This window comes from Malaya genurostris, chromosome 2, assembly GCF_030247185.1.
Source record: "Malaya genurostris strain Urasoe2022 chromosome 2, Malgen_1.1, whole genome shotgun sequence".
Taxonomy (NCBI): Eukaryota; Metazoa; Arthropoda; class Insecta; order Diptera; family Culicidae; genus Malaya; species Malaya genurostris.
The window spans coordinates 272,542,117-272,830,474 of NC_080571.1; the positions used below are offsets into that span (position 1 = coordinate 272,542,117).

At 37.1% G+C, this 288,358-nt stretch overlaps 18 protein-coding genes and 1 pseudogene across 37 annotated transcripts in view; 8 read left to right on the top strand and 11 right to left on the bottom strand.

Moving 5' to 3' along the window:
• Positions 1-5,167, bottom strand: part of LOC131430057 (ring canal kelch homolog) — a 6,150-nt gene extending 983 nt beyond the window's left edge. The window contains exons 1-5 of one of the 2 annotated variants that reach the window (XM_058594682.1): positions 4,712-5,167; positions 4,325-4,477; positions 3,848-4,249; positions 3,656-3,752; positions 1-3,466 (exon numbers count right to left, since the gene is read on the bottom strand). The exon at positions 1-3,466 is cut by the window's left edge and continues 983 nt beyond it. In XM_058594682.1, the coding sequence (XP_058450665.1) occupies positions 23-3,466; positions 3,656-3,752; positions 3,848-4,249; positions 4,325-4,477; positions 4,712-4,827 (4,212 nt within the window). In that variant the 5' untranslated portion in view covers positions 4,828-5,167 and the 3' untranslated portion in view covers positions 1-22. The remainder of the gene's footprint in view (positions 3,467-3,655; positions 3,753-3,847; positions 4,250-4,324; positions 4,478-4,711) is intronic. The other variant, XM_058594683.1, reaches the window with a different exon arrangement.
• Positions 5,168-14,195: 9,028 nt separating this feature from the next.
• On the top strand, positions 14,196-15,614 carry LOC131429224 (uncharacterized; annotated as a pseudogene).
• A 6,066-nt stretch (positions 15,615-21,680) lies between these two features.
• Positions 21,681-25,476, top strand: LOC131430058 (cytochrome b5-like). The gene is made up of 2 exons (XM_058594685.1): positions 21,681-22,067; positions 25,032-25,476. The coding sequence occupies exons 1-2, from the start codon at positions 21,798-21,800 to the stop codon at positions 25,215-25,217; spliced, it is 456 nt and encodes a 151-aa protein (XP_058450668.1). The 5' UTR covers positions 21,681-21,797; the 3' UTR covers positions 25,218-25,476.
• Positions 25,477-31,173: 5,697 nt separating this feature from the next.
• Positions 31,174-37,249, top strand: LOC131429225 (uncharacterized). The gene is made up of 2 exons (XM_058593274.1): positions 31,174-31,713; positions 31,777-37,249. Exon 2 carries the CDS (start codon positions 31,871-31,873, stop codon positions 37,247-37,249), a length of 5,379 nt encoding a protein of 1,792 aa, XP_058449257.1. The 5' UTR covers positions 31,174-31,713; positions 31,777-31,870.
• Positions 37,250-39,956: 2,707 nt separating this feature from the next.
• LOC131430059 (thioester-containing protein 1 allele S3-like) lies at positions 39,957-80,725 on the bottom strand. 11 transcript variants are annotated; one of them, XM_058594686.1, is made up of 14 exons: positions 80,525-80,725; positions 80,361-80,456; positions 72,846-73,032; positions 72,417-72,776; positions 71,628-72,355; positions 71,310-71,571; positions 71,000-71,251; positions 70,822-70,864; positions 43,210-43,462; positions 42,366-42,673; positions 41,997-42,296; positions 40,632-41,941; positions 40,415-40,568; positions 39,957-40,356 (listed from the first exon to the last, which is right to left on the bottom strand). In XM_058594686.1, exons 2-14 carry the CDS (start codon positions 80,444-80,446, stop codon positions 40,127-40,129), a joined length of 4,473 nt encoding a protein of 1,490 aa, XP_058450669.1. In that variant the 5' UTR covers positions 80,447-80,456; positions 80,525-80,725; the 3' UTR covers positions 39,957-40,126. The 11 variants fall into 11 exon arrangements, with proteins under 11 accessions (XP_058450669.1, XP_058450679.1, XP_058450674.1 ...); XM_058594696.1 differs by lacking the exon at positions 43,210-43,462 and adding an exon at positions 47,186-47,312 and having other exon boundaries at positions 80,361-80,725; XM_058594691.1 differs by lacking the exon at positions 43,210-43,462 and adding an exon at positions 48,587-48,767 and having other exon boundaries at positions 80,361-80,725.
• Positions 80,726-88,805: 8,080 nt separating this feature from the next.
• Positions 88,806-90,349, bottom strand: LOC131426973 (zinc carboxypeptidase-like). The gene is made up of 4 exons (XM_058589809.1): positions 90,127-90,349; positions 89,456-90,062; positions 89,107-89,397; positions 88,806-89,049 (listed from the first exon to the last, which is right to left on the bottom strand). The coding sequence occupies exons 1-4, from the start codon at positions 90,280-90,282 to the stop codon at positions 88,850-88,852; spliced, it is 1,254 nt and encodes a 417-aa protein (XP_058445792.1). The 5' UTR covers positions 90,283-90,349; the 3' UTR covers positions 88,806-88,849.
• Positions 90,350-95,384: 5,035 nt separating this feature from the next.
• Positions 95,385-102,709, bottom strand: LOC131430063 (zinc carboxypeptidase-like). Of its 4 annotated transcripts, XM_058594704.1 has the most exons (6): positions 102,450-102,671; positions 102,256-102,392; positions 101,731-102,200; positions 101,376-101,666; positions 101,058-101,305; positions 99,907-100,021 (listed from the first exon to the last, which is right to left on the bottom strand). In XM_058594704.1, the coding sequence occupies exons 1-5, from the start codon at positions 102,597-102,599 to the stop codon at positions 101,088-101,090; spliced, it is 1,266 nt and encodes a 421-aa protein (XP_058450687.1). In that variant the 5' UTR covers positions 102,600-102,671; the 3' UTR covers positions 99,907-100,021; positions 101,058-101,087. The 4 variants fall into 4 exon arrangements, with proteins under 4 accessions (XP_058450685.1, XP_058450684.1, XP_058450687.1 ...); XM_058594702.1 differs by lacking the exons at positions 99,907-100,021; positions 101,058-101,305; positions 101,376-101,666; positions 101,731-102,200; positions 102,256-102,392 and adding exons at positions 95,385-96,012; positions 96,075-96,365; positions 96,431-96,900; positions 96,957-97,093 and having other exon boundaries at positions 102,450-102,709; XM_058594701.1 differs by lacking the exons at positions 99,907-100,021; positions 101,058-101,305; positions 101,376-101,666; ... (1 more) ...; positions 102,256-102,392; positions 102,450-102,671 and adding exons at positions 95,385-96,012; positions 96,075-96,365; positions 96,431-96,900; positions 96,957-97,093; positions 97,148-97,483.
• Positions 102,710-104,469: 1,760 nt separating this feature from the next.
• On the top strand, positions 104,470-116,250 carry LOC131429226 (uncharacterized). The gene is made up of 11 exons (XM_058593275.1): positions 104,470-104,641; positions 104,701-104,837; positions 104,903-105,284; positions 105,343-105,430; positions 105,486-105,776; positions 105,835-106,027; positions 114,467-114,772; positions 114,830-115,211; positions 115,280-115,367; positions 115,424-115,714; positions 115,774-116,250. The coding sequence occupies exons 1-11, from the start codon at positions 104,474-104,476 to the stop codon at positions 115,965-115,967; spliced, it is 2,520 nt and encodes an 839-aa protein (XP_058449258.1). The 5' UTR covers positions 104,470-104,473; the 3' UTR covers positions 115,968-116,250.
• LOC131430062 (myosin-VIIa-like) lies at positions 116,026-154,597 on the bottom strand. Its single transcript, XM_058594700.1, has 13 exons — positions 154,326-154,597; positions 140,311-140,448; positions 140,101-140,223; positions 139,422-140,024; positions 138,833-139,345; positions 138,247-138,762; positions 137,310-138,185; positions 129,286-129,483; positions 127,405-129,192; positions 127,230-127,345; positions 127,014-127,176; positions 116,277-117,374; positions 116,026-116,214 (listed from the first exon to the last, which is right to left on the bottom strand). Exons 1-13 carry the CDS (start codon positions 154,344-154,346, stop codon positions 116,026-116,028), a joined length of 6,342 nt encoding a protein of 2,113 aa, XP_058450683.1. The 5' UTR covers positions 154,347-154,597.
• Positions 154,598-163,439: 8,842 nt separating this feature from the next.
• Positions 163,440-164,861, bottom strand: LOC131430065 (mannose-P-dolichol utilization defect 1 protein homolog). The gene is made up of 2 exons (XM_058594706.1): positions 164,537-164,861; positions 163,440-164,478 (listed from the first exon to the last, which is right to left on the bottom strand). The coding sequence occupies exons 1-2, from the start codon at positions 164,622-164,624 to the stop codon at positions 163,802-163,804; spliced, it is 765 nt and encodes a 254-aa protein (XP_058450689.1). The 5' UTR covers positions 164,625-164,861; the 3' UTR covers positions 163,440-163,801.
• A 123-nt stretch (positions 164,862-164,984) lies between these two features.
• LOC131430064 (inosine triphosphate pyrophosphatase) lies at positions 164,985-165,890 on the bottom strand. The gene is made up of 2 exons (XM_058594705.1): positions 165,433-165,890; positions 164,985-165,363 (listed from the first exon to the last, which is right to left on the bottom strand). Exons 1-2 carry the CDS (start codon positions 165,884-165,886, stop codon positions 165,035-165,037), a joined length of 783 nt encoding a protein of 260 aa, XP_058450688.1. The 5' UTR covers positions 165,887-165,890; the 3' UTR covers positions 164,985-165,034.
• A 4,404-nt stretch (positions 165,891-170,294) lies between these two features.
• Positions 170,295-171,623, top strand: LOC131430066 (large ribosomal subunit protein bL28m). Its single transcript, XM_058594708.1, has 3 exons — positions 170,295-170,450; positions 170,593-170,734; positions 170,794-171,623. The coding sequence occupies exons 1-3, from the start codon at positions 170,430-170,432 to the stop codon at positions 171,474-171,476; spliced, it is 846 nt and encodes a 281-aa protein (XP_058450691.1). The 5' UTR covers positions 170,295-170,429; the 3' UTR covers positions 171,477-171,623.
• Positions 171,624-173,044: 1,421 nt separating this feature from the next.
• Positions 173,045-178,328, bottom strand: LOC131430068 (TBC1 domain family member 19). Of its 4 annotated transcripts, none has more exons than XM_058594712.1 (8): positions 177,864-178,328; positions 177,647-177,744; positions 177,331-177,582; positions 174,665-175,086; positions 174,301-174,592; positions 174,107-174,244; positions 173,710-174,044; positions 173,045-173,647 (listed from the first exon to the last, which is right to left on the bottom strand). In XM_058594712.1, exons 1-8 carry the CDS (start codon positions 177,877-177,879, stop codon positions 173,392-173,394), a joined length of 1,809 nt encoding a protein of 602 aa, XP_058450695.1. In that variant the 5' UTR covers positions 177,880-178,328; the 3' UTR covers positions 173,045-173,391. The 4 variants fall into 4 exon arrangements, with proteins under 4 accessions (XP_058450695.1, XP_058450696.1, XP_058450693.1 ...); XM_058594713.1 differs by having other exon boundaries at positions 174,340-174,592; positions 177,864-178,325; XM_058594710.1 differs by having other exon boundaries at positions 174,301-175,086.
• Positions 178,329-185,677: 7,349 nt separating this feature from the next.
• LOC131430069 (bridge-like lipid transfer protein family member 3B) lies at positions 185,678-218,926 on the bottom strand. The gene is made up of 16 exons (XM_058594714.1): positions 218,598-218,926; positions 204,413-204,614; positions 197,532-198,406; positions 197,354-197,473; positions 197,055-197,293; positions 196,920-196,940; positions 194,496-194,588; positions 193,288-194,435; positions 193,055-193,214; positions 192,830-192,959; positions 192,244-192,768; positions 192,073-192,187; positions 190,902-190,922; positions 186,681-186,823; positions 186,189-186,608; positions 185,678-186,118 (listed from the first exon to the last, which is right to left on the bottom strand). Exons 1-16 carry the CDS (start codon positions 218,639-218,641, stop codon positions 185,944-185,946), a joined length of 4,431 nt encoding a protein of 1,476 aa, XP_058450697.1. The 5' UTR covers positions 218,642-218,926; the 3' UTR covers positions 185,678-185,943.
• LOC131430070 (sodium channel protein Nach) lies at positions 194,623-196,961 on the top strand. Its single transcript, XM_058594715.1, has 4 exons — positions 194,623-195,617; positions 195,887-195,974; positions 196,059-196,344; positions 196,409-196,961. Exons 1-4 carry the CDS (start codon positions 194,983-194,985, stop codon positions 196,852-196,854), a joined length of 1,455 nt encoding a protein of 484 aa, XP_058450698.1. The 5' UTR covers positions 194,623-194,982; the 3' UTR covers positions 196,855-196,961.
• Positions 218,927-221,803: 2,877 nt separating the features above from the next.
• LOC131430072 (ribonuclease 3) lies at positions 221,804-235,456 on the top strand. Its single transcript, XM_058594716.1, has 4 exons — positions 221,804-222,628; positions 222,689-223,269; positions 223,337-224,613; positions 233,709-235,456. Exons 1-4 carry the CDS (start codon positions 222,017-222,019, stop codon positions 235,340-235,342), a joined length of 4,104 nt encoding a protein of 1,367 aa, XP_058450699.1. The 5' UTR covers positions 221,804-222,016; the 3' UTR covers positions 235,343-235,456.
• Positions 235,421-236,784, bottom strand: LOC131430074 (ribonuclease H1). 2 transcript variants are annotated; one of them, XM_058594721.1, is made up of 4 exons: positions 236,553-236,784; positions 236,309-236,492; positions 235,932-236,245; positions 235,421-235,873 (listed from the first exon to the last, which is right to left on the bottom strand). In XM_058594721.1, the coding sequence occupies exons 1-4, from the start codon at positions 236,639-236,641 to the stop codon at positions 235,501-235,503; spliced, it is 960 nt and encodes a 319-aa protein (XP_058450704.1). In that variant the 5' UTR covers positions 236,642-236,784; the 3' UTR covers positions 235,421-235,500. The 2 variants fall into 2 exon arrangements, with proteins under 2 accessions (XP_058450704.1, XP_058450702.1); XM_058594719.1 differs by having other exon boundaries at positions 236,303-236,492; positions 236,553-236,782.
• A 15,811-nt stretch (positions 236,785-252,595) lies between these two features.
• On the top strand, positions 252,596-255,166 carry LOC131430073 (protein maelstrom homolog). 2 transcript variants are annotated; one of them, XM_058594718.1, is made up of 3 exons: positions 252,596-253,298; positions 253,389-253,762; positions 253,813-255,166. In XM_058594718.1, the coding sequence occupies exons 2-3, from the start codon at positions 253,400-253,402 to the stop codon at positions 255,028-255,030; spliced, it is 1,581 nt and encodes a 526-aa protein (XP_058450701.1). In that variant the 5' UTR covers positions 252,596-253,298; positions 253,389-253,399; the 3' UTR covers positions 255,031-255,166. The 2 variants fall into 2 exon arrangements, with proteins under 2 accessions (XP_058450701.1, XP_058450700.1); XM_058594717.1 differs by having other exon boundaries at positions 252,596-253,239.
• Positions 255,167-257,164: 1,998 nt separating this feature from the next.
• Positions 257,165-276,281, bottom strand: LOC131430075 (uncharacterized). The gene is made up of 4 exons (XM_058594722.1): positions 275,740-276,281; positions 263,523-264,032; positions 262,792-263,461; positions 257,165-262,627 (listed from the first exon to the last, which is right to left on the bottom strand). Exons 2-4 carry the CDS (start codon positions 263,664-263,666, stop codon positions 262,377-262,379), a joined length of 1,065 nt encoding a protein of 354 aa, XP_058450705.1. The 5' UTR covers positions 263,667-264,032; positions 275,740-276,281; the 3' UTR covers positions 257,165-262,376.
• Positions 276,282-288,358: the final 12,077 nt, after the last annotated feature.

Below are 288,358 nucleotides of genomic sequence, written 5' to 3' on the forward strand. Positions count from 1 at the left end.
CCTCTGAAAAAAAGCACGAGATTTAGATAGTTTCGACGTTCTCCTCATTGTCATTGTCGTCATCCGTGATGGATGAATCGGCCGCATTTTCTTCATAGTTAAACGATTCAGAAGTTTCCGTAGAAGAAGCGACCTCTCGGTCCTTCGTGGTATCTTTGCTGGTTCCGGAATCAATGGCGGCTTTCGCACCATGACTACCATCATTGCAATCTTTAGGTACACCGCTAACACAGGTGGATACGGAGTCCATTATGAAGTTATCGGAATCGGATGAACTCGAACATGGAGTTTCTTCTTTCCCGGCTACAGCCGGCGATTCTGCAGCTATCTTGATCTTTGGTGGAGAGCCAGATGTGGAAGGAGTAACCAAATCATTAACCACGATTACCGGAGTTGTGCCGCCGTTGGTGGACGGTAAATCTTTGGAAGGCTCCCGACTTGGAACCAAGCAATTGAAATCAGTAGTACGGAAAGTTCCATCGGTTATACGGCGAACTTCTCTCGGTCTTGGACTGACAGTCTCATTTTGTCCAGCAACCAAAGCCGGCCGAAAGCTGTTATCTTCGAAATTAAAAGCCCAATTTCGGAATGGGTCATTGGAGCTCGCACGCTCCTCGCGTCTTACTCCTGCTGCCGGTCCCGCCGGGCTGTCCGATCTTGTTCGATTCACATGGCTTAAAGCCGCGCGGGCAGCAGCGTAATCCAGACGACCGGACGGAGAGTCTACGGGAACATTCTCATACTCGTGCTCACGCAGACGCGAAAGCTGAGGGGTATTCCGTAGAACTCGTGGGTAACTTCCGTTCATCGTGGGATATTCTCTAGCAGGCGGAATGTAATCTCCGTACTCGTGGGTACGCATTTCTGCTTGCCCATCCAATCTCATGAGTTCCTGGTGGTTTGTAGTGCTACCGCAACCGTCGCAATTTCGGGAAAACATGAAATTGAAATCAATGAACTTATAGTCCGGAGGAGTCTGTCCGACCCACAGTGGCAGCCACTTGTTCACCAGTAGCCATTGAAGAGATGGTTTGGATACACGACCATTCTGTGGATCAGTTTCGCTTTGTTCGCCCGTCTCTTTCTTAGATTTAATTTTAATTTTTGGTATTGTTCCTGTCACTTTTGCTGCCGCCGATGAAGTACCGTTCGAAACTTGCAGTGGTAATCCACTGGTCCCAGCTTCGCCGTTCACAGTGGAATTAGAAGTATTTGACTGAGCTACAGGGCCATTCTTGCTAACATTATTCATCGACTGAGAATTTTCCCCACCTAAACAACTGAAAAAACTCTTCACGTTGACCGACGATGAATCCTTGCAAACATTCGGTTGATTATTCAACGAAGGATTCATTCTTATGTTTCCCAAAGGATTCAAGTGACTGTGACCCAGAACAGCATAGTTTCCTCCTAAACTGTAGTGATCGATATTTCCACACGATGAACTCAGATGACGTTCGATACGACCTACTCCATGGCCTATGACATCTAACCTTCCAAAGATTCCCCGATTGGCAGATCCTGCTCCGTTCGTTGTGCCAAAAGTTCCCGTGTTCTGATAAGCAGGTTCTTCTCGGACACGTTCGTACACGTTATCATACTTGGTGAAATTATTTTGGTATCGATAGTATTGGTAAGACTCGGTATCATCGAAACTTCTCTGTCGCGGGGTTCGTATGGCGTTCGGAGGAGGGCATCGAGGGCGATTTAAATCCAAATGTAAATTTTGATAGCGTGGGACAGTTCCCATAGGCTGTTGGCTTTGGTAATAGTTGCTCCGGGGACATCCACGCGGGACATCGTACCCGGCAGTTCGATCGTACAACTCATTGCGATAGGCCAATGGGTGGTACTGTTGCTGCATTTGTAGCATACTGGATGGTGGGGGAGGTGGACATACACCAGCAGCACCCAGAGGCTGCATGTTATTTCGTTGTCCCAGAAGAATCGGAGCCGCCGAAGGCCCCGGTTGAACTGGTTGGGGTTGTTGATTCAAAAAGACACCGTGGGATGGCGGTGGAATGATTCCAGGATTATTTTGAGCAACAGCAGGGGCGACCGCAGCCACACCAGCATTCGCGGCAGCAGCGTATTGTTCAATTGACTCGTAAATATTTTCGTAGTGTACGTTATTATTATTGTTGTTGTTGTTGTTATTATTATTGTTATTGTTTGCGACCTGATTATAACCTACAGCACCAGATTCCGAGTTCAGCCCTTCAGCTTGACTGTTTTCATCATCGTTGTTTTGATTATTCGCTGCATTACCATTGTTCGAACAATTCGCATACCTAGAGCTGCTTGCTGCCATGGCGGCGGTAGCGCCCTGCTGTTCGCTTCACATAGGCTTATCTATCATTGCTACACCGGCATAACTGCGGCCGATGCTCATCGATGACGACAGCACTCTCCAGGTGTTTGTTTCGGGTGTATAAACCTCCACGGAAGCTAAGTTCGAACTGCCGTCATCACCACCCACCACAAACAACATGCCCTTATGGGCAACTACCCCGGCATTTCGTCGACAGAAAGCCATATCGGCCACTTTGTGCCAGGTATTAGTATCTGCGTTATAGGCTTCTACCGACTTCCGTACCAGTGGCCCATCGTGACCACCAACAGCGTACAAAATATTGTCCAATACACCCACTCCTGCTCCGCTTCGACGATCAGACATCTCGGCAATTTGAGTCCATGTATCCAGAGTAGGATTATAACGTTCAACCGAAGCCAAACACTGCCGTGAAGCTCCATCATAACCACCAACGGCATACAGCAACCCATAAACAACTCCAACTCCAACTGAGCTGCGTCTGGTCGACATCGATGCTATCAAACGCCACTCCTGCGTTCTCGGGTCGAACATTTCGGCAGAACTTAATCCAGACGATCCATCGAACCCTCCAACAGCGAAAATGCAATTGTTCAAAACTGCTACTCCTAATGTGGATCGTCTGGCTTCCATACTGTTACAGGTACTCCACTGGTCTTGGCCTGGATCATAAACGTCAACCGTACGAACTCTCAGGGACCCATTGAAGCCTCCTATGGCGTACACTTTGTCCCCGAGGACAGCCAGTCCGGCTCGGCATCTTCTAGTGGGCATTTCGGCTACTTGATACCAACGTTCCTCTCGCAGATCGTAACATTCAACCGAACGGATTGCTTTCGGTGCTTGTCCACCAATGACCAGTAGAACCTTTGGCAGTCCTACTGGTTGCCGGGGAACGGTTCTAGGTGTTTTAAATGATGTTTTCTGTTCACCCTTCAACAAATGGTACTTGAGTGCTTCGATTATGAAGTCTTTGCACTGAATATCACCCTTCAGTAAGTGTTCTTTTTCCACTCGCTGGACCAGATATTCCTGGGAAAGTAACGGTAACCGTACGTGCTCCATCAGATCCGCCAGACACGATTGACGACTGGCGATGTCATACTGAATCCAGGTTATTACACATTCGTAAACCTGCAAATTAAGAAAAAAAATGTTGCAAAATAGTGAACATAGCGAGCGCGTGGAACAAGAACTAGATTTCCCTTATTTACGAGACTTCAAAATTATTTGACAATGTAAAATTATTTAATAAAATCCTTTCTATATCTGACAATCAAACGAATTTTGCCCTCGCTTTAGTCCATGCACAAAATTACATACCTTCTCCTCGGACGGAACCGACAGACGATCGCTTTTAATCAAATTAGCTACTTGCTCGCTCGTGAGATTCAGAAATTCCTCAAACTGAACAACTTCCCTGCAAATGAAAAAAAAAAACAAATACACGCACACACCGAAATTAACAGCGATAAACTACACTTCGTTCGGGTCAGCAACGGTATTGTTACTCACGAAAAGTGTTGTTCGATGTATGTCTCAGCGTAGTTGAGCAAATCAATGCAGCCATGTATATCGGCAAAGTCTCTTATGCCTAAGCAATTGCTAGGATCAAGCTGGGTTTGTAAATAATCACAGCAAGCATCACGTACGTCGGTCAACTGCAGCAAATTGGCTGCCGTCAGCAGAACCTGAACGTTATCTTCGGTAACTTCCACCACAGATGTGTAAACATATTCAATCAGCAGTTGCAGCGCACGGTGATCAACACCCTGCAGCGTGATTCGGTCCTGGCGGCTTTCTTCGAAACCAGTAAACATGGCGTAAAAATACGGGCTGCACGAGGCTAACACCATTTTATGCGCTGGAATCTCGATGCCATCTGCAACCAGTATCACATCACAAAGTAGATTTTGCCTGTGAATGGGTGAAAGGTAAACGTACAATTAACACGAACCCATTCCTCGTTGGTGTTACAAAAATCATACTTACTCTCGCATATTATTCATGGCATCAAACGATCTTTGAGTGTGTACATTGTTACGATAAGCTCCAGTTGCTTTGTCTTTTCCATTCGATCTCGGTAGCTGCTTCTGGGAACTTTCGTCCAGAGAATTTTGACTGGCATATCGAACTAAGATACAGCTGAAACAAAATTGTGTCAACTGAATTCACACGAGTACAATTTAAATTTTAATTTATGTTGAGCAATTCACCATCGACCCCTGCTAATCTAATTTTTTTAAGTGATACGAAAACGAAAACGAAAACATAAACAAACCCACAACCGTACCACCACTGAAGCACGAATGTAAACATCACTAGTGAGATGAACAAAATCGATAAGATCACTGCGACGAAAATGCTACTTCTACTCACCTTCCCCTTTCCATTGTGCCTTCAGCAGCTGAATTCTGGCTGCTTCCAGTGTTACTGTTGTGACTATTGCTTAGATTGCTCATGGCGCTTAATGTGTACTGGATGAAAGATAGCATACACCACTAAACCCCGACTCGTAGTAACCGTTCGGCCAAACCTAATACAAAACAGATTCCGTCTGTAACTAGTGAGTTGGCGCTCTGCCCCCTCTGCTATGGCTCGCTTACTGTCTGCTAATGGCGATCAGCCCAGCTGAAGTGAAAAACGGTCCTAACTCAATTATCAATACCACTGTACAGCAAACACTAAATGTAGCCAAACACTCGCACTTTTATCTAGCACCTTCGATAGTTTTCATTCCCGAAAACATCCATTTTAATGAAAAATTTCTACTTTTTCACACAGCAAGCAAACCAGCAGCCATAGCAAATACGTGAGAGGAAAAACAAACCGTTTCATTCCGTAGCAAAGATGCCAGGTAAAAATTTCTGTCTGTAAATCCGAAAAATATTCTTCAGCCAGCAAGTATGTCTTGCTGTTTCTCTATGAAGTATGATACGCAAAACGGATTCGGCGAGCAAAAAAAAACAAGGACGCGGGAATTTCAAAAGTCTGTAAATTTTGCCCAAAGTCTGCAAAACTCTCGATTCTCAAAAGTCTGCACAACAAAAAAAGTCTGCAGCACTATGTACGAAATCTGAAAATTTACAGACAAATCTGCAGATCTGGCTTCTCTGTTCAGTAGACAAGCTATAGCAGTGAAGTGAGATGATGAGAAAGTGGCTCACTCACGGAATCGGTTTCAATTTTTCGATGGATTTTTCAAATGGACGTAATAGCTAGTGACGGTTTCTCTTTGTTTACTTGCTGATTCGATTATTGCGGAAGATTTTCGTCAATTTCCCAGTATTGAGATTGACCGGAAGTCAAATTATTCAGGTATCGTTTTATACAAAGAAGTCAGCGGTAATCGTTGAAAAGGCTTCGAAAATAACAAAAGGAATGGTACTTAAAATATGCGGATTGTGGGACATTATTTTCATTACAATATTGTTATATAGGGCTATTGTGCCAATAGTCATCTCAAAGAAGTCAGCGGTAATCGTTGAAAAGACTTCGAAATTAACATAAGGTATTGTAATTAAAATAGGCGGATTGTGGAACATTATTTTCATTAAAATGCTCACTCTTCACTCTTTACAGGATTGAATCAGTGCCATCAAAGAGAGACTAATATCATCGCAACAACAAACACCCGGCATGGTTCATTTAACATAGAATAGACACCAGTGCGAGAGCGAATTTTTTTCGATGACATTTCTGAGAATCAAAAGCGACCCTTACACGTGACAATATTATTGTCAATACAAGGAGTATTGACAATACTATTGATCGTGTAGGAGAAACTTCATCGGATTGACGAAAATATTGTCAAAAAATCAAAACTGCTCATCAATCCTACAATACTTTCTCTCCAGAGAGGAAACAATTAAATATGTACAATGACCTTTTCTCTCAATGTTATAATATTCAGTTGCAATAACTAAAGCTCCAAACGCTTAATTTTTTCGAAAAAAGCGGACTCAAGTTACCAAGACATTTGGATTGACGGTATTGACAATTCGTTGGATTGACAATAATATTGTCACGTGTAAGGGCCGCTAAAGGTTAGCACGCTGCTGTGGGGATCTTCTCTGAAGCAACAAACGGTCGCTTATTCTCGTTTCGCGATCCGATTCTGTATGGGCAGTGGATAATTGCGATAGAATCATTTTACTATTGCCGCTCATTCTAACTATGTGCATATAACCTTTGTATAAGTTGTGTCTATGAAAATATCTGTGAATGCTCCACACAAGGGTTTTGAAATATTGCAACCTAGTATGAGAATCATCAATTCGAATCATCGATTCGATTTTCTGCGATAATTGGTAACTTGCGATCCTCTCTTGGGAAATTCCACACAGCAACGATCATTATCAGACTGTATTTTTTTCAAGGGCCGTAAAATACTCAGAGTATAAAGCGGAGCGAAGAAATGTAGAAAAATTCTCTCGCGGTTCATGCATTGAATGACTCGAGTTCTTATAGCATCTTCTACCGGATTGAAAATGTTGTATACAATATAGAGAGCAAATATAGCAGCTCCTGTAAAATTTTCGGCAATCACCAACACTGGTGCCAATAGTCATCTCATTAGTGACGTCGAAATGTCATTTTGCCGATTACTCGACTATCAATCAACAAATTGGATTTTTTTTGTTTCAATTATAGAGGCTTTAACATTAATGTCATTCGCCTCTTCGGGCCAGAAAAACTTTCTGACCCTATGTGCGGGGTTGGGAATCGAACCCAGGCGGGGGGCGTGAAAGGCATCGACTTACCCATCACGCTATACCCGTCCCCAAATTGGAATTAAATCGGATACAATATTTCTAAATCTTCGGCTCTAAAAAGCAATACCATATTAAAAAAATAGATCAAAAATTATTCAATACTGCTGTTTTAGCGACGCGAAAACTCGTTTCGAATGCTGCTATTTTCATCTAATTTTTAAGGTCAATCTATCACAAATATCACTCTAACTAATGGTTTTCGTATACGAGATGGCTACTGGAGCCGTTGTCGGTAAATTCATGCGTTTTTCCTGATAACGGCTGATATATCATCTGTCAACATTTGTTTTGAAGAAGGATTCCGGATAACTCGGAGCTCACTGAGAGACAGTCATAACACTAACCGAAGAAAAATGTTTTCATTTTCGTCTTGTGTTGTAATTAATATTCGAATGGTCATCGTTTGTAAGAGACTCCTCTTCAAAGTTACAAAGTAAACAGATGGCACTTTAACCGTTAACAGAGAAAAAACTACAAGGATCAGCCCCATGGGGTTGTTCGAGCCATTGATGTGGAACAAGGCAACCAAAGTTTCTAATGATCTACAATTAAACAGTTCAATCAATCGTCACACTTTTGAATTAGCAATTGCACGAGAGTCTGCTTAGATTCATCTTGATTAGGAACCAACACCGAACATTGTTTGTTTTATAACCGACGAAAAACAACCAATATCCCAAATGTATGCAATTATATCTTTGTACATACCTGCGATATGATTTTTATATTAAAGATTCTCTTCGCCAAGCTTGCGTTCAAGTTTTGTATGCAAGAAATTATTTTTATAGCGTTAAGTTTCTCTACCGTTCTGCGATTTCGGTTGAAGCGATAAACTTTTTCTCATTATCAATCGAGTTCATCTTATATAAATTAGAAATTAATCTTGAGCACTCAAAATTTACCCTGGGGTAGAAGTCAATTTCTCAGGCGAAACGACGTTACATGGAGTTTCCTCCGAGCTTGCATGACACAAGATCAGAGCATACCAATTAAAGCTTCAAATCGTTTTATGGCACTTTTTGTCTTGCTATCTAGCTACAACCTACCTCTAGCATGCTACGCGTAGGACTGAAACGTTAGCTATAATTTTGATTCTATTCATAACATCGCGTGCTTCCAACAGCTTCGCTTTTGCATCGATTGACCAATCAGAGTGATGCTTTCCCTTTGTTATACCGTCGTCTATGACAGGGAAATCCGATATGCCGGAGATTTGAAGCAGACAAAATAGGACACTGCTCGCTATTAATCAAAATTTAAATCATTTATAATTGAAAATACGTGGCTTGATACATTCAAATCGAATCGTAGAAATATTTCCAAACAAATAATGGAATAATATTAATAATGGATAGAAAATATACTGAGCTGTGAATGTTTAAAATCTGACTACATTTCTACGTGTATTTTCCTTGAATTTCTAATTTGCACCCCTATATAGAAATTAAAGATCCACATCAAAAATACTTTTCAAATGGCCGTAAAAGTTTTCTTACTTAGCAGCTATACTCCTGAGGTGTCTTTTGTTCCTCACCTAGATCGTTTCCGATCCAAGTCGTACTTACCACTTAATTGGTTTCTTATTGGTCAGAGAGTCACGCATTCAGCGTTGACGGCATACAGGACGAAACACTCGTTCAGTTTTTTAAAACGGAGTGTTGGGATGTTTTTTCATATAAAAAGAAATTGGGTTGGTATTCTACCCAAAGTAGAAGTATTCCACTGGTATGTAGTGTTAATTCAAACAAATAGGTACTTAGTAACTTCCAAAATTCTTCTCTAATACTAGTCCAGCCTCCAGCTCCAGCTTCTCACTTTGAAAATGACTCAACAATGGACCTCCGTCTGCGGAGTTCGTTAAACGAAAAGAGGGCCTCCCGTTGAACGATTTATTGGACATTCTTCGAACCAACGGTCCATATTGAACCAGCGATCGCAAAAGAGTTGGTTGGATTCTTCAATAAATTTCGCCGCCAACCGATTGGTTCGAAAATGTGTCGAGATTGAGTCACATTGAGTGAGAAAAAGCAAATTGAATTGTCGGTACGCTTTCTTCTTCTCAGATCTTGCACGTTTCCGTGTTTCTTTTGATTTAGATACGAAATGAAAGTTTAGTTACTTCAAACTATCTAAAAGCTTAAAAACCCGGGTGACATTATGCAACTAAGTCGAATCGACTTTTTCGTGCAAACGCTTGTACAAAAAACCGATCTATTTGAGTTTAATAATAAAACACTAGTTCTTCCTTAAATTCCAATTCCATTCCTCTAGCTGGAGTGTAATAAAATGTTATAAGTCGCCTGACGGGAATGAACATTCAATTACTTTCATGATGTCACTGTCAATCGGGTTGATATAAGGTTTAAATAGGGTAACGGCTCCAGTACTCATCTCATATACGAAAACAATTAGTTAGAAATGAATTGAAGATGAAAATAGATGCATTCGCTTCGAGTTTTCGCGTCACTAAATCAGCTTTGTTTAACAATTTTGTTCTTGTTATTATTTTTTGTTTGCTTGGAAAGGTTACAATGACCATACATCCATCAATTTCGCTTATAGTCGTGGACTATACTATTTTTGACTACCGCTACGTTAAGCGCTCCAAAAATTTTCGAACTATTTTTTCTGCGGTACTGTTTCTTAGAGCCAAAGCAAAAATATTGTATCCGATTTTATCACAATTCGTTGATTGTAATTCGAGTAATCGGCAAAAAAGTTTTGCGCTTCTACTAATGAGATGACTATTTGTTCAATAGCCTTATATACAGTCGAGTAAGAATTTATTACTCAATCCACCAGGGGGTTTTTGTACTGGATCTTTTGAAGGCATCTGCGTCCGGCAATCGATATGGAAACGTATACAAGTTTAACAGAAAATACAGGAAATAAAATTCCAGTTGTTCGAATGATATGATCTAGAAAAGAAGGTTAAAACTGTATACCATAGTTTTTATAGCTTTGTCATCCGGTTCTATAACTTAAAAATTTTATAACAAAATATTCGTCTTTTGGAATCAAAAATACTATAGCGATATTTTGCCCTCAGTCTGTCATATATATACGGCATATCATCGGCAAATCAACACCAAATAGAAAATCTAAACAAAGATAGTGATATGCCTTGTCCAATCAAAGATCGTGTGAGATTTGAACCTGATGCAATTTTTGTAGAGATGACAAACAACTGATAGTATTTGAAAGTGCCTGCTAAGTTTGTAATTTAATGATGCTAATGTAGCAGTAAAAACGGAATAACGGAATACTCCACTAGTACAGAGCTACACAAAATTTCTCATTGACATATGAACAACTAAAATGTTTATGCGTCCTAATTCAATTCCGTCCAATTCCTTTTAGTCTCATTTGCAGAATTCAAACCTATATATGTTTTATAGTGCAATATTTCATTAAACGTATTTCCCTTGAAAGAATTTCATTTAGCATTTCATTGATCCAGAGTCAACTTGGAAAGTGCTTTAACTGATTTCACTTCTTAGGAAATTCGTATTAAATTTAGAAAATCTGAATCAAACTGTATTCTCTATGCGTATGTAAAAATCTGTATATTACAGATAAATCTGTATAAATGGCATCTCTGCCCAGAACCGTCCCAGCGTTTTGACTATCATGGCAGCCATGGGCACCAGACGGCTGCTAGGATCGATTCAATGACGGCTTTCAAAGTCTAATATATACTATACTGACACGCCAGCAGCTGGCAATGTTTACATTATTACTGACAAATTATTGCTGGTAAAATTTGTAAAAATTATAAACAACAATGAAATATATCCTTTCAGTACTTAAATCATAATTCTCATTCTTTTATATCGATTCCCTTTACGCGAACGACTGCTTTTAACATAGAAAAAACATAAAATACGTACGAAAAGTACAATATTTTCATTTCGTCGCCATCTTGAATTTCTTCACCAGCATCGCTTGCCAGCATAAAATTCACAACGATAAAAAATTTGCATGCTGGCCGTCAAACCGCCATTTTGTATTTCAATTTTTAAAACTGATCACTTTTTTAAACTTAAATATACATATTAAAAAGTGCTTTATACAAAATTCGGATTACTCCATTTTTTGATCCCAAATAATTCCCCAAAAAAGTCTTCTTTTTTCTACAGTGGTGTAATTCCTTAAGAGTATAACTATTTTTGTTTTTCGATCCGAAATATATTTCCCGAGTATAAACAATAATATCAGCGAAAAAAAAGAATAACAAATATTTTCACATGCGGTTCTGGTCACTTTGGCTGCCAGCAGTACGATAAACGGATAGCAGTCATGTCTCTCTAAGAACCGTTGAGGCTGATGGCTAAGATTAGTTTCACAATTGTTTTTTCACAAAATTTCGCCAATAATTGAGCTGTGATTACAAACATTATGCGTAGTACATTTTAATTGTAACTCCGCAAATGTTCAAACTTAAGAGGCAAATGACCGCGAGGATTTATCATTTTCTCCAATAAAAATATTGTTGTTTGTCTACAGTCAAACCAACAACTATGCGTCATGATACCGATTTTAATACGCCACGATCTGCCAAGTAATCTTCTAACAAATTGCTATCAGTTGTTTTGCAAACAAGAACTAAACAAATTCAGTTAGCCTATATATAGTCCAAAACTTCAATAGATTGCCAATCTCGAGAAAATCTAATATTTCATTAAAACAATGTTCTACTGCTGGTGAAATCACAATCACGACGAAAATAACATTAGAAAATATGTATTCGAAATATTTATTCAGTGTTTTCGTTCGCCCTGTGATGTAGGCACTGAAGCACTCTCAGTCAAATTGTCCGGAATTCATTTCCGAATCATATGCAACAATCGATTCCGACACACAATCGGCTGCTACTATGACCTCAGATTATTTTGGTAGTAAATTAGCAAAAGAAATTTTGGTGTTCATTTATGCTGACACTGGTCGGGTTGAGTCCGATAAGAAATAACAATTTTGCCTAGTCATAGAAGTTGAAGTTGCCGCAGTTACTTTTCGCAATATAAGAAGCTATCATGAACCTGCTTCATTGCTTAATTTGATTTTTTACACACAGAAACAAAATTGTGAAAATAAATAAATGTTGGATGATTACAACAAATTTCTTGTTGAATCTAGGGGCAACAAAATTCGGATTTGATACAACCATCAAGCTTTAATTTAAAACAATCATTTGAACAACCATTATTTGGTTTGAAATCTTTTTCTTGTTCTTTCAATCGAGATTTTTCTGCGTGTAGTTAAAAAAAGTCATGCATTTCACGTGTCGGTTGAGTACACTTATATTTGAATATTATACGATTGTGATGGGCTTTGAATGGTGTTTATTTTCGAAAATTTCACCACCCATCATTTCTAACTGCGATAGACACTCAACTTAGCAATTGAAAGATAATGACTATCATTGAGAAAGTTCTAAAGGAAGTGTTCTTTTGATCCCATTGAAATAATTCTTTTAGGCAACGCTAAATATAGTCTCGACTGCAAACTTTTGCCCTCAATTATGCTTTGTGATTCATAAGAGACAAATATTTACTAAACAATCTGCAAAGTATGAAGTGAAGTTAGTTAGTGAAAAGCAATGTGCATCAAATTTGCATTCAAAATATAATGAAGCAAATCTTGCACACTTAGAAAATTTCGCAGAATTCGGTAATTTTTTACCGAATTTTCAACAGCTGAACGTTCGGTAATCAGTTCGGTAATTGAATTGATTACCGATCGTTCGGTAATTGAATTGATTACCGATCGTTCGGTAATTGCTGAACTGTCAAACAACTACCGTAAACTGTAAACCAAATGGATCTAACTGATTGTTCGGTAATTTTTTGTTTTTTTTTATTTTCCTTAGGTTAAAATTCTTTTATTTTCGGATTTTAGAAAACTACACATATTCACAAAAACGAATGAAGAAAATTCCAACCTGCTATGGTTTTATTCCACGAAAAAAGGGCCAAATGTTCTGGCTGACCGGAATTGTGAGCACCTTCCAAAACACTGCACAATCCGTCGAGTCCACCAGAAATTACCCTTGAACGATTTGTGTAGGCAGCAAGTGGATAAGTGATACAAAATTATTTTTTGCCTATAAGGAAACAAAAAGTTTTTAGTGGTTCTAATGTTTTAAAAACTTTAGGACCTGTACTTCAACCCATTTGATAAACTCTACAAGATTTTGATTTGATTAATAAAAAGACACTTACTGAAAATTTGATCAACAGTTTTACAGGTAGTTTTCACGATAATCAGTATTTACAGAAGTTCGGTTATTGGAAGATTATTTTACCATACGGACGGTATGGGTTTTACCGTACTCGGCGACTATTCAGATTTACCGTATGAATTGTATATCTATTTACAGAACTCTGTAAAGAAAACTGATCGTCCGGTAAAAATTTGCATATTTTTTGTAAAATGACGTTCATATACCGAAATATCGGTAATTTCTATAGATTACCGAAAGTTTTCGTCAAAAAAATTACCGAACAACGGAATTGAATCTTAGTGTGTACGATAAAGAAATTAAGACTTTTTTCGATTTATAATGCTCAATTGTTTGTTTACCATATTTAGAGCGCTATGATTTCCCATCGTATGCCCGAAATGTTGGCTACGATAGCACTTGCTAAGACGCTCTTTATTCTTGCCGCCGGCCTGAATGAAGCTATCATCATAATTTTGCATTTTTCAACAAATGCAGGCGTTCGAAGAACGATAAATTCGAAACTTCAATTATTGTTTGATGTTTAAGGAAGAAAGTTCATATTATTGCTCTTTTTTCTAATGAAAACATTCAAGAGAACAACTTGATTGTCAAACGAAATCATTTCGTTCATATGTGAAATTTTAGGCGATATGCACATCATCAAGGTATATCAAGTGATATCAGTGCTAATGCGAACTAGAGACCCTGTTATAATCAGAGACGCGCGAAGAGAAAATCCGTCAAACTGGAGCCCCGGCCAATGCTCGATCTTTTTGTTATTTGCTTTGGTACATTCATCATTGTATCTTAACTGAGTGTAGAAGCAAAGAAAGTAGCATTTAAGTGAATATAATTTATTTTATATATGTGCATTGATAATAGGTTTACTCATGAAAACATCAAACGTCGATGGAAATACGTAGAAAATAACATGAAAATGCTGGAATAAAAGTAATTGGTCACGCATCTGATGGTGATCCACGTCTTCTGCGTGCAATGAAGGAAAAGACAAGTCTTCCTCATCCGGATTCAAGTAAATTGTATGGAAGGTATTTCATAGCAAACATGAACGATAGCGTGGTTTGCATTCAAGATACAGTCCATTTAGTTAACAAACTTCGCCACTCACTAGTCAATCCAAAAAAACAAATGCTTCTAGGTAAAAATATTTTATTTATTGACTTGCGGTTCTAATTCCAAATCACATTTCCTAATTTTTCAGGAACTTATGCCGTATCTTCAAATACAATAAGGAAAATGATAGAGCAAGGTGACAAGGAGATACATAAAATGAACCCATCTGACTTGAATCCAGCAGATAAAATGGAATTTGACCCAACTTTAAAAATGATGTCTCCAAACTTAATTGAACATCTTCTTGAAGTAGTCCCTGAGAGCATGGGTACAGTTGAGTATTTGAAGATAATGCGAGTGATATATATTTCTTTTTCTGAAGAAGAACTGTCACCAAATGAGCAAATATGCACGATATGATATGATCACTATTCTTGAAAATATGATTTATGAAATAGTTTCAAATCACAGGACAGCGTTTTTTTTTCTTCGTGCTTGGCGGTGGCAATGTTTGGATGCATCTAATAGCATTAAACAATGCATAACTTCCAATGTATACTGGTGTTTAGAATTGAACGCCCATGGACTTGTTCATTTCTTGATAAATTGTCGTAAAAATAATGCTCACGAACAATTCATTGTACAAAATTTGTCCAGTCAACCATGTGAGGCTTTATTTCGCGAGCTTCGTTCAATGACCACTATGAACCATACTGCCTTAAACTTTACAACGAAGGATGTAAAACAACGAATGCAGCGTGTGCAAATGAAGTTACTGATAGCGAATCGAAGGAAAAATGCATTAGTTTTCCAAGCATAAAAAAGCAAGTCTCTAGAGCTATGGCATCTACTTCATAGGACCTTCCAGATGATGACCAGATAAAAGAAGCAATCAGCAAAGCAGAGCAAATAGCGATCGAACTTCTCATTTCCGTAGGGTTCGACCTGGTAAAAATTAACTTTACGAACAGTATCATATTACGAGAATCTAATCCTTTGACTAAAACCGAGTGTGTTAGTTTGAATGATATTCGCGAAAAGTGTTCAGAAAGTAGTATATCTACGATTTCGATGAAAAACAGTATTTCATATGACTTATTTGCAGTTGCATATTCTGATCGAAGCGAACATCCTGAATTCAATAAAAGTCATGGTGTTGTTGAATGCTCAAGAAATGTATTCGGCGACACTGGAGAAGAAATCGTTCTGAACACTTGCCAAACAACTAGTAAAAAGAATATTTTCAGAATAAGAAAAGTTACTGGGGGTAATTTCCATATAAAAAAATCTAAAATGCTTTGGACGTTGACATCTGGGCGATTGAAAAGGCTTAACGATAGACTGAAACGTTTTCAAAGCATTGTTAAAGCACCAAAAACATGTTCAAATATTTCGCGATTGTAATGTATTTTTTTTTTTAATTTGACCATAGACTTAGAGACGTATAATACAGGGTCCGGCACTCGAAGTGTAACCAATTAAAAAGGCCATAAATTCAGTTTGGAAAATTACTTTTACTTAATTCAAAGTACAAAATGTGTAAAAATAATACAAAATTCAGAATCAATTCACTTTTGCTCGATATGACCACCTTTTGCCTTGACTGGATGACTTGAGAGAGCGAAGGAGTTGCTTCGTTTGGCCGAATGTGACTTGCAGGTATTTAGGCCCACTCGCGGACAATAGCTTTTTTCAGCGCCTCGAGACTGGTATATCTTTTAGTTTGGACTTTGCTCTCCAAAATGGCCCAAAGAGAATAATCCATTGGATTCGCATCTGGTGAATTCGAGAGCCATTGTGTGGACGTGATGAAGTTCGGAACGTTGTTTTTCAGCCATTCTTGGTTCACTCGAGCTTTGTGAGACGGTGCCGAGTCCTGCTGAAACGTCCATGGTCTGCCACCGAGATGTTTGTCTGCCCACGGCTTCAAAGCAACCTCCAGAATACTTTCCCGATAATATGTCGCATTTACCTTGACGCCAGGCTCGATGAAAACGATTGGAGAGCGCCCATCTGCGGTTACAGCGGCCCAAACCATTATCTGTTGCGGGTGCTGCCTCCTGGTGGCCAATCGATGACTCAAATTCTCGTATGAACGGTCGGTCAAGTAAACCCTATCGTTTTGAGAGTTTACGAATTGCTCAATTGGAAAAATTTTCTCGTCAGAAAATACAATGTTCGGAAATTGACCGCTTTCGGCCAAACGAAGCAACTGCTTCGCTCTCTCAAGTCATCAAGTCAAGGCAAAAGGTGGTCATATCGAGCAAAAGTGAATTGATTCTGAATTTTGTATTATTTTTACACATTTTGTATATTGAATTAAGTAAAAGTAATTTTCCAAACTGAATTTATGGCCTTTTTAATTGGTTACACTTCGAGTGCCGGACCCTGTATTTAAAAAACAACTACGAAATATTATTTTCAATTGATTGCAATGAAATCAACTTATTAAAACTTCCATGCAGTATTCGCGTCTTTTATCTAAGGCAATTATTTTGTTTTTAAAAATTTTTTCACTAAACTTGAATAAAAGAATATAAACAGTTCAAAACTTCTCGAATTCGTTTTTTTTATTGTGTCAGTTTGACACAGGTATGTTGAATCACTGTGATCCAGACTAACTGAATCGATCGGCGGCGGCGGGCTTCCGCAGGTGCTTTACTTGCTCGATGGTGATTTTGAAAGATGCATGCTGAATCCGAAACGATTTTAAGCCAGGTTCATTGAAATCGGAATTAAGTTTATATCAGTCTTGTAGTCTACATGATAACCCGGAGCTGAGAAAAATCATATCAAGTTTCTCAAGAACGCATTCATGGTTTGAGCCAAGAACGAGAGGCAGCATCTTATGATATTCCAATTATTGTAATCAAACTTCTGTTTCAATATCTTGACATAAACTAGCTGTGTCAAAACAGTGTTTCCAATTTTTTCGTTTTTAATAGAGGCGAAGAGTGTGGCACACTTAGGCTCACAGTATAACACGTATTTTTTTAGAGGCACAACATTGTTTGTGTTGAGCGACTCTCCCCTTGGAATTTACACATGAACCACATGTTGAAATAGATTGGTATATGTTTATATGAAAAAAAGGACATCAAATTGAAAGTTTACTTCACATGAGTCTGCCGTCTGTACTTTTATGTATGTAACGTTTATTGTATGTAACATTTATTGTATAAAAATATGCATGCCGAATGCATTACGTTGGACTAAGCGTGTATTAAACTCGGAATAAACTGCAAAAATAAAAAGAAAACGGTTTAAAGAGTATACGAAAGATCTACACAACTAGGTTAACGTAGCAATCAGTGTTCTGTCCATGTCGTATAATACAATAACTAAAGTACGAGCACAGTGCATTGATACTACCTTAATGACCTCATACCAAAAACAAATGCGGTTGCTCTAAAGTCTGATTCACACCTAATTCGTAAACGACGCGTTAGACAACGAAATATTACTTTGGTATTCAATACAGATGACTGTTCGAAAATGTTTTCTACAATATTGATGCGGTTCTGTTTTCATCGGTACAGTATGACACCGACGTAAACGACGAGCGTACAATTGGATTAGCTAATTATTACATTACTAAGTATCTAGTCTGTTCTCGATTGGTGAACCATACTACTGTAACAGTATTGCAAACCACGAGTTCAGCGTGTTCCTTTTGTGGTTGCTTCGCGCCCTTAAAAGCCTGTCTCGTCTCGGTAGGTGAATGAGAACGACGGCAGGAAACTCGATCCCCGTTGCTGACAGTCCTGTAGAAGGCATCAACTTGTCGTAATGAAACCGACCAATCCAAAGAATATAAAAATAATAACTGCTACTCATCACTCAACTACCCAGACGTTTTATGAAGTCACTAAGCCGGAGTTGGTAACTTTACTAGCATTAAATTATTAAATTGTACAATCGCAATACTTGTTAGCACAAATCGTATAATTCTATAAATCTTACTATACTGGAGATATGGAATCAAAATTGAAATGAAATAATATGTCTTACATCTCATAATCTACAATTGAATTCTAAAAAATATTCCAGGAGTGAACTACTAATTCCTTAAAACTGAACTGTACATTCATTAGGTTTGCTGAACTTATTAGCAGTTAACTAAATGTCATCTAAACTTTACAAGATTTTGACGAATGGCAGAACGCGTACCTTCTATTGTAGAGCTTCGAGTTTATTTGTAACAATAAGTTCAGTTCAGTTTCAGTTCAATAACTTGTTTTTTTTTCATTAACGAATGCAAATTGTTTACCAAAATACATATTTTATTGTTGACTTTTAACCAATAGAATAAACAATAAGTGAAACTCGATTCAGGAAATACTTCCGAAACCGAAAACTGATTATAATGCAATTGGGCTCATTCAACCATAAACTATCAAGTGTACAACTTTGCTTCCGCCGTTTTTTTCCAAAGTTAACAGCTTCATTGCGAAAAAGTGCTTACAGATGTATTATTCAAAGTATTGTCCGTCGCTAGCGACAACTTTCTACCATCTTTCCGGCAATTTTCGGATCACGGCTCGAAAAAAGGACAGTAATCATTTGACGCTATCCATGAAGCAATCCATTTTTCCAACTCTTCGAAGGATTGAGAATGTTGATCTGCCAGGCCGTGTGCCATCGAACGGAATAGGTGGATGTCAGAAGGGGCGACATCTGGGGAATACGGCGTGTGGAGCAAGACTTCCCATTTCAGCTTTTCCAGATACTTTCTGACCACTTTTGCGACGTGAGGCCGAGCATTGTCGTGTTGAAGGATGACTTTGTCATATCGCTCTTGATATTGTGGCCGCTTTTCTTCTAGCGCGCGACTAAGGCGCATCAGTTACGTTCGGTAGCGATCCCCTGTGATGGTTTCACCCGGTTTTAAAAGCTCGTAGTAAATCACACCGAACTGATCCCACCAAAATACAAATCAATACCTTAGCGCCGTGAATATTCGGTGTAAAAACCCCTTACGATTTTGTCTTTGAAGCAGTTGCTCACATACAAATAGACGGCGCTCAATGTCCCTCGGTTTCAACTCGTACGGCACCCAGTTTCCTTCTTTCTGAATCATACCCAGGGCCTTGAGACGTTTTTAAATGGCTTGCTGACTCACTCACTCTTCATCAAGCAATGCTTCTAGTTACTCATCTCTGAAGGTTTTTTCTCTTCCACCACCATGTTTGTCTTCGACATCGAAATCGCCATTTCTAAAACGTTGAAACCACTCCCGACACGTTCTTTTACTCAGAGCAGCATCGCCGAAAGTTTCTGAGAGCATTCGATGCGCTTCAGCTGCATTTTTTTCGAATTGTAACAGAAAAGTAAAACTTCCCGCAAATGGCGAGAATTGGGCACATAAACAGACATTTTCGAGCGTGAATAATACGAAAACAAGAACAACTGTCACTGAAATGGCGATGACAATTCGTTGAGCACTGTACACATTCACTTTAAAGGCATTATCATCTATGTATTTTGAACCTATCGGAAAACGGCGGAAGCAAAGTTGTACACCTGATAACATGACCTACAAATTGGAACAGTTTTGAACCCAACTTTTTTTAAGAAGATTTTTTAAGATTTTCTTTGACGATCTGGAATTTTAGAAATTCATCAGCTTGTAATTTTAGAACTGGAAGTCGGACTTGTATAAAATTGAGCAATTTTTTATGGGACTTTCAGTCCTTTCATTTGAATCGTGAGTTTATGAATGTCTTATAAAAAAATATATTAGCTTATTTAGAAAATGAGCCACTCACCACATGGTTATTTGAACAAAAATGTTTTTAAAATCGACATTTTATACTAAGCATGAAGCCAGAGTGGGCGCGACACGCGACACAAAGCGATGCGAACATTAAAGGATCTTAATTTCGTTCATTTGTTTTGAGCAAAAAAAATAGCATGTATTGCAGAGTAAACACGAGGCGTTGCGTACTGACAAGCGATTGTCGATGCGACAAATAACGAAGCAGTACGTGCTCAGTTTTTCATGCGACTAAATTATTTTTTGCCATGGCGGTAGAAGATAATTTGGATGATATCGAAGCTCCAATCGGAGCTGTTTTTCAACGAAATGGGATCAACAATTTCGCAACTATAACTATAAAGACTATACATGTTTTTATAAATTTTTTGGATGAAAATGCTAAGAACAAATGGAAACATCTATGTGATACTTTTGGTCGGGAGCTACGAGAACTACTAAAATTTAGATCCATGGATATTTTTCACTCAAACAGAATACCGTATACAAAACCCGTGTTCAAAAACTATATGCCTACTTGTTGTTCTAGTCCGGGAAGGTGCATAATTATGGATCAAGTAAAATACTTAAGGGTCGATTTCAGGCTGCTTCCAGGACCAAAATTTTACAATGCAAAGCCTCGAAAAGGTGTTTCTTCTAGATTTCAATTTGTTTTCGCGATCTGACCAGAAATTTGCAGTTGCAGTCAGAGGATATAGATTTTGACACGGTAGTTGAAATAAAAAAATGGTAGAATGGAATTTCCAAAACAGTACGCGAGACCGTTGTGCGATACCTGATCGGTCAAAGTTGGGAAAGGTTTGAGAGTTCCTTTGAAGTCACGATTTGTAATTTGATTTATTTTCATTTTTTAATATAATGAATTGTGTGTAGTTAAGTGAAAACCGTTCTCCAATCATCTAATTCAAATCCTGAATATATAGCCAAATGATTTTCAGTTTCCAATTCACATCAATCAAACCCCTTCCGTTCCATTTCTTGAACTGTATCACAAAGTTCAATTTTCCTTACCACAACCTCCTAAAACAACGCTCGTGTTTCTGGTGGAAAACATACAAGTATCTTCGATTTGTTTTCTCTATAACTAGATTATTGCCTACCCCTTCTTTCGATAATCCATTCAGGAATGAAAATCAATCATAGTTTTTCAAGCACCTATAAAAAGGATAAGAATGATAAAACTCCGACCAATACCGACTAATCTTATTCTTCCGTGAAGATTCTTCTTTCATAGTTTGTGTAGAGAACAGTAGAGAGGAAGCAATTGTCTGCCAGACAGTGGTAATACGATACTCATTAAATTAACAGATAGTTTTCTTCGCCTCATAACTGTAAACTGCTTCATCGCCGCACCTCGTTCATCATCCTGTGAAAAGGGAGGAAGCGGTGTAAAAGTAAAGCCTGAATTCGCTTCACCGGCTACCCCAAATACTTACAAACCTCACAGTCAAATCCGTATCAAATAACAAAAAATGTGTTTATAAAACACCTCGAAGCCCCAGCGAAACCTATCAGTGGTGTGTTGACTTCGGAAGTAGAAACGTGTTCGCGAGACGCCCTGGCGTTCTGTGCTGTCGAATTATAGAAACAGGAAAAAATAAATACTTTGCAACAACAATGTCCTCAGTGGACGCTCAAGCCCCCGTCGGGAACGAGGTGGATGAAGTAACAATTGTCTCGGCAGTCAACGACCAGCGAAGCGCAAATTTTCTGCAACTGGCGATGACGGCACTCAGACTGACCCCCAGCAGTGATCGAAATAGTGGAGCAGCTCTACGCTTCAGAAAACAAATTACGCTCGACGAGGTGTCCTATCACGACACCCCTAATGACTGCTGGATTGTGCTGTTCGATCGTGTCTACGATATTACCAGTTTTCTACAACTGGTGAGTGTGAATGTCTGATGGATTCTAGTGATAGTGAACGAACTTGCGGCGGAAATGAGCGGATGTGGTGTGTTATGAACTTATTTGGATTGAAAGATTAGTTAGTGTTCTAGCGTTTCCGGTTTTATTTGTTTCTGGTTTATTTCTAAGACTAACAAACATAATTCCTGATTTAAGGCTTCAATCAGCGTAAATGTGGTTTCTGGAGTGATTTAATAACTACCCAAATAACCAAGAAGTCTAATGAGTGTTTTATAGGAGCATATAAAGCAGATATAGGACAATATTATCTTATATCTGCCCTAAAAATATACGGGTTTTGGTAGATACTTGGGTAACACGAGTATGCATGTTTAGAACGACTCACTCGCTCATCCACGTGCACTCTATTTTCGACCTAAGTCCTTTGGTCGCATGCGAAGTGAGCACGAGAAGCTGTGACGATTTGGACGCTATCAATAGCTTACGAGAAGATGGAAACGCTAAATAAAAGTAAATCGAAGGGAACATATCAGAGTAAGCGTTGAGTCGAACCGAGCAGCAGAGATGTCTAGTGAAAATTTCAAATATTTTTACATAGGATTGAAAAAGTCTGTGAACTCGGAAAAAAATCTGCGGACTTCAAGTTCCTAATTGAGAAAGATGCACGGAATTGGTTTTCGAGCAAAACAAAACCACACCGATTTTGAAAGTCTATTAATTTTGACGAAGAATGTGGTACGAAGTTTGTGCATCTAAAACTGAATCACTCCTGAACATTTCTAGTTCCATATTCCATAGAGGTTCCCGATTATTTAGAGGCTAATGCATTATCCTACATGAAAAAATCTGTTTTTATCTCTGTTCACCTATTTTACGAAATTCATGTAATGAAATAGTGTGAAGTGAGATTGTGCGAAATTAATGAGTTTTAGGAAAGATTGGGAAGGAATGTGCGGGATTAGATGAGATTAGATAAGATCATTGGAATGAAAAGGATTTAGAATCCAGTATTTAAAACGATTTACTTCTTTGTTTCAGTTGAAATCTACGTTCTACGTTCTACATAGGGTTATTATACCAAGTGTGATCTCATTAATAGAAACGTTATGTAATTTTTTGGATTACTCGACTCTCAATTCACGAATTGCGATAAAATCGAATACAATGTCTTCGTTTCAGCTCTAAGAAGCAATATCGCAGAAAAAATACTTATAAAATTCTACGCGAAACTTGAAGCGAAGACTCCCATTGTCATCTTACCTCAAGGTCACCTCTTACCTTATATACTCAATATAAGGAAACTACTGGAACTGAGATGAAAGGGGTATCGTTACCCTATTTAGGTGAAAAAAAAGTTCAGTGCTGATGCCTAATACCTGAATCTTCAATTTGATTTAGATTTTCGGTTATGATTTGACTTGCAATAATAGAACTTTTCGCAAGTCACTTCTACAAAACCCTTGAGGAGAACCTTAACCAAATTTACTAGAATGTCAAATTCGACATAGCAGACACCTACGAGATATATCTTACCGCTGTTTAGATTTTTCTTTGTATTTTTGTGAAACGCTTTTATAAAATTGTTATTTGAGTTCTAACAAAAAAGTGAGAGGTTTTCAAGATTGTCATGAACAAGCAAAACTTTTAAGTAAACAATGGAAGAAAATAATTTATAATTTATTTGTGACAAGATTTCCAAAATATCTGCATTACGCTAGTCCTGGTCTATATATATATATATATATATATATATATATATATATATATATATATATATATATATATATATATATATATATATATATATATATATATATATATATATATATATATATATATATATATATATATATATATATATATATATATATATATATATATATATATATATATATACATATATATATATATATATATATATATATATATATATATATATATATATATATATATATATATATATATATATATATATATATATATCAACCCTTTTTGATAACTGTCAGTCGAATTTAACAAATATTCAACAGCTGTTTTGCTGAAACGAAAAAAAAAACTGCCTGAATCTGACAATCATATTACTATGCAATTAATGCGATTTTATTTGTTACCGCAGAATGATAATGGCTTGTAAGGTTCGCTGAATCTTGAAATTCGATGTACACCCAAAACTATGACAAACTAACAAACTTCTTTATGTTGAATTTCTAAAAAAAAAAGTTCAATCCCTTTTCTGTGGCAACCAAGAATGGCAATTGGAGTTTCAAATATTTTTTCAAAAAGTTTAACATGTCTGCACATTAGAGATGATAGTGGTGAAATATTCGGAATCAACAAAGTATTCGCACCATTAGTCTTTGGCTTTGAGCCGTAAATTATTTCAAATGAATCGACACCAACCAGAAAAAAAACATTTTTGGATACCTTTGAATCCCCCCTAATTCCAATTTGCAAATCATGTATTTATGCTATAGATTTGGAACAATTCCGTTTTGAGTGTATTGATGATAAGACGAATGCTATTGTATAAAAACATTCACAACCATGCTGGCGATAAAACGTTTTAGTGTGCAATACCCTCCATGAAGATCTATGATTCATTTAGGAAAATTTTTGGTCAAACTATGTTAAACGCAGTTTTTAGCAATGTAATTAGACTTAGCCCGCAGAGAAAGCTGATGATTATTCTAAAATTCACATTTCACAGATAACCTATCATCTGCCGCCTTTAAATCATTACTCAACGTTTACCCACACATTTCAACACCAATCGTGAGATGGCAGTCTTTGCTAAAAATATAGCAACATTGTTGCTATTCATAGATTCGTGTACACTGATAATGCAACTCCAAAACCGGCAAGGCTTATCTGCGCCCATGGCGAGAAATTTTAAAAATTAGTTGTTGCCTGGGAATAGAAGAAACATCCAGAACGTTTACATTTTCAAGTCATTTGAAAGCTTTTCTACTGCTTTTATTTCAGCACCCCGGAGGTCACGACGTACTTCTGGAACATGCGGGTCGGGATGCAACAATCGCTTTCAATGGCAGTGGACATTCGAAAGCTGCTTTTGCTTCGCTGAAAATGTACGAGATAGGAGAGCTTCCGCTCGAAGAATGCATCTATAGGTGCCCCGGGAAACTGAACGCCACTCACCTTCCCGATTGAAGACTGACGATTGTTCGCTGCATTCGATGGAACTAATTTTGTTTTTAAACTCGCTGAAACTTGAGAAGCAATTAATTAACCATAGACTAAGTCTACATTGGTAACAAAGCTTTAACATTGGTCAATGTGTCGTATTTCAGGGATGTAGGCTACTATTGTACGACAGTATTGGCATCTTAGCAAGTTGCATTCTTGGTGTTGCAATCTTTACTTTACCTAATGATTAAGTTTAATTTATAGAATTTTTTTTTCTTTCAAATCTTCGGAATCAAATTTTGAATTAAGTGATGACATCCCTCAAGCATCCTCATTTAAATTAGTCAATTGATTGTGTGAATTATTCCAGTTTTTACTTTTTCGATACTAGAATTGTAGTGATGAAATGTTTCCAGTGCACTTAAACTTCTGCTGAATATTATTGAAAAAATTGCCTCTGGATCGGTGCGAACGGTGCACAAAACACTCTGCTGAGAAGAGCAAGTTGAATAATGCGGGATTTTCAGTTGCGCTATTATCACATAGGTGTCCACATTTTCATCTTCAGTTCGACTGTCTCTAGTTGATAACAGTTCCTCTAGTCCGAATTGCAACCCATTGAGTAGAACCGCTGGCTCCATTATTATCATTATCAATCATTATTATATTATTATTGTTATTATTATTATTATTATTTTTTTTGTTTCGATTATAGAGGTTTTAACCTTAAGGTCATTCGCCTCTTCGGGCCAGAAAAACTTTCTGACCCTATGTGCGGGGTTGGGAATCGAACCCAGGTGAACTGCGTGAAAGGCATCGACTACCCATTACGCTACACCCATCCCCTAAATTATTTCTATTATTATTATTTTTATTATTATTATTATTATTATTATTATTATTATTATTATTATTATTATTATTATTATTATTATTATTATTATTATTATTATTATTATTATTATTATTATTATTATTATTATTATTATTATTGTTACCATTTATTTAGCTCATACACAATTAGGTATTAGGTCGCTGACCGAAGGATGCCGCTGGTTCTTCTAAAGGTCTATCCACACTAGACCGACCCGAATACGACTTTTTTCTGCTTCTGATGTGGCACACAGCAATGCGCATGTGCAGCTCACCCATAGCTGAAGCTAAAAAATACTCGGTGTCGGTTCAGTCTAGTGCGGATAGACTTTAACGCATAAGAAAATATGATTGACCTTGGGTTTTTTATACTCGTCCAGTTTAACGGCAGAACTGATATGTATCTGATTCAGTGTTGGAAAAAAATCGAAATCTCAAAAATCGTGACAAAAATTTTTCAGAAGTGAATTTCAGACAAAAAACGTGATTAATCCACCTGGCAGTGAGATGATACCTTTTTTTTATCAATCCGCATGTGTTTTTTGCATGGATATTCTTAGGTGTTTTAGTTCTCATGACATTATTTTAATTATCGTCGTTTTAAACGGCAAATTGAGATTTTAATCACTCAGTGTCCGAGACATACTTACAATGCTGCGCTCCTGTTACTTCTATAAATCAAATTCATACCACAGTCTGTTTTATAAGAGCGTGGTCACTGTTGTGAGAAAATTAAAATACTCAACATAAAAATGTTTTTGAATATTGTTTTATTAGATCAAAAACTTGCATGCAATAGCAAGTCCAATCCCCTTCAGCGTTAATAATGGCTTGACTCCTTCGAGGCATACTTTGAGCGAGATTTTGCTTGTATTTTTCTGAAAACGACCTCCAAATTTGTGAATTCGGCGAACAAGCTGTTTCAAATTGTGTGATCGGTTTCCCCAAGCTTCAACTTCATTTGAGCCCAAACGTTCTTAATTGAATTTGAATCGGATCGATCCAAGGTCACACCATTTTGCTCCTTTGCCCATTCAAGACGTGTTTTCACTCAACATCGGTTATTGCAAAGAATTTCGAAATTTGAAATTATTCGCGATCAAATGTCTGCGAACAGTTCCGTACGATATATTTAAACCTTTTTTGGTCAATTTTGAAGCACCTTCGCGTAAAGTTAATGTTGGATTTTTCAAAAACAGATCACAAATCACTTTTTCGTCTTTTTCCGACAATACAGCGACAGAGTTGCGATTTGGAAAGACGTCGACATTTTTTCGAACTTCGAGGTTGAAAGTTTTATGGCTACTTGTTACTTGAATGAAAATCTCGGAATTGATTTTTTCAGTCACTGAGTTTATTTTAGAATATCACATGAACTGATTTTTTCACGATCAACTTTACCTGATCATGATTTTCCAACACTTGTCTGATTACATTAAAACTGCCGTTTAAGTGCAAAAAATTACATTAACTTGATTCCATTTTGCATTTACCAGTCTACGTGCAGTGTAATTTAAGTGTGTAGATAGAATGCTGCTTCAAAGACGCTACCTTTTGGCAACTAGCTGCAATAATATCAATAATGACCCAGCTAAAGAAAGGGAAAAGAAAATTATTTCAATTTGGCGATTGCTGTTCCAATCCAATTCAAGCTTGAAAAATGATCTCTAATTGATCGTGAAGCTTTTCAGTTTACCCCATGCAAATGTTTTTTGAATTTTTAGAAAGGATTGGGGTCCCGAGGAGATTGGTAGTACTTATTATCTTTCTCCATATAGAACCAGACCAGATGCCGTGTGTAATCCAACGGGAAAAAAATTTTTAGCAAGCTCCCAAATTGCCTAAAATATCCACGTTCTTGCTTTTAAAAAGCTACACGTAGATCTTTTGAGAACATCAAATAGCAAAACAAAAACTGCGTGAACTTTCTCGCTGCTCAAGAAAACACGTGGTAACTTTTAACAGCTGGAGGTACACAACCAGTTCTGGGTGAGCTTTCTCGCTGCTTGAGAGTACGTGGAACTTTTAGTAACTTTAAAGTTGCGACGCGCGACTATTGAATAAAACCAATTTAATGTTTTCTAGAGTAAATTTCCTAATATGACGACCAGAATGTTCACGAACATCGGTGTCTGTACGACCAAGTTTAAATTCAGCAAACTTAAAACAAATTGTTTTTTTTTTTATTGAGCAGAGCGGATAACACTTTTGAAGCTGGTGATTTTGAATAATATTTTTTTCAGTATTTTTTTTTCAATACATTACTTTGAAAATGACAGAGTTAGCTTCACTTAAAGGGCTGTCACTTTTTCTGACTATTCGAAATCTTATGAAATTTCATACATAGTGTTTTGAAAATTGGTTCTTCATAAACGTCATATGAACGCACGACTTAACACATGGATCAATAAGTCCCGAGACTAACAATGGAAACAACATTTTTTTTGCAATTTTTTTTTTATTCATCAACATAATCACCTTTTAGGGTGATACAATGGTTCCAACGTTTTCCAATTTTTCAATACCATGTTTATAAAAAAATTTATCTTTCGCTTCAAAATAAGCCTCAGTTTCAGCGATGACCTCCTCATTTGAGCCAAATCTTTTTCCCTGAAGCATTTTTTTAAGATCAGCAAAGAGCCAGTAGTCACTGGGGGCTAAATCTGGCGAGTATGGAGAGTGGGGAAGCAGATCAAAGCCCAATTCGTTCAATTTCGCCATTGTTTTCATCGACTTGTGGCAGGGTGCATTTTGTTCCATCGAAAGCAATCGCGGCTCTCACTTGGAAAAAACCTTTTTCATGCTCAATTTTTCATAAAGGATAGTAAATACACTTCCATATGATATCTGTGTCATCTCAGCAATCTCACGGAGCTTCACTTTACGATCTTTCACTATAATTTTTGTCACTTCACTCACATTTTCCGGTGTACCGGCTTCCACAGGTCTACCCGAGCATTCCGCGTCATTTGTGTCGGTACGACCACGTTTAAACTCGGCGAACCACCGACAAATCGTAGCTTTTAATGGACAAGAGTCCGGATAACATTTTTCAATCCATTGTTTCGCTTGCATGGTGTTTTTACCCATTAAAACAATGTTTTATCAAAACACGAAACTCGGTTTTTTCCATTTTTTAAACAAACTACAAAACGACTTTTTCTCCAACCTCGATAGCTCAGCTGTTTCTGGTCGGATCGACTTAAAATTTTGACCCGTTTCAAGCAAAGGTTAGTACTCTAGAAAGACGTGGTTACTGGTTTACTACGAGCGCCATCTCTGCTTTAGTCTCGGGACTTATTGATCCATGTGTTATTGAGTGAAGTGCTGTCTATTTAAATCTAGTTATTCAGAAAAGTTTTATTTTTTAGTTATTTTCTTCTTCCTTGTAAATTCTTGTGTTTCAAGATGAAAAATTGACAATAAGAATGACTTCTTCGATATTCTGATTATATTTGAAAATTTGAAAAGTTTGGGAAATTTCCTATTCGTGACGCGATAGCACTCAAAATTTTCCTTTTCGTCTACATTTCGAAAAGTTTAGAAAATTTTCTTTTATATTATATATATATATATATATATATATATATATATATATATATATATATATATATATATATATATATATATATATATATATATATATATATATATATAATACTTTTAATTTAATTTTCTTTTCTTTTCAGGGAACGCTTTCGGACGTCCAAAGGAAAACTCAACCGCACTCTACGAATATCCAGAAAGAAGTATATTCTTTTTCACTTGCTTCACATTACTCTCTAGTTTCAGCGATTGGCAGAACTGTCGATCGTTTAACATATCGACCATGTATAATTATTGTATTGGTGTGTACATATCAGTTCTTCCCTTTTTAGAAGTTATATTACTAATCTATATATACATATTTACATTTTAATTCATTTTATCGTTACTTCGAAAGATATTTTAATTCTAATATTTTTCTTTTCAGATTGGACTGTTATATCCTGAATTCAAATTATTATTCAATTATTAAATAATTGTGTTAAATTCAATTTTTTTTTAATATAATCAGTTGTATGAATAAACTGGATCATCTTTCTTTTTCCGAGGACGTTTCGAACGTCTAAGACAGCCTCCCGGCAAGTTCGCCGTTGAAGCCTTCCTTTTTCTTCCGACCTTTGCCGGATTTTGCTCTGGGAATCCCTTGAGCAACTCCTCCTCCGAGCCGCTTCCAGCTCCCACCAAAACTTCTTGTTCCTCCAAAACATCCTCTTGTATGTCTCGCGCGTCTGGTGCCAACATTACATTTGGCCTTATTTCCCAAAATTGATTAGTGTTGCGCCGGATTTGATCCCTGTGCGCCATTATTAACGCGTTTCCATACTGGATCAAAATCACTGTCCCGGCCTTTGCCAGCTGATAATAAATCCCAGAAATTACGCTGTTTTATACCAACCGAACTTTTCCAGTTGTAGCTTCCAAATTGGATCAATTCCTCTGGCCCTCAAACCAGATTATCACTTCCGCAATCCTCAGTGCCAATGCTTTGAATTTCTGTAGCCTCGAAGCTTCAAGGTGAAACACAAAAATTGCAATGGCTGTCCCAGCAAAACCGTCCTCGTGGCTGAATTTGCCCCTTAGCGCTCCGTATTTTTAATTACCTTGATGCTGCCGACAGAAGTTAATTTCTTCTGTGCCGATTCCGAAAAGTCGAAGGTTACTGGAATTACCTTTTTCAGCGGTTGAAACAACGGTATTATCTCCTCCTGATGCAACCTCGTTGAATATGAAGATGGCTGCCTAACCCGTACAAGGACGCCGATCGCATGTACTCCGTAACTTTGCAGGAAACTCCTCTTTTCCACCACTTTTTCCGCTCATAAAAAAACTTATTCACATCAAACGAGCGTTAAATTATTTCACCTCGTCGCCACTTATATATATATATATATATATATATATATATATATATATATATATATATATATATATATATATATATATATATATATATATATATATATATATATATATATATATAATACTTTGAATTTAATTTTCTTTTCTTTTCAGGAAACGCTTTCGGACGTCCAAAGGAAAACTCCACCGCACTCTACGAATATCCAGAAAGAAGTATATTCTTTTTCATTTGCTTTACATTATTCTCTAGTTTCAGCGATTGGCAGAACTGTCGATCGTTTAACATATCGACCATGTATAATTATTGTATTGGTGTGTACATATCATTTTCCTTTTAGTCTATATTCAATAAGTGTCAACAACAAGTTGAGCGCACCTTGATAGCGATAGCACCGTGAAGAGAATGACAGTTTGATAAAATAGATTAAGAAGGAATAAAACAAAATGGTTTGAGAGTTAGGCAAACGCGCGTGAACTGAACGCCGCTTAGTTAATAAATACTTATTTACGTAATTACAGTTACATTCTGTTCCAAAAAGTTACTTTGATTGAACTTGAACTATAAGTAATAGTGTTTGTCACTGAATTGAATTAATATTTATCGCTTAACCTAACTTATTCTAGGATTGTACTGTTCGATAAATATCTACAGTTCTCTAAATCCATCTAACGTAACGAATCATTGAAGCAGCAGTAGATCCATGAGCTACATCTGAACTAAAACAGTAGCAATTTACTAAACGTGAGTTTTGTATGGAATAACAGCTAAATGAACTAATGTGAACTTATATTAAATTTACTACAGAGATTTAAAATCTTCCCTGTGGAAATAAAGGGACTATTACAAATCCGGAAAGGCTTCTTAATTGTCAGAGAAACAACATCTTTTAAATCTGTTTATGGCCATGTCTGAGGCTGCTGCTGCTGCCAACCTTGCCTATGGTAAAAACAATGCCGGTGCGGTTGACACTACTACTGGTGCTATTGTTAATTCCGAGAATCAAAACGTTACTGGTCACAGCTGTCGAACGTGTAAGCAAGCTGATAATAGCAGGATGGTGCAATGTGACGATTGTGATGGCTGGCACCATTTCACTTGTGTTGGTGTTTCTGACGAAGTGGAATATAACGATTGGTATTGCAACAAATGCGCATCCGTTAGACTACTGAAGGAAAAACAGAAGTACACTGGCACTAAATCGAAGAAATTCAGTGCCAAACCCGCGGAGGAAGAAGACAAGAAGAAGGTTATACCTAGGAAACTTAAAGAAAAGCCTAAGAAGCAGATTGAAAACGTTCAAACACGAAATGTCCAAGTTTCAGTATCGATGCCAGATGGAAGACTGAGTAAAGCCAGTTCTGTAAAATCAACAGCGTCTAGAAAATCCACAAAGGCCGTGTTAGAACTAAAACTTCGAAAACTCCAAGCCGAGCAAACGCTTCTGGATGAAAGGCGAAAATTGTTGGACAAACAGTATAGTGTCATGAAGGAACTGTCAGAGTTACAAATTGAGCAAGAAGATGAAAATAATGATGTTTACCATAACTCCAAAGTAAACGATTGGTTGAGTGAAAATCCTACACAGCAAGTTTCCGTGCATACCGATTCGGAAGAAAGCGGTGATAGTTTCTTGGAAGAAGACAGTGATAGAAATTCAGAAACATTCGAAAATAGCACAGATGATGCTGGATCCGATGAAGCTTCCGTCTCAAAACGAAGTTTCAAGCCAGAATTTCTTTCGACACCGAAAAAAGGGAAGTCCCGACACAAGAGTAATAAGCATTTTACAGTTACAGGCAGCAACCAGATTTCCTGTCGTCTGACTCGTAACCAACTAGCCGCTCGCCAGGTTATCTCTAAAGAGCTTCCGATTTTCGCTGGAAACCCAGAAGAATGGCCAATGTTTTTCTCTACATTTGAGAGTACAACGGAAATGTGTGGCTTCCGAAATGAAGAAAACATGATACGCCTGAGAAATTGCTTAAAAGGTAATGCACTCACAGCCGTAAGAAGTTTTCTTCTTCATCCTTCAACAGTCCACAGAGCGATCGAAGCACTCAAACTTCGATTCGGTCAGCCACACACCATCATAAACTGTTTAAAGGAAAAAATCCTGTGTATGGCGCCCTTGAAATCAGATTCGATGGATAAATTAATAGATTTCGCGTTAGCTGTACAAAATTTGTATACCACTATTGAAGCATGCGGGCGTAAGGAATATAACTGTGACGTTTCATTATTGCATGAACTCGTGAAAAAACTCCCCCCGTCTCTTAGATTGGACTGGGCCAGGCAGACTAGATCACTTCGTAAAGTTAATTTGGCCAAATTCGCTCATTGGATTTATGACCTAGCCGAAGATGCTAGTCTCATTATCGAACCACAAGCATTATATGATAAACAAACACCGCGAGGAAGGGCCGCGTTGAATATGCACGCGGAAATGACATCAACAGAAGATGAATTATCGAACCATGAGCCATCAGCCGGGAAACATAATTTCAACGCTTGTATCGTATGTAAAGGAAACTGCAAGTCTCTAGAAAGCTGTAAAGGATTCGTTGCCTTACCTTATGACGCAAAATGGGCCGTTGTTCGGGAAAATAGGCTGTGCCGAAGGTGTTTACTACCTCATAAGGGTAATTGCGATTCTAAACCATGCGGCAGGGAGGGTTGTGTTTATAAACACAATTCACTGCTTCACAAAGTCTTAAATGGAGGAACCGCAAATGTTTATCCATCAGCAAATTCTCCATCATGTAATACACACAGAATCTCTGACAGCTCAACTCTTTTTCGTTACGTACCAGTTGTCTTATATGGTAAAAATAAAAATATCAAATGTTATGCGTTTTTAGATGACGGTTCTGAGCTTACACTCATAGACCAAGACATAGCAAATGAAATTGGTCTCGATGGAATTCGTCGTCCGCTTTGTTTGAAGTGGACCGGCGGCACCGAAAGATATGAAGCTAATTCTTGTAGTGTAAATCTTCAAATATCGGGTCAGAATGGGAGACGGTTTAATCTTGACGATGTACGCACTGTCCATGAGCTCCAGCTGCCACAGCAGTCATTGGATGTAGATCAACTACAAGTTAAGTATCCATATCTTCGAGGAATACCAATAGAATCGTACACAAATGTTCGTCCAAAGATTCTAATTGGGGTGAAACATGCTAGCGTGTCACTCGTGCGTAAGAGTCGAGAAGGAACTGCAACACAACCGATTGCTATTAAAACAAATATTGGTTGGATTGTTTATGGAGGCTCCCCCACACACACGTCGTTCAACATGGTGCACTATACTAATCATGTATGTGTATGCGATCATGAGTACGACGATAATTTAAACCAGACAGTCAAAGATTTTCTGTTTATAGACAATCTTGGAATTACGAATTCTGTAAATGATATTAGATCTAAAGATGATGAGCGGGCTCTTTCTCTTCTTCAAACACTTACGCAGTTTAATGGAGAACGATTTGAAACTGCCTTATTGTTTCGCGAAGGAAATATACGACTGCCAGATAGCAAACCAATGGCACTTCAACGGTTAGGGAATCTCGAAAAACGGATGAGCAGAGATCGAGAATTGGGAAAGACATTGAACGATAAGATTGCCGATTATCTCGCAAAGGGTTACATTCGTAAATTGACAGCTGCTGAAATTGAACAGAAGTTCGAACGCATCTGGTACCTCCCAGTATTTCCTGTCATGAATCCCAATAAACCAGGAAAAGTAAGGATTGTTTGGGATGCTGCTGCGTCTACTAGAGGTGTTTCATTGAACTCAGTACTTGTTCCCGGTCCCGATCAATTAGTCTCGCTTGCCTCTATTCTTTATAAGTTTCGAGAACGCAGATATGCCGTATGCGGTGATATTCGTGAGATGTTTCACCAAATACGTATTCGTTCAGTGGATCAACAGTGTCAAAGATTTCTTTGGAGAACAGACGAGAACGAACGGGAGCCAAGTGTATTCGTCATGCAAGTAATGACCTTTGGCGCGTGTTGTTCGCCTAGCACTGCTCATTTCATTAAAAACCTTAATGCCAATCGTTTTGTTCACGAATACCCAGCAGCTGTCGATGCAATCGTTAACAATACTTACGTAGACGATATGTTGTGCAGTGTCGACACAGAACAGGATGCGATCATGTTAGCAAAGGACGTTTCATACGTTTATGATCAAGGTGGTTTCGAAATTAGAAATTGGATATCTAACTCTGAACACGTATTGTCTGTTCTCAACAACAAACAGACCGCAGAAAAAAGCATGGATCTTATCTCAAAACTGGCTATAGAAAAGGTCCTTGGGATGTGGTGGTGCACAGCATCGGACTGTTTTACATTTAAAATAAATTGGTCACGGTTTGATAGAAAATTAATGAACGGATGTAGACACCCTACAAAACGCGAGGTATTACGAGTATTGATGACTATCTACGATCCTCTCGGACTCATCTCTCACTATTTGATGGTACTAAAGGTGCTATTGCAGGAAATTTGGCGTTCGGGTGTGGAATGGGATGAAGCAATTACGGCATCATGCTTCACTAAATGGCAAATGTGGTTGAAGCTTCTGCCACAAGTCGAGTGCTTGAAAATTCCGAGATGTTACAAATCGCAGTGGGCTGATGAATCATCGGAGATGCAGTTGCATACTTTCGTCGATGCGAGTGAAAAGGGTATGGCAGCCGTAGTTTATCTTCGTTTCGATTCTAATGGAAGTATAGAATGTAGATTGGTGGGAGCAAAAACACGAGTAGCACCTATTAAGTATCTAACAATCCCAAGACTCGAACTTCAATCTGCAGTTATTGGTGCAAGACTAGCAGATGCAATCGTCCGTAGTCTGACTATCAAACCCTCACGTTGTGTATTCTGGTCTGATTCGCGGAATGTCCTTTCCTGGCTGAGATCTGATCATCGCAAATACAGTCAGTACGTGGCAGCACGAGTTAGCGAAATTTTGGATCTAACGGAGGTGAAAGATTGGCGATGGGTTGCCTCGAAATGTAATGTTGCCGATGAAGGAACCAAATGGGAACGCCTACCGGATTTGAGAAACAACAGCCGATGGAATAGGGCTCCAGAGTATATTCATTTGCCTGAAATGAATTGGCCAACGATGCCTTTCGAATCTGCTACAAATGAAGAACTTCGGGTCCCTGTTAACGTTCATGTTGAAGGATATACACCGTTGATTCTTGCAAACGACTATTCGAATTGGAAACGTTTGATTCGGGTTACAGCATATATATTTCGGTTTACAAATAATATTAGATGCGAGCAGTCAACGCGACAACTTGGAAATCTTTCGGGTATTGAAATGCAACGAGCCGAAGAATACCACTTCCGTCAGGCACAGCACGATACATACTCTAGGGAGATTTCTCTTATCAAAGGTCAACGAAATATGCCAGTTTCTGCAAAGAATATTCCAAAAAAAAGTTCACTCTACAAACTCAACGCATTTATAGATAAGAATGGACTTATAAGAATGAAAGGCAGAGCAACTGGTTGTCAGTACTTAAGCTGGGAAAATTTAAATCCAATAATACTACCGTGGACGCATCCGGTCACTCGACTGCTTGTTACGGATTTTCACGTAAAGTATCATCACCAAAATCACGAAACTGTGGTGAATGAAGTAAAGCAACTTTATTGCATTACTAGAGTAAGAAAATTGTATCGTAGCATTCGATCGAACTGTCCACAGTGCAAGCTACGTGACACCGTTCCTCGCCCCCCAGCAATGGCAGATCTTCCACCGTGTAGGCTCGCCGCATATACTAGACCGTTTACACACACCGGGGTAGATTATTTTGGTCCAATGGAGGTGTGCGTGGGTCGCAGAGTCGAAAAGCGTTGGGGTGTTCTTCTAACGTGCCTTACAATCAGAGCGGTACATTTAGAGGTTGTTAGTTCTCTCAATACAAGTTCATGTATAATGGCACTGAGAAATTTTGTCGCTCGACGGAGAACGCCAACAAATTTTTATAGCGATCGAGGAACAAATTTTATCGGAGCAGATCGTGAACTTAAAGAAGCATTGTGTGTCGTGAATCAAATGAGCTTAGCAGAAGAGTTTGTATCTTCACATACAAATTGGCACTTCAATCCGCCGGCGGCTCCCCATATGGGGGGGAGTTGGGAGCGTTTAATCCAATCTGTGAAACGTAATCTTTCATCTCTCAAAATATCTCGTCGACCAACAGATGAAGAGCTTCGAAATGCGCTGATAGAAATCGAAGGCACGCTCGTCCATTAACGTATGTACCAGTAGAAAATGAGTCAGCCCCAGCACTTACACCAAATCATTTTCTGCTTGGATCTTCCGACGGATCGAAACCACTGACGTTACTGAACGATAGCTCGATTGCTCTTCGTAGAGGTTGGAAGATTTCACAGGTAATAGCCAATCAGTTTTGGAAACGTTGGCTTCGTGACTATCTACCAGAAATCACAAGACGCTCGAAATGGTTTGAAAAGGTTAAACCGATTGAAGTTGGTGACATTGTTCTGATCGTGGATCCGGATCAACCGCGGAATTGTTGGCCAAAAGGTAGAGTCATAGAAACTGTGAATAAAGACGGGCAAGTGCGTAAAGCAACGGTACAAACTGCACGAGGCGTATACGAGAGACCAGCCGTTAAACTTGCGGTGCTGGACTTAAGGCGCGTTGAAGAGTAAGCTTGACCGATAGGATGTGCACAGCATACTCGGGGGGGGGGGGAGTGTCAACAACAAGTTGAGCGCACCTTGATAGCGATAGCACCGTGAAGAGAATGACAGTTTGATAAAATAGATTAAGAAGGAATAAAACAAAATGGTTTGAGAGTTAGGCAAACGCGCGTGAACTGAACGCCGCTTAGTTAATAAATACTTATTTACGTAATTACAGTTACATTCTGTTCCAAAAAGTTACTTTGATTGAACTTGAACTATAAGTAATAGTGTTTGTCACTGAATTGAATTAATATTTATCGCTTAACCTAACTTATTCTAGGATTGTACTGTTCGATAAATATCTACAGTTCTCTAAATCCATCTAACGTAACGAATCATTGAAGCAGCAGTAGATCCATGAGCTACATCTGAACTAAAACAGTAGCAATTTACTAAACGTGAGTTTTGTATGGAATAACAGCTAAATGAACTAATGTGAACTTATATTAAATTTACTACAGAGATTTAAAATCTTCCCTGTGGAAATAAAGGGACTATTACAAATCCGAAAAGGCTTCTTAATTGTCAGAGAAACAACAATAAGTGTGAAACCATTTTCCACAAAAATCAACACTTTCCGGGACATCAATATCAGATATAGTTGAATCATTTATTCGAGAAACCTATGAATTTTATGCTGCTACCGAGCAAATGTAAAAACAATCCTGACGATTCTCCTTTCCGCATTTGATAGTTTTTCTTTTTTCCATGAATGACAAAAATAACATAAGTATTCAAGGGTTGTAGCTTCATGACAGCGCAAACCGTTTATCAAAATATAACCAGAATGAGTAGGGCAGAGTGTTCGGTTACCGGCACCCTTTTCTTTTAAGCTTATAACTCCTGACTAAGGGCACCTTATGCGGACCTATATACATCAATGGAAAGCTAAAATCACTAGCTAACAACTGAATAAGAAACTAAGTTGATTCAATCTATTGAAAAAACTTTATTATCAACGTAGTGAAGTGATAAATTTTGGCCATTTCAAAAAAGGTGTTCGGTTACCGGCACCCCAAGAAATTTGGCTAAAACTAGAAAAATATAAGTAAAAACTGCCATTATTCAAAGAAAAAACGGAATTTATTCTTTTCGGAGGCGTTTTGGACAAAAGTCTTCATTGTCTGATGCTGATTCGCCTTGGCTCTCTTGGTCAATCATTTGGATGGTGGCGCCTTTAGGCCGATCTTTCACCGACTTCGCGGGATTGAACACGTTGCTGCAGTCAAATTTATTGGTTTCTTATCCACTAAGCAACGTTTAATGGCATGATTAAGTGCATTAAAATTCATTTTCCGTGACTTGAACGATTTGTTTGAAGTCGCCATGACTAACAGAAGCAGAGAACCAACGTTTTTACTTATATGACGGATGTATTGAAACCTTCAAGTTGTCCACATGTTGCATATCACCCGAGAAGCCAGGTAATACGATAATTTTAACTAGCAAAAACGAAAAGATCGCGCCAATTTTCATAAGTCTGTGATTTCTGACGAATGACTGCAAACAATCGAAGTTTCAAAAGTCCGTAAAAAGTCTTTAGACGAAATAAAGTTTACATGTTAACTAAGAAATTTGATAATTCATAGACAAATTTGCAGATTTGGCGTCTCTGCATATCACTGACAATTTTTCGCGATTTGTCGAAAAAAATGAGGTACCGGTAACCGAACACCTTGGGGTGCCGGTAACCGAAATCGGTAGACATTTTAAAAATGACGAAAAAAAACTTTGGTTGCGAACATTTTGATAGCATCCGGTATTAAATCACGAAATGGATCGATTTCACCTCATAAATATTAAACCCACTCACCTTTTCGATTGAGGCTTTTCAATTTATTTACTACTAAAAAAAGTCATAAAAAACTTTTGGGTTCATTCTCACGCAATTGAAATTTGTTTTAAGCACAGCAAAAAGTACAAGCGCCTTTTGGTTTGGTATTCGGCACAAAAAGAACGTGCTGCTATTACGCACACATGACATTTGTCGGAATGACGCTATCTACTTTCTTTCAAAAGTTACGGTGGGGTGCCAGCGACCGAACATCTTCCCCTACAATATTTCCGAAACCAGAATGGTACTCATGGTAATTCCGACTTGTTTAAGAATGTTGCCTTGCGTGAAATAATGGTCATTTGATGGTTTTCTCTGGAGCTTGGAATTATAAGAAATAATTCAAAAAGCTTGTACATAGTTCTAGACATAATCAGGGCTTCTCTGAAGAATAATTAGACTTTAGAGCCAACACTTTCACTTTATCCACATTATCTTTTATTTCAAAGATTCAATCTTCTGGTAAAATAATCCACATAAAGACCAAATCGCAATAGTTTTCCAATCGTCAAACATCTCAATTCATACTTGTTTAAAACTATTGCAAATCACTCTTTCGTTCTTATTAGCACTCCTTTTTTTCGCTCAAGCCGATTTGAATAGCTTTAATAAAATTGAAGTCGCGATAAATAAAACAACAGACAGCGATCCAGAATTAGTTGCACTGCTCTTCGGTTGAACTCCAACGCTACTCTCGTCCTTGGGTGAACGCTGCTTTTGAGATTTTATCGTACAAGACTGACCGCAGTCTTCGTTTTCGCAGATATCGCATAATGTAGACTTTGGACCGTCGTAGAACTGGCGAGCAATGCGAGCTGTTAAAAAATAAATAAATTAAACAAATAATAGAAGTAAAATCATATCACATCTTACAGTTGTCATAATAATCATAGATCACCACAGGGGCCGGCTTTTGCTTAGCGACTTTATGAGTACGGAAAGCGGAGATTGTTGGACAAAGTTCCTTACGATCCAAACTGTCAAAGTATAACACCACGACAGTATCGCCATCCTTCAGTTCGACTTTCTGTAACGGAAAAAAACAATTTTATAGAGGCAATTAAACAGTAAAGAGAGAGTAAATTCATACTTTGATATAATCCATGTTCTCCAGCGATGGCAGCGTGTCGGAATCAGCAGTGAAACCACTGGGGAACCCAACTTCCATAACAGCCATGTTGGAGCTGTTTTGGCCAGTTGCTGGAACAAAGCTGGTGCATACTGACAGGTGCAAATAATCTTGATTGGAGTTCTTATTAACTTGGGGGTCTAGAACGAACCGCGGCCATTCCCCGGTCACATTCATGTTGTACTTATACGACAATGAAACAACGGCGAACCCGCGTCCGGTCGCTTTAATGTCAATTTTTCTAGCATTGGACGGTAATTCGAATTTTTGAAGAATCATCTTGTTATCCGAGTTCACTGTCATCTCGCGCTGCTGATTGTCATTGTAACTAGCTACAATTTTCACGTCGTTGTTTTTAGAGGAAATTTTTGCAGCCAGTTTAGCAAGTGCTTGCAAACCAACAACAGTATCCTGAGTCGATTGGAAGCCACCTTTGTCGTTACGTTGTGCAATCAACCATTTCATTATTGGCAGTGCGTCGGTATCGAGACCAGCCTCCAAGAATGCCAACATGCCATAAGCAGACATTTCCACGTTGACTGAATTTGGTTTACTGTGCCAAGGGCTCTTATTTTCGCTTTCGGGAATTGGTTTGTGCCACCACTTCGTATCCCCATCCACTGTGGCCTTGGCATCCAACTGAGCTAAGGTATAATCCTTGGAGCTATGATCAGCTAGTCGTAGTGCGTACGCTGCAATGGCCAGCGAGTAGTTATCGTCTAAGCCGTCGACGTTTCGAGCAATATAGTCAAGCGCTTTGCCGATAACATTCTTATACTTTGGAACCAAGTTTCTATTTTCCAAAAATGCTATCAACGTGTACGCCGTTAGTGCGATTCCCTGACCGGAACCTCCCTGCATATCAGTGTGAGAAACTTTACCCACCTCTGGGAAGCTTCCGTTCGCGGCTTGTTGATCACTTAACCACTCTAGGGAACGATCAATGACCTGCTCATCAACATCAATGTGAGCGGATGCTTGCTTGAATGAGCGTGCCACAAACGCAGTCAGCCACGTGCTTCCGCTTTTATCGCTGTTTCCGAATGCACTGAACGAACCGTCATCGTGTTTGTATGTTAGTTCCCGCTGGTAACCAGCTTCCATGAATTTTTTCGCCTTTTCATCAATCTTCGAAGTCAATTGATCGGTGTTTTTCAAATAGTCCAACACTACGATGTTTGGAACGAAGTTCAACATATTCTGTTCGCCACAGCCGTAAGGCATTCGGATAAGAGAATCAAGATTTTGGATTGTGGACCCCAACACGTCACCTGAAATGGTAATACTCATCAATACGCTATACATAGCGCATTCGTACAAACATACCAATTACGGAGACCTCAATTCTAGTCGAGTCCGGAACCGCATTCTTTGGTACCTCAACACTGAAGTTGCTCATTGCTTCTGGTGTTGCCCGGAGATCTACAAAAGCTGCTTTGTTAACGTACTGAGGAAGCCCTTCCGGTTCCACTAATAGTTGCCTTTCGACGCCATCCCCAGCCAATTTGGAGGTCGCCGTCACTTTGATCGTAATGTGACCTAGCTTCGTTGGTTTAACCATAAAAGAAACCGATTTACCGGTGTTCGCCGGTATCTCAACGTTCTTTTTGCGGAATAATTCCAATTCTGGAGTGAGAAGAACAAACAAAAGAATTTGTGATCTTGTGGAAATAACTTGTCAACTGTTATACTCACTTGGACTCTCATGAATCTCGTTCTCAACATCAGCAAACTCAAACTCCTGCTCGATATTATGAAAGGTCACCTCTGCTTTTTGATCCGAGTCCATGTAATTGAAGATCACAATCGGTATGGCAACGATCTCACCCCGTTTCACCGAGTAGGGTAAGTTTGTGGATACGAAAAATGGCAGAAAAACGTTCAACTTTCTTGGTGTTTGGGTTATTCCAAGACCGTAAACTGGATTCACCGAGAAACCAGTGATGATCCAGGATGTTATTGTATCGGGAACCTTTTTCGAAATTGTTTTGTCACCGGTGAAGCTACAACGACGAATGCCAAAAAAAACAAGATTAATGTTTTGCTAATCTTCTTAAATGTTTACACGAAAACAAATTAATGACATGCATTCGAGTTAGTATGTTACGCAAATGGTTTTAATAGATCCCAGTACAAAACACTTGAATAATGTTAGTAAAAAGACAAATAGTTCACTCAAAAAAGCAAGAGTGTCAGTTTCACCAACCACCAAGGATGCAAAATGTTCAGAGAAAAAACAAAAACAATATCACTTCAGTCGACGTCCTTCACTAGTTCTGGCGAATCTTGCCATTAGTAACCATCAGCCAGCAATTAAAAAACAGCGTATTTTAAGCAGCTGAACAGTTCATTCCATTTTCTTGCAAGACTTTTAGAAGGGGTCCGAACCGTTAAAACCCCCTCAAGGAATTTGATTATGTGCGCATTATTAGCAGCAGCAGCAACAGCAGCAAGTGTGTATTGGTTTTAGGTCATTGGTTACGAATGGATTAACACTTCGATTAGACATCTCTCATCCCAGCGGAACGCTTGTATTTACCCAGAGTACGCGCTGTCAAACAACCATGTGTCGGCGATTTCGTGCGACAGGAAAATTCGCGGAATATCTCGGTGGGGCTTTGGAATGCGGCTGAAGGCGTACGGTCCGGCCAACGGGGGCCGGGTGTTTGTCTTGAACTCGTGCACCGGAAGCGCCCGAGGCTGCTTCTCGATCACCGTGTACAGCGGAGTACCGTCCGGAGCTCGGTGCACTTTGTAGGTGATCGGAGACAGCCGGGAGGAAGTATCGTTCGCTAGAAGTAGTGACCAGATTGAATTTGAATTATAATTGCTGTTTACTTCCGTTGAATGATCGACGCTGTGTGGAACCTTCATTGCGTCAACTTGGAAACTTGGATTCGTTCACAACTGCTACTAGCCAACAGTGCCAACAACTTACATAGAACAAATTATTGATAGTCTCTAATAGATATAAACCAACAGCAACGTCAACGTTAAGTGTTATTTGTAAACAGTAAGTATATTGCGAATTAAAAATAGTTCAGTGCTATAAACGACGATTCAGATGTACTAACATAAAATTTTAACGACATGTACTAACGGTTGACGTAAATAACAGAATTGTTCGAGCAGACAATAATCTAATTTCGAAGGGGGAAATTATGACTACAGAATAAAGCTCTGTAGCGGAGTGGAGAATCAAGCCGAATACGTAATACAAAAAAATCACAATTTAATGAAAAAAAAAAGTTTTTTGGGCAATGAGAAAATATCTGCTAATGTTTGGCATTATTTGAGCAAAATCATTTGCAGTCGGTTTTTATACATTTTAACAATTAGAAACAACAGTAAAACTACCCAGGTAATCATTGTCATTGACAGTGGAACAGCCTATAATGCGTACCGAAAATTCGTTTACCTCTAAATCAGCAATCGAAAAGCTTAGCTGTTTTAATTCGATATATTTTGTCAAAGTCAACCTTGAAGTAGTCTTAAGAGCGACCAAAATACAGATTTACTGTCGCGTAATGTGGTGTTATTCCGTGCCTCTTGAATACCGACGTAGTATACTCAAGAAATTAGCAGTCGCATTCACTCATGGATTCGACTTGCGCTTAATCATCGAGTGTTGAGCTCCGAGTTTTTTTTTGTTTCATATAACCTTTTTTTTCATTTTGTGGTCAACCCCGAGTTTTTTTTTTTTCATACAACAGATAAATAATCGTTATATACAATTTCTGAATATTCAAATGAATGCAATGATGAAACCCCGGAGAAACATTGAAGATCACATTCGCAAGCATTGACAAGCCAAATCAATCAGTAATACAGTGTAGCTTTCATGAATAACATAAAGTTTTGGTTTTAACTTGGCATAATATGGCTGTCGATAAATCCAAATGAACGACGAGTCTGGCTAAAAGTGTTATCTTATGTACACAGATAATTTGTGACTTTACATCTTTTTTCATGCACACATTTGGAGCAGATAATTGAACATAAAGTTACTTTACGATTCTGTACGTTTCAATAAAATTTAATCGCAACACTTAGCGTTAATTGATTCAATGCAATCCAATTTAGTTTTGCATCGATGATGATATTCAACCAAACTTTCTATTCAACCCATTTCTATTCCATGTTAATATTGATTTACATGTCGTGTAAATTCCTTTGTTTCTTTTTTGTGTATAGTCAAAAGATTGTATTCCTTCTCCACTTCCACGATTCACAACGAACTCTCCAATCGACCTTACACGAAATTTTTTTATTGACCGTCTTTATTAATGAAAGTTTGAACCCTGTAATTTCGGAACTGCAAGTCCGATCGAAAAGAGAAATTGTATAATTCCTTTGAATCTAAACGTGTAACAATCGATTGAGCATTCAATGCAATGTCGAAATGAGTTAGAGTCTTTTAACGATTATTTTTGGTACTTCCAGAACCGGTATTCAGTGACGACTCAAAACGGTTCGTATGGTGATGAATTATTACACAGAAAAAAATTATAAAATTTACAGGTGACGTAAATCCACATATGACACTATTCATAAGAGCGTAATCCGTAAAACGACTGAATTTTACAAGAATGATATAAATATACGTCTAACAAGCCCCGCTTTTCAAGCAAACGTGTAAATTTACATGTTTTAGCACTTAAAAAAATGTCAGAATGCATTAAATATAAGTTAGATTTACTGTAAAATTGAGTCATTTTTGACGCTCATGTATGTATGTATTTTTTCTAGGTGTGTATAAATAAATTTGAATAGTTTTGAGCCCAATTTCTTGGGTATCTTCTATGACGGTTTGAATTTTAAAAACCCATTATCCTACAATTCTATAATCGGAAGTCGTAATCGGATAAAATTCACCAATTTTACAAGTCTTTTAATTTGAATTCTTGTTCATGAAATTCTCTCTTCAGGAAAACGATTAAGCTCCTCTATTCCCGATACCGAAGTCAGTTAAATTCACCTAAGAGTTTGTAAACCATTGCATTTGAATCGAAATTTATGAAAATCAGTGTAGCCATCTTTGAGAAATTGTATTGCGTTCCAAATTAAATTTTTGAGTTACTTTCAGGATCGGAAACAGAATACCGTTAAAACTGAAATATGTTTATTTGGTCATCGACCATCAAAATCTGCAAACTCGATATACTCGATTAATTGTGAATGGTATCTCCTGAACCGGAAGTGGAATCTGATTAAAAATTAAGAAGCTTTAAAAGATTTTAAGACCTTTCATTTGAAAATTAGATGGATAAAATCGGTTCAGCCATCCACGTAAATAATGAGTATCAATATTTTAATTTCGTATCACATATCATTTAGTAGTTTCTTTTCATATGAATCTAATTTTGTAGATGGGACATTCATTTGAAGAAGTTTGATGGTGAAATTCAATAGCAGGTTATAGGACTAAGAGCGTCTTTCATTTTAATCTAAGTTTGTGAAAATTAGTTCAGGCAACTTCGAGAAAAGTGACTTCATGCACACATGCACACACACGCCTACAAACTGACATTTGGTTATTTTGAAAAACTGATGTCGATGGTATATGACGATCGATTCGAAAGTTGATTTGCTCAGTTATTGCATAACTTTTATATATAAGAAGGCAAAAGGTTTGATCTCACTGCACAGAACATCATGAAAAACGATGCTGTATACAGTCTTTTAAGTATTCTACACAGTTTTTCAAGTGCGTATTAAAAATCGTGTTTCACTTTACTTCCAAACATCGCTTTATCATGAGCGCTCAAATTTCCTTTTATTGGGATGGAGAGGAAAAGTCACTTTAAGCACACATTTTGGGGTTTCCGATAAACAATGCTTCATATCTCGATGCCAATCCATTTTTAAGAGTTCATGTGTTCGCCGTATTTTCTTGTAATAATATGTTCTACAACTTCTCCGAAGAAATGAGTTATCTATCCGACAATGTAGGCAATTTATAACTTTAAATTCACTTCTAGGTGAGTTAAGGATAACTTTAATTATATCAAGGGAAGGCGACGATTCCAATCGAAAAATGTTCTGAAGGCATACCCAGATAAAGAAAAATAAATTTCAAAAGTTTATTATTACTTTCAAAATATCAAAAGGATCGCAGGAAATACACAAAAACTCGAATGTACAAATTCTTACCCATACAGTTATACGATAATCTAAACATGCGAGGTTATTCAGAACATAAAAAGTGTTCGTAATCAACTACGATGCTAATCGATAGACTTATGCAAACTAGAATAGTGAAGAAGTGATCCAGACAGACATTTTGGATACCTCTTACTGGACCTAACGCCTACCACTACTATATCAGTTGATCTTGAAATATACTTAAGCGTTTCTAGTTTGTATTAATTTTATCAAGTCAAGAACTTTTTTGTGAAAAGATAAAGATATGTACATAAACAGAAAAAACCTTCACCGTTTCAGTTTCTAACATGGACAGAACAACATCCGGCATAGCCAATCAACGTGGGAATGCTATAATTGAAGGTACGAACCCGTCATCCCGTACATCATCCCAGATCCAGCTCTCAGGGAAATCTTTACGAACTTTAACGTTAGCACCATCACTGCTGCCTAGACCAGACGCTCCGAATGACGCGGCGAACTCTGGAATCGGCATTTCTAATGCATTGAACAAGCGAAATAAGAAGGATTAGATCCTGCTACATCGTGGCAATGTGTTCATGGCAATTTTAATACATATATAAAATCGGTAACTGCTCCACCAAATTACCGATCTGAACTTGATGTGAAATATGATGCTGTCATAATAAGAAACGATTTCCATTGTGAAATCCGAGTTTCGTGATACAATCAACACATTATTATCACTTTGACGTAGTTAAAAAAAATAGGTGTAAATAGTTTATTTTGGTTTGGAACGCTTTGAACAAACTTTCCCAAAAGATAGACCTAGACAGAATTCGATTATTATAGATCCCACAATGGGAACACGTTTCAATAGTGAACTAACTGACCCAGGCCTGTGCGCAGGAATCATCCATGGGGGGGGGGGGGGTTCAAGGGGAGAAGGGGTGTCCAAAAGGCGAAAAGGCGCCTCATCCACTATATTGACAATGTAAAACGAATTCTGACAGGCTCGTGCGCAGGAATCATTAAAGCGGAGGAGGGGGGGAGTTCAAATTATGTCAGTTTATAAATTGATAAAAAATATGAATTGTCAAGTTATTTGCACTTTAATATAATAAGAACTCCATTGTTCATGAAACTTAATTTAAAAAAAAAAACTTCATGGGGGGGTTAAAACCCCCAAAACCACCCCCTGGGCACGGACCTGATCTGACCCACCAGTTTGTCCGAACGAACGCCAAATCCACGAACAATTTTCTCACAGCTATCGAGGCACGTTTGGTCTCTGCTCTCATCACGGAGTTTAGTCTTACCTGAATAACATCTCTGTCTAGCTCTTCCCCAAAAGTAAGATCCATTTCCCAGAAGTAAGTAAATATAAGTGCTTTGTTGGCGGAATTCTTATAAGATTTTGAATGGACTAAAAAGTTAACTAATAATAATAAAAAAAGAAGAACGCAAAATGGAAGAGCTCGCTTTCTCATACTATTTCAGCGTTCATAATATGTTAGCGATTTGTACTTGTATGATCTTGTTGCAAAGAGGCACAAGTTTTTGGATTTGAGCAAATTCGCATAACGGCTCTGCCAAGGTGATCTTTGTTTTGTTTATACGTTTGCCGCAGAAGAAATTATATTCTATCTTAGATGTCCTACTCCCTATTACCAAACTACAACTGGTGCAATTCAAGACAATCATTTGAACAAATATAGTGTTACATGCAGAAATTTCAAGAAGTTTCCAAACGATTCTGAAAAGAAGCTTAAAATTGTGCATATAACCAACTAAGAAAATTAATAACGAACCCATCATTGAAACCATCCCAAAGCCACGATTCAGGAAATGATGATCGAATTGTGATCATGGATGATGATGATGATGACCCACTGTCGTCTTGAACTTGACCCGGACCGTCCACGGTATCAACACTCAATGACACAGGTTTCGAAAGAATATGCAATTTTTTCTTTAGAACTATTGAAGGGCCTATAATGCACAAAAAATGTACAAATTTACAACGCGCTAACAAATCATCATAGCGGTGCTAAGTGGCTCTAGCACCGCTATGACTACACAACAAAAATCTATTAAATTCATTGAATTTTACAAGAATAATTTAAATTTGTTTGAAAACATACTTCGCCTTTTAGGCAGGCGTGTAGGTAAACTTACATTTTGGAGCACTTACCAATATCTAAGAAAGCAATTTAATGTGTTAGATCAACTGTAAAAATAAGTCATTTTTAATGTTCAAATATGTCCGTCTCAGAAGACGTAAATTTACACAATTTTTTCTAGGTAATATAATTAACTTCACAGTTAATTTAACTGAAGTTTACATCAATACAGACGCAAAATTTATATTTACATGTTAGTAGATGTAATATTGTGTCATCACCGAACTTGAATTTACGTCAAGCGTAAATTTCATTTTTTCTAAGAATGTACGACTTCAAATAGGGCTTTTGTATACCAATAGTCATCTCATTAGTAGAGTCGCCATATTATTTTGCCGATTACTAGACTTTCAATCAACGAATTGTGATAAAATCAGATACAATATCTTTGCTTCAGCTCTAAGAAGCAATACTGCAGAGAAAATAGATCAAAACTTATTCAACAGTGCTGTTATAGCGACGCGAAAATTCGAAACGAATGGACCTATTTTCATGTTATCCTGAAAGACAATCTATCGAACAGAGGCAGAAGATCTCACCCTAGCTAATGGTGTTCGTATAGGGGATGACTACTAGAGCTGAGATGACTACTGGAGCCGGTACCCTAGGAGGAAGTTGTACTATTTTTGTTTTTCGATACCATAATTATGTTTTATATGATCAGAAACAGAGTATAATATTTCGTTAGTTATAAGTAGTAGAAAATGTCTCTGACGATCAACATCAACAATTCAAAATGATTGCAAATTAAACGACTGACATGCCGCTACTTACTTTGGAAACCCCGTTCAATTATTATTCAGTGCAAAACCGAATAAAAAGTATAAGCGCAATGCCGATTTAAGATTTTTCAGCGCAAATGTGGTGCATACAAGAAATGGAATAGGAAAAAAGGTCGGGTACATATACTTCTTTTTTTTAAATCGGGTACGGCTTATGTTGAGGAAATAAAACATTTAATGTTTAGTTTAGTTTCTAATGCACTAATAAATTCAAGCTCGAGTTATATTCGATTTTGCATTTAAGAGATTCCTAAACGTGTGTTTTTCCAAAGTCAGGTAACATCCGAATTTGGAATTCATTCGTACAATTCGTACTATAAATTTAACTCAGAGTCATATTAGAAATCACTCAGATTTATTCCCAGTATTAGTCCAAAGTTGGAAGCAGTGTACGAGCAAAATAACGTACTGTTAATATTAGAGTCCAGATGCAGGTTGTCACTGTAATTTCATATCAAGATTAATTTTTACTGCTGATATTTTTTTTAGCTTTTCACCAGTAGGCAGGCTGATAAAACGAAAATTGCGAGAAACTTTCTTAGAAACCCCGAACAACAGTGGCGTAATGGGGAAAATTTCCACACGGGGCAAAAATTTATTTACCGCCCCCCCACTTTGGTTTAGTGTGCATAAAAAATTCAAGTTTCCGTAAGTTCATCTCTGGAAGGATCCTTTTAGTGAGCAAAAAAGGTCCCTTGGATTGATTTGCCGTCCTCCCAAAAAAAAAACCTCCTAGATACGCCACTGCCAATCAACATATCACATCTGAACTATTTCACTTTTTGATACTTGTTAGGAAACTTTGATATTTTCACTACTAACGAGACCAGACTTTCAGCAGCACTTGTTACGAAAGCAGTTTTTTGTTATAAATTTGTTCCTGTTGACCGGGACGGGAATACACATCCGTCTCCAATCCGGGGAAGTCATCCTACCTATTGAAATACTCTGCATGTAATAAAATCACAACTCAGAGAATAACCCTACTTTAAATGTTTACTGTTTTGGTTTCACAACCGATATTTGTTGACATGTTTGATACCGTTTCATGTATAGAAAAACAATTTTCATTTTCTCAACCACATAATCACCCTAAAAAGCTCTCGTAGGGTAGATTTTTACCCCAGCGCTACTTCAAACCTTCGTTATTGAGTTACGGTTTACTATAACCGTAAACAACCTTCACGATAATTCAATCTGATGTTTAGTCTTACGTTTACACTGGTGCATTGTTTTTATTTCATTTAACCGGCTGAGCTATGACCGTTTGAAGTTGGCCCAAAGTACAAATGTACCCCACAAGAGCGTTTACGTTAATGTTTTGTTGGAAGTAAAAAATACGGAAATTTGATTATAAATTTTTGTGTGAGCAGAATATCCAAATATATTTTGCGAGAAAAATTTAAAAGATGTAAACTACAATATTGTTAAACATAAGCAATGTTTATCTCTTATGTAGAAGAAGTAATTTAATGAAAACTATAGGCACATACGAGTGCAGCGATGTTGGTATTTTTCGTTTCGCGGATAAAAGAGGTTATTTGAAAACCCTTCTTTCTATCGGAAGTACTTCACTTCGGAAGTACTCACAAATACAACAAAATAAACACACTTTTTAGAAGGTTTGAAAATATTTGAAAAGCAAAGCCTTCCTATTACGTTCCTCTTGTGGAATTTTACCTTCTGCTTCAATTGACTTCGCAGTCGTTTTTTAATATACAGAACCACTGCATCGCTAGTGCTACGATTCTACTGACACTAAGAATCCTTCCAGGGACCAGCACCATATACATTGAACCGACAACCCGGGCAAGATATTTATCGTTTAACAAAGCCATTTACGTATAGAAAAAGTCAAGAGAGCTCACTAGGGTTAACAATAACATAACCCGTTATTTCAATGTAACAGGATAGTAATTTTTTTTTTATTTACATTACGTACTACAATAACAAATATTGAGTTTTACGGTCATACAGTAAATTGAAGTACAATTTTCAGTTAAAAAATAACCAAAATAGAGAGAATTGTTATGTTTATTGTTTGTAGATAATAGCATGGAATATATAAGGAGTGTATCGAAAGGTAGTTAGAAACATTGATTATTGAATAAAAAGCAAAAAAAAACATATTTTGACATCAGTTTTTATGCATTTCACTGATTATATGAAGATAATCCTAGTTTCTGTGAAACGCTCGCACTTTGGATTTGACATTCTTCATTAAATTCTGCACAGTTACTTTTGTGACTTTCCTGGTGGCAGCTGTCCAGTTTTTTTTAATCCTGCATGTTTTTGCATGGCGCTGTAGAACGGAGCTGAAGATAAATCCGGCCAGAAGAGAGGAGAAGCCTTATGCTTTCTGTACAGTGGCAGCATTCTCTTCTTCAAACATTCTTCCTCGTACATCTTGGCGTTAATTGTGCCCTTCGTAAAGAAAATCGACGACCGCAAACCACAAGTACAAATTGCTTGCCAGACCAACACCTTCTGCCCAAACTTTTCCATCGCCACCGTGGTGTCAGTGTCGTCTAGGTCCTGGTACACCGATTTCGTATAATATTGCGGTCCGGGCAGCGCTCGAAAGTCTTCTTTGGCGTAGGTTTCGTCGTCGATCAAGATGCATCCGTCTTTATTCTGTAGAATCCAGTTATACAGTTTTCGCGCTCTTGTTTTGGCCTGAACTTGCTGTACCAGGGACTTTTTCGGTACCTTCTGTTTCTTGTACGTTTTCAGGGAGTTCCGAACTTTGATCCGTTGAATCATCCCGATGTTGGTGTTGAACTGCTTGGCCAAATCCCGCGTCGACGCCGATGGGTTTTTCCTGATGTACTCAACCACTTTTAAGTCCCGGCCGGGCTGGCTGGGACCCGTTTTCCTACCGGATCGGGGAAAATCCTTCATGTAAAGGGTCTTACCGAACTTCTCGATAATACCTATTTTTGACACTGGTGTGGTGCTCTTTCACCCGTTTTGCAATTTCGTTGTACGTGACACCACTTTCTGAGCATCAAGTGAGCAGAATTTTCTTCCGCGTTTTCGGATCAATTCGACTCATCATTGAAACGATAAACCGTACCGAAAACAATCGATTGCGCAGCTGTTATTGACATGTAAACAAACATGTCACCGAAAAAAACACGCTGCAAAAAATTAAGCCATTTCAGAGCAATAACTGATTGAATGTTGCTAGCTACTTATCGATACACTCCTTAGTAGAATTCAATTTGAGATAAGAGATACTTTGAATCCCATTTGAAAACGAACTAGCGACGTTCAACGCCCTGAGCTTATCTATTAACGTAAACTAACTCTTAATTTACAACATTTTTAAATGGAAAGCATTTTTCAACAATAAATACTTTTGTATTCATATTTCCTATTTAAAAACAAATATGTGCCTTTGGCACAAACCAACAAAACCCATAAATGTTTACTGCTTTGTTGCTTTTTGGTGTTACGAGTAGAAAAAACTGTCACTTCTGCTTTTCTGTGGCGTTCATTAAAATTAGTGCCAAGCATTGAAATAGATAGTTGAAGTCTGTGATCCAAATCCACTGATGCCGTGAGCGATGTAGAATTTTCGTGCATTTTTTATGTCAACATTACCACCTTCATTTGAAGTACACTAACCTAGCATTCGAAAACCAAATCCAAGATTCAGGAAAATCTTTCCGCACGTCCACCGGTTTTTGTGTAGCAACCGATTCCGATGAGTATTCGACCTGATCGAACGATGAATCTTCGGTTACTCTAAAACCAATGGCAGACTCAAGTTCGGCAAGAATTGGTGCTATAAAAAGGATATGAAAATTTTGTGTGAGGAATGCGATGTCATGAGTTCAATTAGAACCAAAATTGATATTGACGATTGTCAGAAATGAGTAAGAAATTTAATCTACTTATTATCAATATCCAACGAGAATCAGATTGTAGTTGAATGAAATACCGCAAATGTTGTTTTGTAAATAAGAATTCCTTAAAATCCGGGTTCGAACCTGCAGCACACTTCAACTGTTCTGCCATTCAACTAACTTTTATTGTGGAACCTTCATGTTCATTCATTTCTGTTTATTATTTCGTCGCTGAGAATTTAAATAAACTTAATATAAGTGATTCAAGTAGGTTTATTTTCGAATCGACATGGCATAGCTGTTCATAAATAAAGCGCAGTTGCTCAAACTTTGAGCAACACTGAACCATCACGTAGTTCAGAGCATCATGACCTGGTTTTACAACTAGTATAACAACTACTGAAAATAACTAGTATATGCAATTTTAGAACTATTTTTGAAAGGAATTATTATACTAGCTACAGTTGAGGCAAATCAGTCAACCAACAACCAATAGAAGTAAGTATCAGAATAAGCTAATGAAATAGAATCCAATCAACACACCAATTCTCAAAACCGTTCCACATCCAAACTTCCGAAAAATCTCGACGAACTTTCATGGAGGCTAAACCTTCACCATCTGAAACTGATGGATTCGTGTCGGTTAATTCAGCAGCCGACTCCGTTTGAGACTGTTCCAGTTCTAAAAATTCGTCTGTGTCCGTTTCGTAGTTAATATTTACTGAAACATACATTAATGGGGTCAGAAATGAACAAGCAACAATAAATGAAACACATTCAACGGAACATGCAAAAAACCTTATTGTCCATCAGCGCCAATTCACAAACCTGCCGTCAGTCAACGACTCCCATAGCCATGATTCTGGGAAAGATTTCCTAACAACCACTGCAGGAGTGGATGCTACCTTTCTTTGTACGTCCCCAAAAGCCATAGCCGGAACAGCAACTCCGGGACCCGATGCTGCTGCTAGTGCAATCATCCCGCCCCGATACATGATGGGAGAATATACGTACACTGGATCTACAGATAAACGAGCGAAAAGTGTGAATTCCCTCAATCGTGGCAATAAACAGAAAATATTTTGATATTTCACACAAGAAGACTTATTGTTTAAAAGTAAGACGTATTCACGTTAAGAAAAAGGAAGGACAATTTTACCGATATTGATCTCACGAGCTCCATACCATTTCGCATGTTTCTCATCCCACAATCAACCAATCCCGAAACAGTCATTCAATTGATATTGCTTGCTAATCGGGATACCTGTATTAATACCTTGGCATCACCTTTCGTGTGCCGTTGTTTTTAAGCAAAAATCAGAAAAATCCGTCGTTTTTTGCTACTATTTATTTCTCTCAATCGCAATTCGTGGATCCCATAAGAACTATGCAAAATTTTAGCTCAATCAGTGAAACTGCATTTTCACGTCCGAGGTTAGAAGTTTGTACGAGATTTAGTTTGGAGAAACGGACAAATTACAAAAAACGGCTGGACATAACCTTATAGACGATAAAAATCAATGCATATGTTATTTTCGTAGTAAATTTAACGAGGAAAAAACTTTGAAGACCGCAAAACAATCCGATATTTGTAGAAAAAGTTATTAAAGGAAAACTGACACAAGGTCCGAACAATGGCTCACTCCTTGATATATCTAGCATCACTGCTGCTAGTTATAATGTGATTTGGTATTATGCTATAACGGTTGATCTGAGATGTTTGATGTCTTCTCAATAGTTACTCAGCTTAGAATGAAGAATCTTTTTAAGTGACAAGCCATTTTCCAAAACTGAAAGGAAGATGAAATGAGGTGAAGGAATTTTACCTTTACTTAATTGAAGCTTGCCATTTGCTTGTAATTTTTGGGGAAAAATAATAAAAAATGTACATGAATAACATGGTCAAAAATGATCAGGCAACAAGAAATGACAAAGCCTTAATACAACACATTCTACGGAACATGCAATTAACGCTATTGCCCACCTGCCGTCAGCAGTCAACGACTCCCAGAGCCATGATTCTGGAAAAGATTTCCTAACTACCACCGGAGAAGTGGATGCCACTTTACTTCGTGATCTCGGAGAACCCAACCCCATGCGTAGTTTTATTAGTCTCTTTGGCGCTACACAGGAACGAGCGAAAAGAGAGAATGCATTGAATTGTAGTTAACAAGAGATATCCGAATTTCGTACAAGAAGCTTCCAGTTTTAGAAGCTTAAGGAATCTGTTCAAACATTATCTCTGCAGCTCTTATTATTTGTGTCTTGCATGTTTCTGACCGTTTCCGGGTGCAGTTCAATAGCAAATTAATATCACTATTTCATAACTTATACCAGGTAATTTGTATGAAAGGAATAAGCGAATTCAGATTCAAATTTACGTATGCAGCTGCGGTATACGCATGGGATAGTCAAAGCAGCTCGTATGTAAACGGGTGGATTGCTAACTATGTCGAGACATTCTTAGGCTGTGAACCATTTCGCGGTTATTTTAAAGTTTGGTTGAAATCTGACACTTATTATTAATTTATTATTTTGATGTTATTTTGATGTTGTCAAAAACAACACTGCTCGAAAGCATGGTTATTTTTGACAGATCGATGATTAGTTTCCGCCACTGAAAAAAATCTTGCAAAGTTCTATGGGGTTACAAATATGGTAATAATGGTATTCAATTTGATCCGACAGCAGCTTTATTCAAATAAGAATACAAAATCGACATTGTCTGTGATTGCTAGTTAAAAGGGTAGCAGGGTCTAAACGATGAAAAAATCATAATTTTTGCGATTTTTCCAGGATTATCGTTAAACAAAATAAATTCAAATTTTTGCATGATAAAAAGCATTATTCGAACAACATTTTGTGTTTTTTTCCGTGGAAAATATTGAGAAATAAGTCGGTGAAGAGGTATTTTTGAGGACGCTTCTTAAAAATCATGATTTACGGTGTCCACTGTATCTCAGCGCAGACTAATCAGAAGTGAACATATGAACGCCACATAGTTAAAGTAGAGGTTTTTTAATTTTTTTAATTTTTGGTGGTTGTTCAAAGTGAAAACAACGATTTTTCACGAAAAAATCCACCATTTTGTAAACCATTTGCTGTTAAACCTCCCCAAAGTGACAAACAACAAAAAGGAAAACGATGGGGTCTGTTTTTCTATATGTAGAAAGTGTGGGCAAAATGGTCGTCAAATGGTGAGATAACTAAGTCCCTATCTCATGCCTCCCCGAGCGTCTATGATGACATTTGGTCAATAGAACGGCGTCGACTGGGTGCTGTCGCCTTCTGCGTTAGTAGCAGAATGAGAGGGTGCGAAATGGCTTGTAGGTTGAAGCCCATCCTAAAGTGCAGTGTTTATCATACTATATTACAACATATAATTCTGTGGTTTATTACATCATGTATTATTATTATTATTATTATTATTATTATTATTATTATTATTATTATTATTATTATTATTATTATTATTATTATTATTATTATTATTATTATTATTATTATTATTATTATTATTATTATTATTATTATTATTATTATTATTATTATTATTATTTTTATTTTCATTATTATTATTATTATTATTATTATTATTAGAAGAGCGTAACTTACACTGCGACATTAACTGTTATATTGTATCATAGCATATTGTTTCATATATTATCGCCTTACACTAGTTTATGTTATTATATACTATCAGGAATCAGAACAAATTGGCTCAAATGGCACGTTCCCCTTGATATTTGGAGATTTGTGCCTTGCCATCAATATGTTTTAAGCATCATTTTCCCGATATATAAGAGGGAAGGATTGAAAGGAAATGGTAAGGGTTGGACTAGGAGGATGGGAAAAATTGACGACACAAAAACACATAAAAGCAGAAGTAAGTTCTGCACCCCTAAGGGATGCTGAACAATCTGCTGAGGATCACATTTAGTGGAAGCAGAAGGAAATTCTGAACCTCTACGAGGTCCCGAACAGTCTGCTGTTAATAAAACCTCCAACCCCCGAGATGATTTAGAGATCTTACAAAAGCGACACCATTCTGCACTCCCGGAAGAATGCAGAACGACTCGCAGTATGTACGAGAAGAAGTAAATTCGGTACCCCCCAGAGGATGCCAAACAATCTGCCAAACCCTATTTAAGGTGAATACAGAAGGGATTCATTCACTCCAGGAAGAACGATGAACCCTTCTGACTATAGCTCCTTACCACATTGGGTGAGAAACGAGAGAATATCCTTCAATTTTAGCTCCGCATACACAGACTCAACCATGTATGGAGAACCAAAAACCCGGATACGTAGCTGCGTCAATGCGGGACAGTTACATATCAGATGATATGAAGTACCATAATCGCATTCACACAAATCACACGAATAATACTCATCACGTTGAATAGTAGCCATGTGATAATTGAGTTTGCAATGTCCAGTCAGAGCTCTGACCAGAATACTTCAATGATACTTGGAGAAATGCAGTAGACACTTTGACATTTTCAGATTTAAATCTGGTAGAAATGCTTTTGTCTGAGCGCAAGTTTGCAAGCTGCGCCAGTAGCTGGCATGTTTGGATGCAGCCCCAGAACGTATCTTGTGCTTTATCCAACTAGTTGAAAGTGGTAAAGCTGGTTCAGGACCAACGAAATCATTCGTTGCACCAGCTCTAGCCAACTCATCAGCCCATTCATTTCCAGTAATACCAGAATGGCCGGGTACCCATAAGAAGTAAACAGCATTTGAAATGCTAAGGTCTTCAATTTGAGTTCGACATGCGATCACTAGATTCGACCGTGAGTCATTCGAACTGAGTGCTTTTAAGGCTGCCTGACTGTCGGAACAAAAATAAATACGTTTACCACAGATCCTCTGCTGAAGTGCCGATTGTACTCCACACAGAATTGCGTAGATTTCTGCTTGGAACACAGTACAGTATCTACCAAGTGAATGAGACTGCTCCAGCCTATTTCACGACAGTAGATACCAGCACCAGCACGACCATTCAACAGAGAACCGTCCGTAAAACAAACTATGTGTTCATCAAGTTGTCGTTCCAGACAACCAGACAATCATTCCTAACGAAGAGGATAGCTCACATTGAATGTTTTAAAAGGAAAACTGCATGTGAGAGTTAGGTCACTAGGAGCGAGTAAATACTCATCCCACGGAACCATTTGAGACCACAAGCGAGTGTGACTGGTAGCATATTCTAATGGGTTACTGTTCCAAAGCCCTGTAACCCTAAGACGGTATGCACAAGATAATGCTTCTTGTTTTAGGAACACATGTAGTGGTTTAATGCACAGTAGCGCCTCTAGAGCAGCAGTAGGAGTTGTCGTGAATGCTCCTGTCATCGCCATTAGGACCATCCTTTGGAGATGATTTAGCTTTGACTGAACTGTCGCGACTTCTCCTTTCTGCCACCATACAAGACATCCATATGCTAAAATTGGTCTAACGATAGTTGTGTAGATCCAATGAATATATCTGGGTTTGAGTCCCCATGATTTTCCAAAAGCTCGTCTGCATTGGCCGAAAGCCATGCAAGCTCTTTTAATCCTGAAATCAATGTGAGCAGACCAATTCAGTTTTGAGTCAAGAATAACCCCGACGTATTTAACTTGATCGACCACAGTGACCCCTGAACCAAAGAACTGCAACGGACGAGCTCCTGTAATTATCCTACGATGAGTGAAAAGAACCATTGATGTTTTGCCCGGATTTACAGATAATCCAAACCTGACAACACCATTGTTCAACAGATCGCAGGGCTTGCTGCATTAAATCAAAGAGAGTGTTAATGCTTATACCGGTCATCAATATATGATAATCGTCGGCAAAACCATAAGTCGGAAATCCATGGTTATTAAGTTTCCTTAACAAACTATCAGCGACTAGGTTCCATAAAAGTGGGGATAGTACACCACCTTGAGGACACCCACAGACACTCAGCTTTCTAATCTCTGGCCTGCCGAAGCGATGATCAAAGAAGTTGATTGCTAAGCATTGCGTGTATCCAGTAAGGGAAAAACCCAAGATATTCCGTTCACGACTGCAATGTTTAACCTCCTGCAGCCATTCAGCCATCGGCACGGAAATACACCTTGACTTAGGAGTTCCTATTTTTGTGGCCTTTTACGACATGGAATAGGAAACCAGTGGATCAATTCTTGGTAAAAAATAATTCCGCCGGATGCCACACGGCTTACCTGTTTGGTGGACTTATACCACCGGTACAGGTGGACCGTAGCGTTATTCTTAGCAGTTGGGAAACCGCTACCGACACTACACGGCTATCTAGGCTGCTCAGAGAGGGAAGTTAACATTGATGGTCAACTTCCATGGATGGCCGAGCAGCCGGTGAAATATTGTTTCATATATTATCGCCTTACACTAGTTTATGTTATTATATACTATGTTGTATGGTATTATACTGCATTGCATTATATCATATTATATTGTATAATATTATATTATATTTTATTATATTATATTATATTTTATTCTATTATATTATGTTATATTGTATTGCATTATGTTGTATTATTTTATATTATATTATATTATAGGGTTTATTATGAGTAGTACTACGTACCTCTGCGCAAAATATAAATTTGTTTTCCTTATAAGTTATCATTTTTAAAGTAATCTTTTAACTAAATATCAAGGCCGTCACAAGGTGAGCTTGGTTCTCACTGGTTCCTGTTTCATGCCTACACGTGTGTCTGTGGTGACAATTGGTCGATGGAATGCGTTGATGGCAGAATGAGAGGATGAGAAATGACATATAAACTCAAGTAATATAATATCATAGCATATCGAAACCTATCATTTTATTCATTCTATCATTTATTATATAATTCATTGTACTATATTATACTGTTTTTTATTATTATTTTCATTATTATATTTATTGTTATTATTATTAATTTGTCATCAATAATAATAACATATATTATTTTTATAGATGTGGATATTATTATTGTTATTAGAAGAGGAATATTCTACTTCCTGCAGTATTGCGAAGATAGAAGAGCTTAACTGACACTCTACATTAACTGTTATTTTATATATTGTTCTATAATATATTATATTATATTGTATGACATTGTATTATATCATACTAAATTAAAATATATTATATTATGTTATATTATATTATTTTATAATCTATTATATCATTTTATGTTATATTAATTTCATTACACTATGTTTCATTGTATTTATCAATATAATCAATATAAAACATTTTGCACGGGAGCGTAAAGGGGAGGGAGCATCAGGGCATCGGACGAATTGATGACTCGACGAGGGATTGTGGATAGCCAGCCCAAGTCACTTGAAGGAAACTTGTTTCCTTCTGAAGGTTTGAAATGAGTCTGACGCGCCCTTCTCAAACAAACCATCAGGCGGGTTTAAGCATGTATAGCGATATGCTTCATCCATGCACTGGATATTATGGTTGGAAGAGCATCTTTTATTCCCGCGGAATACGAATAAGTGACTCTACTTACGTATCCGCCCAACCCTTTTTGTTCGCTTTTCGGTAACAGCTATAGTAAGAAGGTGAATGGATGAGTCATATCGGGGCTACTGTAAGTCTACCCGCATCCACTGGCAAGTCCTTGAACTGATGGTGGCTTCACTTCACATCACATCACATCACATGTAGAAAGTGTGGGCAAAATTTGAAAAAATTGGTGCAGTAGTTTTTGAATGACGATGGACACGGACTTTCAAAACCTGCTTTCGAGGAAAACGCGTTTAAAGGTGTTTGTCTATAAAATCAATGGAAACAATTAATTACTCCAGGGAGCCCGTAGGGTCTAACATTTTCAAAAAATCATATTTTTTCTTTTATAATTCATTTTAACAAAACATCTCAAGAATGTTTTGTCAAAATTTTGAAGTCAATCGAAGTAGAAATCTTGGGCCTGTGCGCTGAGCTCTTGCTTCTTCGTAGAATGAGATAGCCATAGATAAAGGTCAATAACTTCCAGAGTCTCGATCCAATAGGCTTGAAAATTTCACACAAAATTCTTCAAATGTTTTACTATAAGAAAATATAAAAAAAATAATAAATGATTTTTCAAAATTGTTAGACCCTACCCGCCCCTCAACTCAAAATTCTTCATATTCAGACGATGTGGTTTAATAACAAAAAAAAACCTTTTCAATCCTTCTCAATGACAATGCCTTTCTCTTGTCATTTAAATAGTCTCTTTTAAACATTTGTAAGATTGTATCCTCGAACATTAGTATTGTGAGCTTATCAAATAACCTGATAGTAGCTATCAAACGAATCTAAGTCTATCGAAATTGTTTTTTCATCTCCTAGGAATTTTGCTGTATTGAAAAACAATGGCATTTGTCGATTACGTCAAATATAACATTACATCTCTCGCACCGAAAATGTTCGCCTCAACCCTTCCAAATTTGGCTGACACTGTAAGCTTTCAAATAAGTTTATCGAAATTCATTAATTCATCTTCAAGAAAGTTCATCCAATGAAAAATGTGCGGTCAGTAGGTTACGTCGCTTATAACCAACTCGTGGACAACTTGACAGCTCCCATACATCAAGAATATAAGTAAAAGTTTTGGTTCTCTGTTTGCACAATGGCGTCGTTAATGGAATAACATTTGGAAATAACGCATCTGTTTTTCGACAATCTGCGGTTTAAATTTTTATTTTTAAATAAGTAAAATAAATTTTGCTAGCATTTTTTGACATTAATAAAATAATTATGATGATAAGTTCCTATGGTTTAGTATAAGTATAATTTTTCTCTTTTCATCAATAGAAAGTTTAAAAGTAGTTCATCACATTTCAATGAACAATGAACGTGAGGTAATTTATTCTACTGAATCGTGAAGAACAATACTACTAATTTGCAAACCAAGATTAAATCTATGGTTCCCTTATTTTAATCCGAGTCGTTAGAAGATCATCAAATGATAACAAATACTTCTACAAATGGCTACCAATTCTTTGCGTGTTCAGTGATACGACTAAATACGTTAGGTACTCTTTAGTCACACACCATATTTTATTTATCTTTTCAAAACAAAGAGAAAACGTTGGGCAGAGTGAATTAAAAGATAGAAAAATTACAAAATACGCATGTTTGTAGATTTATTACGGGTGTTATGGATGAGATTGTTGCTATGTAGCGCTTTTAAAAAAAACCGCAATATTTTTATTTCATTCAGGAGTTCTTGCGTGAGTCACAATATGAAAATTACTCTCCTTTTAAATATATTGCTAGAACCATACACAGTACCCGTAAATAACTTAATGAAGTGTTGGTTTCTCTTGTAAACTTTTTGTTTCGTAATTTATTGCACCCGTATTGTTAAGGTACACTAGCGCCGTCGTAGGTTGTGTATGGGTTGCTTATAACATTGTATCTTCAAAACCGGAAATGACAACCATTTGAGTTTAGAACTTCATCCAAAATTCAATAGCAGCTTTTCAAAGAGCCTAGGCTTGTTAACTGCGCCTCAGACATCTCTTAGAAAACTGAGCGGTATAAAGAAACAACGCGATTTACGTCAATTGTACCATTATATCTCCGGAACCGGAAGTGCCAGTCATTTCATCTTCGAATTTGATCCACAATTCAATAGTAGCTTTCAAACGAGCCTAGGTTTGTTTAGGTCGGCTAAGCCATGTCTGAGCAAATTGAAAAAATCTTTATAAAGTACACATACATACACACAGAAATACACACACATACACATAGACATACACACACAGACATTTTCCGATTTCATCGTGCTGAGTCAGACGGTATATAAATCAATGGTTCATTTTTTTACGGGTCCGTTCGAAAGTTTGTTTCTCTAGCAAATCTATTACCTTTCTATTGAGAAAGGCAAAACTCTATGTGACAATTTAGAACAACGTCAATTGTTACTGATTTTTGAAACAGTCACATGTGCAATAAACAACTTTCAGTAAAATACCATAAAACCATTATTAGAAAAACTGTGTACACTTTCAATTTTTACACGTTCAAAATAATGTGTTCAACACTGGCTCCTACTTGGCTGCTTGCTTCAAAGTTATCTTGCCAAAAAAAACAGAAACTTCCCAAACCACGATGATTGAAAAACTTCTCTCATTCGCTGGTCTGGTCTGGATTTACACACTGTTTAATTGTGAGTCTAAACATATGTTTTCTTGTGATACTACAAAACTTTGTGCCGCCGTGGTGTGTGGTGTGCATCGCAAAAGGGATCTATAGTGAAAATTCCACGTGCAATCAAACAAGGCCAATTTTTATTTTTGCTTGCATTCTTCAAATGCTGGAAGGTTCTCAAGATGACCGAATAAAAGTTTTCTCTTCCGTATTTGGTAAACAATATGCCGGAAAATGATCAAAAATGATCGATGATTCACTCATGAAAACTTGAAGAACATATTAATGTCATTATTTATTGGGTGCATTGGAACGAAAAAAGTTAGTTACTTAAAATAGATTCAAGCAAATATGATGGGACTAAGCTGGTTTGATCGAACCCAATAAAAATAACAAATTCAATCGGAATAATATCATATTTTTAAAAAAATACTGAAGCACTCGACAGCAACTAGGTTCGACATTGGATCAGTTTCAGTATCTAGCAAGAATGAGAAAAGAAGAGAAATACCTGCACCACACATGCGATGTAATTATCCTAACGGCCTGATAATGAATACTAAAAACAAACCTTTCGTTTGCATAGTTATTCCATATCCAAGATTCTGGAAAACTTTTCCGAATCGTAACTTCTGTAGGATTCACATTTCCGACAGGTAGCGAGGTATCGAAGACGGGAGCAGAATACGTATTGAAGGCAACCGTATCCTCCCTAACTGCATAGAAGGGGACTGGCTCATTCAACACTGCGAAAAGCATATAATAGTACTGTTAATGGTGGTGGTATAAACTATTTCTGACCAGAGCCCGGGAAAGAATTGCATTTCAATCGCGACGGGATTATTTAGCGGAAATTTCAGTTATAAACATCACTTAACATAACCTTTGAGTTGGAAACAAAACTGATAATATAGTTAGGGCACTGAGTAGTCTTCGGAATATGTGTTAATATTGCAACTTTTAGAAGTAAAAGCAATGTCCGACTGCTTTGCAAAAAAATGAGGTAATTATTATGAAATAACATTTTCTCATATTCGCAAGATTATATGAATCTGATACATATATGGAATCACCATGAATTGATTAATCAATGTCGTTTATGATGGTTTCATATGACAAAACTCGCATCTGACAATTTTCACAAAATCTTATGGTAGGAACATCTTTTGTCAAACAAAAGAAACTTATTTTTACACCCAATATAACCTCGAATTGACAATGATGAGCTTTTGCATTTTCTCTACGCTGAACATAAACACTAACAGTCAACCTAAACGAACATGAAACGTACACGCAACGAAAAAAATCTTCAATATGAATTCTGTAACAACATCGAAAGAACAATTTGGTCAAAACTGTACGTATGTAATCAAATAAAAATATAAACTTCTGAATATAATAAAAATGAACTGACAAATTTAATGCTTACAGTACAGGCTAACAAATTGAAATAAGTATAGGTGATGAATAGGTATATCCTTTTAAGCTCTAATCTTAAAACAAACATAATACAACATTCAGTTGGATTCAGACATGCATTAAATTTTTGCGTTCAAGAACCGAATTAAAGTAGTTCCACATTATTCCCGATGTAAAACGAAAACAAGGTGATTAAACAAACCTATCATTTTTAATATCTTCCCAAATCCACGATTCGGGGAAGGTTTTTCTCACAACCACTTCCTTAGGAACGAAAGCACTTGAAGCTACTGCTGGTGGACCTGGAGGTCCAGGTATTGCTCTGTCTTGAAATTGAAATTCAGCGGCCATTGGAAGTATATTATCGAGATACATGTGAAATGCAAACACAGGGCCTGAAGAAAAATTGTAAGCAGGTTTGGATGTGACCATTTAATATTCAACATAATCTTTCTAAGGGCTAATTCGTAAATTTCCGTTTGCATCTTTTCACAACACTTTTGAAAATGAAATCCTTGCCATCACAAGGACTGAATCAAGTTCGAATGAAAAATTTGCGGCTTACATGAAAATTACAAACGTCAACATTACATGTTTCTAAAAAACTTTACATTTCAGAATTTTAATAAAAATTGCGTAAAATTGTGTAAGAAGCAGATGGAAACGAACGGACAATTCATTTCGTTTATTCCTACTCGATTCCGACAGATTTTCGAACCAACCGGTTGGCGGCGCAATTCATTCGAAGTCGGTTGTTGTACTAGACTTTGTATTTATTCGGAATTCATACTCGAACTCATACTTGGGGAAATTAAGCATTAAAGCATAGGAAATCAGTCAAGCAATCAGGGACCATCAGACATATTGAAATGAGTATAATGTTGATGAATACATAGCTTCGTTAGATCACAAAAATAATGCTACATCCAATCCGATTCCGACATGCATCAAAATTTTGAGTTCGGATGGTGTATCCGAATGAAAGTTCGTCCCCATGTGAAAAATAAGTGACTAAGCGAACCTATCATTTCCAATGTCTTCCCACATCCACGATTCGGGGAAGGTTTTTCTCACAACTACTTCCTTAGGGGCTGAAACACTTGAGGCTACTGCGGGGCGTGGACGTGGTGGTCCAATTAGTAATCTGTCTTGAAGCATATCTTCAGTGTCCATTGGACTCATATCATACATATATACATAAAGTGGTCCTGGAGGAAAATTGTAAACAGATTTGGAATTAATTTTTAAAATACTTGCTCGAAAATTAAAACGCTCATACAAATTTAACGAGGCAAACTATCACCCAGACTAGTTTATGAAAAATTTTGCTTGTAGAATCTTCATAAACACTAATGAGTTCCTTTAAAAGAACTACAACGGTCAGCCATGGGGATTTTCCGAGGTAATAATGTAGAACAAGGTAATAAATATTTTCAATGATCGATATTTTCTATTGAACATTTCCATCAGTCGACATAATACTTCATTATTAACGTGCAATCGTACAAGTGCCATATTTAATCGATCCTGATTCACAATACAAAACTTTCAGTTTTTTTTGTGTAAAAGTTCAAGGAACATCGAACTCGTGCACCAAGAACATGACTCTGTTCGCCTTAATTTCTATTTATCATGTATTGGATGAAATTTTATCAATAGTTAGAATGTATGCATTTATAAAAGTGTTCGAGATTTCGATATTTACCCACTAAGAAAGCGGAAAGGTTTTGTTGGTCGTTAAGTGTCTGTTGAACTACATACTGAATAGAAAAAAAAACGATTTTTCCTTACCAGATTAAAGTGAAAATTGTGAGAGTTCTTCAAATGGAAATGAAATTTATTTATTTTTTACTCGAAGTACTAGTACTTAACAGATATAAAGTATTCAATGGAATAAAAAAAACGATGAGAAAGAAAATTATCCAGTAAAACTAGGCCAATGAGGCTTCAACACCTCAAATTAAAATGGTTCAACAATGGACCTCTGTCTGTAGGGTTCGTTGAATGAATCTAGCTGCCAAAAATCAATGTCGGTTTAACGGTCTGTTTGAAAAACGGCCAACGTAAGCCCCAAAATTGGACGATTAATTGAACGTTCATTGAACCGAAAAAGAACTTTTTTCTCATAGGGTTCTCATACACTTTACACCATATTTGTGAAAAAGTCTCGATAACCATTAGAGAAGGTACCAAGTGTAAATGACAGTTTCTTTCAGTTTACTTTCTCTTTCATTTATGACGGCATATTCCAGTAATTTTCAATGGATTCTACATTGCAGATCGCAAGTTGATAGTTTTAGTCATTACTCTATGTGAAATGTTAGATGAAATGATTGTCGATTTGACCGTAATAATCAAACGGTAGAGTAAAGAAAAAGAAATTGTCATTTACACTTGGGATCTTTTCTAATGTTTGTCAAGTTTTACTTGCATGCAACTAAAGACAAACGCTAGAAATGGGGATGCCAGATTTACAGATTAATCTATGTTTCACAGATTTCTAATTTTCAGCACAGATTTGCACAGATTTCTTCAATCGATCAAAGACTGGCAATAAGCATCAAAAAGTTTTTAGTTTACTAGGGAAAACTGAGAGAAAATAAATATCCGACAGAGCGGTTGGAAGTAGCGAGACCCTATATTTTTTTTGCTCACAAAATGATTCCGATCAGCTATTATGTTACGGAAAAAGTGCACAGATTATGCACAGACTGTTTTTTGGCTTCATAATAGATTGTTGAAAAAATGACCTGGCATCCTTGACTAGAAAAGGTCCTAAGTACAAATGACAGTTTTTCTTTCATTTAGGGGTTAGCCAAATTTTGTGCTAGGGCACATAACCGTTTTTATTAGTTTTACGTTTCGTCTTTGACTCATCAGTGCAGAGCAGTTCAAATTGAACTGCTTAGTGCTAAACTCGGCAGTTCAATTTGAACCGCTAAGCAGACGTAAAGTTTCTGCTACTTACAGAACACTTTTTGTTTTGCAACGGAGTGCAATGTCTTTTCTGACGTGCCGAACGAAAACGTGTTTTCGACTATTTCTGGCCGATGCAGGTATGGTCATTTAGGGGTTAGCCAAATTTTGTGCTAGGGCATATAACCGTTTTTATTAGTTTTACGTTTCGTCTTTGACTCATCAGTGCAGAGCAGTTCAAATTGAACTGCTTAGTACTAAACTCGGCAGTTCAATTTGAACCGCTAAGCAGACGTAAAGTTTCTGCTACTTGCAGAACACTTTTTGTTTTGCAACGGAGTGCAATGTCTTTTCTGACGTGCCGAACGAAAACGTGTTTTCGACTATTTCTACGGTTATGTGCCCTAGCACAAAATTTGGCTAACCCCTAAATGACCATACCTGCATCGGCCAGAAATAGTCGAAAACACGTTTTCGTTCGGCACGTCAGAAAAGACATTGCACTCCGTTGCAAAACAAAAAGTGTTCTGTAAGTAGCAGAAACTTTACGTCTGCTTAGCGGTTCAAATTGAACTGCCGAGTTTAGTACTAAGCAGTTCAATTTGAACTGCTCTGCACTGATGAGTCAAAGACGAAACGTAAAACTAATAAAAACGGTTATGTGCCCTAGCACAAAATTTGGCTAACCCCTAAATGACCATACCTGCATCGGCCAGAAATAGTCGAAAACACGTTTTCGTTCGGCACGTCAGAAAAGACATTGCACTCCGTTGCAAAACAAAAAGTGTTCTGTAAGTAGCAGAAACTTTACGTCTGCTTAGCGGTTCAAATTGAACTGCCGAGTTTAGCACTATGCAGTTCAATTTGAACTGCTCTGCACTGATGAGTCAAAGACGAAACGTAAAACTAATAAAAACGGTTATGTGCCCTAGCACAAAATTTGGCTAACCCCTAAATGACCATACCTGCATCGGCCAGAAATAGTCGAAAACACGTTTTCGTTCGGCACGTCAGAAAAGACATTGCACTCCGTTGCAAAACAAAAAGTGTTCTGTAAGTAGCAGAAACTTTACGTCTGCTTAGCGGTTCAAATTGAACTGCCGAGTTTAGCACTATGCAGTTCAATTTGAACTGCTCTGCACTGATGAGTCAAAGACGAAACGTAAAACTAATAGTTTTTCTTTGTTTACTCTCTCTTTCAATTATTATGGCCTTATCGGCAATCTCTCTTTGTAACACTTTACATATCGATGTCAACATTTCATAAGGTCACATAAACCAATGAGAGTTTCTCATCGTTTACTTTCTCTTTAATAAATATCTCCTTCATTTTCACGTATACTTACAAAATATTCGTGTAGAATGAAAGACAATATTCCCATGTTTCTAACAGCACTCAATATGTAATGAACTTTTGTGTAATAACGCAGATATAGTCGAAAGAGAAAGAAAACAAAGAGAATCAGTCAATTGTTTTTAGGCCCTTTTGAAATGTTAACATCGATATAATAATGACTGAAACCATCAATTTTCGATCTGCTTTTATGAATTTCTTGAAAAAGACAGGAATATGCCATAATAATTGAAAGTAAACAAAGAAAAACTGTCATTTGCACTTGGGACCTTTTCTATTGTTTATCGAGAATTGTATTAATAGCGTTAAGTTTCACTTGCGAATGTGTAACGAAGCGATTAGTGGTCGCGCTATGGTTTTACCACTCTTTAAGAAAGATAAAGATTTTCGAATGGTTTATCGAGTACTTGTAATTAAAATAGGGAATTCATCTTAGATATGAAGTACTATTTTTAAATCCGTCCAATTTCGAAAATTATATTACTTTGTATCTCATCCTAAAAACGCATGACGCTTAGGTTACTGCAGTGTGCAGGCATTATGTGGATGGGAGCTAATTACATTTGATCAATCTTTTATCTTCGTAAGGATTCAAGTTCAAGTGCTATTCACGAACTCCTAATGGACTGACTAGTCAAAAAACAAAACCGCCTGTCAAAGTATATCGGAGGACTTTAATTGGTTTATGCAAATGTTACAAGACCTCATCATACTTTTTCCCTCACAATGTACAGACTTTCATTTTCAAAAGTTGGCATCCCTGAGGATAGTATAAAGTGAACGTATACAGATTTGAAAAATAAAGAGGACTCGAGATTAAATGGACCGTGGAGTAAACGAGAGCCGAATAAAGCATAAGTAGTAATAGTGGACTTTGAACACCGTTAGGACATGAAACCGATAGTCTGTTTTAAGCGTAATTTTTTCGAAGAGACGTCTTATACTGATTGCTCGCTAGCTAAAACCAAATAAGAGTGTAGTCACGCGTATGCCTGCAATACTCGTAAGTTCACGCATGCTGAGAATCGCATTTATAAAGCATAGTTATTTACGATCAGAGTCTAGAATCCTAGGAATCAATGACATACTTCGACTCATTCTCCCATATCCAAGACTCTGGAAACAGTTTCCGAACTGAAAATTCAATTACGGAGCTACTGCCATCTTCTGGTCCTCTGACGGTAGTTGCTTGAACACGAGTTGTTGTAATGAATGGCGGCATAGGGAGTCCGGTGACCGCTAAGTTATATGCTATTTCATGATAACAACATTCTGAAAATTGTACATTTACCAAGACACTTTGAACATTTGAACGACAATAGTTCACTGTAAGCTTTTCAAAACTTCATGACATCAATCATCAATATGGCGTTTATATTGTAATGCATACTTACGTGGAGGTTCGTTGGCATTAGTCATGATTACAGCGCCAATATCCTGTAAAAAAAGTGTTGCTTTCAACTATTTTTCATTGTCTCAGCTTCAGTAGGAAAATAAACTATAGACATCCCTCAAATTCAGAGATGTCCAACAGATTACTAGGACTATTCAATCTTGTTTTTCAATACTCACATTGAAATCATCATACGAAGGACCGTACCACCAAGGAGCAAATCGTTTCCTTCGATAGTAACCAACATTGGCTTTTTCGTACATTTTTAGCTCGTCAAAGACTTTTCCACTTGTAAGATCGTTTCCGCTCTTCAGTAACAATACACTTTGATCAACTCCCAACAAACCAACGTATGAATCTGGATTAGTGTTGATCGTAATGTCCACGTTTTCGCCGGGTTTCGATTGACTTTTGGAGAGTGATACTTTGAGCTGAAATTGTTCTGTTCGTTAAGCCAATCTGAAAAAACAATTCATACTAAATACTCACAAAGTTTTGAAGATCACTACCGAACTCGATGTCCAGATTATCGCTAACCAGCTCACCATTCTCTCGAATGAAATAAACGACCAATCGTGCTCGAGGCACCATAGCAAAGCTAGCAGGAAACCGGAACGTATGTGTTTTACGCTCGGGAACAGCAATTGTTCCACCAACGATGATATCGCCACGACCCATAACTTGATAGTTGAAATATTTCATCGGTACCGTGGAAGACACATCGACTGTAATATCTTTATTTATGGTGGGACTAAAAATAAAATTATTGAAACGTTTATCAAACAATTTAACATCAGCATAACCTACACTTCCGTAAGAACCTTTGCTCGCATATAGGCTTCGGTTGTGACCCGGCCCTTGTAAATTCCTCCAAGGTAGTATACCGTACCCAAGTATTCGGCTTTAAAATCCATGCTGTCCGACTTGATATCAGTGTCCACCACCAGCTTGGCCATTCCGTTCTGGTCCAATGTATAGTTACGCTTCGTTGCATTCACATTCGGCCACCCCGACTCCTGGGTTACCTCGATCTGATTCTGAGTATCCTGCACGGGTGTCCCATCCTGGAAGCTAGCCTTAATCCATGCAGTATAGGGCAATCCTGGCTTGAACTTATCGCTGCTTTTCACCAACTCCATCTTTATCCTTCTATCATAGATTGTCACCTTAGAGGAGGAGTTTTGCTTCCTACCGGTAAGTTCTTCTTCAACCACTGCCTCAATTACGATCTCTCGCGTGTATTCACCTTCTAGTTTGATTTCATCACGCAAATCGAACTCCACCGACCCTTTGCCGTCAATTGGAACGGTTTTTCTAGTAACAACATCTCGTTCGAACGGCTGAATATAATGAAACCGGAAATCCGGATAGGCGGAAATGGTAGCCTCTCCCTTAACTGGTTTGCCATACGTATATTTAGCCCGAACAATGGCCTTAACCTTGCCGTCTTTAAATGTTGTGATACCCGGTGACTCCACACTGACCTCAAATTTCGGCAGTACATATTCGTCAACTTCAAATTCTTGAGCTTTTGTCTGAAATTGGAATGTAAATGAGAGCCTTCAGAAAGTTATTCAGTTCAAAATGTACACCTACCGTTCCCAGTGCTTCTACGTTAATCAACCACCGACCTAAAACCGGAGCACTAGACAATTGCAAATCCGACTCGAAAACGCCCTTGACCAGTTTGGCATCCGTCCACTGTTTGATGCGATTACTGTTGCCATCCGTGATATGTACCTTCACACTGTCCACCTTCGGCAGTGGCTTGGTGTTAGGATCTAGAACCAATACCCGAAATCGCACGTTGTCTCCTGGTTTGTAAATGGCCTTATCCGTCTGTACGAATATCGAAAAACTTTTTGGTTGATAACTGAGAGTCGAATAATTTTTAAATAGGATTCCTGATAACCCCTCGGCCATCAGACCATAGTCGCCTTGTGCAATATCACCAATCTAGTAAACAAAACAAAATATTATTCAACAATTATCATCTCAGGTTTCCTAATCACGAGTTCGACCTACACTCAATGGAATCAACCGTGATTCCCCCGAACCAAGAGTTACATCCTCAACGGCAATCGGTATACCGGTGCTGTTGTTGTTTAACGTAATTCGAAACCTTACCGGTGTCTGTATGTCCAAATTACTCACAGACACGTGGTACTCAGAATTTGGCCGTAGCTGATTGGAGGCAACGATAGAGTAGAACCTGGAAAGTCAAAAACACAGAAATCGTGAAATTTGTACGGAAAAATCCATGATTCATTGCGAAACACGAAATCGCATCAGAGTACAGTGCAATGAAATAGAGCGTATCAGTGGCCTTGATCAATTTAATGCACCTGTTATTAGTTTGTTCTATGCAATTTTGGTCATGTGCTGGTCGTGAAATGACGTGATGATCAACCACAATAAAAATGAATCGTTTGTTTGATATCATCAAGCATAGGTAGTTTGCTTCCACTGTTCATTCACAAATGGTATTTCCTATTTTTGCTTAAATACTGATACATTACTGGTGTTACCGAAACAAACAACGAGCAATTGGTGTCGTTATCAGATCACATTCAATAAAAAAAGTCATTTCAATGCATTTTCAAGTTTACCTACGATAATTAGGATTGAGTTGACGACCTAAAAATGAATTTCATCAGTCAAATGATCCTGTTACTAACACTACCTTACAGCCTTTAATGACACATCTAATAACCATGGAAATTAAACGAAACATTATTATTATACAATACATCCGGAAGTCTATAGCATTCACGAACGACGATTGATATTTAAAATCAGATCCACTGTGAATTTCTATGGAAACAAATTTTCAGACAGTGATGGGATAAATTCTAAACCTCTATGTCAAATACTCGTATTGTATTGTGAATGTAAGTGAATCGCGACGCTCCTTTTATGTGCATCTATGAAGATGTAACATTTTCTACGTGTCACTCTAAGAAAAAATGAAATTTACGCTTGACGAAAATTCAAGCATGCCGTAATTTCTTAGGTGATCACACAATATTACATCTTCTAACATGTAAAAATAAATTTTGCGTCTGTATCGATGTAAGCTTCAGCTACATTAACTGTTAATGATATGACTTATCTTAACATGATTTCATTTGTGAATATAAGTTAATCACGACGCTCCTTTTATGTGCATCCATAGAGATGTAAATTTTTATGCAGGTATTAACTTTTTATTTTTCTATGTAGGTAGTACTTCTGCCATTTTCGCAATGCAATTAGTAAGATGTCCAGTCTCCTCGAGAATCGCTTGACACTCCGACTTTTTGCAAGATTTTCGGCGTATTCAAATTTTCCGAATACGTCAACTGAGCTGGTCAAAATTACTTCGATTATTGCGACGCTGCAGTTTATTAAAGGGCTAAACATGAACAATAGGATTCACATCGGAACAATATAAAATGACAAAGTATTACCAATAAAAGAGCAGCATAATGTTCGATTCGATAGTATTACAAACTTGATACGTACAAATTTACAACGTTTTTCAACTGTCGAGCTAAATTCAATTTTAGTTAAGTAGTAGTGCCTTCAACCAAAAGTTATAATGTTATAAATATATAAAAACATGAAATGACATTTATCTAAGTTGTTCAAAAATAATCCATGTACATAGTAACGATTAACTAACTAATTTTCAACCAGTAACTAAAAGCATAACAGTGTTTCAAAATATGATTGAAATGAATAACGATAGCTTATAAATGATGATTAGTCCAATTTGGCAAAATAATGTTGGGCTTGGAAACAAAAAACAACCTGTTTTAATCCACCATATTCTCATATCAATCATACTATCATATACAGGGTCCGCCATCTAACTTTTTTTTTGAAGTAGCTGTTATTTCGACATTGATAACCTTAATGTCACTTCTGATTGGACAGAAACTCAGTTTTATCCTTCCGCTGAACGAAAATGATTGTGTATACGCTTAAGGAACGCGTGAAAATAGTGCAGTTTTTTTTTTAATTATGGTAATGTTGCGGAAAGTGTGCCAAAAAATCATCTTTTCGGAGAAAGCACATTTTCATCTCGGCGGGTATGTTAATAATCAAAATTGTCGCATCAGAGGGACGGAAAACCCGCACGTTATCATGGAGAAGCCGATGCATCCTTAGAGAGTGTCGATTTGGTGCGGATTTTGGGCTGACGGCATCATTGGGCCATTTTTCTTCGAAAATGAGGCAGGAGCCGCCGCCACAGTCAATGGCGAGCGCTACTGCGCCATGATTAGCGATTGGTTCTTCCCGTTACTTGAAGAGGAAGACTTGAACAAGACGGCGCTCCGTGTCACACAGCGCTACGATCGATCTTCTGCGCACTGTCTTCGAAGATCGAATTATCAGTCGAAATTCGGATGTCGTTTGGCCGCCTCGGAGCTGTGATTTGACGCCGTTAGACTATTATCTTTGGAGACTGTCAAAGATAAGTGTTATGTGGACAAGCCAGAGACAATTCAAGTCTTGAAGGACAACATTCGTGCAGCCATAGCTGAAATAAAGCTGCATACAATTGAAAATATACTAAAAACTGGACCGACCGTATGGCGTACTGCAAATCCAGCCGAGGCAGCCATTTGAATGAAATTATATTTCACAATTAATCGGAAGGATTGTACTTGAATATGAAAAAAAAATTTTGAAATCGGATGAACCGTTTTTGTTTTATTGCATGTTTAAAAAAAAGTTACATGGCGGACCTTGTATAATACTGTGGCATTCTACAAAATAATTTTCTTCGATTGTTAAAAGAATAACCGAAATCGATTTGTTTGGCCGTCTACTGATAAAAACGATCAATTGGAAAAGATTTAAGTTCGATTTAGAAAACTTTTTACGCTTTTTCACCCTTTTCAGTGGTTGTAAAAAATTTTAACTCACTTTACCCTATATTTCCGGATCCGGAAGTCGGATCCGGATGAAATTAAGGAATTACGTATACGACCACAGGACCTTTCATTTGAATCTAAGTTTGTGAGCATCGGTCGCGCCATCAATGAGAAAAGTTAGAACATATATTCTAATTTTTTTGCTCATTTTACCCCATTACCGGAAGTCTGATCCAAATAGTATTCAGGAATTTTGTATGGGACCACAAGACCTTTTATTTGAATCCAAGTTTGTGAAAATCGGTTTAGCCATCTCCGAGAAAAATTAGTGCAAAAAACGTTACATACACACTTACGCACATACACACACAGACATTTTGCGTACTCGACGAACTGAGTCGAATGGTATATGACACTAGGCCCTCCGGGCCCCGGTTCAAAAGTCGGTTTTCACAGTGATTGCATAACCTTTCTATATGAGAAAGGCAAAACTATTTGATAACAAACCAGTGCAATAAGCAAAACATATTCGTTCTATTGTTGCAATAAAATTTTAACTCAGTCGTATCAGAACTATTTGCGGATTGCTACTAAATGAGTGATTATTTCGTTTATATATTACATAGAATGAGAAGGCCCTAACAAAGAAAAAGTCGTTTTTATCGTCAAATCTTATTTATTATTCAGTGTAATCTCCATCAAAGAGCGATACACTTGACCCATTAGTTCTCCAACATTTTGATAACCTTTAAAAAAAAGATTTGTCAAAGCCTTCAACATAGGCTTCCGAATCTGCAATGAACTCAGCATTCGACGAAAAATTCTTTCCTGGAGGAACCTTTCCAGGTCTAGAAGTAGGTAATAGTCATTGGAGCCAGGTCTAAAGAATACAGGGATGGTGGACCAAATCATACCGCAAATCATTCTATTTCACCGTTGCTTTATGCATGAATACAAAACTCGTATTTTCCATAGCTTGATGAAAATTAGAACTTGTCTGACACAAGTTCAGCTGTTTTTCAAACACTAGTGGATAGATTGTCATTTGGTATTGGGTCATCCGGAGGCTTGTTCTCAATAAAAATATACACGATTCAATACTATATTTACGTCTTTTCTGTGAGAGGCCCGGGACTTTTTTTCCATGTAGTAAAGTATACTATCATGACATTTTTTTTTATAATCGACGTTCTGGCGATGACGATTCGCAAGGCCAATGTGCAGTTCATGATTTCCTTACCATACTTGTACGTTAAGCCTAAAATATGAAGTGCTGAAGTGTATTGAATAAAGATTCCCGAACAAGGTCTATGTTTCATAAGTATTACTCGGGAAGGAGCAAAACCATACTATTAATTTAAGTCACTTCTAATTTCATATGTACTTTGGTAATTTGGGAAAAAGGTGTTTGCCTTACTATTCAACAAGGATTGAAGACTTATTGACTCACAGATCGCATCTTTGTTCAGTTTTAATTCGCAATTGAAAGCAAAAGTCTTGATATTACTATCCTTTTGGGGAATTTTACCATTCTGTTTCAACAGATTTTGCAACCGATTCTTAGGTTGCTATCAGAGGGAGCGCGGAGCGCGGAGCGAAGCGAAGCGATTCAATGCGATGTACTGTTTTCGCATCGCATTCACTCTGACAGGTTTGCTTTGATCAAATGTAACTAGCTCGCACGCGCGCCTAGACGCATAGCGTGACGCTTTCACTCTGACAGCAACCTCAGCGTACAAAATCATTGCATGGCTAGTACTACGTTCCTATTGACACTAAACACTCTCCCAGGTAAAGACTCGAACATACGACAATAGGATTGTAAGTCCAGCGCCCTATGAATTAAACCACCAACACGGGTGTTGTCATCAAAAGCATCATTACCCTGGTAACCTATAAGCACATACTAATGCCGCATTATGACAGAAAATAGTCGCTAATTGGTATTTCAATCGAACTGGAATAACTATACGGTTATTATTATATAATGTTTATTTGTGGCTGCACTCCAAAAAAGTTTGAATTTTCCAAGTGACTTAATCCCTCATACGATGTAATTCTTAAAGACTGAATTTGTCAAATGACGGAAAATTTTATTTGGAATGACTTAATGTTATATGAGCTTGAATTTTACTGGTTTCGACTGTAACTTGCGATCTGCTAGCAGGTGCGACTGTATGAATTTAAATGCACCTTTCACCAGCCAAGCAAATGCATGCTTCTGTGGCTCAGTCGATTAACAGACGTACTTGCGATCCGATGGTTCTAGATTCAAGTCGCGGCTGTTGCTTAGCAGTATTTTTTTTTATTTCAATGAATTTCATGTTATGAAGTTTTAGACACAATATTAAATGTTCTTCCACGTAAATTTGCGTGAACCGCGACGGTCCATTTATGTGCATCTAATAAGATGTAAAATCACACGGTTTTTTTTAAGTGTGTATACACACTTCCAAAAAAAAACATGTGATTCGACATCTTATTAGATACACATAAATGGAGTGTCGCAGTTCCCGAAAATTTGCGTGAACTGCGACGCTCCTTTTATGTGCATCTAATAAGATGTGAAATCGCAGGGTTTTTCCGAAGTGTGTGGTGTGCATTCTGAAAGCTAAATTCTGATTGATTTACAACAGATGAGCTTTCAGGTTGCAGATATAGATCTATGAGCATTTCTGGTGCTCATAGAAGGCTATTTTAATGCTATTATTAGTGCTTATTTATGTTTCAGATCGTTGATTCAGAAGCTCAAGCTCAGTTGTTGCCAGTATCGAATGGTTGTTTTTTATCATTATGTAGAACAAACATTAGTTGATCCTCGTAAACTGCCAACGATTTACAAAGATATTTTTTACCTTCTTACGTGAGTAAAAATGAGTAGATTCATGTAATCCCATTCCGGATGCCTTCGGAAAAACTCCTGATGCTTTCTTCACGTCAAAGTGTTACTTTCGTTCTTACAGCAACGTAGATTGGAACGTTGATTTATCGAAGATCTATCACGGAAACGCTTCAAATCAATGTCAATCAATCTTTGGCGTCATTAGGTACAACATCCGCCATTCTTATTCATTCTATCTGCAGGGAAATTCCAACGAATTAAGATGAAGGCATCAAACGTCACAACGAACCAAATTAATATAACGTATTGAAGTTGATCTATAAAAGGAATCAAAAATCTCCAATTGGAATGCTTTATAAACCATCCCAGATAAACAAGCTGTAAATATACACCTTTTATTGATGAACATAATTGGAATGGGGAATTGAACATAAAATTAATGTATTCGAATTTAGTTTAGAGTTTTACAGTACTCAATATTACCCATTACGATTCTCGTAAATGTAAATATACACCTTTTATTGATGAACATAATTGGAATGGGGAATTGAACTTAAAATAATGTATTCGAATTTAGTTTAGAGTTTTACAGTACTCAATATTACCCATTACGATTCTTGTTTACTGTTGCAATCTTGTCAATAAATCAAAACAGTGCTTCTAGAAAGACTGTTTCTAGCCCACCAGCTGTTTGTTAGATCTATGACTAATAATGCTAATGTAAACATGACTGTTGATTCAACTAGCCTAATTCACTGAATCAATAGAATTAAGAATATCCAACATTACATTCGATTCTCTTAGCGTCTAAACCACAACCTGTCGTCGCGGAAGGAACACGAAACGTTCTAGAGCTTATCTTGTCCTGTCACGCACTGAGGATCGATATCGACCTCTTTTGAGCATCAGAGGTCTAATTAATAACAGAAAACTAGATTTCGTCTTCGACGCGTCAGTGCACAACAGCTTAAATTGAAATGCTATTGCCACTGACGTGTCGAATAAAAAAAAAACAAAAGCGCAAAATGGTCAAATACCCTACTGAATAACTCTAGCCAACCCGCTAAGTAACCAATGAATAGAAACAGCTGTTTTAAAACAGCCTGTCTTAAGCTTTCGTTTGTAAACTTCTAAACATCATATATCGATATCACGAAGAATCTTCCGATTAGCGACAACTGGATAGTACTAAAGCACCGATATCACTGCACCACTACACGGACTTCAGTTTCTCTGCCAAGGTCATCCGCCAGATCATCAATGCCATCAAATGTGCGCCGTTAAAGAACAATGCAAGCTAGCACGCTGTGACAGACAATTTGTAACAAGTACATCAGTAGATCACTGACTTACACCTTACTGAGCAGCTGAGCGATCGGGAGGCGTGGGTGACTTGAAGTAATTTAAATACACTGTTGTGACGCGTCATGAGCAATAAAGCTACGATCGTTCGCATGAGTAAGTACTCATCCACGCACGTCCAGGTGGGGACGACGCCGACGCATCTCTTCCAAACATCACTCCGCGACTGCTCGAATCTCAGTAGTCACCAACTTATACGACCACGAACCGGTCAGAGTTTCTGCAGTGTTTTGTTTGTATCCTCATACCATGACCGGAGGAGACCCAATGAGGAAACGTGTTTTGACCAAAAGTGGCAATTCAACTTTGTCAAGTATATATGAATGCGTCGGTGGTTTCGTCATCGCTTTATACACCTCGGTGTCACACGAGTCATAATTTTCTGAACCAAATGACCATTTCACTGATATTACGCTCTAGGTTTCATTATCGAACATGTAATATAATTGGTAAAGGTAACTGTAGGATACGAACCCTTCACCGTTACAGGGCGATAACACTGCCAGACATGCCAAAACCACCGTTGCGAACCATCGATGGGACAACTGTGGGAATCCCATTCTAAGTTCCCTAAACCGTAACCAAAATGTTATCTCACTTGGAGCCAAAGTTATTAACTTATTTTTATTAAGTGCTACCAGGAATTATATGTGTCGAGCTGGAAATTCCCCACAACGGGTATTTTTCTTTTGCTTTTGTCACGCCGTCTATTATTATTGCTATTAGCGGGTTACCAATAATCACTATTCAGATCACAATTCCATCCTATATTAACTAACAAATGACGCGGAAGAGCACACGGAACCCCGAGCACTTGACGATCTACTAGCCGCGGGTGTTTAATACGAACTGATCAATGCATGAAACGATCGCTTAATTTTATGGAGCGCTCTCCGGTTCTCCACGATGACCGTTGGTTGGTGGTATTGGTGCAGTTGCTCACTCAGCTTACCGGAGATTTTCGATCGTACGGGCTTTTTCTATAGAAGTGATATTGATAGTTCACTTCTTATTATTTTCGAAAGAATAAAATTTTGATTAACGGATTCACCAGTACTGTTTTGAATTACACCATATGATCATTTTAATCACTGGTTCAAGCCGGCATCAATACTCAAATGAATTAATATGCTCTTGCTGAGCATCCCTACTGATGCGCTATTCTGAAACGAAACGCACACTAGCAGTTTGCCGGCTGGATGTTATTGGGAAAACAAAATATGTTAGCTTGAAGAAAAGTCAACACTCTGAAGAGTGCCTTATCTTCCGCATGAATGCAACTGTAGTCGTTGTCATAGTCCTACATTATGTTCTGTGAACAGGTAATTATTAAAAATTCGAATCCAGTCTGCACATGGATAAGCATAGATTACGGAGCAATAAACCAAAATGAAATAGACATCAGTTGAATCGACAACATGATTCAAAACCATCATCGATGTAAAATTAAATTAGAATGCATATATTTTTTTATGAACAAGGTGGTGTATTTCAAAAACACTTATTTTTGCTTTCAAAGTATTTTAAAAAATATAAGAACTATAGAGTAGCTTTCCATTCTATTGCCTGCTCCAAATATGTGCACGAAAACTGATGCAAATTCACAGAATATTTTTGTCTGTGTTCGATTTTGGATCCCTAGTGTTAGCTTCAGAACATTTCTCAATACACACCAGCTGAAATCGTAGTCCCACGTCAACCACAAAAACCGACTTATTCGCCTTAACACACAAGAGCCGTCAATTTCCTATTTGTGTACGGAGTTTGCTTCTTTTTTCGGTTTTAATGAAGTTCTATGACACTAGTGGTTTCGATACAGTAGGTCTATGAAATTGGCATAATATTCGATTATTTTAGCAGCTGAAGATCCTATTGCACACAACACTTCAGAACTGGTAGGAGCAACGATTATGGCGGATAATGTTTACAGCACGCACGAATAGGCTAATGAGTGCTAAATCAAAACAAAAACCAGCGATAGCAGCCAAAGTATACAGTTAGACAAAATCGTGTAAATTTACGTTTTATAAGACAATAGCCTTGCGTATTACTCTCTTATGAATTGTATCATATGTGGATTTACTTCACCTGTTTTTGCTGTGCATATGCACGTAAAGATATGCATAAGTTCAAACGTGTTACGATTAGTTAATTTTAAAATTTTGTTCACGTACTTTTTAATTTTGTCATACTACCTTGATCAAAAAGTTCCGGAATCACGATCCTGTGGTGCTCTCAGTCACCCGATTAGATTTTTTTTTGTTTCCACATTTGATATTCTATCAAATTTTCAGCTTGGTACCTGGACATTTGTAAAAGTTACGTTGTATTGAGTACATCTGCGATTGTGCGTGTCCTCGATTTTGTACAATTTTCAAAAGTGGAATTGAATTTGCAACAACGAGTTTGCGTTAAAAACGGTTTCAATGATGCGACGACTTTGCAAATGTTAGAAGAGTGTTTCGGCAACGATACTCTGAAGAAAACAGTCGTTTATCAAAACCGACGAAAACATCAACGAAATCAAATAATGGATGATCGTAAACCGCATATTGACTATTAGAGAGATGACAAAGGAGTTATGAGAAGTTTGCGTGGATCATTTTGCCAAAAAAGACCAGATTTGTGGGCAAACAACTCGTGGATCTTACACCACGATAACGCACCGTCACACAATGACATCGTTATCCCTCTACATTTGGTTAAACACAAAACGAATACCATTCAGAAACCACCAAATTCACCTGATTTGGTTCCCTGTGACTTTTTTCTATTCGGTCGACTCGAGAAACCGCTCCATGGAACGCGTTTCAGCACCCGAGATGAGATTATGGAAAAATCGCAGATGGCCATACCGAAAGCTTTATAAGAATATAAAAAAATGTTTCCAGGATTGGATCAAGCGCTGGCATACGTGTGTTGCAGTCAGTAGGGAGTACTTTGAAGAGGACTATGCCGATTTTGAAGAATAAGTTTGTATTTTTAATTTTCTGAATAAATTCCAGGAACTTTTTGATCAAGGTAGTAAACCAATTGAGGGAAAATTTTCAAAACGCGGTCCACTGTACTTTTAGAAACATAGGAAATCACTTCACCTCTAATTTTTCTGAACCCCTTTGGTTTTTTAATGGTTGTTCCTATTCTTCGTTTGTTACCATCTGAAAACGTTGACCATGATCCCCGGTTCTTCTTGGTAACTTTTATCTCTGTTTTTACGTATCGATTAATAGCATCGCTAAAGAGGAGATTAATTGAGCTACATCTTGATTTGATTTTTTACTATTTTATATGCATCCAAAGGCCGCAACTTTTCAACTAACAATAGCGCTTTTGCTCTACTAATCCATGTTTTGATTTTTTAAATTATGTAGTTTCAATAATAACGTCCAGTGAACGTAAAAATGGGGAACACCTACTTTTTCATAAAAATTACAAAAATGAACGAGTTAAACAACCTCAGAAAGCTCGGTACAGTTTACTTGAATAGGAAAAAAGTTTTAAAAAAACCTGGAACGTACTGTATCTGGGTTTTGAATCCTCATGATTACAGATATTTGAACCAGAAATTGCTCAACAAATTGCAATACTTGCTTCATTAAACCAAAAAGAGTGTTAATACGAATAACGATCATGAATATAAATATGAAAATACTACGCAAAATCATAAGTCGTTAGTCTAAGGCCATTAAGTATCCTTAGCAAACCGCCAGCGACAAAAATCCATAGAAGTAGTAATAGCACGCCAGCTTGAGGGTATCTACAAACACTTTGTTTTCTAAACCTCCGTCTGTCGTAGCTGACCTGCATTTCTTGTTGCGGATGAACGTCAAACTAATGATAATAATTATAATAACTGTTCTATTTAGAAATGAGCTATAAAGCTAATAGGTCTGAAGCTCTTTGATAAATAATACAAAAAAGTGTCGTACATGTGATTTCCAAAAAAAAATTTAAATTCGAGTCCTACACTGAGAAAAATTGATTTTAAATATTTAGAATCGATTTACAAATTTATTCATTTTGATACAATTGTGCCCCAAGATAGTTGATTAGGTTTCCTACCAATCGATCATACACTGCAAGATTGGCACATTAAATGAAAAAAAAATTTCAAACAAAAATCATTTCTTGTTAAACCTGAGTTTTTTATCCAGTGTCTTATTATTAAATACTAAACGAAACTGAAAGTCCTAATCATCCAAGATTTCAATGAATCTCAATTTGTGAGAAAATTACACCGAATACCCTAGTTGCCGATACTTGCAGAAAGTATCAGTGCTGGATACTTTAAAAATACGGGTGTGTAATGTCAGAGACATAACTGGATGCCGTGAATGCGAATAAAACTGACACGATTTGTTTACACTTTCGAATTCGAATTGATAGTTGATGGATTGTGTGAATTGCGAAACTTTCCCCCTTTTCACTACTAAAATTTTCAACGAGTTTTGACGTCGATTATCTCATTTCGGATTTGCATATTTCATTGAAAGAATTTATCAAGATGCTGTACAGGATTCATTTCTGACTTTTAGAAGAACCAAATTGTGGTGTTCTCTACGATATTTAGCACAGTTCGGAACATTTATCTCGAACGTGTTTCGCACAGCGAAAAGTGCACGAACCGGATCAAATTATTTTAAGTTTTCACTAAACTGATGATCTCTACCTTCGAATTTCAAAGAAGTAATCTTAATAGTTCTTTAGATAACATTTCTCTCCAATGCAAGGCACCAGCAGCTGATGCAATCGTTCTTGCTTGAATTGAAACTGTTGCCGTGTTTTTAAATTTACTGATTATGTGAAAATCAATAGTATGATACTGTTTTGAAGGGTATTGTCATTTTTCGTCAACTATTTGAATAAAAATGATTCACAAAGTTTAGCACTTTTTAAAAGTCAGTGTAGATCAATTTTTTGAAAAACAAAATATGCTATGTGACATTTAAAAACAAACGACTTGCGAATATGATTTAGCTCGAAATTCGTCATATTTTTTTTTTTTTTTTTTTGATTATAGAGGTTTTAACCTTAAGGTCATTCGCCTCTTCGGGCCAGAAAAATTTTCTGACCCTATGTGCGGAGTTGGGAATCGAACCCAGGTGGGCTGCGTGAGAGGGCATCGACTTACCCATCACGCTATACCCGTCCCCTTCGTCATATTTAAGTTAATTATAAAATGAAAAGGAAAACAAACGGCTTTATCCAGCTTTATCAAGTAATTATATATATATATATATATATATATATATATATATATATATATATATATATATATATATATATATATATATATATATATATATATATATATATATATATATATATATATATATTTCCATGTGTATGAAACCCCCTCCCAAAACAATTTCTGGGTACATGTCTGGAACGAGTCAATTCATCAACTCATGCGAAATTTTTCCGGAGCTGAAATTTTCGTCCAGAAACCTCCAAAAGTTATACGACTATTTTCATATACGATTACTTCTGCATATAGTCAGAAGATTAGTACTCCTCACATAAAGACTGTCCCAGAAAGTATGGGCGCACTTTGATTCCGCTGTAAATAATTCACAAGTGTTAGATATTCAAATTTTATTCGATATACTGATAATATTAGACTACAACAACAGAATATTATTCTCAACATTTGCTACTTAGCCATTGTAGACTAGCTGGCGCACCTTCTTGCGAATTTTCCTAATTAAATTCCGTACAGATTTCTTGGCGACAAGTTTTGACACTTTTTCCAATCTTATTCGAACTGTTGAATGGTTTCGGCTGCCGAGACATGTTTTCTAAGATGAGCCCTCGTTAATGTCCAAAATTCCTCAATTGGTCGAAGTTGTAGGCAATTTGGTGGATTCATGTCTTTAGGGACGAAAGTGACATTTTTGGTAGTATACAATTCTACCGTTAATTTTGAGTAGTGGCCAGAAGCAAACAGGATCCTTGTGGCTTCGAATCATGGGTAGAAGTCGTTTTTGTAAACATTCTATTTCGCTGTTCATTGAAGCAGTTGTGATGAAGGGTTTCGAAATCTTACCGCAGCTACAAATTGCTTGCCAGACCATAGCTTTCTTACCAAATTTTTCGACTTCAATCGATGTCTCGGACTGGTTCAACACTTGCCCTTCTCGCAGCGTATAATATTGTGGTCCCGGAAAGGATTTGTAATCGAGTTTCACGTAGGTTTCGTCGTCCATGATTATGCAGTTCAAATTTCCAGCAAGAATCGTATTGTACAGCTTTGGAACCCTCGGCCTGATCGATGCTTCTTGTTTCGGACTACGTTTTGATTGTTTCTGCTTCTTATAGGTTCGAAGATTCAAACGTTCTTTAGCACGAAGAAGATTTGCCTTCGAAGTGCCCACTTTTTTGGTCACATCCCGCACTGAAACCTCCTTCTTTTGCTCGAACGCCTTCTGTATACGTTCATCCAACTGAAGGTTAGCAGGACCTTTTTTTCGACCCGTTTTCGGTTTATCCTCAAAAGTGTTATCCTCACCGAACTTCCTGATTGCCTTTCGCACGGGTTTTTCACTTATTCCTTCCATTTTTGCTATCTTTCTCAGTGACAGGTCCACGTTCTGTGCACCATTTGTACACAATTCTTCGACGTTGTTCTGCTGAAAGTCCACGCATTTCGGACAAACTAATGAAAACGAATAAACAACTGCATAAGTGGTTAGAGAAGAGTGTAAACAACAGGACGCAGCCATAAAAATTGACAGATTCTGAACCATTGCGAAATGGCAGCGGTTTTTAGTTGCGTCCATACTTTCTGGAACTGTTTTCACTCTCACATGCCAATTAGTTATGATTCCACATACTCTAAGTGGTAAACCACTTTTGCAGCATTATGATGCAATCTTTTTAAAGTCATCGCTCGTCAAAGATTAGTTATGTAGAAAACATGCCACTCAAATTTCCTGTCTATTTCTGATTTTCTAACTGTGAAAGCTCAAATATCTCGAGATGTGAGTCCAGCGAAAAACAAAATTTATTGACAGCACTTTTAACAAGTATACATGCTCGATGCATTTCACGTTGATAAATCATACAACTCTTGTTGAAAACTACGAAGACTGAGTTCAAAAATTTTTCTACGAAAAAGTTCCCATCTTAGAAATGCGGGTCTAGAACCAAAGCTAGAGAAGCATTACCTTTCTGCTGCAGGCGGAATCAATTCATAGTTAATCTAAGTTTATACTGGAGATTGACACGTACCGTTTTAACTACTATCGATCAGAGGAAAGTAACTGGATAATTTGGGAAAAAACTCAAGATATTCCTTTGAGATTCATCAAGATTTGAGTGCTTCTGTTTTTCTGACATTTTACGACAAACCAGTGGAATCGTGATTGAATTAGTTCTGTGGATGTCACGCTATGTAGGAAATGGACTTTGAGGGCATTATTTTTTTTCCATAAATACGTTTATTTCTTAAGGCAGTTTACATAAGTTTTTCTTCGCCGTAGTATCACTTTTACATAAAATTCTTATCCTAGTATAATTCTAAAATATTCACAACGATTTAAATTTATTAAAACATATTCCTCTTATTACTTAAATATCATCTTAGGTAATTCGCCATTTATTATGAAATCTACTCCGAAATATTATTTGAACCAAATGATTAACTTCTAAAAATTATAAAATAAGCTGTTATTTTCAGACATTTTGTTGATAATTTCATAAAGTATTTCGAGTTTGTTTGTATCATTACATAATTTCTATTCTAATTTAGCTATTGGTTGAACTCATGGTCGCAGCTGGAATCAGAACTAAGTCTTAAAAGGGTCCTTTACTAAATTGAAACTCCAATTTTCTTTATGAAATAATAAAGAATTTTCATGTATGGAAGATCACGACAAGCAAGAATGTCTCGAACTGGGACATTGGATAGTCTACCTTGAAAACGCAAAGAATGTATTAGTTGAGATCTGACATCACGATACTCCACGCATGTCCAAACGACATGATCAATATCCCGATAACCTTCGCCACAAACACAATGAATAGTCACAATGAATAGTCTTAAAAGGGTCCTTTACTAAATTGAAACTCCAATTTTCTTTATGAAATAATAAAGAATTTTCATGTATGGAAGATCACGACAAGCAAGAATGTCTCGAACTGGGACATTGGATAGTCTACCTTGAAAACGCAAAGAATGTATTAGTTGAGATCTGACATCACGATACTCCACGCATGTCCAAACGACATGATCAATATCCCGATAACCTTCGCCACAAACACAATGAATAGTCTCGAAGAGCCCAATTCGAAGGAGATGTGCGTCTAACGTGTAGTGATTGGACATGAGTCTGGACATCATACGAATGAAATTGCTACTCACATCCAGTCCCCTGAACCATGCCTTTGTCAATATTTTCGGAATAATTGAGTGCATCCACCGTCCCAGATCATCTCTATCCCAAGAAGCTTGCCAGCTGGCAAGTGTTCTTTGGCGAGTCGCGCTATAGAATTAGTTGAAAGCAATCGGTCGCTCATAAATTTCACCTTCAATAGCACCACGTTTGGCAAAACTATCGGCTCTTTCATTACCTGGAATGGAGCAATGAGCCGGGACCCAAACTATTGTGATTTGATAATTATTATTCAATATGTCGTTCAGACCCTGTTTTATTTTGCCCAAGAAAAACGGTTCATTTTTGCCAGCAGCGTTTGAGCGAATGGCTTCAATTGCGCTCAGACTATCTGTGAAGAGAAAATAATGATTTGCAGATAATGTGACGATTACACTCAAACTATAATGAGGGCATTATTTCATGAACGAACTATCGTAATATCCCCTGGCAATGCCACCCATTTTTGTAATAAAAATATTCGTCCAATGTTTAAAAAGCATCATTTTGGGCTCATTTTTCGGATAACAAAAAGTTTCACCTGATATCGCTTTGTATTGAGATTTTAGTCAGATTTGTTAAAACATGACATTAACCTTGAAAATATCCTAACTCACGTGCCTTGCCCAGAAATGCAACCAACGAATCTAAAACTTCCTCTGAATTTGGAATGATCTGATCTGCAGGCAAAAGAAACCCGTGATATCCTTGATCGCGAAACTCGTACGACGCAGCAATTGGAACATTGTGTTCTCCCAATGCCCAATCTCGGGAAGAACCAGATGCAATATCTAAAATAACGAAAAAAAATTAACTGAACTGCTTTCTTTTTTTAATCAAGTTCCTACATAGAACTTCAGCGGTGTTCCCAACCGTATATTGTGTTCCATATCCTTTGTTTAGTGCAACAGCTGCAGCTTCTGCCATTTCCATCCAATCGTAGAAATTGTCAACTTTTTCGGCGTTTTCATACCCATACGGTAGTAGGATCAACTGACCGTACGAGTGAAATGACAGATAAAAGTGGATGTGATCCTTGTACATACCAAAATACTCCATAATGTTTTTCGTTTCTATCTCAGACGCCGGCTCAGGTCCAGCATATACATCACTACAAGAATTCGTTGATGCTCCTCCATCTGCAAGGCCAACCTTGAACGTACTTAGATTTAATGAATCTATTCGTATTATACTTACCCATCCAGTGGTAAGGAAAGTTTCTATTCATGTCAACACCATAGCACAGCAAGTCATGTGGATAACGAGTTTTTCTCCACATTCGATTGACCTCTTTGGTATAATTAAGTCCATCGGGGTTAACTACCGGTAGAATATACCAATCATAGTTTTGAGCTAGTTCCATCACTTGCGGATCAGTTGAAGTCAACAGTGCGTTCAATATCCAAGTTGTGGTGGCTGAGGTAATCCATTCACGGGCATGAATGTTTGATTCTAGAAAAATTCCCGGATTGCCAGCTTTATGCGACAGTTTAACAGCTCTTATTTCACGACTCTCGTACGAATAGCCAACCAACTTCACGGATAGTACATTTTCATGTTGAGTAACCAAACCATCGATCCACTCGTACATTTCGTCCAAGGTGTGATAATCATCCCACCCAAAAACTTCCCGATTACGTCGCTTAGGCCGCTCGTTGTCGATCAGTGATTGAACATTTGAAATTTTTACTCTGGACTGCATGTTCAACCGTAAACATAACTTCTCAAAATCTGCAAACCTCTGTGGTGGAACCATAATGTCTACCTGCATACCGGTTTGTACAGGCGATTCCCAAAACGTATACTGCAATAAATAATTTCTCATTTTAAATATGACAACCACTTTCTTTCAACTCAGAGATACGTACACCGTCCGAGAGCTGCTCCAAATGCTGCAGAATTTGTAGTTGTTCTACATTTTCAATTGACGCTTCGTACACTCTGTAGTTGTCGAATCTCAGCGGCTCACTCAGTACGACCGCAATTGACGTTGCAAACACGAGAATCAATGCTAGTAATTTCATTTCTATACCTTTGGTTGACCTCAGTTACATACTAAGGCATAGCAATTCATTCGAGTATGTTTTATACCGCTGCAACGTCTTCGACTGGTGAGATAAGCTATTTGAGGACAAATTAAAAGATAATAACTGCGTCGTATCTTCCATCGATGGCCGTTACTAATTTGACAATAAACATCTTGGGATGAAAATAATTTTGCTATTTTGAGCTCCTTTATCACTCATTCTTACGGATATTTCCACAAGCAGAAAAAATCAATTGGTGGCCAAAAGCTCTTTGGAACAAGTATTTGTTCATTTAAACAGTTATACTTTCAGCAAAGTGTAATGAGCGATTTGTAGATTGTCAATTTTGTCCGGTGGCTTACATTTTTCGAAGGAAAAAGTTTTTCTTAATGTTCAAAGCACGCACGATTCCCTACTAAAAACGCCTAAACGACTAAAAAATATGACTGTCGGTGGACATCAAGGAGCCCAAATAAATGTATTCGTTATACACCAGTAAACTTCATCGTGCTGAAACCCTTTCTGAAATTCAAAAGAACTCGAGAGTGTCCCACGCATTCCGACGACTTTTACCGATTGCGTTAATTGTTTAAGAAACCTGTATTTGTGCATAATCTGATCTGCCATAGCTGATCTCAATCGAATCTGTCATCTGTAATTGGTAATGAATAGCATCAAGCGAATTGAAAATGTAACTTGCAAACAGCATTCAACAGTGTCATTTTCATCGGAAAATTATTGTTCAAATTCCACACATTGCACAGTTTCCTCAGTCACCTGGCGGCAGGCCCGTACCCAGGATTTCGTTTCGGGAGAGGCCATCAGATAAAAAAAAATAATGTGAATGTTACTGTGCGCCATTTAGCAGCGTTTTTAACAAAAACCTTAATCTTTTCCCCTGGAACTATCAATATTATGTGCTTAAATAAAGTTTGTGACTGTGACCGAAAGAAGGTTATTGTATTACATTTCTTAACGTTCACTGTGATGCCACTTCAGCCGCACATGTCTAAGACCTTCTAAATGTCCATTTCTAGAGCACAAAGATCCATAAGAGTTGTGATAGATTTTGAGAAGTGTTCCGAGATATCTCCCTTACTTTGATTCGTGGAGAACGGAGGACATCTTCTAAATTTATAAGTCATATCAGTTGATGGCCATACAAACATTCTTTGGTTATACAGATTTCGGTATTAGGTTTCGGAACGGTAAAAAGAGCTGTCTAAAATTGGGTTTTGGAACAGATAATAGTTCGAGGAGGTCAAATCAGATGAACAAAGTGGTTCGGCAAGTAATTGGAACTCTAAACCGTTGATTTTGGCCATGGTAGCGATGCTCATGTGCTTCAGGAAAGGACCTTTCACAGCGATTTCGGTCTTAAATCGCTCCATTGATGTACGCTAATACTTGCATTGAGGTAGTCCTCCAAAAGTATACTATGGCAATCCCAGAAAATCGGCTTTATGACCTTTCCGACTCATTGAGCCTTCCTTCCAGACACACGTGCCGATTCGAAGCACGACGTCAGTCCATTGTCGGATAATTGTTCTCTGACTTATTATAATGGATCCAGCCAAACATGTACTCGAAGTGCGCTTGCGTTCGTCTTTTCAGTCCTAAATAAGTATGTCCTCATTTTAGTATCTTATTATTATTGTTGTTTATTTTGCCCAGATTAAACCTACTTTTTATTTAGTTTTGACACTGCTCGCTTTGTATCAAACTGTTTTTTTTTTTGTTTCTGTTTCTGATTTCGGGAGGGGCCCCTCCGCTGGGTACGTGTCTGCCTGGTGGGAATACTTTTATCACTCTTTATCCAAAGTTTGTCCATTATTTTCCCGTTCTTTCGAGTTCTCACGGTTTAGTTTCACAATGGCCTAATATCTTTCTATTTGGCGAAGTTCCGAGGTGTTCAAAAGATTTCTCTGCTTTGGTACAATGTTGATATTGTTTTCCGCGTACCACTCCTGAGCTGCGTTGCCTTTATGGCAAGAACACAAATCGGTCCAAATCAACACAAAACTTGTGTACTTTTGGATGAATGGTAGTAGCCGCTTTTGAAGGCCCTCGTTGACGTAAACTTTTTTATTATTCGTACCTGTAGTTATACAAATTTTGCTCATCAGACCACAACTACAAGTAACCTGCCAATTCAGGTACTTTTAGGGAACGCCAATAACTTTTTGGACTTGGTATTATCGTCAACCTTGTCATCTTGTAACGCAGTATGAATCTCGAGGCCAGGAGCTGCTTGAAGTCAGTTTTGACATTTTTTTTAGTATCTCTCCGTATTGGGACATAGTTTTACGAATATAAGAATCGGTGACGCTTGAGGGAAGATCATGCACACGCACTTCTATAGCACTATCTTCCATATATACTGCAATGTTCTACATAATGTTCTCGTGCTCCACATAGTGCACATTGTTATTGTCTTTTGCGAATTGAATTGCATCCAACTCTTTATAAAACTGGATATAAACAACATTATTTGTCTTATTGCATTGAAGTAAATGCACACGTTTAATGTCAAGATGCATTTGCTCCTTAAGCAAACCTTCAAGTTCTCGTATCGAAAGTCGAATTTTGCACTGCCTGAAGTCAACAATAATTGTATTCTTTCGTGTCGGCGGTAGCTTTTGTTCGTTTGGTTCACTCATTTCGAGGTCGTTCTATTGTTCACTACACAATACTGTACTTGGTTTCTTCAGTCCCGAACGTAAGCGGTTTTGTTTTATCGACTGACTTGGATGAGATGTGAAAGCGAACTGAGTTTTGACATTTGTTTCCTCATCCATAACCAGGTACACAATTTTCCAGCAATTTGTCGTACACTGGTCTCTTTTTACGCGTGGGATGCGTGAAAAACCCGCGCAAAAAACGCGTAACTACAGAAATACACGTAAAAAATCCGCAAAACTGTTTTTTTTATGCCGAATATCTCAGCAATGCATGAAACGTCCAGATCTCTCAAACAAAATTTTGGAGGAAATCCGCCAGATCTAGTGTAAACTTATAATTTTTTTTTTTCAATTGGACTTTGGGACTTCGAGATAACATCAGATCTCGACGTTTCGTGCATTTCTAAGACAAAACGCGTAACTTCGGAAATCCGCGTAATAAAAACCGCGTAATTTCGGAAATCCGCCTAAAAAACGCAGAAAAAATCAGCGTAAAAAAGGCCTAAGTGTACAGTGTTCTTATTCTCTGGTTTTTCATTTTTGTTTGGGGTATTTACTGCTTTCTTCTGTTTTCGAACAAACGAATATGGTGTTTCAGTATATTTAGCCACATCCCGGATGAATATGCTCGAGTTTCGTTTAATCTGCCAGAGACTTGAAATTGTCGATCCACTTACCGCTAGATCCAGATTTCCGGTGTATAGACAATTTGAAAAAGGTATGGATAGACTTGTAAGATCTGCATCAATCCTCAAGTTTACTTGAATACCATCGATATTCGGAATAAGTCATAAATTTTGGTCAAGAGAAACAAAAATTTCATCTGCTAAAAAACCCATAGATATGAAAAAGCGGACAGAAATATGCATTCATTTCGGATTTGCATATTTCTGTAATAGAAACTATCAGAATGCTGTACGGAATTATTTTCTGTCGTTCAGAAGAACCAAATTTTGGAATTCTCCACGATTTTGAACACCACTTTCTCGAACACGGCGCAGTCAAATGCTGGCTTTATTTGCACTCATTTGGTGTAACTTTTTAACTGCAATAAGTTCACAAAGCTAATCAAATTATTCTAGATTTGCACTAAACTGATGTTTTTTGTCTCCGATTTGCAAAGAAGCAATCTTTGTAGTTGTTTAGATAACATTTGGAACCATTAGAAGGGCTGATTATGCAAAGAAAATTATGTTCTTCATCGTTGCATGATGAAGCGAAACTGGCTCAGCGAACGTCTCGCAGCAGAAATGCTTCCTGTCTTGAATTGTCAACTGCGCAGGCTAGTATGAACGTAATACCTTATGATCAAAAAAGAACCGCAATTTTCATTTTAAAATTCCCGCGCTTGTCCAATCGGTAAACTTTTATTTTCTCAACGTTGGCAACACTTTTATACACATTCTGTCAAATTTTGACGCATATCGTACGATTAGTTTTTGTTTGGTATCTATACAAAGAAGTTGAAAAATTTTCGTGTGGCGCTTTTTATAATGGATGAAAATTTAGAACAACGTGCGTGCATCAAATTTGGTGTTGCAAATGGATTTAAATGTTCCGAAACGTTGAAAATTTTAGAAAAGGCCTTTGATGAATCGTGTCTAGGAAAACCACAGGCATACGAGTGGTATAAACGCTTCAAAGATGGTCGTACAAGCTTGGATCATGATGAGATCCCTGGCCGCCCAACAACATCTGTTACTGAAGAAAACATTGAATCGGCGAAGCAAATCGTGTTGCAAAATCGTTCTGTACCGATTAGAGAGATTGCTGTGTTGTTGGGCATCTCTTATGGATCAGCCGAACACATTTTAACTGATGTTTTGGGTTTGAAACGCGTCGCTTCTCGGCTGGTGCCAAAACAGCTGAATTTCATTCAAAAACAGCGTCGTGTTGATGTGGCCATAGAGATGATTTCCAACGCAGATAGTGACCCCACATTCATCGAATCCATCATAACTGGTGATGAGGTGTGGATCTATGAATACGACGTGGAAACCGCACAACAATCGACCGAATGGCGCTTCGAAGGCGAGCCGTTGTTCTAAATTTTCATCCATTATAAAAATCGCCACACGAAAATTTTTCAACTTCTTTGTATAGACGCCAAAAAAAACTAATCGTACGATATGCGTCAAAATTTGACAGAATGTGTATAAAAGTGTTGCCAACGTTGAGAGAATAAAAGTTTACCAATTGGACCAGCGCGGGAATTTCAAAATGAAAATTCCGGTTCTTTTTTGATCATAAGGTATATCAAGTGTTAACCTTTTATACATAGGTAACACAGAAATAAAAAGTTACTTACTACATCAAAACTGTTGGCTCGGGTACGAGAAAGGTGTCATGAGTTTTTCCTTTGATACTCATTGAAACCAAACATTTAAGAAAATTTTAATTTTGATTTATTTGTGATTATGTAATAGGACTGAAAATGTTACCATGAATTGATGATCATATTTCCGATGACATGTAGCAAAAATTAAGTTGATACGTTAGATCAAAAACTTATCACTCTCTCAGAGGGTAAATTTTGAAAAGGCGTCCCATAGTAAAATAAATCGTATTCGCGACAAAAAGAGTTAATTGTTGAAGCTTGTGCATCTTTACCTTAAACAGAATCATCAATATCATAGTCACGATTTCTCATGCAGTTTTATGATACGATTTAATCAGATTTTACATGAATATTACTACTGTTTGTTACCTAATATTATTTTATAGCCATCGTAACGAAGATTAGATAGGTCAAAATTTGATTTTACTCTGTTCGTTCAAATTCGTTTCCCATGAAGCAAAAAAATTTTGAACATCTTCCTAACATTGATTTCAAATTCGAATTGGACAAAAACATTCATTGGTAATAATTCTTCACCTTTTTGCATGAAAACAATCAACGAGTCCAACACCTCCTCAGCATTCGGTATTATTTGATCGGCTGGCAATATGAATCCGTTTTCACCTTGATCTCGAAACTCGTAAGTTACAGCAATCGGAACATTATGCTCCGAATGAGCCCAATCAATAGACAATCCAGAAGCAACATCTACAAAATTCGAATAACCAAGCTGCATATTGGAAAAAACAAGAGTAAACAAGTCAACATACATAATACATCTGCAGTGGTTCCAATTGTGTAAAAAGTATTGTTACGTTGCGAAAGAGTGATTGCTGCAGCTTCTGTTATATCCATCCAGTCGTAGTAATTGTCAGCCTTTTCTGCATTTTCAAACCCGTAAGGGAGCAGCATGTACTGCCCATATGAATGGAATGACAAATATAAATCGATATTAGCCTTATACTTTAAAAAGTAGTTCATAACATTTTTCGTCTCAATTTCTGAGCCAGCTTCTGGACCAGCGAAAACATCCGAGCAAGGATTGTTCGATGCACCGCCCTCTGCAATTGATAGAAGCTTTTGAATCAGCTGATACAATCAGATTTAACAAGTGATTCAACAATACCCATCCAATGTCCAGGAAAATTGCGGTTCAAATCCACTCCGTAACACAATATGCTGTACGGATTTCTATTCTTTCTCCACATACGGTTGTCATGCTTTGTGTAGTGCAAGCCGTCAGGATTAACCACAGGCAAGATATACCAATCAAAATTTTCTGCCAAATACTGCACTTCAGGATCATTTGATGTTAATAGCTCATTCAAAATCCATGTGGTAGTTGCCGAGGTAATCCATTCACGAGCATGGATATGCGACTCTAAGAAAATACCCGGATTGTTAGGTTGTTTTGAGAGCACGAGGGCTTTCATATCTCGTTCTTCATATGATTCTCCATACTGTTCAATTTTGAGAACAGAACCATATTCCGACACCAGTTCATCAAACCATGCGTACATTTCATCCAAGGTGTAATAATCTTCCCAGCCAAAGCCTTCCCGTTTCCTTCGTGATGGTCGCTCGTTGTCGATAACTCTGAGGCACAAAAACCATCGATTAATGAGTAGTTCCCCACTTACAACAGTACTTACTCTTGTACATTATCGATCACTATTGTATTTTCCAGATTCAATCTCAAAACTTTCCTTTCAAAAGATTTTGCTCTATGCGGTGGTACTACAATTCGAACTTTCATGTTCGTTTGAACGGGAGACTCCCAAAATATGTACTACGAGTAAAAATAACTGTTATTGGTCAACAGATTATGCTGAAGTATATTTACACCATCAGGGCGAGATTCCATTTTTTGCAGCTCCCTAAGCTGATCACTATTTTCAATAAACACTTCATACACCCGATGGTAATCGAACCGAACTTTGGCGCTTGCCACAAAAATTATGGCTAGGCCAAAAACGATTTGCCACCACTTCATTTCCTCTATCAATTTGTCCAAGTCAAAATGCTTTATAAAATATCATGCACCGGAGCTTCTGATTTTATATACTGACGGTTCCCATTTATAGGTTTCTCAACTGACGCACAGTAAAAATCTACTAAAAATTCGATTGAAGATAAATAAAATCGGTTATGAACAAGTATCAATGTAATAAAAAATATGATAGAACCGATTATATTCACTGCATTTGTATTTGTTTTGTTTCACTCCAGAAATGAAAATAAGTTTGAATGAAACGATTTTCTACATTACAATAATTTAACATAAAATAAGCGTGTCGAATTACAAAAAAAAAACATTATGAAAACAGGAAATATTACGTCATTTTTGATAATGTTAAGTTTCAAATTATTTTATCTGTGCAAGAGAATGCAAAATGAAAAATGTTATAGCATTAGAGCACAGATATGATAAGAAAGCTATTGGAACCCGAATCAGGGGCGACATTATATTATCTTCTTTCAATCTGTAATAAGATTGTACACAGAGAAGGAGTACGGTTGTCCGGGAATGACGAAAAGTACATTTCAGATACGCATACAAACAATCGAAGAATTACATTTAAGAATACATCAAAGTTATATTTGTAGTGAACTGATTACATTACGTTATAGAATTTCATTCGAAGCAATAATCAATTCAACTGCGATTTATTAATTTTAGTTGTTTGACGTAAAGCCGCCATAACTAAGTTCAGTTTTGCAATGACTGAGCGGAAACCAGTCGCTGGCTGGACATCGTCAGCGACAGACACCTATGAAGGTAGTATTGATTGTCTGCCCTTTCCTACCAGAAGCAGATTGTTACGGAAAATCAAACCGCAATTGTTTTAACGATTTATTATTTTAGTTGTTTGACGTAAAGCCGCCATAACTAAGTTCAGTTTTTGCAATGACTGAGCGGAAACATATATTGGAGAAGCCAAATGAATGAAAAACAAACAGAAAAGATGAATTTTTGGAAAAAGATACGCTCAGAGACAGGACTCGAACGGGGGTCTGTCGCTGACGATGCCCAGTCAGCGACTGGCACCATTAAAGAAGGTGACAAGCGATTATAAATACACTCTCCTACTCAATCCTTGATCGGATAAGTAGGTATAAAGCGAGAAGACTAGTGTTTGATAGACAGAGAAGATATTTGGATATAAGGTATCGGTCGGGTGACGGCCAGGATGTGAACCATGTTCGATGTACGCGCTATTGTGTCTGTTTGGCGTTTTAGAGTGACTAAAACAAGATTCAGAGTGGCGAAATGGTAGCGCGTGTGCACGGAATGCATAAGAACGCAGGTTCGAGTCCTGTCTCTAAGCGTATCTTTTTCCAAAAATTCATCTTTTCTGTTAGTTTTTCATTCATTTGGCTTCTCCAATATATGTTTCCGCTCAGTCATTGCAAAAACTGAACTTAGTTATGGCGGCTTTATGTCAAACAACTAAATTTAATAAATCGTTAAAAACAATTGCAGTTTGATTTTCCAGACAATCAATACTACCTTCATAGGGGTCTGTCGCTGACGATGTCCAGCCAGCGACTGGCACCATTAAAGAAGGTGACAAGCGATTATAAATACAATACACTCTCCTACTCAATGCTTGATCGGAGAAATAGGTATAACGCGAGAAGACTAGTGTTTGATGGACAGAGAAGATGTTTGGATATAAGGTATCGGTCGGGTTACGGCCAGGATGTAGACCATGTTCGATGTACGCGGTATTGTGTCTGTTTGGCGTTTTAGAGTGACTAAAACAATATTCAGAGTGGCGAAATGGTAGCGCGTATGCACGGAATGCATAAGAACGCAGGTTCGAGTCCTGTCTGTGAGCGTATCTTTTTCCAAAAATTCATCTTTTCTGTTAGTTTTTCATTTGGCTTCTCCAATATATGTTTCCGCTCAGTCATTGCAAAAACTCAATTCAACTGGTTCAACTATCGACTATCATAGAGCTAACTGGCTAGAAAAACAAACTTACACTGGAAATAATGTAAATCATGAAATTGTTTTGGAAAATTCTGCTGACATCGATATTGCAATATCATTACATAAATGAAGCTCAGAATCTATCAGTTCTGAAGGCTCAAGCTAAATTCAGTTCTCCTATCATCGACGACAATCTTTAACTGTTCATTCGTTTGAAGACTGTTCGTCGGCGATTATATCACAGATGACAGATATACAGGCTCGAAAAAAAATTCAAAATCCTATGTAAATTTCAAATTTGCGCTACCTACCCGACTATTCGCCGCGATCTTTCGAAGCGTTCCGCTACGTTCCGGAACGATAACAAAATCCTCCTGCCTGTTATGGGAATATTCCAACTACAACAATTTTAACACTTGACACTCAATTTCACTAAGTGTTGAAGATTTTTTTCCATGTCGCATAAATCATACGAGAATTCGTTCGGAATAAAACAAAAACAAACTTGTCATTTTAACCAACATCAAAACTAAAATATAGCGTGAAGTGAATGTTGCATCAAAAATTGTGTCTCATGTGAAAGCGTCACCCAAATCGTGTTGGCACCACGTGTCGATCGTGATGACATCTGTAAGTATTCATAACACTGAATGAGCACACACAACTTTACATGTTCTTTAATATAAATTTGTATAAAATACGACGCTCCACTTATGTGCATCTTAAAAGATGTAATATGACAATTCCGAACTGTGTACTATAGAATACATAGGTAGATATCTAAAAGAGAAAATTGGACATAAACTCATTATTTTGTTAAATGAAAATTTTACTAAAGAGACTGAACGAATTTAACCACATTTAAAACCTTTCTGAACGCTATCTAAGATTCATAGAAAACCTCTCGAAACCGATTCCAGCGCTGAAGCCCGGAAATCGTGTAGACAGAAATCCGAGAAAAATAGGAGTTCCGTGATTCAAAGGAAATACATATATCATGCAACGAGTATAACGACCACAAATACATGAAATTATTTCGATCATACAATCATGAATAATATAGATGATCTAATGAGTTTTTTTAAGCGATAGTGGGTTCACGGATATTGTGATATTCTCCTATTCGTAAATATCCTCTATCGATACACCTTGTTAGAAAATTTTGTTATTTTAACAACTAACGAGACCAGGCCTATATCAACAGTTTTTGTTATAAACTTGTTACTGCTTAATGATCGGATTTCCATACTTGACACGAAGCATGTGATGTTTGATGACCAGTAACCCAATTCTGGCACTACTCAGAACTAACTTTTGTCAAACAATTGGTTTTGGTTCCAGGTTTGAGCTTAGGTTTAATTTTGTTTCATAGTACCCTAGTTATAAAAATGAAGCACTAAGCTTTTATCACAGAATTGCGGAAGCAAATGATGTCTTCATAGTAGTAACCAAATCATGTATATAATAGGGCGTAAAAGTCATTACTTGTGGCTGAAAACCCAATTTAAATCTTAATAATTTCAACTCATATTCCAATAAATAGTTATTAAAAAAAAGCACTAAGATTTTCAATGATAGATAAGAGAGTAAAAAACAAAATTTCAAGACAGAAAATCCACATGTGCAATCGTTTTCAATTTCAAATTCAAGCTTTTCGATCCAATATATAGATTTGCATATTAAAACATGTTTTGTAGCACGTAACATAAATATAATTGAGTTCACAATTATCCCTACAATAGTTGAACAAGATGATACCGCACACCAAGTTAAATACTATTTATTATATTTATTTCGTTGAAAATTTCAAACTCACGCGTTTCAAAGTTTCCATAATAGTGTTCCTTTACTGCAAACAAGTTTTATCTCGCGAGAAATATCCCAATTGAATTCCTCTTTCAAAGAAAACAATCAGCGAGTCCAAAACCTCTTGGGCATTCGGTATTATTTGTTCGGCTGGCAATATGAATCCGTATTTACCTTGATCTCGGAATTCGTAAGTCATAGCAACAGATACGTTATGCTCAGCATGAGCCCAATCCATAGATGATCCGGATGCAACATCTACAAAAAAGCAAACATTTATCATTTATCGTTATTAGAAATAAAAAAAAACTTTGCAAAAAAAACTTACATAATACATCGGAAACTGTACCAAATTTATAATTGGTGGCGTACCGTTTCGAAAGAGCAATGGCAGCAGACTCGGCCATTTCCATCCAGTCGTAATAATTGACAGCTTTTTCTGCATCTTGGAAGCCATAAGGAAGCAACATATACTGACCATATGAATGGAATGACAAATATAAATCGATTTTAGCTTTATTCTTTAAGAAGTAATTCATAACATTCTGAGTCTCAATTTCCGAGGCCATCTCTGGACCAGCAAAAATATCTGTGCATGGATTTAGCGATGCTCCACCCTCTGCAAATGAAAACAATTGGAACTGATTGTATGTTATGTGGATAAAAAAAAATCATAAAAGTACCCATCCAATGTCCAGGAAAATTTCGATTCAAATCCACTCCATAACACAATAAACTGTGCGGTTTCCGGTTCTTCCTCCACATGCGGTTCACCTTCTTTGTGTAATGCAAACCATCTGGATTGACCACTGGCAAGATATACCAATCAAACTTTTCTGCCAACTGCTGTACGGCAGGATTATTTGATGTTAGTAACTCATTCAAAATCCATGTGGTAGTTGCCGAGGTAATCCATTCTCGAGCATGAATATTCGACTCCAAGAAAATTCCCGGATTGCCTGTTTTTTTAGAGAGCACGAGAGCCTTCATATCTCGTCCTTCATATGATTTCCCATATTGCTCAATTTTGAGAACAGTGCCATATTTTGACACCAGCTCATCAAACCATGCGTACATTTCATCCAAGGTGTAATAATCTTCCCAACCAAAGCCTTCCCGTTTTCTTCGTGATGGTCGCTCGTTGTCGATAACCCTGAGGCACAAAACCATCGATTAATGAGTAGTTTCCCACTTACAACAGTACTCACTCTTGTACATTATCGATCACTATTGTATTTTCCAAATTCAATCTCAAAGCTTTCCCTTCAAAAGATTTTACTTTATGTGGTGGTACTACAATTCGAACTGTCATGTTCGTTTGAACGGGAGACTCCCAAAATATGTACTACGAGTAAAAATAACTGTCATTTTTGCTCAATAGATTATGCTGGAATGTTCTTACATGATCCAGACTTGACTCCATGTTTTGCAGCTCTACAAGCTGATCACTATTGTCAATAAATACTTCATACACGCGATGATAATCGAACCGAACTTTTGCGCTTACCACACAAATTATGGCCAGGCCAAAAACGATTTCCCACAACTTCATTTTCACTATCAATTTGTCCAAATCTAATTGCTTTATAAAATGTCATGCATCGGTGTCTCCGATTTTATACACTAAACGCCTCATGTTTCTATATTATTCAAGTGATTTATGAGCGTACCAATATCTTTCTTCCTATTTGTTCAGTATTTTTAGATAACGATCCTAATCAAAGTAGCATCACTAGCACGGTGAGATACAGAAGAAAGTACACTTATTGAAAGAAGGCATATATGATAAGGATGCTACTTGAACCCGATTCAATGGCATTATCTTCATATTATATTTAACCAACTTTTAGTTACACCGAGTGAAGTATTAGAATAGTATAACCAATGGAATTTTTAAAAGGATTTTATATTCGTTTTTTTACGACGATGTAACGTACAGGTACATAAACGATCTATTGATAATGGTTCCTTTTTATTTTTGCAAATTTACGTATCATACAGTGTTGCGTGCCGTTTCTTGAATCTACGTATCATACCTTCGAGTATTATTAAGTGAAAAATAAATCAGAGAGCGTATCATCCTGCTTCAAACCATATAACTCTTAAGCTACTTCAACGTTTGCTTTTTATCTAACGTTTTCTGAATAAGTTTAATCAAATTAGTTGAAAAAACTCATATTCAACAATTTAAAATTGGCAATATCTAATAAAAAGCAAAGGTTCTTAAGTGCCATGGGAAGAAACACTACATCGTGTGTTATGTCTCTTTAAATCGATTACAATCGTTTTCGTTTTCGCTTACAGTACCTGATAACATCGGTCATCTCGTCCATTGTCAGAAACAGTCACATTTTTTTCACTCAGCTGGAGTTATCTTGAATTATTAACTGTTTGTCAATAACACAAAAGTTTCTGTTCTTGTGAAAGCTTGCGCTTGTATTTTAAAAACATCGACACATTTATTATCTGCTATTATGCAACATCAAAATAATTATTTCTTCAAGTAAATAATTGAATCATGCGTTTATCGCTTAGCTGCAATCGGTGATCCTAGTGGAGACCGGGGCTAAGCCGGACACTTTTAAGAAATTGAAAAAGCATCAATTAAAACTATGTTTTTAGCCAAGTTATCTATATCGTTATGTAACTTCAACCTTCAGCTACCATTAAAAAATTTGTGGTTTGGAGATTGATGTCTAAACTGGCTTTAGAGTCTCTATTGAAGACTATTTGCTTGTTTAGCTACATATAATGAACGTTTTATTTATTTTTTTTATAAATTTAGTTTGATAAATGATAAGAAATAGAATGAAGTATAGATATCAATATTTAGGTACGTTTCAAGAATCCGTTAGGAATTTCAAATCGAAAATTTTGTGTCCGGTTGAGCCCAACTTTTTTTGTCCGGTAAAGCCCCGCACAGACAATTCATTTGCGAGACGCAATATTAATTTTATTTTCCACATGATCGAAAGCACTGAATAATCACTGGATTCAGCACGAAATGAACATTTGAGAGCACTAACCAGACCTTCATTACAATGCACATATGTCAAATATAACCAAGAAAATAGAAAATTTGAGTAAAAAAACACCTTTTGACACGAACACGATTGACGCCAAGCTGAATTGTCCCAACGTCATCCAGCTAACTGACGTCTGTCTGTCACATGAAAGCACGTTTACAAAACCTATCCATAAATCGGAAGAATTGCTGGTTTAGAAGAAGAGATTTCAGCTGCCCGGTTTAACCCTGTATCCGAACTAGCCCCGGTCTCCCCTACTTGAAATCAAGTACTCGAAGGTATTGTTTTCCAATAGACAAAATAAGACAATTTTTTACCTTCTCACACTTATCTTAAACCGTCTGAGTGTTATCAAACCACACATCACTGGATGATTGCTTCAAAACTTCGTTGAATCTGAATGACAGTCAACATGAAGCCTTCGTCGGTTGTGGTTGTTCTACTTTCAGTAATTCCTTACTGCTACAGTAAACAGTATCGTTTCGACAACCACCAAGTGTTTTCCATAGATATTCACACCGAAAAGCAACTGACTGTATTGCGGGAGCTCGAAGAACTCCCGAATGTGGTAATATTGCGTTTAATTTTATAAGAACTGTCGATTATAGTTTTAATTATTGGATGAAGTACACCTTCCTGGATCATCCATCGGCAGTCAATACCAGCGTACAGCTAGTGGTTCCGCCATACAGGCAGCAACAGTTCAATCAAATATCCTCTCAATTCGGATTTGATCAGGTTCTAGTTTGCAACAATTTACAGAGGTAATCACAAAATCAATCCTTTGATTTTATTCCATTTACTGGTACGAATTATAACCCACCAATAGTGTTATAAATAACGAACGACCGAATCGATACAAACGTTCTGCTTTTGGGTGGGAAGACTACTACACACTGGAGGAGATCTACTCCTGGCTAGACGAAATTCAACTACAGCACTCGGATGTTCTCTCCGTGCAAAGTATAGGCGAATCATACGAAGGACGTGAAATAAAGCTAGTAAAACTCTCGTACAAGGAAGGAAATCCTGGAATTTTTGTCGATGGAAATATCCATGCACGAGAGTGGATCACTTCAGCTACCGTCACGTGGATATTGAATGAACTGCTAACCTCCGAGAACAGTGCTGTTCGTGATCTAGCTGAAAACTTTGATTGGTACATCATCCCAGTGGCGAACCCCGATGGATTCGCATACTCTCACACAACGGTTTGAAGTTCGGTATGGCTATCAGTAAAATTTGATAATGCTTTTTCTTACATTCCAGAATCGACTATGGAGAAAAACTAGATATCCATATACGGTTCTTTGTCAAGGAGCCGATCCTAACCGAAATTTCGATTTTCAATGGAACAGTAAGTAACACTAATATGTGGACAATTGACGATCATAACTGGTTAAAATCCTCAGATGGTGGAGCCTCACTGAATCCCTGTTCGGATAATTACGCAGGGACACATCCTGAGTCAGAAATAGAGGTGCACAATATTGCGAACTACATCCGATCGATTGCTGACAAGCTCAAACTTTATCTAACGATCCACTCAAGAGGTCAATATGTTCTACTTCCTTTCGGGTACAACGATGCACCCCATCCACCGAACTACGGAGATCTAATGCAAATCGGGGAACGAGCTGTCGTCGATTTATACAAGGTTCATAAAAAACCGTACCGAGTCGGTACAACCGCGGATATTCTTTGTAGGGTTTAGAAACTGGTCATGAATTGTAATGATACTTAGTATATATTGATTTGCAGACACAGCTTCAGGAATTTCAGTAGATTGGGTCTACGGTGCAGCAAACATTCCGCTGGCATATACCTTCGAGCTCCGTGATCAAGTGGAATTTGGTTTCATTCTACCAGCAGATCAAATTGTTCCGAACGCCGAGGAAGTATTAGCGGCGCTCATTGGATTGGTTGACGAGTCTCGTGTTCTGGGATATTTTTGAAAAAAAAATAGAAATAAGAAAAATTAACTTGTATCCCAGCATTGTCCCAAAATAGAATGGTTATGCAAATATATCATGATTTTGGCGCAAACACTTTGTTTTTGATAAACTTTGCAGCCGATTATTGGTACATAGGACTCCATTCGACTAATGAGACCAATGCCTTATCTCCTCAGCCATCTGTCCAGATCAACATTATTTTTTAAGAGACTGCCCAAATTAACCAGTTTTTTTATACTCTGTTTTGTTTTGGGTTAAGTTATTATTTTTATTTTTTCAATGCGTTAAAATGCAAGAAAAAGACTTCAGAACTAAAGTCTTTTGCTACGTTTCTAAATTCGAATTTCTAATATAAGGCACACTGCTCTAAGATGTCGCTGGGTATTTCTTATAAGTGCTTAACATTAGAATGATTGCCTTAAATGTTACATTGTCATTTTTAAGTAACATTGTCATATGTTGTTTACCGTAACTCTGGAGGATCCAATTTATCAAGTTATGGCTGCTTTTTGCTCGAACGTTCTAGCTCGTAAAATTTATAGAAAACTTGCATGTTTCATTTTCTTATTTGTGCAGAGTTGATCAATATTTTCTTGAAGACGAGAATTGCCTGACAATCGTCTCTCACGCTGTCTAATTGGGTTCGATTCCAAACTCCGCACATTGGATCAGAAAATTTTCCTACCCCAAGACAATGAAATAGAAACAGGTGGGGCAAACATAGCTCTTTTGTGTTAGTGAAATCAACTTTACTACAGCAAACCAAGTAAAACTAAAAATCACGTGCTTGCTTTCGTCACACTGTTCGAAATAGTTGGCATTGGTTTATTTTACATGCATGTCGTCATACCAAATTAGTTTACATATGTCGTTTTCGCTTGATGCCAAACCCAACCAAGTTTACACCCTAACTGCTGTCAAACCGTTTGTTTGAATCCAGTTTCAAACCTAGTTTTAACGTTGTTGAACTAATGTCGTTTTCGTTTTTAAATTGCACTACACCGGTGTAGCGAAAGGTGCACTGAATCCGTTCGTTTTTGCCAATTGCACTACACCAGTGCTACACTTTTTCTGCACCGATACCACTGGTGTAGCACTCATCAAAAGTTTGGTGTAGCTCTGTGCAATGGAATCGTTTATTGTAGTCAATGGTTACTGTTTATGTTTTCGTCAGTTTTGTTCGTTTATTCATGCCTCAGTGTAGCACTGCACCGGTGTAGTGCAAATTAAAAACGAAAACGCCATAAAATTCGAGTCAGTTTCGAACCTGGTTTTTATATCAGGTTTGCTCAAACCCCCGTTGCTAAGTGCGAAGCCAACACATTTTCGTGAAAAGTGTTTGTTTGATGAAACTACCCTGGGTCAGTTCCAGTTTTCTCAAGCGAAAACGACAATAGTTTTGGTTACCGAAGCAAGCAAGCCACGTAATCCTCACCACCTGTTTATATCACATTGACCACGAGAGGCGTGGTGGGGATTGTCAAAACATTACACCAAAGCAATGATTAAAACAAACATCCGGTACTATATTCCGATGTGGAACCAACTTGTCTGTTTCGACAGACACTGTAGCCGATTGTAAAAAGTTTTTATGAGCCGACTCGACTTCGACCTTTTTTTCTGCTTCAGCTATGGCCGAATGACACGGGTCAGGTTAATACAGGAGGTTAACCTTTAATGTAAAGAACAATGGCATGACTAGCGCTGGCTTCCTGCTCAGTATAAGAATCCTTTCTGGTTGGTCAAGGTTTAAAACCACAAAATATCCAGAAGATTAATTTTGGGTCGTTTACTGATGTGAATGTAACAGAAAAATTGGGAATGTACTAAAACCGGGCTTCCATTTTTCTGTGCAAAGGTCGTTCGATAACATATTCAGTACAATAACCAGCCAAAAATAAACTTGAAATTCAATTACTGGAAAAGTACGCCGATTCTTCGTCATTTATCTCTCACAGTCGATATAGAAACGTTGAAAAAAATTACAGGTTAAGATTGACGTTAGTATAAACATTTCCAATGAATTAGGGATCATGCATTTTACCAGGCGTGGATATTTCGTACTGAGAAGTATTTAAAAATGCGGACTGATGCAACATATTAGGAATCACCATTGATATGCTATTCATTCTCTAACAATAAGTCACACGGGATGTAAAATCGTCGATTTGCTAAGACTTTTTTGTCGTTGATAGCTAAAATTAGTCCACCATTCGTCAATTCAAAAGATAATATTCCAGACAGAGCAATGCTACTTGATAATAATCCTTATCGTACTTCTAAATACACACCGATCGAATATAGAACTAATCTGGATGAACATTAGAAAAGGTCGTATATAAAAATTACAGTTTCTCTTCGTTTATTTTCTCTTTTGATTATTATCGAATATTGCTGTCTTTTCCAGTAATTCTACAGTAGAGATCGAAAGAGGACGGTTGATGTCATTGTTCCATGTAAAAGATGCCGAGAGTGCCGTAATAATAGAGAAATTAAACAAAACGAAACTGTCATTTGCAGATAGGACCTATTACAATGTTTGACATTGGACTTTGAACAATCAATTTTTTAACAAGGTTATTTCAGGTGCCAAATTCTAATTCAAACTTGTAGAGGGCACAAATCAAGGTCTTTCCAACGTCCAAATAATCTGAATTTACGTGCAACATCGGGGCGCGTAAATTAAATTTCGTATAAATTTAATCAAACATCGTGTTATTTGAAATTTGTCCTTAAAAGCAATTCCATCTGGTTTCAGTATAAATAAAATACAAAACCATACTTTGTCCATGCGCAATATTATCTATGACCATCTGAATATGTTCTGAGAATATGGGAATTCAAATGAAATGTTCCAAGACCGAAGAACTAGTTTTACCTCTCTCATATATAAAGGCTATGCAATCGCTGTGGAAGCCGTCTTTACAACCGGAGCCCGGAGAGTGAAGTGTCATATACCATTCGACTCAGTTCATCGAGGTCACATAATGTCTATGTGTGTATGTGTATGTGTGTGTGCATGTATGTGTGTATATGACAAACAATGTCAGTAAATTTTCTCAGAGATGGCTGAACCGATTTTCACAAACTCAGATTCAAATAAAAGGTCTTGTAGTCCCATAGACTGCTATTGAATGTTATTCCGATTCGACTTCCGGTTCCAGAATAACAGAGTGATGTGCACCAATAAAAGGGAAAATATAGTCACATACGTTTCTCAGAGATGGCCAAACCGATTTTCACATACTTAGATTCAAATGAAAGGTCTTATGGCCCCATATAAAGTTCCTGAATTTCATTTGGATCCGACTTCCTGTTTCAGAATTACAATTTCTCAACCGATGTTCACAGACTAAGAAGCAAATAAAAGGTCTTGAAATTCTTTAAAAAGCTTTCATCGGAAAGCTGATCCAGATCCGACTTCCCGTTCCGGTATTACAGTACGGGTGATTAGTGAAAATTTTATATTTGGTAAGTATTTTTTCGATTTTTACAAATCATGTTTCTAATTAAAGCTCTTCTTGTCTTATAAGATACGGTGCAATTTTATCCCGACTTTCGGTTCCGAAACTATAGGGCAATGAGAGTCAAAACATTGAAATCGTCATTCAAAATGACGATTCAAAACTGGTACACGTCGGTACGTGCGGTACGGAAGAAAAAAACACCGGCTTTGATCCGTTCGCAGCGTGTTTTGTTCAATTTCGTATAGCCACATTTTATTCTATATTTTTCAAGTGAAAAATATGTAAATCTTTTATTCATCATTATCTCTTTTGCCTTTCACAAATAGAAAGTTTATGCAATCACATGAAAATTGGACCGAAGGGCTAAGTCAGTTCCTAACTTTTTAGATAGTGTTGTTAGTAGAATTTATTCCCAATTGAACTTTAATTTTACACTTTCACTTTATGTAGCAAATTTTATAATACAACATTTTGAGCTATTACTTCCAGGTATATTAGATGGTTAGGAAGTAACTTGAAGATGATAACTATCTATAGTAAGATCACGATTTTCGAGTATGCGCTGCTACTTTTGACATCAATTCTAATTCAAAGAAATTTTGAAGTTAAAAGCTGTCAATTCATGTTGGAAAACATGATTAGAAGTATTTAGTAAGTATCAAAGTTCTATCTCAAATGAAAGCCAAAATATTAGTTTTGAAATGTTATCATTTGGTTCTTGAAACTGGTCTGTTCGTATTACTCCGATAGCAGGCACTCATTCGTCAGTAAAAACTCAATTGAACAGATTTTGTTCTTTAGTTCTTTAAATTTATTATTCGTTCAGATCCTTTGTTTAAAATCCTCCTAACAATTTTCTATCGCTTGCTTTCGAGAGACATTGAGAGCAATGACGGTCTCCGATACAAAGTAAATTTTGATTATAAATTGAATGATTAAATTGACCAACTTAAACAATATGCACAAATGTCTCCCTCATATAAGTCAAAATACTCATGGTTAATGTTTGTTAGCTAACAAAACGTGTCGTAAGCCTACTGCACTAAACCACTGATAATGTTACATATTTATATGTTTCGGTTTTGTGTGATACGCTTTGTACGATAATACATTCAATTCATGCGGTTGGAACTTTTCGTGTCATATTTTAGCACTGAATTTCACGTTAATGCTCGTTCAAACCAAACATTTTAGAAAACTTCAGTTTAGAGTTAGTTGTGGTTATCTCAAACTACTGAAATAATTGTTGATCATATGTCCGATGTTATGGAGAAAACAACATGTTGCTGCGTTAAATACAACAAAATATATTCGCGGCTAAGTTCTATCCATTCTTGTACAGGGCAAATTTTGAAAAGGTGCTCCATAGTAAAGTAAGTCGCTAATACTAGATGGGACAAAAAAAGCGGGTGGGTAATGTCAGATACATAACTGGATGTCGTGAATACGAAAATAACTGACATGTTCCTTAACACTTCCGAATATTAATTAGTTGATCAATTGTATGAAATTGTATGTAAAATTTGAAACGATGCACCTAAACTAAAGTAAAGATTAGTTAAATTTAACATTCTAAAACACAAATATTATGAAATAACTAGTATAGTTCTTTATAATAAAATAATGGTGGTTCTGAAAAGAACCTTTTATGAAAGCGTTTGTGATGGAGTATTATCTAATTCCAGGCTGAACTGTTGTACGTGGGTGCGATACTGATATGGTTGGTGTAGGTGTAGCGTTTACAATCGATTATAATCTTCCAATTAAGAAAGAAATTATTAATTCGCTGGGTTGATCAATAATACAATAGGCCTAATTTATTCAACGGAACTATCAATATGCTATAGGGATTCGTTTCTAGCATTCAGAAGGGTCAAATTGCGTAATTCTCTACGACATTGAACTCTGGAACATTTTTCGCAAAAAACAAAGAAGGCTTCACTTGATCTCGATTACTGTGAATTTCACACAGCGAAAAGTGCACAAATCTAACCAAACTGTTCTAAATTTGCACTAAACTGAGGATATTCACCTTCGAATTGCGAACAACGAATCCTAATAGTTCTTTAGAAAACTTTTGAGACATTAGAACGGCTGATTTTGTGTATTGCTCTCCACCGTTGTTTTTTATCAATGCAAATGACTGGCAGCTGTGACGTAATCGCTCTTGTCGGAAGCGAAACTAGCTTTGCAAACGACACAAAATACATCTGCTCGCAGTGGCGATAGAATTCAAACTGATCCAATTTTTGTTAGAAGCTTTCTTTTTACTTGATTTTGTTTGTAGCTTTTTCACTTTATTGAAAGAAAATATCAATATGCTGTAGGGATTCGTTTCTAGCATTCAGAAGGACCAAATTGAGGAACTCACTACGATATTCAACACTTTTCGGAACATTTTTTTCGAACGATTTGTTGTACAGCAGCAGATATTTTGTTCTCTTCCTCAGAACGCGTTCTGATTGGCTGGTGTTGACATGGGTCAAATGAGACAGGTTTTCATTAGTGTACTATTGAAATACTTCAATGCTTTTTCTATACACGCTTAAGTTGAAAAAATGCGATTCTATTGGTAGTTAGATTATATAAATCCTTTCACAGATCACTGAGCTATGAGCTTTAAAAATACGAGCAAGGCAAACGCGCCTTATGAGTTATCCCCTTTGATACTCGTTTATACCAAACATTTCAGAATAGTTTAATTTTGAATTATTTGAGATTATGTCACACAACTGATAATTTTATCATAAAATTGTGATCATATTTCCGATGGCGTGTAGCAAAAATTATGTTGATTCGTTAGATACAACAAGAGATATTAACGATCAAAAACTTATCACTCTCTCAGAGGGTAAATTTTAAAAAGGCACCCCATAGTAAAGTAAGTCGTATTCACGACAAAAAGCAGAATATAGATTAATGAGTATGCAATTTCTGGACCGGGTTTTGGGCAATTTAATCCGAGTCAGAAAACGGACCCATTTGATGATAAAAAAAATTTTCCTGAACCGGAACAATTTCCTGTTTCTAAATCCGAACCAATCTGAACCCGTTTTCCAGTGATTCAACTTGTTGATCTCAAAAAATTTTCCAGAGGGTCTACAAAATACTCGTCCGCGACATCGATGATCTCCTCACGTGAGTTGAATTGTTTATTAATGAGCCATCCTCCGAGAAGTGTTAGCAGATAACAGTCCGAAGGAAGCAAATCGGGCGATTAAGGTGGACCGAAGTCGTTGATTTTAGCTACAATTGCGATGTTCTTGTGTGACTTGTATTATGAAAACAAATCATGTGCGCGGTCATTTCACAGCATTTTGGCCTCCAACTGCTCCAATAATGTGCAGAAATACTCGCTGTTGATGTTTTACCGTTTTTATCATTTTGAGGTGATTGTTCTTAGGGTTTATAACTGTTTTTATTTTTCTTTACATTTCGTCATCGTCATCGCATAATAGTTTGTGTTGAACTGTTATGCCACTTAGTATTTCAACATAAGCCGCTAAGCAGACGAACCTTTTCTGCCACACCAAAAAAAATTGAATGTTACGGGTGACTTAATCCCTCATACGATGTAATTCATAAAGACCTAATTTGTCAAATGACGGAAAATCTCATTTGTAATGACTTAATGTTAAATGAGCTTGAATTTTACTGGTTTCGACTTTAACTTGCGTTCTGCTAGCAGGTGCGACTGTATGAATTTAAAAGCACCTTTTCCAATCAAAGCAGATGTATGTTTCTGTGGCTCGGTCGATTAACAGACGTACTTATGATCCAATGATTCTCGGTTCAAGTCGCGACGGTTGCTCTCAGTATTCTTTTTTTCTTAATTTCAACGAATTTCATGTATGGAGTTTTAGACACAATATGTTCTTCAACGTAAATTTGCGTGAGCTGCGACGCTCCATTTATGTGCATGTAATAAGATGTAAAATCATAGAGTTTTTTTTAAGTGTGTGCGGTTTATGTTAAACTGGTACGCTAGCGTTCTTGATTTTGGTCCAAATTCAGTATTTTTTTATCTGGAAGATCTTCCTCAAAATATAGTGTGGCGTTCATCACTACCCTATTGGATCTAGCACCTTCAATTTCTAGTCGGCCAACAACCGCTTCATATATTGCTCTGTGCAACCGGGTCGTACGGCCTGCAGCTGTGGACTTTAATGGCAGTGGAGTTTCGGTTACCACGAATCCTTCAAAACCAATATTTAATTTCGAAGAAGCACTGTCCTCATAATATTAATTTAATTATTCTTAGGTATCCTCCGCCGTTTTGGCGTTAAAAAAATAATGTTTTATGAGAGAAAGAGAATCTTTTTTTCATAATCAATATTTTTTGGAGTGACAATTAATATTTTACTGTTCAGCTATATCAGCCTAACTCTGTAATCATGTATCAATGATAAAATTTCATCCAACAATGTTTTGAATTTCTCGTTCTCCAATTCTAAACCGAATGATTTCTTCGATTGATGTTCTTATTATTTTTCAACAATCTGGGCTTTCCTTCTTGAACTTTATCGGTTATTCCTCGAATTTGCCGAATCATTGCATCACAGAGTACAGATGTTCCAGTAGTTACATGCAACGTAAATAAACGTTTAAACAACCAGAGCCTATTGAATGTTGGCTTCCAAGTGACGAAACAAGCTGTCATAGCATTTTGGTAAACAATTAAGTAAATGGCAGTAGTGCTGCACTGTTTACGAACATACATCTACTTAAAAGCTTAAAAAGGTTTGAACATTGGTTTTAGCTTAAACACTTGTTATCTGTGGTATTGTATTGTACATTAACGCTGACTTACGTACTGAAGATTTCCCCAAACTTTGATATTATCTGTCTTAATTTACGACCACTCGTGCGCAAATCTTTCCGATAACCAACAACGCATTACTGGTCTACTGATATAGCTTCTACTTACCAAAGAATGTATAAAAGCATGTTGTTTAACCACACCAATCTCAGTACCATATTCAAAATGGCATTCGCACGTATTTGCCTTCTAATCGTTGCAGTTTTGTCCGCAATAACTGCCGAGCAAGCCCGTTTCGATAACTATCGAGTGTATCAACTGCGCATCGAAACCACCCAGCAACTGAAAACCTTACAGTATTTGGAGGACCATCCGGATGGCTACATTTTCTGGGAATCTCCGGTGCAAACCAACATGGATCTGAATCTGGTCGTTCCCCCTCATAAATACGCCGATTTCGAAGAGTTCACCACTAAACTTAATTTGCGACCCAGCTTGAAGATCAAGAATTTCCAGAAGTAAGTTGTCGATGGATATCACACGCAAAGTAACGATTCTATACCACGGTCTTACAGAGTAATCGATAACGAGCGACCGAACAAAAACAGACGCAACGGTTTTGGTTGGCAGGATTACTATTCAACGGCCGAAATTTACGCCTGGCTGGATGAAAAGGTCGAGCAGTACCCATCTATACTAACCAGTACAATCTATGGTAAATCATACGAAGAACGTGACCTAAAAGCCGTCAAACTGTCACACAAGGATGGAAATCCAGGAATCTTCATCGAGGCTCATATTCATGCACGGGAATGGATTTCATCGGCCACGGCGACTTGGATTCTGAATGAACTTCTTACCTCTTCGGATAGTGCAGTTGTTGATTTAGCACAAAACTACGATTGGTACTTCATAATGGTGGCTAATCCGGATGGTCTAGAATTTTCGCGTAACAGTGTGAGTATCTGAAATTAAAAAAACACTCGAACTAATATTATACTAGTAACATCTTCATCGTCATGCAGAATCGAATGTGGCGAAAAACCCGACAGCCTTCCGGTATCTTGTGTGTAGGCACAGACGGGAACAGAAACTTCGATTACTTTTGGAACAGTATTATTTTCTGATACGGATGTCATTACGACTCTATAATAAATGCCTAATTTCAGCTGGAGGATCCTCCTCTAATGCATGTTCGGACACATTTGCTGGTCCAAACGCATTTTCTGAACCAGAAACGGCTGCCATGTCCGAGTACTATAAAACAATTGCTGAGAATATTAAGCTACAATTCTCATTCCACTCCTACGGTCAATATCTTTTAACCCCATATGGATATCAAGGTTCTCCAACTCCATCGAACAACGATGATTTGCAGCAAATTGCGACAAAAACTGCAGCAGCTATTCAAGCAACCTACGGAACTAATTACACATATGGAAACAGTGCTGAAGTGCTGTGTAAGTGGATTAAAAACTAGAAGCCGATTTAGATTTTGTCACAGAGATTTTACTTTCAGATGTCACATCGGGAGGTACCAACGATTATTTCATGGGAGTTCATGGTACCAAATTGTCCTACATATTTGAATTCCGAGACACCGGTAGCCAGGGATTTGCGTTATCTGCGGATCAAATCGTGCCAAACGCACAAGAAACTCTCAATGGATTGATTGCTTTGGTTGCCGAAGCAAAGGCTTTAGGATATTTCTGAGACATAATAGTCTATATATTTTGGGTTGTAAACATTATGAATATTGCATAAACATAATTCAGTTTCGTTGTCCTTGCATTTTGAAAAGACGAATGTACGATGTCAGTAGGTCGTCCATCTTGTAGCCTTGTTTCGTTTCCAGTAGTAATTTGGAGGAACCCATCATGTTTCCAAACTTTATATGAAAAAATGTATTTCCCGAACTCCAGAAGTTTAATTCCATGAAGCTGTATTCTGCCAACACATCCTAAAATAAAGTATTTATCGTATTTGTTATTCCTTACCTATTTTGTCAACCTGTTAACCTACCTTCGTTCGAGGATCCACCATATTGAATCCGTTCTTGTTGATTGCCACTAACAATGTCTTTGGAAGATTCTGATCGGTCGCTTGCTTCACGACAAAGAAAGCAGATCCGAACATCGGGAACTTGTGTACGATCTTCAGGAACTCTAGTTTGGCATTCGACGGACTGATTCCGAGCAAAGACTGAACTTTAGAAACAATGTCCTTTTTCCATTGGTCTACTTTCTGCATCCTGACAGCATCTTCAGGAATCAACGATAGCATCATATCGGGGAATGATTTCTGCAGCAACTGAATGTCTTGTTCTTCAAACTGAGCCCAGAATATGTACGCAGCCAGTTCTACCAACTCCGCCTTCGTTACTTTATGATAACCCTGCAATAACTTAGGCACTTCCTGGTGGAAATAGAACATTTCGTCTGCGTAGGCATCCTTTCCAGGAACTACATTGATCCACAGTTTTTTCATGAAGAACAGCTGGTACTCGCACTGGATGCGATAGTCGTTCGTTCTAGATGGGAGATTTTCACGCATCCATTGCATCAGCTCATAGATAAAATCAAAAATGAAGTTTTCCTCTGGAACTGAAAACACTTTGTCACCAATTTTTATGAATAAGCTGAAACCTTCACTCGACTTAAGTTCCAATCGCTTAGTAATGGTCTGAACCAAATCTTTAGCTTTCGTGAAGGATTCAATCTGGAACGCCTCGTCCGTATCATCTGGGAAGTACACTTTATGATAAATTTCAACTGTCCGACAGCGAATGGCTTCCACCTCCACAATGTACGGTGGATGTTTTCGCTGTCCAACCTTCAACGACTGGTGAATTCTCTGCAAACATTCAGCAGCGATCGGATGCTTTCTAGTTTTGAGAAATTCGAACAGTTCCTTCATTATCTGCTGGCTAGGCAGCATAACTCCGGTCGCCAGCCAAAGCAAATCCCACCCACGCTCCTCGCTAACCTGGATCTGATTGTCGGTTAGCTGTCGCATTATCTGACAGAACAGCTCATCTCTCAGTATGTCATCACTCAGTGCTGGACCGAAAATCTTATCCGTATCGATCATGTCACGTCCCCTGGGTAGATCGCCCATGTACTAAAAGTAATTCAAAAAAAATTTGGTTAAACATTGGTGCAAAAATGATGTGGATAACAATATGAATTAATGATTGTCCAATTCAGTATACGTTATTTAAACTCCACTCAGATTTCATATCCAATCGAAAACTATAACTAAGCCATGTAAAACAGCAATAAACAAAAAGCCATTGGTCGCTACTATTTCGATCGCGCGAATGGATTATTTCAATCGACAGATGGCATGGCACAAAAAGAATCAATTTATCTATCGACTTGAGGTTACATGAAACTTTCTAAGACAAATTCTATGCAAAAAATATTTTTCTGATTTGTAAGAAATGAGCCTGAATACACCTCTAATTTACACCAAAATGCATAGAAATACACGTACGTGTATAGAGGTCTGGCCGGCCCCATCAGTCAGTCCAATGGTAGCAAAATGTCTATCAAACGAAGAGTTATGGCTTCTTGAGACGTTTTATTTGAATCTTAGATGGAGGCAATCTATTAAGGCATCTCAGAGAAAATTGAGTGAAATTATTTGTCACACACGCACATTTGCTGAATCCGACGAACTGATTCGAATAGATGATGTATGGATGTAAGAAGTAATGTTCTTCCGGCAATTATTGTTTAAATCTACAAAATTATGAAATTGTTTTGAGCTCGAAAATACTGGCATCTTTCTAATGCATTTCATATTCGAACGATTATGTTGCCAAAAACGAGCCGTGCCAATATCTAAACAAGGTAAAACGTCAACGGCATAGGAATTATTAAAGGCTCAGAAATAATTACGTACAACAGCATTACAGTTTCCTTTCTGAGGTTTGAGCGAATTCTATATGTATCTATTTTTATATTTATAGAAAGGTAAAAATGGCGAAATTTCAATCGTTGTAGCTCAGAAACTATAAATTAAATAAAAATGTCGTCTCAGATTTCAACAATTTTAGACTCGTTTGAAAGTTATTATTTGGTCATTGATCAAGTTCGAAGACATAGCTTACACTCTCGGATTCGAAAATATATGTTCGAAAAATTTTTCTCAATAAAGGCTTGCCCGATTTCAACATTTCTTGGATTGTTCGGAAGCTATCATCAGGTCATCGATCATGTTCGGAAGACAATTACGGACACTTCCGGTTTGTATAAGTTAGCGGTTTCGACAATCTGCGAAGCACGAATGTCAGACACTTCCAGTTCTGGAGATACACCGAAACCACCATTTACGAACTAAACGGGGGTTCGTAAATGGAGGTAGTTCGTAAAAAAAATTTACGTTATTCGGGATTGGGTTCGTAAAAACAGTTTTGTGTAATGAATGTGGAAACCCCCAATCACATGTCCATTTTCGGAATGGATGTGATAAGTGGGTGCAAGAAAATGATGTTTGGGTCGGTTCAAAATCCAAGATGGCGACTTCCGGTTTATCGATATTCCTTAAAAACCCTTACAATGTTGGTATTTTCGGAACGGGATTTATGAGTAGATGACGGAAAACGATGTTTGAAATAGTTCGGAAATCCAAGATTTTCGACTTCTGGTTTGTCGATATTCCTTAAAAACCTTTACAATGTGGGTATTTTCGGAACGTGATTGATGAGTAGTTGTCGGAAAACGATGTTTGAAGTGGTTTGGAAATCCAAGATGGCGACTTCCGGTTTATCAATATTCCTAAAAACCCTTACAATGTGGGTATTTTCGGAACGGGATTGATGAGTAGTTGACGGAAAACGATGTTTGAAGTAGTTCGGAAATCCAAGATGGCGACTTCCGGTTTATCGTTATTCCTAAAAACCCTTACAATGTGGATATTTTCGGAACGGGATTGATGAGTAGTTGACGGAAAACGATGTTTGAAGTGGTTTGGACATCCAAGATGGCGACTTCCGGTTTGTCGATATTCCTTAAAAACCCTTACAATGTGGGTATTTTCGGAAAAGGATTGATGAGTAGATGACGGAAAACGATGTTTGAAGTGGTTAGTTACGGTTTTAAATTTCGACATTCTAAAAATTAATTTTGAGTCGAAAAGGTTTCTTTATCAAGGAGAAGAGATTGCCATACTGAAGAGGTGTACATTGTTTCATCCGATTCGGAGAAAGTCAGGATCGAGTTTATCTGCTATTTATTTCTGGAATTGCTCATAAATGTTAGAAATTCAGTGTCATGTGGTTGTCTAACTGACTTTTACCACTTGAGCCAAATAATATCCCTTTTTCTCAATGGCTTACAAAATGTTAAATCATATTCCGACGGGCCAGTTGACATAAGATTTTGACAAGTTTAAATAAAAACAAATGTGTCGTGATGAGAGTAACAGTACTTTTTTCGACTTTTTCACGTACACTAAAACAACTGAAATTATAAGTGTAACACTGAAAATAAAAAAAATTGAAGAACACGGTCATTGATTTGAAACCAAATTTTAATGTTTGTGATTGCTTCCAAATATTAGATTGAGACTTCCAGTTGTTCAATAAAATATTGAAAGCATACAATATAACTATAACATTATAAAATTATTATAACTGTTCAGACGTCTACTTGTTATGGTCATTTCGAAAATATAGTACAATATTCAAACAATAATGATTAGCAGGAAACACCTTTCTCAGAAGCAAAACTTTTTTTTAAACGATAATCTACTCATCAATCCCGTTCCGAAAATACCCACATTGTAAGGATTTTTAAGTTTTTTTTTGTTTTCGGCAAACCGGAAATCGCATCTTGGATTTCCGAACCACTTCAAACATCGTTTTCCGTCATCTACTCATCAATCACGTTCCGAAAATACCCACATTGTAAAGGTTTTTAAGGAATATCGACAAACCGGAAGTCGCCATCTTGCATTCAAACTTCGTTTTCCGTCATCTACTCATCAATCCCGTTCCGAAAATACCCATATTGTAGTAATTTCCATGGAGCCGGTAATTGTTTTCATTGGATGCATAAACCTCTTTTTACGAAATTAGTTCTTAAAAAAATATTACGTTATTTGGGATTTGGTTCGTAAAAAGAGTTACGTATAAAGAGGTAACGTAAAAAAAGTATTCGTAAACGGATGTTTGGGTACGCTGCTCGGCCATCCATGGAAGTTGACCGTCAATGTCAATTTCCCTCTCTGAGCAGCCTAGATAGCCGTGTAGTGTCGGTAGCGGTTTCCCAACTGGCTAAGAATAACGCTACGGTCCACCTGTACCGGTGGTATAAGTCTACCAAACAGGTAAGCCGTGTGGCATCCGGCGGAATTATTTTTTACCAAGAATTGATCCACTGGTTTCCTGTTCCATGTCGTAAAAGGCCACAAAAATAGGAACTCCTAAGTCAAGGTGTATTTCCGTGCCGATGGCTGAATGGCTGCAGGAGGTTAAACAATGCAGTCGTGAACGGAATATCTTGGGATTTTCCCTTACTGTGTTAAGCGAAGCTCTGGCACAGTGGACGACTTCTTTCTTCGCAACTCGTGGGATTTAAATGATTAAAACATTTAAAAAAATCCTTACATGGTTCGCTATAGGCGATTATAAGCCAATATATTTGGTTTCTTGTAGTTGTTGTACGGTAAGTGCTGGAGGTGGAGTGTTCGTTACTTTAATTGATAATGGTTAGAGTAGCACAAATCAATCTCCAGCATAAACGTACAGCAACTATGAATCTATCCAGACTTCTGCAAGAAGGTAAAGCTTCTTTAGCTTTGGTTCAAGAACCATATTTCCAAAAGGGAAACTTCTACGTTGGAAAATTGTTAAACCCAGTCTTTGTTGCCTTTAACAAGACCGGAATGACTAATCCACGTGAAATGCCTCGAGCATGCATACTTGCAAATAGTGCTCTCGATGTCTCTCTCATATCGGAGCTCACAACTCGGGATATTTGTGCTGTCACAGTTGGTATGACTACTGATGGCATAGACAGGAAATATGTCTATTGTTCGGCATATTTGCCGCATAACCAACCTTCGCCAAGCGATGACTTCAAAAAGGTTGTATCATACTGCTGCAAAAGTGATTTACCGCTTGTAATCGGCAGTGACATAAATGCTCACCATATCATTTGGGGCAGCACAGATATAAATTCGAGAGGCTCTGATATGATGGAATTTGTGAGCAGTACAAACCTGCACATAGTCAATGCAGGAAACCGTCCAACTTTTGCGAGATCTGGCAGAGAGGAGGTTTTGGACGTAACTCTCTGCTCTGATAGAATTGTGCATGAGTTGGTGAATTGGCTCGTCTCCGATGAGCTCGAACCTTCGTTGTCTGATCATAAGTACATATTCTTTGATCATTCAAACGTTAAATTTGATATTATCACATATCGTAATCCCAAATCTACAAACTGGGACCTCTATGAAGAGGGCTTGGCGACTAAATTTTACGGGTACCAACCAACAATTGAAACCCCAATTGATTTGGAAAATGTTGTCGACGAGACAAACTCACTCATAGTTGCAGCATATGAAGAGGCTTGTCCACTTCGGATTGTGCGAGCTACTAGAGGAACTCCTTGGTGGAATGCTGAACTTGCTAGACTAAGGAAACTATGCAGAAGAGCTTGGAACCACCGTCGCAGAAATGGGTCGGAGGCATTCGTGTTGGCTCGAAGGGCTTACAAAAATGCTCTTCGATCGTCTGAGCGAAGTGGTTGGAAAAGCCTCTGCACAAATGTCTCTAGTCTCAACGAGGCTAGCAGATTAAATAAGTTACTTTCGAAGTCTAAGGACTTTAATGTCAGTTTCTTAAGAACTTCAGATGGTGAACACTTGTCTGATGAAGGTGATGTACTTCACTATCTTTTTAACACTCACTTTCCAGGATGTATGGATCCATCACCGACAGCTCTTCCCGAGACTTTTTCAGGTAGTTACGATTCTTGGGCCCTGGCTCGAAGCGTTGTGACGATTGAATCGGTCAAATGGGCAGTTGAGAGTTTTGCTCCGTACAAGTCTCCTGGAAAGGATGGAGTTTTCCCAGTGTTACTGCAGAAAGGGTATGAACATTTCAAACATGTTTTGAAGAAAATACTTACTTTTAGTCTTGCGACAGGATATATTCCAAGAGCCTGGCAGGAAATAATTGTCAAATTTATTCCCAAAGGCGGTCGCGACACTTATGAGGAAGCGAAGAGTTTCAGGCCTATCAGTCTAAGCTCATTTCTTCTTAAAACAGTGGAACGCATAGTCGATCACTATATCAGAAATGTTAGTTTGGGCCTGCATCCGCTACATAGAATGCAACATGCTTACCAGCGTGGAAAGTCCACTACAACCCTGTTACATGATGTTGAGTACAACATTGAAAAAGCTTTCTCACAAAAGCAATCTTGCTTGGGAGTTTTCCTAGATATTGAAGGTGCCTTTGATAACGTGTCTTTCAATTCAATTCTGGAAGCAGCCCGTGGTCATGGCATACCTTCAAGTATCACAAATTGGATACACGCAATGCTTAGCAATCGACTTCTTTGTTCATCGCTTCGGCAAGCAGAGATTAGAAAGCTAAGTGTCTGTGGGTGTCCTCAAGGTGGTGTACTATCCCCACTTTTATGGAACCTTGTCGCTGATGGTTTGTTAAGGAAACTTAATAACCTTGGATTTCCGACTTATGGTTTTGCCGACGATTATCATATATTGATGACCGGTATAAGCATTAACACTCTCTTTGATTTAATGCAGCAAGCCCTGCGATCTGTTGAACAATGGTGTTGTCAGGTTGGATTATCTGTAAATCCGGGCAAAACATCAATGGTTCTTTTCACTCATCGTAGGATAATCACAGGAGCTCGTCCGTTGCAGTTCTTTGGTTCAGAGGTCACTGTGGTCGAACAAGTTAAATACGTCGGGGTTATTCTTGACTCAAAACTGAATTGGTCTGCTCACATTGACTTCAGAATTAAAAGAGCTTGCATGGCTTTCGGCCAATGTAGACGAGCTTTTGGAAAATCATGGGGACTCAAACCCAGATATATTCATTGGATCTACACAACTATTGTTAGACCAATTTTAGCATATGGATGTCTTGTATGGTGGCAGAAAGGAGAAGTCGCGACAGTTCAGTCAAAGCTAAATCATCTCCAAAGGATGGTCCTAATGGCGATGACAGGAGCATTCACGACAACTCCTACTGCTGCTCTAGAGGCGCTACTGTGCATTAAACCACTACATGTGTTCCTAAAACAAGAAGCATTATCTTGTGCATATCGTCTTAAGGTTACAGGGCTTTGGAACAGTAACCCATTAGATTATGCTACCAGCCACACTCGCTTGTGGTCTCAAATGGTTACGTGGGATGAGTATTTACTCGCTCCTAGTGACCTAACTCTCACATGCAGTTTTCCTTTCAAAACATTCAATGTGAGCTATCCTTTTCGTGAGGAATGGTTGTCTGGTTGTCTGGAACGACAACTTGATGAACACATAGTTTGTTATACGGACGGTTCTCTGTTGAATGGTCGTGCTGGTGCTGGTGTCTACTGTCGTGAAATGAGGCTGGAGCAGTCTCATTCACTTGGTAGATACTGTACTGTGTTTCAAGCAGAAATCTACGCGATTCTGTGTGGAGTACAATCGGCACTTCAGCAGAGGATCTGTGGTAAGCGAATTTATTTTTGTTCCGACAGTCAGGCAGCCTTAAAAGCACTCAGTTCGAATGACTCACGGTCGAATCTAGTGATCGCATGTCGAACTCAAATTGAAGACCTCAGCATTTCAAATGCTGTTTACTTCTTATGGGTACCCGGCCATTCTGGTATTACTGGAAATGAATGGGCTGATGAGTTGGCTAGAGCTGGTGCAACGAATGATTTCGTTGGTCCTGAACCAGCTTTACCACTTTCAACTAGTTGGATAAAGCACAAGATTCGTTCTTGGGCTGTATCCAAACATGCCAGCTACTGGCGCAGCTTGCAAACTTGCGCTCAGACAAAAGCATTTCTACCAGATTTAAATCTGAAAATGTCAAAGTGTCTACTGCATTTCTCCAAGCATCATTGCAGTATTCTGGTCAGAGCTCTGACTGGACATTGCAAACTCAATTATCACATGGCTACTATTCAACGTGCTGAGTATTATTCGTGTGATTTGTGTGAATGCGATTATGGTACTTCATATCATCTGATATGTAACTGTCCCGCATTGACGCAGCTACGTATCCGGGTTTTTGGTTCTCCATACATGGTTGAGTCTGTGTATGCGGAGCTAAAATTGAAGGATATTCTCTCGTTTCTTACCCAATGTGGTAAGGAGCTATAGTCAGAAGGGTTCATTGTTCTTCCTGGAGTGAATGAATCCCTTCTGTATTTACCTTAAATAGGGTTTAGCAGATTGTTTGGCATCTTTTAGGGGGTGCCGAATTTACTTCTGCTCGTACATACTGCGAATCGTTCTGCATTCTTCCGGGAGTGCAGAATGGTGTCGCTTTTGTAAGATCTTCAAATCCTCTCGGGGGTTGGAGGTTTTATTAACAGCGGACTGTTCGGGACCTCGTAGAGGTTCAGAATTTACTTCTGCTTCCACTAAATGTGATCCTCAGCAGATTGTTCGGCATCCCTTAGGGGTGCAGAATTTACTTCTGCTTTTATGTGTTTTTGTGTCGTCAATTTTTCCCATCCTCCTAGTCCAACCCTTACCATTTCCTTTCAATCCTTCCCTCTTATATATCGGGAAAATGATGCTAAAAACAAATTGATGGCAAGGCACAAATCTCCAAATATCAAGGGGAACGTGCCATTTGAGCCAATTTGTTCTGATTCCTGATACGTATAAAGAGGTAACGTAAAAAAAGTATTCGTAAACGGATGTTTGGGTGTACAATGATAAAACCGACACATTTATGATGATCTCCATCTCGTTGAAAAGCCATTCTCAGGCCATTAATTTAGTTTGGAAGGCTAATGGTAAGCCTTTCCGAAATCCTAAGTTTGATGGTATAAGTGACGTAACCAAAATATCACAAACTTCACTGTTCGGAGATGGCTTAACGGATTTCGACAAACTTAGGCTTTTTATGATCAATTTAGGAACTGTCATGGCAGAAGTTTTTCGGTTCCGGACATACAATCTTATAAACGACGTAACTGACAAACCGTACTTCATTTTATCTGCAAAATTTTCCCTGAGATACCGAAATCGATCGAACAATTTCGGTTCCATACATATGATTGTATAAAAGGTGTTACCGACAAACCTTTTTATATTCGCTCAATATTCTTCATGACAGCTCAATTTTTATTTTATTTAGCTTTGACTTCTTCATTTTCAAAAAAGTACTTATCAAATTAACGTCAAATTTTCACAACAAGTTTAGAAAACCTATTTTAATCCACCTAGTGATTTTATGATGCTTTTCTCATATCACTCATATTCTCAGAAACATTACAGAGGTTTCATGAAAAATTTCTCATTGTATAGTAACAAGAAATTTTGTTCGGAGTAAACTAGCATAGCCTACAAATTGAAAAAGTTTTGTGCCAAAATAAGGAAAAATGTCTGTTTTTTTTGCTGCCTCGGTCTAAATGACGGTTTGAAATTTTCCACATACATCACCCTGTAGTTCCGGAATTTTTTTCATTTGGACCTTTCGTTTGTGAAAATTGGTTCGGCCATCTCGGAGAAAACAGAGCGAGTTCCGGGTTTGAGATTTTAATCCCTATTTCCGGTACTTCCGGAACCGAAGTCGGTTCGTATGACCAGAAACTAACATGGTCTATACATTGAAACACAATTTTAGAACAATTTTTACCTATTTTGCATTGTCGCACTAAACGATGGGATAGAAATTTCAAACACTCATCACCCTGTGATTCTGGAACCGGAAGTCAGATTCATATGAAATTCAAAAATTGTCTATGGGACAAGAGAGGTTTCATCTAAGTCTAAGTTTGTTAAAATCGGTTGCCATATCATAGTTAAATGAGTGCATATTTTGAGCAATATTACCTTTCATTTGAGCAGTTTGTTAAAATCGTTTCAGTTATTTCGGAGACAAGTGAGTGAATACACACACACACACACATGTATACACACATACATTTAGCGAACTCAACGAACTGATTCGAAAGGTATATGATACTCGGCCCCCGAACCTCGGTTCAAAAGTCGGCTTTCACAGTGATTGCATAACCTTTCTTTATGAGAAAAGCAAAAATCCAAAATTTTTCAAAAGATTAAAAAAATGGTTCGCAAAAAAATATCTTCGGGACTGATTCTACACCATTTCTAAGAACATTTCTTAGAAAAAAAATATTCAGAGGGATATCTGGCCTTAAGTTTTTCTATCTATGTTTCATCTTAGTCATTGTAGGATATTTTAGCTTAGGCCCTTCTAAAAGGTAAGACTAGTGCCAAAATCGTTAACTGACGATGCAAATGGTCATGAAGTTATGAAGAATTCTTTTGCATAGTTTGAACCAAATCAAAAACTGCAAAAAAAAATAGAATTAAATTAACATTTAGGGGTTTTTATTGGTTTGTGCAAAGGCACAGTCAGTGCTAAAAGCAGTTCAAAGTGAACTGCCATCTCGCGCCTAGCAGTTCAATTTAAACCGAAAGTCGGAGTCGAATCCGGCAAGAGCGATATATGAAGTGGTTCATGCACACTACATTTGGTCCCTCCTAACACCGAAAAAAAACTCCCAGAAACTTTTGTCGGCTTACCTTTAGCACCACTGTAAACATCACAACCGCTGCATCCGCCTTTGTCTTATCGTATTGTAGCTTTTGTAGTAGTGGAGCCTTGATGGGTTCACGAGTGTGTCGCCAAAGTTGTTCTGAAGTTGATTTTCGCACACTTGAAAGAGTTGACGATGACGACGTTACACTTGAATACAAGAATGAGAAATCATTTCCATTAACATTTGCAAATCTTAATACCTGATTGAAGCTCTGAAATTCTCTACGCCGAATTTTTCTAAAGTGTACATTTTCTTCCGCTGAACAGTATTGTAGTTGGGAGTAGCGTGTTTCCTAGGTTTCAAGATTCCTTCTTTCTGCAATGGAGCAAAGAAGCAAAATGAATGTAAGAAGGAAAAGCAAAATGTTTACCTACCCTATAGAAGTTTAAAACAGTTGCCGGTGGAGCCATGATGGTTGGTAATATGTGAATAACTTCGGTAGGAAAATACCCCGCTTTACCATTTGAAGTTCCGTAGCCCCATGTAGCTTCATCTGCCAGGATAGATTCTCCGGTGAACCCTTGACCTAGCGTTACTAAATCCCCTTTCAATAAGTTCAACATTGATTCCGGTTCATTATCACTCGTATAGGTTCGAATTGCAACAGCGTATATACTCTTATTACGTAACTCCCTCAGTATATAATTGACTAGATCTGAAATCGTCCTCGCATCAAACGATTTAAACACAAAGTCATCCTTCTGTATTGTACTAATGAACAATGTTCCAACTTCATTATCATCACCATCTTCGGAATCAATTTGCATAATTTCCGGATACGATAACTCAACCAATACTTGCTCTTGATTATCCACAAAGTAAACCCCGGACGAGTTGACTGCAATAATAATGTTGCTTGCAGGAAGTTTCGTTCCATCAATTTGCACAGCCTCGTAAAATCGCGAAAACATCATACTCCAGGTAACTTTTGCAAACAGAACAATGTCTTCCTTGGCAGCGATTCTTTGCAAACCATCCTTCACGCACCTGCTTCTCTTGTAGGCAGACTCGATCAACTGCATCCAGCGTGCTGCCGTTTCCGGCTTGGCAAGTTTTCTCGGAATGTAATTCAGCAAGTTCTCCTGTAATATATTACTCTTCAATTCGTTCCCGGAATTGGCGTAGTATTGCAATGCTGCCAACATTGCAATGTCCTTATCGGAGGTGCTTACTAGCTCTCCCAGATTGATACCACGAGTAACCTGAGCGTAAATCAAGTCAGTAGCAATTGCATCAATAGAAGGGTTATGCCAAGGTGCAAACATTTCTTTCCGGAAGAAGATCTTCCATTGCACATTCCTTTCGTTACCACCCTGTTCCTTAGCATACTGCTCACAATTTGATACGGCATCCATAATAAACTCTTGACCGCTCTGCAGTGGAAGAACTTTATCTTGAAGCATTACAAAAATCGAAAACCCGAAAACATCGTTTAATCCAATCTTGGCTGAAATTTGCGCACACATTTCTTGCGCAGTTGATGCAGAGTCTATTTCAACGGTCTTGTAGGATCCGTCCATTAAGGTGACCTGTACCGAAATTGGCTTTTTCGTTTTCGTTGTTTGCAGCTCAAGCCAGGATGGAGGCTGCCTCCTAGATCCGTTTTTTAATGTTCTGTTAAGACGATGCTCACAGAATGGAGCATATAATGTTGGCCCATCGCGAATAAACGATCTCAAGTACTTCTGGAATTTTTCCGAAGGCGGAAAACATCCAACGCAAAGCGAAAGCAGAATCCATCCCTTGGCATGTGAAGTTGCGTTCGGGTTATTGGTCAACTGTTTGCAAATCTGGCAATAGATCTCATCTCGCAACTGTTTGTTCAGAATCCCGTGACCGATAATGAAATGAAGTTTGTCCAAATTTGTACTACGATTGTTCAGGAATTCTTGGTAATCTGCAATTTCATCGGTGTTCTCAACTATTGCCTTCAACTCACTGGGAATTTTAGTTTTTCTTTTCAGCGTCCTGTGTATCAATTTACGCTCTTGTTCCGATAGATTTTGCTGAAAGCTTTGAAAATCTTTCGTTTTGGCAAAATTTCTACCCAACGTGACCGCCAGCTTCTGCATAACCGGCTTATGCTTCGTGCCTTCACTATCACCCTCGTATCGTGCCTCGGCCATATCTCCCATGAATCGTAAAATTGTAATCCATAAAGCCTAAATGCCGAAAGAAAAATAAACAAATCAGACTAAAAACTGCTGTCACGTTCACATCACACCTGACGGCAGGTGAACGATTCGTGCCCGAACCTGTGCAGAAATGATGTCGGCTGGACTAGTTAAATCTAGCAGCGAGGATTTAAGCTTGCGCTTACTGAACTGATAAGACGCATTGTTCGCAAAGTACGTGGCCGCATACTTGGCAAAGTTATAGTCGGATAAATCCTCGCGGTAGGGAAAATTTTCCTCGTACTCCGATGCGACTCCGCTACTGATGTGGTTTTCCTCCTAGCAACATAAAAGAAGAACGACTGAATCATTTATGTTTGGCGCGAATTTTTAAACGATGTTCAGTGAAGGGTTATTCGAATTGATTCGAACATAGATGAAAGTTTGAAGATTGGTTTTAAACCATCAGACATATATTGATTTTAGTATTTACAGTACATATATGTAAACATGTGGATATACACTGTTTTAAACCTATTCAATAATAAATTCAAAATCCGATATGTAAATGATAATAAATGAACATTGATAAATAAAACCCAGCAGCTTGACTCAGCTTCTCACTTTCACCCAGACGAGAACTTATTGGAAACGAAAATTTATGCGAAATTAATTAACAATACGTTAAATAGGTCAATGGGGAGATGCAATGGATTTAACTGTTGCTTTGTTGACGTAAATGGGTAGAACTTAATTGTGTGTATCTCGAGCTGGAGTAAACGCAACAAGATATTTCTTTCTACATGCCATCAGAAATATTATCAGCAATTTAGGAATAAATTTTCAAAAGTGTGAGATTACCATAAATAAGTTTTTTTAAATTTTTAGAAAAAAATGAGGAAAACTCAAAAGCCATGTTCAATTGGACAAGTACAAAAGGTAAACTATGTTCAAAACTCGACAATTTCTTTTTGTGCTTCACACGGAACTGGACGCCGAGGTAAGCATCTTCCACCAACAGACTTCCTGTGAAGTGTAAAGCCTCATTTTGATTAGATTCTGTAACTGAATTAAAATACTGCCTTTTGGATTCCGTAACCGAATTAAAACACTGAATTTTGGTACTTGTATTCTGGTGCACTAGAATTCTAAACTTAATTTGATGTTTATAATTTAGCTTCAATTTCAGAGTTTAGTTCCAGAACACACATCTGGAATCGGAATCAAAAAATGGGAACTGACTGACCAGCATACTGGAATTGAATTCAATACTCTTCTCTCATAGGTTCGACACTAACATCCGCCCGATTCTCCCAATCCGCCGTCTGTCTACCATCTTTATCGATACTAACAAGATCTTCTTACTGTAACTAACTTTTCGCTCCCCTTTCCCCAGTCTCTTCACCATCTCGATGTCAACTAACTAGTGGAAAATTTTTTCCCCGGTATTCTAAATGGCGTACGTTTGTTACGCATGCGCTTGAGGAGGCCTATACTTTCTTATGTGACATTCGGTCAGGATACAAGTATCCCGTGCAAATCACTCGTTACCTATGACAATCAGATGGCCACATGTCAATATTGCCAAAAAGCTGTTCACTACCGTAAGCCATGTGATAAACTGGACAAGGAGACAACTACACCAAAGGACAACGGTGCTTCCTTCACACCAACCCCAAGCAACCCCAGTACACCTGTGACAGTCACCAACAACAGTGAAGCATCCCCTTCAACGAAACCATCCAACGTATCCCCTATAGAACAAAGTACACCAGCTGCAATTAACAGGTTACCATCTAACCAACCAGCAACTGCAAACAATGTACAACAAGGCGCATATACAGCAACTAGCAACGAAATCAACAACAATACCACGGCAATGGATGACGAGACGAAACACGAACAAACTGCCCCTCAATCCACGCAGGAGGGAAATGGAAGCTCCTCTCCCCCTAGAAAAAGGGTGACAACGAGATCCAACACAAAACAAATTATCTAAAAACTCAGCTAAATCGGCCACGTAAAGCTTGTACGCCAATAAGCCTGAATAAAATATCTTTTAAATAAAAATAAACCCTTTTCTGTGATACATGTGGAAATGCAGAGGATTCCTCGGTTTCTTGTAGCAACATGTATGGAACTAACAATCCTTCCTCCCCAAGTAGATCCGAATTTGGACGTGGCCGGCGTCAGCATTGATCAGCATACGGGGATCAATGCAGTTTACACAATGTGAAACTACCCGCTATTCCCAAGTAAATTGTTTCAGAAAAACATTTTGCAAGCTTAATTAGTTCTGATCGATAGCGGAGTAGCAACACACGGGCGGTCTCTAATGCTAATGCTAATAAATTGATTTAGTTCCGGTTCTTGAATGTCCAGAATTAAGATTCTAATGAAGATAAATAAATGGTGACAAAAAGTACTCAACAGTTGTAAATATCGGATAAATTTCAAATTTAAGTTCTTATTAGACCGGGTACCCTATCCCCAAAGAATTTTGCAAAGTTTTCCTCGCCTGAATGTGTAAATCTACAAAAAACATAACATTTTAGTTTTATTTTGTTGAGATTGATGAAATCAATTCAACCATATCGGAGAAAATTAAGCGGAAGTAATACACTCAGAAATTATCCGATCGAGTCGAACTGACCGTTCAAAGGATGCTTTTTCAGCAATTCTTTTATCTTCCTTCTCAATTCTTTTAGTTTATCAAATAGTATTTTTTCAATATGTCCAGATATCAGGTGAATCGAGCTCCATATGGTTTAAGTATCTAATTCAGGCTCCATAAGTCTTTTAAGTATCTAATTCAGAAATTCTAATAGATAATAAAAATTGAAAGTGTCGTGTCGCAATCGACCATATCATTTTACCAAAATCAAAATTTGAAATTATGTGTGCTGGGCTAATTACTTTAAAATTTACGACTTGCAATGCAATGATTTGAGGGGGACGGGTATAGCGTAATGGGTAAGTCGATACATTTCACGCATCCCTCCTGGGTTCGATTCTTAGCCCCACACAACCTGAGAGGCGAATGACCTTAAGGTTAAAACCTCTAAAGTCGAAACAAAAAATGATTTGCGGCGAAATGACCCACACTAATTTGGGTAAGTCGAAGTCGAAGATAAAAACAAAATATGTTTTTGCCTTTCTCTATACGAAGGTAGTAGAATTGGTAGAAAAAGTGACTTTTTATCGAAGCTCCAGAGACTCCATGTGCTATATACCATTCGACTCAGCTCGATCAAATCGGAAATTGTCTGCGTATATGTGTGCGCTTTTTACAAAAAACATTTTTCTCAGTTCAATTTCTCAGAGACTGCTAAGCCGTATTTAACATACTTAGGCTCGTTTAAAGTTTAGTGATCGTTAATTTTTTTCTCCGCTCAATTTTCTCGCAGATAGCATAACCAATTTCAACAAGCTTAGACTCATTTAAAAGCTATTACTAGGTCATTGATCAAGTTTGAAGATCATACAACTATCATTTCCGGCTCATTTTTCTCGGACGTTGCTGAGCCGATTTCCACAAATTTAGGCTCGTTTAAAAGCTAATACTGGGTAAATTTTCCCGGATAAAGTTAAACCGATTTCTACAAGCTCAGACTCGTTTGGAAGGTGCTTTTGGGTTGCGAATCAAGTTCGAAGATGAATTTACTGTTGCTTTTGGTGATATAATAGTACAATTGACGTAACCGCATTTTTTCTATTCGCACATTTTTTTCAGAAAGTCACCAATGATCAATTTCAAATGTATTTACTGAAGATATTAATGTACATTAAATCGAAGTACTAGACATAATAGATGCCCTAAACAAATTGGATGTCTCTAAAAGTGCCGGACCTGATGGGATTCCACCCATATTCATGAAAAAATAGCATTAGATCTTGCAACCCCTTTGTTCTGGCTTTTTAATAATTCGCTGCAGTCTAGAGTTTTTCCAGATACGTGAAAAAACTCTTTCCTTATACCAATTTTCAAAAATGGGAAAAAGCAGACATATGCAACTATCGCGGGATTGCTATTCTTTCTTGCATTCCGAAGCTCTTTGAAGCGATCGTTTATGACAAACTGTTTAATCAAATAAAAAATAGAATTACTCACATGCAACATGGATTTTTCAAAGAACGTTCCACTACTACTAATTTACTTGAATTCGTCCACTATACCCTGACCGCTATGGACAAGGGAAATTACATTGAAGCTCTTCATACAGATTTCAGCAAAGCATTCGATCGTGTTGACATACCCATGCGTATGTTCAAATTACAGACATTAGGAATCTTACCAGGGCTTCTTGAATGGTTGGAATCTTATCTAACAAATTGTAAAATTTAAGGGTAAAAAGTCGAGCCCCATTCACGTCAGTTCCGGGGTCCCCCAGGGTTCTCTTTTAGGTCCTCTTTTATTTATCTTGTTTGTTAACGACATTTCCTTTGTTTTAAAAAAAAATTAAAATTCTAATATACGCAGACGATATAAAACTATTTTTAGAAATAGGGAAAAGTCAGGATTCCAAGGTTTATCAAGAAGAAATTCTTTCTTTTTATACATGGTGTAACAAAAGTCTAAATGTGAAAAAATGCAGTAGAATAACATTCAGTAAAAAAACAAAATACACCTGACTTGATACTTACTCTTGGAAGTCAAACAATTCAAGATTGCGAAAGAATTAGGGACTGACTTTTGTTGACCATTATAATACAATCATAAACAGAGCCAATAACATGCTAAGATTCATAAAACGATTTTGTTACTGTTTTCACGACCCGTTACAATAAAAACATTATACATTGCCTATGTTCGGTCAGTACTAGAATACTGTAGCTTAGTTCGGTCACCTTACTTAATCACATGGGAAGATCGAATAGAATCAGTTCAAAAACAATTTTTGTTATTTGCACTTCGTAAATCAGGTTGGACAAGACTTCCTCTTCCGTCATATAAAGCCCGCTGTATGCTGATAAGTATTTAAACATTAAAAGAACGCAGAGAATTTTCAATGGTCTCATTTGTAAATGACATTGTCTCGAATCGCATAGATTCCAGTCAACTCCTGTCCAAACTAAATTTTTACATACCATCTCGCCGTTTAAGAAATCGAAATATTTTTATTACAAACCACCAACGAACAAACTATGCAAAAAAATGGACAATAAATCAATTGATGGTTGTATACAACAAGCATTCAGAAGCTGTCGATTTCACTATGTCAAAAAACAAACTACAGCAATATTTCAGTTCTATTCGGTAAGCTAATTATTATTATTAAACTCATAATAAATTATACATAAATATACATTATTTTGTGATCTATTTAGAATATTTTATTAATCTAAGACGATTGTTCTAATTATCCTTATGGTCTACTTTTGATTGACGACAAATAAATAAAATAAAAATAAAAATAAAATCTTTGGTGTGGCTTTTGTGAACTAACCGAATTATTCTGAATAAATTGTATAAAGCCCTAACTGGTGTCATACATTTCCTAATTAACTAATTCTGTTAAAATGAGATTATTTAAATAGCAAAAGAAAGGCCACACCACTAGATGGATTAAGAGGTTTTTTTCAAGTAACACTTTATTTGCTTCCAAGAACTGTTTATTAGAAGATTCACGATCAAATAATTTTGAACTGGAATCAACATCCAAAAGAACACAAGACAAATGACCTTACGATAAAACGAAAAGATTCGAAGGGCAAAAATTGCTTCTTAGTAACATAAGTTTCCATCATTCCTAGAAAATACCGATAAAATTTGAAATACAGATTACGGTTAAATATTTTCTCTCGACATGTTTGTACAACTGAACTCTTTAAACACATGTCAATCAATTTTTCGAATTATAGATTAAATTATGTCCGTTTTAAAGTCTTTGTAATCTCTTTAACCGCTGATATTTTCTACTTCTAACTCATCAGTGTCTTAGCAATTCAAATTTCAGGCACTTTTTTGTTCAGCCTTCTTCTCCAGAGGATAAATAAAAAATTCTTGTTTATTCTTTGTCGTTTCTCAATGCTTGAATCCCGGTTCTTATCTGTTCTCAAGAATGTAAAGTTAACCCGTTCTATGACCGCATCGAAACGAGTCTATCGAACTAAACCAGGCACACAACAAACCAACGATAAGTCGGGAAGGCGATCGTTTGTTATTTGATACACTGGGAAAAATTCTGCCATTAAAATTAGATTCAACTTTTTGTGGTTTTATCAGCGTACACTTGCGTGGAGAGAGCATAGCACAATCCCATGAATATCAAAATATCAAGCTATGTAGCATCAATAATACGGGTCTTTTAAACTTAATTTTTATATTAGAAACTACAGTATAGATTTTCTAAATTTCATTTTGAGTTTGTATTAGTGATTCTATAACCAGAGATCAGCGGAGACATTTTTATGATTCCAATCAAACTGTCAAAAGTGGTTCCAATCTGCTTGTTTTCAATTGCATTGCTGCTCGTTGTTCGCCATCAGGGGGGAGTATTGATACCAAATAGTGAGTATATGATATTTGAAACAAACGTGAAACAATTTACAAATGCTTTTTGTTGTTTTCCCACTGAATTCGAGCAGAACTGATGGTTACAGTTAAGTTTTTGCTACAAATGTGAAAACTTACAGACGAACGAGCCCGACCACTAAAAATGTAACTCGCACACAAATACAAATGCAAGCTGCTTCCGAATTTATCTCATTTCCAGATCAACGGTTTTGCTCTTCGCTGATAATAGGATTACTAGTTTGTATAACACTAGCATCATTTTAAAACTTTACATTGCCAGATTTCAAGGCAAACGGAAATGATGAAATTGTCCTGTAATTTTATACAAGAAGCCTGTGCACTGAGAAAACTTAAGTATGTAGTTTTGAAAAATTTGTATTTCTCCACACTATTCACACAAGCGAACACAGACTCAGCATGAATTTCCGGATAGTATTATTTTTCGGATTTTTTTTGAGTGTAGCGTGCATTCGAATGCACGGAGCACATGGACACCCTGCGATTTGATGGAACGAGGATAAATTCTAGTCAGATTTACAAAACAAGTTTCCAGCTCATTTTTTATAGTAGAATTTCACAGTCATTTTTTTATTAGCACTATGGTTCTACAGCCAAGTGAGGAATGTCTGATAGAGGCTGCCGACTGAGCTTCAGAACCATTTTGCGTTACCAGAGTTTTCACGTTCATTTACACAAGACAGAACAAACATATATCCTATTTTTTTGTAACCCAAAACAAGCCAGTCTTTAACCACATAATGATTATGATGTGATATCTTATTAACATTAACTAGTATCAAAAAACAACAAAACTAAATAAAAGATTGTAATTTAGTACATCTAAAATCATTGCAATGTGACTAGTCTGTAAAAAATGAACTTTATTTACACTGCTTATGCGACAAGCACGACCCAACAGGGCGATGGTTTATTGGACAATGAATGATTTCACATACTGAATTCGAACTTATATTGTGTTTTTTTTTGTAACATGCGGTACGCCCAAATTGCTTATCAGTGGTGTTTCCGACTAAGAAAATGGTCAAAATACAGTTTCGGCAAGATTTGATAAGCGATTATAACTGCGGATGCCAAAATCCTTAGTGGAGTTCAGCAATCAGTCATTCGTACGGAATTTTCAATCTATCATAACTACACCCGCTACATGAATCGATTGACACCCCACAAACGGCGAGATCGTAATTACGCATGGCTTACAGATAAGCAATCAGTATAGATCGCAGGTGTCAACCATGTCATGGTAACGATTAGCAATCAGTACCAATTGGAGTGCGATCGGAATGTGTCCGAAATATTTCAATGATCTGATTTATTTGCGCGTAACAGAACTGCATAATTTGACCATTCTCCCGTATCTTAAAGCAGATGGAATAAATAACAATCGAAGTGAAGATGACGTAAGGTGTATATTTATTTACAGTTTATCACTATTGTTCGAGTAAATTGCACATTGTGTCAATAGAAGTGTGGCGTGTAAGAGTGTGAGATTTGTATTCGAAAGCTTGTCGTAAATCGCTGTTTACAACCGGGATGACTCATAGAAATTTACAGGACGAGACAACAGTTTGGTGGGGATGATCTTTTTGTTGCGACTTTTTTCCTCGAAATACAGTAACATTTTGCTTACGGCAAATGAGGCTTTTCGCTTTGGCATCGGCTCTGGAGTCATCGGAACATCCAAGAATCCGAACACATCGTCCACTAGTTTGTTGTCGTCATCGGCACTGATTGGCTGCTGTGGTTTCACCATGGCAGCTTTTCGGGCTTCTTCCGCTTCTAATGCCAGCTCCCGATTCAGCTCTTCCACCCGTAGCCAATAATTATGGTCTGCATCTTCTCTCCATCGTTTGTTTCCGGACTGTTTAAATTGAATCTCTTCCTTGCGCTTCAGTGCACGCAGTTCATTCATTCTTTGTGCTTTGTAGGTGATCTTATCTTTCAAGTGTTTTCTGGTCAGAAAGCCTCGACATTGGGCCTGCAGATGTACGATGGCTCCTCGAATTCTAGTAAATTTGTACGATAACTCACGAGATTGAATAACCGCCTGTAGTCTTCGATATCCGTTCCTCATAACCAGATAGTTCGATCGGTAACCACGCGCACGCCAATGTTTCTGAATAGTAATGGCCGCCCAACGGTACCTCCGGATGTACCTGAAGAGTAAAACCCGACGAAATGCACGCTGGATCAGTACGATATAGTGCAGGTAGACTCTAGATCGTTCCGATTCGAGCAACAGGTCGTGACTTTCTTTCATGAAAATTTTCGTTTTACCAAACTGATAGTCGTCAGGAATCCCGGCCAGAACCCGTTCACATATGAGCCGTGAAGCAGCGATGCAGTCTACTTTGTGAGCTGGGCCAATGTTTTTAGCCAAATATCGGTATCGATCCACAAACTGCACGTAAGTGTGTCGAATTGCGTACCCTGCTTTCCGAATTTTGGCAGTTTCCATCATACCGGAATATCGCAACTGCCGGACGCACAGAGCTCTGTCGATGATCTGTAGAAAGACATTAATTTATTAATATTTACTAATAAAAATAACATTGTCCTACACACACCTTCGGCTTTTTAACGTCGTTTGGTTTGATACACCTTATAAAATAGGGATGGCAAGATGATAATGTTCTCATCAACGATTCCAGTGAGTTTCTGAATTGCAACGAAAGTGTGATCGATCTTTTTGAAGTATCCAGTGAATCGTCCGTTCCGAATAACTTGGTCAGAAAGTCGTTACTACTCTTCGTCACTAGTTCTTTTAAATCAGAACTGAAGGTATCGCGGTTCTTCTCCAAAAACCCGTTGACAGTATAGAAAACTTTTCCGGCAAAGTGTTGAATTCCGAACGAGGGAACATTGTCATACTTTGGCTTCAGATAAACCGTCTTCGACCCGTGTGTTGAATGTAGCTTTGACAGCATGGTCAAATCCGAACCCTTGGGGAAACGAGTTTCCTCGTCGATCAGAGCCATAATGTGTAACGATTTCATTCCAATCATATCCAGAACGTCTTGGTTATCGATAAACTCGATGTTGGTCCAATTGATACCCTCGCGGGTGTACTCTGTTTGCTCCATCTGTAAATCATTTTATATTTTTTGTATGGTTCATCATTTTTCCACTTTCAATTACAGGAATAACACTTACCTTGAAAATGTGTTTAACAAAAAACTGCTGCAAATTTTCATTGGCAAAATTAATACACAGCTGCTCGAAGCTATTGATATCGAACTGCTCGAATCCGAAAATGTCTAGTACCCCGATTGAAATACGCATTTTCGAAGAATGTTTGTAGATGGCACTGTTTATCTTCTCCACAATCAGTATGAATATTTTCCCATAGATCGCCTTCACAAAAGCATCTCGGGCTTCCAGAGCTTGTTCTTTGGAAATCTGGGATATTACCCGTTCGCCTTGAGCGAATATGGTTCTCCGGGTCAATGCGTGGATCAACACGTTTTTAGGAACTCCCAGAAGGCTTCCGACTCTGGTCACATTGGCACTATCGTTCACCTCGACAGCATCCATATTTTGCACTACTGTTGCCTTATACTTAATATTTCCCATGTGTAAAATTGCCGCCAGCAAGCTTAGAATGGACCATATTTCCTGATCCGAGAATGCAAGGATTTTCATCGCTTCTCGAACGTTCGTAAATTCCTGCAATTATTCATTTGTGGCATGAAAAAAGTTACCATTTGGTAGGATTTTCAAGGCAAATTCAAATTCAACTCACGCTCGCATCGTTTCGTCCATCGCAAGACAGTGTTTGCCCACCAGTCAAGTAGTGATACTTTGAGGCATCCTCCAGCTCCAGCAATTTCCTCTCTTCTTTGCTCATTCCCGCCAACATAGAGTAGAATATATGATAATTTCTCTCTCCCTTATTCTGGTGCACTATTCTCGATTTCTCGAGTAAATACTGATCAATCTTGGCACTTCCGATTACTCCCTCCTTGTTGAAGTGCACATCAATGTACTTTCCGAACCGCGAAGAATTGTCGTTTCTCACGGTTTTTGCATTTCCGAATGCTTCCATGATAGGATTGGATTCGATAATCTGCTGTTCAATCCACGAATGCATTCCACTGGTAGCCGCCAAGTACTGCAGAATCAATTTTGTACTCTCCGTTTTTCCCGCTCCCGATTCGCCGCTAATCACGATGCACTGATTTCGCGCATTTTGCCGCATCTCCTGGTATGCACTATCACCGATAGCGAAAATGTGCGGCGGCAAATCACCAATTTTTTGATCGCGATACATATTAATCTCCTTGTAGGTATATATCGGCAGAATCTCATATGGATTAATGGCCACCAGCATGCTGCCGGTGTACGTCTGCGAATAGATTGGAACAGATCAGATAATAATTTTCCGGAAAGCCACAACAATATAGAATGTTCAACCAACTTACGTAAATTTGTTTCTGATGGTATCGAACGATCAGATTTCGTAAAATGGCATACTCCTGCAGGTCCCCGAGTGTTATCATATCGTTGACAGTTCCTTGCGATGTAACATGCATCGCCTTGATAACCTGCAAAAACATGATTAAAACCGGATATTGTCAGTAATCTCAGGAACAGTACTTCACGTGGGGGATTAACGAAGACCCTGTATTTACCTCACTGTCCTTGACCCACACCTCCTTGCCATCATCGTCGATGATTTGCGTTTTGCCGGAATCGGTTCGAAGCACTCGACCCGCGTAGGGTATTTCAAACTCGCTGTTCTGCTTCGGTGCAACCCAAACCCATTCACCCTACGGTAAAATGAAGACAAGAAATGTGCAGGCATTAGTATTATTAGGTTATTCGAATTCACGCAAAAAATTCATGTTCTAAAACAATTTTAAAGAATCGTTTGCTGTAGAAAATTGGCAAGCGAAAATGATAAGCTTCAAAATTGAATCAATTTGTCTTATTTTTCCGCTAGGCTGCATAATTAGTGGGAAAAATTACAAATACATGGCTTAATATATGAAAAAGAGATGATAAGCAATGAGATTATTGGAATCAGAACAACACTAAACAATTAAATAGATATGTTTCAAATACCATAATACCGAAAGGTAAATTTAAACGCCGGAAAGTTATTTCACGTGGTTTTTTGTACTCTGATGAATAAATCACTGATAAACTGAGCATGAGCAGTTCAGTTATCATCAAATAAAGTTCTTGTCTAATTCCGCAATACAGATTTCCATGGATTTAATACAAATTTAGAATGCATTTGGAGACTGATAGGTTTCTCGTGATTTTTTCAATACCTATACGTCTTTGGCGCAACATAATTATTCATGGTACTGCTGTTTCAATTGTTACACTGCTATTTCAATTGCTAATTTTGCTAACAGCAATTTTAAACCAACAGGTAGTAATGATGTACCGTTACGATTCTGATACTGTCAATATAAATCATATTCAATTTTATGCTCTAGACCTTTTCAGGAAAATGGATGTGAAATTGCCATTAATATCATATATTTCTGGCATTTATCATTTGGCAAAGAGCTAAGAGTTCCAAGCAATAAATTACACAATTTATGTGTCACATGTTAGAAATGAGGAGCCAAAAACTCGTATGAAGCCCATGTATTTGTAATTGATTAAAAATGTTGCTATTCAAATAAAGGTGTTACGATCAAAAATTGGTCAAACAAGAATTATATCGATATTTAACTTTTTATTGAACAATCAAATCATGTTGCTATTTTTCAATGAACTTTTTTTATTTTTTTTTTTGTAAGATCTGAGCTTCCAAAAGCCATAGAAGATGCGGATTGCCGCGCACGGAACGACCGAAATTAGCTCTGAGCCTAAATCGTTTTACTATTTTGAAATTAGTTGTTTTCAACAAGAAGAGTGCCAAGATAACTAATAAATTAGATAAAATTTACTTTGCTGAAAAAAGTATTTGTTTTTAGAGAATGTGATTAGTTAGTAAATATTCTGGACACAAATTACCAAACTTTCAAACCAACACGAAATTTTCATTACCAACTAATTTTGTTTGAAATCATAAAAATTGACGCTGTCTAACTGCTACCATAACAGCACAAAGGAAATTGGTTTTATTAAGCAGTTCATTAGTTAAAAACTCATGAGAAGTGTCAAAGCAACTCAATTCATTAAAAATCTAAAAATGATAGTCTAGTTGAAACTACTTGCAAATTGTATTGATGTTTTTTTTACATATGTCATCACACATACATATTTAAATTTTAAAACCAATATCTATGACGTAAATTCTTAGTGGACAGTATTTTTTGTGTAGAATTTGTGCTCAATTGATATGAATGTAAATAACAATGTTTTTCACGTGTAACTGTGTAGTGAGTCTCGTGTGCTTTACTCTAATTGTATATATCAAACGAAATTCAAACATGACAATATTGGTTATTGTTTATTCAGAGAAAGCTACATCGAAACAAGAAGAAAGGTAAGTTTTCTTCAGTTCACAACATAGTTTTGGATCTAGAATATAAGATCCATCACAGTTTGCGTAGGATACTCGTAGTGGACGGTTGCTTTCCTCTGTAACTCCTTGTTGTTTTCGCTCGGGCTACGCCGTCCGGAGTACTTCGGTTTTTGCTTTCGGAGTGCAAAATGTTTTCAGTGAGATAGTCACTGTCGCATAATTGAATGAAGAAAATAGTGATTTTGAATAAAAATAGTTCCGCTGATAGCAGACTGCCTGAGTTTTATTTAGATAATATCACTATATTATAATATATATATATATATATATATATATATATATATATATATATATATATATATATATATATATATATATATATATATATATATATATATATATATATATATATATATATATATATATATATATATATATACTTTTTACTAAAATCAACTGTTGACATAAGTTCAAATAAAAAAAAATTGTTGATATCAATCACGACTTTAGTTACATTCAGCATTTTTAATTAATTGTAATCAAGGATGGCTTTTATCGTATCAAAGAACGCTCACTCGCAACTCTTCACACGATTCAATAAGTGCCATCAAAGAGAGACGGATATCATCGTAGTCATCTTTTTCAATATGGATTTCACCGATTCGTAAGTTTGCATGACAATTGCATGTCTAGTTCTACGATCTTACTGACGTTAATAACCCTTTCAAGGCAAGGCTCGAACATACGAACTGCCTGATCCTGGTTTCATATCACAGCACTCGATCTTAATAGTTTAATGGATGAAAAACCATGCAATATTTGGTAGCTTATTGGATAGGAGCACGAACTCAGATCAGATATCAGGACAAATTAATAGCGTTTTGAATAGATTAAAGAGCTTTTGTTTCAGACTAGTTCGATTAAAATCGGAGCTACCGCTTTTTTCCCTCTTATTACTAAAACTTCTTATTAAGCACACAACACAGCAATATGTGTTAAATTTCTGCTAGCAGGAATCACAATTAAATTGTTCCTGCTAGCATAAATCAATTCTAGATTCCTCACTGTACGGAGACACTAACAGTGCTAGGACACCAAGTTCATTTTTTTTGGAACGGAGAGAGTAGAGAAATCATTAAACGCAGGGAAAATCATAAAACCATATGTTGATGGTGTATAAACAAAAAAATCACTGCTTGTGCATACCTATTCGAATGTATATATGGCGAGTCAAGTCGAATTATAAGAACTCTAAAATTGTAGTAAATAAGTTATATAATATGGAAGATTAAGGATATGAGAAATGGGAGTACTTTTTCAAATAGCTACTGTGGTTGTGTAAAATGTGCAGGTTACTTTATACACACATTGTTAGTGAATTTAGGCACCCATTTCTCACCAGAGGCGTCACGGACTGCTCAATTACATTCCTGTTTTTCTACTAGATGTATTTGATAAAGCCCCTACTGTCTATCGAACCTGATGGTACCGTACAACTAACAGTTCTCAGTATAGAAAGGTAAAGCAAATTTCTTCACAGTTGTAATAAATCTTTGCCAGGAATCTCATTCATATTTGACATGGACGAACGTTCACTTTTACGAACTCCGAAGCCAGACACTGACTATTAATTAGTGTCTGTACGCGGCATCGTATTCCTTCACCCATAACGTGACAGTTGTGGTAGCAAAAATATGAGATGATATATATACCCAATTTTAGGTCACTAGTAAGTGATAAAGCACAACCATTTCGCTATCTTTCTCGTTCCGTACTAATTTTTAATCTCTTGATACATTATTCGCTTTAACATATACAGTTTCGGTTGATTCACCCGTTCTTGCCCAATCCGGTGTTGTATAAATTTACTGAAACCTAAAATCAGAAAAATACTTCGTTCTTGCTCATGAAATAATTGCAGGCACCTGGTTATTACTATGACCACAGATAAAAAGTTCAAAGAAATTCTTCCGGCTTTAGGTGACTGTGCGATCGATAAGTATTCGTTTATTTTCTATGCGACTATCCAAAGCGTGATTGGCAAGCGAGAAACTATTCACACCCTTGTTTGGAATTACTCATGAGAATAATTATTTGTTTTGAAGACTCTATCACGTGTAATTTCTTTAATCGCTTGTAAGGTAACGGCTCCAGTAGTCATCTCAGCTTTAGTAGTCATCTCAATTCCAGTAGTCATCTCATATACGAAATCCATTAGTTAGAGTGAGATCTGCTGTCTCTGTTCGATAGATTGACCTTTAGGGTAAGATGAAAATAGATGCATTCGATTCGAATTGTCGCGTCGCTGTAGTAGCAGTATTTAGCAATTCTCGAACTATTTTTACTGTGGTATTGCTTCTTTGAGCCGAAGCAAAGATATTTTATCCGATTTTATCACAATTCTTTGATATGAAATCGAGTAATGCGAAAAATAATATTGCGACTCTGCTAATGAGATGACTATTGGTACAATAATCCTATTTTAACGCATAACTAGTATAATTATGTATTCCTCTGTGGTATGCGACTCGCGAAGTCAAAACATAGGCGATTTTTTTTTTGATAAAATGCGAAGAAACAAAAAATCAATTTTCATTAGTTCGAGGGTCCGTTCATAAGCTAACACATGGATCAATAAGTCAAGTAACTAAAGCAGAGATGACGCTCGTAGTAAAACAGTAACCACGTCTTTCTAGAGTACCTTTGCTTGAAACGGGTCAAAATTTTAAGTCGATCCGACCAGAAACAGCTGAGTTATCGAGGTTGGAGTAAAGTCGTTTTGTAGTTTGTTTAAAAAATGGAAAAAACCGAGTTTCGTGTTTTGATAAAACATTGTTTTTAATGGGTAAAAACACCGTGCAAGCGAAACAATGGATTGAAAAATGTTATCCGGACTCTTGTCCATCAAAAGCAACGACTTGTCGGTGGTTTTCCGAGTTTAAACGTGGTCGTACCGACACAAATGACGCGGAACGCTCGGGTAGACCTGTGGAAGCCGTTACACCGGAAAATGTGAGTGAAGTGACAAAAATTATAATGAAAGATCGTAAAGTGAAGCTCCGTGAGATTGCTGAGATGACACAGATATCATATGGAAGTGTATTTACTATCCTTCATGAAAAATTGAGCATGAAAAAGGTTTTTTCCAAGTGGGTGCCGCGATTGCTGCAATGCACCCTGCCACAAGTCGATGAAAACAATGGCGAAATTGAACGAATTGGGCTTTGATCTGCTTCCCCACCCCCCATACTCGCCAGATTCAGCCCCCAGTGACTACTGGCTCTTTGCTGATCTTAAAAAAATGCTCCAGGGAAAAAGATTTGGCTCAAATGAGGAGGTCATCGCTGAAACTGAAGCTTATTTTGAAGCGAAAGATAATTTTTTTTATAAACATGGTATTAAAAAATTGGAAAAACGTTGGAACCGTTGTATCACCCTAAAAGGTGATTATGTTGATGAATAAAAAAAAATTTTGCAAAATGAAAATGTTGTTAGTCTCGGGACTTATTGATCCATGTGTTACGTTTCTATTTTCAAAATTTCAAATTCTCGGTGATAAGGCGGTGTTAATTTCACTGAGCTGTCAGTATGAGTTCTCATTTAGTGAAGCTCCACGATTGAAAACAGGAAGTTTTGATGGTGGATGCTCACTTGCGATATAAAGCCGCGTGGCTAAGAGTAAAAACGCCGATTTCAGTTGAATCAGGAATATTCATTACAAAAATGTTATGAAAATTTCATTCCATCAACATAACAGTTTTAAAGAAAAATGTTCGGATTGTGGTATGAACGATCTTTATTCCGAAATTACAGAAACCAGTTAATTTTCCGCATTATTCTATGAATAAAATTCCTTCATCCATGTAGGGAAACACATTAGATAGTAAATTGTGAGCACTTAGTTATCTCATTCGTTGGCGGCCGGTCTTTCACTGAAGACATAGTAAAAAATGTTTTTCCAATTACATCAAATAAATTAAACGAATTTGAAGTTTACGATCCATTGTAGAAGATATTTAAAATGATTACGCATTACACTCAATCGAACAATCATCCATTCTGAGTTACACCCTTTATATCGGCGTACTCTATTGCCTTGTATCTTATATCATTCGCTTTTGATCTAATTTTTATACTCGTGAAAAGTATCTGTGAACGGTCTACGCAATAGGGGCTCAATAAGATGATCGATTTGAACATTGAACGGACAATGAAATGTAGATCTTCCAAAATCATTATCTGATTATCGTTTCGTTGTGGTATGCGTGTGAGTTTGTATACATTTATCTATTATGAGTCTTTATCTATCAACACACTTCGAAGCGCTGGCAGCATATCGCAATCTGAATCTACTGATTTTTGGCTTTTATTTGAATGGGAAAAGTGAAAAGTAATGTAAACAAGAAATTAAACTGTTACGTAGCGATTCTCATCAAGTTCTATGCAACTTTTGCATTTTCCAAAATAAAGATCAATTTTGAATCACTCGAGTAATAATAGTGTAATGCATCTCGATTAGCTTTGGAAATATAAGAAGGTCAGTTCGACTTGACGACGTAATAAATCAATCACTTTAAACCTTAAATGTTTACTGAGGTTCCTAGGTCCAATAACCCAATGTGCTAAAAACAGGAGGTGTACACCACATGACTTGCTTGCGTTGGTAATCAACGCTTTGTAAACAGCTCAGTATGTCGACATACAAATGATTCAATGCCAACTTATTCAAACGGTGTGACGGAAGCAAGCACGTGGTTTTAAGTTTTTCTTGGTGTGCTATAACAAAGTTAGTATAACTAACACATACGAGTTATGTTGGCCTTACCTATTTCTATCTCATTGCCAATAACATGCACACAAAATAAATGTGAATTATACTGGTGATCTGATTCTACATACGATACAATTCGTGAAGACAAAACTCGTCAAATGACGGAGCATTCCATTTGCAGAGACTTAATATTGGATTAGAATGATTTTTTCTAGTTCCGACTGTAATGTGCATTTCGCCAGCAAGTGCGACTGTGTGAGATTATATGTACCATTTAAAGTCTATTCGCACTATTCCGGGACGAAACCACCCGGGACGATCCGGGACGATGCACCAGGAAAAACACGGCGAGGAATATCGGTGGCAACCAATTGGATTTTATGCCCGATCTGGCATTCCAATACATGCACACAACGGCAGCTCCGTCATCGCCGAAGAGGAAAAAAACGTCCCGGAATAGTGCGAAAAGATTTCGAATAGAATTTAGCAGATGTGAGCTTCTTTGGCTCAGTCGATTAACGAACGTACGTTGTGATCCAATGATTCTCGGCTCAAGACGGGGCAGATGCTTTTATTTTTTTCCATTTCATTGCGACTAGGTTTATCAGAACTGAGTTTGTATTCTACGTATAAGTGAAATTATTTAGACAATTAGTTTTATCATCAGCTCCCTCGTTATCTTTCTCCGGACAGAGGCCGTGTGAAATCTGGCGGAAAAGATAGACAAGACAGTTGCTGGAGTTTCTCTTTTCCTACTTTTGACTCTTTTTAGGAAAAGTATCACTTCGCTCCACCAACAATTTTTGTCCCTCATATTTATTTTTAATTTTCCAGAAGCATTTTGCTGAACTATTTATTAGAGCTTGCTATTGCAAAGTTATATTTCCCATTTTTTTTTTGCGTCTATTAACTATAAGTACTGATTATTCTACCAAAAAATGGTTACCAGAAGATGCACATTGAAGAGATTCCAGGATTGATCATTTGGAAATTTTCTGTACAATTTCAGCGGATCTCAATCAGTAACAAGGTGACAACCAGGGGTGGTCGGTCAAGCTCAAGCTCAAATTCAAACTAGCTCCTGGTCTCTCCGCTTTAATCTAATACATACTTTTATAGTAATTCCTGAGTTATTTCTTAACCCTTCTGAGTCATTCCATGCATCTCACAACATCTAATGTATCATTAAGACCACGAACATAAACATCACTTTATATCGGTATCTCTCTTTTGAATCTTCAAGGACGCTATGACATGTCTTGTGATAACTGTAACGTTCATTGCATTATTACGATAAAATCTGAGGTTTCTTACTTTTTTAAGGTCTTGTATGTGTATTTTCTGATATCAGTATATCATACTCTGATACACACCAGAGTCGCCACATATAATTCACAAACTATTGAAACCATCATTGAAGTCATGATTGCGTAATAAGTGATATACTTTCTCCGTATATCAATTTTTAATATGTCAAGTCGAACATACGATCCATAAACTCCTCAACTCAACTCGACGAGACTGGAAAATGTCTTCCGGTTTCGGAAATATATTGGTACAAGTTACATAACCGACAAAACGAACTTTTTTATCACCGTAAATTTTTTCGAAGATGACGAAACCGATTTCAATAAGTTTATAACTTAGGCTGTCACTTCCGATTTCGAAGATAAGTTGGTATAAGTGACGTAACCGACAAAACGCACTTTTTTATCTCAGCTAAATATTCTCGGAAGCTGCTGAATCGATTGCAGACCAATTTTGGCTCATTCGCTACCAACTTTAGCTGCAATGAAGTCATTGATCAAGTTTGGAAGGATTATGGTCAACATTTTTGGTTCGGAAGATGTAATCTTATAAGTGACGTAATCGACAAATCGCAATGCTTTTCAATGCGCTAAAATTTCTCGAATATCTTAGACTGTGTTTTGACGAAACACATGGACTGTTTTACATCGCGACAGGACGTGGGGAAGTTCCGTGAAGATGCAAATTCGTTTCTAATGACAAGTTCGCGAAGAAGGTCATAATTTGAAGTTTTGTTCCAAAAATGGGACCATCAGTCATATCCTCGACAATAACATATATATTACATTTAATATGTTATATTATTTTTGTTAATTTATATAATTTATATTTAAATATAGATGCATGTTTCCAGTTCTTGTCCGTTGAACAATGATGAGAGGCCATACAAAACTTATATTGGAAAGCTACTAATTCTTATATTTGTATTATTTCTTTATTTTCGGTTAGAAATAACGCCTGTACTCATGGAGAAATCACAAATGGAACATACAGTTCACAAAGAATATTAGAAACAACCAAGAAATAGCAGGAAGATATTAAAACCATGAGAAAAGTAAAATTGAAATAAGATAAAAATTACAATTAAGAAACACAGAAACATCTAAGATAAGGCATATGAAATCAAACAAATCTCTCAAAATCGGACGGTAAAAGGCCGTCACTAACATCGAAGTCATCATAACCACTGTCACCCTCTTAACCTGATTCCACAAAATAAGGTGTTTCTTAACCTTATCTTTAAAGTTCTATTTGCAATCTTAGAAGAGTATTGTTGAGGGGCGCAGGGATAGCTAGATTATTCTTCGTGAAAAATAAACATCAGTTTGTTGAAGAAAACACTGTTTTAAGCCACCGTGTGGTGTAGTGGTGATTTTTTTCATATTAATCTTACTATCATATATAATACCGTGGTATTCTTCAAAATAATTTTCGATTCTTGAAAGAATAACTGGAATCGGATTGTTTGGCCGTCAATTGCTAATGACTACCGATTGGAGTAGGTTTGAGGCCGATTTAGAAAATTGTTTACGTTTTTTGTTTCGCCCATTTAAATTTTCAACACACTATACCCTATAATTCCGAAACCAGTAGTCGGATCCGGATGTAATTCAGGAATTCCGTATGAGACCACAGTACCTTTAATTTGAAAAGGAGCTACGTTTATGAAAATCGGTCGAACCATCGCCGAGAAAAGTGAGTGAGATCCATTTGGGAATGATGACCACTATTTCGGGTGCCTCCGGAAATGGAAACCGGGAACCAGGATAGCCGAAATCAGTTTGTATGGCCGTATACTAATGTTGACAATTGATTGGAATATTTTTGAGGCCAGTTTGGAAACAAATTTACGTGTTTTGTTCCACCCATTTAAGTGATGGTATGAAATTCATAACACACTTTACTTCATTATTGCGGAACCAAAACCATTCATTTGAATCTAAGTTCGGTCTGAAAAAAGTGAGTAAGTAATTTGAAATTGGAATTTTTACACTCCGGAATCGGAAGTCGGATCCAGATGAAATTCAGAAGTTTGGACTCTTAGACCATTCTTTTGAATCTTACTTTGTAACAATCGGATTGTTTAACCTTTCTATATGCGAAACGCAAAAATACTAGATGAAAAGATATTTTCTTTTTGAACTTCCACTCAACGACAGCTTTGTCCAGCGGCAGTTTTTTTGGAACTGCTAGAGGAAACTTGAGTTCGTTTAACTGCAGAAATGTAACCATCCGGTGTTGTGACCTTGAAGTACCAATAAACGTATTGTAAAGCAACCTTTGACAGATTTTTTAAACTTATTGAATCCCAAATCTTTCACTTTCAGTTAGCCTTTATCATTCAAATCAGTTCGACTAGATAACGTTGTGTGTATGTCTATGTATGTATGTATGTATGTATATGACAAAAAGGCATTTGATTTTCCCGAAGATGACAGAACCGATTTTCACAAACTTAGATTCAAATAACGCTTCCATAATAACTGGTCACTCAAAACATAGTAAGCAAGCAATCAAACAATAATTCTAAATTTGACCATTTAACTTAATTTGACGACCTTTTTCATAAATATAAAAAATGGTATAGAACTCGCTAGTATATCACTTGTTTTTTTAGAGGCACAATATAGTTTGTGTTAAGCGACTCTTCCCTTGGATTTTGTTCAATTTTTTTTCCTTGGTACTACATTCCTGTAGTGGAATTTGACCTTCTGTTTCAACAGACTTCGCAGCCGATTCAGAGTGTACAGAACCATTGCATGGCTGGTGCTACGATTCTACTGACACTACGAATCCTTCCAGGTCGGGGCTCGAACATACGACAACTGGTTTGTGAGACCAGTGTCCTATGCATTGAACCGCCAACCCGGGACATAACTAGTCGCAAATGAAAGGTCTCGCCGTCAGCATGAATGCTATTGAATGGTTTTAAGATTGGATAGTTACTTTTTGAGTTAAAAAAAATTTTGTGTCAAAATTTTCAGTTTTTTGACATTTTGCCTCGAACTGATTTTAGCACGGTTCGTTTTTGACAACATAATCGTTCGATTGTGACATATGTAAACCAGATGATAGCCGCATTTTCGAGTTGAAAGCAATTGCATAATTATATGGATTCAAACTACTTACAGCAATAAATGCTGAAAAACATATCACCCATATACCATTCGAATCAGTTCGTCGAGATCAGCAAATGCGTGTGTGACAAATAGTTTCACTCAATTTACTCGGAGATGACTCAACTATTTTCTACAAACTCAGATTCATATGAAAAGTCGTTTTCTCCCAATCAAGATTCCTGAATTACGTTTGCATCCGACTTCTGGTTTCTGAATTACAGGATGATATGTAAAACGAAATTAACATAATGTAACTCATTTTTCTCGTAAATGGCTGAATCGATCTAAGATTCAAATGAAATCTTAGAACCATCTAAGATTCAAATGAAAGGTCTTAAGATCCTATAAAACATCTTGCCTTTTAGTCAGATCCGACTTCCAGTTTTGGATATACAGGGTGATTAGTATAAAAATGTCCATTTCACATAAATTAATCAGGTTTATCGGGTTTGCTGATTTGGATAGTCGATAACCTAATAAAGTTATTTCAGTTTTAGCGATATTCAGTTTTCGATCTTGAAGGTACCCAAAAATTTAATTCGCGCTACGATTTCTCAAAGATGTCTACACTGATTTTTAAACATTTTGAACCAAATGTAAACTATACAGGTGCTCAGGTGAATTTAATTGACTTCGGCTACACCGATTTTCGAATTCCGGTTCCAGTATCGATCCGTTTCTCTAAGCTCAATCGTTTTCTCAAAAAAGACCACATCGAATTTCATAAACAAAAATTCAAAATAGAAGACTTATGGTCCCACATAAAATTGGTGAATTTTATCCGATTCTGACTTCCGATTCTGGAATTATAGGGTGATGAGTTTTTAAAATTCAAACGGATACAGAAGATGACAATCCCGAAAAACTTCAAAGATGGACTCAATAAAATTCTGAAATAAATTCAAATTCTATCCGATTTGCAGTTTCGACATTACAGGGTAATGGGTGATAAAAATCTCAAGCTGGCGCTTAAAACGACGGTCATTGAAATAATGTCATGAGAACTAAAACATCGAAGAATAGAGTAACAGAGGTATTTTGGCCACTTCATATATTTTGGCCCACCTAACAAACTATATGGATTCAATCGATCTTAGGTAACCCATGTTGCATCAGTTTGAAGCTAATCACATTAAATTACCTATTGCGGAAGGATTTTTCAAAGATATTAAAACATTTGGTGGATATTTTTACAAAGTGGGCCAAAATAAAATCGATCCTAAAGCGGACCAAAATACCCCTGTTACCCTATTCATGCAAAAAAACACATGCGGATTGATAAAAAAAGGTATCATCTCACTGCTACGTGGACTAAGCACGTTTATTATTTCATTAACTTCCTAGTCATGAGATCTAACGTAAAAATTCTATTATTTCTAATAGCCTTTTGTTACAGCTGATTCAATGGAATTTTTTGCAGGTTTCATTCTAACTGTGTAGCCTTAAATAAAATTTTATGCGGATCCGACGTCCGGATCCAAAATTACAGGGTAAAATCTACTCAAAATTACAAACCAATTAAGACCGCCAGTAAACGCGAAATTCTTCTAAAACTAACTCAAAACTGTTTTAATTGGTTGATGCTCGAATCGACTTTTCTGTTTTTATTAAAGATTCAATCAAAAGTATTCTGCGGAATTCCACAGTGAAACTGATTAGAATAAAATTAATATGAGAAAGGCACCATTTCACCGCCAGGTGGATTAGAACAGGCTTTTTACCTTGTTCGTTGCATTTTGTGTAATGGCAGAGAAAACTTCTGTTGACAGTCCCTACTACACTTTCTTCAAATTCATTCAATTCTTTCATTCATCAATTACTTCAAGGTTTCAGATATTTTGTTTCATTGGTTGCCACACACTTTTAGGTTGAGCAATGCTATTGAGGATTTTCAATTTTAATTTCGATTCAAGTTCATTCACTTCACATATTGATCCATTATTTTTGTTCTGTGTAGGTTTATTATTATAGGTAAACAGTACGAAATGATTTGCTAAGCAAAACAGATTGGAAATACGCACATGCTTCAGTTGTAAGCTCAACACAACACCGGATTATGTTTGCTTTTGTTAGATGAGAGCACAACCGGCATTTCTCGATCGCTTTCAAGCTAACGAAAAGTCAACATTATGGTATGAAAATTATGCAATATGCGATGATTTCGAGAATATCAACTGGACCATTATCTTAACAGTTAGCTGGAGCGCACGTCTGCTGTTTTGAATTTCACTGTATGGTTCCATTCAAAAGGCCAAGCACCGTTATAACAGAACTCCAACGGGCTAATTGATTCTTCATTGGAAGATATCTCGTGCCCATTATTAACCAATTACAATCCGAGGCGGTATAAATTTAATTTTACACTCAAACATATTAGGTGCATATGGTGGAGAGTCGGTCAGCTTATTTGACTTCACTCATATCGGTGGAATTTATTATTACTAAACTCTACTTGCTCATATCTTCTAGTAGCATAATGACACCGCTAATTTCAAGATTACAAACCATTTTCTTTTTAATCTTAATATCAGCGCGATAAAGGTGGAATTTCGATATTGTCGATAGTCCATTGTATATTTATTGCGCGTCACGAACGAAATTGTTCTGGTATGGTGTTGTAAATAATGGACGATTTCGAAAAAAAACTAATGACATTCTGCCGTCTGGACTAACGGCTTTGTCAAGTAACGTATTTTCCAATCATCGGAGAACTGTCTATAATTAATCACGGAAACGGGTTGGTTGATTGGACCACTTCGACCTACCGATCACTTTTTCATTTTCCTTATCAAAAACACGACACCACCTACAAGAACGATAAGCACCGATAAGTTCGTCTTCGTCATCGAAGTTCAATATGGGACACGAATTGAACAGTGTATAGTACCTGCTGTCCAACTTGAAATGTTTGATTAAGGTTTAGAATTTGGTCATTAGTTATCCCAAAAATGGAAACATTCGAAATGAAAAAAAAACTGTTTCAGCAAAGTGTTCCGTAAACTATACCATCGCTTCACTTACATGTTTCGCGTCTTGATTCATTTTTCTGTTTTCCTTCCACTTCACTCATCCGAAACACAACTTAATAACTGACCAAAATTAGGAATAAATCATCAGCACTGGTAACAAAATGAGCCCATCACAAAACTGAACTTCTCGAAGAAAAATCGCGAAAATCCTTTTGCATGAATCACTTGAGTTGGCACTTTTTTCACATCGACTTTACTGCCCCAGAACACCTCACATGGAGCCTCTTGCTCTACTGCGACTGCGGTGGGATCTACACATAGACTGCGCGAGTATCCAGCAGCAGACTCGAAACCGATGGAAAAGAACGGTTCGATAGTAGTGGGCTGATAATAATTGGTCACCTTATCAGTTCGATTGAACATTATCTGCGCACAGGTAGAGCACAAAGATATCCTCATTTTCTCTGCGCCTATCTTTGCTATCTCTAAAACAGAAAGTATACCGAATCTGTTAGAGCACTTGTCTTAGGTATCCAACGTTCAGAACCCGATATAACGTTGATAATAAATTTGAAAATGTTACTGGACAAATAGACCTAGATGTGTAAATGGATTAATTGCTTAATATGACTTAGTCCCCGGACTTTGGTGCAGCTAAATATGTCTCAATTAACCTTCGATACATGCCACCAAAAAGTTGAATTCGAGTATTCAACTACACGAAAAAAATAATTAAATTTACACTACCTGTAATTCAATGATACTTTGAAATAGACAACAATTGAATCAAAAATTTGATTGAAAACCATCATCGATGTAAAAGTAAATTAGAATACCTTAATTTTTCATTGAATTATACAACATATTTGAATTTACGCTTAGTTTTGCTTTTAAAGGATATTGAAAAGAAGAAGTAACTTCATATTCAATCTCCTGCTCCAATATGTGCATGAAAATAGATGTAAATATATTTATCTGTGTAACTTCATTTCTTTATTAACAACAGTCGAGTTCCAGAATTAAAACCCCTTCGAAAGAAATATTTACAATTTAAAAATGCCCTTTAGCAGTCTTTACACTACACACCTAGAGAAAACGTGTAAATTTACGTCTTCTGAGACCGACATATATGAGCGTCAAAAATGAATCAATTTTACAGTAAATCTGTGCTAAAAGTGCTAAAACATGTAAATTTCAACATTTGCTTGAAAGGCGGGGTATGTGTGATGTATATTTATAGCATTCTTGTAAAATTCAGCCGCTTCTCGTTACGTTCTTATAAATTGTGTCATATATGGATTTGCGTCATCTGTAAATCTCATATTTTTTTATGTTATTGTCAATACTTAACGTTCGTATGTGTACTGTATTTTCCACTGAAATGTGTTGTAATTTTCACGTTGAAATATAAATACAGAATTTTTAGTCGATTGGCAGTAATACAAAACGTCAGCAATGCAACACGTAGCGAATGTTAGTACATACAACAAACTGTAATGTAATGTGAATGTAACCTGCATACAACAATTTTTTCATTATTCATTCTTGATCAGAGCGCGTCACAACAACTAAATCAAAATCATCATCAAAAATATCTGCTGCTCAAAAAATGTTTGATGAATAATTCGGTCATTTTTCAGTTTTTATCGAGCTTAATAATACCTTAAAAAGAGATTTAAAAAAACGAGATCATGAAAATAAATCATCTCATAGTTATTTGCTTCTAATGATTTGTTCAGTCTTGTTAAGACGTGGAACCGCCTTGAGCTAGTTTTAAATTTGATCAATATCTGGTGAGGAAAACAGATATTATTATAAATTATATGCTAATACAACTATGTTATGAAAACCGCGAAAAAGTTATCGCAAAGACAAGAATCGAATCTGAAAAACAGCTGGCGGAGGGGTTACTATATAGGTATGACTACAATTGAATGGCGTGGTGCCCGAGCACCGCTGAACATGCTCGGTTCTTCTATTCAATTAAGCTGTTTCTTCGTGTGTTTCACATGCAGGATAGTTTAAAGACTGGTTCTTCCAAAAACTTTTTTTTTCAAATTCCACTTATTGTTTTAACAATATTTCAAAATTATTCTACTTACAGATGAAGATTCACATGCAGGATAGTTTATCTGTAAGTAGAATAATTTTAAATTATTGTTAAAACAATAAGTGGAATTTGAAAAAAAAAGTTTTTGGAAGGACCAGTCCTTAAACTATCCTGCATGTGAAACACACGAAGAAACAGCTGAATTGAATAGATTATAGAGATATTAAACTCCATTAAAAAATTTAATTATTTTTATTTTTTCAATATGGTGGAGACCAATCGTCTTTCTTGGAAACCAATCGTCAGAAAGCAAAAAGCAAACCGGTTTCATTTTTTTTCAAATTCCACTTATTGTTTTAACAATATTTCAAAATTATTCTACTTACAGATGAAGATTCACATGCGGGATAGTTTATCTGCAAGTAGAATAATTTTGAAATATTGTTAAAACAATAAGTGAAATTTGAAAAAAAAAAGTTTTTGGAAGAACCAGTCCTTAAACTATCCTGCATGTGAAACACACGAAGAAACAGCTTAATTGAATAGATTATAGAGATATAAAACTCCATAAAAAAATTTAATTCTTTTTATTTTTTCAATATGGTGGAAACCAATTGTCTTTCTTGGAAACCAATCGTCAGAAAGCAAAAAGCAAAAAGCAAACCGATTTCATTTTCTGTTTTGGAATACGAGTGCACACAGTTGAAAAAATATGGTATCAAGAAAAAATCGACCAAAGTTTTTATTCGTGACTAATCGTTCCTGGGCGCGCATCATCCTCCCCTTTTCTACAAATTTTTCGGTCGCGTGTTCCTTCGCGACTAATGTTATATCATTTCTAAGAGTATTTTGTAGTAGTTTACTGCAAATTTTGTTTATATATTTACAATTTCCCCAAAGTTAGTTACGAGTTCCAGTCCCATCTCTGTGGTAGCTTTTTCGCGGTTTTCATTGCATAGTTGTATTCGCATCTTATTTTTCCAATCTCCTTTTCTCGTTAGATACAGTTCGCTTAACCTCTCGCGCTTTATATGAACTCCAAAGATCACACCTCATCTTTCCAATGCGGGTGTAATATCCTTTCATACGTTTTCAATGTGTCTACCAGAAATTTATGCCGGCAATCTGGCAGAATTTTGAAAAGAGTCTGACAATAATGTAAACAGCAAAGAATTTCACGATTCTTAACGGTTGTATTGCTGGCTGAATCGGACACCCACATTTGCAGTTTGAAATGTATTTCAAATCAAATCTGAATTGGAGATAAGTTTTTAGTCGGAATTCAACGTGAAATTCAGTAAGAATTCCGAATTAATACAGGCTCCGGTGCAGCAACCGATTCCGAACGAATTTCGCCGTGAAACGATTGGTTGGAAAATCTGTCGGAATTGTGTGTAGAAAAACGAACCTTATTGTTTCAAAGAGAGAGGAAAATATGTCCAGCATTATTCAATTGGTCATTCACATTTGAGGAAAAGCCATCATCATTGAGTAACATCGACAAATTAACTGATCCTCTAAATGATCAATAAATTTATCTCGAAGAACTGACTGCACTGAATCACTAGTAAATTAATTAATCAAGAACGAGATCATTTTATGTTTGCTTCATTCAAACGAAGCTTCGCCTGTTTAAGTGGTAGTGTACAGTGGTGCAGATATTTAGACAGAACTCTTTCATACAACCCGTATTAGTACTGTATGGATTTACACCGACGACACCATGTGCAATTCACTGAGCGCTCGTTTAGAAAACGTGAGTAAATTATTTCCATCAATATTTTCGCGGAAACTGGTACTAAAATAATGAATCAAGACAACGAGTGGGTTATTTCACCAATGTTAAACTCTGGCAAGCTTGGAGGTTAAAGCTGACATAATTTACACAAATTTCCATAATCAGTAAACTAATAAGGTTATCAATTATCGGAAGAGTAGAGGAAGCGGGTCAGTTCAATATGATTCACGTCAATCCGACTGTGTCTCAAACATTACCCACCCTCTTAATTTTTTTTCTGAAATAAGAAAAAAAATCAAGCGTTGCTAATTTACTTGAAACACACCTCGACACATTGATAAACATCTATGTAGTTTAAAGGAGTATGACTGATGCATTTCTGGAAGATAATTTCAAAGAACTGGAGGCTAATATCAAAAAACTACTACAATTGGCATGTTGTTCAATGTGATGCCGTGCGATGCGTAGCTGTACTGAAGACTAATTTCTCTCTAAGCTGTTAGGGTCTGCTAACATATAATTCAAGATACCACAGTTATAACTGATGCGTCTTGTTGCAACTATTTGATGATTTATTCGAAGGAGAGAGTGTTTCATGATCCATATTCGCACTATTGGCAAAGAGACAGACAGATAAATTTAACTGCCACTTTCTAAAAAGTTCACCAAGTAGCAGTTCACCTAGAGTGGCGTTTTCAGCAGCCCAGTAAATGCTTTTGCCTACTTTCGTACATGTTCGCATAAAACGATAAGTTATGCGTGACTTATACAGATTTTCTAAAAGAAATTTTGTTTTAGCTTTTGTGTCGATTCTCTGTGACTGTAACTGTGTTTCGTCGAATTACTTGCGAGGCTCACCGTAGCAACTTGCTAACCATGGGGACATATTACCAGTTAATTTTCGTAGGATACCAATGATTTACAGCGAAACTTTGAGATCAGTTGAAGCCCGCATAAGATAGAAAACAAACAGCACTCTTAGAAAAAATGAAATTTACGCTTGACGTAAATTCCAGTATGCCGTAATTTCTTCCGTGATGACACAATATTACATCTACTAACATGTAAGTATAAATTTTGCGTTTGTATCGATGTAAACTTCAGTTAAATTAACTGTCAAGTTAATGATATGACTAATCTTTACATGCTATGTATTGTGAATGTAAGTGAATCGTGACGCTCCTTTTATGTGCATCTAAGAAGATGCAACATTTTTAAGTGTGCATACACAATACGTGAGTGACATTCTGGATACCAGGAAAAAAATCAATGTATAAGATCTTTTAGTACTACTCGTGTATATTCGAAGGTAGTACACGTTAACTTCCGGAGAAAGAATGTTGAAGTTCTCATATTTGACACAATGCACTTCAATATTTTCGACGTTTTTTTTTTTATTTTTATTTTTCTAACGGTTAAACAATACTGTATGTAAGTCCACAATATGTCTTGTTCATAATATTCAATTGTATATCTTCCACTTTCTTCTTTAATTTTGCAAAAGCTATCTATCCCAAAAAACTATTATACTATATGGAATGGCCTAATTTAGACGTGAATTCATTTGAGTCGAAGTTCATGTTAAGTTGAATACAGTCATGCACAACGTATAACCGAATGATGAATTTTCCTTTGAATGTTCAGCTTTATTTTTTTTTATTCGTCCCCATCAACTTGAGACCATGTTAATAATCCAGTATCCATGGATTTTGAATAATACAGATTCAATATTATGGTTTCATGAAGATTTTGTGGAGTCATGTTAAATGCCAGGTTGCTTGAAACAATTTTCAAAAAATTGATAAAAAATTTATTCCGTAAATTACTAGAAAATGCTCTTAGAAAGGATGTAGAATTAGTCCCGAAGGTACGCGCGACAGAGAAATTCGTAGTAAAAGAAGGAAATATGTGCGCCCAGGCACGATTAGTCGCGAATAAAATACTTTGTTCCGCTTTTTCCCGATGTCACGTTTTTTCAACTGGGTGTCACTCGTATTCCAAAACTATTGCACGTATCAACATGAACCAAACGGCAATTTACTCGGTCGGAGGTACAGTCAAAAATATTCGTTGTTTTTCAACAAAATTAATAACAATTGAAAGTGCAAAAAAGGGTCAAAAATCAAAAAATGAATTTTTTCACTGTGAACATTTTTTAATCTAGCTCCGACCATAGCCAATTCGATACAGAATATGGAACTGTCTTGCTCTTTAATTTCCGATGGTTGGTTACCAAGAAATAATAACACCCACCAACAATCGAACGAGTTTGAGGAGCTGTTTCCAAAGCCGCCATATTGAAAAATAAAAAGAAAAAAAATTGTTTATGAAGTTTAATACATGTACTTCTAAAAAGAGAAAAGTAAAATTTTGAAATATTGTTTAAGCAATAAGTGAAGCTTTGGTTAAAACACGTTTTTTGAAGGAACATTGAATTAACAAAGCTTTACAAAATGATTTTGATTGAATATTTGAATATTGAAGAACATTGATATTTAAAACCGCTAAAGTGTACTTTTTAGAAGGAGAGATTTTTTCCATATACAATAAGAATCTTAGAACACGGTAAATTATTTTATCAGAACATTTAGATAGTTAATTAGACCGTTCATTCTTTCTTTAGATACAGCTGTTGAAGAATGTACCCGAAAATAAATACAACAAACAAAAATTATCACTAAAAATTTTGTTGAAACCTTTCGGTGAATGAACACAAATTAAACGTCGTCGTATAAGCTATGGTTTTTCAGCATTAGTTTGTTCAATCACCACTCCTAGGCTACCCGAACCTTGAACTTAATGCTATCCCTCTAATCCTGTAAAAGTGTTGCATTTTTTCGAGTACAATCTTTAGCAGAATCACAATTTTAGTTACTCTTAAACTCTATTTTGTAAAGTAGTGATTCTCACTAAGTATACGAAACATTATCAAAAAATCGTTATAGTCTGTGTTGAGATTTTTTTTTGCTGTTGATCAGGTGGTAGGTGAGTATCATAACAGACCTGACGAATCTCACTCGCGATTTTTGATGGGCGATAAATCTAATACCTCCCTTCGAATGATACTATATATAATTATTAGCATCAGGGTATTTTTATCCTAGATAGACAGACTCACTCACCGTCGATATAAATAGATTTTTCTCCCTCCCTTTGGTTGGTGGGCTTGACGGTATTGCAAACATCATCACATACAATCAATTAGCGTTACAATTTGATAAAGATATGCGTTACAGTTTTTAGTTTCATAATTGAATTAAATGAATAATATATGGAACGACTTGAATAAGATGTTGATTGCATTACGCTCCAACATCCGGGGTTGGAGAGGCCGGTAGGGCTTAACTGAGCTCTTTTTTATGTTTTATTTTCATACTACCGGCCCTTATTACCAGTGTGAAGTGAAAATTAAGTAGAGTAAACGTATCCCAATTGGGTTTCACACGATGACAATAAATGAACGGTAAATCGAATCCATCTTTGACGTTTATTGGTGGTTTGTGTACCATGGAATACTGTGGAATGAAATAGAATATTGTAGAATATAATAAAATAATAATGACCGAACCAATGAGCAAACCACTGATAGCTGTCAAACGATGTTCATCCAGTTTATATGGTGAGGATGTATCGTTTGGGACCTGATGGGTGAGATGATGTGTGAATGAAATGTAAGAGTGAGTGCATGCAAGAACGGTAATAAAGGCCACCGTTTCAGCTCAGGACTAACGATCGACCAATAGAAGAGATAGAAATTGGGTAACGGTACCCCCATTCATCTCAAATCCATTAGTCATTTCATGTACGAAAACCATTGGTTAGAGTGAGATCTGTTATCTCTGTTTCATAGATTAATTTCAAGAATAACATGAAATCTGGAGCATTTTTTTTTTGTTCGTTAAAACAGCAGTATTGAATCATTTCTGAACTACTTTTATGTTCCATTGCTTCTTACAGACGAGGCAAAGATTTTGTATTCGATTTTATCTCAATAAATTTATTGAAAGTCGAGTAATCGGTAAAATAACATGGTGACTCTACTAATGAGATGACTATTGGCACACAAATTTTAGTTAGAATCTATTAGAATAGAAATAGTAACTCAATGTTGTGATGCTTGCTTGTGGAATACATGTAGGTATGTATGCATGTGTGTATGCGTATGTGCCTGTGTGTATGTATGTGTTTTTGTGTGTACAACATACATTATACCGTTCCCTCGGGTGTGTTGTATCAAATTGGTTGTGACACATTTCGATTGCGAGTCAGTGTACCAGATGTTCAAAAGTGCCTGAGCGGATGGTAATATACTGTCAAGAATCAACCGAAGATAACGAAATGTGAACATGCTGTAGCAATACTATTAAACCCAAGTGTTATTATCATTTAAATAAAAACGCATGTCCTCAGTTCTTATCCGTCAAACCATGATGAGCTGCTCTACAAAGATCAATGAAACACTAATTTTTTTTTTTTTTTTTTTTTTTTTTTGGAAACGGATGACTGGATGAGGAACAAGAAATACGAAAATGCTGAAAGAATTAGAAAGGAATATTGGTAAGAATATAAACACCATTGCATACAACTAACTTTTACATTTAAGGAAGCAACATAACATGCCAGCAAAAGTACGGAGTGAAAAATGACTACAAAAGACACGAATCACAGCTGAATAGAACACTGGAATTAAGGTAAAACAGAATACAAACTATGAACAAAGGTAAGAAAACCAACATGAAGAAATAATAGAAACTGCTGGGTAACAATGTAATTTCCTCATATTGAAAGAGGCGTTTATATGGCGCGCATGCGCTAATTCGGCCTGATACAAAATAACGGGGAGGGCAATACATTTTGGACAGGGCTGTAAAAAGCTGATTGGAACCCTTTCCCCACCAAAATGTAATATAAGGATATAAGGAATAAGATAGACAGACTCACTCACCGGCGATATAAATAGATTTTTCTGTCACCTAATTGACCAGTTAACGATATAAACTACTATGCAAATTTCAATTCAATTAAGTTATACAAACACCTTAATTGTCAAGAATCAGTTTTTCAAGATTTCAATTGAATCATGCAGCTTTTGCTCACGCTAACAAACTATACATGGCCCTAAATAACCATAATGATACAGCTTTCTACTGAGTGAAATGAAGCTCCGTGCTTCATAAAAATTCAAGATTTTTCGAGCCAATTTCATTAGAATGAGATATGTGTTCCGAATTGCAGGTGAATTCAATTCCTTTGATTTAAAAATATAATTTAAATATTATTGATTGGCACTAGAACTGACGAAACACAACCTTTCTCGATGAAAACCTTTGACGAATACGGGAATTTCTCATTGATGCTAGATTAGGTAAAATAATAACTGTAGTTTATCAAGTATTTTATTGAAAAGTAGCTAATTTTTTCTCAACATTCAGCCTATAATAATCGACCAGTTTCCTAAAATAATGCAGTTTCGTAGACAATTTTTCATAACACGAATATCATTCTTAGTCGAAAAAATGTCCTTAACCTGACTTGATGTTTAATTTCACTAGTTATTATTGTTATCATTTATTGACTATAAGTTAATTGAATTACAAACCTACTTTGGAAATGAGCATAGCAAACATGCAACTTGATGATGGATCTTATACAAATTGGAGCATAGCAACTTTGTACTCATATTAAAACAATTTTTTTGTTTCGTCCATAAAATATAGAAGCAAATAGCTCTATATTGATCTTAGTCAGATTTCTTAGCCTTAGCTTTAGTGGCCTTCTTCGATGTTCCTAAACCGCGTGGTTTTGTATCTTCACCCCAGTAGTACAGTAGCTGCAGTACAATGACAGCATTAGCAAACGACGAAAATCCGTAAGTTATGATCATCATTTGATCGCCAGTCTCTTGAATAGACGTAAAGATTCGGGCCAAAGATCCAGCCAACAACATGAAACAGGTGACCGCAGACAGCTGACCAGTACTACCATTCCGATAGTTAGTATAAGCTTGAGATAGCTTTCCCAGCAGAAGAATTGGAATGTTGAATCCTTGGGCGATCAAAAGGTATTCAAGGGGTGTTGGCCCTCCCATCAGTGCATAGGTCACTGCAAAGTAAACCACGCTGAATGCAATTGCCTTTACTAATGAATTATTGTACATGAGCACAAGAAACGCGATAATGGCAGTTTGCAGAGCAAGGAACGATGTGTCTCCCCAGGAACTAAACGGAAAACCACTAACAAAGCTATACGACATATGGATAGTAATCGCAAACAAATCTAAACAAACGCTAAACAGATTGATTCCTTTTGCTGATTTGTTGGCCAGTATTTTGGTTATCTGTGGAACTTTGACTAGTACTGAACCGGCTATTATTCCTAAGCCCAACCCTTTACTGAGTAAAGCTTTGGAACAGTCCACTGAAATAGTACAAAATAGGATTACCTCTAATTTCATTATAACAAATATTGTACTTACCATTCAGCAGATCAAAATCTACGAAATAGTTATCGTAACACTTTTCATTCATAAGAAGTAACATGAATTTCTTAGCGTAATCGGTCATTTCACTTCAATATTTAAATGACTAAATAAGCGTATAAGGACGAATGAAATAATGAGTAAATAAGTGAAAACTGCAAGTTTAGCTAGAATGTGTATTTTTACACCGAATTCAAAACTTAGAAAATATCAACTGAATCTACCACAGGTCTTAACACCGAAACCACGATTAAAGACGTGTTGGAGTACTTTTATTTAATCATGAACGTCATTTTTGACACATCAATAGACCAAGAGCCAACTGTGACGATGGCGACACATATACAAGAACATACAGAGGAGTGCGTTCACTGCTTTGCTTCACTACGAATTCGAAATATGTTCACAGAGCACATGCAACACAACAAAATAAATGCATCGTCAATCTTTTGGAAATAGATCGACACTCATTGATATCAGTTTATTTTTACTGTTTTATTGTGATTCCGAATAGAAATAGTCTCTAACTTTATCCAACGCTCTAAATCTATGAGATATCTCATTCTTACGCTCTTTTGGTAATTCAGCATACGTTTTGCCATAGCCTTTTGGTTGAAAAATTGGATCCCAGCCAAAATCGCGACTACCTCGAGGAAATACAATGTCTCCATCAGTGCAGCCTTGAAAAAGAATAACTTCCCCATCTTCATCTGGCGCGTAAGCGAATGTACAAACAGCTTGTGCGGATTTATCTTCCCAACCATCTAGCAATTTATGCAATCCTTCCGGTTGTAATTTATCTAAAAACCATTTTATATATGGTCCTGCAAAACGTTTGAAGCATTAAACGTAGGTCCGTACAGAAAAGCTAACAATTTTAAGCGTTTTGTTACCTGGTAAGCCTTTCAGAGCGTTGAAGCAAAGACAGGTGTCTTCCACCAGTACCGGTCCTTGGACACGTCTGGCGGCCTCCATACATTTCTTCCGGCAGATATCGTCTACTTCACCTTGTAGCTCTGGCAAGTCTAGCTTGACGGGAATTATTTCACGAGGGAACTTGCTTCCTAAAATTGCCCGAACTTCTTCCAGTTTTTTGGCATTGCCAGTAACGAACGAAATCGGACGAGACATAATCTTCCGTGTTTTGCTTTCATACTGGTTGAGGTTACGGAAAACCCTGTCATTTGTTTTCCACTGATCGTTCTGGAATGAATTCAATATCATTTTTTTCCGCGAAACACAACATGTATTGAATTGATTTGTTGCGCGACTTTCTTGCATTTCACACTCTGCAAGAGAACTACCACATATAGTAGACAAACATGGTAATTCTAACAACGTAGACATTTAATGATCCTATAACCAAATACAAATTATAATACGGAATACTTCGACAAATTTTCAAGGACACACCTTGTGTTACGTAAAAGTTTACGTAAAAGTGTGTTACGTAAAAGTTTTTTACTAGTTGGTTTCCCCTCGTTTGTAAACACCGATCAGCTGCTTGCAGGGTTGCCTGATTTCATCAAAATATTTGATAATGAATCGTCACAATAAATTATTGGATTACGTTGATAATATATTTAACTTTTTTAGCGATGTTGGAAGGTAAACATTTATTTTACTCAACGTTGTTCATCTAGACTATTTTTGATTGTGTTGGTAATTTTCACCCGAAATTAAGATACGGCAGACCAGAAGCAAGTAAATATTGTAACAAAACGGGTTGTATTGCGTTGTAGGATGAGAAGTAGGCACAATTCTGTATATAGTTTTGGCAATATGTAATCAATCTGTATCCTGCATGAAATTCGCATGGAGGTATACAAATCACCCATCTGACACCGGTATGTGAGCACCAGCCATTTGAAAGTATACCGATTACGTTGAGCCCCTCGCGTTTCGAGCCCCAACCACTACGATGTTTTGATACTCATCGCGACTCTCAAATTGTGAAAATTATCTCCACTTGATGTCCCAAAACACTGCCAGCTGTATTTTAGGTAAACCGACAAGTTATTGTGAGAGAGTCGATCCAAAATTCACTAATTTTCGTGCATCAAAGAAGGTAAACGCGTAAAACAAATGTATTGCTGTTTGTTTGTTTACTTGCGATCAGCTGATTTCGAAGTTCCGATTTTGATCTCATCAAGATGGCGTCGTGACAGGAGGCCGATACAAATCAATACATTACAGGTAATTCATGAATGGCAACTCGGTTGGTAAATGAAAAAAATAAACACAGTCTAGATGACAGACAGGATGTATTTGATAGGGTAACGTGGTGCCATCATGACATATGCGAGTACTGTCCCAACTAAAGGAATATTCGAAATGACCGTTTATGTGGTTAAAGAATCTAATTTGAGTGTCCTGTCTGTTAGTCTGTGGCTTTACGTCATAATACTAATAGAAAATAATTCAATTAATAAGTTTATCCATCGTGAGAAGAAACTGCTGTGTCTGCCACCGTTCGGGCTAAAATCAATTTGTCTGGGTCACGCATAGATGAGTGACTATTGGGAAAACGCATACATAGCTTGCATCTGTTTCTCTTTTAACTTTTATTTTTTCGTGTAGAGCACTAATCGCTGTTTCCGTGGTTCGTATACGAATCGTACCCATGTTCCACACCAAGGCCCGTTTATGAAATAAAGTCCCATCACAGCCAAAATATATCGCAATTCTTCATCCATCGATTACCTTTGAATTTATTGCAATACAGCAACGGAAAACATAAACAAACAAACTTGTTTTACGGCGTAGCAACTAGCATAAAGCGTTGCCAGAAACGATCTCTTTCCACATTTTCAAACTATCGCAATGAAAGGGTAATTTGCTAGGCTTACTTGCTCACGCTGTGAACCAAACATTGGCGGTTCGTTTGTATGGGACTTAGGGGTATTATTATTTGTATTTGCTATAACCACCATCGCTTGTGTTTCATGGTTACTAGCTATGACAACTCGTAAAACAATATCGTTGTTGATTATTAATTTATAGTTCAAAAATATCATGAAGCTATCGCATTCCTGTTAACTATTTAAGTAGTAAGGCATTTTTGGATGGATTTATGGTGAGAAAAATTATTGATTAGTCAACTTGCGCTTTTTTCATGGATTTCGTAGTTCGAGTGAAGCAACCTTCTATTTGTATATTAGTAATTAATAATATCCCACAGCGCTAATAATTAATTATGTATTTGCTGTGTAGTTGGAGCATTTGGAATTTTATGAATAACAAACACGGACGCTCACTTTCCGATTAGATTACGATTACGTAGTCTCATTGTGAAGATCACCAAAGCATACATCATCAAGCTCCCCGAAGCTAAAAGAACTGCTGTTAATTTGGACAAAATTAAATAAGTACACATTATGATCGCTTTCATGTATCAGCATACCTCTCAAAGAACTTTTGCTCAAACATTGGTAAGCTGTTGATACAACTGAACAATACCAATTTATTTATCTGAAAGCACTTCGTTTATAGGATTGTACTTTTGTTCTTTAAAACATGCAAAAATTGGATTGTTTCCATGTATGATAATATGATTTTAATATTCCGTTCGAAATTACACATTTGAAGAAATTAAGGATGTAACAGGCATTTTAGACAAGCACAATCATTTACATCTACAGAATCTACATATTAAAATAGATGCCTGTTGTCTGTTTGTTTCAAATAACCTGTTCTTGAAAACACGAAGACTACAAGGTCCTATGTTTACAAAATTGTACAGAAATTTAAAAAAAAATACATTACATTAAACAACGATTTCAATCATTGTAGCTAAAATTATGTGCTGACTACTTTTGCAAAATCGGTTCTTTATACTTTGGACAACCAATCCGGGTTTGTTCCTGAAATGTAACTGAATATGATACGATTAAAAATCTGTCGTATATGTATAGATAAAAATTTCCAGAAATCTCAAAAAGCATTCTTTCGAGATTAAAATAGTCACGTATCATCTGTAAAAATCACTCGGTGTTTAAATGATAATCATTGATGGTGTGCATAAACGAACAAATCGACTTGATGAAATATTTTAAACAACCTTATCAGTCAGAATTTTAATTGCGAACTATGAAACAGAGAAAAATAATCGCTTATGAAAACGTGACAGATAGAATTTATTGCTAAGCTGTCAAACATTTCTCTATATAGATAAAGATGTGTGCCGTAAATATAGAGATGCGTGTGGATATATTATCGCTTCCCTGCATTAAGGAAAAATAAAATGTATTTGCAAGGATTAGTACAAATGAGTTGCACAGACTCACAAATATAGAACCATTAGATGTAATGTCACAGAATATTATAAGCAAATTCCGACAAAAATCGATGCAATCTTCAATTGAATCGATTCGCTCTCTGTATTAGTTAGTAAGTTAGTATATAAGTTCCTTTTCCCCATTACACAATACAAGTAGGTTTAGAATTTTCCCTGCACAAAAATCTCAGAACTGCGGAAGCAAATAATGTCCTAATGGTAATAACCAAATCATATATATATATATATATATATATATATATATATATATATATATATATATATATATATATATATATATATATATATATATATATATATATATATATATATATATATATATATATGTATATATATATATATATATATATATATATATATATATATATATATATATATATATATATATATATATATATATATATATATATATATATAATAGGGCTGAAAAGTCACCACTTGTGGCTGAACACCCAATTTAAATCTTAATAATTTAATTTAAACTCATATTCCAATAAAGTTATTAAAAAAAATGTATTTGCAAGAATTATTATATTATTTCAGTATAAAATAGAAGTGAATTTTCGGGTTCAGGGCGGGTACGAGTGGCGTTTTTTTTTTATTTTTCTGGGGTATGGGTGTTCGGTTCAAAATTTTGGTCGGGGTCGGGTTTGAAAAAAATTATTCTCTGAGTGGGCCGGGGATGGGAAATTTTTTTTCGGGCTTTAAAAAATACTTACCCGACCATCTACACATGGAACGACATCAACCATATAAAGAGTAAATGTACGACGCTTTGTTGAATTGAGTTGCTTTCTTAAATGAATATAATCACATCCCAAGATAATTTAATTGATGTAATAGTTCCTGGAATTGAGAAAGTTTGGCAAATTAAAGTACTGCCATCAGGGAAACTAACATTCGCGCATAATTCCGAATATTGTGCATGCAGATAAAAATCGAAAGCGACGTCTCTCTCGCCTGATTATGCTGCTCCAGCGAAGTTCACCGTGCCCCAATGGTATGTAGACTGCCATGCGATATATTAATCATTCATAATTGCACGAAAATTCACTCCCTTGTAACGTTCAGTGTCAAACCCATTGATTCCCAAACATACATTATCAACTTTAAGCGCATACAGAAAGTAATATTCCATCGTTATGTGCTTCGATAGTGGAGGCAAGACAATGTATTCATTTATGTTGAAGCACGTGGTTCATAAACAAGACAACAAAATATGTATAAAGTAACATGATTCTATCAGTTGATGTATAGGAAATGGCAGTTCAACTGACGTCGCTCGGCAACGTCGCTGCGCTGGACTGTCCAGCGAATTGCAGATTAGTGCTGCAGCGACAATATGTGCCTTCAAAAGTATTGCAACATGTATAAAAAACAATTTGTGAACGCAGCCCTATAAGATAAGAGAGTTGGAAACGTCATCGTTTTTCTATTATTGTCATTTCATTGTGTATGTGTGCAATTAGGAAACGTCAATTCCATTCAACATAATATTTTTTCAACTTTTAACTGGACACGAGCGATTTTGTGGGAAACTAGCACCAAATCAACCAGCAAAAGCTTCATTATATAATTTATCATCCGCATTCGATGGCATCAGCCACTCCACAGGTATCCTATTTACTGAACTAGAGGATTCAGAACGAATAGTTAACGAGTCCAACTCCGTTCCGTAATCTATTTTGCTGGTTTCGTCATCCAAATCTGTGATGACTTTCTATGTTTGTTTCGATAAGCTTATGAATGTTTTTAGGGAGCCAATTTGCTCTACGGGCTGCGCAAATCTAAAAAATTTACGGAAGGACTAGGAGCTCAATTACCATTAGCGTATAAAAAATTTTGGGATGAATGGAAGCATAGACAACCTGCGGCTGTCCATTATGTGCCTAAAGATGGTATGTAAGCATTACACTGTGACGTATATGTTGTTTATTGTAGAAAATATTTTGAACAGGAATGTTTCAACGAGAAGATGTCACTGGATTAGTAACTCCAATACAGAATGTACCACTGCCATTAATCGTCCCTCCAGAAGCTCACAAAGGCATATGGGGAGGCGAGGCAATCGTGAAAGGATTTCAAAAACGCAATCCTTACAAAAGGCGAGTGCCTCACTTCTGGGTGCCTGTTCTAAAGCGTTCGGTTGTACACAGCCAAATTCTCAATGAACATATGGCCGTAACAGTGACAGATCGCACTTTAGACCAAATTCACGATAATCACGGCTTCGATCACTATTTACTGAAAACACCAGCTTGTGACCTACGCTCCATGCTCGCCATTAAACTGAAAAAGATGGTTCTGGTAGATCTACTTGCTGGATGTCCAAAACACGCTTCACAACCCGAAAAACAGAAGGCAATACTAGATGAGTATTCATGTTATCTGTCTCAGTACACCCCAGAGGAGATTGAGTGGTACGGATTGACCTACAACGAAGCCATCGCCAAAATTGAAGGCCAACTCGAGTCACAAATAGACAAGCGTCCACATAAGGTAATTTTTCGTCAAAAATTGATCGAACAATTAAAAGAAGCCGGTATCAATGAAGCACAAGGTTCCGAGAAACTTGAAGGCATCGAGGATTCCAGCTCTTCCTGGTTGTCGAAGCTCAGCTTCAAGCCGAAAAATTGGTAGTCCCCAGTTTAGCCCGCTCCAGTAGTGATTCTTACATTTGCGGAGAACAATAGAAACATGATTATAAACTAATGTAAAATTTGCAGGATTATTTTGCAGTAGAACTTGAAGAAAAAATTCAATAAATGTTTTCGTTTCATTTACAAGCTTTTCAAACAGATTTTATTGAGGAAAAAAGGAACATTTTGTTCACTATGGTAATTTTTTCTGAGCGTGGACGTGAATATTTTTTTCTTGTCCAATCTTATAGGCGCATCAACTATTCGATTAGGATGAAACCCACAATAATGACATATAATCAGCACAATCTTATCAGAGTGTCGATTCCTGCTAAATTTAGGAAATTTTTTGAATCTGGAATTCTCACTAGAATCTGAGGAAAGTTGGTAAAGACAATTTTCATTAGAACGATTAGTTGTATATACAAATATTACAGTTCAAAGCAGATTTGCATAAATAATACCAACAAAATCTTTCTTATTATATCAGTATCATTGAGCAGCTGAAATGTGGAAAATTCACGCAACACAACCGAACGAACTTCTAAACAGCTTTTAGAATGCATTACTCAGCTACTTTCGAATAGCCAGAAGTTCCTCGAACTCTTATACCGTTTTCGTTTTTGAACCTAGACGAGGGCGACTCTGACTCCGAGTAAAACGAACACGTGGTACGCGCCCTAAACAACAACTCATGAAAAAAATAAACAAACTAGCATGGATGCGTGGTGCGACCCGAGAAAATTTTCAGAGCGAAACTACGCGATTGGAGTACGATCTAGAGCGACCTCAGGTTGCTAAAACAAACATATCAAACGTTGTTTGGGCGACTCTAGGTCAGCTTTCGGGCTGCTCTGATCAATAAACGAAAACGGTATTAAGCAACGGAAAAGGTCACTCGGAACTTGTTCTGTACTTCCCAGCAGTCGAAAATTGCCCCGTGTTTTCTTAAGCTGCGAGAAAGTTCACACAGAACTTGTTATGTACTTTCAAGTTCTCAAAAGCTCCGCGTGTACTTTTAAGCAGCAAGAAAGTGGATGTTTTAAGTGATTGTTTAACTTTTGGTTGCTTGGGTTTGCTCTGTATACGAAATGGAACTAACAGTTCCTGAATCCTGATCTAATCTGATTTCTAGATATAGTGAATATTTGAATGTGCAAACGAAATACAGGCCCTTATTACTGTTCTCACTTCCACTTCCACTTTCACTTCACTCACATGTCACTTCACTTGATTTTACCTATTACCAGTGTCACGGTCAAAAAAATAATCACTGTAGTGAAAAAAAATTATTTTGTCCAACAAAATTTTGGTGATTTGATGTTCGTAATAAACACAAGCTCATCTAAGTAATTACTTTTTTCTCTGAAGTGACTTTCGTTATAATGACCTTCATTCACTTCACTTAGTTTTCACCGTGAAGTGATACCGATAATAAGGTAAAAATCACTTCACTTGGTTTTCACCGTGTAGTGATACCCGTAATAAGGGCCACAGGGAAACTCCTTTGCATGTAAACCGATGCCTGCCAAAGTGGATTTTTATCTTATTTCTATTAAGAAAAGAAATAGAACACATTATTGTATATTTCTGTATATTGTACCATTGATTATTTGCTTTTGGTTGATGAATGAACGAATATGGAACTTTTTCATTTTTTTGAACCTGATTCTATGTTAAAACTGTAGGGATTTTAAATGACACTGTTGAAGTTTAAGAATCCAAGATATAATTCGTACGAAATACAATGTTAATCAAAACAGATCTGTAAAGTATGAAAAAGTGCTATTTCTTGCCAAAACCAACTACTAATAATTTGAATCCTGCAGATTTTGCACTACTACAACTGCTCATTGCATCAATGAATTTTCCATTGGATATCAATCGTTCTCAAGCATGAAAAAGTTCCGCAGCACTCAGTCGCGCGATAGTGTAAGTTGTATTAACGGCAGGACTTTAATAGAAGAGAGATCCGACAAAATGGCTTCAATGTTCTCCAGTGTAACTACCTGCATCAAGCTTTCTCGCCGGAAACTCATAATTATTAACGCCAGGAGCGACAAAATTTCTAAGCTGTCATAGCCCAGAATTAAGTCCCATAAGATAAGCAGTTGCTCCGGAGGAAGGTGACCACTGAAGGCACGCATAAGCCACTTAAACACAACACGAATACTGTAAAATGTAGCAAAATGTAATACCAACAAACACAATGCAAAAGATAACGTTTGAATTACGGTTGAATTTGCAGTTCTCGAAAATGTGACCAAAGTTGCGGCTCGTGAGTCTGAAGTAGTTTCTCAAAAAGTAGACATAAGCTTATAATCCCCTGGGAATTGGTGTTGATCGTCGTCAATCTATGGCAGTAGCGAATGTAGAATGCTCGAAACGTGAAATATAGCGACACTGGGTTATCGTAGAGATAGCAAAACGGGGCCGCCAGCATACATATTCCGTGGAAAGGTACAAAACCGCAAGCCGGACCTTCGTATTGTTTTAATTTTGCTGAGTTGCTGTATTCTGTTTGTATCATTTGACCAATTTCAGCATCTCGACTAAAACAAAGCATGATCTGTGGAATGAAAAATCGCTAATAATAATAAGTTATAAAGAAACGAACTAAAATAATAATACTTGATAAAGAACATCTTCAAACACGAAATATCGATCATCATTAGTGGCCGTCAGTTGCACATCTTTGAATACTAGCTTGTCCACAATGGATTCAGTGGTAAGCACAATATGTTTCAAACTCTCCCAATGTTCGATATGCTGTGGGAAAACCAAAGGGCACCAAACAGATTAATAGCATTGTACCCACTACTTACTACCCTGAACCTAACAATCCGATCATGCACTAGGCTTACATGTGATTCCACTTGACTTCCAAGGACGTAAGCCCAAAGTGGTCCTCGCATCGGGGCTGGAGTAATGCCTTTCTTCAACGCTTGCTGGCACAAAGGGGCGTGTCGCGTCTTTAAAATCTTCTGACACGTGATGGCCCAATCTGCTGAGCCGCTACTGTTGTCGTTGCGCAGAAGTTCTGAGAAATGGACACGCAGTTCGAAAAGGTTTTTCACCGGAAGAGAAATGTGCGCAAACTCCCACTTTGGAAGGAAGCTGAAAAACGATTTAATTAGATTAAGTTTGCTGGCGATTTGCTCAGATGAAAAGCGGAAGTATCGTTTGTACTCTGTTTCGTCCTGTTTAACGGGGCCTTTCAGGGAGAGAAGTACATCGAGCAGATCTTTCGGTGCATACACCGGACGATAGTTCGTCAGGTCAATTTGATAGTTACTAAGCTCGTCCCATTTGGCTAGAATTTCCTCCCGATCGGTAGCGATGCGCGTTTGACCTTGGAGCTGTGCCTTCGATTCGGAACACATCGAATTGAGCGATTTACGAACGCGCCGCTCCCATTGAATACCAGCCCGGCGAAGATAGTTCAAAGGATCACTAGATGGCAGTGTGGGTTTGGAGTCATTTTTCAATGAATTCCGTATCTGGTGATAGATAACATTGCGTATTTCCGTTTCAAGACCATTGGATTTTATGGCTGCTTCCAGAGTGTGTCGCATGTCATCCTTGTCCACCTCGGGCGAACAGGCGAGCTTCTGAAAGTTCATATCGAGGGATGTTGTTCTTGTTAAGGTTATGCACATTCAGAGTCACATAAACATAAGGTGCAGTAACAATATCTATTTCCTTAAATAATTTAAGTGTATTGGTTCTAAATAAACTACGCTATTCTTATAAATCACATCTATAAATCATGTAAAAGAAATTTGATTTGATAGAGCTGTTATACTAAAAGTCATCTCTCAATCACTTTCAATCAACGAATTGTGACGAAATCAGATACAATATCTTTACTTTGGCTCTAAAAAAAAGTTCCAAAATTGTTCAATACCGCTGTTATAGCGACCCGAAAACTCGAAACGAATGCATCTATTTTCATCTTACCCTTAAGCCGAACAGAGACAGCAAATCTCACTCTAACTAATGGTTGTCGTATATGAGATAACTAAGGGAGCCGTTACACTATATTGACTTAATTTATTCCTACACACTTAAAATTTCATTTTCATTTTGGCGAAAAAAATTCTGAAAACGAACGGCACAGCGATATTTTACTGAAATTTCGGCTAAGATAGCTTTTTATAAAATTCTCGGTTTATTATTTCCGATTTCTCGGCAATTCAAAATGTTATGCTCACATTCGGTTTTATAAATTGCCGTGTTTACCAGCAATTGGCCGTTTTGCCAAAATCAGTAAATTAATGATATCAACTTACCGAAATCTCGGTAATAAACTTTTAGACAACCGAAATTCGGTGATTCATTAAAGTAGCCATGATGTAAATGTTCATATGTGGAATTAGCAGCAAATAAAAATTGAATCCGAGCATAGCAATATGTTTCGTGATATTAAGAACAAATTTATTCAATGTTCGACGATTATTCGTGACAAGAAATCCTCCAAAGCATTCTTACGAGATAAAGATCCTCGCAACGCTAATCTACTGCATGAAATTGATTGGACTCCGTTATGATATATTTCTTTAAATATTCAAAGTTTTATTGAGCCATTACTTTCAGTGTAGCCGGAATATGATTTTCTGCGGAAAATCAAATTGTGTTCTCTACTGTAAATAACATGGACGTGCATCCATTCTACGTCGTATATGTTTGGCAATATTTTCTTCATGGGACATATTTTTTTCTTATTTTACATTTCCTAGCCTATTAGCTCAACAGCCAACATAATATTGAAATAAACAAATCAATGATAACGAGTTTAAACTGGAATGTTTAATTTATATTTGAAATTTTATTTTTATTAGTTGCTTAAAATCTCGGCATTAGCCAACATGCTTGAACACCGATAATTCCGGTAATTTGTTGCCAAAAGCGAAGAAGATCTCGGTTATGTATAGTTTTCTCGAAACCGAAAATCTCGGTAAAAGCAAGTCATCTGTCAAATGAAAAATAGAATTTCAGTTATTTTCCTGTTTGTCGAGCCTTCGGCTGTTCAAATCTCGGCAAAGAGATTCGGGAAAAATATCTAAGTGTGTATGCAAAAAGCAATGTTAAAAAAATGGGAAGAAACTAGCTTCCTGACAGGTTTATTTTTTATACTCGTTTTTTAATCAAATACTGATATATTTCGCCGCCAATACGAAAAAATACCGTCATAGTTCGATACAAGGAATTGAAACTTTGCTTAGGGAGCAAATATTCTTCAACACGTTTTAATGCATGTATTCACACTTGTCTGGCACTGTTTCGTGTCTAATCTGAGCTAATTGGCTCAAGTGGCACGTTAGTTCTGATACCTGATTGTTAGGACCTTGCGCCGGTTTTCCTTCAATAACTTTTTCTACAAATGTCGGATTGTATGGCGGTCTTCGAAGGTTTTTCTACTCAAAAAATATACTACGAAAATAACACATGCGCTGATTTTTAGAGTTTATAGGTTGATTTGGTTGAGAAATTGTAAGTAGAACCCGAGAGGCGAATAATCAAAAAGTTAAAACCTCAATAATCAAAATTAAAAATTTCCTAGAAAAAAACTACAAGTCTACGCAAATAATTAACTGATTGATACATGCGTAGCGAAAGCAACAGTTGTTGAAAAATAAAAAACAATGTTCACCAAAACTCACTAAACTTATTAATCGGAGTTCACAAACAGATTTACATTCACTAAAGTTATGCTACACAAACCTAAGCATCGATTCCAATATAACTAAGCATATACTGAAACCTACACTAGCCTGGCTGAGGATACGATAAAAATTGAGGTATATAATATATATAAACAAGAGCGATTAGACAACGTCCCGAAAACAGCTTACCTGAACCATCTTATACAGACTGCCGTAGATTTTCATTGACTTGATATCCTCGGCTAGTTTTAATGCCGTGTGATGAATGCTGGCATCCTTTAGCTCCTCCATGGGAAACTGGTGATCCCACGCTGTACTGCCGACCGTCTTGAGACTCTTCGATGGAGACGATTCACCGGACGAGCTGACCAGATCCGTTACACTCTGTTCAGCCTCTAATGCTGTTTCCGCTGCTGCGACCGCGGCTGACTCTACGGCAGGCTGTGAATACACTGGTCTGTTCGAATCGGCGCATTTATTCGCAACCAATCATCAATCAACTCACCCTGCTGTTTCCCCGCTTCGCTTCTATCCATTCAGGCATTCTGATGTGTTGCTTTGGTAGCAGGACGTTTTTCCCTCGGCTTCCTGATTTTTCCCTTACTGAATAGAAGAATGCAGTTTGGAATGAGTGGAGTTACATAGCACAAGCGTCAAAACTTTACGACGGTTTCCGGGGAATCGAGACTGTTTAATTAGTGGTGACCCTTTCCATTACTCACGCGTTTTATATATCATCCATTATGAACTGGCAAGTTATTTATTCAAAACCAAACACCGAGCTGTCGCAAAAAAAAATTTAAAATTGAGTTACTTCAATATATTTTTTTCATGTAATGCTATATTTTCATAAGGTTCCGAGAAAGTGCCACATAAAAAGATGAAAGGCGAAAAATAAATCAATCTTTGTAAATAAACAAATTAACGGTTACTATGGCTTTCCACTGATGTTGGAAGTTGCGTGTTACTGGATTTATTCTGTTGTCAAGAAATTGGACAAATGAAATCAATTAACCTTTGAATGTTTGGTAGTCACGACGAGGGCGGTTGCAAGGAACTCAAAGACTAGCTCAATATTACGCTTTCTTGTACAAAATTTTAAAGTTTTGTACCAAATACACAATGGTAAAAAAATTGTGTTGATACCAGCTCTAGTACACTGAGAACTTTTTTTGTGCGGGGAATACGATCTTTATAGTACACAACACCCATAACTTCGCAAATCCACACGGAAAAACACAAATTGGGAAAACAGACTTTCGCTGCTGTTTTTATGCTGCACGTAGAACGAACAAAAAATATCCGCATAAATACGTCAGTGCCGTTTTCGTCTATTTAACTGCATTACTTTGGAGTTACACCGCTTCAAAAGAGTTTCGCAGCTCTACCTTGTTCAAAGATTATTTTCTACTAATCCACAAATACCAATGTAAAAGGTATTCACTTGATGTGAAATGTAAAACGTATTATAGTTATTTAACATGAAATGGAATTTTCCAGAACATCAACTTTTTTTTTTAAATGACTATTTATTGGAATATGAGATAAAATTAAATTATTAAGATTTAAATTGGGTGTTCGGCCACAAGTGGTGATTTTTCAGCCCTATTATATATATATATATATATATATATATATATATATATATATATATATATATATATATATATATATATATATATATATATATATATATATATATATATATATATATATATATATATATATATATATATATATATATATATATATATATATATATATATATATATGATTTAGTTATTACCATGAGGACATTATTTGCTTCCGCAATTCTGAGATTTTTGTGTAGGGAAAATTCTAAGCCTACTTGTATTGTGTAATGGGGAAAAGGAACTTATATACTAACTTACTAACTATAATATATAATAACTATAATTTGCTTATAATATTATGTGACATTACATCTAATGGTTCTATATTTGTGAGTTTGTGTAACTCATTTGTGCTAAACCAGGGAGGACGCTTCAAAATAATTTTCAGAATTTTATTTTGAATCCTTTGAAGCGTTTTCTTCCTGGTGGAACAACAACTTGACCAAATTGATACTGCATAAAGCATGGCTGGTCTGAAAATTTGTTTATAAATTAACAATTTGTTTTTTAGACAGAGCTTAGAATTTCTGTTTATAAGAGGATATAAACATTTAATATATTTATCACACTTTGCCTGGATTCCTTCAATGTGATCCTTGAAAGTGAGTTTTTTGTCATACGTTAAACCTAAGTATTTAGCTTGATCAGACCATATCAATTCCAAGCCATTCAATTTGAGAATGTGATTATTGTTTGGTTTAAGAAAAGAAGCTCTTGGCTTATGAGGAAAGATAATTAATTGCGTTTTTGCTGCATTTGGTTTAATTTTCCATTTTGACAGATAATCACTGAAAATATTTAAACTTCTTTGTAGGCGACTGCAGATCACTCTTAGATTTCTTTCTGTGGCTAACAGACTTGTGTCGTTACAGAATAACGATTTCTGACAACCATCGGGTAGATTTGGAAGATCAGAAGTGAAAATATTATACAAGATTGGAGCTGCGCTCGAACCCTGCGGAACACCGGCTCGTACGGGTAGCAATTCAGATTTACAATACTGATAGCTAATCTGAAGAGTACGATAATTTTGAATAATTTTGATCAAATAAATAGGAAACTGGAAATCAAACATTTTTGCTATTAAACCTTTGTGCCAAACACTGTCGAATGCTTTTTCTATGTCTAGAAGAGCAACTCCAGTGGATAACCCAGAAGATTTATTTGCTTTTATCATGTTCGTTACTCTGACAAGTTGATGAGTAGTTGAATGTTCATGTCGAAATCCAAACTGTTCTGGTAAAAAAAATGAATTCTCATTTATATGAGACATCATTCTCAACAAGATAATTTTTTCAAAGAACCTTAGAAAGTTTCCAGAAAGGTTTAGAATATGGTTTAATTTGTTCAACTTCATTAGCGAAATTTTCATTTCGCAAAGAGTAAATCTATGTTTAATTTCTTTTTGTAAATCCTTAACTATGTTTTTCATAGCAGGATCACGAGAACGTTGATATTGTCGTTGACGAACATTCTTCAACCGAATGAGCAGTTGAAGATTGTCATCGATGATAGGAGAATTTAATTTAGTTGGAGCTTTGGGAACTGAAAGATTTCTAGCTTCGATAATGTAATGATTCAAATTATCAATTGCTGTGTCGATGTCCGCAGAATTTTCTAAAATAGTTTCATGATCCACGTGATTTTCAATGTGAGATCTGTAATCCAACCAATTAGCTCTATGATAGTTGAATATAGAACTAATTGGATTAATTATAGCTTCGTTGGAAAGTCTGAATGTTACAGGAAGATGATCTGAGTCAAAGTCAGCATGTGTAATCGGTTCACTACAAATGTGACTTTGATCTTTTAGAACCAGATCAATTGTAGACGGGTTTTTCACGGAAGAGAAACAAGTAGGATTACTGGGATGAAGAACTGTGAAGTAACCAGCTGAGAGTGGATTATGAAGTATTTTACCATTACTGTTATTTTGCCTACAATTCCACTGGACATGCTTAGCATTTAAGTCCCCTATTACGAAAAATTTCGGTCGATATCTTGTGAGTTTTTGCAAATCGCCTTCAAAGAAATTTAATTGTTCGCTGGTGCATTGGAATGGCAAATATGCTCCAGCGATGAAATAAATTCCATGAATGGTTTCAACTTCGATTCCCAAGCTTTCAATAACTTTAGTATTGAAAGAAGGTAAAATTCGATGTTTAATTTGCCGTTGGACAAAAATGGCAACTCCACCATCCATTCCAGTAAACCTGTCAAATCGATGAACCACATAATGTGGATTACTTTTCAATTTGATATTTGGTTTAAGAAAAGTTTCTGTCACAATGGCAATATGGATTTTGTGAACTTCGAGAAAATTATAAAATTCATCTTCACTCGATTTCAAAGATCGAGCATTCCAATTTAAAATATTCAAATAATTATTTAACATCACTGTTAAATTTTAAATTCATTATAATATTATTTGCAAATTTCCATCCGATTTGAAATGCTTCAAAAAGTGATGAAGTTGAATTCATTTGGATGATCATTTGAAAAAGTTGATCTTGTAGGTAGATCATTTTATTTTCAGTTATATCGCCTAAATCGACTTCATTTAAAGAAGCGAATGGCATTGAAGGAATATTTGTAGGTAGACTGCCATTAGAAGAAGATGATTTGGCCGGTCTACCTATTAATAAATTGTTTTCGTTAGAAGATGAACTGCAAGGCGGTCCTGTGTTTTGATTATTTACATTAGAAGAAATAGGTGGTAGATTTCTACCTAATATATCAGCATAACTGACATTAGAAGAAGATGATGACGAGGTCGATCTACCTGTATAAATTGTTTTCGTTAGAAGACGAATTGGCAGGCGTACCTGTTTTTGTTTTAAATTCGAAGAAATAGGTGCCTTAGAAGAATTAGGCGTGGCATTTGTAACGGTTTTTTGATTTTCAGGTATGTTCTGTAAATTTAAGGTCGTTGATTTGACTTGTCTAAGCGAACGAGCGTTTAAAATTTTTTCCCCGACAGGACATTTCAAATAATTGGATTTATGATTTCCATCGCAATTTGAACATGAAAATTTATCAGTGGTTTCATTCATTGGACAAACGTCTTTCGAATGCGATTTACCACAATTCAAACACCGTATATCCATATGACAATTTTTGGTTCCATGACCGAAGCCTTGGCAACGACGACATTGCGTTAAGTTTGCAATACGATTATGCCGTTTATAATGTTCCCAATGAATTTTAATGTGGGAAATGAAACGTACTTTTTCTAAAGTTTTCAAATTGTTTACATCACTTCGATTGAAGTGTATTAGGTAAAGTTCATGGGAAATTCCAGAGCGTGGTTTAGAACTACCATTCGCTCTTTTTTTTCATAAGTATAACTTGGGAAGGGGCAAAACCAAGCAATTCTTTTATTTCATTTTGAATTTCATCAATACTTTGATCATTTGATAAGCCTTTCAAGACAGCCTTGAAGGGTCTGTCTGATTTTATATCATATGAATAAAATTTATGAAGTTTCTCGGACAAATATCGAATAAGACGTTCGTAATCTTCCAATCCATCAACCAAGACTCGACATTCTCCTCTTCGTCCGATTTGAAATGAGACTTTTACTTCCGGGAGAAAAGTAGAAAGCTCAGTACGGAATGCTTTGAAGTCGGAAATCATCACCGTCACTGGTGGCATAGATTGTTGTTTCTTCCCAGAACGACAAGCGTCCATTTTGGGAATTTTTGAAGAATTTTCTTCTATGTCGCTACAATCGGATTCAGGAAGAATCTCGTAAATATTGTTAGACGGCATAGGATCAACGGAAGAGAAATCCGTCCGTTGTCTTTTATTTTTACATTCAGATTCTATAAGATCGTGAATGTTATTAGAAAAATGTTGAATAACGGATTGTGATTTATTCCGTATTGAATTATTTTTAGCCTTAGGCTTGTTGCCTTTCCGATTGGACGCAGGCATTTTTGAAATGAATGGAATTTTGAAGTTTGAATAATAGTTCTTTGAATAGCTAGCCTTAAAAAAGGCTGATTAATTTCTTAGTCACTCTAATATCACTCTTTGTATCACTTAGTCACTCTAATATCACTCTTTGTATAGCCTTGGCTGACTAATTGATAGTCTTTAAAAAGACTGTTAGTGATTCAGGTAGCCTTGAATCAATGAAACTCTAGGTAGCCAGAAAAAATTTCCAGGAGCCAAAAGCTATATGCGTGCGGTGCGAACGACTGTTCAACACCGACTGGAGAACATCAACTTGATTAATCCATCTTGCTCGCTGTGCGCCGCTTCTTCTTGTACCGGTCGGATCACTGTCGAGGACCATTTTAATCGGGTTGTTCTTCGACATTCTAACAATATGCCCGGCCCACCGTAACCGCCAGCCCGTGGCCGTTTGGACGAGCAACTGATGCAGTTCATGGTTCCGTCCATCCGCACTATACCATAGATGGTTCGCAACACCTCCCGTTCGATCCCAATGCACGTTGATCCTCCACAAGCATGGTTCAGGACTCGTGCCCGTAGAGGATAACCGGTCTAATCAGAGTTTTGTAGCTAGTGACCTTCGTACGACGATGAATTTTGCTCGATCGAAGCGTCCTACGAAGTCCGAAGTGAGCATGATTTTCTAACTAGATGCGTCTCTGAATTTCTCTGCTGGTATTATTATCGGCAGTCATCAGTGAGCTCAAGCACCGAACTCTTCGACCATTTCGATTTCATCACCGTCAATCAGAACTCGTAATAGGTGGCTGACATTATCTTGTCTAGAACCCCTGCCTTTCATGTACTTTTTGTTTGTTCTTGTTTCGATTAAAGGGGTTTGTCCGGGAATTCGTAGTTGTGCATGATTTTCCATAGTTGATCTCTATCGATTGTGTCGTAGGCTGATTTGAAATCGATTATAAGTGATGAGTGGGTGCAACTCTTGGTATGAAGGGTACTTCATAAGTTGTCATATCAAAAATGGCTTCATTATTTCGCAAAGTGTTCTCCATTTTGTCTGCAAAAGTGTATTGAACTTTCTGGAGAATATTTTCAAAGTATTCTCCATGAAGATCAATACACTTCTGCAGACAATCGGACAAGTCTTGAAGCATTTCCGCCACTCCGAAGAAAGTGTTTCCATTATATTAGATTTGAACGCTACAATTGCATCTTCTGGTTTAATTTTTTTTTCAAAAACTTCTGAAACGGTTCTTTACAATGAGTTGATGGTTCTACGTTGTTCTAATGTAACGATGACGATGTATTTTTTTTAAGAAACAGGCGGTCACAACTCTTGTTGGATTTTAACTGCTGTGGAAAGTGGAAAGCGATAAAATTTCGAATATCGATTTCGAAAAAAATTACTAGAACGATTCCCTGAACTTAATGTTTTTTTTTCAAGAAACCGGCAAATGAGGAGTAAATTCTGCTATAGGAATTTTTGTTGCCTTATGCCACAGGGAACAAATTGCAGACATCATTGACATGTGAGGAATTTTCATAGGAATTGCTGATTTTTATAGGTGAGATTGGTGATTAACGTAATGTTCAGTGTTCTGTTAAGATAAAAGAAATTGAAGCTTCATTATTTTACATCACTTAATACTCTACGCTTCTACGTTTCGTTAAATGTTGTCTTGAAACAACAGGGATTGTGATATGTGACATATAAACAGACGAATCCTTTTTGTTTTGCATTTGTTTTATATTGTTTTTAAGAGTACAATAATGGTAAATATACGAATTCGGTAAATCTGTTCAACGTTTTGTCGAAAACGTTGCATTTTCTAATGACATATTTGTTACGCTGTTTATCAGACTTAAAGTTTAGTTAAAATAACCCCGCTTTCTGTATACTATTTGAACTAAACAGTTCTTATGCTAGCATAAGCGTTGTATTCACGTACAAAATTAAAACAAAACGACAACCTACTGCAGCGTATCTAATAAACTCCTTCCGCAAATAACAATACTACTGAAAATTCCTTATCTTGCCCGTTCGTTTTCTTCCTAACGCTGAATAAGTAGATAGCTAAAAAGTGCCAACAATCTAAAACATGTTTTGGTTTTGTAGTATAACTGTTTCATATATTACAAAAGATTGCGTTTATAACACAAACTCTCGTTTTGCTTTGTGTTTGTCCGTAGACATTTTTAGTACTCTAACTAATATGTACCACATTCATATGCTTTTCAGTATAGCATCAAACTAAATTTAATATCACATGAAATGACTATTCGCTATTATACCGCAAAAGAACGGATTGACCTTAGTTGATTTGAAATAATGATATTTGGGAACCAACGTCACGCTTAATTTTCACGGACGGTCTAATGTACACCGCAATGGAACGTTGATCGGAGGAATGTCATATGATGCAAACATTTGAGGAACGATTCGAAGAATTAAATTTTGTGGAATAGTTCGAAAAGTGATAGCGATCGTTGTTTTATCGATTCCAGAAGAAAACCTACTTGTTCAGATTATGCTAAAGAAAAGCAATACATCTATCAATCTATCCGACTAACGTAAAACCGATTAGAAAAAGGTGCAGTACATGAGAAAAGTTGATTGATTATGCGCATAGCTAGAATGCTTCTACAGGCTGACACCGAAAGTGCATGTAAACGGAACTGTGCAATGTACAATAAAAAGACATTTATCTCATTTTTACAATATGGTAAACTCTTCACGTTGAAATATTTGCAAAAAGGAACACAAAGATTGTAGTTTATGGTGATGAGTTTGTTATTGTCACACGCCATAGCCCATGTTCAAGTTATTTTAATTGCTAGGAATGAACAGACAGTGATTAAAACCACAAATGATAGAATTCATTAGAGAAAACATCATTTTAACTTTTTCTAACATTGATTTGTTAAGTGACTGCTTCTTTATACAGGCTAACGGTGGGCGAACAATTTTTGTCAGTGCTTAAAGTGTGTGTCTTTGCTCTCAGAAGGTAGGTTATACAATCGGAAATTTAATCACACATTGAACGTTTTATCACCATGAACATCCACAGCGAACTTGTTTAAATAGTAACCGGAAAAAGAACTGAGATGGCAGAATACGAACGAAGACATCATACAAAACGATTCGGAAGTATACGACATGCCAATAAACTCTTAACGCGCAACCTTTGCTGGACTGTCACTAGTAGGGGTTCTCACCACAGCACTGTATACAATCCATGCAGGTGTGCTATCTTTTACCATCGGTAGCATTCAACTGCATGTCATTCATCGCTATCAGTTGATTCTGCAGTGATCGAATGGTATCCATCAAGGTTTTTTTCTCGTCCTTCAAAAGATTCACTTCGTCCTGAGCATCCTTGAGATTGGAACGCAGTTCGTCGTTCTCTTGTTTGGCTTTAGTTCTAGAAGTTTTATATGATTTTTTACTGTATATCTAATTCTATTAGTATGGTATGGAACATTCATACTTACTTATTGCTGGTCAGTTGTTTTCGCATATTTTCGTTATCCAATTTGAGCTGCTGCATGACCAACTGCAACGAGATCATCTCCAAATCTCGCTCGCTTTTCAACCTAACCGCCTTAATTCGCGTTCCCGTCGATTTTTCCTTATTTTTCTCTATCGGTTGCAGATAAAATACTCCAGCATCATCTCGCATAATAAACATGCGTCCTATGGATAGATTCATCGGCAAGGTGCCAGGTGAGGTAATGTTTACCGGAGGGCGATCTTCAATGAGATTGATTTTGACGTTTTCCAATATCACCTCCATCGGGATAGGCGTCGGGATAACCTCATCTTCTGCTAGGTCACCTAGGCCGATAACGGAACTCATCGATAGTTGCAGGTTGATGTTTTTTACCTCCACGTTCAGTTTTCGTTTGAACCAGCTTTGAAGGAATTCGAAACAAAAGTAATCTAATTAGTTATTTTCCAACAGATTTATAAGCGCAGTATACTACCTTTGGATGATTTTTTTGTCGGTAATACTAAGTGAATCGACGGGTAGCGCGAGCTCTTCCTCTAATCTAATTGCAACACAAGGAGGTGCTTCCGGGTTGTGTGGTGCAACGTTCCAAGCTCTACATCTAGCACCAAACTTGGTCTGTGCATTTCAATTGTTCGTATGAAGTTTCAAATCGATTGATATCCATTTAACGTTAAGCGATAGAAGAAAATAACACAGACGATCAAAAGAGAAAGAACATTCCAAGAATTAGTTATCGATGGTTTTTGTCAAAACTGAACAAAATCACTAACATCCTTATTGTAGCTATATTAGAGAGAATCAGATTTTTAATGCAAGATCAAAAAAGGTATTGAAATGATATCAAGCGTTAATTATTTGAATACTACCAATAATAAAGAGGAATACCGGTAGCATGGTACCTAAGTGTTGCATACGGTATCTACACTCAAGTCTTCTAAGATTTCCAAAAAGCTTTTTAATCCCACGAATTATTTTCAAAAGAATTCGACAGACGATTTTGAGAGCTCCAGCATGAAGAAAGACATGAGTGTATTGAAATACATTATCTAAACACTAGATAGTGCAGAAATTTGGATTGAAAAGTTTTTAGTGCTGTTAAAAAAAACGCATGCAATGTTCGGTTTCGTAGTGCTATAGAGAAGTGACCAGACATCCCAGACCAGTCATGAAGTGTTGGGTTTTACCTGCCTGATCTACAGTGGGACATTTTGTAGAACATTTGGTAAATTTAGTATCATTTGGCTGAGTGAACATTTATAGAGCAAAATATATGAGTAGAGTGTTAACAAAAAATATATGCATTATCCGCCAGTTATCTTGTAGGTCTGGAAACAAATTACTGATGCATTCTCTTAAAATGAAAGACATTATTGCGAAAAATATTCCAAAAGAACGATTTGCATCGATCGGAATAGGTGACATTCAAATAGCGCTAAATTTGGAGATCGAGGAAAAATTTCCACTTCAACAGTATCTGTAGTAAACCAGAATTACCTGTATTTACCATAAAAAATAAAGTGTCAACGATTGTACCTACTTCATATGATAAATTTTGAAGAAGTAGCTGCTTCTCTTTGTTTGCTTTCTCTTCTAACAATTATTCAGTCTGTTCCGCACAGAAAGTAGAAAAAAGTACTTATTGTTTGACTAATTTTTGCTTAATTTTGAGTAGTTTTCAATCATTTCTTTCAATCGCCAACTGGGGTATAAAAGATAGCAATTTGACGCTACTGACAAATCTGCCGGCATGACAAATAAATAATGTTTCTCGTGGTTGTTATTAAACCTGGCAAAAAGGACGAGCACAGGAACGCTTGACAGGTGTACTATTCTGGGGATTGATTGAAGTTACCGGTACAAAAGGTTTGGCGTTGATCGGCTGTATCAACTCTTCTCTTCTGCTCATATACGAGATCATTTTTATCGCTCTATTAATAGCATTGTCAAAATTTCGAGCATTGACAAAAATAATGACTCGTGTAAATGCAGCTATCAGATCTTTTTATTATGGATTATGTTGAATTTCAAGAAAATTCTGTTTCAAAACCACTAATAAACGAAACCAACAAGGGACAGCCCAAAACGATTTTGTTCACCTGTTGACGTAGGACTACGTAACTGTTGCCAAAATCACTGTTAATTTTTGTTTTGACTATTTAGGTAGTAGCTTTTTAGGTTCCAAATATATTTATTTGTAAATATGCGAACTATACTTTCATAAATAATCCTTTGATCTTCAAGCACTCGAAAATCGTCCAGTATTAATCTTTATCCTTTTGCGATAAAATATTACGGACTCGGCATTACTGTCCGTGACCTACTGGTCATGGTTTGAGACCATTAGGAACTTCAATTGTAAGTATTGATACACCGGGCCCCTGCTTCCATATCGTAACAGTTTAAACGTTCTCTTGAAGGTTATGTTTTATTTACTTTTCATCTGTATCTATCTCTAATCCTTAAACAGTATATGAAAAATACTTGCATTGAACTCGTATTTAAAAAAAGCCGCTGCTGAGATGACTGACCTTGAAGGAATATTACTGCCAATACAATCGTAGCACTAGCCATGGAACTGTCATGTACACTTACGAATCGGTTACGAAGTCTACATAAACAGATAATCAAATATTACAGTACCCTGCTTAGTTTAGTGTTCGAATAAAAAAAGCTTCATTTCGCGAAAATAAAACGACATAATAAAAACGCTTTTCTGGAAACAGAGTGTTACTGACATAATTCTACTAACAATCATAGGAAAACAGACATTGTTGCAAAATGCTGTGTTTTCTCCGCTACCATTAGAAGAAGAAAAGATTGGACTTTAATCAGAAAAATGAACTAAATAAACTGATATTTCTGTTTTGTATTTTTTTTACAATAATGTCTGTTTCCTCAAGAATGTAAATTGATCCATAATACGATGGGTAAAAAGTAATCTCAATGTTTTGGGCGAGATCCTGCTGATGAAAAAATTATCCTGTCGCTGAGTGTACTTCAAAAACGGGGTTTGGTCATACGATCGACTTTTGGCTTATAGATAGCTGTTTATAAAACTTGGATCCACTATCACATACCAGAGAACAGAGTGGGTACCCGACAATGAACTGTAGCGGGCACGAGTGCTCCGAAGCAGCATCTGAAGGGTCACATTTCGTAGACTATCCCGAAAAAGGAAAAAAAACACCAACAGCATCCACCAAATCCTATATTCACTTTACATACGTATATAAGGCCGAGTCTAAGACGAAACGTAAAGAAAAGTAAAAACGGTTATGTGCCCTAAGCACAAACTTAGGTTTACCCCTAAATGACCATACCTGAATCGGCCAGTATTAGCCGTAAATAACGTTTTCGTTCGGCACGTCAGCAAAGACATGGCACTTCGGTGCCAATTAATAAGTGTTTTGCAAGTAGCATTAACTTTACGTCTGCTTAGCGGTTCAAGTTGAACTGTTTAAGTTTGCATTAAGCAGTTCAATTTGAACTGCTCTGCACTGACGAGTCTAAGACGAAACGTAAAGAAAAGTAAAAACGGTTATGTGCCCTAAGCACAAACTTAGGTTTACCCCTAAATGACCATACCTGAATCGGCCAGTATTAGCCGAAAATAACGTTTTCGTTCGGCACGTCAGCAAAGACATGGCACTTCGGTGCCAATTAATAAGTGTTTTGCAAGTAGCATTAACTTTACGTCTGCTTAGCGGTTCAAGTTGAACTGTTTAAGTTTGCATTAAGCAGTTCAATTTGAACTGCTCTGCACTGACGAGTCTAAGACGAAACGTAAAGAAAAGTAAAAACGGTTATGTGCCCTAAGCACAAACTTAGGTTTACCCCTAAATGACCATACCTGAATCGGCCAGTATTAGCCGAAAATAACGTTTTCGTTCGGCACGTCAGCAAAGACATGGCACTTCGGTGCCAATTAATAAGTGTTTTGCAAGTAGCATTAACTTTACGTCTGCTTAGCGGTTCAAGTTGAACTGTTTAAGTTTGCATTAAGCAGTTCAATTTGAACTGCTCTGCACTGACGAGTCTAAGACGAAACGTAAAGAAAAGTAAAAACGGTTATGTGCCCTAAGCACAAACTTAGGTTTACCCCTAAATGACCATACCTGAATCGGCCATTATTAGCCGAAAATAACGTTTTCGTTCGGCACGTCAGCAAAGACATGGCACTTCGGTGCCAATTAATAAGTGTTTTGCAAGTAGCATTAACTTTACGTCTGCTTAGCGGTTCAAGTTGAACTGTTTAAGTTTGCATTAAGCAGTTCAATTTGAACTGCTCTGCACTGACGAGTCTAAGACGAAACGTGAAGAAAAGTGAAAGCGAAAACGGTCCAAATTTCCAGAATCAACCCAACAGTAAACATAAAAGTTCGACAATAATCCGTTTCCACATTGACAAAGGTGCACAACGAGCAAGACCAACAGATGGAAGTGTAATTTGCGACGAGTTTTGTACAAAATCAGGGACATTGTCTGAAATCAGGAATCGAGCAAAACATAGGGTAAGCCATTAAACATAGGATTCAAAAATGCAAATTTTAACGGAAAATATGAAATGTGCACATGTAGGGTTAACTAAAACACCACACAGTTTAAAATCAACTGATCCTTCTTCTGTTCTCTCGAAGCCACTCAAAACTAAAATTATTATTAGTCGTAGATAAAGTAATGAAAGAATAAATACCTTTAACTTCTGCTGGCCATTCTGTGAGTGTGTATGCATGTATCGCGTTTTATCGGCAATTGGTTTCGTTTTTTTTTCAAGAACATTGTTTAAAACACAGCACACCGAGCACGCACGCATACACACACGCAATCACAACCGCCAGAAACCAAACCATGTGTCCATCGGAAAGCAAGCGGCCACATTCCGGTGTTCATGAGCAATAATTCAATGGTTTTCGTCGGTTTTGTACAAACAGTTACCGGTAATTGCAGTTTCACAACATTTACAGGTATGGTAATATAGACACGACACGCACACGTATAAAAATGATCAATTCATGTTATATTTTAGCGGATTTGCATTCGTTTGTTGTTCGATGGCCGGTATAACGTTGCGGTCATTATAGGATGTTGGTAACCGTAGTTGTAGACGTTTATTTGTTTTTGTTTTACGAGTAGTATTTTAAGTGTTGTTTTTAAGTAGAAGATAGAGAAAGCATGCAAAAAAAGAATAAAATATATTCGCAACACATTAACACCTTGATTAGAAAAATACAATATATTATTTCAATATCTATGAAACGATGGTGAGACAAATGTTTTTTTTCTTTCTTAAACTGCAAGTTGAAATTCCTCTTTGAAATAGATTTCATATGCGCGAGTAGCATGCCAAATTGTTCGTTCTATATATTGTTGTTAAAATTATGAAAAATTCTGCATATGAAAACTGTATTCTGATACTACAAGAATGTATAGTTAGTTGTGTCATAAATTGAATAATAGACGAATAGAATCAGAAAACAATACATGGGATTATTTACAAGGTTTGAACATAAAAATGGATAGATTTATTTCAGCCGGCGATGGTTTTTTTTTACATTACATATACTGAGAAAACTTGACATGGAAACGTGACTAGTTTAGTATAATTTTCACTGAAATATCAGGCATTTCAATAAACGCAATAGTTACGCTAAACAGCACGATGCTATTTGTTGAATATGGAAGTGATTCTCAGTATTTTGTAAGCTACGAAGCGAATCACATTGAGATCAAGTGGAATGAAAAGGAAAGTATTTGTTTCATAGCTATAGGCCTAAAACGTTTCGGTGAAACTTCGATAAGGATAACTAAACTAAAATGCATGAAGGTGCTTTGATTCCTAAAGGTGCTTGAATAAATATACGAACCTGAAATTCATCCCAGGGGATTGCTCCGCATTCATCACAACTGACGGCTGAAACTTGAAGTCTAATTGATGAATTGTTGCCAATATTTTGACGAATTACTTCTACTGTTGTTAGTCTGAAATTGCTTACAATGTAAAAAAAAATAAAACTATACAGCCTGCTATGTTATACCGAAAAGTAACCATTGACACCAAATCACGTCTACGTAAGCTGCTGGCCTCGGATGGTTCGGACGGTGATGACATGTTGGTAAGATAGGGATCTTCGCAAACCTCGCTAGCGACTTCGATAGGTGCTACCTTCACACTGTTATCATTACTGAAAGGGTTCAGCTTGAACATTACATCCATACAATCGGCCGTTTTCTCGGTCTCACTCAGCATCGTGATATAATTCTCTGAGTCGGAACTCAGGTCCGATTGAACAGACAAGGTATCGCTAACGTCGTCATTTGTTTTCAGAGCTGAATCTAGTGATGTCATGAATTGGGAAAATCCTTTCCTCATCGAACTCAGCCCGGAATTTATTTCCTTCGAGAAGGAAGACGAATCGGTTGTCGAGTTTCGTGGTTTCGGTTGATGCGGTTGCTGCGGTTGGGGTTTCGATATCGCAATCGACGACGAAGTAGGTGTTTCAACAGTTATAACACCGACTGAGGGTGATGTTTGAGGAACACTTTTAATCTGAACGTTGTGACTGGAAAATGTTTACAATAATTCAAACATTGTAGCTTACAAATAATAGACGAGTGATTTACCCGTGAGTGTTGGGCACGGGATGGTGCTCAAATTCCACCGGTACCTCAACAGGAACCGGCGATGGACACTCCGTACTGCTGAATATATTGGAATTCCTAGTTTGATCCATCGAGTTAGGCCAGCAAGAACCTTAATGGAAAAAAGGAAGAATCATCTAGTAATGAATGTGATCTCGTTGGTGAGAACCGAATACTCGAGCTCCCGTATAGGCACTACTATAATACCATTAGTAAGTAGATCGTCACCTAAACTGGCCGAATCGGGAAGCACACTTTCCCCGTCGCCCCCGCTCGATTCCTTGCCGGGTGTTTGGGAAGGCATCACAAGTGAAACTTCAACTTGCGGTATGACACAGCCAACGATTATTGATCTTTCTACATTTGCCTGCAAAGAATGTGTAGACCAATGACAGTTATTTAGTGGAACTGTCTATACGTAGAGGATTTGCACAGCTTACCTCTTGAAGAATACGCTTCGAATCTAGCGATAGGAACGTTGCCAACTCCGTCAGCTCCTCTGCCAGGCGCAATAAAAACAGATACTGGTAGTGATCAATTTGGACGCTAACTAAATTTGATACATGTGCTATCACGTGCAGATCCGCCGATTTGGCTTTATCTGCATCACTATCTACGGAGGTGTGGACATTTTTCACTTCGTCAACTTTTTTTTTCACGTTGTCACCTATGGTTGATGGAAGGCAATCCGCGAACTGAAAGTAAGGTTCACCTTCATATGCCATTTGCGGCTCTATAGGGCCAATAACATTCTCATCTAGAGTTTGCTTCAGTTTGGCGGGTGTCAGAATCAAACTATCACTCGATTTAGTAGAGTTTGAAATATTGCTGTATCGTTTTTTGTTGTGTACGAATTCATTGCAAAATTGTTCACTATTTAACTGATTCGGCAGGATATCATAGTCGGAGCTACCGTGCAACCAAATCGTAACAGGTACAGCATCAACGAACGAAATCGCACGATTTGGTCCCACTGATTTTGCTCCATAGAACTCCACCCAAATAGGATCTAATTTCATACACCACACATCGCGAGGCTCAGCCCACATGGCGTAGCGTGTTAAATTGCTGAAAGCTGATTGCATTTCTGGTGAACTAGGCTGAGCATTCATGACATCAGATGCCGCAATATGTGACAATATTCTATCGGTGACAATACACAAATCTCCGGGTTTGGATGGAAACCCGGAACCGAACACTAAACTGCCTTCCTGCAACGATGAAATTGCTTGCGCTAAATCCGCACGTGAGGCACCCATCTCGCGAATATTTGTCATGGCGAATCGTGAAACCTGAATACTCATTGCCTTCGGTCGGTCCCGTTGTTGAGGCGCATTGGTCGGTGCTTCGAACACAATTCTGGGCATGATGACTTCTACTTTTACATCCATGTACAATAGATTAGGTTGATGTTCCGGTTGACCACCGGATGACGAGGATGAGGGTGAGTTCAGACTTCCGGTCACATTGTTCGTCTTCAACAGACTCTCGTGGAGGTTGAGCACAAACGAACAAAGCCACAAGCAACTGTCCAGATCGAAATTGACCTGCACCGGATTAATATGGACGAAAGCTTTGGATGGAGGCACTGCAAAATAGAGAAGTAAGCATTTTTCTATTCTTAGAAATTTGTAAAATAGATCTTTACATGGAAAAACAAAATCTCCTGGATAGTAAAAGTAGGTAAACTCTGCATGCAACGTCGGCAATTCAGGAGGTAACGACCAACGATCTCGATCACCTGCAAAAGAAAATAAAGAGATAATCAACTGATTCAATATACTCCTGTTAATAACGTGCAGTATGAACTAGCATGCAATTATAAGTACATACTAGCAACAACGTTCGTGCGTAGCTTTGTTTCAATAGAACGCTATGAAGTGGTGTAAACTGAAATTCGATAGCAAAATGCCGGTACGTCATGCTTTTTTTAGCGTTCGGATAGGATCTATAATGGATGAATATTTGATGAGCTTCACATCAACAGTTTATAAGTTGATTACGGTGAAAATTAAAATTAATTTCGTTATCTGCCGTTTCATCTTGTAGCAACAACCGCATATTATGCAGCGATGTATTTCGTGACGATGAAAATATTACTGTGACATTACGCCTTAAAACAGTTTGCTGCAAGGATGAAATGGAGAAGTGTGTTTAAAGTGTGCTTGAGTATTTTCGTGGATTATTGCAGTAATTGTTCCTTAATGGGATTAGGTTATATAGCAAATTCAAAGTACCACTACACAGAACGTTTGTTTTGGCTGGGATGCGTACTGTTATCCTGGACCGGATCATACTATCTGATCTCTAACTATATGGAAAACTTTCACAAAAATACTGTCAGTATGGTAATCGAAAATATGCCGGCAAGAAGTGTGGTACACTTTCCATCGGTTGGCATCTGCGAAGTGGGTTACACTAAGGAAACTTATCAAAAACTGGAAAACATGGTGGAGCAACTGAAGACAGATGAAGACATGGAGTATAACTACGACGTAGAAGATTTCATGCTGAGAATCGTTTACCATAATCTGTACAACTACGGATCGATTATGTCGTACTGTGTACCGTATAAGAATTGCGATGGATGCATGAGATGTCCGGAGGAAGGATATAACATTTTTGCCGCCAAAGTGAGAGCCAACTGTCACGAGCTTTTCAAGGCATGTACCTGGAATGGACAGCAGTTCGATTGTTGCAAGTATTTTCATTCAATTCAAACCACGATGGGATCATGTTACTTGTTAAACTCCATACAGCTAGTTGAGAAGTAAGTTTCATTCAAGTCAGTTCAAGTTGGAAATAAGCCTATTTTGAGCATGAACAGATTTCTGATTGTGAATAAAAAAAATAGAGCTCCATGATTTAAAAACTTTAGTAATATAACTAAAATAACGACTATTTTTCAAATTGTGGGAACTATGTACGTAGTATGGTCTGACCTAAAAGAAATAGAAAATGTGATAACTTTGTACTGATGTAATTGTAATTATATCAGTACGTTATGAATTCGTTCATCATAGCAACTACTCATTTCAGGGGCGGACCACAATGGTTCAATATGGAAGTCGGACGTTCAACGCACTCCTCTGGAGAGTTATTGCTAAACTTCTCTAAGGCTAGTTCAGTAAGTATACTAAAAGGCTTAGCAAACATCAACAAATGAATGGCAACTTCTCAAAAGTGACACATATTTTTCTACCGCTTCTAGGCCTATATTCTCAACGAAGAAGACATACCCCACATACTGTTGACCACGGCACAGTTCACTCATATTCCGGAAGGGTATGCAGGCAAAGTATTTTTCACAACGCAGAATGTGGTGAATGATCCTTTGATACATAGCGTTGATCAAGAAATACGCCGCTGCATTTTTCCCGATGAAAACGCAAACACTAACTATTCCAAATATAGTTACAGTGTTTGTGTCACGGAATGTCTTAAAATGGCTCAAATTAAGGCGTGTAACTGCAGTCATCACAATATGATCATCGATGGTATGATCATTCGATTGTAAAAGCGAGAACATCGTGTTGAAAGCTCTCTATCACTTTATTGCAGAAAACGACGAAAGTCCAATATGCGGCTACGACGGGCTATTTTGCTTGGACCAAAAGGACCTTATGTTTCCCCAAACAACAATCATGCAACCCTGGCGGACCAATGGGCTGGTTTGCCAGTGTCTACCATCTTGCAACGAGCATGAAATCAGAGTAATTGGCAAGCAATCAAAAACCGAAGAAGGTAATGATCGATCGGTACTCTTTAAATTGTTGGCACTGCCGACGCAGCGCTACCGAAGACAGATCGTGCACGAGAACTTAGACATCGTGGTATCGGTTGGTGGAATCCTGGGATTTTTTATGGGCGCTAGTGTTCTGAGTTTGGTTGAATTTATCTACTTTTTTACTATTCGACTATTTTCGACTAGCTACTTGATTCATTATGACGATGATGACGAGGATGAAGACGAATATGCCGATGATTACGATTATGATGAAGATTGATTGGAAAGTTCTACTAATTATGAATCACATGCCGAACGAAAAGAATTAATATACACTTTAGATACCTTTTCTCCTTTTGCTTAGTGCTTTCGTTAGTAATGTTTATGTGTGTCACAGCGTGCAAAGTAAAAATGGAACCAGTTTTTTATTGATACACTGAAAAACTACCACATGAGATATAATTTCAAAATAAAACTTACCCGAAACAAACTCCTTTGGCATTTGCTTGTTGCCGGAAGTTGTAACACGATAAAGAGTAAACTCTTCCACTTTCATTATCACGCATACACACATCAACTTGGCCAGATTGTCCAGTACATGTTTCTTCATTGGAGACGACGCAGCAGATTGGTATCCCGGTGTGTTTGGGGTTTGGTTCCCACTCAAACCGGTGTTTCGCGGTGGTGGTGGAGGAGGATATTGACCATGGTTGGTAGTTCTAAAACGTGAAAAATAAAGTCAAGTCGAAAAAAAATGAAACGCTGGTATAAAATGTTACCTTTCTAGACTAGGATGATTTGGTGGTCGATTCGGTTGACATAGATTCAAAATGGACTCCCGGAAGGCATTCAAAGACTGCTCAAGCCATAAAGCCGGTGGTACAGTCGCCTCTTTATATCTATGAAAAGATTATTAGCGTTTCTTTCGCCGAATGTTTAAGCTTAGATACTACTTACTTCGGCCAATGTGAACGATCTGCCTTTGCCAAATGATATGGATAGTAATCAATTTGGAATCCTTGTACTGATATCTGCAAGGCACCGCCATCCTTCAAGTCGGGATGGCTGGATCGACCGACACCGGCGTCGTCACAAAGATGCAAATCAATTCGTTGACTGAAGAAATGGTACGATGTCTCTCGTACGTTGTAGCATTCGAACGAACGCTGTGCTGCTGTTAACTGCTGCGTGTCCTGTTGAACCCTCGATGATTGTGCAAGCTGAGCTTGATACTCGGGAAGGGTTTCTAGTTTCTTTTGGGCTGTCGCTCGTTGGACTACGTTCGTGGATGCTTTGATCAATCCCGAGAGGGAGTCAACGAAATGGAGAGCTGCTTTGAGTTGCGAATCAGTCAAAACCCACAGCAGATCGTCTAATATTAATACCAATCTACTAGCTATTATACTACAATCGGACAGTTTTTTCTTAATCGTTATTCTACAACGAGCTTGATTTGTAAGCAACCGTAATGGAGTCAGACTTGTATCTTGGGTAGAACTAGCTTCAATGCGAACTGTTTGCCAGGACAGCTCCTTGAATATCAGTATCTGTCCTCGTTTGGAGTCCTTAATTCTTGTATACGGTAGTTCGCCTGATTGCCATTTTGGCGTGCGTGATTCGACCCTTATTCTGGACAGTTGCACCGATGCTGTGAAGGCAGGACTGTTCAGTTCCACATTAACCGTGTTGACCACGATCGTGATGCCATCGATAACTTTGTGTATGAAACTGTACTTGCCCTGGGGCACCGATAAACTTGAAAAGCCGGCCGTTGGTGTACCACTCCGTGCTATTTCACATGTTTCAATCGTTATTCGAACCTCGTCGAGTGTCTGCAAAAGTTTGAAAACGCCCATCAGAATGAATTGGTTGACTAAATTTAGAACATTTCGAAATACAGCGCGACTAAAATAAACAAAAGTTATCATTGCTCTCTAACGTTTGGTATTTTTGGAACGAATAGGCTTGAATGTAGTGCGAGAAGATATTCTAAGTAGAGAAAACTCGACAGAGTTTCCTACATCCCTGAATGTTAGCAACAGCTCGAAGCATTTAATCTAAAATGTAGGCAGTTTCGTAAGTTTTCGTTAGATTTGACCGATTGTTTGCTTATTTTCAATCAAATTTTGCACAGCCTCCATGGACACATTGGCTTGAACTGTATCTTGCTGACTACGGTCTTTCGCGTCTTCTGGAGGTTCGCTTGACGAATTTCCAATTTTTTTTCTATTAAGCGCAGCTCTGGCGTTCTGAGAGGATTCATGTCCTTTGACCCAACCTAGGTGTTGTCCGAGGCATACCACTCTAAAGCATTTTTTTTCTTTCTGGCAATATACCAAACCACGCGAAACAGAAAGGAACGAACAATGGCGAAATACATTTTTTTCAAGCATATAAATCTTCTGATTGATTATCTCGGTCGCGATATAAATGTCGTTCTTCATACCACAGAAACCGATGGTCTACCACACGGGATATTTCTTTGCAAACTTCGATAGCTTAATAGGTTTCAAAATATGTCATTTTTCTTCCGGTTGACGTAAAATATTCCTGTTCAAGTTGCGTGTATCGTATGTCTTGGTGTACACGCAGAGAAATGAAGCATGTTTAAATAACAAAACAGTTAGTAGATTTTTGAATTTGATTTATGTTGATTAGAAACTAGAATATGATTGTTTTGAACCAATTTCTCCCTTCAACATCAACAATGATCTCTGCTTGATTTGAATCAAAATTTAGGTCCAGCCGAACGAAAAATATTTTTCTTCCGGTTGATTTTATTGATGATGATATTTACCTACGCTCTTATTTGTGTAACGATACAACTAAATTTAATGTTTAAATGAACCGTACTCGTTTTGTTTTTTATAAACCAGTGTAGTTTTCCATCGCGGATAAACCTGAGCATTTTTTTTCGTCCGTGGATAAAGTTTGTACGATCTATGCATTGAAAACTAATATTTTTGAAAATTGCAATCTCATTTTGATTACGGATTCGACACTTCAACCAAATCAGAAGTTGATAAGTGGTGCCATATGGATTTCGATGTTTCAATCTTGACAAGCTAATTTTGAAGGTACATGTTGATCGAACGAACTGTTCATCTTTTAAAGCGTTGCAGTCGTGAAGCCATTTCATCCATATCTTCATATCTAATGAAGTTTTGCTCAGCAAGTGCGTGAGATATCGAAAAAAACAAATGATAGTCGGAAGTCAGCTGATGTAGTTAGGATTGACCCATAATTTACTGCTCTCTAAATAAATCTATTTCTCATCTCGCGTAACAAAGCAGGGCAAGAAACCGTTTTTACCCTGCCGAAAAAATAAAATAACACTCATTCAACTTATGAGGAACCCATTTTTCCACCATCTGAAATTTTCCCACCTTTTGGTCAGAAATGGCTTGACAGCTGACGTCGAACTGCTTCACCATTTGTTTTTGAGTTTGAGTACTGTTTTTGCTCAACAATCCTTGCAATTCAGCATCTTCATTTTTTTTTTTTGGTTGACCTGTGCGTTATTTGTATTTTTCACATAAATCCCCACTTTGAAATGGTTTTAATGAACGTTTACAAGTCGTTACCGATAGAGCTTGTTTCTGTAAGTTTCCAAAAGAATTTGATGGGATTCAGTAGATGGGACATTTTTCAAAACAAAGCTATGAATCAACACTGCCCATATAAGCTCTTTATTTGGCAAGAATTTTAACATACCCACTTCACTAAATGCATATGGCACTAACTTGCAGTTGAAAACCCTGTTTTAATCCACCCAGTGGTGTAATGATGCCTTTCTCATATCAATTATACCATCATATATAATACTGTGGTATCAGTTCGTGTTCGTATCTCATCCTACACAGTCATTCACAAAATTGCTTACAGCCAAATTCAATTTGTATTGATTTCAAACGCCGCAAAGCTAGACCAGAAGCAAACGAAATTGAAATCTTATGTAAAAAACGAATACATATAGACGTTAATGATGTAAATGAGATTCAATTCAACAAGGCGTGTAACTCTGTGTACAATTGCATTCGCTTCGGTTGACAACGAGGTGCACGGTATTGAGCATGATAATGATTAATAAAAAACCCCGGTGTACGTGTTGGACCTGGACGATGCCATAGAGGCACGTGTACATTGCCTTCCCCGGCAGGTCGGTAATCATTTCGTACGAGAAAATATGTCGCAGTACGGAGAAATTCTTTCCATCGAAAGGGAAGTTTGGCGAATTTTTCCTCAGTAACCGGAATAGCGTGCGAGTGTTAAGTATGCGAATGCATAAGGCAATTCCATCTTATGTAATGTGTGATTAGGGCGGGAGACATCCTTGTAAATCGCTAGTTACCTATGAGAATCAGCTGATTACATGTTAGTTTTGTGAACAACCTGTTCACTACGGTCAACCCTGCGCTGACACTACAAAAAAAACATTTTTAACCAAAAACAAGGTCAAGCGCTCAACAACTAGTGAACGCAGTACTCCTGTTTCAAAAACACTTTCACCATCAAACATACTATTAACTGCAATCAATGTACAACGCGCATCTGCAGCAACTAGCAACAAGTCCAAGACTGCGATCAACGAGGAACACAAAAAGAAAACGGAAACCACCCAAAAGTCCGACGATGGATTGGATGATGTGATGAGCCACAGACAAAGTGAACTTCAATCCTCGCTAGATGATTCCGTATGGGATCACAGGACCTTTCATTTGAATCCAAATTCGTGAAAACCGGTCAAACCATCGCTGAGAAAGTGAGTGAGATCCATTTGGGATAATGTGGCCATATTTCTGGAGTCTCCGGAATCGGAAACCAGGGACCATGATAGCCGAAATCAGTTTGTTTGGTCGTCTACTGATAATGACTACCGATAGGAGTCTTTACCCTATAATTCCGGAACCAAAAGTCGGATCCAGATGGAATTCAGAAGTTTTATACCATAACATACGACCATTCATTCAAGTCTAAATAAAAGTAAAAACTACAAGGATCAGCCCCATTGGATTGTTCGAGCCATTGATCCACCAAACACGCGAACCCAAAATATCCACCCTATTTGTCTTGATTTGTATTTGTTTTGTAGCCGACGAGATTACATCAATATCCCAAATGTATGCAATTATATCTTTGTACATACTTGCGATACGGATTTCGATATTAAGGCTTTTCTTCGCCAAGCTTGTGTTCAAGTTTTGTATGCAAGTAGTTATTTTTATAGCGTTAAGTTTCTCTACCATTCTGCGATTTCGGTTGAAGCGATAAACTTTTTCTCATTATTAATCGAGTTCATCTTATATAAACTAGAAATTAATCTTAAGCACTTAAAATTTACCCTGGAGTAATAGCAAATTTCTCAGGCGAATACGACATAACATGCACTCTTAGAAAAAATGAAATTTACGCTTGACGTAAATTCAAGTATGCCGTAATTTCTTCGGTGATGACACAATCGCCCTTATTCTGAATAACGACGTATTGGTTTTTCGATCGAATATGGTTCGGTCGAATCCTAGCTACCTTTGATTTTGCTAGCGTTATTAGGAATACGAATGAAATACGATCGAAAAAACGATACGTCGTTATTCAGAATAAGGGTGAATATTACATCTACTAACATGTAAATATAAATTTTGCATTTGTATCGATGTAAACTTCAGTTAAATTAACTGTGAAGTTAATGATATGACTTATCTTTACATGCTATGTATTGTGAATGTAAGTGAATCGCGACGCTCCTTTTATGTGCATCTAAGAAGATGCAACATTTTTTTAAGTGTGTGGAATTTCATCCGAACTCGCATGACACAAGATCAGAGCACACCAATTCGTTTTATGGCACTTTTTGTCTTGCTGTCTGACAACAACCTACCTCTAGCATTCAACGCGGAGGACTGAAACACTAGCTATAATTTCGCTTCTATTCATAGATTCGCGTGCTTCCAATCAGAGCGATGCTTTCCCTTTGATATATCGCTTACTCCTTCAAAACCGTCGTCTAAGGCAGGGAAATCCGGTATGCCGGAGAGTTTTAACAGACAAAATAAGACACTGCTCGCTACTAATCAAGATTTCAATCATATATAATTGAAAATACGTGACTTGATACATTCAAATCGAAACTTAGAAGTATTTCCAATCAAAAGATGAAATAATAATAAAAATTGATACAAAATAGACTGAGCTGTAAGTGTTTAAAACCTGACCAGATTTCTACGTGTATTTTTCCTTGAGTTTCTGATTTGCACCCCTATATAGAAAATAAAGGTGTGTTCCACATCAAAACCGGTCACGCCGTCTTTGAGAAAAGTAAGTAAGTAATTTGAAATTGAAATTTACACTAATGACTCTATAATTCCGGAACCGGAAGTCGAATTCAAATGAAATGTAGAAGTTTTGTTAAGGACCATAAGACCATTCATTTGACACCACATTACACTCTCTGAGAAAAATTAGTACCCGTATTTAAATTTGTTTGCACATTTTACCCCATAACTCTGGCACCGGACGTCAGATCGAAACAAAATTCAGGATCTTTGTATGGGATCGCAATACCTTTACCTCCGAGAGAAGTTGGTGCACTTATTTTAATAATTTTTTGCGCCTTTTACCCCATATTTCCGGAACTTTAGGTCGGATCCAAAATAATATTCAGGGTTTTTGTATGGGAACTTAAGACCTGTTATTTAAATCTCAATTTCTGAAAATCGGTCAAGCTATCTTCGAGAAAAGCTAGTGCAAAAAAAATAATATACACACATACTCAACTAGATAGCGGCGCGAGAATAAAAATGCGCCAACTGTTTCGTGTCCATCTTCATGCCAAAACAATATAAGCAGACTTCAAAATCATTCACTTGTTATCTTTTTAGTGCGTTTAAAAAAATTGTTTTGTAGTATTGAAAATATCGAAAATTTGTGCTACCAAATCGCCATCTTTCGAAAGACACTTTTGGATTTCACTTCGGAAAAAGCAACTGAAAGTTATCGATCATAGTGCGAACCCTTTGGAAAGCCTTCTCTATCTGCAAAGACCTGCAAATACTGGTTTGGAAGATCAGAAAAATTCTTAGATTTACAATTAGAACACTCATTGGACAAAGACATCAACCGAAGCCCGATATCAACTGTTCCAAGGTGATGCTATGCATTTGCCGAAACCAGAAGGGCGTTAGCACTAATGAGTTGCTGTAACGCTCCATATAAATTTCACGGGACGGTGTACAATTGATGCGTTTGAGCCAATCATCATGCCAATGAAATTCGTGGTTTCAATTTTATACAATTGAATAATGATTTCAGCAAAAAAAACTAGCCTTAAAACTTACATGTAGACCCAACAGTTAAGCCTTTCCTTTTTCTGCCTATTTGGTTTCGAATGTAAAAAAATCAAACAACAATAAATTACTCAAATATCACCAATTTTCCTCTTTTCATACCTCTCCATTATAAGCTACTAGACTTGAGGTAGTAATCCTATGGACATTGCAAAGCACCGAAAAATTTAATCGGTGGCTTCGCATCATATAGAAACAATACATAAATGTATCATTAAATCAACATGCTTTTTTTCTTTTTTGTATGTTCGCATATGTGCAGGAAATGCAATGGAACTCGACACTATCATGTAAAAAATTGCCAGCTGGTCAGTTGCCATTAGTAGCTTCTTTAGACAGTTCCACGCCTTCGCACGAAAAAAACCGAGATACGTGATTATCATAACTGAATAATGCATAACATAATACACAAGACGAAAAGTAATAGTGAAGCATACTTAGTGGGTCACCAAAGGACATTCACCGGTAAATATGTATATGTTAAACAACACTTACCAGCGTGATGGGAGTACTTTTCAGCTTTGTCCACGATATTCGAAATGACACTTGATTGCACCAGGCGGACGTTAGCCGAAGCCAAGCCGGCAGTTCCAGCAGCTCGGTAAGTACGTTCTCGTCCAGTTGCAAATTCGAGAGTTCACCTTCTCCCCGGAACGCACTTAAATTTACCTTGTCCGGTGATAAATTCTTGGTGTACCTGCAACGACAATAAATTTATTGAATTATTAATAGTCGTTACATGAGAACGGAACCTCACGCAGTCCAATAATACAACGTCGTAGGAATATGTAAAGAACCGAGGAATGTGCGTAAGACGTAAGGCGGAATTCCGCTGCGTTATAAAAGTTATGGTATGTCGCGACCCAATCTTCTTGATTGCATTCAGTAGTGAATTTGATACATGGTAAATTTCCGCATATTTAGCAACGCATGTGAGAAGTTTACGAAAACATTTACAAACCTCAATTGCAAGCAAATCCCTGGAAATCGATGTTTTTACTTGCGAAGTAACAATTTTGTGTACTAAGCGAAAAATATTATGCTGTCACACGGTTTTGTAATAATATAGATGTTAAGCATGTTCCAAAATATTTAAAATTGACTTGTAGCTTTCGTAAGACAAAAAATTGGAATTCATATGAACTTAGCGAAGTACTCAAAAAAACTGAGCAACAAATTCAAAATTTCCGTTACTAATTAGCAACAAATTATTCACCTATATGCGTTATTATCGGCGAGAGGTGCCTCGCTAAGTTCATGCTCATCAAAAGAGTTGTATCGTCACCGCGTTCAGCATTTGGACGTCAGTGAAACCTCTTTACTGCGACTTTTGAAGGATGATTTGGGGTTTTCAGGGCAATTGGTTAAAACAAGACGGTGCACTATGCAGGATTTCGTTTCGGGAGGAGCCCTCAGATAAAAAAATGTTACTGAGGATTACTTTACCTTATTCTCGGTGTGCCTTTTACCGACCTTTTTAACAGACACTTTGAACTTTTCCACTGGAAATTTCATGGAGTATTCAAATCAAATTTGTGATTGTTCCATATAAGTCATATTAGTAGGCTCTGGTTCCAGTACCCGGTAGTAGGGGTCTGAAATTCTTATGTAATATTATTATTGTCATTTATTTTACCCCGGCAAGGGCACCTCGCCCCCCTCTGGATACGTGACTGGCACTCTGCCACACTACGACATTAACGATTCAGTTCCTGCGAGAAAAAAGTACCTGATGTCAAAAGAAAGGTCTACAGATTTTAGCATCTAGAGCATCTCTATACAACCGGCACATTTTGCTTTGTGTAATAAAAGTAGTCCCTTGATTGATCGAAAACGAGTTTTTATTAAAGTGATTCAATGTTTACATACCGGCATTAGAAATGGCGCACCCTGTATAGAAACATACTACTATTGAGTGAGTGATCAAGTCCGAAGATCGAAGATCTCGACTTGAGCTGAAAATTGTCACGTATTTTCAATCTACTCTAACAACCTAATTTTCGTTTGTTTGCTGTCTCATTCGTAAATAATCGCAATCCAAACAAACGAAGAGAAAAGAAGCTTTTTCGTCTTGCACTTCAACAAAAGTGAGTATCAAAGTCAACGTCACTCGTTTTCCTACGACAAGACGTAACCATAACATCGTCTGTAGGTAAATTATAACTAATAAAAAGTCTTTAAAACGTGCCTAATCCACCTAGCAGTGAGATGATATCTTTTTTATCAATCTGCAAGTGTTTTTTTGCATGAATATTCTGCGGTGTTTTCAGTTTTCATGAAATTAGTTCATTGACCGTCGTTTTAATGACAGTTTGAAATTTCAAACACTCAGCCTTTAATTTCGGAACTGCAATTTGGATTGAAAAGATAATTTCATAAAATTATTCTTTTGAATCTAAGCGTGTGACAATCGATTGAGCATTCCATGAGATGTAGAATTGAGTTCCTCTTTTACGTTTCTGTCATTATTTAGGTACTTCCGGAAACGATATTCAGAGACCACGATATTGAAATAGTTTTGAGCCCAACTTTTAAGATTTTTTGGTATCGTCATCTCCTATGACGGTTTGACTTTCAAAAACTCATAACCTAGTATTTTCAAAACTGAAAATCGGAATCGGATACAATTCGTTAATTTTGTATGGGACCATAAGTTTATTCTAATTTTAATTTTTGTTTATTAAATCCGTTTCGGCCTTTGCTTAGCTTCTCTATTCCCGATACTTTCGGAAATGGCATTCGGAAATCGAAGCAACCAGAGTCAGTTAAATTCGCCTAAAGATTGTAAACCATTTCATTAGATTCGAAATTTTTGAAAATCAGTGTAGTCATCTTAGACAAATCGCAGTGCGTTCCAAACTAAAGTTTTGGGTACCTTCCGGGATTGAAAACCGAATATCGGGAAAACTGAAATAAGTTTATTTGGTCATCGACTCTCAAAATGTGTGAGCCCGATAAACCCGATAAATTTATGGGAAATTTTTATAGCAATCAACTGGAAGTCGGATCTGATTAAAAAACAAGCAGTTTTTTATGGGACCTTAAGACCTTTCATTTGAATATTAAATTAACGAAATCGGTTCAGCCATCTACGAGTAAAATGAGTGACATTTTAAAACAAGAGGTAGAATCCAAATTGAATTCAGAAACCTTATATGAGGGTATCGGACTGTTCATATGAGTCTAAGTTTGTAGAAATCAGTTGAGCCATTTCCGAGAAAAATTTATGAAATTTTTTTTCACACACAAATTTGCTTATCTCGACGAACTTCTTCGAATGGTATAAGGGTGTAAGAAGTTGTGTTCTTCTAGCAATTATTGCTGAGAGCAGTATAAATCAATTGGCCAGCTGGCAAGCTTGGGATAAAGATGATCTGGGTCGATGGATGCTCTCAATTATTCCTAAAATATCGACAAAGGCATGGTCCAGGGGACTGGATGTGAGTAGAGATTTCATTCGTGTGATGTCCAGACTCATGTCCAATCACTACACGTTAGATGCACATCTCCTTCGAATTGGACTTTCCGAGACTAATCAATGTGCTTGTGTCGAAGGTTACCGCGATATTGATCATGTCGTTTGGACATGCGTGGAGTATCGTGATGTCAGATCTCAACTAATAAATTCCTTGCGTATCCAAGGTAGACTATCCAATGTCCCAGTTCGCGACATTCTTGCTTGTCGTGACCTTCCTTTCATGAAACTTCTTTATCATTTCATTAAGTCCATTAGAGTTCCAATTTAAATTTTAATTTTATGTTAGACTGTTTTCTCTTCCATGTGTTCAACCAATAGCCAGGTATCTTATATTAAATAAAAGTGATGAACTGATACAAACAACCTTGAAATAGTTATAAGATCATGCACAAAATGAATGTATTTCATTTAATGTAATTTATAATGGCAAATCGCTTGATAAAAACAGTGTTTAGATTAACTAATATGATATTCGAATATGATATTCGAAACGTATTAGGTTTAAAGTACTATGTTTTGTGGATGCCACGCCGAAGAAAAACTTATGTATATTGCCTATGAAATAAACGTATTTATGAAAAAAAAAGTATAAATCAATAAAAAACTTCAAAATGTTTTGAATTCGAAAATACTCCCATCTTTCTAAAACATATGTCATGCTCGAACGATTATGTTGTCAAAAACGAACCATGGTAAAATCGAAACGTCGTGAAAAAGAGTGTTGTATCTTTTAGGTGACATGACACAATAGCATAAAACAGTGTTAAAAATCGTGTTTCACTTTGCTCCGAAACATCGCTTTATCATCATGCGCGTGAAAATAAAAAGGGTAAAAGTCGTTTACACAAAAATGTCGATATCTCCGTTAAAAAAGAATGAATTTTAACAATCTAAAAACATTAAATAGCGTTGCCATCGTTGCAAAACACAAACGCACTTTGCGCCACTGTTGTTGAGTCGAAATCCAAAAATAAAATGATGGTTTTCCATAAAGATTTATCTAGCGATAGCGGAGAAAACTGCTCTTGCAATTTCAGTTCTAGAACATTGCGTCACTTATACCATTATATCTCCAGAACCAGAAATCACAGCTATTTCATCTTCAACCCTGATCAATGACCCAATAGTTACTCTCGAATGAGCCCAAGCTTGTTGAAATCGGTACAGTCATATTTGAGAAAACTGAGCGGAAAAAGTACAGTGCGTTTTGTCGGTTACGTCACTGATGCCATCGCATCTCCGGAATTGAAAGTGAACTTAATCAACAACTGTAGCTTTTAAGCAAGCGTGAGCTCATTAAAATCGGTTCAGCAATCTCTGATGAAATTGAGCGAAAAAAAACAACGCAATTTGTCGGTTATGTTACTTATACCATTGTAGCCTCGGAACTAGAAGTCACAGCCATATGACCTTCGAACTTGATCAATAGCTCAATAGTAGCTTTCAAACGAGTCTAAGTTTGTTGAAATCGGTTCAGCTATCTTCGAAACACACACATACACACACAGAGACATTTTCCGATTTCCTCGAATGGTATAGAATACTACGAGGCTCCGCTCGAAAGTTGGGTTTTCCAGCAACTCTATAACCTTGTTACAGAGAAAGGCAAAACAAATATTTCGAACGCTAGGATTGACTGTCCACTTTGCTCAATTGGGTTCATATTATTTATTTTCTTCGAACTCTTCAAAAGAGCACCTTGCTTCGACTTTGACTCATCAGTACATTAGCAGTTTATGTTTAACATAAAACTGCTAAACTACTATAAATCGCCAAAACTTTTCTCATCAATCACCAATCGCATGATGGCCACATGGCGTTTTGGTGCGAAAAAATTTATGAAAATAGTATTGTGAAGTCTACCGTTAGTCGTTCAACATAAACTGCTAATGCACTGATGAGTCGAAGACGAAACGTAAAAATAATTAAATTATATGCCCTTGGCACAGGTACGAATTATGTGCCCTTAGCACAGGTATGCATGCGGTGCAAAAAACCCCTAAATAACTCAAGGAAGTCATTTTTACATTGATTGTTTATGGCAACATAGAATCTATTATAATAATTCCACAAATTAACGGAGAATTAGGTTATGTTCAGCTGCATATTTCGAATCACAACAAAAAAAATCTTACCACCAGCAGCAGAAACTAAGAAAAATTTATGGTTAGGGTTAACCACATGCTTGCTGAAAGAAGTTTGAACAATTAATTTACTTCAAGGTTGTTTCAATGAATAATAAATTTTCAATCGATTTTCTCGATATCCAGCATTGAACTTAGCAAATATTATTTCCTCGGTAAACAATGCTATGAGGTAGAGAGATGTGCACGTTCAATCAGTTCATTCATTCACGTATGAAAAACCAATAAAGAAGTTCATGTGACATTAGGAATGCATGCCAGAGAAAAAATAATTGAAAATTCAACGATTGTTCCAAGCATTATATTCTAGGGGTCCAACTTTAGTGTTGTATGTGGAAAGTTCATACAGCCCTGCCTATTTTATTATCTAATCAATGCACATGAACATAAGGAATAGAATAGTGACTATTATCTTAATGTCACAAGTAATACGTTCGGATCGTAGCATGTAGCGCATTAGCGTAGGCGCTTACGGTGAGGACATCTTCCAAATTCATGCCTATCGAACAATGCTGGCAAAAGTGACCATTCGAATGGTCAAACCAACCGAGACACGTGCGTCTGTCATATGTCCGTAGTCTGGACATAGACAGTTCACAAAAGTCTTGTAATGTGTCATCCGCATCCTTTAGCAGAATAAATCGTTTCTGACATCGCTGAAACGCTATAATTTAATGCGCTGTCAAAAGTATCATTAAAACGTGACGTGATTAACGTACAAAATGAGGCGAGAGAGAAAAAACGCCTAGCAACAAAGTTATTCGACGGTATTTATACATACGGCTATGAAAACTTTGAGGTAGCATTAAGGATGCTATTCGGAAATTAAATGATACGTTCGCGATATGTCGTGCCAGCTGGTAGTATGCGTCCCACAGCAGCTTTTGCTAATCTGTGGTAGTTTTGTGGGGGCCCGAATCATTTTAATGAACAACTTTTTTATGTGGAACACATCTTTGTTTTCTATATAGGGGTGCAAATTATAAATTTAAGTAAGAATACACGTAGAAATGTGGTTAGATTATTGACACTCACAGCTCTGTCAATTTTGTATCAATTATTAATATTATTTCACCATTTGATTGGAAATATTTCCAAAATTCGTTTTGAATGTATCAAGCCACGTATTTACAATTAAAAATGATTGAAATTTTGATTAATAGCGAGCAGTGTCCTATTTTATCAGCTAAAAATCTAAGACACTATGCTGGCTTACTGGATTTCCCTTACGGAGACGATGGTTTGTTTTGAAGGAGTAAGCGATCTATCAGCTGGGAAGCATCGCTCTGATTGGGCAATTGATGCAAAAGCGAAGCTGTAGGGAAGCACGCGAATCTATAAATATAAGTGAAATTATAGCCAACGTCTCATGCCGTTTTTTATTGTAAGACACTGCACAGTGGTTTGGATCGACAAAAACGTGAACTTAATTCTCTAGCTGGTAAACCGTTGATCCGATATACATAGTTCCTTTGGAGAACTCATTCACAAAAATATTCCTCGTGATTTGATCACAATAAAAAAATGTGCAAAGCCTACTACGATAAAAGTTCATTTCAACAACTTTTTTTCCTTAAGAGATAGAAAAACGAATTATATTCAATCATTGCACCAAAGCTACACTAACGACCGATTTCCTATAAAGCTCCTTTTAATAAACCAAAAATAGTCGTTTCAGTAAATGTTTTTGCTAAGAAAATGGTAAAAAAAACACTCTATATTTCGTTGTCTTATTTACACAATTTAAAAGGGCCACGCTACACACTTCGTAACTTTATATTACTTGATCTAAGCTTTCCAAAAAGTATATCCATGTGCCTTTTGGTCTGCGACCCTGCTTCCTATTGGTAGTTAAAGTTAGTGTATATACAAATTTAAATGTTAAATAACTTTTTAAGGAAAAGGCCAAACCATGCACAATCTTCAACAAAAATGTGTAATTTTACGTTTTTAGTCATTTTCTCGAACATAGCAGACACTGAAAATAATTGTGAAAAAAATTATGTACAAAAAATTGATTTTAAGTGGTTTCAAACGAAAATGCTTCATATATCCGAAACTTTTTGCGTTAGACCTATAGCTTCTTCGGCATTCGGTTTTTCTATCTCTTAAGAGAAAGAAGTTGTTGAAATGAACTTTTATCGTAGTATTTTTATTGTGATCAAATCACGAGGAATATTTTTGTGAATGAGTTTTCCAAAGGAACTACGTATATCGGATCAACGGTTTACCAGCTAGAGAATTAAGTTCACGTTTTTGTCGATTCAAACCACAGTGCACTGGTGGCGTGGATTGCTCTGATTTTGTACTTTCGAGCAGAATAGCAATATTCTGACGCTGTTTCATTGCCATTTCTGCCCAAAAGTGAATAACCAGAGCAATCCACGCCTTCAGTGTTTTTCAATGAAAAACGGCGTCAGTATCACGTGTGACATGTCAGAGGAAGCTGTTAAGCAACAAGCCACAAAACGCTATAAAACGGTTTGAAGCTGTAATTGGTTTGCTTTGATTTTGTGTCATGCGAGCTTGGATGAAATGCTTTGTTATGTCGTTTTCACATGAGAAATATGTATTCCAGTATCCCAGGGTAAATTTTAAGTGCTTAGGATAATTTCTAATTTAAATAAGATTAATTATCGATTAATTATCGAAATCGCAGAATGGTAATAACGGTAGAAAACGCTATAAAAATAATTGCATGCTTGCAAAACACTTGAATACAAGATTGGAGAAGAGAAGCTCAAATATCGAAATCCGTTACGCTAGTATGTACAAAAGTATAATTGCATATATTTGGGCTATTGATATAATTTCGTCGGATACAAGATAAACACGAATCAAGGCAAACAGAGTCTAGATTTGCGTGTTAAATGTTGGTTTTCAATACACAGATTTTTTTTTTGACGCTCAACAATATAAATTCCAATGTATTAAATGTTCCAAAGTATTATTCGAACAACATTCCGTAATTTTTTCGTTGAAAAATATTGAGAAATAAACCGGTGAAGCAGAATTTTTGAGGACGCTTCTTAGAAATTATGATTCGTGGTGTCTGCGCAGATTAATCAGAAGTCAACAAAGCAAAGCAGTATAGTTAAAGTAGATGTTTTTCTCGACCCCAACGTTTTTGTTTAATTTTTTTTTTATCTTTTGATGATTATTGGAAAAAACGACATTTTGTAGCTGTAAAACATCTTCAAAGTAACAAAAAAAACGAAAATAAAAACGTTGGGGTCTGGTATTTTATATGCAGAAAGTGTGAGCAAAATTTATAAAAAAATTGGTGCAGTTGTTTTTTTTTATATTTTCTTCTTCTTCGCGTTGTTTCTTTGTATTTTGTTATAATAACAGTGATTGCATAGCCTTTCTATATGAGAAAGGCAAAACATTTCAAGATTGTTTTGTCAAATTTTCACGTCAATCGAAGTAGAACTCTTGGGGCTGTGCGCCGAGATCTTGCTTCTTCTCAGTATGAGATAAGCAAAGCTAAAGGCACATAACTTTCATAGTTTGCCGAAGGCTTGAAAATTTCACAGAATATTCTTGAAATGTTTTACTATAAGAAAGTACAAAGAAGCAAATAAATGATTGTTCAAAAATGTTAGACCAGCCCCTTAAATTCAAAGGAAGAGTCCTATAGTACTATAAATATGTTCTAAATTTAATTCGGCTTTCGGGAGAATAGGATGGTAAATATCAACAGTTTCTAACCGTCTTATAAAGTAACGATGCAAAACCAGTACGCACCGGTGCCTACATGTGCTGGTACGGAAGAAGAAAACATAAATTCGCTTTTACAAACGATGCGCACAGTGCTTTGTTCGATTTCATACAAGCGATAAAAAAAACGAAACCCGATATCGAAGCTTGCTTTTGCTAACACTACCGAGTCCACATAAGCACATGCACAGAAGTACAACCTTTCGTTTTCGTTTAATTGATTGGTGCCTGTGAGATTATCCTGAGTTGGCGATTCAATGCATCGGGCGCTAGTCCTACGCTGGTCGTAGTACTAGCCATACAATGATTCTGTGCGCTCTGATTCGGCTGCCAAGTCTGTTGAAACTGAAAGGCCAAATTCCACAAAAGAAATGTAACGCCAAAACTTTGACATATGTGAGAAAAATCAACCAGCTGGAAATAAAACAAAGTCTTTGTCTGTACGATCACTACTCGAGTGAATATTTTTTTCACTGAATTCATTCTATATTTCGGTTCTGAAAATGGAACGAATTAAATCTAGTCAGTAATTTCTTCTAGCATGCAAGTCGTATGAATTTAAGAAACAACAATATCGCTCTGGCTGTCAGTGATGGAATTTTACTAGAGTGATACACCAGCGTGTAAGTTTCATGACTACACTGAGGATGCAACCGACGAACACCGCACAAGAAGGATAGCGCACTTGCCCTCAGCATCGAACAGGCAGCTTTTGAGTGTGCACTAGTGTTTAAACAAGCTGGTGCAAGTGAACCACATTCTCTTCGCATGAATCGCTCACATGTGTTTTCGCTTAAATATCTCATGTGTGCACTGGTGAACACTTCTGTAATTTTTATTGATTTATAGAGGGTAGAGTTGGTCTTGCTATAAAAAAAACGAAAATTCGTAGGGAAAAACGAAAATTCAACGATTAATTGCATTTTTGCACACAGGCGTGTACACTTCGGTGAAAATGTCTGCTTCCACCTCAGAGAATTTGTGAGCACTTCTCTAGCATTTTGGTGTGATCCGGTGCAAGAGGTGGAAGAAAATAAACAAGCACTTCCATGATGCGTGCAAACCAACGACTCCAACCCTACGAATTAATCCGTAGACTTTTAAAATCTACGGAAAATACTGTAATATTGTAACATCGTTTCTACGGATTTTTTGCAAGTTCAATTATACAAGTTATCAAACATCTAACCTCACCGACTACTCATGTTTGGAAGCCTGCATTTATCGATTAGAATTCTGGGCTGATAATTTCTCGTAAATTTTTTATGTATTTCTGTTTGGTACGTACTAATTTTAAATCCAAACATGTTTCAGTACACATTTAGAGAGTTGTTTCGTCCATATTTGGAGCGTTGAGTTGATAGTTGAAAAAGTTCTACACGGCAAGTTCGTCTCAATCATATACGAGTATAAGATGTTTTGAAGTGAAATCTACGGTTTTGACCTCAAAGTAAAGTGGCATTACTGGTGTACACTGTATAGAGCAGTGGTGTATGTGTGTGTAATAGAGAAGAGCTCTCAATGTTGTTGGTGCGATGGGAGAAATTACACTTGCTCTTCGTCACACAAAGGAGATGGACAAATCTACTAGCCGTACCGATCGAACTTCAATTCCACTCAACATCTGATTATCACATTGAAAGCGGTTGAATTTGATCCTGATCTAACATCCGAAAGCGCAGGGCTTTGCTTCCGGAAACAGATTGTCAAAAACACCAATGCTAAACTTGCATCGATTTCTCTTGAAATGGTAATGAGAAAGGTATCATCGCACCACTAGGTGGATTGAAACAGGTTTTTATGTTATGCTCTATGTGTTCCAAATTTCTATGTTGTGCTTCACATGTTAATAATCGGCTCGGCATTCTCACACTAGAATTAGTTACAGCACCACTGAGAATAATCACTCCAACACATCTACACTTGGTTTGGATAATAGATCACTTTACCAATTCCGCCATTCTTGGACTCACTTGAAAGCTGCAAAGGTGTCAATGATCAAGTTTAAATGTATTATTGCTGGTACTTCCGGTTCCAGACATGTTACCCAATAAGTACGGTAAGCATTAGGGGACCTTTTGTGAAATATCTAAATCAATCTGAAAATTTTTTAGTCTTCTCAAAATTCTTTCTAAAACTAGCTTGATGGAGAGAATGACTGACAAAATAAAGGCATTATCACACCACTAAATGGATTAAAAAACGGTGTTTTCGCCGAATAGTTATTCAAGTTGTAGCTAAACTAATAACTATTAATTAGTCATAGCTAAACGTTGAAGTTAATCAAAAAAAAACTGCGTATATCGTGGGAAAAACGATTACATTCTGTTTCGTCAACGATTATTAGGCATAAGATCATTTGGCATCACGATTTTTTGGCAACATGTCAGTTGATATAAAATATAAAAATAATTCACAAAGGCCCAATGTTTGACTGAAAGCAAAACGACCCGAAACTCTATATCACTTTTAGAACGTGCCACTTCAGCCAATTTTTCACGTTTGAGCAGAAAACAAGCGGATTAGAGGTTTGCTTGCAGGACGTCATCGTTTCCGATTGGGCATTGCCTTCGTAGGCGAAATGATCGTACACCGAGAGAAACTTCTTTTTATTACCCTTAAGAATAAACGCAAACTTTCAAAATACATCTGCTAAGGCTTACGACACCAACAATCTAATAAATAAGGAAAGTACAACGATGCTTCTAAAAACAATAAAAACGAACGGAGCAACCTTTTTCACAATTTTATTTTTTTTTAAATAACTCAATCCTACACTGCCCATACTCGCATATCAGTCCCATATCGATTTTCTTCAATATTGAGTTAGCTTGTGGAATGCAATCAATCCTCAATATACTCTCAGAAATTGCAATAAAAGTTGAGGGTTTGTTCAGTAAAATGTGAAAAAAATATCAACTCATATCTGTCCCATATGCAAAGTACCCGCATATCAGTCCCATTTAGTGCAAATTTCAATAATTTCGTTTGTTGCAATATTGGAAAAGCAAAGGTGTATTATCGATATTTCATGTAATAATACCATGATTTAGCATTAGGTAGCACAATAAATCAAAAAAAGCTAAAATAAATTTTTAATCGTCTTTTTCTCGACTTACTGATTTTCCATATGGGACTGATATGCAAGTATGGGCAGTACATCTGATTCACAAATTGTATGGAATTAAAACAATGAGATTTATGTTTACTAGATCGCGTAGCATCCCTTTTTCTGAGGTTATACATTTATCATTCAATTGACGGTCTGTTGGTTCACTGATCGTTCCTTTATGCATTTCTTCCTCGTTGTAGTTGCATTATTGGTGTTGTCGGAATCTATTGTTGTTATATTGCTTTTAGTTAACCCCGGCTTTAAAGCCTGTTCGCACTATACCGGGTCGACCGGGACGGGACTATCCGGGACGTTTTTTCCTCATCGACGATGACTGAGCTGCCGGCGTGTGTATGTATAGGAATCCCGGATCCGGGATAAAATCCATTTGGTTGCCGCCGATATTCCTCGCCGAGTTTTTCGCACCGTCATCGCCGATGAGGAAAAAAAAATGTCCCGGATAGTCCCGCCCCGGTATAGTGCGAACAGCTATTAATCTTGGGGGGTCATTGACCGGGGGATTGACGGAAGTATTGTTGAACGATAGTTCAGTTTTCTTATCGTCTCTGTTATTGTAACAATTTTAAAAAAGTATACAGCGCGTACTATTGTACATTAGCTGTCATCGATAATTAAATAATGATGCTTGTGTACTGTTTTCGCTGCATGTATTATAAACGTCGATTGTTGTCTTAGAATCACTGGGTTTGATAGAAACCACTACTGAAGAATTAACATAAATCTAGATTGAGGTAAAAAGTTCACCGAACGCGACATAGGATGGAAATAATTTAAGAAACTGTTTTACAACAGTAATAGCAACAGGTTTTCTGTTGATGAAATTGTCAACAAAATTCAAGAGCACCAACAAAGTAGAATTTTATGGAGGAAAGACCGTGAGTCAACAATCGTGAAGCATCCTTATCATTGGACTACGACTGGGTGATAAGTTTCCCATTATCAGTATAACCAAATATTTCATTGAAATTATTTTGCAATCGTTGTTTGAACCTAGATACATATAGTAAATTTACTTCACCCAACTTCACTCCTATTTTTGTTTTAGGGAAAAAATTGAACCATACTAAAGGTAACGTGATGTGGTGTTAAACTATAGAGAAAAAACATGGCTTAGATTTATTGTCCAGGCTATCGCATGATTGATCTATAGATTTTAGTTTTAGTACATTTATATAAAATATACGGAACTTGACCTTTTGTCCCAACCCAAGCGAAGAATTTGCATGGCTAATGATACGTTTTTACTGACCTTAAGAGCCCTTCCAGGTCGAGGCTCCCATTTATTACAAATGATGAGACTCTGACTCTGTCACATCGGCATTTTTTTCCGCGTGGCTGACAAATTATTTCTTCAGAATAGAATATAGCTCACTCGTTCAATAACGAAATTGATTTAAAAATTACAAAGCTGTGATCAGTCTCTGATTTCATGTTTTCACAAATCTCAGCGAACAAATAAGAGAGTTGACAAAAATCAGTGTCATGCTTTTTGCTCGCTGATAACTCTACGTAAAGTACGATAGCCCCCATAGGTCACCACACATTATTACCCCTACTTACAAACAATCTTGTAACACCGTAGCTCATGAACGTTTAATCTTTTGCAGTGATTTATGAGTTTGTAATTTGAAAGTGGACAAAATGATTCCACTTAGTCATTGAAGTACATAGAACGTGAAGTAAGTCTTTAGTTAAATTTATATTGCATAACATTTTATCTTCTAAGGTCATAAAACTTCACTTGTGTGCATAACACAAATAATTAAATAGGAATAGATTAGGCTTTATCTTCACACACAAAAGTTTCAATGAAATCATCACATTTAGTAATCATCACTATACATAAATACATCTATTCAACTTAAAAACAAGTAATTTCATTAATAGATACATATTATCAATTCGAATTTTACTTTACTCTCTTGACACGTGGGAAACCCCAACTCGTTTGTCATTTGATACAAAAAATCTGGCGGAACCACATTTTAGCAGGTGTGGTAAAACACTTGATAACAGAAAGCTTATCGTCAAACATCTAATCCTTATCTAAATACGATTTCGTGGCTTCCAGCTGCTTGATTAACAACTCTTTTCCGATATAAACTCAACTATAGTTCAGGTGTGTACACTGCTATAATTCGAAGAAAAGCTTCCTGAAAACATTCCATTGCGCACCTGTGTTGGTAAAGTGTACAAGTTTCTTACCTTGAAAGGTGTTTCAGCAATTGATTTTTAATAATAGACACCATTATTCATCCGAAGTAATCCAAACAAGTTACTTTACTAATATCACCAGAAACATTCGAGCTATTCACTCAGAACCTTCCACCTTCACCTAATGGTAACAATTAATTACAACACGACTCACTACCGTCTTCAGTTGCACACTGTCTAACTACCATGATGTACTAATTTGTGTCGTATTAAGCGACAGCATATCGCGGACGACCGGATTTGTAAGTGAATTAAAGAATAAAATCAATTCAATTCAGGAAACATCGTACATGCATCCAGCGACGAGAAGACGTGAACAAGTTTTGAAGAAAATTTTTGACATTCCTTTTTATTGTTATGAACTATCCGACAATCACAGCGAGCTGTTGCGCAAAGATTAGTCCCCTTCAGAAACCAATAGTGAAATTGTGCGTTTAGTGCTTTTCAATAAGACCAAATTTTATATCTCACACTTTTTGTGACATCTGTCATCATTCCCTTCGAAGAAGAATTGCGAAGTATTGAGTGCTTTCTGAGAGTAAACGTAATGAATCTTCATCGAAGCTTCGGTTGAAAAAAAATGACTGAAAGGGTAAATAAAGGAAAGAACACTCGGGAACGAGTATAGCGTGATGGGTAACTGGATGTCTTTCACGCTGCCCACCTGGGTTCGATTCCCAACCCCGCACATAGGGTCAGAAAACTTTTCTGGACCGAAAAGGTTAATGACCAGAATTTTAAAACCTTTATAATAAAAAAGAAAGAACACAATTTTCAAACCTACTGTACGGCGAATCGCGTTCTCATAATTTGCCAGCGGATCTGAATCACATTAATTTCTCGTCATTTTAGTCTATTTTGAGTCAATGGAAATTACTTTTACTAGCTCTGCTCAAAACTACTCTAATCGGTAGTCAATATCAGAAGACAGCCAGATAAACCGATTTCGGCTATCCTGGATTTTCGATTATTGATCGAAGATAGTAGTCATATACTCACTCATTTTTAGAGTTCGCAGAACCGATATCCTTAATCTTAGATTCAAATGAATGAATTGAACTTTTTTCAAATGCAACAAAAATTTACACCGTCGTTTAAAGTACGATGCAAAAATCATCCAAAACTAATAGTTTGTACGGTATGTTTGTTGATGGCCATACGAACCGATTTCGATCGGTTCCCGGGTTATACGAACAATTAACCAAATTTCAAACAATTCTGAAAATTATTATCGTTCCTTAGCTTTAAACTCGCCACTTGGGCAGCATACCAATCGTAGAGGAAGTTGACCAGATTAGTCAATTATCTAGCGATTTCGTATGTTTACGGTAAAAAATAAACTCATTACACAGAAGCGAAGACATCATATTATCACATTCTATGAACCAATCATAAGCGACATATATTTTTGCGAGCATGGCGCCCTCTGGCGAATTCGCATCGAATCTCGTACATACAAGTAGGGGAGAGAAATGTTAAATTCGTGCATGCCAAAATAGCAGCACAGCGCACCCATACAATAAACATGATATGTTCTTTGTGATGCCGATGGCTTAGCTGAATTCTCGGTTGATTTTTCATTAGGGCGTATACTCAAGTGACAGTTTCTCTTTAATCACTCTCTCTTTCGATTATTGTGATGTGATTAAAGATTTTCTTTGATATCACCATTCTGTTTGAAAGTCGAAGGTTTCGGGTATCATTTCATGCAAAGAATTGAGTGATAAACGTGGAAACCGCTTGGTAATTAATAGAAGAGAAAGTAAACAAAGAGAAACTGTCACTTGCTTATACGCCCTTTTGAAAAATTATCCGAGAATTGAAGACTGATGTCTCTCTAAGCTGATACACGCTCCTTGAACATAACTCATGGTTTGAGTTGTGATTACTCAAATTCATAAACTGGAACAATATGTCATAATTTGAGTATGGATTTAAGTAAAATTTGCTCAGGCCATGAGTTCTCTCGCATTTATTCATACAATAGAGTAACCGTTGAGTTTTCAAACATTTGAGTGTAAAGAATACTTCAAGCAGTTCAGTGCGTTTTCTTTATCGGAATATTCTTATCGAATTTAAGGATGCAAGAATATGTCTTTTTTCATTGCCGTTCCTAGATCTTTTTTTTGAAACCATAAATCATCAATTATAGATGTTTTCATTAGAAAGTTTGTGATTTCAATTATGCTAAGTGAGAGGTACAACATAAGGATATCAACATCGTTCAATTTCGACTCCAAACCGGTCAAAAGGAAACGGTTTTGAATCATTTTTCTGGGCTTTCTATTTAAAAGAAAGAAGAATGACTTTGTATATCAACATTTACGAATAAGAATGTTTTATTTTGAGTGCAAGGAACTCAAGTTTTTAGGTAAACTCACTTAAATATTGAAAAAAATATTTTTTTTCATATTTGGAGTAAAAAATACTCAAATTTGGAAAGCTTCTTCTCTGAACTCAAAAATGAGTAGATAGGTGGTAACTCAAGTTTAGAGTACTCTAAACTTGAGTTACCACCTATCTACTCATTTTTGCGTTACGGGACGAAATTGTCAAAACTTGAATAATTTTTACTCAAAATAAGGAAAAAATATTTTGTTCAAAATTTGAGTAAGTTCAATTCAAAAAATGAGTTCCTTGCTCTCAAAATGATTTTCATATACAAAGTTATTCTTCTTTCTTTTGAATGCGCAAAATAGTGATTCAAACCCGTTTCCTTTTGAATGGTTTGGAGTCAAAATTGAATTATTTTGCCATCCTTATGTTGCGCTTTTCACTAAGCATAATTGAAACCACAAAACATCTATGATTGACGTTGATTCATGTTTTCAAAACCGGATCTAGAAACGGCAATGGAAAACGGCGTATTCTTGCATTCTTTATTTCGATAAGAATATTCCGAGTTATGTTCAAAGAGCGTGTAGGGTCTGGTTAAAGTACTCGGATAGGACATTTTTTCTTACAGGGATATATTTCTCGTAGAACCCTTCAGAATATTGGCGTCTATCGTCTATATTGTTTTGCTTCATCTTTTATTACATTTTGTTTTCACAATTGCTACAGTAAAAATATTCCAAAAATGGGACAAACCTCAAACTATTGGTTGTGATAACCCAGATTATCCTGCATTTATGTCATAAAGCCCAAATACTTAAACGTGTAAAAAATAAAATAAGTTTTGAAAATTGTAGTGCAACATTACAATACATGCCAGCAATAATAATTGATAATATTTTTTTAACAATATGAAATTTATTACTGTGCTTGGTTAGACTGCTTTTGGGTGTAATAAAGACTGTTTTGTTGACTGAATTAGCAATCACACAATTTATCTGGATCAGAAATCATTATCACGACTAAACTATTGTGAAATTGAAAATTTTGTTTCGAAAAGTGTTGCAAATGCAATCATGAGTTTTCATAAATCTAACGTTCCAGCCTTGGGATACGACCGGCACTCGCGTTCAACTGCAAATCCGGATGTCTATAACATTAAGCATTCCTTAACGCCAGATCCTCCGCCACCGGGAACAATCCCAACTCCAATAACATTTCCAGTGCAACCCAATTTCAGTGTTCCACCTCCTGCTTTACCACCCGGAAGGTTGACTGGTTTTGACCGACACCAAACGGCACCTCCAGAAGAAAACAAGTATGATCGGTACTCATCGAAGACCTCGTCTAGTCATCGGTACAAATCCCACTACTCGTCATCTTCATCTACGCGTAGTTATGGATCATCTAGCCGAAGTGAAAAAGGATCTTCCAGTAAATACTCGGATTACAGTGGGAGAAACAGTTACAGAAGTCGTTCATCGCCTCCTCCTTCCAATCAATCGGCGCATAGCAGTCGTAGTTACTCAGTACCAAGTCGAGATCACGAACGTCGTCGTCCTCGAAGCCGTGAACGAGATCGTGTTTCGCGATCTTCTTCGGTGCGAACGGAATCGCGAAGATCAGATCAGTCTCCTACGACAAGTGAAGCGAAAGAGCGGCCTCCTCGAGTTTCTCGATTTAAATTGGTAATTTTTGTCTAATGTATAATAAAACAATTTTTTTTAATTAATTTTTTTTTATTACAGGATTCTGAACGCGAAGCAATTTTGTCGAAGTGGAGAAAGAATTTTTGCGAGACACCTGAGGATATTCGGCGAAAGTTAGCAGAATTAACTAATAATGACGAAAAGAGCAGTTGGGTTAGATCTTCGCCAGCAGATCTCCACTATCGACGGGTGTCGGATAAAATTGTGGAAGGAACACCGCGACTGGACGCGCTCTGTGTGTTATTTGAAAGAGAGTTGATGCTTCGAGCGGACCGTGCTCGATCCGAGCAAACTCCCTATCAACCTCCACCGAGAAAGCACAAAGCTCGAGTATGTCACCATAAGAATGATAAATGTTCTTCCTCAGATTCATCGGATGATGAACTGAATTTTGAAGAGGAATGTAGTATGGAAGAATTGACGGTGAAAATCAAACATCCGTATAGATTACACGTGGATTTGTGGTTCAACGATCCTGGTGAGATGAATGACGGGCCACTTTGTCGCTGCTCGGCAAGATCCAGACGATCCGGTATCCGTCACGGAAAGTATCCTGGCGAAATGGGTTTCCCCAAATGTTTGTCACACACCAATAATGCGGATAAGCTGTACCACTACAGGTTTGTTGAGTTTGAGTAGAATCAGTGTTAATCCATTGTGAATTTATCTATCACATTTCTTATTTAGGATAACTATTTCACCACCAACAAATTTTCTGACAAAAACTCCAACAATTATTAAACACGATCAGCATGAGTTCTTGTTCGAAGGATTCTCACTTCTATCACATCAGCCGATAGGGGAATTGCCAACTTGCAAAGTCATTCGGTTTAACATAGAGTACACTATCCTTTATTTGGAAGAACAGATGCCGGAAAATTTCACAATTCGTGAGCTGGATTTGTTTGAGCGTTTTCTTTTCAAAGAGTTACTCGAATTGGTGGACTTCACTGTCTTTCCATCCGGAGCTAAATCTGAGGAATCGTGCCCATGCTATCATTTTTTGCCAAGATTCGTTCGTGATTTACCAGACAACGGAAAGGAGGTACTGGCAATGTGTGAGGTTCTTCGTTACTTGTTGGATAGTTCGGGTCCTCTTGTTTCTCCTGAAATACTGAAGGAGATGAACGACATGAGTCAGATTGAATGGCAGGACTACGTGGATTACGTAAAAGGGATGGTAGTTACCAATCCAGGCATGAAGCCCTGTTCGGTGCGAGTCGATCAACTGGACCGGAATGTCACCGATGTCCCAAAGGCAAGCTTGACGGACGATCAAGGACTGGTGCATCCGGTTATTGTGCACTTCGGTATTCGTCCACCGCAGCTTAGCTACGCAGGAAATCCAGAGTATCAAAAGGCGTGGAGAGAGTACGTGAAGTTTCGACATCTGATTGCCAATATGTCCAAACCATCGTTTGATGACAAACGCAAGCTGGAAGCGAAAGAGAATCGTTTGTTGGAAATGCGAACCCAAGGACGGATGAAGCGGAATATCACGGTAGCTGTGAGCGCTAAAGGTTTCCATCGAACCGGTATCATGTGTGACATGGTTCAGCACGCTATGGTGATTCCTGTGCTAACTGGACATCTACGATTCCATCGTGCGCTAGATGTGCTGGAAAAGTACATTGATTATACCTTCATCAATCGATACACTCTGCAGTTGGCTTTGACACATCCGTCGTACAAGGAAAACTTCGGTACCAATCCGGATCACGCACGAAACAGCTTAACAAATTGTGGCATACGACAACCAGAGTACGGCGACAGAAAGATACATTTTATGAACACCCGCAAGCGCGGTATAAACACTTTGATAAGCATTATGTCTCGCTTCGGCAAAGAATTTGAAACTGATAGTAATATAACGCACAATGAACGGCTGGAGTTCCTCGGGGATGCCGTGGTGGAGTTCATCACGTCGATTCATCTGTTCCATATGTTTCCGGATCTGGAGGAAGGTAAGTGTAACAATATTGAAGTGGTTATTGAAGTGGTTATGATTGAATATTAAAACTTTTTTCAAATACTGTCCCGTTTGGAATGTACAGGTAAATTCTTTTGATGCGACGGAATGTTTCTTAGTGGACAACGGGAAAATTGACTTTCGGGATGAACCGCATAGAGCTTTCTAAAAGATTTCGGAATCTCGCTTCATGGCATAAGAATAATTGTAGAAAGTTTCAATTTCTTCCCTATAATCGCTCTAAACTTTTAGACGATTCCCAGGAGAATTTTTAAAAAACTTCAAACATCATTGTAAATTTTATCATTGATGGTTTCTTTTTTGAAAAATTTACACTTTGCTGATGCATATAGTCTGGCGAATGAGGTATTTCGAGAAAGATATCACTCAATTTTCTCGGAGGTGACTGGACCAATTTTCTCAAACTTAGATTCAAATAATAGGTCCTATAGTCGCATAGGTTGCTATTGAATCACATCGATTTCTCAGATGATCAGACATATTTCCACTTGCTTAGATTCAAATGAAAGGATTAAACATCAATTATTGAGCTAGATTTACACCAATCGGATAAACGGTTCTGGAACTATAGAACCATGAATGCTGGAAATTTCGAACCGTTATATAAGTGGCGACGCCAAAAGTTTTGGTAAATGACTTGGTGAATCTTCCTGTCTAGACGAGTTAGCAAACGCTACTTTCATAGCTCGGTAGTTGATGAAGATAATTCCAAGGTAAAAAGAGTAGAGTGAACGAGTGAACAGTATGGAGAATTCAAGCAGTAAACAGTCCTGGAGGTCCGTTGCTGTCAAGCATACGTTTCCACATAACTCGGTCCATGGCTGCTCGTCGCCAGCCACTCAAGGCACGGATGCTTCGTAGATCACCCTCCACTTGCGTGCACCGTGATCGATCCACCTTGCTCGCTGCGCTCCCTTTCTTCTTGTCCCAGTCGGACATGCCCAGCCCATCGTAAACGTCCAAGTTTTGCTATCCGTACGATAGGTGGTTCCCCTAGCAGCTGTTGCAATTCATGATTCATACGTCGTCTCCACGTTCCGTCTTCCATCTGCACTCCGCCATAGATGGTCCTCAGTACCTTTCTTTCGAAAACACTGGGGGAGCGTTGGTCCTCTGCCAACATAGTCCAGGTCTCGTGGCCATAGAGAATAACCGGTCTAATTAGCGTTTTGTAAATAGTCAATTTCGTGCGTTGGCACACTTTTCTCGATCGAAGGGTTTTTCTGAGTCCAAAGTACGCACGATTTCCTGCCAAAATATGTCTTTGAATTTCTCCTCTGGTGTCATTATCGGCGGTCACAAGTGAGCCCAAATACACGAACTCGTCAGCCACCTCGATATAGTCACCGTCTATCAATATTCGTGGTGGGAGGCGTTGTGTTTCTTCTCTAGAGCCTCTTCCTCTCATGTATTTTGTTTTCGACGCATTTATGACCAGTCCGATACGCCTAGCTTCAGCTTTCAGTCCGATGTAGGTTTCCGTCATCTTCTCAAGGTTACGTGTTACAATATCAATATCGTCAGCGAAGCCAAAAAGTTGTACGGACTTTCGGAAGATCGTGCCACTCGTGTCGATCCTCGCTCTTCGAATCACACCTTCCAAGGCAATATTGAACAAGATACAAGAGAGTCCATCACCTTGACGTAGCCATCTCCGAGATTCGAAGGGACTCGAGAGTGGCGCGGGCTAAAGTTAATCCCGGTCCTAGGAATTCCTTAGCTATTGGTGATAGACGACGGCAAAGGATTTGGGAGAGTACCTTGTAGGTGGCGTTCAGCAACGTGATTGTGCGGTAGCTGCAACAATCTAGCTTATCACATCTTTTGTAGATGGGACATACCACTCCTTCCATCCATTCCTGCGGTAGAATCTCCTCCTCCCAAATCTTAGAAATCATCCAGTGCAACGCTCCAGCCAGTGCCTCTCCTCCATGTTTGAGCAGCAACTTGTCATTGCCCGCGGCTTTGTTGTTCCTCAGCTTGCCGATCTCCTCACTTATCTCCGATAGATCAGGTGCTGGAAATCTGTCGTAGGCTGATCGTGCACCCAGATTGATTCCTGTGTCGTTCTCTGTATCTTGTGCTTCGCCATTCAGATGCTCATCATAGTATTGCTTCCACCTGTCGATCACCTCACGTTCGTTCGTGAGAAGGTTACCACTGGTATCTCTGCACATCTCGGCCTGTGGCGTGTAGCCTCTACGTGAGCGGTTCATATTCTCATAGAACTTGCGTGTGTCATTTGCGCGGTACTGCTGTTTCATCGCAGGTAAGGATTTTCTCCAAACTCTAAAGAGATAGCTCAGGATTTTACAAGTAAATGAGTAAGTTATTTTTCTTGCTTCTCCATTTGGCTCACTTCTAAATTACCCACAAGTAAAGCAAAGAAAAGTCAATCACCAGTCATAAGAATTCTTATGCAAATGATGGATGTGAATAATTCACTTCATAGAGGAATTTGGTTAGAGGAATTGTGTCAATTTTGTTATAGGCAGTTATAAGTGTTGCAATAATTTCGTGTCGATATTGTATGGAAACTCCAGCAAAGTGTTTAATAGGTTTTAGCAAACTAGTTAATCGAGTGTCTTACTTACTTTACTTCAATGGTTCTCATCCGTCTTCGGGACATAACCTAACAAATTGTTGATTTCCAGGATACTTAATTTTCACTCACCGTTCTCCAGTCGCTCTGTACTCCTGCTGCATGCGCATCCTCTTCGATTGCCCACATCCAACGAGTGCAAGGTCTGCCCCGCAGTAGACATCCTCCTGTAGATTCTGTGTTGACCATCACTAGGCTAATCTTTCTTCCGGTATTCTTGGTACATATCCAGCCTAGAGTGACTGTAATCAGAGTGGCGACAGCTATTCGTTTGGAATGACAAATTGCCAAAATTACGGATGAGATGTCGTCACTCTGGTTATAGGCACTCTAATCCAGCCCATTGTAGTCTGTCGTGTTTTATAAGCCTTCCAATGAGAGCATGCTCGTATTCGTGGTACAGCTCATGAATCATGCCTCTGTCCCACTATCCATTCTCTGCTCTACCGTAGAATATTGAGCGGAGGATTTTTCTCTCAAACACGACGAGTGAGACCGGGGCCACTTGCAATAATTCGAACACTAAATGTCACATCCACTCGAAGCAAAGTCTTGGCATTACATTCCTTTTGTGGAATTTGGTTTTTCTGTTTCAACAGACTTCGCAGCCGATTCATAGCGTACAGAATCATTGCATGGCTAGTACTATGGATCCTACACTATACTATGGTCACATCCACTCGGCTAACCCTTTATACTTGGGTCTGAGCATTAGCTACAATTGGCTTAAGCTCATTTGACATGCCGTCCGCTTAGTTGAGCCTCAGTACTCGGTGAGTGCGAAAGTGTCGATTATTTAATCAAAAGTAAAATTTTCTGGTTCCAGAAGTTTTGGGTTATTGAATTTATCGTCGGGAACGACTCATATTTGATAAGTGCTTCTAGCTAATTGTGATGCGCCTAATCAAATGGTATTATTGGTTTTATGATGAAAAAAGTTTTTTGTGTTATGACTTCGAAAAATCGAAACGAAGCGGTTGGACGAAAATTGCCACTTTTTGGTGGAACGAAAATGACCACTAGACCCGACCTGAGTCGTAAGCAGAGATTTTCAGAGAATTTCAAATATCTGCAGACAGGGTCTGTAAATCTGAAAAAAAATCTGCAGTCAGCAAGTATGTCTTGCTGGCAGCAATTTCGCTATAAAGTATGACACGCAAAACTAGACGAATAACCTACTACGACTAATTTCGATTTTGTTTTATTTTTTTATTCGCAGTTGTCTACCTACCCAAGCTATGGGTAAAAACCGCCATAGATCCGAGAAGGATCCAAAGGATGCTAAGCGTCTGAAGCCAAGTGATGTACAGGTAAACGACCGTTTGCTGAGTAAAAACCAATATGCTGATCTGCCAGTTGATGTCGAAGAGGAACTGCAGAAGAAGGAAAAAATGCCGCCTTTCTACCTGAAGGGCTTCTCACCAACTCTACGCTCGGATTTCAACACACTGATCAGCAAAGGACTACAGGCAACAATCCGTTTATGTACTGAAGGCTACAAAATAACTGTTCCGGCTTTGAACCACTACAAAGGAGTGGAATGCTATCTGAAGCAGACAAAAGCGGAATACTTCACACACGATATTGCCGCCAACAAACCTATGAAGGTTGTACTTCGAGGACTACCCGACATAATGGAAGCCGAACTAAAACAGGCACTGTCGGAGGCTGGACTAAAGCCTTTGATGGTATTTAAAATGAAGCGACATAATACGGACAAAAAGTTCAGAGATCAACTGTACCTGATTCATCTGGAGAAGGGCTCCATCACCATGAGTCAACTGAAAACGATTAAATCGTTATTTCACATAATCATCGAATGGCAAAAGTATAAACCGGTACATCGGGATGTCACACAGTGCACGAACTGTTTGAACTACGGCCATGGAGCGAGGAATTGCCACATGAAAAGTCGGTGCGGGAAATGTGCCGAACCACACAATACCAACGATTGCCTACTAGATGACTTCGCTGTAAAATGTGTGAACTGTGATGGCGACCATCCATCTACTAGCAAATCGTGTCCCAAACGTGCTGAGTTCACAAAAATTCGACAACAGGCGTCTCGTAAACAATCAACGCGCAAGAATGTTCCACAGAAGGATGAAGTTAATTTCCCACGGCTCCCACCGAAGAGGGATATTCCGAATTTGCCGCCACTTCCTCGCAGCAATCCAAAGACTTCAGCCGCTGGATCTCAAAAAGAATCTTCCTCAAGAATCCCTCCTGGATGGGGCAATAATCAACCACAAGCAAAGGATGACTCGTATGATTTATTCTCTGCTGAACAACTGATCGTCATTTTTGAAACAATGACAACAAAACTACGAAACTGCAGAACGCGGTTAGATCAAATCAACGCCTTAGGCAAATTCATCATCGAATATGCAATATAATGAGTTGGTTATAGTAAATTGGAATGCTTGCTCACTCAGGAGCAAAACTGCTGAATTGTCCGACTTTCTTCAAGAGAAGAATGCTGATATTGCTATTTTAACTGAAACTCATCTTAAACCTGAAATTTCTATTTTTATTTCCAATTACAGGATTCACAGGCTCGACAGGGCAACTACCAGAGGAGGGGGAGTTGCCATTGCCATTAAACGATCCATTCAGCACAGGCTTCTGTCAGCCTTTAAATTGCAACTCATAGAAGCCATCGGAATTGAGATTACAACGACGATGGGACCCATCATCATCATTGCAGCATACTGCCCCAAACAAACCAATCTTCGAGATGGTACGTGTGCATCATTGAAGCGAGATCTGGCTATGCTCACTCGACGACAGAACAAATTCATCATTGCTGGGGACCTGAACGCACGGCATGAGCTGTGGGGAAACAGAAGACAGAATCGAAACGGATTCGTACTTGCCGAAGATTACGAAGCTGGACAATATAACATCTTCGCTCCGGATCAACCAACGCGACTTTCCAGATCGGGAGTTCATTCCATTTTGGATATATTCATCAGCAACATCGCCATAGATAGCTCTCCGGTTGTTTTCAACGAGCTCTCTTCCGACCACTTTCCAGTAATATTGACGTTGGGATCTTCACCAGAAACAGTGCCTATTCAACCTCGGAGGAACTATTATCGCACCGATTGGGTCCAATTTCAACAAATCGCCGACCAACTTATTTATATCGATTTGCCACTTGATTCCCCGATGGAAATCGATGCAGCGCTATCTTCCTTCCAGCATTCAATCACAGTCGCTCGTGATAGGACGGTTCCAGTACAACATATGCCGAGTTCCTCTCTTCAAATCGACAGTGTCACCAAGAAACTCATCCGACTTCGGAATATCTACCGGAGGCAGTATCAACGAACTGGCATTCTAGATAGGAAGACTGCTTATAACAACTTAACTAGGATAATCCAGGAAAGGATATCTGAGCTTCGCAACAGGAATTTCCAGCAAAAGCTTCGAGAAATTCTCCCACATTCAAAGCCCTTCTGGTCCTTAACGAAGGTGCTTAAGAAAAAACCGAAGCCTATTCCTCCTCTGATGTCACCCCAGGACGCAGCTGAAGGAATACCTTTAATCACACTAGTAGAGAAGGCAAATGCGCTAGGCCAGCAGTTTGTATGTTCTCACAATTTAGGACTTAACATTGTTAGTCCATATGAAAGAGCCGTTGCTGATAGCGTAGCTGAGGTTGACCAATCAGACAGCTTGGTTCCTGAGGAAAGTAGAGTCACTGCGAATGAGCTGATGGCTTTTGTGAAAAAATCCAAAAATATGAAGGCCCCCGGTTTCGACAACACATTCAACATTGAGCTGAAACATTTGAGTATTCGCTCATTTGTCTTCTTAGCTAAAATTTTTAACAGGTGCTGGGAGCTTGGTTACTTCCCTTCAATGTGGAAGTTAGCTAAAGTTATCCCAGTTTTGAAACCGGGGAAAGATCCTTCCTTTTCCAAGAGCTATCGGCCCATCAGCTTACTCTCTGCCCTATCCAAGCTGTTTGAAAAGTCAATACAAAGGCGAATTCTTGCTTTCGCAGATGAACAGGATATATTTCTGGAAGAACAGTTTGGGTTCCGGAAAGGAAGATCCACCATCCACCAACTCACAAGGGTTAACAACGTCATCCAGCAAAACAAATCAGTGTCCAAAACGACTGCCATGGCAATATTGGATATTGAAAAGGCATTCGATAATGTGTGGCACGATGGACTGGTGTTCAAACTGCATCGGTATAATTTTCCCATGTATCTTATTTAAATTATCAAAAATTATCTTGCAGATAGAGCATTCCAGGTTTCTCTGAATAATGCACTTTCAGAAAGATTTACTATTCCTGCTGGTGTACCCCAGGGAAGCATCCTAGGTCCCATTCTATACAACATTTTCACATCAGACATCCCACCTCTTCCAGGTGGTGGTGTTCTGTCACAATTTGCTGATGATACTGCCATTCTTTACAAAGGTCGTGTCATTAATGCTCTGAAGAATAAACTACAGACAGGTCTGGACGCTTTAACGGAATATTTTACAAGCTGGAAAATTGTGATCAATGCAGCAAAAACTCAGGTCATCTTGTTTCCACATTCAAGATCTCCTAAACTTGTTCCATCAGACGAATGCAGAATACGATTCGGTGATGAAGTCATTCAATGGTCCGATGAAGTTATCTATCTAGGACTCACCTTTGACAGACATCTGATATTCAGGTCACATGTTGACAAAATCGTTCAAAAATGCAGCATACTCATTAGGTCTCTGTATCCGCTGATTTATAGAACATCTAAACTATGTCTGAAGAATCAGATGGCTGTCTATAAACAAATCATCTACCCCGCAATTGAATACGCAGTCCCTGTTTGGCGGGGCTGTGCACGAACACACAAACTTAGGCTTCAGCGCATTCAAAGTAAGATCTTAAAGATGATTCTAAATCTACCCCCTTGGACAAGAACTAGTGAAGTACATGAGATGGCCTCACTGGATATACTAGAACAAAAATTCGAACAATACTGCACGAAATTTGAAGAGAGGTGCTCAATCTCTGAAATACAAATAATTCAAAATTTGTACGTATTAGGTTAAGGATAGTTATAAGTAGGTAGACATTTTATAAATAATTAAAATAAATATTATGATTAAACATTAGCATGTAAAACAAGAGTAACTAAAACACCTAATATTAATAACGAATCGTATGAACAACAAAGATGAAAGGCCAAAGGGTCAAAACACTTGTACTGTAAAATGTTGATGTAATACACAAAAATAAGATTAATAAACAGATATTTATGCAAAAAACTGACTTGGCGAGCAAAAAAAAAAAGGTCGCGGAAATTTCAAAAGTGTAAATATAGACGAAAGTCTGCGAGAATTTCAAAAGTCTGCAAAAGTCTGCGAGAATTTCAAAAGTCTCGGTTGATTTTTCAGAAGGCCGTAAGAGCAAGTGACAGTTTCTCTTTGTTCACTCTCTCTTTCGATTATCGTGATGTGATTTAAAAAGATTTTCTTGGATTTCACAGTTCTGTTTGAAAGTCGAACGTTTCGAGCATCATTCTATGCAAAGAGTTAAGTGATAAACGTGTAAACCGCTTGGTAATTAATAGAAGAGAAAGTAAATAAAGAGAAACTGTTACTTGCTCTTACGGCCTTCTGGAAAATCAACCGAGAAGTCTGCAAAAGTCTGCACAACAAAAAATGTCTGCAGCACTATACCCCTATACGGAATATACCCCAAATCTGCAGATTTACAGACAAATCTGCAGACCTGGCCTCTCTGGTCGTAAGGTTACTGTTGTTTTTCACAAAAACTGACTGATTTTATGAAGCTCGACACTATTTTCGAATGGATTTCAACAAAATAGTCCAAACATCCCCAAATCCCGTTATTTTAGATGAAATTGAATTTTACGATGAAAAAAAGGAGCTGTTGCATTTATTTTGTATATTACTAGAAATTATCATTAGGACCAAATTGTGTCTGTTGATTACACCTAAATAAATAAATCAATAAACAAATAAACTTCATTATCGCATGTCACTAGTATTCCAAGATGTATGAACTCGTTGGGTTATCAACATTGAGTATTAAAACCTTAAGTTTGGCAACTCCTACCACAACACTCCCATGTAAAGTTCTTGAATTCCATCGAATGAGTTATCTAATGTCGTTTTTCATTGAGAACACACGTGGAGTGTTTGGCTCGATTCGTGCAGTCGGGCAATCAAAACAGGTGCATACGGATATGTTTCATTGATTTGCACCGCATGAAAAAATGCACTTTCGGGGCAATTCGCGGGCAACTATTTTGCACCCGTTTTCTTTTCCGAGCAGCAAGCGTGCAAACCAAACTACAAAACCATTTCATTGATCAACTGTCAGAGCAAAACACTGGCACCGAGCGAGTGGAATCAATGAAAAACGACATAAGTTAGCGTCTTGTTCAATTACATTGTTCTAATTCACTGTCATTATTATCCGTTTCATCGTTCAGGTGGATTAGCCACGTACCGTGCCGCTATTGTTCAAAATCAGCACTTGGCCGTGCTTGCGAAGAAACTGCACCTGGAAGAATTCATGCTGTACGCACATGGTTCAGACCTTTGCCACGAGCTGGAGCTAAGACATGCTTTGGCCAACTGTTTCGAAGCGCTGATGGGTGCTCTACTTCTTGATGGCGGCATTGAGACGGCTGACCGTGTTTTTGCCTACGCACTGTTTCAGGAGGATAGTAATTTACGGAATATTTGGGTTAACTATCCGCCTCATCCGTTGCAGGAGCAGGAGCCTCTGGGAGATCGGCATCACATCGAGTCCTTTGAAATGCTGAAGACTCTAACCAAGTTCGAGGATTCTGTCGGAGTTCGGTTCAACCATATTCGATTGCTTGCGAGGGCTTTTACTGATAGATCTATTGGATTTACCAATTTAACATTGGGATCTAATCAACGTCTAGAATTTCTAGGTGATACAGTATTGCAGCTGATCTGTTCAGAATATCTTTACAGGCATTTTCCGGAGCATCACGAGGGCCATCTATCGTTACTGCGAAGCTCTTTAGTAAACAATCGAACTCAAGCCGTGGTTTGCGACGATTTGGGCATGACAACTTATGCGGTTTATTCTAATCCGAAGGCTGATCTGAAAACCAAAGATCGAGCAGATTTACTAGAAGCATTTCTAGGGGCTCTTTACGTCGATAAAGGATTAGAGCACTGCGAACTATTTTGTCACGTATGTTTGTTCCCAAGGCTTCAGGATTTCATCATGAATCAAGATTGGAACGATCCAAAATCGAAACTGCAACAGTGTTGTTTAACTCTTCGAACGATGGACGGCGGAGAACCGGACATACCGATTTACAAGGTTATCGAGTGTAATGGTCCAACAAACACCCGTGTCTACACGGTGGCGGTCTATTTCCGTGGTAAACGGCTCGCATGTTCGAACGGTCATAGCATTCAGCAGGCTGAAATGAATGCTGCTAAACAAGCACTGGAGAATTCAAAGAACTTGTTTCCCCAGCTGGATCATCAGAAACGAGTTATCGCGCAGAGTTTGAAGCGACAAAAAGTCCGTCGTTCGTCGCATGATGATCGATCAGAAGACCAGGAGCGAAGGGATGATGCTTCCTCGGATTCTTCACATAACGATGATTATCAGAGAAACAAACGAAGGCGGTTATCGGAGTCGCCAAGGCTTCCTAAGCAGTATCAGATGCAGGACAGCGACTGTGATACAATTAATGGTGATGAAAGAAACAAGAAAAAGAGGCGATCAAAGAAAATGAAGAAAGGCACTTCTGCCTCCGAAAAAGCATCTGATTCTCGAAAAATTGAGCAAAAATTGATTAGTCTAGTAGATCAGTACGATTCTCTATCAGATGAGGTCGATCTGCAGCTCGAAGCAATTTCCGAATCGGAAGAAGAGTTTGAAGGTCAAACTGTCCAAGCAGAACTTAACACTAGTATGGTATCCGATGTGAGTAAAGATGATGACGAACAGTTAGAAGACAGCGACGTGGTATCAAAGATAACTGAAAGTACTTTTGCGAATTCTGTGCAGATATTTAAAGTAGATGGAACAGATGACGTTTCATCGGATCTGGAATCCGGCGAAATTGAATAAATATGGATGCATGTAGTAATACTTATTAACAAAAAAAAACATTTTATCAACTAATAAAAATTTACGTACTTTCACAAATTGTCCTAATAAAAACGTATTCAAAATTTATTAAACTTAGTGTAAAATCGAATGTTAAATTTACTATTTATCAATACAATTCAACGGGTAGTCTTCTGCTGTCTGAATAATGCGGATCCTTGCCGTGCCAATGCATCGGCCCTTTCGTTTCCTAAAATACCACAGTGCGCATCAACGTGATTCCACCTGACCTCAATTTTGTCACCGGCTAGCTCCCTATCAAGTTCCACAAAGTCCACCTGGTTTTTAACCGGTTTGCCAGTAGACAGTTTCCATGCATTCCGCTTCCAACCAGGTAACCATTTTGTTATGGAATCAATGAGAAACTTGGAATCCGTGTTAACAATCAGTCTTTTGATACCATTTTCTTTGGCAAGTCGAATTGCCAGTGATGCGGCTTGTATCTCACCACAATTGTTGGTCGCCCGCCCGCTGACTGCTTTGGCCACGTTCCTTGAATAAAAAGCCGTTAGACTACGTAATCTAGTGACGTTTAAGTTATTTTATTTACAGGGCATGACCTTCGCCGAAGTATACTCCTAATCCTGCACAAGCCGACGCAGTCCCGTTCCCTTCACACGATCCATCTGTATACACATGTACGAATCCATCCTCATCTTGGAGGAAGCTATATTTACCAAATTTTTGCAGTTTAGTGACAGGTTTCACCGTAGTTTCCAACTTCTGACGCTTGGACGGTTTTGGAGCCTGTGCAACATCATCCGTGGTAGTGCTAGATGAAGCAGGATTTCTTAATTCGTCCAATTCTCGCTTTAAACTTTCAATTCGAGAGCAAGCTGCATTGATTTCATCGTAATTATCGATCTGAAAAACAACGGAGGTTGTATTATACAGACAATATCAATATTCAAAACAACCGACAAGGACCCGCACGGACTCCGCAGGTGGAACAACAGGTTGAAAATCGGCTGATGAATTGCTGTTACTATCTGTGCTTGATGCGGATACACTACCTCCATTCTCGCGAATAAATGTTTCCGCTTGTTGGCGAGTTGGAAATTTTTTAAACTTAGCTCCAGTGAACCCGTTTACTTGTCGCTGACATTCAGGCCTGAAAAAGGTAGCACAACATAAAACAACTTTCGTAAACAAAGAAAAATAATGAACTCACCAGCTTTGATATACACCAACTGTACGTCCTTTTGCCACGGCATAGAAGGGCATTCTTGATATTATTGGCCACAAAAAGCCACGAAGCATTCAACTGACGCAATATTTCTAAGCACCACTTCGTTAATAAAAATTTCTTCGAAGGCTTGCAAAAACTGAAAAATAAGGAAATTCTCCACCGTTGCGGAACAGCTGATGATTTCTATAACTCTAGTTTGACATTCCAGCCGACATAAGACAGTGTTGATTCGGAAATGTCGACTTTTTTATGTACATGTAATAGGTAATATACGTATATCGAGTATCCCCTTGATTAAGAATGCATTCAGTGGGACCGTATACAGAGTTGACATGTTATTTTTTTCAAAAATCTGTCTCGGACTCAACAATTTATCTGGATTTGTCTGTTTCTAACTATGTACAAGGAAATTTTGACCGGGCTGCATTTTCAGTGAGCAAGAAAAAACAAAGATCTCCCCACCTATCGTATAGAGGCAAAAAAGTAAAGATCGATCTGTTGAGATCTGATAAAATCTGGGAAAACTTGTAAAGTTTGTAAAATCTGGCAAAATATCTGGTTAGTTAGAGTGTCTGGCGAAACGAGAAAAATCTGGCAATTGTCATATCAGTTGCACACATCCCGCTTTTATTTTTCCGCGTCTTTTGGCTACCTGGGCAGCCATGGCCACCAGACGGCTACCGAAATTGATTCAGTGACGGCTGTCAAATCCAATTTAGCAAAACATAGTCGCCTGTATCTTAGTTCCCACTTAGAAAAAAACGTTCAACGGTGGTCCTTCATTGGTCCAATATGTTGGATCATTGGTCCAACAATTTTGTTGGTTTTTTAGCGCTTGTTGAACGACATATTGCACGAAGTATTCTTTCAATTTGCTGGAACGGTTTGTTGTTGTTTTTTCTCTTGCAAAAATAGTGTGAAAATTAAGTGTTACCTTTACATAGAAAGAAAATTTGTTGTTATTCTACGTGAAGTAGAAGTATTGTGCAGGTATGTAGTGTTAGTTTAAACAAATAAGTGGAAAAAACTTCAGAAATTCTGCAGTAAAACTAGTCCAACGGGGCTCCAACTCCTCATGTTAAAAATGGGTCAACAATGGACCACTGTCTGCCGGGTTTGTTGAACGAAAAAAATGGCATTCGGTTCAACGGCCTGTTTCAAAATCGGCAAACGAAGGTCCCGTGTTGGCCTCCCGTTGAACGATTGATTGGACTTTCATTGGACCAATGATCCAACGTATTGGACCAATGAAGGACCACCGTTGAACGTTTTTTTCTAAGTGGGATCGTTTGAGTTGTATGCAGAGATGCAATTTATACAGATTTATCTGTATTATACAGATTTTTACTTACACATAGAGATTTTATACAGAATGCAGATTTTGTACAGATTTCGTATGTTTAATACAGATTTCATAAAGAGTACGATTTTTGTTTCTTTAGATAAGATAAAAGTTTCATGACCAAATAACAAAATTTGATTTAATTACTAAGGGCCGATTTCTTCACCCGCCCTTAATTTTTAAACTAGGTTAATCTAAATTTTAAATCTGGTTTACCATTTTTCCGTTTTCTTCACCTTCACTTAGCAACTAAACATAGTTTAACAAAATGGTCGCTTAGGATAAGCAATGTTTAATTTAAACGGTGGTCTGAGGTCGCTTAAAAGCGTTAAGCGAGTTATAAGCAGCAAATTTGAATATTTGATTTTCTTCACTTCAGTTTTCGAAGTGGCTTAAGAAGAGAGCGAGAAAATAATTGTAATAATGTATGCACAACGTCAGCATGTCTATGACCATTATAATTGGAGATTCTTAAAAGTTGACGAAACTGAAGATGAGGGAGTCGATGGTCTGCAATTAGCACGGCGTCAATATAAAATGAAAATTCGCATCAATATCAGTTCTTGGGACGATCAGGATTTTTTCATGAGATTCCGTCTTCAGAAAAGCACTGTTTTGATGGTCTTAGAAATTATTCGGCTTGATTTAGATGTCGATGAAACAAGGTTTGCAATTTTGAATACTAGAATGCATATTTTATAAAGGTACTATTTGGTTGTTATTATAAATCACGACACATCTGTCCGTTTGTGCAGCTGCTGATCGCTCTTCGATTTTATGCATTAGGATCAATGCAGATTGCTATTGCAGACTTTGCCGGCGTTTGTATTTCTTCTGTATGCCGTATTATACGACGTGTTTCTTTTGCGTTAGCTAAGCTACGCCAACGCTTTATAATGATGCCGAAAACGCAAGATGAGCTGCATACTGCAAGTCGTGATTTCTATGCCATTGCAAGATTTCCGCGAACTATTGGCGCAATTGATTGTACACACGTTAAAATACAATCACCTGGAGGCAATCAAGCCGAAAATTATAGAAATAGAAAATCATGGTTCTCACTCAATGTACAAACAGTTAGTTCGGCGAACTTAAAAGTTTTGAACATAGTCGCTAGATGGCCTGGTGCATCTTACGACCAACATATTTTCAACAGTTCATTATTAAAGATGCAGCTTGAACGGGGAGATTTCGGACACTATTTAATCGTAGGAGATTCTGGTTATCGTGATACTAACTATTTGACCACACCTTTTCTTAGATGCAAAACGCCATTTGAAACTCTCTACAATGAAAGCCAAATCCGAACCCGGAATGTTGTGGAGCGTTCATATGGAGTTATGAAGCGACGATTTCCAGTGCTGGCTCTAGGAATGCGTTTAAAAATATCAACTGTACAACTCGTTATTGTAGCTTGTGCAGTGTTGCATAATATTGCTATTGATGTCAAAGAAGAGGAGCCTCCGACAGAAATTGAAGGATTCGAAGAAATGCTAGCTGCCACTGCCGTTCCTGGTAATGCAAACGTAGAAAGGAGCACAATTGGCTGCGTTCAAAATTATTTTTCACAGTTGTGAAAAATCGTTGTCAGTCAGTCACATAATAAAATAAAACTAATTTAAGAATGTTATCTTCATATTTTTCACAAAAACGGAAAAAAAATAAAACAAAAAAAGCGACATTTGAGATAATTCAATCACTGTCCGAACTAGAAACACAGATTTGATTTCCCGTGTTACTCTCATAAGTATATTTCAATAGCTTCATTCGCAGAGAGTACTTTTCGCGCATCTGCTGCTGTAATTTCATTTTATTACTTTGAAGGGAAATGTGCGCGGCCTCAAGCTCCACTTTACGCTTCTGAACTTCGTACCGGTGGACCTCTTCCATCATTTCCTGAAGACGTTCTAATAACTTCTTTTTAAGCTCCACTTCAACTGTTGATGGCGTTTTACGCTTCGTATTCAAAGCGCTGCTGGTAGGTTTTTTTTTTAACATTACTGGGCTGTAATTCTCCTACCTGTCTCCTTTTTTCTGTTGATCAACATTGATGCCCCGACTAGTACTAGCGACAATTTCGCCTGGATCGCCAGCGGAAGATGAATTACCTGATAAAGTGTCCACACTACCCACATCTTGGAGCACATTGTTAATGGCCTGGTTTGGTTCGGTAATGGCTTCTTGGGCTTCTGTAGGTGATAGAAAAATAGCTGTCGTGAGGTCATTGCTATTATCATACAACTTATTATCCTTACCAGTCAATGTAGTTCTTGTTTCCTCCAAATATTCTACGTCATATGTATCTTGACTATCATCTATGTCAGAATTGCCTGGAACTGCAATATCTTCCGTTGTAACAGCAGTATTTTCATCCCGATCATCATCATCGTCGAACATCGTTTGAAGTCCATCAACAGACAGAGCAATAACATCACGAAGTTCAACTAGTTCCTCAGATTTTGGCCTCCATTCGCTAAGGCCTGGTCCACCCCCGGTAGCCTTTCGATGAAATCTTTCATTAGAAGCAGCCTGACGGATACTTGTTTTAATGTTTTCGTACTTCTTTTTCAATACAGAGGATGTTTGAACCTGCAATCAACACATAATTGTAATTCATTTCCGGAAATGAATAATTAATTCTTATCTTACCGTATTCAGACAACTTGCATTGAACTCGATTGTAATTTCATCCCAAGCATGATTTTTATCTTCATTTCTTTGTGTGTCCGTAGCCTTCCACTCAATTATATGTTTACGATTTAGCACCAATCTCAACAATAGATTCTCCTCAGCTTCAGAAAAATTTGCTGAGCGAATTCGCTTTTTCTGGTTTGATTTCAACATTTTTTTGCAACAAACGCACGTAAACAAACACCCGTCCACCTAACATGACGTTCCTACTGGAAAAATATTGGAACGGCATTGGAAAATAGGTTAAGCGAGGTTTACCGTAAGCGGTCCCCATAGTTAGCTAAGCAAGTGTGAAAAAATCCAAATTTTTAATCCCGGTTTGGAAGAGACCATTAAATTTAAGCGAAGCTTACGATAAACTAGGCTTTTGTCGTTAAGCTGGGTATGTGAAGAAATCGGGCCTAAGTTGCGGAAATTGAAAATAACTTTTTCTTTAAGAAATAATCGAGTTTCTCAAAAACGATGGCGAATTGTTTTTTATTTGAATTATTTTCATTTTACCTGCAGCGGACGGTATTAATTTTTCAGGCACTTCACATTGTCTTTTTCTCAAAACTTTTCGATCTTTAGCTCGAAGTTAATGATTGTCCTGGCGTTATCCATGATTTCTGCGTTTTGGTTTCCCAAATATACTTATTTTTCGTCGACAATTACAATCCGATGTAGTTTTCTTTAAAAGCGATAAAGGAGCATTTCGCTCTGTTTGTTTTGCATGTTCATTCTGTTTGTGTGGAACCCATTTACAAACCATTTTAAAGTTTTCTCAAAGCTCTTAGACTATCAGAAATAGCTTGTCGGATGAATTTTAAATGCTCGGCCATAGTTTTTTTTTAATTTTTGTAACATTTTAGTCCAATAATAATTGTAACTCGTCATCTACATATATTTGTGGTCGATTTTAAAGTTATATGTCAATAATATAAAAATAACCTGTTGAAACGTTGAAACCCGAGCTCATAAGTTTTGACAGTTGCAACAAGATCCCCATAAGTCTCAACAAGAACTCGGTACCTTTTCACTTAATTGAACATTCAATCATATCTTGCCACACAAATGCTTTTATTTTGCTCGAAATTCGACATGGTTAACACAAAATAAAAACAATTTTTTTCTCGAAATCACGTAGACAAAAAAAACACGCATTTGGTCCAAGCAAAAAAAAAACGAACAGATTTTATCCGCTATATGCTGACAACAAAACGACACCTTGAACTTACACATCTGGTATATCAAGATATGGAATTTAGATTTGAACTGCAAATCGTTGCAATGATTGAATGAAACCCCAAACGGAGAAACTATGACCTGACTTGAATTCGCAAATTAGGTACTGAAATGCTATGTCGATTCAATAACTCAAAAAATTCTGCGCAAAGCTCATTATACTGTTCAAAGGCTTAAAGGAAGGGATTGCTGATAGTAATAATTGAAGGAGAAAATATTCAAAAAGATTGCAGATATCTACTAATATTCTTCTTCAATCGTGAAATGATGTTATTATTGCGAAAATTTCGTTTTAGTTGCGAATACAGATAAATACAGATTTTGAACAGAAGGAGATACAGATTTTCTATGAAAATATCTGGCATCTCTGCCCAAGTAACAATTTTTGTTACGCTAGCTTGTTTGTGACTAGTTTGCAACCAGATATTTGAGTGATTGTTACTAACATCTAACCACTTGCATGACTCAAAAAGCGCAGTTTCTACTAGTTGTTAATTCAGCTAAAAATAAGTTGTCGTTACGTTGTAATGCCATACTAGAATAACTTATCTTTTCATAACTTGAAAATAACTTGTTTCCAAGTAAACTAGTTGAAACTTAGTCACCATCGACATTATAAACATTGAATGAATCCAGAATACTTTTCTATCTTCAATAAAAAAGCAGGAGAGTGCTTTAAATCACAAACTTGATACAAGGTACAAATTTCACAACGATTTTAAAACTGTCGAGCGGAATTCAATTTTACTTAACTGTTTTTCATGCGCCTTCAATCAGAATCTGTTTATAAAGATATGAAAAATAAACAACAAAATTACGCTATGTTCAGAATGCTCAAATTAGAGTGATTTCTTATCATTTTAAATTCATATATCATGAGAGTTATAATATTATCACAATCGATGCTCAATCCCTATATTATTTTCTTCGTATTTATGACAGTGCATAGAACAAAAATGATTATTCTGCCTTTCACTATTTTCGGCAAAAAGTAGTTTGGAAAAAAGTAATCTCCTGGTTTTATTTACGTTTCATACACTTCTTGAGACTCCATATTGTATTCGCCATATTCAAGCCAACAAAGGTTGTTTTGTTTGCATTTTCGTTATCATAACGTTGGGAAAACCTACCGATAACTATCTGAATCAATGAAGAATTTTATGTTATAATCTCATAATATCTAAGTTATTACTACATCAATTCACATAGTAACGATTTACATATACGCTTACGTATTTATAATGGTTTCGCAACCTTTTTTCAACTTGTAGCTAAAACTAAAACTGTGATTAAAGATATGTTAGAATCAAGTAACGATAACTTACTAATGATAGCTAGTTCAATGTTTATGTTATAAAGAAACACTGCCGTCACCTTGTTTTAACCATAACATAAAAAAACATGTTCGTGTTCTTGTTGCAACATAGTTGGGCTAAGTGGTATCAGAACTAGTTACGGGTTGCCAATATTGGAGTCTAATAAACTTATTTTCAACTAGTAGCTAGTAATAAAGTTGCGATTAAAGATATGTTTGGATTAAGTTACGATAGCTTATAATTTATTATTAATTCAATATGACAAAAAGATGTGGTGATTTGAAACCTAAATAACTATTTCGTAACTGGTTAGGTTATGAAGAAACATTGCTGTCACCTTGTTTTAGCCAGTATAACATAAAAAACATATTCGTGCTCTTGTTGCAACATAGTTTGGACTTAGTCGCATCAGAACTAGTTGCGGATTGCTACTTGGGATGGTTGTATGTCTGGCAGCGGTGAGGCAATCGGTAACCAGAATGTCTGCTAGCCATATTTTTTCCGCTGGCTGCGTTTAGTCAGCCATCTGGCAGCCATGCCAGATGTGCCAGTTGTGTACCCTCAGAAAAATATTACAGTAACCGCAACCTATTCCTCATGGTCATTTCAACTGTGCACTCAAATAATAGTAACGACCATAATATCAGATTATTTACCATCTGTATTGTAATAAGAACTAAAGGGTGATTTTTTAAGAGCTTGAGAACTTTTTTAAACAATAAAACGCATAAAATTTGCAAAATCTCATCGGTTCTTTATTTTAAACGTTAGATTGGTACATGACATTTACTTTTTGAAGATAATTTCATTTAAATGTTGACCGCGGCTGCGTCTTAGGTGGTCCATTCGGAAAGTCCAATTTTGGGCAACTTTTTCGAGCATTTCGGCCGGAATAGCCCGAATTTCTTCGGAAATGTTGTCTTCCAAAGCTGGAATAGTTACTGGCTTATTTCTGTAGACTTTAGACTTGACGTAGCCCCACAAAAAATAGTCTAAAGGCGTCAAATCGCATGATCTTGGTGGCCAACTTACCGGTCCATTTCTTGAGATGAATTGTTCTCCGAAGTTTTCCCTCAAAATGGCCATAGAATCGCGAGCTGTGTGGCATGTAGCGCCATCTTGTTGAAACCACATGTCAACCAAGTTCAGTTCTTCCATTTTTGGCAACAAAAAGTTTGTTAGCATCGAACGATAGCGATCGCCATTCACTGTAACGTTGCGTCCAACAGCATCTTTGAAAAAATACGGTCCAATGATTCCACCAGCGTACAAACCACACCAAACAGTGCATTTTTCGGGATGCATGGGCAGTTCTTGAACGGCTTCTGGTTGCTCTTCACTCCAAATGCGGCAATTTTGCTTATTTACGTAGCCATTCAACCAGAAATGAGCCTCATCGCTGAACAAAATTTGTCGATAAAAAAGCGGATTTTCCGAATGGACCACCTAAGACGCAGCCGCGGTCAACATTTAAATGAAATTATCTTCAAAAAGTAAATGTCATGTACCAATCTAACGTTTAAAATAAAGAACCGATGAGATTTTGCAAATTTTATGCGTTTTATTGTTTAAAAAAGTTCTCAAGCTCTTAAAAAATCACCCTTTAGAACAAAAATCTACTACTTGACTATACAATTTGTCTTTATGACTTTCCAGCCGTGGAAATTCTGATAATCATTAAAATAAGAACAAAAAAGTCCCAATGACAATTACAAGTAAGGTGAAATTGAACTTTCGGTCACCATAAAGTTGAAAAGTGATATAGTTATGATTACCATGTGAGTAAGTTCTTCTTCAGAATATACACTCAAATAAAAATTCCCGTTCGATTTACTTGAAAAATCACGTAAAATGGTTTCAAATGTCAAATTGAATAGTTTACGTGACGAAAATGAATGTTATACGAACATCCCCTAAAATGAATAGAGTCATGACATAAGGTTTACGTGAATTGACCAAACGTCAAACAATCTACGTGAATTTCCAGTGTGAAAAACTCGATTTTGAAAATGGCGAACAGTGGCCCTCAAAGTGTAAGTAGTGTAAATATTTGCCAGAAATGTTAATTAGTTACAATTTTTGACTACATCGTCCGGACTATTCCAGTATGAAAGTTTCCATGTGTTCAACTGGACCGAGTCCAGTGTCCGGAAGTTTGCCCGCTCCTGCCGAAACAAGCCATTGGTTCACCGAAAAACGAGTTCATAATCGTTATGAAGCTAGAGACACTGGAACTATGCAATGCAACTTCAACCTGCATCGGTAGTGTTGTGGGAGTTGTTGAATCTCGACTGCGGCTTCGGTTGGATGGCAGTGACAACAAAAACGATGTCTGGAAGCTTGTCGATTTGAGATACCACGACGTTATTATTTGCTTTTTAAGCTATTGAAATTATATGCTAATTTTCTGAAATAAATGTTTCATTTTTCATGGTATTTTTCGTTTCATAGATTTATATAAAAATCTGAAATCTCCCTTTTGACTTCAACCAATATATAAAATAGTAATTCTCTGGTACCTGAATTTGATATGAACTGATAGGTAAATGTGATATGAACAATACATTACATTTTACCTATGAAACACGTAACTTTTGCTGGATTGTGCATTAAACTGCTTTTAAATGCCAGTCCATTAAAACCTACGTGAAAAGTAGGGTGGAAAATATTCACATAACTTTTCACGTAACTATAACATGATTATTATTTTGAGTGATAATAATGCTACCATGAATCCACGATGTAAAATGTGTATTTTACATCGTGCCATGAATCGATATTGTTCATATACACACAATTTATGTTTAAAGAACATCGTCGTATGATGTTTTTCAACCGACTATGCATTTTCTTAGTGCGACTATACAAATTGTCAATCAATGCGTCTGCTTTTTTTAGTGTCACATAAAACTTCAATACACCGGCAGATTTCATATTCCAACGACGAAATGGCGATATTTTGTATAAGTATTTAATTTTGTAATAGTGCGCAGCATTGGTATTGCAGGTGTGTAAATTTCATATAAAATAATGATAAAGGAAAAATTATTACAAATTGGTACAAAACATGGATAACTCGATTTAGGGCATCGTAAACACTTGGCACATGTCGTAGTCGATCGATCCTTTAAAAAATGACTGTCTCTAGCGGATACGGAAAATTTTTCGGAAATAATGTCCGAAAAAATTTCAAAAGATATTTCCTTTCTGGTTTATTATATGATCGATTTTATAACAGAAACAAAAGGAAAACATTAAATCGTTAAAGGGAGAAACGAGTTGGTGATTTTAAATGCATACAAGCGATAAAAAAAACAAGGTCTTGCGCTAACAAGTGAGGTAAATTTATCTTCATAGAATAGCTTGAAGTAACGAATATTCAAAATCAAAATAAAATGCTAGAAATAGCTCGTTTCATTACTGAAAAAGAAATTACCTCAGAATTAGGTTTTAAATTTTATACATGATGATTATATATAATGTTGAATCAGTGTAAAAATGTATTAGGAAAATAAACAGGTTTTATGTATTCTTGCATCGAGATTTTAATAAATATAACTTTTGAACATTTTCTTCGTATAATCTTCCTCATTGAAAAATAAACCATAATTCCGTGTTTCGTAAGAACCAGGAGTGAAATGTCAAAAATACCATGGCACTAATTGAAACAGTAAGTACAATGTATAAATAAGATGCGGACATGGTTATGCTAAACATTCCAATTTTAGTAGTTGTTCATACGATATACAGTTCAATATTACTATTCTAGCTCACGCTTGCATATTGTAAACATCATATGATTTTATTGTGTGCTGAAAATCACTATACTTGTATGGTTAAACCGACGACACGACCTGCCACTCGTCTATCAAAACTGTATCGTAAATTTAACTACCCCTCAGTAACTGGAAATGTCAAATTGAAAACGCTAGTGAATTTTTTTAAACTGGCAGCACAAGTTGATATATTTATTTATTTTGAATAACAGTCACCGTAACCTTGGTTACTGCATATCGAAGGCAAGATGAATGTAAACAAAATAAATTTCAGATCGGTTTTTATATTACGGAACATTTTAATGGATTTACATAACTCGAGCGGAATGTAAAAATTGAGGAGTATGAGTTATGTCTTTTATAAAGCCAAGTTCAAAATTCAGGTCTTGACTTGAAACCGTTGTGTGAGAAGGAAGACATGGAAATGACCGACAACGAGCTGAGCGAGGCTAGTGCTCTGCGGTACCTGCATAACGTACGGTAAAATGATTTCTTTGTGGAATTCCACTAGTAATCCTCGAATAGTGGCCAACAAGGTGAAATACTGTTTCCACTGCTGCGCAATCAATCGACACAAAACAATTTTGACACCGGCATATTACACCGAATCCTACTGCCCAGAAAAGCTAGCAGTTGAAGTGTACGGATGAATCGCTGGAAGCAGATCATTGTCCTCGTTCGTTGGTTTCGTCCATAGTATCAATTAAATTCCGAAAATCAAGTTCATTTAAATGCATTTCTGCTTAATTTGGACAAAGTTTAATTCTAATAGAACTATTCCACCGCATTCAAAACATGTTTATATGTTTTGGTAACTAGACCATAACAACTTAAACAGTGTTGCTCGAGAAGATTATTTTTATCATTTACAAGGGGTCGCTAGATTTGTGGTAACTGGCGGTGAATCGTTAGCGAACAGTTTTAATGCTGATTTTTCTTCGGAGTGCCTGGTCGTGTCGTCGGTTAAACCGACGACACGACCTGCCACTCGTCTATCAAAACTGTATCGCAAATTTAACTACCCCTCAGTAACTGGTAATGTCAAAACGAAATCGCCTGAAAAACTTTTGAAACTGGCAACACAAGTTGATAGATTATTGATTTTAAATAACAGTTGCCATAACCATGGTTACTGCATATTGGAGACTTGGGAAATGTAAACAAAACAAACTGCCCCGAGTGAAACTATCATTCAGTTTAATCGGATAGAGGTCTTCGTTAAGGCTTGCTGGTGCTCGAACATATTAAAAATGACTTCCAGACAATTCAATATTCTTGGATGTTTGATAAATAGTTCAACGTAACCATACTTAGATCAATAATGACTATCTGCTATGTAAATGAGTTTTTAAATGGTGTTAAGTTTTGCAGTCATTCAATTCGTCATTGTGAAACTTTTTATCAGTCCGATCATCAGAATTTAGTATTGAAAGCATATTTGTTATTTTCTAACGACTTTCTAAAGTAAAACCATTTCAATTCGCCCCTTGTTCCAAATCGTTCAACCCTCGTTGCTAATCAGCATACATGTTGTGAAACAATGCGCTGTCATATTTTGAAAACTCTTCTACTTCTACTCTCAGTGATTTGAGGTCTTCGCAAAGTGCGTGTATACTTTGATGAATATGAAAGGCACTTGAACAGCACGGGAATCAAATTTCTCAGTATATTAGATCTGATCGAAATTATAGGTTTTGAAGTGCACATCGAAAGCCTCCAGTGCAAATAGGTCTCCTTAAAATAATTTGATTATTTGTGTCTCAAACAGAAAACAGACTGTAACTACGGTCTACCGTAAGGCTGCTGGAACTTGTTGAAGTAGTCGGATGTAAAGAGTGTCGGATACAATTTAACAATGAAGTCTCATTTTCATTTCGTGAAGACTGGTACTAACTTCCGGGTTGGTTGACAGTATGTTAAGCAAAAGTGATTTGTTTCGGAAACTCGACTGGATATTTCTAAAAAGAAAGACCATCATCATGGATGAGTTAGATGACTACACTGCAGATAAAGCTAATGGATAGCTGTGAATGATATAGGATGACGCCTTTCTGTCGCAACACTACTTCTAGTACCAGATTTGGTTATTGTACTATTGTGGTTGGCGCAAATCTAAAAAGAACGTTGAAACAAAATTTAAATTTATATAAAAGTTTGACAACTTTCTCAAATGATTTGTTTATTTATTTTAGCGCTCCTTGGTAACTAGTTCATAGCAACTTAAACAGTGTTGTTCAAGAAGATTATTTTCATGATTATCGAGGGGTCGCTATATTTATGGTAACTGGCGGTAAATCACGCACGAACACTTTTTGTTCAGATTTTTCTTCGGAGTGTCTGGTCGTGTCGTCGGTTAAACTAACCTCCCATATGGTAGCTGTTATCATCTTACTTTTCTGAGTGTAAATATCAAGTAGTTATTAGGGCATGTTCAGGAGTGTTCTAGTTCTAGATGCATAATTTATGTCAGTTACAAAATTTTAATCTTGATTAACTTAGGAATAACAATTCAATTAAATTCAAAATAAAACACTTGTTTGATACGATAAGAGCAAATTCAGCAGCTAGAAGTTCCATATGGAAGATCTATAATAGCACAGAAACTGGAGCAAACGTATCCCCAGCAAGCCGTTCTAGTTGTATTTATTCGACCAGTTCTATTGTGAAATTTAAAACTGGTCTAAGATGCCGTTCTATTTTTTGTATATTTGAAACACGAGTAAAACACTGCTGGGGCTGCCAGTTTTTCTTGTTATAAAATCCAGATTTAAATTTTATAACTGACATAAATCATGCATCTATAGAATAGAACACTACTGAATATGCCCTCATGCATCTACGGACCCCCTTGCACAGAGAGTGTTCGCGATAGCGTTGCCAGGTCATTTTTCCAAAAATCTGTATTCGGCGCAAAAATCTATCTGTACCATATCGGTATCAGAATCTCGTCAACATAAGTTCATGAAAATGTCACCAAAGCTCATTTTGGTGAGCGAAAAAAAGGTCTCGTAGCAAAAAAACCGTTAATTCGCGAATCGACAACAACTTTGCCAGATATACCGATTTATCGGTATTTATACAGATATTTGACCTCTATACCGCAATACAGATGTGTACTCCCAAAATACCGACCTTTTCTTTGCTCACAAAAAGCTAGGACAGGACCTGACAATTGTTAATCCACTTTTAGGACCAATTTCGGACCAGCTCGTGATTGGTTGAAGTTGACATTAGCAAGTACAAGTTGTTCAAATCAATATTACTGCAGGGTGGTAGAAAAAGTGTTGTCAGTATCGTCGGTAACAATGTAGCTTGATATTGGATATTTTATTTTTCGGGTCATCTTTTCAAAATTATTAATTTCAATACGATTTAAGTTCAATTTGTTTTTAAGTCCTGTCAATGCGGAAAGTATACGAGTACATTTAACAATCACTGGATGATACAAAGAGAAAGCCTGAAATCACGAAGTGTGATATGGACGAGAATATTGATTATGTTGGTTGAGAATAGCACCGAATCTTTGGATACTTCTGTATGTTATTATTTTTCTCAAATAGAATATGTTGAATACTTTAGTTAATAAAGCTGCAAGAATTAATTACCCAAAATTGAGTGTTTTAGAAAAATTTTATTAAGCTGTTTCAACTAAACGTTTTCTTCGAAACAAACATCTGATCAAAATGAATCCAGAGCTATATTTTTGACCGATATAACATTTGTCTAAGTGTTTTTAAATGATAAATAATTGCATGTTATAAGGGGAGAAAGTTTTCAGAATGAATAATTATCTCTACTGGCAACAGTGATCGCGAGGCATTTATTATTTACAGCAGGGAGCAACCGGAATAAGAAGAGAAATATTTTTCTGGAGAAAGAAGCCAGTTGTCTGGTCCTGTCCTAGACAAAAAGGAGCTTTGGTGAGATAATTCCGTCAACTTATGTTGACGAGATTCTGATACCGATTTGGTACAGATAGATTTTTGCGCCGAATACAGATTTTTGAAAAAATGACCTGAAAACGCTGATCGACAATCTGAAACAAACCGAGTTGCCAGGTTTTTTTTTCAAAAATCTGTCAAAACTCAAAAATTTATCTGGATTTGTCTGGGTCTACTATATACAAGGACATTTTTTGCCGGGCTTCATTTTCAGTGAGCAATCATCCGCATAGCGTTTTGGCTACCTGGGCAGCCATGGCCACCAGGCGGCTACCAAAATTGATTCAGTGACGGTTGTCAAATTCAATTTGACAAAACAAAGTCGCCTGTATCTAAGTTAGCCGAGCGTTTTCATCTTCTCACTTTCGCTGAAAATGTCAAAGATTTCAATGTGGAAAAATCCTGGTGGATACGGTTGTATAGTTTGAGTTGTATATCTGGCAGCGGTGAGGCAGTCGGTCACCAGAATGTCTGCCAGCCATATTTTTCCAGCTGGCAGCGTAATGTAATGAAAAATAATATCATTAGCGGCCCTTACACGAGTCATTAAAAATGTCATTACAAAAAAAATAATATCATTTTAATGAACGTGTAATGGTGCAGTAATGACGAGATTTCTATCAAATTTGAAATACATCATTACTTTTTTTTTTCATAAATACGTTTATTTCTTAAGGCAATTTACATAAGTTTTTCTTCGCCGTATCATCACTTTTACATAGAATTCTTAACCTAATATAATACTAATATAGTCATAGCGATTTGAGTTTAATAAAACATATTCCTTTTATATTTTAAATATCATATTAGCTATTTCGTTATTTATTATTAAATCTACTTAAGAACATTATTTGAACCAAGCGATTAACTGCTATAAATTATAAGATAAGCTTAAATTTTTATACATTTTGTTGTTGATTTCGTAACCTATTTTGAGTTTGTTTGTATCAGCACATCATTTTTATTAAAATTTTGCTATTGGATGAACTAATGGACGCAGTAGGAGTCAGAACTAACCCTCAAAAGGGTCAATTATTAAATTGAAACATCAATTGTCTTTATGAAATGATAAAGAAGTTTCATGTAAGAAAGGTCACGACAAGCAAGAATGTCTCGAACTGGGACATTGGATAGTCTACCTTGGGTACGCAGGGAATTTATTAGTTGAGATCTGACATCACGATACTCCACGCATGTCCAAACGACATGATCAATATCGCGATAGCCTTTGCCACAAGCACAATGATTAGTTTCGGAAAGTCCATAATACATCATTACATAGTCATCATTAAAAATGACAAAAATAATGCTCGTGTAAGGGCCGCTATTTAAATGAACGTGTATGGTGCAGTAAATTACTGTAACTGTTATCAATTGTGATATATATATATATATATATATATATATATATATATATATATATATATATATATATATATATATATATATATATACATATATATATATATATATATATATATATATATATATATATATATATATATATATATATATATATATATATATATATATATATATATATATATATATATATATATATATATTCCGAATTGATTATGAAAACTATATGCCTGTTACATAACATTATGATTTTGTATGTGCGAACAAACTGAATTATAAATAAAATATGATAATAATATTACGATGAAAGTTAATTTTGTAGTATATCTATAGTATATATGTTTTATCTAGTTGATTCCACAAGGGCGGACGTGAGAAAACTTCATTTATTAATAGCTCTGTATCTATTTCCATTATTTTCGGTTTGTAAATACAACAGTAATAAAGTGGAACCAACAAAAATTCAAACAGGAAAGATGATCGTAGATAACAATCTCGCTCTACCTGTTTTCAAACGCTTTCAGCTCAGCTCCGCTCAGCACTCACTCTGACAACCCCACTTTGTTATATCGTAAACATGTTTCTCGCTTCTCACATGCTTATGTCAAATACCAGCTCAGCTCAGCTTCCAGCTTCCACTCTGACATCAGCCTTAGTCACCATTAATAATTACCAAAATAATTCTCGTGTAAGGGCCGCTTATCGTATAGAGGCAATACCCGTAGAGTGACTATAATCAGAGTGGCGTCAGCTGTTCGTTTGGAATGACAGCTCCCAGTTCCAAACGAGCAAACGACCAGTCAATTCAATGTAAAGCTAATGGAATGTTTTGATTTGTTGCCAAAATTACGGATGAGATGTCGTCACTCTGGTTATAGGCACTCTAAATACCCGTAACCTGGTAATCTGGCAACCTGGCAACGCTGGAAACAAATTAAAAATTATTAAGGTTTGTTGCCACGTGGCTGTGCAGAGTGAGTTCTAGTGTGTTTCTTGAGGTTTTTCTTTATCTATATCGTGAGTTTCTAGATACAATCCCAAAATTTTCGTTTCATTTTTGTTACAGAACAGTTGGAGTATGTTGACCAACAATAACTTTTTCTTATTGTGTTGTTTTTTTTAATATTTGTTGATGCAAATCATGATTTTCCTAATTTCGTTTACAGTCTATAGCAATATGCCTTCGCGTAAAAAACCGGCAGCCAAAGGTCCGTTTTTCTTCTTCATGTTGGAGTTCCGCAAACGAGAAGAATCTAAGGGTAAAAGTTTTCCTGGTGGAATGGATCAGCTAATGCGTGAAGCTGGTCCTCACTGGAATAAACTAACAACTGCGGAGCGAGAAACATACAGAGATCATGCCAAGTCATATAAGCTGAATCCCATAAGCAAATGTGTGGAGAAGTACACTGCCCAAGGCATACCGTTTTCGCAAATTGAAAAAGAGAAACAGATGCGTCTGAAAAAAGAACAGACCATTCGTAAAGCAGTAACAGAAATGATTGAAACGGCTGCGTGCAACAATGTGCTGGAAAAAATGAAGGTTGTTTTGTTTATTTATGAGAACATTTTTTTATAACTTGTATTTTTCAGGTTTACTTGATATCTTTCAATTATTTCTGCAAAACGAGCAAGCAGTTATATATTCCGGCAGAAATGGCCATCATATCTTACAGCTTAGAACGCGGTGTGATAGATAAATTTCATCAGTTTGTGAATCCAGTTAATCTCCCTTTAGGGTTAGCTTACGAAGCAAATATTATGAGCGATGAAAGTCACCGGCTGCCAATACCGCCCGAATCGATGGGAGAAACAGACTATGCTGTTCTGCTGGAAAAACTGTTGGATTTTACCGAGAACGGAGAAAAAAAATATCGGCTTTTCTTTGCGGAAGAATCGCAAGTTCCTGTAGTGGAGAACATATTGAACCAATTTGTAGAAGAGTCAAAGGACCCGCACAAATTTTTAGTTTGTCCGTTAGGTGATTTCTTCTTTCAGCTGAAACGTACTACAGAGAGTTACGGACTGGATATTTGCACTTTCCCGGCAAAAACCGTGGCAGATATTCTACTGAAAAAGGATACATACGAATACACAAGTGGAATTGCTTGCGAATTCCACGAAAAGCTTGGAAATCCTAGGTTTTGTTGTCTATCGAAAATCATTCGCTTATCGTACATTATATCGGATAGCTGCTGTTTAGATTTGAACATAGATATGGTCGCAGGACGACATCTACCGATGAACGCGAATACCACACTCTGTTCGGATTTGTCCGAAACAGGTTCGAAGTTTTACGACCAAAGCGACCGGATGTCATTTGTTTCGTCGTCAGATTTGACCCACTTGTCAATGCCTAAGGTACAGAAGATACGCTCGAAAAGTCCCTTCCGTACATTGGAAAGTGAAAGCGGACAAATAATCTACAGTTCACGAGCGGGAACATCGAAACATGGTCAGGAAAAACAAGATACTGTTTCAACGAATCCTTTTCATATTTTCAAAACGGAAAAAATGGGTTCTGATTCAATCAAGTTGGATACGACAGTCGTTGAAGCGGGACCGAGTGAAAGTTACAATCCATTTAGTCGTCAAACGAAGCTGGAAAATGTTCGTCAACCGCGAGAAATCGGTGTTGTTGGCCATGGTCGTGGATCTTTGCTTGGCATGACAGGTTCTAATTTTTTGACCAGTTTCCAGAGACCTGTCGGCAATGGTTTTACTGTAGCCGGTCGAGGATTGGGATTTTTTGGCACCTTTTCCACTGTATCATCAATAAAATCAGGAGAATGCGGCGATGACGAGGATTGAAATGTGTTTTGTTTATCTAATTTTTTTTTGTTTTAAACTTACGATTTCTGTAAGTTGATTTACACGGTTTGAATAATCGTGGATTTTTTTCTTGATTGTTATAATGTAATAAATAAAGTCATTTTTCTTTATTGAATGAATATCTTTAGCATGAGCTGACCCGACTAGTGTCGTATTTAATATAAATTTATCCTTGCTTTGGCAGTAAACTGTTCATACTCGCATATCAGTCCCGATTTTCGCCATTTCTGATAAATAAATAAATTGAAAAAATATTTGCGGGTTTTGTAAGAAATGTGAAAACAAATCATATTTGTTTCCCATACGTGTCCTAAATACCCGTATATCGGTCTATTCAGTGCAAATTGAAATTCGCGATTTAGGGAAAATCCTCCTTTATTAATGTCACCTTCTTAATGTATCTAATATATAAACCCGTTAGCATTTTTTAAAACCTTGTGTACTATGTATTTGTTATACAGAGGTGCGCTGAACATTTTTAAATGGATTAAATGCTCTGGTTTGACATTAAAAGAATAAAGCATTGTAGGAGCACTTTTAATCAATTCGCATTTTTGATTTAGTGATATTTATTTTAATATTAATAATGCAATTGAAACATCTCGTTGAACTTGTAGTGTATCGAGACAGATTACCAACACACTACTTTCGTAACTTGATAGTTGGTGGGGATTGTTTCACGGTATCCGCCGAAGAGGGAAGCGAATGAATCTGCGTTGTATCGATTCGATTCTATGAGCACCGTTTAGTTAGTGAGAATTTCAAACGACAGAACAGTACTACAGGGTTGAACGAACAAGTGAGCAGTAAGCAGAGATTTCAAGCTGTATACGTTTGTGAAATGTTTGGCCATTCTCATTACAAATCCTAAGTTGCGAGAAGCTTTAGAAACTATTTAGCTGATGTGTTGCTTGAATGCCAGTTCCTCATCGAGAAGAACAACAAGGTCTTTAACACACGTCGTCATGACTATCGGGGATTCTTCCAGAAATGGCTCTTTTTTCTTCTAAAGCGTAATGGTCGAGCATCTGTTAGAATTCAATTTAATACGGTTAACTTTACATCACTCGGCGAAGCTCAACAACTGACGTTGTAGAAAACCTGCATCTTCTGGGTTGGGTTAAGATTTACTTAACGTCATTACCAAACAATAGACGAGGACCCTTTAGAGTAAAGTTGACGCCGTTGAAGTATAGTAAAAATATTGAAGGCCCGTGATGGCTACTTTGCGGAATTCCGGACGAAGGGATAAACTCATTGGAAACGTGTTCGTCGATTTTCACTGCTAAACGACATTCCATAAGATATTTATTTATTTATTTAATCATCGAAGGATGTTAGAACCGAATCCAAGTCTTTCCAATTTAGCAATTGTTACATCGTGGTTAATTATATCGAAGGCAGATGAAAGATCAGTGTAAACTGCGTCTGATTGCACTTCTTTGGAAAGTGACATCCGAAATTGTCGACAAAGGCGAGCAATTACACCAGTCAAGCATTTTTTCAAAATAATTGTCGGTATGCCGTCAGGGCAATAAGTCTACAGGCACCCACTGGCAAGTCCTTGAACTGATGGTGGCTTCACATCACATCACATGACGAATCAGTGCTAAGAGAAGTGATATCCCGGTAGTTGTTATGAAAATATAAACTATTATGCGAAATCAATCTTCAGTTCAGCAACGCCATCGCACGGCATCACATTCAACATATCATGTCAATTGTATGGGTGCGCAGCCCTGCTATTTTGGCGCGCACGAATTTGACATTTATCTCCCCTACTTCTATGTATGAGATTCGATGCGGACTCATCTGAGGGCGACATGCTCTCAAAAAGGATGTTGCCAATGATTCAGGAAATGTGAGAGCTGAATATCTTGTTAATATGATGTCTGATATTATCTAAGCTTTCCATATTTTCAAAAAAAAAAAAACATTCAGCTGTGCCAATGCTTAACATAATGAAACAAGGGTAGAATCATCATCACTGAAACCTTCGGGTACTGAACTTGGTATAGAAGAAAAGAATGGGTTGGGAGAAATAATAACACAACGAAACTAGTTTTTCTTTTATTTCTTTATTTTACCAAACGATTTATTTTAAATTTCCATATGCTTAAAACAGCATAAATTAAACTTCGCAATATTTATTATTACTGTTACTGATTTCTGTAAGTATTTTCTATACTTATTTCATTATTATTTAACAATAACTATAGCTGAGTTCCTGATAGATTATTTTAGTAACGATAATCATTATGGTTTTGTTCAGATTCGAATGTTGCTCAAAAATGTCGACTTTTTGTCTTGATACTCCAAATACGTTTCCAATGTCCGTTGGATACTGGCGAACGAAAACAACTAGCAATTGTTAACGGAACTGCAATGAAGCCAATGCCTAATGGTGTATGGAATAAAATCTGATGAATACTATTTTCTTTACTTCTACGATAAAATCGAAACATGTTTATTTTTTCTGTAGATTTGTCCAAATGACTGACGTCATTTTGATCCGCTTCATTGCGTCCCATTTTCAACCGCGCTGCGTAAGCTTAGCGATGGCAGCCGTTTAGTATTGAATAAGCAACAATTTTATCAAATTTTGGATTTTAGAAAAACTTTTGGCAAAGCTGGCGTAGAATAATTTGGAAAATAAGGCAAAATTCAAACCGTATTAAATGAAACCTACAGCTCGAATTGGCATCTGGTTATTGGACTTAGCGTTTCTTGTGTGATTTTAAGTCTCGTTCTACTATTCTATTGTTATATATGTTACTTGGGTTGTTTGTGTTTTCCGACGTTTTTTTTCTTCATCGTTAATCTTAAACAGTTCGTGTTCGTATTAGCGTAATACTTGTGGCGTAACTTTGGATGGCTAAACTGTTGACAGGATATGTTATATGGGTTACAGTTAATTTGTCTGAGCGTTCGACACGATTCAGGGCACCTCCCGAAATTGTCCCGCAAAATGTTGTTCATTCGAACGAATACTTTTGTGTTTAGTGACCGAACAATAAAGTTCAACGTAAAACGTCCTGTTATTCGACTAGTTTTTTTATGTAAGCTCGATTGTCGTTCAGCGGTGTTCTCGGTTTGCAGGAAAGTGCTATTTGTATAGCTATAAATAAGCTGTTTTGTGCAGATTTATGATAGAAGACAGTGGCACAGGACCAAAATTCGATAGTTATCTAATGAAGTGAAGAATTGTATTCGGTTCGATGCATCATTTCAGCAGTTGCTCCAGAATCTGCCACGCAGTGGTAAAGTATTGTACCAATGAAATGAATTGACGTTTATTCTCGTCACTAGTTTGATCGTTTCTAATTCTAGTAGCAGTAATTTTCAGTATGGTTTTAGTTTCATTGCGAGCCTAAGGTTTACTTCATAGTAGATCTTACTGGTTCTGATGCCTTACATAGTTGTCATCAGCTTAGTTAACGGGCACGTATTAAATATCTATGTCGTTTTCTAATTATCGCTAGTGGTCGCTAATAAATGGATTTTCTACAGCTTATAGTACGTTAATTACAATACAAATACTTCTGTATTATTGACAATCGGTTAGCTAAACAAGTTCGGGGCTGACTAGCTCCAACGTTAATTGTGTAGCTTTCTAGAGTTTTAATTTGCTTCCTTTACTTTCTTTATTGAATACGATCTAGCGTTTACCTATGTCCTGTTATCAGAGTGTTTTCTTTTTCTGTGTGTGCCATTTTTTCGATAATTATTGTGACTTTATTTGAAGTGCTATAAAGTTTTCATTAAAAAAAACTACCAGAATTGAAATGGAATAAAGTACTACAAAAGAAATTCATCAACACAATATTCCAGGTAATATTACTTATAAGCTAGACTATATTTTTCACAGCTCGTTCGACCGACGGAAATTGCAGCATTTGAAACGTCACAGCGCAGTCGTGTATTTGACGTTGGACGCCTCAAAATGTGCCTTTCCTACCACCCACATTTAGTACCTACTATCCAAAATTCTATTTGATCCCGTCGTCCCAAAATGTTACTTATGTTGGCCACCTTTTCAGTATATTTTTTTTATCAAACAGTTCCATAATCGCTGAGGCTGTGATGTAAATTATCACATGCATATTTGTACACACACAACACACACGCGCGCATCCATACAATTATCAGCGAGTATACAAACACATTGTGAAATTTTGATGCGCAAAAGTTTCCGGTTAACAGTTTTTTCATGAGTGCTAAACACACTTCCATTCCTTCAAGACTAAAAAGACTCCAACTAAAGTGAAATGAAAAATCAAAATAAAAAATAGTGAGATATAATGTATTGCAAAATACTCGAGGAAGAACTAACAGATAAAATAATTAGGATAATTTACATACGCAGTACTTTTCGAAATGTTTAAGGTTATAACTTTTGCGAAATCTAATTCGAAATCAGTTTCAAAATTATTAGAATATCATCTCACCAGCTTTTCTCTTATTCGAAAATTCATTTAAGAGGTGTTATTTTTTTAACCTCGAATACGTCTTTTCAAAAAGGTGACTTGTGCAGAATTAGTCAAATTTATGAATGAAAATATTGGAAGAAATTTAAATTGAACACCATTTTTTGTGTCTTGGGAATTTTGTTCTCAAGATAGGTAAAATTCCCAACCGTCGACCTTGCGAGATGGTCACTTCTAAAGAAAAAAAAGTTGTCTAATAAAAACTTTTCAGTGAATATTTTTTTCAGTGTTTTTATTTATCAAAAACTAAACCAGAGAAAGTTACAATCTTCTCAGAATCCAACGAAGCGTTATTTTATAGTTATTCGAGTTCTTCTGATATTTTGATGATAACCTGTTTAACGCATTTACAGCAGAGATTTAATTTCGTTATATTTCTGTAGTTGAATATTTATCTGCTTCAACTCTTGCAGCTCTTGTGGGGATGACATGGTATTTTGTTAATCGTAATCAAGATCTCCTTTTTTGCCATTCACTTGAGAGTGTCGCCAATAGCATAGCAAAGGTTAATTCCTAAATGACCATCACCTGAATCGACCAGTTTAAGTCGAAATTCGTTTACATTCGGCACGACAGTAAAGACGTTGCACTTCGGTGCAAATAAAAAAAGTGTTCTGCAAGTAGCAGAAACTTGATGTCTGCCTAGCGGTTTATGTTGAACTGCTTGGTTACAGCGTCCCGGAATATCTTTATGTTGCCTCGCAATGGAACTGCGTAGAGGAGCATTTCAGGACAAAGAAACAGGCCAAGTTTCTCAAAAAATATTTGGTTTGGTAGGCAATATGCAGATGTGGCCGAGCAAGCCAAAGCTTCACCACTACCGAAACGGTAAACAAGGATATATTCCGTGAAGAATGCATAAAGGAGCTATTGTTGCCATTCCTACGCAGTCATGACGACAGAAGTTACGGAAATATTAGGAACTACTGGTTAGTATAGTCGTGAAATTGAGATTCTTTGAACAATTCTTTATACAGATGGCGATATTCACCAAACTTTCTTCTGTTTCGATTAATGGAATGAATTCCGAACTCTTGATGATTTCCGAAGAAATAGTTGCGTACGCCCTCGGACATAAAAACTCTTCGTCCGAATCCATTCTTTTGAAACTTTAACAATGAATGAAAATGTCAATTTTGGTTTACCTCTGGCGCTTTTGAGCATCACTTCTAGTTGCCTTTACTATGGCTACCACGTCGCATTAGAAAATTTTCGTGTCACGCATCGCGCATCGCTTCGCGTCGCTTGTCGCTCCCATTCTGGCTTCACCCTTACGTTCAATAGCATTAACGGAAGCAGCAACGGAGACGAAAGCAACAACAGCTCTGTTTGTATGAGGTGTCCAAGTTAAAAATGTCGCTTTTTTTTTTTTATCAAAAACGGTTTTATATACGAGTGCTTTTTATACATTTTGCCCAGCACTTTGGCAATTAATGGATACCATGTCAAAAGAAATCTTCATTTTTCATCCAGCCATTTCCGTACATCCTTAAAAGTTTGATTGTATTGCTCAGCCAGTGCGTGTCCCATCGAAGAAAAGAGGTGATAATTAGATGGTACCGTATCGGGTGAATATAGCAGGTGCAATAAAAGTTCCCAATCAAGCGGACCTATTTGGTTCAATGTGGAGGAGCGTGGTCATGCTGAAGAATGACTTTGTCGCGCCTTCGAGCCTATTTTGAAACCATTGTTCACAAGTTTTGACGGGTGGAGAAAGATAGCTATTAGTCTCCACAAGAATTCCATGACTTTTTCTTTTGATTAAACCAGAAAATCATACCGTGCCACAAATGCTCAAAATTCGACATGTTTACCACAGAATAAGAGTGTGTCTCTGGTCGAAGGAAAACAAATATGGCGTTTTGAAGAGGTTCGAAATATACCTAAATAGATTTCAAGCGCCATCTGATGAAAAACAAATTGACAAATTATATGGGAAATGAAATGCATTTAGCCTTTTTAAACTTATTTAAGAAAGATGGGTGAAAAAAGTTTAACCATTTTCAAAAGACAGTCTAGATCAACTTGTGTCAAAGTCTGCATGTCCCAAAAGTTCGATTGAAATCTGAGAAGCAGCTGCTAACATCTGTTCGAGCTGGCACAGAATTCGTCAATCATAAGCTTTTTTCAAATGAAAATATGTATGAATTAGATAAAATCTTCTCACAAATAGAGTTTCACTGATTGTGAAATGATAATGACCTGAAAATCGCATTTTTTGCAGTTTTTATGTGTTTACATATTAAATTCAGAGGATCTCTTTACCGGAAATTTCTTTGCACCGTTACGAAAAAGCAGCATATGAAATGGGATTAAACCATGGAAAGCAAATGTGCGATTCGGAACATGATCGTAAGCTATATCATAAAACATATTGATTTATAAATCCCGTAGGGCAATTTTCCAAACTTGATTTTCCGTTAATTAAACTGAGGTACAGAACAATACCTTTATCGAATGCTGCTACTTGTGCTCGTATTATCAGTTATTAAAAAAGCAAACAAAGCGGAGTGTGTTTGGATGTGCTAAAATTGCATACCAGCGCAATTAATCCAACTTTGGTTTGTTCTCTATCTCGCATATGGTTGATACCAGCACAGTATTACCGTTATCATCGTGTTTGCGCGCTGAATCCTCGGATTGTATTACCCGGTCAATACACTTGACTCGTCACATAGGCTAAGCCAGATTATTATTTCTAATAACATTTAAAATAGTAGACAAACGGCTCGAGTGTCCCCTTTTCTGTCTATATTTGTTCGATCCTTCGGATGTGTTTCTAGAGCAGGTGAGATTTTAAGATGTGCGAGGAAGAATAGAGCTTAGGGATCCACCTGTTTATTCCTCCGTGAACGGATGTTCCGATGTGTCGGTTATATTCTTCCGTCGATTCTCTAATATTCTGGTCGCCTGCTCCAATGTTTCCACCGAATAAAGTGTAGCCGAATCTTCGTGTGTTGAGTATTTGCTTTCGTCAAAGCCGAACGTCAAGCCCAAAATGATATTGAAGGCAGATGTATCATAAGCGTGACAGCCGGAATAGCGATACTGAGGTTTTTTGTTGTACTTGCATCCCCCTGACTGGGCACCTGTGGGGAAAAAACAACATCTGTTAATATTCGGACCAGGGACGGGCACTCAAGTTTACCATAAAATATTTGTTCAATAATACAACAGTGATCGTGGGTTTGTACCATAAATAGAAAGATAACCGACGCTTGGTACTACGAAAAAGGAAAGGTGTGACACTTACCTATGGGATGCAAACACTCCGGTGTCAGCATACACCTCACCCACGGTAGCATTACTTGATCGTTCACAAGTGGAGTACTGACAAAAAGCACGAAATCCAACGAAACCATCGGCAGAAACAAAAAATTGTCTGCATCCGTATCAAAGTAGTCGAACATTTTCGGATGCGTCCGACTGGTAACCGCCTGCTGGGTTGTCCAACCCATCACTCCACTGCCATTCTCAGTCTTTACTCGTATTTCGGCAAGCTCTTTGCCAGCAGCTCGCAAACGAACACTGTTCTCGGTGAACAGAATCGTTCGGGCTCGTGACAGCGCATCGTGAATGATGATTGGCCGGAAGGCGTGCATGTTCTCGTCCGTTATGTATGACGGTAGCGAGCTTACATCGTAGGTTATCACAGTACAGCGGGTGCTGTTGCAGAATGCTTGTAGCGCATGCAGATCCGTCTCAGATAAACCGAGATCGTAAATAAGTAGCTGTTCGCTCGGTAGCTTCGCAGCGATGTTTTGTGCATAGAGAATCGTCGATGCCACCTCACCGGCGAGGACGTACGTCACCACAGAGAAGTTGCTACGGGTGCCATTGTACAGCGAATGGCTGAAGCCCAACAGGGCGAGATACTTGGGATCCATTTCTGGATGTTGTTCACTAGCTTCTCGGAGATTGTTCTGTGGAAAATGTTAGATCGTAAGATGATTGCAGAAAACCAGTGTATGACAACAGACTAACCTTTAAATTCCGCAATTGCTCATGGGTCTGTGATACGATGCTTTTGATCGAGTCATTCTGCTGGCCAGCAGGTCCAAGCAGTATCAACAGTAAACTAGTACCGATTACGGCAAACAGCACCAGCAAAAAGTGCTTTGTTCTCATGGCTTTTATTCGCTCGTGTTGCCAAAGCCAACTGATCTGAATACCTATAACCTAATTCCTAATCCTAGAATAGCTAGATGTAGTTAGCCGTTAAATCTAATATGAATTACAAGCTGTCTGTCCAGCTGTGATGCACTGTATTACTAATGAAGGTGGTCAAATCCTTGCTGAAAATCGACTTGTTCCGTGGTAAAAGAGTGGAGGAGTATCTACGAACGGTGACGAATAACCGTCATCCGTCTCTTTCGATTGTTTGTTGAGGTGAGGAATGTCGGTTGCCGCCCGTGATTGTGCGTCAGCTATTCCATTCCACTAGAGAACCTCCTCATCGTTACCGTACAGAGCGCGATCGAAAGTCACTAATACCTGGTGAGAGTGAGATAATGAAAGGCGTTATAAGTTATCGCAATTGTTTGTAGTTATTTACACAAGTCGCTATGATTCATTTTGTCGAATGTTCGCTTTCCATATATGGGGTGATGTACAAATTAGGGCAGATGTCGAGCGTATAATTAGTAAATGGTACAGAAAGAAATATTTCCATTTGAAGGAAGTGTAGTTTTGAATTCAATAACGCCTTAATTAATGAATCGGTGCATCAAACATCGATGGATTCTACGAGGTCCAGTGTAATCGTAGCACTGCACTCGGAGACAATTGTGTAAATCCACAAATAAGTCGGTAATTCGAGAAATAATGTAGTCTAACAAACAAAAGCATTTCTCCATAGAAAGTTTCCCAAAATATCCTATTGTTGTTAGTTTACAATCGAGGCCACACGAATCTCGATTCTGTTCGTTTTACCCCAAATGCAAAGTAATTTCACGGTCTTTTATAATAACAGCTCTGTAACATGAAAAGAGGTTAAGTGTTGATATTATGGAAAAAGTATGTCGAATCGAATGGAATGAGTTACACTTGCCACACGATGTGTTTTAGAGATTATTCTGTTAAAATTCCCCTATTTCATGAGATCCTAAAGTAAATTCTAAGGGAAACTTGTAGTAAGTTCACAAAATCAGGCTTATCTGATAAAGAAAAGTCTGGAGAATCAAATGGAGTAAAGAGAAACGTTTTCATGATTATTTCATTCCATTTTCTCCAATTCATTAGATCTTAATATAAATGGTCCTTTAATATTGGTGAAACTTTTTGGATGCTTATAAAAGCTAATTTCGGTACTAACATCTGATTAGGGCATATCACGCGATAAGCCCTTCTGCAAGTTACCATAAATTATGTTCATTACTCAAGTTTTAAACAAGGAATTCAAGCACATTGTGCATAATTTTGTAGATTGGGCTTCTATCTACGAGATTATGTCGATTATTGTGTAAATAAAGGTTGTAGAGCCGAGCAATGAGAATTATATTTTGTAACATTCGCAAGGGCCCATCGTACGGGTTTTCAAGAAATTAGTCTTTATTTCTAGCTTTCTTTATTTTTTTCTTCTCGTATTTGGAGTCTGAGCATTTTTTGGGTTTATTTAAAAAAAAAAATTCGTGATAAATGCTTCAGGAAGCACTTTTTGAACAGAAGTTATGAGTGAACCTAGTTCAAAAAGAGGTTATTTTAATACTGCTATATTTAAAGTTGAGGCAAAAGAAAATAGATTCATTAACTTGATTTTTTTCGAAAATACTTTTAAGTATGTGTATTAAACCAAATGGCGGAGAATATATTTAAAAAAATCAGAGCTGTGCTCAAACCTAGTGTATTTTTCATAAAATAAAATTTTATCAATTGCAGGGTTGTTACAAAAAAATTCGAAATCAAAACGAGCGAGATCCGCGCGAAGTCGACTACTAAAACGCGCGAAGTTGTACACTAAAACGCGCAATATTCGAGCGAAGCGTTTACACCATAAAAATACAGTTGTTATGTTCCGCAGAACTTAAAAATCCACTTGAATATAATCTAAAACTGCATAAGTTTTTTTTAAGAAGTTAACCGGATTTCAATGAGGACATCTTTTTTGTTTCAAAATCTTCTTACTCGGCAAACTTTTCCTTCTCGGTAAGAAGAATTTTATGGTAGACTTCATCAGGATGATCTGATTTAATCTTTATAATTTCAGTCTCAATTATTTATCACCTCCTATTAAGTTTTTGTTTTCTGATACAGCACCCTTTATTGTCGTCGGATTTTACTCTGAATGTCAATCTTTTCCTCTTCATCGTTAATTTTTCTATTTGGAGCAGGGAAAAGCCCACTGTAGTTAGTTTCCGTCAAACTTGCTCTCCATTAGGCATAAAACCCCTTCATCTTTAGCACCAACAGATTACAATTATCCAAATTATACATTTCCTTAATCTAGTGCTTCTATAGAAAAAAAAAATTGAAAAAGACAATAACATGTGAAACGAAAAAAAAACATTTGTTAAATATGCGATACATGCTAATAATGGACTCGTTATATCTAAAATTAGTTCTAGCATAGTACACAATACAAGTAGGTTTAGAATTTTCCCTACACAAAAATCTCAGAATTGCGGAAGCAAATAATGTCCTCATGGTAATAACCAAATCATATATATATAATAGGGCTGAAAAGTCACCACTTGTGGCTGAACACCCAATTTAAATCTTAATAATTTAATTTTAACTCATATTCCAATTAATAGTTATTTAAAAAAAAAAAAAAAAAAGTTCTAGCATAGGAAATCCGAAGAAAAAATAGGATAGAAGATTATGACGTCAAATATCTTATTGTAACAATTGCAATAGCTCGGAGCAATCGATTCGCGATTGAAGTAGGAATCACCTCTGTCTAGTTGCGGGCGTTTGCCTGGATTACCCAAAGCTAGGAGCTATACCTCAGTTAAGTACGAACGAGCGGCAGCGAGCCGCATTAGACCTTTCAAAATTGCAGTAAATTAGAACAATTTCTATTAAACAGCTTGTTCACTGGCAAGTATTGAAGCGAGTGGTTCGGTACTTCAAAGGAACCAGGAAAATGAAGCTGCTGTACAAGCGAACCGAAAGAGCAGAACCGTTAGTTGGTTATGCAGATGCTGACTGGGCATCAGATGCTGTAGATCGAAAGTCTGTCAGTGGATTCATATACAAAGTATTTGGTAGTACGGTATCCTGGGCTAGTCGAAAGCAACTAACCGTTGCATTGTCATCGTGCGAGGCTGAGTATGCGGCATTAAGCGCGGCAGTTACGGAAGGACTGTGGTTGAATGGTGTATTAAAAGATTTGAAACAGATCGAACCAAACAGTGCTTTCAAGCTTTACGAAGATAATCGTGGCAGCATTGCAATGGCTAAGACTTCCGAGAACAAGCGTGTAAAGCACATAGACGTGAAGCATCACTTTTTACGGGATCATGTGGCAAATGGAAAAATTAAGTTAGAAGCCATAGGAACAGAAAATCAACTAGCAAATGTATTCACCAAAGCATTGGACATCGGACGTTTCCGGATCCTGAGGGCGCTCCTGGGGCTTACCGATTCAGAGGGGGTGTTACACCAGCAAGCGGTCCTGTTGCAGGTTTGCATAGCAACCATTGTTTGAGACATCAAACATTTTACGAAAAAAAATTATTCGATAATCAACTCTCCACTAGACAAGTCTAATATAAGTTTTAGTCCGCTAAAACCTGGTCTTTTAATATCTTGCTTTGTCTTAGAAATGCATGAAACTTCGAGATCTGGTGTTATCTCGATTTTTTAAGTCAACACTCTGACACTTTTCAATGAAAAAATTTTTTTCAGATTACACCAGATCTCGACTTTTAATGCATTTCTAAGACAATTGGCTTAAAAAAAATGTTCGATATCGGAAATTTCAAATTTTTTCTAAGTTCCTAAATCGGTTTTAACAAAAAAAAATTTTTTTGAGATTACAACAGATCTGGACGTTTCATGCATTCCTAAGACATTTGGCATCAAACAAAAAATTCTTCCATTCTGAGGTTTTTTTACGCGGATCTCCGAAGTTACGCGGTACGCATCCCCCGCGTAAAAAGAGATCTCAGTATATATATAGAATCTACTTGTAGCAGTGCTTGTAAAGAACGTATGATGAAGGAAGTGTAGGATAATAAATTTATGGAAGTTGAATGCTTTGGCATGAGTCCATGCTGAGTCTCAGATATGTAGTCAGAGCAACTAAGTGTTATAAAATCCAGAACTATAATTCCAAACAATTTCGATACAGCGCACAAAGCAGCACGGTAGTTGGATACTTTTGTAAACTGGAAACACATAGGATTTCTTCCATATTTCACGAAAAATTCCAGAACGCAAAGAGCAATTGAAAATGTTGGATAGTGCACGGAACGACCGAAATTAGCTCTGCGCCTAATTCGTATTACTGTTTTTGAATTAGTTGATTTTAACAACAAAATTTCCAAAATAATTATAAAATTAGTTAAAATTGAGAATTTACTTTGCTGAAAAAACTCTTATTTTTAGAGAATGTGTTTAGTTGGCGAATATTCTGGACACAAACCAGCAATATTTCAATCCAGTACGAAATTCTCATTGACAACAAATTTTGTTATTAAAATCAGAAAATTTGTTTCTATTTATCTATCACCATCATTACTGAAGGACAGGACAAAGAACACAAAAATGAAATTGGTTTTAATAACAAGTTTATTAGCTAAAAATTCATGAGAAGTGTCAAAGCAAAACAATCAATTAAAAAGCTAAAAGGGACAGTCTTGTTGAAACTGCTTGCAAATTGTTTAGATGTTTTTGGCATGTGTTACGACATATCCATATATAAATTTCTAAACTGATATGTAAACATGACGTAAACTGTTAGTGGAAAGTGTATTTATTCAGAATTTGTGCGCATTTAAAACGATTGTGCGTAATAATGTTTTTACGGGGAACAGTGAAGTGAGTTTCGAATATTGCACTCTAATTGTATATGTCAAATGATGTTTTTGTACTATCCAACCCTCTGGGCTACGCTGTCCGGTGTACTACTTGTATTCGGTTTTTGTTTTCCGAGTGCTCAGTTTACAGTGAGATAGTTCAATGAAGTCGAATGAAGAAAACAGCGATTGAGAAGAAAAATTTTCAAAAAGAAGTTTATGTTTCGCTTATGTCTTTTTCTCCAATACAACATCGTATTTATACCTGCCAATATAGAAAATATAATTGTGACAGACATTTTTTTCGGTAGTCGTGTGCCATCTAGTGGCTAGTAGTCATTACGGTGTTAACGTTTTTTCGGTGACAGAGCGCCATATAGCTGCAAATGGCAGAAACCAATTCAACCATTTATGTTGGTTGAAAACAACGTTTTATTTCTCTAATTCAACTAAAAAATTAGTTGAATGGATATGAAGCGTGCCTTAGCTAAGAAATGACAGCACGTTTAATTGGTGAATTCAACTAAAAAAAATAGCCATTTCAACAAATATTTTAATATTATTAAGGGAAATAGAATTAAAAAATCTAAATTAGCAAAAGTAAGATTTTTTTTTGTTGTCTCAAAAAATAATTAACCAAAATCAGAAAATCAACTAATTTTTTCGCCAAAATGCTGATTTCGGTCTTTCCGTGTGGAACTACCAAACTATTAGAACAATTTATCACCACGGTTGGAATCCTGTCGGGTCCAGCATTAGATGAACATTTTAACCTTTTCTTCTTCGAATCTTTTCTTGCCCAACTCGAGATCGGAGAGTATAAAAACGAAGTTTTGTCCACTGAACTTTTTTTCTCCTCGTAAATTTGATCAAGGTTTTCACGGCCAATTCTACCAATTGGTGAAACGTTCGCCCGCCTTTAATTTTTTGGTATTTCATAAAACTGCTTTTTTTTCAACAAATGATTCACAAATGTGAAACAATGTTTCTTGAAATTCGCGCGAAATCCGCGTCATCGTATCAAAATCTGAGCAGAAACCGCGCGAAATCCGCGAAAATCGCGAAATCCGCGCGCCCGTAACAACCCTGCAATTGGCTGTAGTCAAAAAACGACATATTCTATATGTATGACATATTTTGTTCAATTGATGCAGCAATTTTGTTCAATAATTGATTCGACTATTTGACTAATTTTGGAAAAATTAGTCGTACAACATTTTTTAATAGGATTTGTCATTTTTCAATTGCAGCCAATTGAAAAAAAAATTGATAACGTTTTTCCATGAAAAATGCACAATGCACAGTGGTCCGAAACGAGAAATTACAGAGACAAAAGAGATATTTTCGTTTTGAAATATTATTGCTGTGTAGTTGGTGTATTCATACAAAGTTTCTTGCAATCTACGGACGCAAAAGGTTATTTGGGTGGTCCATGTTTAGATTGAAATCTAACTTTCTTAATTGAATTTTAAAATTATCGCACTTCACTGTGAAATTGCAAGAAATTTTATTTTGAGCAACTATGCTAGGGAAGCCTTATTCCTAGCTTTTCATTTGATAGAGTTACATCAATTTTTCGGAGTAAAAGTAAGGTGGCCTTCGAAAAATCAGGTTTTACCTTTCTCATATAAAAAGGTTGTGCAATCACTGTGAAAACCGATTCTCTAACCGAGACCCGAATATCATATACCATTCGGCTCAGTTCGACGAACTGAGCAAATGTGTAGGTGTGTGTCTGAATGTTTGTATGTAACAAAAATGTGCAGCACTCGATTTTCTTCTATTTAGATTCAAATTAGAGGCCATGTGGTCCAATAGGATGCTATTAAATTTCACCTGGATTCGACTTCCGGTTCGGAAGTTACAGGGTAAAATGGATCCCATAAAATTTTATCCAGATCCGGCTTCCGTTTCCGGAAACATAGGGTAGTGTGTATAAAATTGCAAGCTGTCGTATAGAGCGATAATGCAAAAAACGCAATAATCCTGAACTTAGTTCAAAACTGTTTCAATTTATAGGTTATGCAATTTGCTAGCCAAACGAACCGATTTCAGCTATACCGGTTCCAAACTCCCGGTTCCGGAAGTACCGGAAATAGTGATCGAAAACTCGAGAACGGAAGACTCTTCATTCTCTTAGAGACAGCTGAGTCGATTTGTATAAAAATAGACTATTTTTGATTTTTGTTCGGATCTGACTTCCGGTTCCGGAACAAATCGTTGAAAAGTGTTAAAAATTTTAAACCGTCATTTAGAACGAAGGTGCACAAAACGAAGAATTTCTATTACCTTGGGTCAAAACTGTTAAAAATTGAGAAGGTTGTGCTAATGTATACCCAAAAACCTGTTTTGTTTCTAATCAATATTCAAAGAAGAGTTTCTTGAGCAATCCCTTAGTAATATTAATGTAAACATGCGTTATATGACTAAAGCATTATAGCACCATTAGGTGGATTAAAACAGGTTTTTTATCTGCACTTTTTTGTGAGCACTTCTACGAGAAAAGTTATAAAAATTTTTTCATAACAAAAAACTAGTCAACCTTCTAATATCAATATGAATATGAATAGGTGACGTAAAAACTAATCCTTTACGGTTTCTGAAATATCATAAAATAAGGAAAGTTTGAAGAGAAATCCGAAAGGGTTTTATTTTTGTAACTCATTTAACTTAGTGTTAAAATTACCTTACAAAAAATAAAAAGAAGTGAATAACTCTCAAACGCTAAAACGTAACAACATGCCACTAATAAAGGTTTCGAATAAGCCTTTTGAAAATTCCATACATCATTTTTGCGAAAAATGATAAAACTACAGATTAAAATAGTTTTGTTTTGCATAACAATTTTATTTAATTTATTAGCAAAAACCGATGAATTTTGAACCCATGTAACTCGATCAAATGAAGAAATAGAAAAGCAGCTTCCTCAGCAAAGTTGCTTCAACTAAAATTTTCTGCAACTTTGTTGCGAAGTGTTATAATTTTAATACATAAGAAAATTCTATTCCAGATTTCAATTCAAACATGACCCACCCTAATAACTTTCTACATAAAAAGATGCGCCTATTAGCGGCCCTTACACGATCATTAAAAGTGTCATTACTAAAAAGTAATGGCACTTTTAATGATCGTGTAAGGTCTACGAGTTCAGTAATGACACAAGTAATGATGGAATTCTGGATTTTCCATCATTACCAACATTATTTCTTCTTCTTATTTTTTTTCGTGGAAGTGCTGAATATCTTTAGAACTATACGCGAAAAAATGACAAAGTGTAGATTTAATTTGTTAATATTTCATTAACCTTAACGTTTCAATGGCAAATCAAATTTATTTTCAGCCAAACGAAAATAAAAATATTGCTATTGCTATTGCTGGAGTAGTTACAAATACTCATCATTAATAATGAACGTGTAATGCTAAAAAGTAATGATGTACAGTAATGCAGTAATGACGAGCGTTTGAGCAGAAGTGTCATTACTAAGTAATGACTATTAGTGGCCCTTACACGATCATTAAAAGTGTCATTACTAAGTAATGACACTTCTGCTCAAACGCTCGTCATTACTGCATTACTGTACATCATTACTTTTTAGCATTACATGTTCATTATTAATGATGAGTATTTGTAACTACTCCAGCAATAGCAATAGCAATATTTTTATTTTCGTTTAGCTGAAAATAAATTTGATTTGCCATTGAAACGTTAAGTTTAATGAAATATTAACAATTTAAATCTACGCTTTGTCATTTTTTCGCGTATAGCTCTAAAGATATTCAGCACTTCCACAAAAAAATAAGAAGAAGAAACACTGTTGGTAATGATGGAAAATCCGGAATTCCATCATTACTCGTGTCATTACTGAACTCGTAGACCTTACACGATCATTAAAAGTGCCATTACTTTTTAGTAATGACACTTTTACGTGTAAAGGCCGCTATTGATTGCGAACTCTTTTTTGTGAGAACACCAACCAAAAAACACTTCTCCGCCATTTTTAATACACATGCTTGAAAGTATTTCCTAACAAAATACATGTGGATTGAGTTTTTTGCTTTTGTCTGAACATTAAATATAAGAGTTTCAAAATAACCCGTTTTTACCTAATTTTGCTCATAACTTTAGGTTAAAAAGTGCTACCTTAATGCACCTGTCCCGAAAAAAATGTTTGAATGAACTTTTGCCCTTATTGTAACTGGGGGACATTAAGGAGCAAGACTTTTTGCAAACGTATGAGTAATATCAACAATGTGTGCGTAAAAACAAATTCCGGTGCTTCTTTTCCTGATTTTAATCAATAAATCTTCCATATGATTGAAAAAATAAATCAATCGGATCATTCTGCTTAAAATTGCAATTCAAGAAAAGCGAAAATCTTAGTCTAAAACTCTTCCGCTTTTCTTTAAAACTACTCGAGAAAAAATATTTCAGTTTCAGTTTACATCCACTAACACATTTGATTAGCAACAAACACATTCTTATATGGATTTCCTCTTGCAGCAATGATTGCGATATAAAGATTTACGTAACTTCTATAAGTAAACCCGTAAAAAAGGAACCTTTCATGCAACACGCGAAAGGCAATGGATATAGAATGTTGTCTTAAAACTATTTATTTTTCCGGAAACTGCTTTTGTAACAGGCAATATTTAGTTTTGTTTATTTTGTGTAGCGCGATCTAATACAAATCTATTGAATCTACATTCATAAAATGTAAGGAATTTGAAAACTGATATTTCATCCAAAAAGTCTGACTTAACGTTCGTTTGAGAATAGATTATTGCTAAAAAAGATTGTTTGAAACTCAATCGTGCAAACCACTTTGATAAACTGGTTGCACTTCATATATGATACATAGATCTATGACATACGTACTAAATAAAAAGTACGTAATACACAAATTACCAACACAAGTTAACTTGGTTTATTCTTGATCCTTAATGTTATCGGTAATGTATATGTTGATTGTACCCTGTACCTTTATATCAGACAAAAATCTGATTTAATTTATCTATGATCTTATTTGTGTAATGAGTTTACTGTTCAAAAGGAGCCATCAGAGTTTTGGCACAAAATAAGGAAGCATCAACAAACTTCAAAAAGGTTTTCTTTAGGACTTGAGGCCATTAGTATTAAGTTCTCATGTAATGGAGGATTTTGAATTGAATAATCTTGAAAATTATATTTCTATAAGATGAGCTAGGATATTATAGAAAGACCGCAAAAAAACCGGTCATTTGGGCTAAAACGAGCAGGCGATTCGTGCGGCCATTGTTAATCATTCCATTGGATTCCTTGTGTATTTTTACATTAGAAACGATTTTGTTTGTTGACCGATTTGAAGAATTCCCGATTTTTTTGCGGAGTTACATAAAACTTTCCAAATGAACACTGACCACACAATATTCCCTCGGTCAATAAGTTCCCGGTCTGACAGACCGATAGCGTCACTAATTGTCACTAAGTCACTTTAGCGTTCAATAGAGGTAATTTTCAAATATCATCTGTCAAAATTCAAGATATTCGGTTTATTGGTGAATTAGTTATTGCACAATGAAGAAAATATAATGTCAATACTGTGCAAGCAAAGGAATGGCGTGATAACCTATAATTTCATATAATAATAAATCATCATTGACATAAATGTAGAACTTAAACTGATCATGGAAACAGCGATGATGCGCAACACCCTGGTCGTCCAAGTGAGGCTGTTGTTCTGCAATCCGGTTCGAAATTTTATTCCAGCGTTATGAAAAAACAAAAAATGAAGTGCAGCATATGCAAGATGGCACAGTAAAAATATCAAAAGAAAGTGTATTTACGATTTTGCATAAGCATATGAAAATTAAAAATAATGGCTTACAAGAGACGCGTTTTTTCACAACTGATCAAATCTACCGTGTCACAAATCGATCATTACGGCTAAATTCCATGAATTGCAATTCGAATTACTATCGCACCCCGTATATTCGACAGATTTAGCCCTCAGCGATTATTATCTGTTTTAGATTGAACCTAAGATTGAAATTTTTGTAGAATCAAAATTTCTAGGCAAAATTGCTGGAATTTGAAGCAATTATTCGAAGAAAAAAGAAACGCGATTTTATTTTCGTATGATACGCCCTCCTTTGAAAATCAACTAAAATGAATGTTAGCGTCTTTGTGCGGCCAAACCAGCTTGTCTTCGGTTATGTAGATGCGCCTGCCTTTGTTTAGAAGGACTATGCAATCATTGTAAAAACCGAGACCCAGAAGATTCAAATGACAATGGCTATGGTCCCAATGAGTTCTATCAAATTTAATCCAAATCCGACTTAAAAAGACCGTTATAAGAGATGACACTAAGCATTTTCAAAACTGTTTTTAAAAGTATTTGTTAGTTGATGGAGAAAGTGTGCGTTGAATACGCTTATGAGAAAGGCATCATTGTACCAAAAGATGGATAAAAATACGTTTCGTTTTGAAAACATAATTTGTAACTCAATAACAACATCCATTCGTCATACACAAAAATCGAAATTTCGTAACGTACGTTGAAGTCACCTTATCGTCGTTCATTCGAATGTTACACAGGTCGACTGATTAGGGTGGATTAAAATTGAAATATTTTCAAAAGAAATGTGTTGTATTCGTTTTCAGCATCTTATACAATCTCGAATTGATGATTCATAAAAAAACAATCTTTCAAATGTTTGATATACTATCATCATTTAACTCGACTCTTGGTGAGATGATTAAAAGCTCTGGTTTGTACTTAATAGTGCCTGCTGCAAAGTAAACAATTGACATTAAACCCAGTAATTATTCAGGTCATCATTAATTACCCGTTACACACTGCGGGATAGAAAGAACCTTGCGTCGTATAAATATATTCTAGATGTGCTGCCCAGACACATCGTTAAAAAGGCGACAGGCCTAAAATGCAGACTGGGTGTACGCATGATTTATAGCAATAGCAGAAACACGAGTATATGAGGCCACCCAAAAAAGGTTATCTATAGACACGGTATAGCATAGTCAATGTTTCGTAACTTTTCTGTCAGGAGTCATCGCAATTTGGCTGTCAGTTAATTTGCCAGAAACGGTTTCCTGAGACGTAATTTTCGCATTATTATTTGGAGGGAGGGTCAACATTACTATCAACCTAGCTCGGCTCGCATTGTTTACATAAACTAATGTTGGGCGAGATTGTGATTCCGCAGAACAAATGTACGCCATTGAACAGCTCACCGCTACCAACCTGTAGTTTTCGAGGCCGATTCTGATGCCGGGACATGCTTGGCTCTAGCTCGATACAACTATATACTTTTCCAAACGGGATTATTTGCAGCGAGCAGAACCTAATTGCAATGCATTAAATTTTGAAAATCTTCACAAACTCTGACATGAAAAAAATGGTTTCACTTTCGACAAGCTCACTCCTGCTGAGAATCACATATTTCACTATAAACCCGAAACTTTGCAACGTTCACTTGTTCTCCCGTCTCAAAATATTCCGATACCGTTTTTGTATTGACGTCAAAACAATTATATTCGCGGAAAAATCATTTAACTAGAAAAACGACTACTTTTTTCAATATAAATTCACGAAACTCTTCTCATTTCCTATTATTTGGGTGTTGCATTAAGGGTGACAGAAGCAAGAATGTGACACTTGTTCATCGCAGTTACGGTTGGCTATGTGTATGTCAGTGTTGACCGTCGACTATGAATCATTCACTTGGAAAACTTCGATGAAAACAACAAATATAGGCTTAGAAGTGAGGCGGTAATTGGAATTGTAGTGTGCGTTTGCCAAACTTTCAAAAAACCCAATCAACCCTATTTGAAAGATGTAAAAGATAGAAAAATAACGAAATGTATTGAATAGAGTGACCAACGGTGTCTAGTTAGAAATAACGAAAGTATTTAACGAAGGTTGCCACCTAGCGGAATATGTTTGTAGAGCGATTCAAATTGACTGTTGAGTTCGTTCCAAGTATGTCGAGGAAAGATGTAACAGAATTTATTTCTTGTGCTACTCCAGTAAGATTTCTTAACTTGTAAACAAGTTTTTTCATATCGTTTTTCTATACCCAGCTTTAACCCTGTAAACAAGTCTTTTCACCAGACAGACTACTATCGTTTTAAAATGGTCCTATGCATGCATGCATCTGAGATATTTCAATCAGTTTACTATTTCTCCTCTTTCTTCAAAATTTAGTGTACCTGCTGAAATTAATGTTTTACACACAGAAAAAAAATTGTGAAAATAAACAAATTCTGGGTAATTTTAACGATTTTGATATGGTGACAATAAAAATTCTGGTTGGATTCAACCATTCAACCATTTTTTTTAACAACTAACATTTGGTTGGAATCACTATACCTTATGATAAAAAAAGAACCGGAATTTTCATTTTAAAATTCCCGCGCTTGTCCAATCGGTAAACTTTTATTCTCTCAACGTTGGCAACACTTTTATACACATTCTGTCAAATTTTGACGCATATCGTACGATTAGTTTTTGTTTGGCGTATATACAAAAAAGTTGAAAAATTTTCGTGTGGCGATTTTTATAATGGATGAAAATTTAGAACAACGGCTCGCCTTCGAAGCGCCATCCGGTCGATTGTTGTGCGTTATGATGCATTCGATGAATGTGAGGTCACTATCTGCGTTGGAAATCATCTCTTTGTCCACATCAACACGACGCTGTTTTTGAATAAAATTCAGCTTTTTTGGCACCAGCCGAGAAGCGACGCGTTTCAAACCCAAAACATCAGTTAAAATGTGTTCGGCTGATCCATAAGAGATGCCCAACAACACAGCAATCTCTCTAATCGGTACAGAACGATTTTGCAACACGATTTGCTTCGCCGATTCAATGTTTTCTTCAGTAACAGATGTTGTTGGGCGGCCAGGGATCTCATCATGATCCAAGCTTGTACGACCACCTTTGAAGCGTTTATACCACTCGTATGCCTGTGTTTTTCCTAGACACGATTCACAAAAGGCCTTTTCTAACATTTTTAACGTTTCGGAACACTTAAATCCATTTGCAACACAAAATTTGATGCACGCACGTTGTTCTAAATTTTCATCCATTATAAAAATCGCCACACGAAAATTTTTCAACTCCTTTGTATAGACGCCAAACAAAAACTAATCGTACGATATGGGTCAAAATTTGACAGAATGTATATAAAAGTGTTGCCGACGTTGAGAGAATAAAAGTTTACCAGTTGGACAAGCGCGGGAATTTTAAAATGAAAATTCCGGTTCTTCTTTTGATCATAAGGTAATCATGGAAAATGTTATTGCCAATAACATTACTTTCTCACCACCAAACATACCCATATTTCAATCTCATTTACCTCGTCTAAAGATTCGTTTTTTGTACGTACATGTGGGATTGACGAATATCAAATGAATAAAAAAAAAGATAAAAGAAAGAGGAGGGAAATAAACAAGACACGTACGGCGAGATATTGACGCAATTTCGCCTAGACAATTTTGACAGCAGCCGGAATGCAGCCAGCCTTCTGACGGTTGCCAGAATTCCGCACAAGCGGGCGAGTGCTATCACCTCCAGTTTTAGAAGCTGAACGAGAGGGTGAGAAATGATTTGTGTGTTATACACTCAAACAAGAATTCACGTTCGATTCACTTGAAAAATCACGTAAACTGGTTTCAAATGTTAAATTGAATGTTTTACGTGACGAAATTGAATGTTACACGAACATCCCCTAAAATGAATAGAGTCATCACATAAGATTTACGTGAATTGACCAAACGTCAAACAATCTACGTGTATTTACAGTGTGAAAAACTTGATTTTGAAAATGGCGAACAGTGGCCCTCAAAGTGTGAGTAGTGTAAATATTTGCGAGAAATGTTATTTAATTTCAATTTTTTACTAGATTGACCGAACCATTCAAGTATGAAAGTTTCCATGTGTTAGACTGAACCGAGTGCCTGCGTGAGTCCGGAAGTGTGCCCGCTCCTGTCGAATGCTTCAAACAGGCCGTTGGTTCACCGAAAAACGAGTTCAGAATCGGTATGAAGCTGGAGACACTGGAACCATGTAATGGGAACTCAACCTGCATCGGTAGTGTTGTGGAAGTTCTCGGATCTCGACTTCAGCTTCGGTTGGATGGCAGTGACAACAAAACGATTTCTGGAGGCTTGTCGATTCGAGACCCCACGACGTTATTAGTTGATTTTTATTTTCAGCCGTTGAAATTCTATGCTAATTTTCTGAAATAAATGTTTTTTTTTTCACGGCATTTTTCATTTCCTAGATTTATATAAAAATCTGAAATCTCCCTTTTGACTTCAACAGTATATGAAATAGTAATTATCTGGTATCTAAATTTGATAGGAACTGATAGGTAAATGAGATATGAACAGTACATTACATTTTACCTATGAAACACGTAGCTTTTACTGGATTATACATTAAGCAGTTTTTAAATGCCAGTCCATTAAAACCTACGTGGAAAGTAGGGTGGAAAATATTCACATAACTTTTCACGTAACTATAATATGATTATTATTTTGAGTGTAGACCATCTAAAATTGCGGAAATAATGGAAAGTTCCCAGAGATTGGCATAAACAAGTGTATTTAATGCCGCTTTTAATTTAGGTCACTACTGCGAATGTTACCGATTTAGTTATTACTTTTCATCAAAATATCTTCGCTACTCGTCTCGTAAATATAAGCATCTTTTCGAAATAAACAAAGGCACAATTCCATCTCTGGAGGGTTCGATTCGGCGAGCAAACAAAAGGTCCCAAGGCTACCTACGGGATCGAAAATTTCGGTGAATGTTAATTATCTGTCAGATTCAAAATAACGATAGTTTCAGTTGTTTCGAAGTTTTTCGAGATTCTAATCACGGCAAAGTTTTGCCCAGATTCTGGAGAGAAATTCAAGTGTGTGGGGTTCGAAAGTCTCAACTAAGATTATAGTTTGATTACAAATACAATTACAAAACAAAATTGTTCTTTAGATTTTTACTTTACCATGGTTCATTCCCATGGATAACGAAGTACATATTCTCGAGTCACCTCCCTGGTAGCTAATGATTTATTGACATTTTATTAGAATAACCGTACCCATATTCATCTCAACTCCTCGGCTCATATAATATAGTGAAACCATCAGTCCAAGTGAGATCTGCTATCTCTGTTCAATGTAGGCCACGAATTTTTATTTCATTATAACACAAGTATTTCCGATGATTGAACGGCGAGTAATCGACAACAGAGTGTGGGGTTACTAATGAGATAAATATGTGTTCAATTACCTTACATGGTGTACTGCACATGGAACATGGCCTAAGAAAGAACCATTAACATTGGTAATTGATTATTTACGTCATTTTGGTGTCGACAGGTGCATTGTTTGACTTAATTGACGATGATGAGTACCATCTGAATGGACTATTCGAACGTTTTATTACGCCGAGGAAGTGCCTGCCAGTGTATCGAGATATGTATGGGACTAGAGGATGAAAACGAACAAATATCCTTCGGGGTTTGAAGTCTTATATGAAGACTACGTGCAGCCAGCGAGCATATCGCTCTGACCAAACGTGGATTGCAAGTACAATGTGGTGTGTCACAGAAAAAAAACAACATCGGTGCCTTCTTTCCATTTATGATTTCTGTATAACAGTTCGCACAACAACAAAAATAAATAAAATAAACGAACTGAAACTCACCCTCCCTGGAACTGGATTAAATTTATAAGCTGTGAAATGGAATACGCGCCACATGATTAATGGACAATCGATAACACGGTGCGCAATGGGCGATTTTACCTGATGTGATCATTATTATTGCCAGTTGATACATGATCTCTCACTATGGTTGACCTGTGTTCGATCGTCCTGCCTAGAAAAGGAAATCGGGCACGATAGCGGGACATGAGCTGTGGATTTTTTTTTCAATTAATTACCATAATATGTATTCAAATGAGTGTATGGTGGTGCTGTTGGTAAATACGACACTTCAACGGTACTGATTAAGCCATTGGCCAAGATCAGATCGTTTGACTTCTTGAGCACCCTATCGTACAATCGGCTGCTAAAAGTCATAATTCATCACTCTGGTATCCGCCGGTTGTCCAAAGCGTTTCGCTGCTCATGCTGGCACGTGGTGGTGTAAGGAAGGAGACGAGGGTCGTTATAATTGAATGTAATGTGATAAATCCTTTCTTCCAACGCTGATGGCACATGTGAGGACACACGATTACGAAACCGTTGAAGGAGTCTCGAGCGACACAAGTTCAGAATGGTAGAACGGTTGGACATACTTCTTCGCGAGGGAGGATAGTTTATTGATCATGGCGTTGAAGGTAGGTTTTCGACCTGGAAAACAAAACCATCGTACAATCAAACACACTTTGGCTGACGGCGATGATGGACGGTCAGTTGTAGTCTGTCGGGTGTGGTGTGATGCGTTAATCATTGTCCGAGATTAAGGTTAGGTTAAATGGCAAGTACTATTTGGTCGTGTTGGAAACTATAGGTGCCATAGTCAAAAGGGTTGGTTTTCAAATGTGATGGGCCACTATAAAATGGTTGTCTTTCGTTTGCTTAGCTTCATCAGTTGGACCAATATGATGCTAAGCAATAGAAATTATTATTAATTTATAACAGATGAACTCATTTTTTATACCTTTCGACATTCTTTTATTTCATTTTTTATTTGGAAATAATTTAATGTAATTTAATTCTTTATCTGAAAAAAATCTTAAGAGTCCTCATAGCCCTTAACTCTTGCTTTACTTCTGCAGAAATTATTACTCCTAAATATAAAGAATTTGAATATGTATGGGCCAAACCTCAATATCGGGGGAAGTTCATATTTTCTGCTCCGTCTACTTACGACTTCAACCAATGTAATGCGAACTTCATTCCTGACATTGAAAATGAATTCATCTTACATATTACAATAGAAAACGAAACATTGCACTGCTTTTTCGACAAAATTTTTAATGTTGCACTGCATCAAGTAAACTCCGTAAAAATCGACAAAACGCATATTTAGACCTTCTTTGCACAGATTTCACAGAAGATTTTTCTGTGAATGCATCGAACCTGCCATTATGGAAAAATGAAGCATTTCACACTGCAATTGAATATTCATTATTTACACCCAATGCATCCCTTCCCTACGACTTTAAAGAAGTCAAGAGTAAACTAAGTATAATAAATTGGCGAAACGTAGAATTACTGACGCCGATGTAGACAAATGTTATCATATTATAAACAATGTATTAGCAGAAACTTTGTCAATGAAAAGAAGAAAATAATATCATACTGGCAAGTTATCTGTATGGTTCAATTGACAACTGAAACATCTGAAAAATAGAAAACAAAAAGCACATAAAATTTACAAACAAGAAAACAGCACATGAAGAATCCCAAACAACCAGAAGTTCTACAATTACTAAAAACATCCACTTATTCGCTACTTAAAAATACACACGGAACTTTTGAGAACTTGAAAGTATAGATCAAGTTCCGCGTGAACTTTCTAGCTGCTTAAGAAAATACGTGGCAATTTTTGACAGTTCGAAGTACAGAACGTAAACTTTTTCGCTGAATAGAAGTTGAACAATGTATTCTCGAAGCAGCTTAGAAGTTCGTTCGGTTGCGTCGCGCGAACTTTCAAGTGTGGATAATTACTTAAAAAATGGGCTGCTAAGAATGCTATTGATGAACCTAAAGTTCGGATAATGCTATTGATGAACCTAAAGTTCGGATAATGCTATTGATGAACCTAAAATTCGGATAAAAGGGACTGATTTGGCTTAAGCAGCTCTTAAAGCTTAAGCCAAATCAGTCCCTTTTATCCGAACTTTAGGTTAGTTTATATCCCAACTAACCTAAAGTTCGGATAAAATGGGAAACGAAATGAAGATTTGTCCTAAGAACGTTTTTTAACTGCACAAAAACTAAACTAAAAAGCAACAATTTTCCATCTCAAATGCAGCTCGGAAAAATAGTACAGATATCTGCAAACAATTTGCTTTTTTTTCATGAAGTATATCTGTCGCATTCAGAAACTGACTCTGACTGTGAATACTTTTCTTTCATATCTGCATTTTCCAATTCAATCCCTGTAAACTATCTATCAGAACACGATATTTCGACAGCATTGAAAAACGTAGACGTTTAAAAATGGTCTGGACCTGACGGTATACCACCAATATTCTTAAAAAATATTGCTGAAGAACTTACACCACTGCATCTACTTTTTAACTTATCACTTAATAAATGTACTTTTCCTAAAACATGGAAATCTTCTTTTTTTGTACCAATATTTTAATCTGGTGCTAAATTCAACATTCGGAACTAACGTGGAATAGCCATTTTCTCTTGCATTCAAAAAGTAAAATTAAAAAAATTGTAAAACGAAAATCTTTTTTACCGGCTGAAAAATGTAATAACAAGATTAATAAAGCTTTCGACCGTATTGACACACCATTACTTCTATATAAACTACAACAATATGGCATAGAACATAGCCTTCTAGAGTGGCTCAAATCATACTTAACGTATCGTGTACAAGTAGTTCGCTTCCGAAACATAAACTCTGAACCAATTAATGTAACATCTGGCGTACCTCAGGGCTTTCACCTAGGGGCTCTTCTTTTTATTTTACATATAAACGACATTTCCTTCATACTAAAAAATCTAAAAATTCTTATATATGCAGACGACATGAAACTCTTCATGTAAATTAAAAATACCAACGACGTTGTTATATTCTAGAACGGAATCAATCTATTCCACATTTGGTGCTGCAAAAGCCTACTCCAGCTCAATGAAAAAAAATGTAACCTATTTTGGAATATTGCAGCCTAGTATGAAATCCATATGATATTATGAACGCATTGAATCGAACCAAAAACAATTTCTTTTATATGCACTTCATAAACTAAACTGGACAGCATTTCCTCTACCATCATATGAAGATTCATGATCAACCTGAAATTATCTACGTACGAGAACTACAAGCATTTAAAATTGTGATTGAAGTTATTGATGTAAATCAGGAACAAAAGTGATCATAGATTGCTTACTTGTGATATGCCAAAAAAGCCTTAAAGTCTTCGGAAGTAGTGTTAGTAAATTTTTGCAATACTTTGCAATCGATGAAGTAGGATTTAATCTTTGGAAATTAAGTTAGCTTAAGTTTCGCAGATCTTATCAAAATTAGCTGATAAATTGATAAAAATGCAATCTTTTTCATGTTACTGTCATCGCAGTCATTCGATTAAACCTAATAACACGAAGTTTCATTAAGTCTGAACCAAAACAAGCAAAATTAAATTTGGTCATTGAATACCGTGTTTTGATCAAATTGAAAACAATTGCGATAGATTGAAAATATTTTCGAAATACTGACTCACCTTTAACTGCTAAATCGCACATACTGAAAACAATAACCAGGACGTTAGGTAATCCGATTTCACCTGTAACCATGATCACCGTATGCAAAAAAAACTGATCAACACTGCGTCTTCTCCATCGCGCAGAAATGAAATGGTACACAGTAAGAGAATGTTGTACCCAAATAAGCAGGGTAAACTGATAAAACTCTTCGCAACGAGCAATGATGCAAGCAATCCGTTCGAGATTTTTTTTCATATTGTTGAAAGGTTTATTCCGATAAAAACAGAAACCTTTTAAACTTGTTGATGAAACATCCTATCGACATTTCCCCTTCTTTGGCGAAGAGAGTTAGCGATCCACGAAATTATGCTAATTCATGGTTCGGTTCGGCATAGGACGGAAAGAACGTTACGAAATATCCGTTCGAACTCCGTCTGTTACACGATGGGCAATTTTACGAATGCAGGTTATTAAATATGTTTTGATCATGGCACGGTCACAGCGACGTGATGCCCAGTGCCATATGTATATTTTATGCATTTGTCACCAACTGACCATTCAAGTTCAAGTTCAGTAGCATGGTATCAGGGTGTCACCCGTCGCGTCGTGTGGGTTTGCATAGTTTGGTGACCTTTAAAACGCTTAGTCTAGTGAATGTAAGATGATTATATGGAACAAACATTTTTTTTAATCCGTTGCGGAGGCGGAGCGAAACACGACAGGGCCGGCGATTGTTGTGGCTTGATAGAATGATTGCCGCTCAAGTTCAAGATTTTTCGTTAGGGATCCGCTTGAAATAGCTGCTCGTTCTCCGAACCCTTTTGCACGTTAATTTGACTACATTCAATCATTTTATTGAATCTACCAGCAAATAGTTCGGATTTTCGTGATGAGCGAGCAAAATTGTCACTCCTTTCTCCTCTTGCTTCGCTGTCGTTTTAACAACTAAAATGTAAATGTTAAAATTTATCAGTTAGCATCTTGCCACACACAGTATCGTAACATCCTTGATCATCATAGGTCAGCTGATTTTAGAAGTTGACGAATAAATTTCCTATTAAGTACGTATGTCAGACCTATTTTGAAATATTGCAGCCTAGTATGAAATCCATAAGATATTATGAACGCATTGAATCGAACCAAAAACAATTTTTTTATATGCACTTCATAAACTAAATTGGACAGCATTTCCTCTACCATCATATGAAGCACGTTGCATGCTCATCAATATATAAGCACTTAAAAAACGCCGCGGCTTTGCAATGTATTATTTTATTAGCGACACTATTTCTCAACGCATTCAATCAGCTTCTTTATTATTGCAATTTAATTTTTATATACCTATCCGTCAGTTACAAGCCAGGATTTTTTAGAAAGACACACAAGCACAAATTATACAAAAAACAGTCCTATGTAAACAAATCAAATCTTCACGAGTTTTCACGATCTTTGCATCGTGAATGTAAACGACCTTTTGGTATTTTCAACACTCATTACCTTGTAATACCGAAACCGCAAGTTGGATTTGGATAAAAATCCAAATCGCTACACCCTTCAAATTGATTTTTTACTAATCATTATGCAAATCCGGAATCGGGGTTCTGATTATAACATATTATTTCTCATTTTTTTGGGAACATAGCATTGGTTTGATTGATAAATTGCTCTGAGTTTGTTTAACTTCGCTGAATTTGGCAAACTTAACAAATTTGTTTTCCTTCTACATAAACTCAAGAACTACGAAAAATTCATTATGTGCATTATTATGTACCACTACTAGGAACAAAATATGAACATTTTGAGGCTTTTATATTCGCAAGCTGCATAATAATTGAAATCGTTCATTTGAGGTTTTTTGTAAAGTAAGTTTTGAAGTTTCCGTAAACGTGTTTACGATTTTTAAGAAAAGAAATATTGCATTTGCTCTTGATGCCAAACCTAACCCAGTTTCCACCCTAACTTCTGTCAACCCGTTTGTTTCAAGCCAGCAGAGAAGCCAGATCTGCAGATTTGTCTGTAAATTTGCAGATTTCGTACATAGTGCTGCAGACAAATTTTTTTGTGCAGACTTTTGAAAATCGAGTTTTTCGCAGACTCGTCAAAATTTACAGACTTTTGAAATTGTTGCGACCTTTTTTTTGTTTTGCTCGTCAAATCAGTTTAGCGTATCATACTTTATAGAGAAATGGCTGCCAGCAAGACATACTTGCTGACTGCAGATTTTTTTCGGATAAGCAGACTTTTCCAACCCTGTCTGAAGATATTGGAAATTTTAACCTGGCATCTCTGGAAGCCAGTTTTGAACCTAGTTTCTTGGTTGCTTGAGTAGTTCACATTGTTACGTTTTAGTTGCAACTGGGAGGCGTCGTGCTAGGAGGGGTTGTAATTTGAGGATGGTCGCGAATTCTCCAGTAAAAGGCAACTCGAGCAACAAAAAGTTCCACAATTGTTGAAAACATTTTTGTCTTGCTGTTTGAAAGTATACCCGGAACTTTTGAGAACTTGAAAGTATCGAACTTTCTCGCTGCTTAACAGTACGTGTGAAACTTTTTGCTACCTTTAATTTCGTAAACAGTTATGTCAAGTTATTCTAGATTTAAATGTGGCAACCCTGCACGCTATACAAAATTGAACAAAGCACGCTGTGTGCTAGGCGGTTTTTTTGCGTACCGGTTTTGCATAATTTTGTATGATAGCTTGAAAGTTTTGATACCCATCGCTCTATAATTTAGCATCCGGAAGTCGGATCTGGATGAAATTGCACAGTATCTTTCAAGGCACTAAGACATGATTTGTGAAAATCGGTTTAACAGTTGCTGAGACATCGGAGTAAGATCTGTTATAGGAGCTTTTCTTTCAGGTTTCAGGTTTCAGGTCTCTTGCTTCGCTGTCGTTTTAACAACTAAAATGTAAATGTTAAAATTTATCAGTTAGCATCTTGCCACACACAGTATCGTAACATCCTTGATCATCATAGGTCAGCTGATTTTAGAAGTTGACGAATAAATTTCCTATTAAGTACGTATGTCAGACCTATTTTGAAATATTGCAGCCTAGTATGAAATCCATAAGATATTATGAACGCATTGAATCGAACCAAAAACAATTTTTTTATATGCACTTCATAAACTAAATTGGACAGCATTTCCTCTACCATCATATGAAGCACGTTGCATGCTCATCAATATATAAGCACTTAAAAAACGCCGCGGCTTTGCAATGTATTATTTTATTAGCGACACTATTTCTCAACGCATTCAATCAGCTTCTTTATTATTGCAATTTAATTTTTATATACCTATCCGTCAGTTACAAGCCAGGATTTTTTTAGAAAGACACACAAGCACAAATTATACAAAAAACAGTCCTATGTAAACAAATCAAATCTTCACGAGTTTTCACGATCTTTGCATCGTGAATGTAAACGACCTTTTGGTATTTTCAACACTCATTACCCTGTAATACCGAAACCGCAAGTTGGATTTGGATAAAAATCCAAATCGCTACACCCTTCAAATTGATTTTTTACTAATCATTATGCAAATCCGGAATCGGGGTTCTGATTATAACATATTATTTCTCATTTTTTTGGGAACATAGCATTGGTTTGATTGATAAATTGCTCTGAGTTTGTTTAACTTCGCTGAATTTGGCAAACTTAACAAATTTGTTTTCCTTCTACATAAACTCAAGAACTACGAAAAATTCATTATGTGCATTATTATGTACCACTACTAGGAACAAAATATGAACATTTTGAGGCTTTTATATTCGCAAGCTGCATAATAATTGAAATCGTTCATTTGAGGTTTTTTGTAAAGTAAGTTTTGAAGTTTCCGTAAACGTGTTTACGATTTTTAAGAAAAGAAATATTGCATTTGCTCTTGATGCCAAACCTAACCCAGTTTCCACCCTAACTTCTGTCAACCCGTTTGTTTCAAGCCAGCAGAGAAGCCAGATCTGCAGATTTGTCTGTAAATTTGCAGATTTCGTACATAGTGCTGCAGACAAATTTTTTTGTGCAGACTTTTGAAAATCGAGTTTTTCGCAGACTCGTCAAAATTTACAGACTTTTGAAATTGTTGCGACCTTTTTTTTGTTTTGCTCGTCAAATCAGTTTAGCGTATCATACTTTATAGAGAAATGGCTGCCAGCAAGACATACTTGCTGACTGCAGATTTTTTTCGGATAAGCAGACTTTTCCAACCCTGTCTGAAGATATTGGAAATTTTAACCTGGCATCTCTGGAAGCCAGTTTTGAACCTAGTTTCTTGGTTGCTTGAGTAGTTCACATTGTTACGTTTTAGTTGCAACTGGGAGGCGTCGTGCTAGGAGGGGTTGTAATTTGAGGATGGTCGCGAATTCTCCAGTAAAAGGCAACTCGAGCAACAAAAAGTTCCACAATTGTTGAAAACATTTTTGTCTTGCTGTTTGAAAGTATACCCGGAACTTTTGAGAACTTGAA

What these genes read in the sequence shown, in the direction of transcription:
- LOC131430069 (XM_058594714.1), bottom strand. Translation starts at nt 218,641, where the DNA reads ATGGTGTCTATTATTAAAAATCAATTGCTGAAACACCTTTCAAG. An exon ending in AAAGTACTCCCATCACGCTG is followed by an intron (nt 198,407 to 204,412) that starts GTAAGTGTTGTT and finishes AAACTTTTGCAG; the next exon opens with ACACTCGACGAGGTTCGAAT. An exon ending in TCCCCTGGGATGAATTTCAG is followed by an intron (nt 190,923 to 192,072) that starts GTTCGTATATTT and finishes ACACACTCACAG; the next exon opens with AATGGCCAGCAGAAGTTAAA.
- LOC131430072 (XM_058594716.1), top strand. Translation starts at nt 222,017, where the DNA reads ATGAGTTTTCATAAATCTAACGTTCCAGCCTTGGGATACGACCGGCAC. An exon ending in GAGTTTCTCGATTTAAATTG is followed by an intron (nt 222,629 to 222,688) that starts GTAATTTTTGTC and finishes TTTTTATTACAG; the next exon opens with GATTCTGAACGCGAAGCAAT. An exon ending in GTTTCCGGATCTGGAGGAAG is followed by an intron (nt 224,614 to 233,708) that starts GTAAGTGTAACA and finishes TTCATCGTTCAG; the next exon opens with GTGGATTAGCCACGTACCGT.
- LOC131430074 (XM_058594719.1), bottom strand. Translation starts at nt 236,641, where the DNA reads ATGCTTCGTGGCTTTTTGTGGCCAATAATATCAAGAATGCCCTTCTAT. An exon ending in GTTGGTGTATATCAAAGCTG is followed by an intron (nt 236,493 to 236,552) that starts GTGAGTTCATTA and finishes TACCTTTTTCAG; the next exon opens with GCCTGAATGTCAGCGACAAG. An exon ending in TTCGGCGAAGGTCATGCCCT is followed by an intron (nt 235,874 to 235,931) that starts GTAAATAAAATA and finishes TTTTTATTCAAG; the next exon opens with GAACGTGGCCAAAGCAGTCA.
- LOC131430066 (XM_058594708.1), top strand. Translation starts at nt 170,430, where the DNA reads ATGGCATCAGCCACTCCACAG. An exon ending in TGGCATCAGCCACTCCACAG is followed by an intron (nt 170,451 to 170,592) that starts GTATCCTATTTA and finishes GAATGTTTTTAG; the next exon opens with GGAGCCAATTTGCTCTACGG. An exon ending in CCATTATGTGCCTAAAGATG is followed by an intron (nt 170,735 to 170,793) that starts GTATGTAAGCAT and finishes TATTTTGAACAG; the next exon opens with GAATGTTTCAACGAGAAGAT.
- LOC131429226 (XM_058593275.1), top strand. Translation starts at nt 104,474, where the DNA reads ATGACAGTCAACATGAAGCCTTCGTCGGTTGTGGTTGTTCTACTTTCA. An exon ending in GTTTGCAACAATTTACAGAG is followed by an intron (nt 104,838 to 104,902) that starts GTAATCACAAAA and finishes ACCCACCAATAG; the next exon opens with TGTTATAAATAACGAACGAC. An exon ending in TACAACCGCGGATATTCTTT is followed by an intron (nt 105,777 to 105,834) that starts GTAGGGTTTAGA and finishes ATTGATTTGCAG; the next exon opens with ACACAGCTTCAGGAATTTCA.
- LOC131430058 (XM_058594685.1), top strand. Translation starts at nt 21,798, where the DNA reads ATGTCCTCAGTGGACGCTCAAGCCCCCGTCGGGAACGAGGTGGATGAA. An exon ending in TTACCAGTTTTCTACAACTG is followed by an intron (nt 22,068 to 25,031) that starts GTGAGTGTGAAT and finishes CTTTTATTTCAG; the next exon opens with CACCCCGGAGGTCACGACGT.
- LOC131430064 (XM_058594705.1), bottom strand. Translation starts at nt 165,886, where the DNA reads ATGTCTACGTTGTTAGAATTACCATGTTTGTCTACTATATGTGGTAGT. An exon ending in CGCTCTGAAAGGCTTACCAG is followed by an intron (nt 165,364 to 165,432) that starts GTAACAAAACGC and finishes AACGTTTTGCAG; the next exon opens with GACCATATATAAAATGGTTT.
- LOC131429225 (XM_058593274.1), top strand. Translation starts at nt 31,871, where the DNA reads ATGGCCATGTCTGAGGCTGCTGCTGCTGCCAACCTTGCCTATGGTAAA.
- LOC131430062 (XM_058594700.1), bottom strand. Translation starts at nt 154,346, where the DNA reads ATGAATCAAGACGCGAAACAT. An exon ending in AGCGAAAAGCCTCATTTGCC is followed by an intron (nt 129,484 to 137,309) that starts GTAAGCAAAATG and finishes TTATGTTGCTAG; the next exon opens with GAGGAAAACCACATCAGTAG. An exon ending in TGTTTACAGTGGTGCTAAAG is followed by an intron (nt 117,375 to 127,013) that starts GTAAGCCGACAA and finishes AATTACTTTTAG; the next exon opens with TACATGGGCGATCTACCCAG.
- LOC131430063 (XM_058594702.1), bottom strand. Translation starts at nt 102,599, where the DNA reads ATGAAGTTGTGGGAAATCGTTTTTGGCCTGGCCATAATTTGTGTGGTA. An exon ending in TTTTCCTGGACATTGGATGG is followed by an intron (nt 96,366 to 96,430) that starts GTATTGTTGAAT and finishes TATCAATTGCAG; the next exon opens with AGGGCGGTGCATCGAACAAT. An exon ending in AACCACTGCAGATGTATTAT is followed by an intron (nt 96,013 to 96,074) that starts GTATGTTGACTT and finishes CGAATTTTGTAG; the next exon opens with ATGTTGCTTCTGGATTGTCT.
- LOC131430073 (XM_058594718.1), top strand. Translation starts at nt 253,400, where the DNA reads ATGCCTTCGCGTAAAAAACCGGCAGCCAAAGGTCCGTTTTTCTTCTTC. An exon ending in ATGTGCTGGAAAAAATGAAG is followed by an intron (nt 253,763 to 253,812) that starts GTTGTTTTGTTT and finishes TGTATTTTTCAG; the next exon opens with GTTTACTTGATATCTTTCAA.
- LOC131430075 (XM_058594722.1), bottom strand. Translation starts at nt 263,666, where the DNA reads ATGAGAACAAAGCACTTTTTGCTGGTGCTGTTTGCCGTAATCGGTACT. An exon ending in AGCAATTGCGGAATTTAAAG is followed by an intron (nt 263,462 to 263,522) that starts GTTAGTCTGTTG and finishes CATTTTCCACAG; the next exon opens with AACAATCTCCGAGAAGCTAG. An exon ending in GGAGTGTTTGCATCCCATAG is followed by an intron (nt 262,628 to 262,791) that starts GTAAGTGTCACA and finishes TTTTCCCCACAG; the next exon opens with GTGCCCAGTCAGGGGGATGC.
- LOC131426973 (XM_058589809.1), bottom strand. Translation starts at nt 90,282, where the DNA reads ATGAAATTACTAGCATTGATTCTCGTGTTTGCAACGTCAATTGCGGTC. An exon ending in TGGAGCAGCTCTCGGACGGT is followed by an intron (nt 90,063 to 90,126) that starts GTACGTATCTCT and finishes TATTTATTGCAG; the next exon opens with TATACGTTTTGGGAATCGCC. An exon ending in CTTTCCTTACCACTGGATGG is followed by an intron (nt 89,398 to 89,455) that starts GTAAGTATAATA and finishes TTGGCCTTGCAG; the next exon opens with ATGGAGGAGCATCAACGAAT.
- LOC131430068 (XM_058594710.1), bottom strand. An exon ending in GTCTGTATAAGATGGTTCAG is followed by an intron (nt 175,087 to 177,330) that starts GTAAGCTGTTTT and finishes ATGAACTTTCAG; the next exon opens with AAGCTCGCCTGTTCGCCCGA. An exon ending in GGATTGTTAGGTTCAGGGTA is followed by an intron (nt 174,245 to 174,300) that starts GTAAGTAGTGGG and finishes GTTTTCCCACAG; the next exon opens with CATATCGAACATTGGGAGAG.
- LOC131430065 (XM_058594706.1), bottom strand. Translation starts at nt 164,624, where the DNA reads ATGACCGATTACGCTAAGAAATTCATGTTACTTCTTATGAATGAAAAG. An exon ending in AGATTTTGATCTGCTGAATG is followed by an intron (nt 164,479 to 164,536) that starts GTAAGTACAATA and finishes GTACTATTTCAG; the next exon opens with TGGACTGTTCCAAAGCTTTA.
- LOC131430070 (XM_058594715.1), top strand. Translation starts at nt 194,983, where the DNA reads ATGAAATGGAGAAGTGTGTTTAAAGTGTGCTTGAGTATTTTCGTGGAT. An exon ending in ACTTCTCTAAGGCTAGTTCA is followed by an intron (nt 195,975 to 196,058) that starts GTAAGTATACTA and finishes TACCGCTTCTAG; the next exon opens with GCCTATATTCTCAACGAAGA. An exon ending in TCACAATATGATCATCGATG is followed by an intron (nt 196,345 to 196,408) that starts GTATGATCATTC and finishes ACTTTATTGCAG; the next exon opens with AAAACGACGAAAGTCCAATA.
- LOC131430059 (XM_058594686.1), bottom strand. Translation starts at nt 80,446, where the DNA reads ATGGGATTCCCACAGTTGTCCCATCGATGGTTCGCAACGGTGGTTTTG. An exon ending in TCGCCCTGTAACGGTGAAGG is followed by an intron (nt 73,033 to 80,360) that starts GTTCGTATCCTA and finishes TTGACTTTCCAG; the next exon opens with GTTCTACTCTATCGTTGCCT. An exon ending in CTATGATTATTATGACAACT is followed by an intron (nt 40,357 to 40,414) that starts GTAAGATGTGAT and finishes ATTTTTTAACAG; the next exon opens with CTCGCATTGCTCGCCAGTTC.